The following is a 288,358-nucleotide window of genomic DNA, read 5'->3' as shown; positions in this document are numbered from 1 at the left end:
CGCACCCCCACTCACCCACAGATTCGCTTACATACACCCCCACACACTTGCACCCAAACCCTCACTTAGATACACCCATTCACTAGCACACACACACTCAAACAGACACATACATTTGCAGGCACGTACTCAAACAGACACACACCCTCACATGCATGCACTCAGACACATACACTCACATGCATACACTGAAACTGACACCTCCTTTCACCTCTGCATTCACACAAACATACACGCACTCACACACACACACACACAACGCCCCCCTCGGTATATATGCACTCACACACACAACACCCTCTTCAACTTACACACACTCACAAATGCACACACAGACACCCCCTCCCCCCACTTTCATACACACAAGCAGACACCACACACATTCACAAAACATCCCCCACCCTCCCAGACCCCACTTTTGGACAATCAACTTACCTGCTTCGGCGAGGTGGCTGTCCGGGAGGCGATGGATCCTGGTACTTTCCACCCCTGGCACCGCCGTGCAGGAATCCACTGCGCCATATTACGGATCTTAATACTGTGGGTGGCTTCCTGTTGGTTTGGCGGTGCCAGTGGCAGAAACCACCTCTATTACGATGTCAGCCAGGCTGACGGTGTCGGATTTCCACCTGGAATCAGGCAGAAATCGCACAACGTTGTAATAGGGCAGACTCCAGACCGCCAGCTCTGTTAGTCTTTTGGTGGCCGCAGCTTTGGCGGTCTTTTGAAAAGACAGCTGAAGTCGAAATGAGCACCTGAGTCGCCTAACCATATCTTTTGACATTGGTTGCCCTTACAGCACCAGGTTAATTGATTTAGGGTCTGAGCTAAACCCCCAGACCCTCCCAGATTATATCGCTCACCTACTCCCTCATCGAGGGAGCCTGAGCCAGCATGTGAACTGAGTTCTTAATCAACTATGCCAGAGCCAACCATGGGCAGCCTTTGGAAGAAGGGCCCTGGCATTCAGGCCCTCTTTTGTTCTCCTGGTGCAAGCACAAACTCCCTAAATTCCCTGTACAGTGACGTAGGATACCTGGAGGGATATTGTCAATCAGTGAAACATCCACCACCCAGACCCACGCCAAATGCCACTGTACCACTGCCCCAGCCTAGGATAAGATTGAAAGCCAAATCAATCCAGAATTTGCCTGACATTTGACAACTTTATTCCAAAGTGTCTACCCAGACACCACTACTGAGCTGGTGCTCCTGAAAGTCAGAAAGTGTCACATAAGTGAAAGCAAATAAACTCTCAATGTGTGGATGGATGAACACCTTCAGTGTGGAAATAAGCCTCCCATCTGAGGCAACAATGGGGCATACATTTTAGCACTGCTGTATTTAGTAACTTCCTTAGGTGTCTATTAAGATGGTTTACAGGCCTCTGGAAGGCAAACCAACTGTCCACACCTGCCAAGGAATGAAGTACATCTATGAAATCACAGCCTAGCAAACCTTTCTGCTAACTACATATTATCAACCATCAATGCCTTGAAAAGGCCTCTTAATCCATTGCGTGCCAAGTCATTACCACAGACATGAAAAATGATGAGCCCAGATGAGTGTAGGCTCCTAGCCACCACTTCCTTGGTAAATCGACACAGACTTGCCAGCTGTAGACTCCCTGAACTGGTCCAGGGGCCGCCTAAACCTCCCTCACCTGCTTGTCTGTGGACAATACTGCCCAGGCTCTTTTCACAAATGAGTGCCCTGAGAGAGATTTATTCACCATAAGTGGAGCCTGAGAGGCATAGATAAACTAAGCAGGGGCATTCTACTCATTGAAAATTGGTACATGGTGTTGAAAACAAATAATGATTAAACCCTAAGAAACACCTGTGGAGGAATGGGATCAATGTGATCCCAAGAGAGAGATGAGCTTGTTCGTGGTGTATTTGAGAAAGGTAACCCTGAGGAAAAGGGAAACCCTAAGGTATTGTTGATGAGGGATGTTGATGTTGATGAGGAATGTGACCGTGGCCAAGGGATGTGATCCAAGGAAGGGATGCTACCGTGAGAAATTAAAGGAGACCCCAAGATAATGAGGTAACTATAAGCTTGGTGTTAGCCTCAAGAAAGGGATATCAACACCTGGGAAGCTGGGAGAGGGATGCAACCCTAAGAGGGAAAGCTGACCATGAGAGATCAATGTGATCCTGAAAATGGGATGCAGATCTATGTGTCCTTTATAGTAGGATTTGACCAACAACAATGGATGTAACCATGTGAAAAAGCAGAAGGAATGTGATCCTAAGGGAAGAAGGATCCTTGATGGTAGAATGTCAATGCTTGTAACTATGAGGGATGTGTGCTATCCTCAGAAATGAATGTGCAACTGAGGAAGGGATGTGACCCAGAGAGCTAGATGTCAAAGAATGTGATGCTCTAACTGGGGGCAATAGCTTGCTCAATCTCCACAACGGCCCTCACAGCGCTTGGATGCTTGGCTTCACCCTGGGGCTGTCCAGGAGTGGGCACCTCACAGGGAAAAGCCAGGAGGGGTTCCACAGCGGTATGCGTACAGCGCCTTTAGACCCTAACGGGTGAGTAGTGCGCTATACAAGTGCAAGTGCAAAGTTATTGGGAGGTGCCCTTGAGGGATCTAGCTGACCCTAGCAGATAAGACCTAATCCTGAAGATAGGATGCAAATGCATGCCACACTGATAGTTGGATTAAATAATGCATTGACCTACAATAGAGGGATTAAAAGCGATATGACCCTCTTACAGGGAGGATAAATGACAGACAGATGTGGAAATCTATGACTCTGAGAGAAGGATATGTTTCAGAGGGTGGGTTGTATTCCAGAAGGAGAGAGTCAGCCCTAAGTGCTAAATGGGACTATGAGACAGGAATGTGGTCCTGCAGATGAGAGAACAGTGGAGGGAAGGATTTGACGGCATTTACTCAGAGGTCAAAGTATGACCCTGAGGTAAGAATGCAACCCTTTTACTCTTAATCATTTTAACAAGATGTCAACCTGAGGGAGAGAAGGTGGGCCTGCTCAATGAATATGACTATGAGAAAGGGATGTGATCCTGTAGATGAAACAAGACTTGAAAGGGGGGTGTAAAGGCATTTATACAGAGGGAAAAACAAGTCTGTGTGGGAGGAACGCAACTATAAAGCCACTATTCCTTTTAATATGGTTGCAAGGTTCTCAGCATTTTGAGCTTCCCTCACACAATAAATATATATGACCCCTGCAGGCAGTGGTGCACCAGCTGCACTATATCCAATGAGGAGTCACAGACAGACACAGGTGTACAGAAGCCTGTACTGTCTTTAATGGCTCATACCACACCATAACTGCCATTGGGCACAGTTAAAGGAAGCAAACTGCTGCTTTCTGTATTGCAATCTGTTCGTGCTGGAGTATTAGAAAATAGAATCATGTTCTAAGCTGTAATGAAATACAGTCATTCATTGCCAAGGATGGTGTTAGATCAGGAGGAGTGAGCAGGTGGCATGATGACTCGGCAAGGTAAAGGTTTGCTGCTGACCTCTTTGTTTCTTGTGCGTCATGGGTTTTCTTCCTGGCAGCACTTATTCAGACGTTTTAATAATTTGAGTACCATTAAGTAGGGTAATAGACACAACCTTTATGTCTGTACTTACAGAAAGCAAAAACTGTCAGATTAAGTTGTACGTGAAAAAAAGGTTTCACTCTTCTCATCCAAGACTATGTAAATCACTCACTCCGTGTGTTGCAAATTCTGTCTGAGGCCTCAAAGCTCTCAGTGTTCCAAATTCCGTGAGAAAGCAGTTCATCTGCATGCTCTTGTCATCCTTCAGTTTTCAGTCCTGTTTATCCAATTATAAAATCAGGCCTCAATGATCTAGAATGTGCACAAAGATCTGTACAGCATTAGCTACTCGAACAAGGACACCAGAAAATTGAAAACTCAGAAGGGAAGGGGGGTGGGGGAGGGTCTCACGTTCCCTGAAACACCTGGATCTTTCTCATCCCAAACAAGCTTGTTCTTCTGATATTTTCTTTCCTCTTGTCATGAGTGTCTCACAGTCCCTTGCTAATTAACATGAACTCTGAGTCCCCCTATGTATGGGTCATATTCTCCCCAGCACTTGGGCCTCACTTCACCTATTAATGTTGTTTGGAAACAACTGCTTACAATCCACAGGTTCAGGACACATTCTATTGTCCCTTAGTGGTGATTGCCAAGGGCTCCAGTTGGCTATGTAATCATCTCTGGCTTTATCTGGCCTTTCAGAAAGATAGCTGAGTGGCTAACATAACATCATCACATCAGGATGGCAGGATTGCACCGAGCAGATTTAGATTTCACTATTATGCTGGAGTTGTAATAGTAGTGGGTTCCTGATGGGGGAAGTCCATTGGGAGACCTGCTCAACAGCGTACTGTGTCTATGGCTATTGGATGGATGCTAGCAGCACACACCTAATGTCTGTTGATAAATCATAAACACCTGAATGCCACATTACAAAACACACTCAATTTCAGACCATGATCCTTTGCCAGTCCACTGCACAAAACCATTTTGCTGCTGAATTTGCCACACAGAAGTCAAGTTATTTCCTTTTTAACTCCCTCTGTAACATTTTCACTTGTGTTTTGTTCTGTTACTTATGGATCCTCTTTTACACTCAGTTTTATTTACTTAAAATGGCTGGAAGAAGAAATCTACATTTTACAGAGGGAGAATTGTCAGTCATGGTCAACGAAATCATTAGGATAGAGCCATAATTGTTTGGAGCCCAAGCACAAAATACCACCATAACTCAGAAAAGACAAATGTGGTCCAGAATAGTGAATGCTGTAGCCAACAACCTGTTCACTCAGGAGTAAATTAGGAAGAGGTGGAATGACCTGCAGGGGAGAATGTATTCCCTGACCTCCAAGAATCACCTAAAGTTCCACAGGACTGCTAGTGGTTCTCCCAGTCCCCCATTATGACCATTTCCCTGGGAGCAGATCCTACACCCTGAAGGCTTTGCAGGAAACCATGGTGGAGTGAAGACTGGTAAGTTAGACTTACGTATATCTCACTAAATAAATGTAATTTTTGCTCTTAATTTAGCTGTTGATAATGTGCTTTCCACTTCTGTAAAACATATAAAGATTTTTTTTAAATCGCAAATCTACTGTCATCAACAAATTAGTAGCATTATGATGCCATCACTCCTTTTACTACTGGCCAATATGTGTGGTCAATATGTGTGTTGTTCTCCATTGATCATTTCTTGTGTTTGCTTGTTTGTTTGAATGTATTTTGTTGTAACAAAATACCATCTATTATACTATGACGTTATCATGCTTGTAAGTCTTTTTTCACCTTTTAACGTATTTCACAGATGTCATAATTTAGCAAATGCTTGTGCATCTTCACTGCATATATTTTATTAGGAATGTTCAGCTTACAATTTTCCGAGTGTTGGCAATGTTAATTTGAAAGGACTACAACTACCATGATGCCTTGCTTCTGTATTCGGAAAATATGTTTGCAATGTGACATTGGTTATTCTCTCTTTTCTTCCATATACACCCATATGTCAAAATATCAGGCATTTCTCAAACATCATTCTATTAAATAAATACAAATGTGATTATTTAATATAATTTTTATGTTGTAACTGTATTGTTGTTAGAAATGGAGTCTCTAGTTGGCACCCTGTCCAAGTAGGGGCCCTCACTCTAGTCAGGAAAAGGGAATCACAAGGGTAAGATAACCCCTGCTCACCCCCGTGGTAGCTTGGCACAACCAGGCAGGCTTATTTCAGTGGCAATATATAAAGTAGTTGTATTCACACACACACAGTAACATAGTGAAAACACCACAGAAGTACTCCACACCAGTTTAGGAAAATAGCCAATATGTGTCTGAGTAAAACAATACCAAAATAACATAAATACAAAATACAAAAGTAAAGATACAAAAGATTAAATCTTAGTATAGCGCTCAGAAACACAATATTTCCAACTGGGGCTATCGCGGCTTCTTGACAGAGTCGCTTCTAACAGTCCAACGCCACTCATGAGCGTGTTTGAGCCGGTCACGAATAAAGTACCTTGAAAAACGATGAGTAAACAAAGATGTTGAATGGAGTCTGGGAGGGGAAGCATCACTGGAGCCTGTGAGGCATTGGTTTCTTATTGCTACCAGAGAGGTGAGGCATTGGTTCCTCACTGCTAGGCAGGGGAGGTGAGTTGCTGGTTCCATATGTTTGCAGGGGAGGTGATGCACCGTCAGTTGCTAGGCATCGGTCCCTTATGACAAGGAGGGGTCAATGAATCCAGCAGGTTAAGATGTGAGGTGTTGTCTTTGAGGTGACATGATCACACCACGGGGCCACAGGTGGAGTCATTGGCATGAACGTCGGTGACATGGCACTCAGGACTCAAGCTGAGGTGGGACTCTGGAAAGCCTCCAGCACTGTCAGGCCTGTGTTGTAGGCTGTGGTCATTGCACACAGCGGGGATCACAGCCCCGAAGAGCAGTGCTGGTTCTGAAGTCGCTCTGGAGTCAATGTGCTTAGTGCTTAGTTTGTCTTAGTTGCACAAGAGCTCACTTCCAAGGGCCCAGGAACTGGATTTGGCACCACTTGAAGAGTCAGGACTCTCAGCAAAAGAGCCCAGGTGCTGACTGATGAAGTCTTGGATGGCCCTAAGACTTTGTCACCAGAGGCAAGCTCAGTTCAAGCCCTTGAATAACCTTGGAAAGCAGAATGTAGAAAGCAAGCTCCAGTCCCTTCACTCCTAGGACAGAAGCAACAAGCAGCAGACCAGCACAACAAAGCAACAGGCAGAGTGGCAGTCCCTCCTACAGCATCCAGCTCTTCTCCCTGGCAGAATGTCCTTGGTCTAGAAGTGTTTTATCTGTGTGGTGTCAGAGGTCCAGTACTCCGAAGAAAAGAGCCAGTCACCCCAAGGCGCACAGGGTACGACATTACGTACAAACTTTGCAACGCAAGCCACTTCAAAGGCCCACACAAATCAAGTTTACCAATCATCAGAGTTTACAGGGAGCCCACAGGTGAGAGAAGCACCAACAGCAGAGGATGAAGAGGTACTATAATATCAAGGTACGCAAGAGTGGGAAGATATGCTGACTGCATATTCTCAAGACTCACCTCCAGCCCATAGGGCTATCCCAGGCACATATCTCTGTCCAACAAACCATAAGGATGGTAAGAGCACTGACACAAGCCCAAATAAGAGGGTTACAACACCAATAGAACTAGACACCAGCCTACACTCTAGGGAATTACACACTGATGGTGCATGGGCATCCTTACTAAAAACCATTCAGCTTCTAGTAGAAGCTCTTGTACACCAATCGGATAAAACAGACGTCCAACTAACATCACTTAGCACACTAGAAGTGTTTGTAACAGGAATAGATGGGAAACTAGGAGATTTGCAATTCCTCCTGATGCAGGCGCAATCTGACTCCACTAGTGTACAGGTCAATTGCACATGTGGCCCAATTATAGACAAACTATCCACACTGTCTTTTGTGCTGAGCAATCTGTGCACATCTCTAAAGCGGGAGGCCTCCAGCAACCCTCCAATCTCCCGTCCCAAAGCTGGCATCCGAGCTCAGGACCTGAATCTACGTATGCGCAGATAAGAGCATAGTGCACGGCCAGGGAGCAAGGGCCCAGGACAGGGTAATAGGGCCTGATCTGATGGCTCCTACAGCAGCGGCCCCAACTACCCTGATTCTGACGGCTGACAACGCACAACCTCTGGTGACCATACAACCACCTGGCAGCCCCGTGAGCAGACAACCCAAAGGAAAAACAAATGCCAATCAAAGACGGGCTGAAAGGAGAAAAGGTTGCAAGAAGGAATCTCCCGGAAACAGCAAGGACATTGCTCTCATCTTTAATCCTGCAACTGGCACCAAACCGGGGTTCCCAGCAAAAGAGACTTGCCACGAAGCAACAACTCCACCGATTTCAGGGTCAAAGGGAAACACAGAGCAGGCATTTCTGAATACAGCTACCTGCAAGGGGGGGGGGTGAATTAACACAGATCAAGTTCCTGCACCTCTCGTTATAACTGCACAGGACCCCTGCACAACATGGTCCACCTGGAAAGAGCAAGCACCTACCAGAAGTGAGCAGGGGCAAGGAGAGTCCCCTGTTATCATCAACATGGCCACAGCTACATTTGCACTAACTGTACTAGCTGCACTGTCAGAGGAACGGGTGGGTAATAACGCCATAGCCAAAACTGCGCATTCTGCACAAACTATAGCGACCTTTATCTATGGAAACTGTAATTCACATGCATGCCAGAACTCAAAGGACCTCACAGCCGCACACTGCAAGAATCCATACTAGTCAACCCGTCTCTCCCCAGGGGAAGGTCTCAGAGCACGACCTGCACACAAACCAGAACTAAACAGGACACACATGTGGGAGGCTGCTGACACGAGCAAAACAACATCAGGGACCAGAATAGGGGTGGAGTGCTTACCCAACCTTTACAAAAGCAGGATACACGTTTGGAGTACCTAGATACCAATATTATTTTACTACACCCTCACTATAAAGCAAAAGGCACAGGAGACATCCTGAATAGGGGCAACATTCTCTGGCTGTTATAGTGTATTCCAACCACTATTGGCCTGTGTTCAACGGACCCCCTGGCGGTTGAGTTTATTCACCCAGGCTCATCATCAGCCCAAGAAGTAACTAAGGCCACGTGCTCATCAACCATAATAGCCCAAACAGTCTTTGCAGAATGAGGAACCTTTGAGTGCTGGGGTATAAGCATCGCCAAGTACTGCGAAATTGGGTATCCGCTCCCCCTAGTATTGGCTGGCCCCATTATCAAACCAGAGAACCTGACCAAACACACTTCCTCCATACTCAAGAGTGCCCTGGGACACTCACCAAGAAACTCTAGATCCCCGACAATCAGCACCTCTGTCCATTTTCAGAGCCGTCCAATACCAACATCAACAGATTTCTTATAACCTAGTAACGACCTTAGGTGGAAACCAGAACAATTAACAATTTTAATGGGCCTTGGTGACCAATACTAGATAAAAGAAGGGGCTCCTCACCAACAAAGGATGTTTTTCGTATCTGCTTATGGAACATGAACGGCCTCCTTGCCAAAACCTCAGATCAGGACTTCCTCCAGTACATCAGCCCTTTGACATCATATTTATGAAAGAAACATGGCTAGAAGAACCCTTCCATCTGCAGGGTTATATGTGTTTCTTTACACTAGCAACCATGAAGGTGAGGTATAGTCAGCCGATGGGCAGCCTTGCCACATATGTCTCCATAGCTATGTCCGTCAAACTAAGTTCACTTGCCCCCAGCCTCCCTTTTATCACCAGAGTCACAATTACCACAACTGAGAATTCGCCCACAGCAGAAATAGTTGCTATAAACACTTACCTCCACCCTAAGCTTAAATCTAAAGATGCCACCCAACTTGTGGGTCAGCTTGAGAACGACATAAGCAGTAGATAAATAGCCAAAACTACAAACATCATCATCTCAGGCGACTTCAACCTGCACCACCTTGGAGCCTCCACAGATGAAGTAGCAATCACTCTTTCCACAACTTGGGAATGCCAACATAGGTGAACAATATGCACGGGTGACACACGACAACTAGCAGGACCCTACTTAACTGCTTGGAACATTTGCAACTAAGAGTTGGAATGGAAGATTCTAGAACGACTCCCCACCAGCCGCATCATTCTTCTCAATAAATGCTTCTACAATGATCGACTATTCCTTCGTCTCTCTGCCTTTGTTTGAACAAGTTGCCACCTATCACCTATGGGATAGGGGAGGGAGTGACCACTGCCCACACAAGCTATACTTTCTCTGACGATCCCCAATTCAGAAAGGACAACAGTCCCCTTTATCACTTCCTACACCACAAACTACAAACAGGTTAAATGTGCTCAATCAAACAGATGTCTTATCCCACACAGCAATGGACCTGGTAGCCGAATTGAAAGCCAGAAGCAGCAGTGAGGTGGCAAAGCGAGGCGAGGTGGTTGGCATTACTAACCACCAAGTTACGTGAAAAATTTGCGGAACCCCTCTCTGCCCATCCACCTACAGCTCCTTCAGTGTCAACATGCATGTCACAGGAACAAACAGCCAAGCTAAGAGAACTTAAAAGGAAAATCAATTTTACTGTTTGGCACCTCAGAAGCAGGCCCAGCAACTTAGACCTGCTAGGTGCTTTAGGGCACCAACAATGGACATGAAACAAGCTCAAGTGGTCAATTAACAGGACTCGTGAAGAAGATATATGGGCTAAGCTTTATATGGCTGCAAAGAGCAACAACAGTGCACGCTTCTGGCATACAATATGCAAACTTTAATGCCCGGCACACAGATGCATCACATGGCATATACCGGAAGACATTTGGGCACAATATCTTGGTGACCACTTTAACACCTAGTATGGAACCTCAGTCCCTCTTGAAATGTCTATACGAAGTAAAGGAACTCCCTGTCTGCACCTGTGCCTACAGGAGCTGTGACTTACTACAACTGCAGCAACTACCTCGATAATTGACCTGATAGCCGAGGGTAAGAGGGAAGGAGCCCTGGGACCAAATGGCCTCCCCCACAGTTTTTAAGCACAACAGGTCTTTCTGGGGAACAACTTTAGAACCTCTTTACTCAGAAATTAGTCTTACCAGCATTATTCCATTGTCCTGGAAGGGATCCATATTATCACCATCTTCAAAAATGGGGACGGATCACTTCCAGAAAACTATTGTTTAATTGCCCTAATTGATAATGAAACAAAGTACTATGCAGGACTCCTAATAGAGCACCTGTCTGCACTTCTGTTTTGTTGATTTTAGAGCTGCTTTTGACCATGTGGAGAGGAATCTGCTTTGGAGGAAACAAACAAGCTAGGGTATCCCCGAACAACTTTTAACTCTGATAATTGCTCTCTACACAGACACATGGATACAGATTAAACTGGGTACAGGCACACATCTTTCAAGGAAGATATCTACCACTAAAGGACTGAAGCAGGGCTGTGTCCTGGACCCCACACTTTTTAATCTCTACTTAGCAGATCTGGTGGGGGTTCTCACCCTCTTAAACTCACACACACTGAAAATCAAGGATCAGACACTACTGTGTCTTATGTACGCTGATGCCCTTGTACTATTCAGCCATACCAAGGTAGGGCTCCAGCATTTGATAGATGCTACCCAGCTATACTCGGATGCCAACATCTTGTCCGCAAACTTTGAAAAAATCCATACAATGTTAATTAGCAGCAAGCGAAGGTCCCCTCAGGTGTCGTACTGGGGCACGACACAATTCCAGCAAGCGCATAACTACAAATACCTTAGGGTCACCATTGATAAGTCTGGTAGCTTTGCGCATCAAAGAGGTAGTATCATGGAGAAAGGCCTTAGCATTATCCTTAAAAAGGCAGAAAACAGGATTGAATGGCCCATCATTCACCTCTCTTTTACAGGTAATGAAAGCCAAACTCCTGCTCTCATTAACTTACGGGAGTGAAGTACAAAGAGGAAGAGACTTGCAAACTCTAGACCAAACAGTATGTAACGTTTATCAGATTATCTTCAACCTTCCGAAACACACCTCTCCCACCCAACTTAGGCTTGAGTTTGGCTTACTAAATCAGTCTTTGGAAAGACAAGGCACATATATAAACTTCTGGAGTAAAGTCCAGAGAGCCACCTCTGACTTCCTCAACCACCACCTACGGCAGGAGCTTCAGCCCAAGAATGTCTCACCTGCCAGAGTCTACTTAGAAGATTTGTTGAGGAAGACAGGGCTAACTGACCAATGGGATACTTCTACTTCACACAGCATCTTCAGAAAAGCAGTCTTGAGGTCAATTAGGCTCCAGTCCTCGATGGAGGACAAAGCAGCTTTTTCAAGGAGGTCCCATGCCTGGATGACACTGAACACCTATTCGATCCTGGGCCCGCAAGCATCCCTCAGCCTCGGCTTCTCAAGGCACACCAAAGAGCAGTTTCTAAGGTATTTACTGGGGCTTTTACCATGCGCACCAAACACAGCCGCATGGCTAAGGGATTCAGCAAATACCACCTGTGGTTGTGTGGCACTGGCATAGAAGACCTTCAACATCTGCTTTGCACCTGTGAAAAACTTGCACACAAAAGTGAACCCCTATTAAAAACTTATTTAACGAAAGAGGCCTACGAACAAGGCGGCAAGCTGTGCTGGCATGCTTTGCCCCAGAGGACCTACTGTTAAACCGTCAACTGGTCAAATGTTTAACCCTGGTAACTAAAAAGCAGCAGGGGCCAACATGAAGCACCATGAGGCAACCTGCTTCGAAAACATTCTCATATGGAACTGTAGCCGCTTAACGTTTGTAGGTCAACCAAGTGGTAAATGATGAGTGTATTTTATGATACCGCAGAACCTGATCATTATTTTTAGCAATGTATAAAACTGTGAACCTGGTTATAATGCAATGGTTTTAAGTAGCTATGCAAATAAAACATCTACTGAAAATATACCCATTTCTGTCTTTGAAGCAGGCACAGTTCAAAGAGAAGTCTTTGTAGTGCACAAGACCCTGCCTTTCCCTGCCCCAGCTTCAGACACTCTCCAGGCAGTTGGAGACTGCTTTATGTGAGGGCAGTCACAGCCCTATACAGGTGCAAGTGCCAGCTCTTCCCACTACTCTAGCTCAGGAAGACTAATCAGGATATGTAGGGCACACCTCAGGTCCCTTTGTGTGACTGTCTAGAGTGAATGCACAAGTAGCCCAACAGTCGTCCTGACCCACACTGTATTCAGCAGAGGCACAGACTAGTAAGGCAAGAAAATGCCCACTATCTAAAACTGGCATTGTCAAACTCACAATTCGAAAACCAAATTCACTCGAAGATGTATTTTTAAATTGTCAGTTCAGAGACCCCAAAATCCAAATCTCTATCTGGTCCCAATTGGAAATTATACTTAAAAGGTATTTCAGGGCAATCCCCATGTTAACCTCTGGGAGAGGCAGGTCTTGCAAAAGTGAAAAACTAATTTAGCAGTATTTCACTATCAAGACATGTAAAACACACTCAAACATGTCCTATCTTTTAAATACACTTCACCCTGCCCATGAGGCTGCCTTGGGCCTACCTTAGGGGCGACTTACATGTAGTAAAAGAAAAGGCTTGGGCCTAGCAAGTGGGTTCACTTGCCAGGTTGACATGACATGGCAATGTAACAGTGCACACCCAGGCACTCCAATGGAAGGCCTGAGACATGTTTGCAGGGCTACTCATGTGGGTGGCACAATCAGTGCTGCAGGCCCACCAGTAGCCAGGGGCAGCTCCTTCGCTATGGCGAAGGTGCAGTCCCCAGGGTTGAGCCAGCAGCAGAAAAATAAAACCATAGTCATTTTAGTTTTCTGCTGCTGGCTCAGTCAGCAGTGCAGGGAGGGGTGGGGCTGGGCCCTGGGAGGTGGGAGGAGAGAGAACACCTAAGTGCACATGTGTGTTTGAACAGCTGTCTCAGCAGGCCAAACATATATGCTCACTGGCTATAGAAATTGCACAGACCGCAGGGCTGTGTCTGTGCGGCAGTCCAAGCCACTGAGACCAATCCTGGCACTGCTTTCATGTTAGGTTTAGCATGAAAGCAGCACCAGGATTGCTGGGTAGCCTGCGCTGGTGTCCCTGTGAATGCTGGGACACTACGTAGGAACAGGAGCGAGTCGGCAGGAGACAGCGGTAGACTGCAGCAAGGTAAGTTTATTTTTATTTTTTTTATTTTCCCCCTTCAGATTTGCAGCAGCCACCACTGCCAGCAACATTTGATTTACAGGCCCTGGGAACACATAGAGCGCTTTACTAGAGACTCACTAGTAAATCAAATATGCCAATCATGGATAAACCAATAACCAACACAATTTAGATAGAGAGCACTTGCACTCTAGGATCGGTCAGCAGTGGTAGAGTGCCCAGAGTCCTAAAGCCAGTGAAACAAAATTCAATACAAGATAAAAAACAGGAGGTCAGAAGCAAAAAGACAGGGGGAACCACATCAATAGCTGACAGGTCTAGCACTTGTCATTTCATTGACATGATGTAAATGGTTTCGCAAATCAAAGAATGTTGTCTTAAAGGATTTATTTCATGTTATTTCATGTTATGTTGTATGGAGAACATATGTTGTAATGATAATAACTGTACTTTCATGGAAACTGGATGAAGCTGTTGATGTGGCTAATCATTGAAGAAAGAACTTCTTGTAGCATACCACTGAAGGTTGGTTGTGACATGCCACCAGATACTGGCACAGTGTATTGCCACAGTGTATTGGAAGGATTCTGTGGCCACAAAATGAACTACTTGCATAATATTGTCTATTGGCGTTATTGCTATTGGATTCTTTTTGTGAGACAGAAGATCTGGCTCCAGCTGATGACATAAATCAGAAATAGTTTGCCTACTCAATCTAAATTGTGTGATAATAGCCTATTCTTCCATGATGGCAAGGCTTGGAAATGTTCTAAACACTTGAGGATGTCATCTTCTACCTCTCTGTGGGTTCTTATGCCTGCATTTAAGAAAACAAACGAAATATCTCTTTCAATGTGCAAACATTTCTTTGATAACACACATCTCATGTCTTTGTAAAACTGAACATGTTTTTGTGACATGTCCTTACATAACATTTGGAAAGTGATCTTGGAAAATATTTGAACAATTTCAAATATGTCTAATATTGTTTAAAAATAATGTGCAAACAATACAGCTAAAATGTATTGTTTACACATTATATATTTATTTTTATTTTATCTGAAATTCCATTAGCAGGCATATAAAATAAATCATGCCATTGTTGCATTTAATCACGGTAATGCATTACGTAATACTGTTTCAATTTTTGTATATGTAAACAAACTAGTCACTCCTTTGAGTGGTGGTGACGCTCTTAGCATCTAAAAATACGCTGGTTCACATTCTAAAACAGCTGCAGTCGTACCTGACCTTGCCGCCAGGACATTTGCAATCTGACGGTCATCAGCAGAATTTGTTTCCATAGTTATGTTTAAACTCCGCAACAGACACAGCCATAGGCTAACTTGTGTGACTGCAACTTACCAAAGCCAAAGGATGTGTCCATCTCCGTTGATGATCGCGCACACCGTGTAGATAAACATGGTACATATTGAAGAAAACTCACTTGCCTCTTAACACTGCAGCCAACTACACCTGTTCAACTTTTGCTGCTGTTTCCGACCTCTGGAAGCCAGGATGCTAGGAAGCGCAGGTGATAGGGCCCCTACATTCTCAGCTGAGGAGTTGAATGTGCTGAATACAGAGGTCCTCTCCCTGTACAGCCAGTTATTTGGCTCACCAGAGGAACAGGTGCATGTTTTAAATGAAAATGTATTTCTTTCTAACTTTTGGAAAACATAGTCAAAAATGTCCTTTTTAGTTCCTTAGTGAAGTTTTGGGTGTCGAGTGGAGCCAACTCAAAAGTTAGGCAGTGTACAAAAAGAGGTTTATCATTACTTTTAAATGTCTGTAAATTTAAATGAAAATTTACCTTGATTTAGGTAACTCTTCATTTCAATTTACTCACATTTCAAAGTTTAGCATTTACAGACTGTTTGCCCCTTGCTCCCAGTGCCAGTAGAAACTGTGCCAAATCTATAAATGAAAAATACAGCCATTTGTTGAAATAAGAGAGTTGTAAAGTGCAGAAAATTAATTCATGTTATGAACTTGTCTGTAGAATTTCTTTTTGCCCTTTAAGTTTCTACCTTTTTGAAAATAATGAGTGTCTACGTCTTAGATATAACGGTGCCACATATGGTGAAAGGTATGTCCTGTGCTGCAAGTACATATGGCACAGGCTCTCAGTCACCCAGACAAATATTTCCCATTCCGTCATACAAATGTTCATACATCGCCAAAGACCATGCTCACGGTGACAAACATGGCAACCCTTTCATAGTACCCTTAGTCATAGTATATTGTTCAAAGCATAGTATCTGGCTCTATGGACATTAGGCATTAAGCCAATGCAGCTGGGCATAGGTGTGTGTGATAGCAAGGAACATATTGTTTAGCCTTCAGGGGTTCAGAATGATTTGCACTGATCAGAAGTAGTTCTCAGTGCAGGAAATGTTTCAGGCCCCTAGCCTAAATTATGTTAGAAGCTTAGATTTTTAAAGTTAGTACATAAAATGTGTTGAGCGTACTCAAGGGGTCACAAACAATTTTTAGTTTCAAGAAAAACTCAAATTAAAAAAATATGCTGTTCTGACATTTTAGCAATGCTTTTGATAATTCTTACAAAATTGTGTCACATCAATACAAACAAACAAAACCTCACATTTGTTTTTTGTATCCATACAGGTCAACGCCCATCAGAAAAGGACCGTATGGAAGGCCATTACTAAGAAGGTATGGATCCTCGGGTCTACAAGTGGTGCAGAATTCACTGCAGGAAGAGATTGGAGGACCTACAACGTTGGACCAGAAATTCATCTCAAGTCCAGCTCCGCCAGTCCTCCAAAAGTGGGAAGCACATGCGCCACACCCTGACCCCATTAATGCCCCATATACTTACAATGGCTTATCCCGACCTTGATGGGCGGTTGAGAGCCCAATAGCAGCAGCAAGGGTTGAGGTATTTTTTGAGTTCTCATTATTGGTAAATTGTTATTTGTTACAGCAATAACTTATGGTATCATCATGAAGTTTGGCACACATCCAACACACAAGAAGAGTTCTGGAAGATTGAAGTTTTGCACAAGGTATATGATCATGTATTTTGTGTATTAGTTTGTAGTAAATGTTACCACTAGATTATTTACCACTACCAAAGGACTGTTTTGAGCAGGAACATGCCTGCCTAGGAAAAAAGAGGTACCTAGGTTTTATCTATGTTATAAAGGACAGTTGCACTAAACAGGCCACAATTTATGATTGTGTCAGGTGAGATGCTCTGTCAATATTGTGAGGCCATATTGGCCATATTACGGGTGACATAGCATACAATGCACTTATGATACAGTGGATGTTGCAAGCTTCAAGCTAGGCGAGTTGGTATAATGAACAAACACTAGTGAGCATGTGATCCAAATGACTAAGAACATGAGAACAATGACAACATTTTTTAGCAAAAACATTTAGTAAATATGTTTTCACTACAAAATTCAAGTCAGTTCATGTTAACAGTTGCAGAATGGCACAAAGGCATACTTCTTCACAAATGTGCAAGTAAGCCAGCCTGTTACCATAAACATTAATTTGGTCAGCAAACTTTAAATGAAAAAGAGAGGAATATGAACATATTGGTGATAAAGTAACACATATATAAAACATAATTTTGTGTCCGTTGTTATGTTCAGATGATAAATCAATATTAAAGCAAAGGAGTTATTGAAAAGGACTTTTGCAGATGAACACTGTACATGGCACAAGGGTTTCTTCCTACATATTTATCTTTGTGACATGAGTTCACTATTCAAAACAACAAATCCGTACCGTTCAGAGGTGTTAAACAATTCCATGAGAAATTTGAGGTGTTTTAGAGAAATGATCTAAAATGAAATGGGAGTAATGATGGTAATTTACAAAATTGCGAGCAAATGGTTCCATAATATGTTCCTTTTATGCATGGGGTAATGGTGAAGTGTGCCTAAGTTTTAAATCCTTGAAGCAGGTGAAATATTAAAATTAGGAAATGTTTTGTTAAAGAATCTTGTGATCATATTTATTTGCAAAGATGTAATACAAATGTTGTATGTGTCTTTTCAGCATCCTTAGGAGCAGGCAAAGGAGATACTGGCCACAAAGGTGGGGAAGAAACTGGCCACTCTGAGTAGGGTGGAGAAACATTGGATACCGACAGACACAGTGACATGGAGGGTGAGCGGACTGGCACGGATGCCACCAGCTTGACATCTTGTTTGGAGGCCTCTGCAGTCCCTAGTGGTGGCAGACCCTACCGGACCAGTTTCATCTGCATCCTTGTCTGCCCCCAGATTCCCATCTTCACCCACCCTCTTGCCCCCCTCAGTTGGCCAAACATCCCCATCCTAAAAGGGCTGGGGTCTCTTTTGGAGCATGCACCTTTCGCTGTCCCTGTACCCTACTGGCTGCGCTCAGTGAAGAGGCTATTGAGCTCTTACACAGCATCTCTGTAAGCCAGACAGCAAATGTGAATGAAGACAGGGGCTTAATTCCCAAATGCAAAAGATGGTTGCCCTTCTAGATGCCATTCACAGTTCAAAGTCTGGCATGCAGAGATTGTTAGTGAAAATAGCCTCTGCACTGACCGCAGCCTCCAACCGGCCCAACCTTGTGCCCCTACTCTGATTCCTTCCTCAACCCAAATCTCAAATCCCACCTCAATCCCAAGCACATTCGCCTCTTTCAATGCTCCCACTATAACAGACACAAGCAGCACACCCACAAATAAATACAAACACACAAAGAAACACAAACATACACCCATCCAACATACACACACTGATGACACTATACCCACAGGCACCACATCCACCACCAAACCCACAAGCCTCACCAACACACCCAGAAGCACCACACCCAAAACCACAACACCCTCCACCACAGGCACAAGCACCACCCCAACCACTACCACACAAACAACCTCCAACACACTTACTATCACCACAACACACACACACAACCACCTAACTCGTTAATACAGGTGTGCTTATTAAAAAAATTATAAGTGTTAATAATAAGCACATGTGCATTACACATAAAAACACTTTAGAGTTAAAACAATGTAATGATTAGCACAAAATGCACTAAACAAGGGGATATGTGACATTAATACACATAAAAAATGTTTTAACTTTAGAGGCAACATTGAATGTACATTTCTTGTAAACTCGCTTGTTGTATTGAGTAGTGCAATTATTTACATTTTATTAGATCATGTTGTTCACATAATGTGTAAGGGATATGTATCTGATTTGGTGGTTTAGGGAAAATGATTAAACACGCCTGCATGGACAATTTTGAATTTGGGATTAATGTGACATTTTGTGCAGGTGTCCATTAGCATGAAGGCAGCTTGGACGAAATTTGTAAATGTAAATAAAATATACAGGTGTGTTTTTTAGATTTCTAACACTACACCATTACACACACATATGCATTGGACATTATTGTAGTATTGATTAAAAGTATTTATGAAACATGCATGAGTACAGAGCTAATGTACATAGATAATTCCAAGGGTAACAGGTAAAACAGTTGCTTACCATTTGGTTCTGGCAACAGTGGGGTTGGCTTTCATTGTGGTCCAGTATCAGCAGCAAAGAAAGGTTGATTGGGTTTATGATGGCAAGGGAAGTGAAAATTAGAAAAAAGGTGCGTTTCAACCTTATATGCCTTCGAGCTTGCCAACTCAGGTGTGGAGTTTTAGCCGCCACAGTTACGTTGGCGGAAAGATACATCTTGATTGTCCCAGCAGTAAAAATGATTGTGGTCCCACGACAGCCATTTTTGCTTATGGTGCCGTTGATGCAGGTGTCAAATTCTGGAGGTGACGGCTGTACACTGACGGACATTCGTCTATGGGCTCATTTGCATTTAAATAAAACAGGCGTGCCATGTAGTTGGCATACGGATTATCCGACAAGAAAACAAAGGCGCGACCAAATCTAAACCAGGCCCTAAATCTGAATGTGGATACCTTCACTGTGACTCTGTCCAGCGCCTCCCCCATGATGACATCTCCTCCTCAGACACCACCTGCTGCCTTGCACCCTGACTTGCCTTCTCAGAAACTTTTTATTGACATTTGTTCTAGGTCTGAAGGTAAGCGCCAACCTGGCCCAATACAATTTTTGGACTTGCCCCATGCACCATTGTGGTTGGCCACATTTTTTTTTTTCACTTTGACCTGGTCTCATGCGACTAGATGTACACAGTTGGCGCTTTGATCTTTTAGGCACTAGTTTTATTCTTAAACTTTAAAAGTGTATAACCATGGTTTCTACTTATTGGATTTTTGTCATTTTGGTGTCAAATTATTTATTACAATTTAATCTCTTTTGGTAAATTGGTGTGGGACTTTCTTGTGTTGTGTTTTCATGTTATTAATATTGTGTGCTGTATAAATACTTTACACATTGCCTTTAAGTTAAACAAGTCTGCTTTGTGCATAGCTGCCAGAGGGTTAAATATAGGTTCATTTAGTGACTTTTGTGACTTTCGTGGTTCACCATTACTGGAATTGTGACTGTTGCATATATGGCATTAACACACCCTCTATCAACAACCCAATGTCTCACAGGTACAAATTAAATTGGAAGGAAACTAGGCACTCTCTCCAAAGGTGCTGACACAGAGGGGCCTTAAACAAGGTTGCATTCTCACCCCAGCACTTTTCAGTTTTTTTTATTTTAGACCTGAACACTCTATTCGACTTAGCTCATTCCCACCCTCCAAGACACGTATGCAGCTTAATAACTTCTTTACAATTGTCTGACAACATTGTGATTTTAATCTTAAATGGAGTAGGTCTGCAGATGCTTTTATTCTGAATAAATACTGCAGTGACAATGACATGGTGATCAACTTTTCTAAAACAAATGAAGTTATTCTTGAAACAAAATCCATATAAAGGCAACTGGCACTTAGGGAGAACACCAATCTTGTGAACCAACTGCTACAAGGATCTGGGAGTATGGTTGCAATATCATGGCACCTGACGTTTACACCTAAATACTTCGAAACCAAAAGAGCCTTCCATAGTAGCTGCCTTTGGGCTCCCATAATAGTGCAGGGTTATTATAATTTTAATTTTATATTTCTGACATTCTTTGTCAGACTTTTCCTTTTCAGATTTGACTAAATGTTCCTTCTTGTTTTTTATTGCATTTTGGTACTTGTAACCATCTGTTAGACAAGCAGCCATCCACCTAAAAATCTACTCAGTTGTTCACTATCTGTTGTGTGTGTCAGATATGTGTGAGCACTATGTGATTGTGTATACTTGTGCAGTTTGTCTCAGTACATGTGTTGAGAATTGACGTGAAGAGATGTACTGGTCTGGCCCCTGTTGAATCGACAATAATAGGGAGACAAAATATGCCTATGATAGATTGATCACTCACTCATTCACTCACTCATTCACCGCTCACTCACACACTCAGTCACTTTCACATCTCAGGCCTGTTTATCTAGGGATAATTGTATTGAGGTAATGTGTGTGGGACATGTTTTACTAGGATTATATCTTGAAATTGTAATCATTAATTTATCTGCCAATACTTCAAGTGAACACTGAAATAAATATATAAATTGTATTTTTAGGGAGACCTGTGGTTAGTTTTACATGCACTTTGTCTCACGTAATGTGCATCCACTTCTTTTTATCATATAGTTTTAGAGCAAAGGTATTTGCTAGACCTGGCATCCTTGGGGTGGTTTCCCTCTAACCTCTAACCTTTTGCCTTCAGACTTCCTGTTTCCCCTGACTTCATTTTTTGCTGCTCTTAGGACTCTGCACACTTTATCCCTGCTAACAGTGCTAAAGCGCTTCTGTTCTTTCCCTAAAACATGGTAATATTGGCTTATACACAATTTGACTATTTATTTTACCTCTGTTAGAAATGGCGTTTTCGATTGGCAGTCAGGTTAACCCCTGTCCAAGCAAGGACCGTCACTCTAATCAGGGTAAAGGAGAATCACCCTCAGTTAACCCCCGCTCACCCCCTTAGTGGCTTGGCAAGAGCAGGCAGACTTAACTTCAGAAACAATGTGTAAAGTATTTATACCAACACTCACAGTAATATAGTGAAAACACTACAAAATGGACACCACACCAGTTCAGAACAATGAGTAATATTTATCGAAACCAAACAAGACCAAAATGACAAAAATCAAACATACAGAAGTCAAGATATGCATTTTCAAAAGAATAAGAGTCTTAATTCTTAGAAAACTGTGAGAATGCTGTTATTACACAAAGTACGTGGTTAGCATAAGCAACTAAGCCGCACAGGCAAGCGCGTGTCAGAAAAGGGTAGCAATGCTTTGATTCCTTACTCGTAAGTGAGACTGTGCGTCATTTCCTTTTCTGGTCAGGTCACCAATGCGTCGTTTTTCTCACTCTCAGGAGTGCGATGCATCAATTTCCGGAAGGGGCACCTCAGATCCGCGCAGAATCGGTATCAGAAAACCGCACTGCATGGGGTTTGAGTAATTATCAGCCTCTGTAAGCGGCTATTGCGTATCCTTTCTCCAGCAGCAATGCGTCGATCTCCCAGCCGCGAAGCCGGCGGCGCGCCGTTTATCAGTCATGAAGTGGAAGGTGCATCAAAAATATTCCGGTATGGCATTCTGTGTGTGAATTTTCAGCTCTTGTCTGCCAACTTTACCTTTTAAGTGACCAGGGGCTGGATAGGACACCACTTGGTAGGGCTGGAGTCTCTCCACTGAGAGACCAGATGTTAGCAGAGGATGACTTTGATGGCCCTGAGACTTCAAAAGAGAAGGCAAGCTCAGTTTAAGCCCTTGGAGATTCTTCACAAGCAGGGATATACCGCAAAGTCCAGTCTTTGTCACCTTTCACAGGCAGAAGCTGCAACTGTAGGATAGCCCAACAAAGCACAGTCACAGGCAGGACTACTCCTCAGCTCATCAGCTCTTCTCCTTGACAGAGGTTCCTATTGGTTCCAGAAGTGATCTAATTTTCAGGGGTTTGGGTCCACTACTTATACCCTTTTCTGCCTTTGAAGTAGTCAAACTTCAAAGGAATGTCCCTCTTGTTTGTAAGATCCTTGCCCAGGCCAGGCCCCAGACACACACTTGCATTGTGTGAGGGCAGGCAAAGCAACTTCAGGTGTGAGTGACCACTCCTCCCCTCCCTCACAGCACAGATGGCTCATCAGGATATGCAGGCTACACCCCAGTTCCCTTTGTGTGACTGTCTAGAGAGAGGTGCAAACAGCCCAACTGTCAAACTAACCCAGGCAGGGAATCCACAAACAGGCAGAGTCACAGAATGGTTTAAGCAAGAAAATGTCTACTTTCTAAAAGTGGCATTTTTGAACACCCAACGTCAAAACCAACTTCACTAAAATCTGCATTTTAAAATTGTGAACTCAGAGACCCTAAACTTCATATTTCTATCTGCCCCCAAAGGTAATCTGCACTCTAATAATATTTAAAAGCAGCCCACATTTTAACCTATGAGAGAGATAGGCCTTGCACAGTGAAAACTGAATTTGGCAGTATTTCACTGTTAGGACTTATAAAACACACTAGTATATGTCCTACCTTAAACATACACTGCACCCTGCCCATGGGGCTACCTAGGGCCTACCTTAGGGGTGCCTTACATGTATGAAAAGGGAATGTTTAGGCCTGGCAAGTGAGTACACTTGCCAAGTCGACTTGGCAGTTTAAAACTGCACACCCAGACAATGCAGTGGCAAGTCAGAGCTATGTTTACAGGGCAACTAATATGGGTGGTACAACCAGTGTTGCAGGCCACTAGTAGCATTTGATTTACAGGCCCTGGGCACCTCTAGTGCACTGTACTAAGGACTTACTAGTAAATTTAATATGCCAGTCATGGAAAGCCAATTACATATACATTCTCTATAGGAGCACTTGCACTTTAGCACTGGATAGCAATGGTAAAGCGCCCTGAATATCAAAAACAGCAAAAACAGAGTTGAGCACACATCAACAACCTGGGAAACGGAGGTAAAAAGTTAGGGGAGACTATGCCAAGGATGCCAAGTCTAACAGATGTCCCCCCCAGCTGAAAGTGGGGAGCAACTACCCAACCTCATGGGAGCTCTCCTCACTAAGCCAGAAGAATATGAACAGACCATCAGCATTAGCGTGTTGTGTACCAGGGCGGCATTCCACAATAAAGTCCATCCAATGTAGGGAAATTGACCACCTCAACAGTTTTGGATTCTCACCCCTCATCTGCATTAAACATCTGAGGGGTCTGTGGTCAGTCTGAACCCTGTAGTGAGTCACAAACAAGTAGGGTCTTAGCTTCTTCAGCACCCTTCAAGCTTCACACGCTATTGCACTCCACCTATGTTTCCTGGGAAGTAACCTCCTGCAAATGAAGGCTACAGGTGGATCTAGGCCCTCCTCATTAACCCCTTTGCTGCCAGGCCTTTTCCCCCTCAGATGCCAGGCCTTTTTTTTTGGCTATTTGGGGCAGGGCACGCTAAGGCCCTCATAACTTTTTGTCCACATAAGCTACCCCCGCCAAATTTGCATCCTTTTTTTCCAACATCCTAGGAATTCTAGCGGTACCCAGACTTTGTGGGTTTCGCTGAAGGAGACCAAGAAATTAGCCCAAATACAGTGTTTTTTTTTTTTATGGGAAAAAAGGGCTGCAGAAGAAGGCTTGTGTTTTTTTCCCTGAACTTGGCATCAACAAAGGGTTTGCAGTGCTAAAATCACCAGCTTCCAAGCTTTCAGGAACAGGCAGACTTGAATCAGAAAACCCAATGTTTCAACACAATTTTGGCATTTTACTGGGACATACCCCATTTTTATGATTTGTTGTGCTTTCAGCCTCCTTCCAGTCAGTGACAGAAATGGGTGTGAAACCAATGCTGGATCCCAGAAACCTAAACATTTCTGAAAAGTAGACAAAATTCCAAATTCAGCAATGGGTAATTTGTGTAGATCCTACAAGTGTGTCCTACATAAAATAAAAACTGAAATAAAAGAATATTGAAATTGAGGTAAAAAAACAGCAATTTTTCTCTACGTTTTGCTCTGTAACTTTTTCCTGCAACGTCAGATTTTTGAAAGCAATATACCGTTACATCTGCTGGACTCTTCTTGTTGCGGGCTTGTAGGTTCAGCAGGAACCCTAGGTACCCAGAGGCAATAAATGAGCTGCACCTTGCAGTGGACTTTCATTCTACACTGGGCATACAGCAATTCGTTTGCTGAAATATAAAGAGTGAAAAATAGGTATCAAGAAAACCTTTATATTTCCAAAATGGGCACAAGATAAGGCGTTGAGTAGCAGTGGTTATTTGCACATCTCTGAATTCTGGGGTGCCCATACTAGCATTTGAATTACAGGGCATTTCTCAAATAGATGTCTCTTTTACACACTGTCTTAAACTTGGAAGGAAAAAATGTAGAGAAAGACAAGGGGCAATAACGCTTGTTTTGCTCTTCTATGTTCCCCCAAGCCTCCTGATAAAAATGGTACCTCACTTGTGTGGGTAGGCCTAGCGCCTGTGACAGGAAATGCCCCAAAACACAATGTGGACACATCACATTTTCCCAAAGAAAACAGAGGTGTTTTTTGCAAAGTGCCTACCTGTGGATTTTGGCCTCTAGCTCAGACGGCACCTAGGGAAACCTACCAAACCTGTGCATTTTTGAAAACTAGACACCTAGGGGAATCCAAGACTGGGTGACTTGGGGCTCTCACCAGGTTCTGTTACCCATAATCCTTTTCAAACCTCAGGATTTAGCTAAAAAAACACTTTTCGGTGACAGAAAGTTCTGGAATCTGAGAGGAGCCACAACGCACCCAACATTTCCCCAAGTCTCCCAATAAAAATGGCACCTCACTTGTGTGGGCAGGCCTTGTGCTCGCAACAGGAAATGCTCCAAAACACTATCTGGACACATCAAAATTATCAAATAGAAAACTACCTGTTTTTGCGGGGGCACCTTCGTTTTTGGTCCTGGGCTCAGCAGCCATCTAGGGAAACTTACCAAACCCAGACATTTCTGAAAACTAGACACCCGAGGGAGTAAAGGGAAGTGTGGCTTGCGTGGATCCTCCAGTTTTCTTACCCAGAAACCTCAGCAAACCTCAAATTTAGCTAAAAAAAATCACATTTTTCCCACATTTCTGTGTTGGATCACCGCACCGGAACAAATTTCCTACCACCCAACGTTCCCCTCAGTCTCCCGGTAAACATGATACCTCACTTGTGTAGGTGGGCCAAGTGTTTGTGACAGGGAAGAGCCAAAACACGTTGAAATTGAGGGGGAACCAAAGTGGGTCTAAAAGGGCAGTTTGAAAAAAATCATTTTTAGGCTGACAAGTGCAGCAGAAATGTTATCGGTATAGATGAGATAATGCTGGGTGGTAGGAGTTTTGTGGATTCCTGCAGATTCCGGAAGGTTCCATCACAAAAATGTGGGGAAAATGTGTGCTTTCCAGCAAAGTTGCAGGTTTGCAGGGCACTGTGGGTAAGGAAATGGTGTGGTTGCATGTGAAGCACACCACCCTGGAATCAACTAGATGTTTAGTTTTCAGATGTGTCTAGGTCTTGTTGATTTATCTACATGGCAGCGTCCCAAAGTAAAACAAAAGTGCAGCTCTCACCATTCCAAGTGGGACAATTTTGAGAGTTACCAAGCTCTCATGGCCCAAATGTAAAACAAAAAACAAAAATAATCAAAGGTCCTCTTGCTTGCCATGGGATAAGATGTTTTAGTGTGTGGGGGAGAGCTGAAAGACTGTTAGCCCCTTCAGTTTCAGTGGGGGCATAACCAAGCCCATACTGGTTGGTAGCCACCACCCCACTATTTTCTTTTATTTTTTTAATTCCCTGCCATCTAGTAGACTTTCTGTCCCACTGGGGTGTGGATTGGGGGTAATTGCCCAATCTGCCCACTGGTTGGCAGAACAACTTTGGCCCCATTTATTTGGGGTGGGGGTATTGCCATACCCCCAACCTCTTATTTTGAAAAAAAAAAACTTCCCTGGTCTCTGTTGGGCTTTCTGCCCCCTTGGGGGCAGATTGATCTTCCAAAAATAGGCCAATCTGCCACCAAGGGGGGTAGTTATGGCCAACAGTAATGTGCCCCCATAGGGAGCGACCCTTGCCCAAGTGGCTGCCCCCCCAAAAACAAAACACACACATACATACACACACCAATCCATGGTGTCTAGAGGTTTGATTGGCCTAAAAAAAATAGGCAAATGGCCTCAATACAATTTGCCCCCCAGGGGAGCGACCCTAGTCTAAGGGGTCGCTCCCCATATATAAAAACATAAAGTAAATAAAAAAATATATATCCTTCCTGTCTAGAGGTTTCTGCCCCCCCCCCCCCCGGGGCCAGATCTGCCTAAATATATTAGGCCGATCTGCCTCTGGGGGGGGCAGAAAAGGCCTAAAAGTATTTTGCCCCTCCTGGGGAGTGGCCATTGCCCAAGGGGCTGCTCTCCTTATTTCAAATAGCCCAAAAAAATAAATAATCCGTGGTGTCTAGTGGTTTCTGCCCCCCCGGGGCAGATCGCAAGGACGATCTGCCCCCAAGGGGGGCAGAAATGTCCTAATAATAATTCTCCCCCCCAGAGCGACCCTTGCCCAAGGGGTCGCTCCCCAAACATAAAAACAAAAAAAACAAGCAATAAAATTATCCCTGGTGTCTAGTGGATTTCTGCCCCCCCCCCCCCGGGGGCAGAAATGGCCTAGAAACAATTTGCCACCCGAAGAGCAGCCCTTGCCTAAGGGGCCGCTCACCTGATTTGAAATAAGAAAAAAAAAATACCCTGGTGTCTAGTGGCAGCAGAAATGCTCAGAGAGACATGAAAGTCTCCTTTCATGCCTCTCTGCCCCCTCTATGTGATCAGAGGAGAAAGGCTTTTGCTTTTCTCCTTTGATCGGGTGCTGGAAGCTGAGCTTCCAGTGCCGGGGGGAGGCCTCTGATGTGGTCAGCGTGCAAAAGCGTTCTGACGTCATCAGACGCCACTGGGGGGTCAGGTGAGGAAGGGGAAGCGATTCCCCTTCCATCTCTTCCCAGGGCAGGGGGGTGCTCGGCCATCTGGGGGAGCGTTAGCACTCCCCCCTGGGGGTCCAAAGCAGGACGAGCTGGTCTCGTCCGTGGTACCGGGCAACCAGTGCCGAGGGCGAGACCAGCTGGTCTGGGGCACCCAAGCAGTTAAGCTGTGAGAGTACTGCTCCTATACCATGCTCTGGAATTTCTGTTTGCACAACAAACTCCTTGGAGGAGTCAGGTGCCTTCAGCACAGGTGCTGTGCACATGGCAGCTTTCAGGGAATCAAAAGCGGTCTGGCTAGCCTCTGTCCAGATCACCTTCCTCGGTTGCTTCTTGAAAGTCGACTCATTCAGGGGGGCAACAATGGTGCCATATCCCTTGCCAAGCCTCCTGTAATAGCCAGTGGTGGCCTGCAAAGGCCCTCACCTCAGTCTGGGTCTTGGGAGGCTCCCAAGCCAGAATGGTGTCAATTTTTGGATGTAGGAGTGCCACCTGGCCGCTCCCTGTCTGGTGTCCCAAATACACCACTGAACCCTGACCTTTTTGGCACTTACCGCCCTTAATAGTGAGGCCTGCTTTTTAGCAGGGACTCCAACACTCTGCAGAGGTGCTGCAAGTGTTCCCCACAAGAGAAACTGAATACTGCAATGTCATCCAGGTAGGCTGTGCTGAAGTCATCCAGCCTAGTCAACACTTGGTTGATCAACCTCTGAAATGTGGCAGGGGCATTTTTCATCCCAAATGGCATCACTTTAAACTGGAAGTTCCCATCTGCGGTACAAAATGCTGACCTCTTCTTGGCCTCCTCAATTAGGGCAATCTGCCATTACCCAGACTTTAAATCAAATGTGTTGAGGTAGTTGGCAGCTCCAAATCAATTGATGAGCTCATCAGCTCGGGGTGTGGTGCTTGTCAATTTTAGTGACCGCATTGAGACCCCAGTAGTCCTCACAGAACCGATGTTCGGGGTGGCACCAGGAGCAGCAGCCTTTGGGACCAAGACCACAGGACTGGCCCAAGGACTACTGGAAAACTCAATTACCCCTAGGGATAACATCTTAGACACCTCATCTTTGATGCTAGCCCTGACTTTATCAGTCACCCTGTAAACCTTCTGCTTAATAGGTGGACTGTCCCCAGTGTCCGCAAGTGTGTGACCCCTGGGATCAAGGAAAACAGGGAGGCAAACTGACCCAATACCTGGCGAGAGTCCCTCTGTTGTTCTGAGGTCAGCGAGGGGGAGAGGTTCATTTCCTCCACAGATCCATCTTTCTCTCCAGCAGACAAGAGGTCAGGAAGAGGCTCACTCTCTTCCTCCACCCGATAATCTGTCACTAGGCGCATGGGCAATTCAGTCCGCTCAAAGTGTGGCTTGAGACGGTTCACATGCAGGACCCTTAAGGGGTTCCTGGAAGTCCACAAGCCCACCAGGTAGGTGACTTGGCTCTTGCGCTCCACCACCCAAATGGCCGAGTCCACTTGTCCTGGAGCACCCTAGGTTCCACTGGCACCATTACCCACACTTTTTACCCAGGCTAAAACTCAACCAGAGTGGCATTCTGGTCATACCACCATTTCATGTCTTCGTGGCTGGCTTCCAGGTTCTTTTGTGCGAGAGCTCTGAAATGGGCAGTCTGGCTTCTGAAGGCGAGCATGTAACTAAATAAATCCTGGGAGGCTTAATTCGGGCTTTCTCTAAGCCCTCTTTTACCAGACTCAAAGGTCCTCTGATAGGGTGGCCATACAGAAACTCAAAAGGACTAAATCCAAGCCATTTTTGAGACACCTCCATGTAGGTAAACAGAAGGCATGGCAAGGGGACGTCCCACTTCCGCCTCAAGGACCCTGACAGGCCCATGATGATGCCTTTTGAGGTGTGGTTGAGTTTCTCAACCAGACCATTGCTTTGAGGGTGGTAAGGAGTGGTGAACTTTTTTCAGTTATCCTACACTCCTTCCACAGACACTTCATATAAGTAGATATGAAGTTAGTATCCCTATCAGATACCACTTCCTTGGGGAACCCCATGTGGGTAAATCCCCCTATCAATGCACGACCCACCACAGGTGAAGTGATTGACCTCAGAGGAATGGCTTCTGGGTACCAGGTGGCATGGTCTACCAAGACTACGATGAATCTGTTGCCCATGGCTGTCTTGGGATCCAGAGGCCACACAATGTAAATACCAACTATTTTAAAGGGGGTACTAACCACTGTGAAAGGTTGGAAGGAGCCTTGTATTTCCCCCCACTCTTGCCACTTGCCTGACAAGTTTGGCCAGACCTACATTAGCATCTGAGTGCCTGCTCATCAGGCGCCAGTGAAAGTGGGTGACAAGCCATTCAAAGGTCTTATCCTGCCCCAAAAGTCCAGGTAAAGGCGCATCATGAGCCAGACCCAGTAGGAAGGGTGTGAAGCACTGGGGTACCACCAGCAGATGGGCTGACCCAGGCTCAGCAGCCTCAGGCTCACTATACAGGAGGCCGTCCTCCCAATAAATAAGGTGAGATCCTGGCTCCTTGCCAGCCACCTGGTCTACAGCCTGCTGCCGCAAACCCATTAGAGTAGGACATGTTTTCTGTGCCTCACAGAAGACTTCTCTGGTGGGCACCCCTTCCTGCTGCCACGGTGACAGCTCAAGGACCTCTCCCAGCTCAGCCACCTGTTTCCCTGTAGGCTCCGGGGCGGCACCTTCAGGCTCAGCCTCTTCCCAGACCGTGGAAACTTCTGGGGCCTGTTTCCCATGCCCCCTGCCCTTCCTCTTTTTGGCAGAACCATGGGCTACTGTTTCAGGCTCCAGGGGCTTCTGACCACCCTGACAGGCTGCCATTCACCGGATAGATACGCAAACCCCAAAGACAGACCCAACATCTCCAAGTGTGACCTATGTTCCTCCTCCTTCCAAGGGAAATCCTCCAGGTCATTGCCAAGAAAACAATCCACAGACATGGTTGGACTCACAACTACCTTCAAGGAACCTGAGACCCCCCCCATTAAAAGGGAACCTGTGCCACTTTGCACAGGCCCTCTGAGTTGTCCACTGCAACTACTTGGTGAAGTACTCTCTTCAGACACCAGGTGACTCCTCACTGTAGTCACACTGGCTCCTGAGTCTCTCAGAGCCTCCACCCTCTGTCCATTAATGTTCACCCACTTGGCGAGACAAGGGCCATCTCAGCTGGCTCCCACCCACCAGGAAGTAACTCTTCCCCAAGTGCTACAATAGCCAAACCCTTTGACTGAGCTCCAGTGGGTGCTGGTGTACCCTTGGGGCATTTGGGGTCCCCCCCTCACATGACCCACCTGGTCACATGCAAAGCACTTGTGGGGACCACCCTCCGCAGGTTTCCCTTTGGAAAACCATGGTTTGTTTCACTGGGGGGGCGGGAATCCCTTCCCTGCAAACTAGGTTGGTGCCCTTTTGAGAACTCCCACACTTTACCTTTACCTCCCCCTTTCTTCTGAGAGGGACCCTACCCACCCATGGCGTGGTCTCCCCTGTACCTCTTTTGTACCCTGGTGCTCTTACAATGGTCAGCTTCCTGCGCAAGCTTCCTGAGGTCAGTCAGCTTGCTGTCAATCAGGGGTTGGCACAGCTCTGGAAAACATAAACTGTATAAGTGCTCCCAAGCAGTTTAATTTTAAGCCCCTCATACGTTGCCACCTTACTGCCCTTCACCCAACCATCCAGCAGCCTGCAAAAAGAATAAACACATTCCAACTATGTTTGGGATTCCTTCTTCTTATAGCCCTCAGTGCCTTCTGCAACTCCTCCTTCCTACTGGAGCCCTTAGTGGGACAGGCAAGATTCTTGCATAGCTGTGTAGCCCTCCAGTTTCCCTAAGTCAAAAGCAGCTCCAGCTGATGCATCTCCAGATTAAGACATGATGAAGAATCAACAAAAGTGCAAAGTTTGATTGCAGAAAAAGAGTTCCCAATGAAGTTCAAAAATTAATCAAAGATCAACAAAAACATGGAAGTAGGAAAAAAAAATCCAAAAAGAGAAAAAGCAAAAACAAGCTGTATGTGGTCACGTAATGGTCTGCACTGGAAACAGTAGTGCACACTTAATCACTGTATGTCAAGTACAAATATAAGTCCAATCCTCACCACTAATCACCAATGTTAGAAATGGGGTCTTTTGTTGGCAGTCAGGACTCTCACTCTAGTCAGGGTAAAGGAGAATTACCCTCAGTTAACCCTGCTCACCCCCTTGGTAGCTTGGTACGAGCAGGCAGGCTTAACTTCAGAATTTGTAAAGTATCTGTACCAACATACACAGTAATATGGACACCACACCATTTTAGAAAAATAGTTATTAAGTCAAACAAGACCAAAACGACAAGAATCCAACATACACAAGCCAAGATACAAATTTTCAAAAGAATAAGGCCCTCATTGCAACCCTGGTGGTAAATGCCGCTGACCGCCGTGCTGATGGCCGTCAACATACCATGACCGCGGCGGTATACCGCTACGGGTATTTTGACCCACACATAGAAATCCGCCACTATACAGCCACCCACACAAGTCCCCCAGCCCAAAGGTCAGTGATAAAATGGTGGTACCAAAACCCACACCGTTACGGCAAAAGAAATTTGCGCACAGCATCATGACCCACGAATCACCACGGCGGTCATTCAACTGCGGTAAACCATTAGCGGTATACACCGCCGCCCTCAAAATACATACACACTAACAAAACTTCACCACATTGAACAATTCAAACTACACACACCTGACACACGTACACACACCACACCCACACACCCAATCCAATATAAAACACACACCCACAACACCCTCAACCCCTTACAATGAAAAGAAATATTGCCAACTGAGAGAGAGACAAGCCAGGAGCTCCCACTGAATCTGAGCCACATAACACTATCACCCATACACCATCCACGCACCTCACAGCACACACCCCAACACATCACCCAACACACCCTCACACATACCACTCACACTACACCCATGGCACCACAAAGACACCCCTGGTTCTCAGAGGAGGAGCTAAGGGTCATGGTGGAGGAAATCATCAGGGTAGAGCCACAGCTATTTGGATCACAGGTGCTGCACATGTCATTTGCTAGGAAGATGGAGCTATGGCGGAGAGTCGTGGACAGGGTCAACAACGTGGGACAGCACCCCAGAACAAGGGATGACATCAGGAAGAGGTGGAACGATCTATGGGGGAAGGTGCGTTCCGTGATAGCAAGACACCATGATAGCCATACAGAAGACTGGCGCTGGACCCCCACCTCCTCCCCCACAACTAACAACATGGGAGGAGCAAGTCTTGGCGATCATGCATCCTGAGGGCCTCGCAGGAGTAGCAGGAGGACTGGACTCTGGTAAGTCAAATCTTTACTGCAATATCCCCCACCCTACCTGCATGCCAACACAAACTCCTACCCCTTCTCTCACCCCCATCACTCCACCACCTCACATATACCCCACTATCACAACCCACCCATCCCAATACCAAGCCCTGCATGCAACACCAATGCATGGACACGCATCAGAGACCTGCATGGACACCCATCACCACAGCATGCACACTAGTGACAATCACTTAAACAAACCTATAACATCTCGCACAACTCAAAGGTGCCTTGCTAATAACAACCATAGAGGGAAACATACCCATGCACAAGATAGCACACTACGATACAATAACACTGCATTTACATCCCCACAGGACCCCCACTCAACGTCACCGGAGAGGAGGTGCCACCAACATCCAGTCCCCCCAGAAGAGTCCCACAGTGATGACAGCAGCTCTGCACGCCTGGATCACGATGACTAACCTGGCCCATTTGAGACCTTTGGACAGTCAGTTACCCTGCCACAGTCGCAACACACCACAGAGCCTCCACTCTCAGGAAACACCAGCACAGCACCCACCCAGCGGGCCCATATCTCTGTTCCCAGGACACATCAATCCGCAGTGTGTCCACCACTACAGGGACCCCAGGCAACCCCACAAACCCAAAACAATCAGAGACCTGGGGTCAGTGGCAGTGGGCACATGGTTAAGGGGACAGAGGCACAGGACAACAGGGAAGCTGGGAGGACTACTGTGCGACAGGGAGAGGACAGGCCCAGGGAACGCACTCTCCACAAGGCACTTGAAGGGATCCTGGGAGCATGCCACCATTCCCAGGAGACCATGGGCCAGACACTGTACAAGTTGCAGGAGACTCAGCGGCTGCAGGAGGGACAACAGTACCTGGGGATCAGGGAGAACCTGAAAGCCATCCACACCACCCTGGTCACCATTGCAGGTGTGCTGGCAGAAATGGCCAACACCATGAGGGAGGTAGTGGCATATCAATGGGCCCCTGACACTAGCCACACTGATGAACAGCCCTCCACCTCCGCCGACACTAGTGGACAGGAAGCTGTGCCACAGGAACAACAGTCCGCCAGCACCCCAACCCCTGCAGAAGGAGAACCACCCTGCATACGGTCCCTGTGATCCAGGCAGAAGCCAGAGAACATTGCCAAGACCCCCGCCAGGAAATAAGACTCGCCTGATTGTCACCCTTCTGTCTCACTCTGTCACCCTGTCCACCTTCAACTGACAGTGCTCCCCTTCCTATGCCCCCGTAGACAATGCACCTGTGATACAAATAGACTGGACTCTACCCTGGACTTTCCTCCATCAGCAACCCAGCCCATTGAAATACCACCTCCACTTACTAGCACATAAATAAACACCCTTGGAACAAATACAAGTATGGAGTCTGTCAATTGATTGAAATATGTATTAATTTAACAAGCTGTAAACATTGCAGTCAAACGTACAGTTATATATACATAGGTATGACCTGTAGTGGGCAGCAGTAAACACACCAGGAACCAGAGTGGGGCACAGAGATCTGAAAATAGAGATGCCAAAGGGTACAGTAAGTGGCCATAGACGTAGGGAAATCAAGCTGCCGTGTTCAATGTTTAACACAAAACGGCAATGGAAAGTGAAATTACAGTGTTTTACCTGTGTGTCACTGGTAGAACGGTTGAATGAGTGAGCTTCTGTTGTCCACATCTTCTTCCTCTGCCTCCTCTTCGTCCCTGTCCACAGGCTCCACCGCTGCCGCAAAACCATCTCCAGGCTCATCCTCCTGCAGAAAAGGCACCCAGCGTCTCAAGGCCAGGTTGTGCAACATGCAACATGCAACGACGATCTGGCACACCTTCTTGGGTGAGTAGTACAGGGATCCACCTGTCAGATGGAGGCACAGGAATCTGGCCTTCAGGAGGCCAATGGTTCTCTCAATTATTCTCCTTGTTCGCATTTTTGCCTCATTGTAACGTTCCCCTGCCCTTGACCTGGCATTCCGCACTGGAGTCAGTAGCCATGAGAGGTTGGGGTAACCAGAGTCACCTGCAAATATCGAGGGATAACTGTTAGCCACACACTCACCCTTCGGGCCAAACCCACACCCATATACCAACATCAACTGGGTGGGGACCATGGGCTCACATATTAGCTACACCCGGTGCCTCTGGAGTTGAGACATCACATATGGAATGCTGCTATTTCTCAAGATAAAGGCATCATGCCCAGAGCCAGGATACTTGGCATTGACATGGGAGATGTACTGGTCCGCCAAACACACCATCTGCACATTCAGAGAGTGAAAGCTTTTTCTATTCCTGAACACTAGTTCATTTCTCTGGGGCGGACAAATGCTGTATATGTACCATCAATGGCACCAATGATGTTGGGGATATGTCCCAGGGCATAAAAGTCAGCCTTTACTGTGGCCAAATCCTCCACCTGGGGGAATACGATGTAGCTGTGCATGTGTTTCAGCAGGGCAGACAACACTCCGGTCAACACGTTGGAGAACATTGGCTGGGACATCCCTGATGCCATGGCCACTGTTGCTTGGAAGGAACCACTTGGCAGGAAATGGAGCACTGACAGGACCTGCACTAGAGGGTGGATACCTGTTGGCTGGCGGATAGCTGAAATTAGGTCTGGCTCCAATTGGGCACACAGTTCTTGGACTGTGGCCCTATAAAGTCTGTATGTCAGGATAATGTGCCTGTCCTCCATTGTCACCAGGTCCACCAGGGGTCTGTACACGGAGGGATGTCTCCATCTCCTATTCATCCTCAGCGGTTGAACTCTAGGGTGGAAAACGGTGAGAAGAGGGCCATATTCACACATATGTGAAAATAAAAATGCATTTCTTCCTTCACAGAAACAGTATGTGAATTTGAGAGTCAGTTGATGTGCCAATGTCTGCTGTGACACAGTTAGGTGCCATGGCCTGTGCCCCCCTGAAATGGTGGCTGCCTGACCTGTGAGGAGAGAGAAGTGGAAATGAGGTAATTCCGCTGGCGTTGTGCTCCGTTGTGGTCGGCGGTCGATGACCACTGCGCAACTTCGCGTTGGTTATCATTGGGGCCTATGGGTTCCAGGAGCCAATGGTGATGTATGCCGGTGGTGACGGTACGCACTGCTGCGGACGTGACCGCCATTTTCTATCTGATTACTCACTTGCTACCTGATCTTCAACAGGAGAACACCTATACTGCAAGTGCTTCTGTGACCTGTGTCTGGAAGCGACAATGGCTCGAGTGTCTGGGGAAAGGGCCACCGCCATCACTTTGGAGAAGTTGGAGAGACTGGTGGATGGGGTCCTACCCTAGTACACTTTACTCTATGGTCCTCCAGACAAACAGGTGAGTACACTGTGAGCATGATGCGTGGGCCATGAATGTACGGATTGCTGTGTGTGTAAGCCTTGTGTAGGGGGGGATGAGGGGTCCTGGACAGAGTGCTGCATGTCTGGTGGTCAATGTCTGTGCGTAAGGGGATAGGAGGGATATTGTGTGCCATAAGTGTAACAGTCCGGACGGTATGAGTAATCCCTTTTTTCTATGCATATTTTCCTGCAGGTCAGCGCCCATCAGAAAAAGGGTATTTGGCGTGCCATCGCCAAGAAGGTGCGGACCCTGGGGATCTTTGACAGGCAGAGCACCCACTGCTGCAAACGGTGGGAGGACCTGCGCCGCTGGGCAAGGAAGACGGCTGGGGCTGGCCTCCCAACGAGGAAGGGGTGCCCGTCGTACCCTGACTCCCCTGATGTTCCGCATCCTGGTGGTGGCCTAACTGGAGTTGGATGGGCGCTTGAAGGCATCATAGCAGCCACAAGGGGGTGAGTACAGATTCAGAATCATGATTTTGCACGTGTTAAGGTTTTACCTGGGTGGGGGATGTGGGCTGTGGGTGCCCGTAGGCCAGGGTGAACTGTCAGGGTAGGTCCCTTGTTGGGCAGGCTCTGAAGCACTCCAACCCCAATAGTGTTACTGGGCATCTACTACTGGGCAGGGTCCTGTTGGTTTCAGGTGTGCAGCTAATGGCGTTAGACAATGTACCCCATAGGCTGGTGACTAGCTTTGTAACTGGTAGTGCATGGCCTAGTGCATAGGACTGATCCCTGTGTGTTGTGTACGCCAACGGTAGTGTTGCTGCTGCCATTGACCAAGTGTATCCTCTGCCTCTCCCCCACTTCTTGTTTTGTCACCCTGTCCTTGTGTGCGTTAGCATCGTCTGGCGGAGGAGTAGAGGCAATGGCGACAGAGGGAGCTGCATCCCACATGGGCCTGGAGGCCGAATCCACCAATGGTGAGGGCACCAGTGGGACGGAGGGCAAGGTGAGCACCACGACAGGGACAGGAGGGGACACTACCGACAGCGACTCCTCCTCCGATGGAAGCTCCCTGGCCGTGGCGGACACCTCTGTGCCCACCCTAACAACAGGTTCAGCCACCACCCTCTGTACCAGCACTGCCCTCCCAGCAGCCCCTCAGCGTGTTTCCCGTGCCAGCTCACCCAGGACGGTAGGCATCTCCTTCACCCCAGGCACCACAGGCCCTGCCACAGTCAACCCTGCTGCCCTCAGTGGCGGTCAGTGTTAAAGCGGCAGTAACACCGCCATAAGGCCGGCGGTAAAAAAAAATTAATCATGACCATAGCGGAAACCGCCAACACATACAGCCACTTTAACACTTAGACCGCCATGGCGGTAGCAACAAACACCGCAGCAGTAACCACCAACAGGCAGGTGGAAGACAATGTACCGCCCACAGCAGTACAACCCACCCATCCGTCAGCTTTTCCGGTGCGGTACCAACGCCATCAAAGCACGGCGGAAACAGTGCTCTGAAGGGAAACAACTCACCTCTCAACACTCAAGGAAGAACCAGGACGCCATGGAGGCCGAGCTGCAGGTTTTCCCCATGCTGGTGTATCTTCTCATACACCAGGAGCACCAATGCCGGGGAGAACGACCAAAGTGAGTACTGCACCTAGCACACAAGGGAGGGGGGAAGGAAAAAGAGAGTTACACACACACACAACATGTAACACCCCCACCCTCACCCCCAACACCAGTGCTTCTGATCCTGGGGAGGCTGGGGTTGGTGGGTGTCTTATCCACTGGTTCTGAAGGGGGCATCGTGCCCTGTGCTTCTGATCCTATCCTAAAGAGGCTGGGGTTGGTGGGTGTCTTACCCACTGGTTCTGTAGGGGGCATTATGCCCTGTGCTTCTGGTCCTGGGGAGGCTGGGGTTAGTGGGTGTCTTACCCACTGGTTCAGGAGGGGGCATCGTGCCCTGTGCTCTTAATCCTGGGGAGTGCAAGGTCACAGCCCCTCAGCTGGGTGTCATACCCACAGGATTTGCAGGGGGCAGGCAGCACAGCAGCACATGGAAGCAGGACTACATACCACCAGTGGTGGTGGTACTGCTGCTGCAGCCGCTGGTGGGGTGAGGCTCCAGCCCATCCCTTGTAGCCTCGGATGGCTGCCCACTGGTGGTGCTGCTGGTGGTGGTGGGGGAAAGCTCCAACCCATCCCCTGCAGCTTTGGACGGCTGCCGACTGCTGTTTGTGGTGCTGCTGCTGGTGGTGGTGGGAGAAAGCACCTGCCAATCCCCTGCAGGCTCGGATGGCTGCCCACTGGTGGTCCTGCTGCTGCTGGTGGTGTGGGGAAGCTCCATCCCATTCCCTGCAGCCTTGAACAGCTGCCCACTGGTGTTGCTGCTGCTGCTGCTGATGGTGGGGGGCAGCTCCAGCCCATCCCCTGCAGCCTTGGATGGCTGCACAACCATGGTTGGTGGTGGGTGCTCCATATGACTCCCTGCACCAGGCCCATTGTCCTTCCTGCCTTCTGGTGCTGGCTCCTTGTCTTTCCTGGCAGCATCTGGGGCAGGCACCTTGCCCTTCCTGGCAGCAGCTGGGGATGGTTCCTTGCCCTTCTGGGCAGCAGCTGGGTATGGCTCCTTGCCCTTCCTGGCAGCAGTTGGGGATGGCTCCTTTCCCTTCCTGGCAGCAGCTGGGGAGGGCTCCTTGCCTTTTGGGGCAGCAGCTGGCGTAGGCGCCTCTTCCTTGAGGCTGACTGTGCGCTGGATCCTTTCCCACCATGAGTGGGTGTGAAGACTACTGGGCGCATGGACTGGGTGGCTGAGGTGCTTGCCTGGGTTTTTGCCACACTGGCCACGCGTGAAGGATGGGGGGAGGGGCAGGGAAGAGGTCAATGGTGGAGAGGAAAAGCTTCTTAGGGGCTTTGGGGTGGGAAGAGGGAGAAGGTTTGGGAGTGGAGGGAGTGGAGGAAGAGGAAGTGGTTGTAGGAGGTGTCTGTCTGCTGTGTTTGGGTGCAGGTGCAAGGGCTGGATGCTGTTGTGAGGTGGATGGCTGTTGGGTGTCTGAGTGCTTGCGTTTGTGTACTTTAGGACTGGGGACACAGGGGACGTGTGCATGGCTGTTGTGGAGGTGTGTGCCAGTGAGGTGTGTGTTCTGCTAGGTCTGGTAGTGGATGAGGATGTAGTGCATGCAGGTGTGAGTGTAGATGCAACTGGGAGGGAGGAGGGGGGAGACAGTGGAAATTGTGGATGTTGGTATGTCTGCATCTGGATTGTGTTTGTGTGAGTGCCTGTGGGATGATGTGTGATGCTTGTGTTTGCCTGTGCCACTCGTGTGTTGTCTTGTGTGCATGCTTGTCTACCTGTTTGCTTGGGATAGGTTGGGGTTGAGGGGAATGGGATTGGGAAGAGGAAGTTGGAGGGGGAGGGTGGAAACAGGGACAATGGCTGCCATCAGAGAGGAGGTGAGAGCCTGGATTGATCTCTGTTGGGCCTCCATGCCAGTGTGAATGCCCTCCAGAAATGCATTAGTTTGTTGTATTTGGGCTGCCAGCCCCTGGATGGCATTCACAATGGTTGACTGCCCTACAGAGATGGATCTCAGGAGGTCAATAGCCTCTTCACTCAGGGCATCAGGTCTACCTGGGGCATGGCCTGAGGTGCCTGGTGCGAAGGAGATGTCCACCCTCCTGGGTGAGCGGGCACGGGCAACTCTCTGAGGGGCTGCTGGGAGGGCAGTGCTCGTATTGAGGTGGCGGATGTACCTGTAGCTGGGGTGGTCACAGAGGTGTCCGCAACCACCAGAGAGCTTCCATCGGAGGCGGTATCAGAGTCTAAACTGTCCTCTCTATTCTCCGCTGTGGTGCTCCCCTTGCCCTCTGTCCCACTGGTGTCCTCAGCGTCAGTGGACTCTGCCTCCTGGGTCCTGTGGGATGCAGCTCCCTCCGTCGCTGGTGCCTCGGCTCCTCCCCCAGATGATGCTAATGCACATAATGACAGGATGACAAAACAAAACGGGGGAAGAGATAAAGGATACACTGGGTCAATGGCTACAACATCACCACAATTGGCATACACAGCACACTCACACACAGGGAACAGCCCTACGCACTATGCATTGCACTACCAGTTATAATGCTAGCCACTGAGGCATGGGGAGGGGCACATACCTCCAAATGCAGCACATCTGGGACCACACAGCCCTGATCAGTTGTGGATGCCTTTGGTCCAGGTAGCAGGATTATCACTTCCGAACCCTGCCCACATGGGACCTATTCTGCAATGTCAGCCCTGGCCTAGGGGCACCCACTGACACACAACTCCCAACCGGATACCACCCTACCATGCGTAAGTTGTAATGATGGGCACTGTACTCACCCCCTTGTGGGTGCTGTGATGCCCTCAAGTGCCCATCCAGCTCTGGATAGGCAACCGCCAGTATGCGGGCCATCAGGGGGGTCAGGGTTTGACGGGCACCCCTTCCTCGTTGGGAGGCCGTCCCCAGCTGGGCCTACGCCGTCTTCTGTGCCCAGCATCTCAGGTCCTCCTACTGTTTCCGACAATGGGTGCTCCGCCTGCCGTAGACCCCCAGGGTCCGCACGTCCTTGGTGATGGCACGCCATATACCCTTCTTTTGATGGGCGCTGACCTGCAGAGAAATTCACACAGGAAATGGTATCAGTCAGTCCGTCCTCCCTGTTACACTTATGGCCCACCATACCCCTGCACATTGCCATTTACACACACATGGCCCAGCACACAAGCTGTACGCCGCCCAGGGGACATCCACCTACCCCCCACACGAGGCCTTCACACACACCACTCAATGCATTCATGCCACATGAATCGTGCTCACAGCGTACTCACCTTTTGGTCTGGAGGCCCACACATCAGTCCATACTGGGATAGGACCCAATGCGTCAATCTCCCAACTGCTATGCAGGTGGAGTTTCGATTTCAGCTGCGAAGCCAGCGGCACATCGTTTATCAGCTGTGTTGAGGAAGGTGCATCGAAAATGTCCCCGCATGGTGTTCTATGAGTGGATTTTTTGCTCTTGTCTGCCAACTGTCCCTTTCAAGTGCTCAGGGGCTGGATAGGACACCACTTGACAGGGCAGGAGTCTCAGTAGAGAGTCCTGATGTTAGCAGAGGCAATCTTCGATGGCCCTGTGACTTCAAAACAAGAGGCAAACTCAGTTGAAGCCCTTGGAGATTCTCTGCAGGTAGCAATATACCACAAAGTCTAGTCTTTGTCTCCCTCCACAGGCAGAAGCAGAAACTGCAGGATAGCCCAACAAAGCACAGTCACAGACAGGGGCAGCACTTCGCCTCAGCTCTTCAGCTTTTCCCCTTGGCAGACGTTCCTCTTGGTTCCAGAAGTGATCCAATTTTCAGGGGCTTTGGGTTCACTACTTATACCCCTTTCTGCCTTTGAAGTTAAATGCTGCTAGTGGGCATGCAGCGCTGTTTGGCCACCCACTTAAGAAGTATATATCTTACGCCTGCCATTGCCGTGTTTGTTTATGTAGTGTAAACTTCTATTTTGACCTGGCAAAGTAAACCTTTTGCAAGGCCAAAACCTCCCTTTTTAATATATAGAAGTCGCCTCTATGGCAGCACTGTACTTCAAAGGCATGCCTCTAGAAACTTCTCTCCACTTCAAAGGCACAACTGTGTATAAAAGAAGGACCTCAGGCACCAGCTCTTTAATACTCTTTTGGACCTGTGGATACTCTGCAAGAAAGAAGGACTAGAAGGACTAATGTGCAGCTACAGGGACTGCCACTCTGCTGGCATGCTGCTCTAAAGGAACTGCTGCCCTGGTCTCATGACCTGCTGCCTGATGCCCTCTTGCATGACAAAGAAGAACTGGTCCAGCAACTTTATCATGAACTCAGGACCCGAGACTCAAGGGGCTAGACTGCTGGCCTCCTGATCTGAGCCCCAGTGACATAAAAGGCTTCCCAACAGCTCTTGGACCCATCTGCAGTGAGTTACTGACCCCCAAGTGTGCCCCTTAGGTCCTGGACCCTTGATGTGGCTAACAGGCTCTTTAAATCAAGCTTTTGGGCTCTTCATGACTGCAAACTGGCCTGTTCACATCAGAACTGCGCTGCTCACACCGAAGTTCAGCGCAGGCCTTCAGGCCTTCACTAGCCTTTCTCTTCACACAGCAAGCATTAATTGCCTGTGGAGGATTGCCATCGTGATTCGCCAGCCTGCCTGTCTGTGATGCCCGGCCTGCTCTTCCGGCCATGCCGACCACCACCTGCAATGCTCCCCTTCCCCTCTGCGACCCTCTCCAACATGAATGGGCCTCTTGGCACTAATCTTGAGAAGGTAAAACTTCTGCGGGACTGTTTGTTATTGAGTTATTTATTTAATATACATTTTACTGCCATGCATTTTGTAACATTGTTCCCATAAGAGGCCTCCCACGTTCCCCTTCTGCCCAGCGCCCTACAAATACTATGACCAACCTTGGGTTGTTATAGCCTGACATCTGGCCCTGGGCAGAGACGCTTGGCTGCTTGAGGAGGATGGGGCACTGTTACGACCCTAAGCTGTGGAACTATGACCAAGAGATTAAGGGTAGGGGGGAGTCATGGGCAACATATGAACTCCTCTTTCTCTATCCCTTCTCTTAACTTTTACTCTATCAACCCTTCACCACAATCGGCACCTCTCTCACACCTGTTTCACTCTACCCATAAGTCCTTTATTCCTTTCACTGCCTCTTTTCTTACTATGCATTGTTTTCTCTTGTTCGTATCTAGACTTTGGTTTCTACTCTGAGCTTGTCTTATCTTTTCCTGAATTTCTATTTGCCTCTCACCAGAGCACTCCTTCTTCTACTGTTTAATGTTCACCCCATCCTTATTTCAGTATTAGCCTCTATTCTGGCACCTAGCATTCCTGGTTGCCCCATCTCCAAAGCCCCCTTAACAGCCCACCTCAGAGCTAGCTACATTTCTAAATCAGAAAGTGGAAAGGAAAAGGGGGCACAGGAATAATTAAAATTCTACCTGCTCTATTAAAATGTATTTGTATGCATGACTATATGCATGCAAAGGTTTTAGTAACTCTTCACTTTCCTGGCTTATGTCTTTGAAGTTTTGTTTTGTGTTCCTCCTGCATTACCCGACTAGGCCAAAATCAGCCGTGTTTGCTGATGTTCTGGTTCAGAGAGGACCTGTCTTGGCAGTTTGTGCTGGGACATTTCTAATGCAGGAGGACCAAGGCTGATTTCCAAATTGCTGGTACTAATCTGAGGTGGCACAGCAGACAAATAAATGATGGGGTGGAATACTAGCCCGGGCAATTGCCAGGGGTCAGACTATTTGCAAGCATCCCTTTCATCACCTTTTGTGTGTTGTATATAACCCATATAGGCCACTACTGTATCCTGTGACTGTTCCTGAGTTACTCCATAACTGCTTCAGGATATACCTCAAAGGGTCCGTTATTTTTTAGCAGAATATAGCCCATGTAAATCGCAAGTGTACTGCATCTTTCCCTCAGTTATTCCATCATTGTGTCTGAGTATTGCCTATAAGGATGACCTCAATGGTACCTGTCCTTCTGGAGTTGCTTCAACAGTGGTCTTATATATGGCCTTTTCAGACTACTACTGTACTGTGGTGCCTGTCCTTCCTAAATTACCCCAATACTACTTGTGGCTACAACCCTTAAAAACCATTATGCCCATAAATAGGGATCATAAACTTACAAGTGATTGCTTCCTGCTATTATTCCACATTTAGATACAACTAAACACTGTCTACATCCCTTTTGTTTACCAAGAACTCATAAGTTGCTCTATTCAATCACTGAAATGACTCCGAGAAAAGTTAAGCTGCTTTACACACTCACATAAAATACATAACCAATACTTACCTGTCCACTAACCACACCACACTATATCCAACCATTATTTCGACATTGTCTTTAGTGGCATAAGCGCATTTATATAATGCCAACCACTGTATGGGCACAGGGTGATATTGAGTGAGTGCGTTCCTAAATATGTACACTGCCATTCATGTGTATGTTAATTGCACCTCATTACAAAAATGAATTATGCGACAGTAGGTTCTTGTCTTTTACTCCCATCTCCAAGACCGATTGTTTTTCTTTTTCTTTATTGATATCCCAAAAGCCTTGCCCAAGGTAATCGTCTTCGTCCATTATTACCCTCCATCTATCCTCATGTAATTCTTATCTATTAATTTAATCTATCAAGTATCTCATATCTTGTATCTTCCACTTTCTTTAAGAATAGCTAGTTTCTTATGATTGTTCAAAAATCTCCCTGGACTCTCTTCGTTTTCGTGTTTTCAGTCATATTTCTCTTCTAACGTTTCTCTGAAAACTCCTGTTCACTCTCAGTTCTCTATTTGATTCTAATCCCCATCTATCTTCAAATCAACCTGGCGCTGGACAACCATTTTCTACTGACTCTACTCTTGTTCGCCTCCCTAACCATCTGTGTCTATTACTTAAAATGTAACTTCTTATCATACTTCACATATTTGAAGAATTGAACAAGGTCGACCACTTTGTGCTTCTTTACTTTTTTCTGTCGTCTGTTAGAGCTCTTTTGTGGTTTTCTTCTTATATCTTGAATGCGTGGTTTCCTTTCTCTGGTCTATGTGGTGCTTCAGCTTTTGGTGCTGGATCTCAATATGTTTGTATATATACTATAAAGTCATTGCCCTTATCTTATCCAGTGGTTTATCTTGTAACGTATTTGTGCAGATTAATCACAGATTGTAATTCCTTTGTCTGATTCATTGAGTTCCATTCATCAGAACGAGTTGATCAGGCGTAATTTTTACATGCTCCCTTTTTAACCCCTTCTAAACCTTAAATGATCCTTTTACTTCCGTGACTCCCCATCCACGTTTGCCTACACACTTTTTTCTGTTTGAACTGTTAGCACTTTTTACATTCACAGGTTCACTGCCCATAGTCTTGGTGGTATCTGTGATTACTTCGTTTTTCATTTTACATTTTCATCACTATTTTGTGCATGTAAGCATCAGCAGTATTACAGGCCCGTTTCACAAAGTTAAATTTAGACCAAAAGTCTAAGGCTCTGATTTAAGCCAAAGTGGTGCAGCATGGCGCTGTACCAAAAACAGCAGTGCTGCACCACTGCAGAAAAGGCCAGGAATTCACCATATCTCTAGATACGGCACATTCATGTCCTTGTCTGGTCTGCTGGCGCACAGTGGCCTGCCATGCACCAACACAGGCACACTTGCATTATGGTGCAAGGCTGCCTGTGGTGCAGCAATTATTGTTTTTGTGCATAAATGGATACCTTCATGCACATAAGCAATCACAAGAGGTGTTGTCCCTTTTCTATGTGTGCTGTAGAAAGCAGCACACATAGAAAAGGGTAAAAGAATTAGGAGAAATAAAGGAATATCACCTTATTGCGCTTCCCATACTCTTCTCCAGGGGAGCTGTAGGCATGTTATGCATTCCCAGGTTAACAAAGTGTTGTAAATCAGGGAATGTGTCAAAATCCTTGGGTATTGCCTGGGTACACCCACTGCAACACCTATTGGAATGCCTCTGTGACGTAAAGTAAGGCAACGCAGGGACTTGTGCTGCATTGTTTAACTTCATATCCACAAGGCCATGAAAAGCCACATCTTGGGGCTTATTTACAAGCCATATGTGCCACTGTAATGTAACTTTTATGCGGTCCAGTGGCACACACTGCAGATCCATAGCTACAAGTCCATTTAAAGCCACCCTGCATGGCTTTGCATGTCCTGGTAGATATTGAGTGAGACAATGCAGCACAAGTTGCTGCGTTGCCTCACACTATGATAGGGAGGCATGGCGTGGGCATTGCGATGGGTGTTCTCACATAACACCCGTGGCATTTGACACATTCCTAGATTTGCTAGATTTTGTTATCCTGGGAATGCGTCAAGAGCCTAGGCCTCCCCAGGAGAGACATAGCAAGGAATAATAACTTAATTTCTCCTTGGTTTTTCCTTTTTCTAGGTGTGCTGTATTCTGTAGTACACATAGAAAGAGGAAAATGCATCTTTTGATTGTTTTGTGCAAGAAGGTCTCCCTTCCTGCACAAAAACAATCGTCCCTACAATGCAGACACCCTTGCAGCATGGTGCAAGGGTGCCTGCATTGGTGTATGACAGCCCATTGTGTGAAAATGAAGAGGGAAAGGACAGGAATGCGGCACACCTCATAGATCTAGAGCATTCCTGCCCTTTCCTCTTGATGCAATGCAGCACAGAAAGATTCTTTGGGGCTCTGCCCTGCACCAAAACCTCGTAAATGAGGCTGAACGTGGGTTGCATGGCCTTCTAGAAATGGGTCTGAGCTTGCCCTGCTGGTGTGTCACAAATAGTGAAGTACTGGTGGCAGAAGCACCATGAACATATGCACCATGGGCTGCAACTAAACATCATACATGGACACATGAACCACATAAATCCTGATGGGAACAATGCATGCCCACTTGTACCATGAGGCCGCTGTGTCTGAAATGGACCTTTAGACATGCACTGTAATGGAAGCCAAGTGCATGTGCCTGTCAAAGTAGAAGCAGCTCACCTCATTGGTGGGTCATGCGTGTGGTATGTTAAGTATCAGCACATAGAAACATGCCAATAGCCACATGTAGATCATTTGTCATAAAAATACATATCACCCAGCTGTCCTAATGTATCTGGTGAGACTACACAGGTATAATATAACATTTTAGGGACCAAGGGAACCCATGTCTTGTACCAGCTATGATTGGTTCCTAGACATCAGAGGGTCATGTGTGTTTAAAGCAAAGCTGGAGTCATGTCCTGGTGGGCCCATGGGTGTGCAGTGGATAGTAAGTGCTGTCTGAGTTACAACTACCACTATGTCTGAATGTGGAGACATGGCGGAGCAAGGAGGTCAGAATGGAAAAGAGTATTGCAAAATAGCCAGACCTGTCCAAATGTGCTGCTATGTCTGACAGTGTCACACTTGTGTTGCTGCTGGGAAGGAATGCATGTAAGACAACATTGGGGTATCACATCCTATATGTGATATGCTTATGGATTAAAATGTAGCATCTGACAGGACAGAGTCCAAATGCAAATTGTCTCATAATGCCACATATGTCTGATAGGAACAATGTGAAATAGGGATCTGTCAAGTGAAATTCAAAATTAGTCCACCACCACAAAGGGCATCAGTCAGCAAAGGTTGGAGACTGAGATGAATGTACCCAAGTTGTGTATGAAAACTGGGTAGATACATATCTTTCTAACAAAAATGGAAGACCATGTGGAGTACAGCCTTATCAATAGGCCTCTATAACAGCAAGATATGTCAGTGCTCTGGAAATGGTCACACATTTTGTTGATGTTATAGGCACATGAGAGTCAATTTATGATCTGGGTTGTTACATCACTGTGTGGCAGTAAGTTGAGTCGCAGGCCCTAAATGAGTAGTCACAGAGGAGGCATGTACAAGTACAAGTGAGTTGCCCTGTGCCAAAGGATGTGTCATACTATGCAGACACCCACATTTTGTAAACCCCAACTGGGGTGAGTTTCTTTGTCATTAACTTACCTCATGTGACATTGACCATAGCCCCACATTTGAGACACAGTGCCTATGGTCCCCACTGATGTTGACAAAATAGAATGCAATCATTCAATCTGTGCACACAGGTATAGGAAATACATGGTAAGCACATGTCGTTACACAGTCACGCTGTCTCTCAATGTTTCTTTGGTGTGAGGATTTGATCTGGATAACTATAACCATATCAACCCTTGCCCACAAGAATGCACAATGTGCACGCAAGGCAGCACAACAAGGCACAGTGCATTGTGAACAGTAGGAAATCCAAATGGCATACACTTTATAAATTTTGAACAAAAGGCACATTAGCAGTGGGTACGATGATGGCCACAGGGAATGCAGCTACAAAAAGGATGTTTTGAATCTGAATTGAAGTAGTGTCCACATGTCACCATAGGCTTTACAGGAAAGAATGCAAATTACCATGTCAAATGTGGACATGATCACTTCTCATAAATGCAGGAATGGTAGTGTTGCAATATGTATTGTGACAAAAAAGCCTGCCTTGTCAGTCACACAGTTGTTGTTTCAAGATTGAAAAGTAAGTACAAATTGGATTCTATACCTCCGAGTAACATACATCTGATGCCTCAATGTTATAATCAGTTAGAAAAGTTTGCAAGTCTAAAGACATACACATTAACCATGTCAACGTCTGACCTAAGGCACCAATAATATTGTTCTATCACATTTCAGAGGATGTACCTACAACTCCTGAACAGCTGCCTGTCTGGGATGACGATCTGGATGAGGATGACAGCCTGCCAATCCTAGATCAAGACACCCTCCGGGAAATCCAGGCTCCTTCAACACAACATCCCCAGCTGCAGGAAGGGCCAACAGTACAATGGGGTCTCCAGAGGATCCACCCAGTGACAATAAACAACACCTGCCACACTCCTCCCAGCCCTGGACTCTGAGGCCCCACAAGTAGAATTTCACCAATGTGTGACAGGAGTCCAGCTGGACATGCAAAGTGTGGTGTGGGTGAGCATGAAGGCCATGGTGGGCACCCTGGAGGCAGTCCATAGATGCTGCAGTCCAAATAAGGACATCTTGCCTGCTATACAAGCACCTAAACTTTGCTCTGTGGGTCCAACAGCCCTTGGCTGATATCTCTGGTGTCATGGGGCAGAGGCACGAACAACTGCCCTGCCACAGTGGCACCAGCGAGGTTGCCAAACAGCTTGGGGACATATGCAGCATCCTGCTGCCCATGGCACAGAAGCAGGACACATACATCACCATTATGAGTGCCTACCACCGTGATGTTGGTGTAGTGCTGGTAAAAATAGAGGTCCTCCTCAGAGCAGTGCTGCCTCACTTTCTGGCACACAGAAATGCTGCTGCGGACGTGGGACCATCATTTTCAGTCCATAATGTGTGTATGCCTCCTTTGCCTCAGGCACCTACAACACTCCTCTTATAGGAAGCAACACACACATAAGAGGAGGAAGATGTGGACGTAACCTCATTCAAACATAAAACTGCTGGGTAGCATCTCTCTGTGACAAAATAGCTGTTTCACCTTTGCCTTGTGTTCAGCCATCCAGTGTATGTGACAACTGCTACTGACCTCATTTTGCTGTCCCAACTGTTGATCTCAAACAATTTAGGATAGCCAATGTGGCTTTCCTTCCTGTAGGCAATTTGATCATTCTCTTACTCACTTAAACACTCCTCTTCCACATATGTACATTGTAATGGATTCCCCCTTGGACTCTCTCAGGACTTTCCCTGGTTCGGATGAAATGTTGGCTTTGTTGAAACATGGACTGCCACTTGCAACATGCTTCTATGTCCACTTGTAAATAAAATCACTCCCCAAACAGCTTGTTGTATGTCTGGTAATTACAAGATGAACTACCTCATGTTGTTTGTGCTAGTCAATAATCCACAGATTCATAAAACGGAATTGCATGCAAGTGACTAATGAAATAGTCAGCCCAGCAGAAAACTAAAAGTGCATGTGAACATATGTGCATCTGTGCTAGCAATTAGTCACCGAAGATTACATATATGAGGTTTTTAGAAAACAAAAATTTGTCACTGGTCACACAAAAATGTGTGATTATTCAGGCGGCAGATTTGAATGCATGCTGGCCAAAAATCTACCATGATGTGTTGAATAAGTGTTGCAAGGGTGAGTGAGGAACTTGGTGGGAACAGTATGTGAGCCTACACATACCCGATAGCTCAGATTTATATCAGGCTTTTGCCATCACATTATGTTTAGGAGACATGTCATGGAAGCCAACATCATGGGCCTACTCCAGCAAAGCCATATATTTTTCAAACGCCACAGTGTGAGTAAGGAAGTAGTATTATGAGTCTTTCACAATCGTTTATTGCACACAGTACTGTCATAATAGTATCTAACAGAAATATTAGCTGCACTACCTTACAAACATAAACTAACTATGCCTATTATCATTTAGGCTAATTAACCTATACTACCTTACCCTACACATAAATTAAATTACCCATTCTGAACCTATCAATACCTACACATAAACCACATCAGACCTATTAACCATCAACCCCCCACCCACCTTCATGCACAATAGGACATGAATCACATATACACTAAATGTATACATAAACTAATTAAACATTGAAACCTAAACAAATATTTATTTTTGTATATTTTTCTTTTTTTTCATACAGATGCTAAACATCAACCTCCCACCCACTAAATGAACTACCCACCCATATGCCCAACTAACAACTGTGAAACACTAAAAGCTAACTATGTTCAAAAACTACATACCCTAACACTAAACTAATCCCTATACTACACTATGCAAACATTAGATATGAAAACAATATGGTAAATACAAGGAAGGGGCAACAGGTCCAAGTCCAGTAAAGGTGGGCCAGAATAGTGCCTATAGACTTTTGAAGTTTGTCTACTTCAACAAGATGGTGGCATCCTGTAGTTTGAGGCCTACCAGCCTCCACCTAATGTCATCATTGACTTGCCGATGCATACTGGAGCCAGACCCGGGTGTAGCCTGTACTCCCGGTGGTGGGGCAGTTCAGGATTGAGGGACAGCTCCAATGTCTGCAGATAGTGTGGCATTATCCCTGGCACTCAGGATTGATCTCTTACCCTGTTTTATTGCCCAAACGTCTGCTCCATTTTCCAGAATGCCTTGCTGACATGTTGTATGTGGCGGTATCTCATCTAACATATCTGAAAAGCTTTTTTCTGCTTTGGGTTCATGTTGTCTGTTGGAGAGGAAGGAAATATGTATCAAACTAAGATGAAGTAGTCCCTGTTGTCACCAAGTACATGCAAGAAAGCATAATAGCAGCACAATTGGCATGTCCAGCTCTAAAAATGAGTCCTATATAAGAAATCTTGAACAATTATCACAAGAAACATGATGATCTCCTAAAGATAAGCCACTAATCTGCTCTTACCTTGATCTTGTAAGGATCTATCCCAAGAAGATATTATGGGATTGAAAGAACGTGAACAGGATAACTCTAATGGTTGCTACCAAGTGTTCTCATCTGCAAAATTCCCAACCAAACCTAGTATGTGTAACGACAGCAGTAGTTGGAATGTGAAATGGCCAGCATGCAGACAACAATGTGCATACATGCCTGTGGGAATGGACACATTGGTCTTATACCTCTCATAATACAACAAAGGTATGAACACATCTCTGTAGTAGGGCATTATGTATATGTGGGCATGAGTTAGGCGTTTAGCTGCATTGTCATGTGTGGACTGTCATGTGAAACATTTCTTCCTACATATTCAGTGCCTCATTTGCATGTGCCCATGTTCCCTGTGGTGCAGTTGTGTCACTTTTTTTATGCACCAGCCACGGAGGCTGCAGGGCCATATTTACAAGGCCACGCAAAGCCACCTTGCATGGCATTTCATGGCCTTTTAAATATGGCTGACTTTAATGCATAAATCAGTGTGAAAGGTGCATTGCATGAGTGTTGCTGCTGGAAAACTCCTCTTGTGATTGTTTTTGTGCAGGAAGGTGTCTCTTCTTGCACAAAAACAATCATTGCTGCAACACAGGCATCCTTGCACCATGGTGCAAGTGTGCCTGCTTTGGCACATGGCAGCTATTTGTGCACCTGGGCGAGGATAGGAATGTGCTGTATCTTGTAGATATGGCACATTCCTGCCCTTTTGTTTTGACACAGGGCAGCGCAGCAGAGAGGCTTGTGAGGTTGCCCTGCCCCAAAACTTTGTAACTGAGACTCTCTCTCCTCAGTGGTTGATTCATTAACTCAGCCTTTGAAGAGCTGCCACTCAAAATGTGATATCCAGCTCTATGCTTGGGCCTTTCTGTTAAAGAACGCAAAAGACATGCTATCGGGGAAGGGGGGCAGCCAGTTAAAGGAGGTCATGTCAAAAAGTGAGGGGGGAGACAGACAAAAATTTCTGTATAAATTCGGTCACCCCAAATTTTACAAAAGAGTAAGACTGAAAATTTTACAAGCTGCTGATCTGCTATGGGCACAGATAAGAAATATTATGAACTTATCTTACTATAGTGTTTATGCCCCCATATGGGACTCCCCGGGTACACCAGAATGCCTTAAGGATTCTCTATCTCGACCTCTGAAGGAAGCAGGCATTGTGGAATGGGGTCAGGTATTTTAAGAAGGGAAACTAAAATCCTGGGAGGGATTTGTGCTAACGACATGGGGATCTTCATCTAGGTTTAAGTATTATCAACTACAAAGCTGGGCTCACTCCTTGCGAGAAGCGGGAGCTGGCACAAATGAGTTGGAGGAGCTACTGATTAATGGTCCATTGGGTAGGAAAGAAGTAGCAACTTACTATAGCTTATTTTTAGACAGCCTGGATCAAGATCAGGATTTCCCTGGTTCTTTATGGGCTGATCTTGCTCGGAGCAAAGAGGTTTCTAGATTATGGTTAGTTTCATGGTGACTTTTCTATCAGGTGGTGAAGCCTGCGTATTTGAGAAACAAACACCTCTTTGTTCTTCCTATAAATATTCCACTCCCAAGAAAATAGCCAAATTTAGCACCAAAGAGAACACGGCCTGTAGGAAGTGTGGCCTCTCTGGGGCTGATGACATTCATATGTTCGTACTGTGCCCCCATATTATGGGTTTTTGGGCAGAGCTTTTCAGGGTGTTAAGTATGGTACTACATTTACAGTTAATGTGTATCCCTGAAGGAATTCTCTTTGGCTGGTCCCCCAAGATTGATAGTCTGTATGGTTATAAATGGAGTTTGCTGTTTTTCTTGATATTGTTGGCAATGGACATCTCCAATACCTTCCTCTCAATCAGAATTGTTGACTGCTGTGGCTACAACATGTAACCTAGACCTGAGCCGGTCCTGTGCAAAAGATGTAGCAAACTTGTGGAGACCTTGGTTAAGGTGAGTGGATCAGGGTGCTCTTCTTATATAAAAAGCGTTTGTTTATAGGCCAGCAGTTGTCCGATGATTAAGTTATATGGGACGGAGACACAATGGTGGGTGGGTTCACATATAGTCATGTCTCCTATTTCCTAGACTTCCTAATATGAATATTCGGATCTTTCCAGGGGCGAAAGAATGGAACATGAGTCTTGATTTGAGAATGGAAGTATATAAAGTAAATGAGGACACATCAAAAAAAGAGAGAACAAAAATTATAAATCAGGGTCTGCAAAAAAGAGAGGGTGCTTAACTTAGGTTCAAGGATCTCTAAAGGTCTGTGAATTCTTAGCTTGGGTAAGCAAACCCCTATTTGAAAACAAATAATAATACTATAAAAATTAAACATATATCAAAATTAGAAGAAAGAAATAAAGTAAAAAAGTCTAGCCTACGTTTGAGGCTGTACACAGCAGGGGTTGTCCACTCACCTTGGGTTGGGTATAAGACCTTGTCCTTCAACCACCCTCCACTGTGAACAGCCGAAAACCAGAGCCTGTGACCAACCCTGCCGGAGCTGGTCACACTTTGTGGCATATTTATATTTTTGATGCAAAACTGCACTAATGGATCATCCCGGGGCTTATTTACAAGTTCCTTGCGCCACTGGTGCGTCACTTTTCATATGGGTAAAAGTGACACACTGGTGTTGCAAAGGGGCTTGTAACTAAGTCCCTCAGTTTCCTGCACCTGATACCTGAGGTGCCAGGCACTATATAAGAATCCTGCACCATGGGAAACAAACATCCATCATCACCCCTAACCACTCATTTATCATTAAATGTCCTCACAGCATCATGAGTACCTGTGTATTACTTTGAGAACTGCATATCAGTGACATGTGACCTAGGGTGACTGAGGATCAATATCAAAATGGCTTTTTGGAACAAAATATGTTGTTATGGAATCTGAGGTGACCAACAAATTTGAGGGATGGACTTCTATCAACATGTATGAAGCACATTGCTAGTGTTGTTGCAATGTGTTGTAGTGTCAGGCAGAGCTATCCCTTCTTTATCATACTTCCTTCTAAGTTATTTCTTGCAATTCTGATTCCCTTAGAGGCCCAAATAAAGCTATCAATTTTAGCTTGAAGTTTTTGTCTCCCTATCTTCTTAAAATGTAAAATATTAAAAATAAAAGTAAGCTTGGGGACAATGGACATTTTTATTAAATTTACTCTTCCATATAAAGTTAGCGGGAGATGCGACCAGCTCAACAGAAGTTTATTTATCTCTCATGTCACACATTTCAAGTTTTCTACTGGAATATCCTCTAAGTCATTACAAATCTTAACACCTAAGTACCCTATCTTATTTCTTATTAATCTAGGTTCTTCGTTCATATTCCATGTCATGACTTCTGTTTTGGCCATGTTCACTGCACATCCTGACCCCTGGCCAAATTCTAACGTTAAAGACTCAAGCTTATCTAGCGTGGAGGACAAATTTCCAGTTTAGATCATGATGTCATCTGCATATAAAGAGATTTTCTTTTCTCAGCCATGCTAATGAATGGCTTAATTAGTGGGTCCCTCTTAATCATAAGAGCCAGCAGTTCAATATAGAGATTGAATAATATTGGGGAAAGTGGGCAGCCCTGCCTACTTCCCCTTGTAATTGGAAAATTTGTAGTTAATTTGCCATTTAGCACTAATCTGGCTGATGGGGTTTTATGAATGTTTTTCAAAACCCTACAGAAGTTCGCCGCGAAATTAAGATGTTCCAAAATAGTATTAAGGTATCCTCAGTTTACTCTATTGAAGGCCTTAGTGGCGTTTAATGTTATACCGGGGAAGTTTATTTGCTTTTCCCAAATCTATTGCTCCAATCAGCTCAATCACCACACTCAGCCAAGATGTTAGCAAATAATTTACAATCATTATTCAGTAGGGAGATTGGTCTGTAAGATTCACAAGATAGGGGATCCTTCCCGTGTTTCAATATAAGGGTAATCACTGCTTCATCCCATGATTTTGGAAGGGAGCTCTCTCCTCTAAGATTGATGTTAAAGAGCTTTTTTTAAAACCAAATTTACTACTTCTTGCATCTCTAAGTAGAATTCAATTTGTAAGCCGTCAGGCCCTGCCACCTTCCCCTTTTTGCCTTTGGAAATAGCCTGAGCAATCTCCCCCAAGGTTACTTTGTCTTCGTCGTCGAGTTCACCCATTTGTAAGTCCTCAAGCTCTTCAAGCCTGGCTTCAGTTGTTTTGGTAAGACTTCCAAGTATGCTGACTCAAAAAAGCTCACAAACGTCTTCTGCACTTCAGAGGCCTCTTAGCACTTTCCCGGTGGGGGTGTATCTTATCTCTCCTACTTCATTTCTTGCCTGATCCGACTTGACCTTCCAGGCAAGCAGTTTCCCTGCATTTTCACCATACTCAAAGTGTGCTAATTTGCTTGCTTCCTACCTGCCTTTCACTCTGGCTTCTATCACAGCTGCCAAAGTGGCCCGTTTGGATAGCAATTCAGTCCATATAGATTTACCGTCCTTTCCTTCCTTCTGTAATTCTAATAGTTCTTGTTCTACACGGGCAATATCATGTTCAATGTTCTGTATTATCTTCATGTAGTCCCTATTTTTCCAAGCAGAAATACTAATCAGGACCCCTCTAATAAAAGCCTTATAAGAGTCCCAAACTACATGAGGTGCCGCTGAGTTCATGTTGAGTTAAAAAAAAAAACTAGTCTCAATTTTCAGGCGCTCCACCACCCTCGGATCATTTAAAAGTGATCAGTCCAACGTCCATCTTCTCGAATAACACTCTGCGACACACTCCAATGTTAACACCACCGCTGCATGGTCAGACAAATGTGCTGCAATATGCTGAATGTCCAAGATAGCCCTTTTTAAGTGACCTGTCTGTTAAAAAGAAATCTATCCTAGAATGGTGTTTGTATTTCTTATTATGAAATGTAAAACCCCAAGATAGACCATGAGTTTCTCTCCATATATCCACAAGCGCAAACCTTTTCATTATTGCCCTAATATATGTCTGCGACTTTTGACACCCCCAAAGATCTACTTCCAGTTGATTTATCCAGTGAGTCATTTAACACAACATTAAAGTCACCTGACATTATGATTGGATATTGGGCATCTAACAATTCTCAGCATAAGTCCTGTAGGGGGCCTATATCATCCATGTTAGGGTCATAGTAGTAAGCTGATATATAACTGTTTTCATTGATGTTGATGTCCACAATAGCCCACCTGCCCTTCCAATCCAATTTGTAATGCGGAATTGAGGCATTTGACTGGCCTTTGGTCAGGATCAGGACCCCCTTAGAATGGGACATATTATCTGAGCAGACCATATGTTTCACCCACCTCTGGGATTGAACAATTTCATGAGCCTCTGTACTTGTAAGATGTGACTCCTGAAGCATTGTTAACTGAGCCGGGGAGTCTCTTATATACTGAAAAATATAGTCCCTCTTAGGTTTTACCCGTAGACCATTCACGTTTCAGGAGAGGAACTGAACCCTCTTACCGGCCATTCCCTATATCTCTATTAATCTTTATGAATTCCTTTAAGTTATGGACTGCCATTAGGGATCTTTTGTAGTGAGGCACACATCCTCCATGCTCCTTCCTTGCCCCTAACACTCCTCCCCCTCCACCCACCTTGTCCCTGTGAACACCCCACCCTGGAGAACTCTACCCTTCTTCAAACTGGCTAATGAAGCCATTGAACGCTGTTGGGTCTAAATACATACTCCTGAAAAAAAGGAAAAGGAGGACAATTTTCACATTTAAGCCCCCTGAACTCCTTCAAAAGACTATCTGCTTCCTCCCAGTCTCTTAGGTTATACATTTTATTATTCCTCATAACCCTCAGAGTTGCAGGGAATTTCAGCTGAATTGTGGCTTTAAATTTTTTTAAGACCTCCATCCTTTTTTCCTAGCTCCCACTGCCTATTTGAAGTAGCACGTGAAACGTCTGATCTAACCTTGAAGGAGCAGTCTTTTGCACGTAAAGTTCTCAATTTTAGGGCCTTTGACAATATTTTTTCTTTAACAGTGTAAGTGAGAAAGTTCACCAAGATCCTCCTGGGCTTAACTCTGTTTACAGCTTGCCGGAAAGGGTCTCGATGCACACGCTGTACATCACTGCTTAATACCGAGTCTGACCCTCCCCAGGAACCACTTTGTATCAAAAGATCCACCACAAATGCCTTTGATATTTTCACCTTCCTTCCCTTCCGGAGCATTCATTGGCTTAGTATTATTTCTTCTTGCATTGTTCTCTAGGGATTCCAGTTTATCAAGGCTCTCTTTATTCTCAACCTTCAATTCATCTATCTCTTGTCTACTCTTCACCATGGCCTCTTTTAACTTTTCTACTTGAGTTTCCAAGGCCTGGGTTCTTTGAGCCAGTAAATCCAATTTATTTGCTAAACCTCCGCAAACTTCCTGGATCTCCTTCTGATTGGCTTGGGACACCAAAAATCCTCGCCTAACCTCCTTTGCTAGAGAATGAAGCAAAGTTTCTAAGGGGCCGGCCTGTGGGGCCTGTGCATTAACCCCACCCAAGTGAGACCTTTGAGGTCCTATATACTCCATCCATGTCAAAGCTCCAGGGCTTATTCCACCTGAGCATTCTGAGGGGCCACTTAATTCCTCAACAGACCTGAGCGAGGCCCAAACCATCATTCACTGCTCTTGAGTCAACTTTCCTGAGGCTCACCCTCCTGCACCCATGTGGTATTGAGATGTCACGGTGGGGTTAAGATTGGATCCTCTTGCCCCTTACCTGAGTCCTCCATCCCACCGTTCAAGCCTTTACTACAATGTGGAGCTGAAAGGGAATGACCAGGGGCTCCACTGAATTTTGCGCTTTAAAATAGGACCTAGGCGTGGGAGTAATTCTCTGCTATCGCTTGGGAGGTGTCTGCACAGTTTTTTCTCCTCCCTGCGTTGCGACCTGGCTTTGAGGTCTCCTCCGTCCTGAAATAGTCTTAGCTTCCTTGGGGAGATCTTCCCCAAGCACAGGCTGGTCGAATGAGTCATTCCCTTCACCAAAAACCCCACCGCCTGTGGGGGTGGGGGGCACCCCTTCAAACTATCAAGCTCAGTAGTTTTTAAAGTTGTATTCCCCCTTTCCCACCCCTGAAAAACTTTATGGGACTTATGTTCAGATGAAGATACACTTAAGGGATAGGTAAGGGAAGATTTCCCTTCTCCTTTAGTTGCTGCAGCTAAATCCTTCTGCTTGCTTCATGTCATCTCCTCGCTGGTGCTGTCTCTGCCAGTGTTGCCTCCACTCATTCCTCGCAGCGTGACCCTGGAAGTGAGGGTCCTGGCCTTCCTCACCTCCAGGGCAGCTCTCCTCCAATAGTCACTGCTTTCCCTGGTCGTCTCCACTCCCAACTCCAGTGTCCCAAACCGAGAAACCCCCGAGTCAGGAAGCGATCGCGGACCGGCATGCATGCCTGCCTACCCGACAGCGAAAAAGGTAAGACCAGGGGGGCTCCTCCAATTCCAGCTCCTCTGCTATGCCGCAGAGCCCAACAAACACTGCGACCCACTCAGCCGCTCAGCTGCTGTTTGCCGGCCGCCATGTTCTCCTCCCCTCACCTGTAAGCTTAACACTTGTGATGATTTATGCTTTTTACCCCAAACCTGCAGTCCCTCAGGTGTGGGTGGAGGTTTCCCTGGGGCCTTGGGAGGGCACCTGTGGGCTTATTCCATGGTGTTCCACCATGGAAATAGGCTCACAGGTCTCCTAACGCCTGCCCTGACCCAGGCCTTAAAAAAATGTGGCAAAGCAAGTTTTGCACCATTTTTTGACCCCTCCTTCCTCCCTTGCACCATTTTTGTACTGGAGTATAAATATCACGTTAAGGCCATAGAGTCATTTTTTGCATGGGAACGCCTACCTTGCATCTCATTAAGGCAAGGTAGGTTTCCATGTCCAAAAAATGACTTTAACTCCATAGATTTGTTGCTAGACGGGTCTAGCGCCAAAGTGTAAATATGGAGTTAGTTTTGCACTGAATTAGAGTAAAAAACAATTATGCTAATTTGGTGCAAACAGAGTAGAAAGATGCCCCTAAGTGCTAAAATAAGCACCATCATTTTTTGCATGGAACCAAGAAAATAATTCAAATTATTAAAGTACCAGAAGTCAGTGGACTGACTGGCAAAACATGAAATGTCAAAGTGACAGATCATAAGAATAAGAAGTGAAGCCTCTGGAAACCAAAGAAAATAATGCACAACATGAATGCCAATGTCTGATTCACAAACATTAAATTAACTTGCTAAACTTCTGTGACTGGCTGAAAACTGCATATGTGCACAAATCATCCAATCACAATACATCAGCACATTAGAAAATATTCCACTATTAGCTTAAATATTTCATTTTCCTCTGCCTCTTCCTTTTTGCGTAAGCACAAAATGATATTAATTAATATTTCCTGCAGTCTTCTCTGCACAGGTTTTGTGAAGGCCTTTTATTCAACACATTCCAGAATGCACTCGCTGCTGGACAGAAATATTAAAACTTTCAATTTAGCTCTTTCCCCTTTAAAGATTCCATTAGTACAGAACACAGATTAAACTCATAATTCAAACAAAAGAAGTTTGTAATTTTAGGGATGCATTTGACACTTTTAACTCATTTTAGCAAACAGATAACTACGCCTGATGACCTTGATTACTTGAGCCACAGCAGAGAACAAGTGTTGAAAGAAATACATTTCATTATTAAAACATTGGCAGACATTCAACATCAGCTCTGGCCTTGTTCTGCCCAAAGGCAGTGCAGAAAAGTCAAGAATTAACTCACATTTATTCTAACATTATTTCTCAAAGCACATTTTCTTAAAGAGACAGAATACTTTTCTTTCATCACTAAGTTAATGCTTTTAAAAAAATATGTGCAGGCCTTTCACTCTGATGATGGCACTCAACAGGCACACTTTCTATGTTAACATTTATTTATTTTTTTCATTTGAAGCATTTCTCATGTTAGTGTATCAGTGTGATTACATAAAATAATTATTTCATGTCAAGTCTGCGTTCACAATCCCTCCTCTGATGATTATATGTGCCATCACACTTACATTCCAAATAAATTTATTTATTTCATTGTACTGTTTTTCAAAAATTTTGTTTCTCTCACATTTTTATTTATTTTTTTCTTCTTTGAGTTTTTCCCATAAAACCTTTCGAATTTAAATTCTACCCTCCTCTGATTCTTTTCAAATCATCTTCTTTTGATCACTTTGTACAATTTGCATATTCCCCATATACCAATTAGACAAATCACAATAATTGAAAGTCCTTGTATTATTTCCATTACAAATCCTTTCCCTAGGTTGCCAATCCAGTTTCTCACAGCAGTCATCCCTTTGCCAGCTTTTTTCCAAAATAGTGAGCTCTGTTAGTTCTTTTGATTTAGTTTCATCTTTTGATAAATTGTCAATCAAACCTCTAACATCTTCACTGTTGTACAGTATGAAGGTACAACAATGCTGCAGACCAAGCAATTTACAAACTCCACCCTCCTTTGCTAAAAGAATGTCTAACGCAAGGTGGTTCTGAAGAGACATAGGTCTTACCACAGCCATTTCTGTATCCAAAAGGATAATAGCTCCTGAATATCTTGTCAGTATGTTATCCACAACTGTGGACAACTGTTGAATTTTAATAGAATTCAGAACAACTAAGTTGATACATTTTCGGGAAGGCTATACCCAAATAACATATGCCATACTATCCTCTAGGAAGACAATAATATGCATTTTTCCCACAAATGTAATATACTCCAGGCACAGGTGGGTCTTGACCATTTAACATAAATATCCACTCATAAAAATACATTCACTCATTCCCACAAATATTTTATCTACCCAAAACTGTGGTCTGTATATACAAAGCTTTCCTCCATGTTGTGCATCTAAAGTTGACTCCCTTGCTTAGTAATGTCAGTGTATGCATAGTCAATCCCAGGACTACGTGAAACTAATCCCTTATCTATTTTAGCCCTGATCGCCCTTCTCCTATCATCTGTATAATCTAAAAAACTTTTTTCTAAAGATGAAAGCAAGCAGGTAAGATTATTTCTGTGTGCGAAAGCAGTTCCAAAGGTTAATGTAGGTTCAAAGAAACCCTTCACTATTTCTAAATTATTATCCTTAGCTATCTTATTGAGATCCTTAATGACAGGTACAAAAGAAAACTCTACATTTATATTAGAGTAGAAATACTGAATATACCCCTGGTTATAGAATCATGTTAGTAAAAGACTAAAATTTATGCCATAAGTAAGTGGTAAACTATGATAGGCAATTCCCTCCTCAACAGAGGCTGGAATCTGCGTGCAAACACAACAATATCTCGCATCCATTATATCAACATACTCATGCAATAAGTGATAGAAGACATTAGAAGAAAGTTTGACCTGTGAATGCAAATTTTTCTCATCTATCTTAAATCTAACTTTTGTTGAAAGAGTAGGCACTAATTCTAAAGAAGTTGTTTCTAAAGCTACGGTATGGTTGGTCCTATTCAAAGACAATCACAACTACAATCAATACCAAACATAAAATTGCACAAACAATCACCAAACCAATACCCATGTATTTACAGCATCTATTTTTAGTGTTCTGTTGGTTGTGGTTACCCACAGCCTGTAAAGAATCAGAAAGTAAAAACAAAAACAAAAAAATATGTCTATGCAGGAAAAATCAAAACTAAAAAAAAACAAAAACTAAATTTTTTAAACAAATTCAAATCTTCATTCTTATTTCAATCCCTCCTTATTTGTTTCCATTAATGTTCACAGTTTCATTTACACAAGACCCTTTTGTCAAAAATCGGTAACATTGTCAAAATCAGTTTAGCAGCTATGTCAAAATCAGGTTATTAAAGTATCTCAATAATATTTTCTTCTCAACAATGTCTCTTTCATTTAGTTTTCAAATTTTACATTTTTCTCAAACAAATCTCCATTAGTTTTCTTCATATGCCAAAATATAGACATGGAATGTCTCTGTCTAAATCCAGGTCGTTCCTCCACCTGCTGCCAGTCCACACTAACGTGCACCAGAGGACCCTTCTCTTGCAATGCCTGCAACTTCACCTGCAAGCCAACCCCCGAACATCATACCAAAACAACAGACTGCCACCTAAAATGCATCCTGATGAACACCCGCCCCGTCCACAAACACGCAATTGAACTCTGGGAGTTACTGACCACTCACTCGCCGGACATCGCATTCCTCACCAAAACATGGATGAACCCTGCCTCGGAACCAGACATAGCAATAGCTATTCCAGATAATTACAAAATCACCAGAAGAGACCACAACAACAAACCAGGAGGCGGAATCGCCATAGTCCATAAAAACACCATAAAAATCTCCACCAACTCCGATGACATTATCAAGTCAGCCGAGCACCTCCACTTCACAATCTACGTAAACGCCAACAACTCACTCAGAGGAACATTGGTCTACAGACCCCCCGGCCCGAGACCAAGTTCTGTGACGATATTGCCGACACCATCAGTTCCCAAGCCCTCGCCTCGATGGACTACATCCTCCTAGGCGACCTGAACTTCCACCTGGAAAATAACAACGATACCAACACCACCACCCTAATCGCCAACCTCGGCCTCAAGCAACTTGTCACCTCACCAACCCACTCCGCAGGCCACACACTCGATCCCATCTTCACAACCAGCAACCACGTCGCCTTCAGCCACACCACCGAACTCTACTGGACAGACCATCGTTGCATCCATTTTTCCTACCAGAAACCAGTCACTCACCACCACTGCACACAGCCACCTCGACGCAACTGTAGCAAAATATCCACGGATCAACTGATCTCCACCCTCACCCAGACCCCCCCCGGGGCCTCAGACCCCAACACAGCCGCCACCAACCTGCACCACTGGTTAGAAGACTATGCCAACACCCTTGCACCGCTCAAAAAACACCCAAACACCCCGCGCAGAATCAAGGCCAGCTGGTTCACCCCAGATTTACAGGAATCCAAACGACGCTGCCGCAGAATGGAAAAAAACTGGCGCCGTGACCCCACCACCTCCAATCGCTTCGCCTTCAAGGAGGCCCTACGCAGACATCACCAATTGATACGCACTGCCAAAAGGACCCACTTCAAAAACCACATAGACACCAACGCTCACAACATCAAAGAACTTTTCAGCTTCATCCAAGAGCTATCCACCCGAAGGCATGCTCCAACAAACCCCCGCCATCACAAGAGCTCTGCAACTCACTTGCATCCCACTTCCGTCGAAAGATAGAAGAAATCCACAACAGCTTCAACTCCAAATCCCACCAGCTAACTACAAACACCCTCGAACCCCACGCTAAAAGAAACACCCACCTCCTCCACACCTGGACCCCGGACAACACAGAAGACACCGCGAACACCATGGCCACCATCCAATCCGGATTTCTATCGGACCCCTGTCCACACCACATCTTCAACAAAGCCAGCACCATCATCGCCCCGCCTCTCTGCCACACCATCAACAGTTCCTTCGAATCAGCCACCTTCCCAGAGAGATGGAAGCACGCAGAAATCAACGCCTTGCTAAAGAAACCTAAGGCAGACCCTGACAAACCCAAGAACTACCGACCGATCTCCCTCCTCCCCTTCCCAGCCAAAGTCATCGAAACAATTGTGAACAATCAACTATCCTGGTTGCTGGAAGACTACAAGGCACTCGACACCTCCCAATCCAGTTTCCGCAAAAACCACAGTACCGAGACCGCACTCATTGCTGCAACAGACGACATCAGGACCAAGCTAGACAAAGGCGAAACAGCAGCACTCATCCTCCTGGACCTATCCGCAGCTTTCGACATGGTATGCCATCACACTCTCTGCACACGCCTCCACAACGCTGGAATCCGTGACAAAACCCTGGACTGGATCTCGTCATTTCTCACAGACAGGACCCAAAGAGTTTGCCTCCCGCCTTTCCTATCAGAAGCCTCAAATATCACCTGTGGCGTCCCTCAAGGATCTTCACTCAGCCCCACAGTTTTCAACGTATACATGGCCCCCCTCGGCAACATCGCACGAACACACCACATCAACATAATCTCCTACGCCGACGACACTCAGCTCATCATCTCCCTGACAAAAGATCCCACCACTGCAAAGGACAACCTCCACAACGGACTCCACGCCATAGCCAGCTGGATGGAATCAAGCCACCTCAGGCTAAACACAGACAAGACAGAACTACTCATCTTTGGCACCAACCCCTCAGCCTGGAACGACTCCTGGTGGCCCACATCCCTAGGATCTGCACCCTCACCCACCACCCACGCACGCAACCTGGGCTTCATCTTGGATTCTACACTCAGTATGACTCAGCAGGTAAATGCCATCTCCTCTTCCTGCTACAACACCCTCCATCTGCTCTGCAGAATCTTCAAATGGATTCCCATTGAAACCAGGAAAACCGTCACCCACGCCTTGGTCAGTAGCCGATTGGATTACGGAAACGCCCTATATGCAGGAATGACAAACAAACTCCAAACAAAACTGCAAAGAATCCAGAACGCATCTGCCCGCCTCATTCTGGACATCCCACGTTGGGACCACATCTCACCCCACCTTAGAGACCTACACTGGCTACCAGTATCAAAGAGGATCACCTTCAAAATCCTTATCCACGAACACAAGGCCCTCCACAACACAGGTCCCACATACCATAACGACAGACTCACCTTTCACACCCCCACCAGCAACCTTCGCTCCGCCAACCACGCCCCGCCTACGTTCCTCGCATCCACCGCACGACCACCAGAGGAAGATCATTCTCCCACCTTGCCGCAAAGACCTGGAACTCCCTACCACTCCACCTCCGCCTGACCAATGACCTTCCATCTTTCAGGAAACACCTCAAGACTTGGCTTTTCGACCAGTAGCTCCCCCCCAAGCGCCTTGATACTCACCGGGTGAGTAGTGCACTCTACAAATCCCTGATTGATTGATTGATTGTCAAAACAAAAATTCAAAAATTCTTCTTGACATTCATTAGTAGTTTCATCGCCCATTCAGGACCAGAGTATCTTCGATGGCAACTCTCTTTCTTTTTGATTTTCGACCATCACTTGATTCACCATCACTCAGACTCGACTTCTTCCTGCATTGTTTGCACCAGATTTGTCTTTTTTGACTTTGAACTTGTTTCTGGCCAGTTATCACCTTTTAGAGATTTTCTTGTTAATACTCTTTTCCTAATTAGACTCAAATTCTTCTCCTTCGACGTTCCTGCAACCGGTTCAGGAGGAGTCAAATCTGTTTGGCTTAGATCTTCCCCAACTCCATTCCTGCTGGGGTCAGTCACTTGTTTGTCAGACCATCTGCTTTTGAGGACACCCTCCTCTGAGCAGGTTTTCTCTGGAAAGGTTCCCTTTCTGGCTCTGTCTGGACCAGTTCTTTTACTGTTTCATTTTAGGATGTTGATGACCTTTCATCCTCATCTTCCAGGATTCCTTCCACTTTATCTGACACAGGAATAGGCAAGTCAACTTGAGCCTGTTCAGGCACTGTCTCCAGATTGTTTGTTCTCCTGTCTTGTCCTGGAATATGTTCAGGTGGTGGTAATCTCAACAGTTCTTCTTCGTCTTCTGTTGGACTATTCACCTTCTTAGTGTGGCTCACGTGAATACAGTTTAGAATTCGTGCATACTTCACAGGTGTAGTCGTTATTAATATCACCTGGTAGGGACCCTTCCACAGAGGCTCCAAACACTATTTTCTCACATGCTTCCATATCACAACCCAGTCACCTGCCTTCAGGTTGTGTCTGTTGCAGTGTTGTAGCTTCCACCTGATTAGAGAAAAAGTGAACCACATCAGCTAAGCCTTGGGCAGTAGTCCAATACCTTATTATATGTAATATTTACAAGAGTATTTGCAGTTACAGCTGGTAGTCTCATGGCTCTTTCCCTGACGATTTCATGGGGCGATAGTCCTGTTTTCTTGTCAGGTATACTTCTCATTGACATTAGAACCAATATCAAAGCATCTGGCCATTGCAAATTTGTGGATGCACACAATTTTGTCAGTCTTGATTTTAAAGTACCATTCACTTGTTCTACAAGTCATGAGGCATCAGGGCGGTAGCTACAATGAAGCTTCTGCTCAATGTTTAAAGCTGAACATAGCAACTTAATCACCATGTTGAAGTGAATTCCTCTATCTGATTCTAAAGAGATGGGAAAACCAAAACGTTGAATTAACTCCCTAAGCAGTGACTTTGCTACTGTGAGACTGTCATTTCTTCTTGTAGGGTAAGCCTCAACTCAATGACTGAAAATGCACACAATCACCAACACATATTTCAAACCATCACTTGAAGGCATCTTAATGAAATCCATCTGCATTCTGCTAAATGGCCCTCCAGCCATGCCTATATTTCCCATGTTGACAACTGTCCCTTTGCCCACATTCATCTGCTGGCAGATAACACATCTGTGGCAAACTGCTTCAGCAACCTCTCTAAATTTTGGATTGAAGCAAAATTGTTTAAACAGTCTAACCAGGGCATCTCTCCCCACATGAGCTTGACCATGATAGTATCTGGCCATCTGAGTCAGCAAACTGTTGGGCAGTACTAACTTCCCTTCTCCAGAGATCCAGACGTTATCATTTCTTTGGACACATTTCATCTTAACCCAATCTCTATGTCCATCTTTCCCAACATTGTATTGGAGAGTTTTTAATTCTTCTCATTTATCAATGACACACATCAAATAATTTGCATGGATTTCATCATCTTCAGGTAACAATTCCCATTCTCCTTTGAAGGATATGCCATTCAATGAGCAGAACTTTGCGACTTGATCCGCATACGCATTTCCCAATGACACTTAATCTTGTGATCTTTGATGTGCACTGCATTTCAACACAGAAATCTTTTTAGGCATTTGAATTGCTTATAACAAATCATGAATTATTTAATCATTTCTTACTAGCAAACCAGAAGAAGTTAGAAAACCTCTCTGTGACCACAGTTGGCCAAAGCCATGCACAATGCTGAATCCATATTGATTATCTGTCTAAATTGTCACTTTCAATTGAGTTGAAATGTGGCATGCTCTAGTAAGAGCCAATAGTGCTGCCACTTGTGCAGAAAATACTTCTTAAAGCCATGAAGCTTCCAGTATGCCAGTGATGGCACATACTGCATATCCTGTTCTTAATGGACCCACATTATCTCTCTGGCGGGAACCATCAACAAAGATAATTTGGTCATTTTATTCCAGGCAAGTATCTCTAATTTCTGCTCTGGGTTTTGTGCATAACTCTGTAATTTCTAGACAATCATGTTCAGTATCATCCAATTTATCAATGTTCGCTTCCTCATTTGGAAGTAAAGTTGCTGGGGTAAGCACTATACATTTCTTGATGCTAATATTTGGAGACCCCAAAATTGCTGTCTCATATTTGGTCATCCTTGAGCTGGTCAGATACTGTGTCTTAGAGCTGGTGAGTAAAATTTCAACAGAACGGGGAACCATTATAGTAATGGGATGACCCATTACTATGCTCTTGCTCTCAGTGAGGCTCTGCTCAACTGCTGCAACGGATCACAAACAAACAGGTAAAGCTGCTGTGACCGGATCCAAAATAGAGTAAAAATATGCCACTGGACGGTTCATGCTACCATGAGTCTGAGTCAAAACAGACAAAGAACATGCATCCCGTTCATGACAAAACAACAGAAAATGTTGAGTGTAGTCAGGCATACACAAAGCTGGAGCTTTACACAAACTCTCTTTTAAATCAGTAAATGCTTTCATACAATCCTCATCCAGCACTACAGGATCTGAAACATCCTTATGAGTCAGGATCTGTAAGGGCTTTGAAAGAACAGAAAAATTCAGGATCAATTGGCTGCAATAACCCACCATTCCCAAGAACATCCTCACATCTTTCTGAGTAGTTGGTGCTGGCATGTGCAAAATAGTTGCAACTCTCAATCTTCAAATCTTTCTAGTTTATTTCTCAATCAAATGACCCAAGTATTTCACCTCTTTCTGACAGTACTGCAATTTAGCTGGGGACACTTTGGCCCTCATTACAACCCTGGCGGTAAATCCCACTTACTGCCGACCCACATCTCGTAATCCGCCACAATACAGACACCCACACAAGTCGACCACACCAAAGGTCAGTGATAAACTGGCGATAGGAAAACCCACACCGTCACGCCAACAAGAATACACCCACACTATCACAACCCACGAATCAATGCGCTCGAAATACTCACACATTTACAAAACACAACCACATTGGGCAAATCGAAATACACACACCCACAACACTATAAAGCACACACCCACATTAGCCACAAATCCTTACAATTACATTTTTGAGAAGAAGCAGAGAGATAGAATAGCAAACACTACACCAGCATCACAAGCACGCCACACCATCACTCATGCAACATCCACGCACCTCAAACAACACACCCCAACACAACATTTCACACAGCACAACAAACATCACCTCACACATCACCCACCCCACATAATGGCACCTCAAAGACACCCCAGGTTTTCAGAGGAGGAGCTCAGGGTCATGGTGGATGAAATCATCCGGGTAGAGCCACAGCTATTCGGGTCACAGGTGCATTACACCTCCATTGCAAGGAAGATGGAGCTATGGCGGAGAATTGTCGACAGGGTCAACGCAGTGGGACAGCACCCCAGAACACGGGATGACATCAGGAAGTGGTGGAATGACCTAGGGGGAAGGTGCATTCCGTGGTATCCAGATACCAGATTGCTGTACAGAGGACTGGTGGTGGACCCGCACCTCCTCCCCCACAACTAACAACATGGGAGGGGCAAGTCTGCATCCTGAGGGCCTCGCAGGAGTATCAGGAGGACTGGACTGGTAAGTCCAATCTTTACTACTTTATCCCCCACCCTACCTGCATGCCATCACAAACAAAAACCCCTGCCCTCACCCCACCACCTCACATATACCCCACCATCACAACCCACCCATCCCAATACCAAGCCCTGCATGCAACACCAAAGCATGGACACCCATCACCAAAGCATGACCAGTACAGATACCCACACAGACCCGAAAACACTATTCACACAATGGCAAACACAATTATGCAAGCACAGGAGTAGAAGGTAACTCACCCAGTGCACAAGATGGCACACACAGATACAATAACTATGCATTTACACCCAAACAGGACCCATACCCAACGCCACCGGACAGGAGGTGCCAGACATATCCAGCCCCCCCCAGAAGAGTCTCACAGTGACGACAGCAGCTATGCAAGCCCGGATCTGGATGACCTTCCCGGCCCATCAGGGACCTCTGGACAGTCGGTTCCCCTGCCACTATCACAAACCACCACAGAGCCTCCCCCCTCCGGAGACACAACCACAGCACCCACCCAGAGGGCCCATACCTCTGTCCCCAGGATACGTCAATCAGCAGCGTGTCCACCATTACAGGGACCCCAGGCAAACCCACCATCCCAAGACAATCGGGGACCTGGGGTCAGTGGCAATGGGCACACAGTTCAGGGGACAGAGGCACAGGATAACAGGGAAGCTTGGAGGACTGCTGTGCGACAGGGGGAAGACAGGCCCAGGGAACCCACTCTCCATGAGGCACTCTCCAACATCATGGGAGCATACTATCATTCCCAGGAGACCATGGGCACGGTACTGGCCAAGTTTCAGGAGACCCAGCGGCCGCAGGGGGAACACTACCTGGAGATCAGGGATGACTTGAAGTCCATCAACACCACTCTGGTCACCATTGCAAGGGTTCTGGCAGACATGGCCAACACCATGAGGGACACAGTGGCATCCAAACGGGCCCTTGACACTAGCCTGAATGATGAACAACCCTCTGCAGGTGCTAGTGGACAGGAGGCCCCGCCAGAGGACTAACAGGCCACCAGCACCACACCCCCTACAGAAGGAGAACCACCCCGCAAATGGTCCCTGAGATCCAGGAACAAGACAGAGAACATTGCCAAGACCCCCGCCAGGAAATAAGACTCTCCTAATTGTCACCCTTTTGTCCCACTTTGTCACCCTGACAACTTTGACCTGCCATCACTCCACTTTCTATGCCCCCTTGGACAATGCACCTGTGAGACCAAGAGACTGTACTCTAACATGGACATTCCTCCACCATCACCCCAGCCCCTTGCACAGCCCCCTCCACTTATTAACACAGAAATAAACACCCTTGAATCACAAATAAATATGGAGTCAGTCTGTACTTTCACAAATGTGTTATTGCAACCTCTCAGAAATATAGCAATGTCAATGAACCCAGATCTGTGAAATGGAAATGCAAAGTGACATGTCAGGGTCCATACACAGAGGTAAAAAGGCAGAGTAATGCTATGTCCTACAGTAGTATGAGATGTGAGAAGCAGTGCCACCCTCTTACCTGTGTCGTACTGGAAGTATTGCATGATGATGTTGTTTCGTTGTCTATATCTTCTTCTTCTGCTTCCTCTTCTTCACTGTCCACAGGCTCTACAGCTGCCACAAGACCAGCATCAGGCCCATCCTCCTGCAGAAAAGGCACCTGGCGTTGTAAAGCCAGGTTGTGCAGCATACAGCATGCCACGATGATCTGGCACACCTTCTTTGGTGAGTAGTATAGGGATCCACCTGTCAGATGGAGGCACCGGAATCTAGCCTTCAGGATGCCGAAGGTGCGCTCTATTATCCTCTTAGTCTGCCCGTGTGCCTCATTGTAACGTTCCTCTGCCCTTGTCCTGGCATTCCGCACTGGAGTCAGTAGCCATGAGAGGTTGGGGTAACCAGAGTCACCTGCAAATATCGAGGGATACCTGTTAGCCACACACTCACCCTTCGGGCCAAACCCACACCCATATACCAACATCAACTGGGTGGGGACCATGAACTCACATATTATCTACACCCGGTGCCTCTGGAGTTGAGACATCACATATGGAATGCTGCTATTTCTCAAGATAAAGGCATCATGCACAGAGCCAGGATACTTGGCATTGACATGGGAGATGTACTGGTCCGCCAAACACACCATATGCACATTCAGAGAGTGAAATCTTTTTCTATTCCTGAACACTAGTTCATTTCTCCGGGGGGGACAAATGCTGTATATGTACCATCAATGGCACCAATGATGTTGGGGATGTGTCCCGGGGCATAAAAGTCAGCCTTTACTGTGGCCAAATCCTCCACCTGGGGGAATACGATGTAGCTGTGCATGTGTTTCAGCAGGGCAGACAACACTCTGGTGCCAAAGGTGTGCTCTATTATCCTCTTAGTCTGCCCGTGTGCCTCATTGTAGCGTTCCTCTGCCCTTGTCCTGGGATTCCTTACTGGGGTCAGTAGCCATGACAGGTTGGGGTAACCAGAGTCACCTGCAAATATTGAGGGACAACTATTAGACATCCTTCAACCCTTAGGGACTCTCTCATACCCAGACACCTAAGTCAATGGTGTTGGGACCTTGGGCTCATCTATTAGCCACACACGGTGCCGCTGGAGCTGGCCCATCAGATAAGGGATGCTGCTATTCCTCAACATGTAAGTGTCATGAACAGAGCCAGGATACTTGGCATTCACATGGGAGATGTACTGGTCTGCCAAACACACCATCTGCACATTCATAGAATGGTTGCTTTTGCAGTTTCTGTACACCTGTTCATTCCTGCAGGGGGGGGAAACAAATGCCACATGTGTACCATCAATGGCACCAATAATGTTGGAGATATGTCCCATGGCATAGAAGTCACCTTTCACTGTGGGCAAATCCTCCACCTGAAGGAACACAATGTAGCTGCGCATGTGTTTCAGCAGGGCAGATAACACTCTGGACAACACGTTAGAGAACATTGGCTGTGACATCCCTGATGCCATGGCCACTGCTGTTTGAAAAGAACCACTGGCCAGGAAATGGAGCACTGACAGGACTTGCACTAGAGGGGGGATTCCTGTGGGATGGCGGATAGCTGACATCAGGTCTGGCTCCAACTGGGCACACAGTTCCTGGATTGAGGCACGATCAAGTGTGTAAGTGATAATGATGTGTCTGCGTTCCATTGTCGACAGGTCCACCAAGGGTCTGTACACCGGAGGATGCCGCCATCTCATCACCAGCCACAGCTGACGTGCCCTATGGAGAAGAAGGGTGAGCAGAGGGTCATACACCACATAGGTTTCACAAGGCTGTTCAGCACAATCGTGATCTAATTGTTGGATGCCTTTGTCTGTCCGTATTCCTGGCCAAAAGTGCTGTGATGCAGTTAGTTGGCCTGCCATGTGGCCATCTGAAATGGCAGCTGCCTGACCTGTAAAGAGGGATAAGGGGAAATGAGGTAACTGCGCTGGCGTTCTGCAGCATGGCGGTAGGCGGTCGAAGACCGCGGCGCAATTCAGCATTGGTTATCATTGGGCCCTATGGGTTCCAGGAGCCAATGACGATGTACGCCGGCAGTGAAGGTACGCACCGCCGCGGACGTGACCGCCATTTTCTATCTCTTCACTCACTTGATACCTGACCTTCAACAGGAGAGGACCTACACTGCAAGTGCTGCTGTGACCTGCGTCTGGAAGCAACAATGGCTACATTGTCTGGGGAAAGGGCCCCTGCCTTCTCTGCGGAGGAGTTGGATAAACTGGTGGATGGGGTCCTCCCCCAGTACACGCTACTCTACGGTCCTCCAGACAAACAGGTGAGTAAAGTGTGTGCATGGTGGATGGCAGATGATTGTATGGAGTGTCGTGGATGGAAGAGACGAGGGGCACAGGCCAGCATGTGAGGATGGTGAGTGTATGTTTTTCTGGGCCAGGGTGGGAGGTTTGTGGGCAATGAGTGAGAAGAACCGGACTGGGGAGTATCATCCATTTTTACTTCACTATTCCTGGGGGTCTACCATAGACGGAGCACCCACTGCTGGAAAAGATGGGAGGACCTGTGCCGCTGGACCAAGAAGATGGCAGAGGCCCAGCTGGGGTTGGTCTCCGAACGTGGAATGGGTGCCCGTCACACCATGACCCCCCTGATGTACCGGATCCTGGCGGTGGCATATCCTGAGTTGGATGGGCGCTTGAGGGCATCACAGCAGCCAGAAGGGGGTGAGTACAGTCTCATTCAGCTGACTCTGAGCCCTTTACGAGGTGGCTGGGTGGGGTAAGTGAGCTGTGGGTTACCCTAGGCCATGGCAGATGCGCCAAGGTGCATCCATTGTGTTGCAGGCTCAGTGCCACTCCAACCCCAAATGTGGTAGTTGCCCTCTTCATGTAGTCAGGCTCTTGTGGGTTGCAGCTGTGCATCAAATGGGTCTAGGCAGAGTCCCCCATGGGCACGTGCTTTTCCCCTGCACTGTTAGTGCATGCGTTAGTGCATAGGGCTGCTCCCTGTGTGTTGTGCCCGCAAACAGTAGTGGTGTTGCAGGAATTAACCATGTGTCTCTTCTGTCTTTCCCCCCTTTTTGTTTTGTCACCCTGTCCCTATGTGCATTAGCATCATCTGGCGGAGGAGCATTGGCACCGGAGCAGGAGGAACCTGCAACCCACATGGCCCTGGAGGGTGAATTTATGGAGTCTGAGGGCACCAGTGGGACGGAGGACGAGGGGAGCTCCATGACGGGGACAGGAGCAGACACCAGCGACAGCGACGCCTCCTCTGATGGGAGCTCCATTGCGGTGGCGGGAACCTCTGTGTCCACCACAACAACAGGTACAGCCTCCACCCCCGACCACCACCGCCCTCCCAGCAGCCCCTCATCGAGTTTCCCGTGCCCGTTCACCCTGGAGGGTGAACATCTCCTTCGCCCCAGGCACCTCAGGCCCTGCCCCAGTCAGTCCTGCTGCCCTCATTGAGGAGGCTATTGACCTCCTGAGATCCCTGACTGTTGGGCAATCAACCATTTTGAATGCCATCCAGGGTGTCGACAGGCATTTGCAGCAAGCAAATGCATACCTGGAGGGCATTCATTCTGGTGTGGCAGCCCAACAGAGAGCATTTCAGGCTCTGGTCTCAGCACTGATGGCAGCCATTGTCCCTGTGTCCATCCTCCCCCCTCCAACCTCCACTCCCCAGACCCAATTCCCTGTAACTCATCCTATCCCAAGCACACCATCAGACCAGCATGCACACTCATCAGCCCACAAGAGTGGACATGGCAAACATAAGCACCACACATCACACAGGTACTCACACAAGCACCATCCCCATGCAGACACACCAACATCCACTGCCTCCACTGTGTCCCCCTCCTCCATGTTCTCCTCCTCCCTCCCTGTCTCGTCTCCACTCATACCTGCATGCACTACATCCTCAGCCACTACCTCCATCGCCAGCATGCCTATCACCACACACCGCTCATGTGCACTCACCACCCCCACTACCATGCACAGGTCCCCTGTGTCCTCTCCTGGTGTGCCTGTGAGCCCTCCTCCCAAAGTACACAAACGCAGGCACACACCCACCCAACAGTCATCCACCTCACAACAGCCTCCGGCCCCTGCACCTTCACCCAGATTCAGCAGACGTACACCTCCTACAACCAGTACCTCTTCCTCCACTCCCAAAACCCCTCCATCTTCCCGTCACAGTGTGTCTAAAAAACATTTCCTGGCTAACATTGACCTCTTCCCTACACCTCCCCCCCGTCCTTCCCCTAGGGCCAGGATGTCCAGGTCTTGCCCTGCACCTCAGCCACCAAATCCTCCAGCACTGTGGTCTCAGCAAGTCCTGTCACATCGCGGGCAGAACCCATCAGGGCTGTCAGTGTGCTACCTTGCGAGGCCAAGGATCACTGCCAAGGTGAAGAAGGTTGCCACATGCTGTAGGGAAAAGCCGTACCAACCATCCAGCAAGGCCTCCACCAAGCCTTAAAGGGTCCTGTGCCAATGGACCTGCAGCGACATCCAAGGTGGGGAAGGGACACAAGCCTAAGGGGAAGTCAGCACAGGGCACGGACCCTCCGGCTGAGGGACTAGAGTCAACCCTTCTGGCAACCAGAACAGCAATCTGTACGGCGGTGGACACCACCACCTGCACCGCCACCTGACCAGCCATCTGCACGTCTGCTGCCTCAGCTACAGTCCCCAGCATCATTCCCAGTGGGCAGCCATCCGAGGCTGCAGGAGACGTCCTGCTGTCTCCCTCCACAGGTGCTGACAGATTCACCACCGGCCGCATCTCCGCCACAGGCACCTCCGCAACCACCGTCACCAACCCGCATCGTGCTCAGACAGTGCCATCACAGCCAACATGGCAAGCATTCCCAGTGGACAGCCGTCCAAGGCTGCAGGAGACAGCACAGACCCTGCACAGCGTACATGAGGCACGACACCCAGCACTGTTAGTACCAGCAGGTGGCAGGCAAAGTCGCAGCAGGGTGGAGTGTGTCTCTGACTCCATGGAGTATCATGCTACCTGTTCACAGGCAATCTCGTGGCACACACACCCAGGTGAGGGAATGGGACCTGCCACACTGCATGTGCAGCACTCTGGGTACCAAGCCCCCTCCAGAACCAGTGGAGAAAAGCATCCACTACCCCAGTCCTTGGAAGGATGAAGCACTCTGGGCACCAAGCCCCCTCCAGAACCACTGGAGAAATACATCCACTCACCCTATCCTTGGCAGGATGAAGCACTCTGGGCACAAAGCCCCCTCCAGAACCAGTGGAGAAAAGCATCCACTATCACTATCCTTGGCAGGATGAAGCACTCTGGGCACAAAGCCCCCTCCAGAACCAGTGGAGAAAAGCATCCACTACCCCAGTCCTTGGCAGGATGGAGCTCTCGGGGCACAAAGCCCCCTCCAGAACCAGTGGAGAAAAGCATCCACTATCACTATCCTTGGCAGGATGAAGCACTCTGGGCACAAAGCCCCCTCCAGAACCAGTGGAGAAAAACATCCACTACCCGAGTCCTTGGCAGGATGAAGCACTCTGGGCACAAAGCCCCCTCCAGAACCAGTGGAGAAAAGCATCCACTACCCCAGTCCTTGGCAGGATGAAGCACTCTGGGCACCAAGCCCCCTCCAGAACCAGTGGAGAACAGCATCCACTACCCCAGTCCTTGACAGGATGAAGCACTCTGGGCACCAAGCCCCCTCCAGAACCAGTGGAGAACAGCATCCACTTGCGAGACTGTGGCTTTGCACTCCCCAGGATAAAGCAGTGGGCAACCCACCCACTTGAGAGACTTGAGAGACTGTGGCTTTGCACTCCCCAGGATAAAGCAGTGGACAACCCACCCACTTGAGAGACTTGCGAGACTGTGGCTTTGCACTCCCCAGGACCAATCAGTGGGCAACCCAGCTACTTGAGAGACTTCAGAGACTGTGGCTTTGCACTCTCCAGGAGCAATCAGTGGGCAAACCACCCCCTTGAGAGACTGTGGCTTTACACTCACCAAGACCAATCAGTGGGCATGGAGCCCCCTCGTGGAGCAGTGGTATCGTCTGTTCATCCGGCTGAGGTGCCCCTCATCCCCCTCCCCCTGAGGTGCCTGTTTATGTTCGATCTGATGCCCCAGTAGTGTTCTCTCCGTTTCGAGTCAGGTATCATGTGTGGGCTTCGCTCATGCATTTTGGGACCACTGGTCCACGGACAATGATTGCAACACTATCCGGACTTGTGTAGTTGCTGTACATATTTGTATATACTGATGATTTAAAGTTATCTTGGCCTCTCTGTTTTTTTGATGATTACACTTGTTACAATCATTTCATTTTGTCCTTGCATTCTTCCAGGGGGTGACGGGGTGTAAATGTCATGTTGCTGCATGTATTTGTGTGTATGTTGTTGTGGGTGAGGGTGGGGGTGGGGGTGTTGCGTGTGTGTGTGTCACTCTTTCTTTCCTCCCCCCTCCCCTGTGTGGTAGGTGCAGTACTCACTGTGGTCGTCACCGGCGTCTTTGCTGCTCCTGGTAGAAGAGGAGGTAAACCATCATGGGCAGGACCTGTAACTTGGGCTTCATGGCGTCCTGGTTCCTCGTAGCGTGTCGAGAGGTGAGTGGTTTCCGTTCAAAGTCCTGTTTCCGCCGTGCTTTTGATGACATTGGTACCTCCCCGGAAAAGCTGACGGATAGGCCTGTTGTAATACAGTGGACGGTACATTGTGTTCCGCCTGTCTGTTGGTGGTTACCACCGCGGTGTTTGTTTCTACCGCCGTGGTGGTCGGAGTGTTAAAGTGGCTGTCTATGTTGGCGGTTTCCGCCATGGTCGTGATAATGGTAATACCGCCAGCCTGTTGGCAGTATTACCACTGCTTTAACACCGAACCGCCAGGGTTGTAACGAGAGCCTTTATGTCTATTGTTTTCCAGGAAGTTCAACAATGCAATTGTATCGTATTTACACCCTTCTTTTGTCCTGGACGCAATTAATAAATTATCAATGTACTGCACCAATGTTGACTGATAAGGCATCACTAATGATTCCAAATTCTTTTTCAAGATCTGATTGAAAATGGATGGTGACTCTGAGAACCCTTGTGGAATTCTACACCAGCAGTAAACTTTATTCAAGAATTTGAAATAAAATAGATATCTGCTGTCCTCATGAAGAGGCACAGAAAAGAATGCTTGACATGAGTCTACCACAGTGAACCATTCAGCATCACATGGGATCTGAAACATAATCATAGCTGGATTTGGCACAACTGGGCAATACTTGACCACTATGTCATTTATTTTTCTCAAATCTTGTACAAGTCGACTTTTCCCACAAGGCTTGTGCAATCCTATTATTGGTGAATTACATGGGCTGCCCAACACCAGAATCCCTTTCTCCACAAACTCTCCTATTGATGGTCTCACTCCATCAATTGCATCTTTTGCCATTGGGTATTGTGGAGCCTAAGAAAAACTATATTGGGCTTCACTACAACTCTAACTGGCTCTACTCCTATGATCAACCCAATATCTTTTCTTGAAAGATCCCACACTTCAGTCTTAACACTTTTCTGTAAGTCATAAGGAAGATCTTCCACTGCAAATACTGGTAAGAGACCAATCAAAGGTCTCTCCTTCACTGGCTCATCAAAACTGATTAAAGAAAATTCTTTAGACACTGCCTTATTGTTGACAATACGTGTTGAGTCTTCTTCATCATCACTGTTTTTTTTTATTTCAAATCCCTCATATGAACAGGTAATGCAGCATCTTGTTTTGCACAATAGATCCCTTCCCATTAAGGACACCGGACTTGAATCACAAATAACAAATTTATGGAAACCTTTAAAACTGCCAATTTTAACCAAAACTGGTTCTGTAATTGGGTTTGTTAAATATTGATTAGCAACCCCCACAATCTGAACTGTCTTCCCTCACAAGGGCAAATCTGGAACTTCTTCAGATCTCACTGTTGAGCTTGTAGCTCCAGTGTTAACAAAAAATGAAACTCTGTGACCATTCCCCTTTCCTTTAACATAAGGACATTTCTGATCTACTTCTAAACAAGCTGCCATCACACATTCTTCTTCATCTGAACTCTCGGACATCCATTCATCGTTTATTGCATCCTGACTGTGTAATGGAAATTGGTGCATTGTATTGTTACTCTGATTCACACTTGGACCTATGACCATCTGAGAAAACATTACCTGCTGCTGCTCCGTTGATGCTTGAGGTATCTGAATCTGTTGTCTAGGCATTTGAATTTGTTGTGCAGATATCATCTGCACCTGTGGCTGCATATGCTGTAACTGGGGTATTCACATTTGTAAAGGCTGTGTACTTTTGCATGGGCTGCATGGGTTGAAAACCTTGCATTGGGCTTACACCAGTCTATAAATTTTGAATTTGACCTATCATTCTTGGTCCTTTCACATTTTGAAATGAATTGACATCATTTGCTTGCTGAATCATGCCTCTCTGATTTACCATAGGACACTTCCGTTTCCAATGTCCAATTTCCCCGCAAGCATGACAAGGTAACATTCTCTTTCCTTGCTGCTCTTGTTGAATCATTACTGTTTTAAAATCCAAACCATGATTAATACTTCCCATTCCACCACAACCTTTACCTCTGCCTCCATCCTGAAATATACCTTGATTCTGAAACATGCCATTTCCCTGTTGCTGCTGAGGCTCGAAACTTCCCTGATTCCTTGTCTGTGTAGCCTTAATTGGCATCACCATTGCTTTCTCCTTCAACTGTTTCGGTTTCAACTCAATCTCATCACTGCAGTCTTTTGCATACTGCAGCCTCTCATCAAGTGGTTTTGCTTACCAACAAATCAAATGACTCTTAATCACCTGACTAATCTCTGGTCTGAGTCCCTCAACAAATCTGAACACAAAATGAATCATGTCTTTTCGCTCAATTGTTTCTGTACCACTGTAATGTTGAAATTCTTTAACAATCTCACATGAAATGCATGAATTGATTCTTTCGCTTCCTGAGCTGTCCTATTTATGCGTTGCCCATCAATGTTTTTGGGTGAGATTCTTGTTTTCAGAAATTCAATGACTTTATAGTAATATTTCATTACTTCAGGTATCTCTTGGTGGTTCACTTGTTGGCCAATCTACACTTCTCTTGCATTCAATCCATAAATCTGCTGGCACAACTATCTCTAAAAGAGTGTTTAAATCTTTCCACAGACATTTTGCAAGTTTCACAAACCTATCTGTCTGCTGATACCACTCCTTTGGTTACTCCTTTAACCTGGGGGTAGTCATTTGTAAATGACAAAAATGTCACTTCTGCTCCAAGGGACGTGTATAAAATTATCTCCTGGAATTTCTCTCATTGGTAAAACTTTCACTGCTTCCCTATTCTGCAGTGCTTCTGTAGAAAAAGGATCAGAACCTTTTTTTCAGCTTGTCTCTTTTCTTTACCCATCTGCCTTCTCATTTGTCTAATGCTCTCCATATCTGGATGCCTTGAAGCAACTCTCTAAGGTGTGTTTTCATTCCTGCTGATCTCATGTGTTAAAATTCTTTTGCATCAAAATCCAACCTATAACTTATTTTCAAATGTCTCGTTTTTGATAAATCTATCCCATGTTCGTCTGCTACATCAGCTAACTGCTGATGTATCTCACCTGCTTCTTTTGTAATCTTCGGGCACCAGTATCTCAATTCTTCTTCAGAGTAGGACTCTAACCTATTTAGATCCATGGTTCCCTCAACCAGTTCACTCACTTTTATTGAAAGCCTAGTGTTGTTAATATAATTCTCTTCACTAGAAGCATATTGTGAGGTATTCAGCTTTTCTAACCACTGGGTTAATTGTTGAGCTGTCAACCCTTGCAATGATATGTTATTACGATGAGTACTAGGTAGCTGTTGTATAGTTTGACTCAGAGGTTGAGGTGTCATCAACCTTGAATCCGCATCAATAGGTGACCCTGCTCCAGTATTCAGAGGATTATTCAAAGGAGTATTCAGAGAACCTCTCAAAGGGCTCAAGTCTATGAATGACCGTGTGCCATCAACAAGCTGTGGCACAGGTGTACCTATTTTGGCATTATCACTGATTCCTCCTCCCACTAAATTCTGATTCAGGATTCCCTGTCCATTTGTACCATTGTTAACCTGGGCATACATGCCTGTGGGTAGACCAAATGTGACAGGTCCAGACACTGCATGTGGACTTATTCTGGCATTTACATTCTGAGATTGCATTACACCTGTGTTCTTCCCTTGAGGTAGTAACAACGGGGTTGGCGCTGCCTGAATCAACATTGGTTTCTGGTAAACCTGTCCTGTTGGCACTGTAAGATTTGTTGTTGCCTCAACAATTGGCACATTTGGATAAATCCTAGGAACACTAGGTTGTGGCAGCTGTACAGAGTCTGTTGAATGATTTAGACTACTCTGAATTGGTACTTGTACTAAAGGACTAGTCTGCACTGAGCTCTGTGCTGTGTTAGGATTACCCTGTGTGGAACTCTCAATCATGGTAAGACTACCCTGTATTGAACTGTGTGATATATTGACCTGTGCTGGTTCAGAAGGATTCACACTAGTACTTGAACCATCCTCTCCTACCAAAAACTGTTGCAGCACAGATCCTTGTCTCATATTATTATTTTATTATAGTGAGTGATTGGACGCTGCCTTAAGTTCGATTAACCTTTTGACTTCTATGGATTATATTGATTGCCACATTGGTTATTGACACATAAAAGAACAACAGTAAACAATAATAATATTCACTAAAGAATCAATATATGACGCACAATGACCCATTTGGCCATAAATAACCACACCTTTTAGTCTCAATTAAAATATTTATTTCCCTATATTAAGAATGGTAAAGTCACAAAAAATGTTCTCAACAGCAATGGTACAAATAAAGTAGCATCACAGGCTGGCGAATTGCCCTGAAAAATCTTAGTTTAAACAGAGAAAATAAAACAATACACTCAATAATTCAAACACAAATCAATAACATGAGTATCTATGTAAGAGAGATAAAATACATTTGATTCAGCAATGAACCATTTCAAATCATAAGCATAGAGAAAACAACTCACTAACCTCAAATTAGCATTAGTATGCTGGGCATCATGCAAAAGTTTTAGTAACATAAATTTAGAAAACATTTAGCTATGGCACTATAAAAAACAACAGCAGAATTTTAAGCAGTAGCAGTTTGGTACCTGTAAAACAAAAAAACAAATACAAATACACAGAATTCATACATTTACCTCTCCGTACGATAAACAGCACTCAGGTTACAGCTTCACCAGGGGGACATCAGCATCAGGGCAAAGGCAGTGAAAAGAATTGCCAATTTAGAAATGTAGACTCTAAATTCTCTGAACCATCAAACTAATTATTTAAGGCAGGCAGCATAGCACTATAGGCTCTAAGCACTAAGGGCCAGATTTATGCTTTTTGCCGCAAAACTGCGCTAACACAGTTTTGCATCACAAAATTTAGCGCTGGCTAGCGTCATTTTTTAATGCCCTCTGTGCATCAAATGTATACTTACATGATGTTAATGCAGGAAAAATGACTTTAATCCAGTTTGCGACATGGAAAAGCGCCGCAAAAAAGATATGCGCCATTTTTCAACGCAATAACATCAAAATCAGATGCAAACTCAGCAAACAGTGCTAAGGAGCCCTAAAATGGATCCCAGAAGCCAGGAGAGAGCCCAGGGTGACCCCACACAACCAGGAACCAGCCAGGAGGACACAGACAAGACACAGGGGAGAGACAAGAAAAAGAGGAAGTGTCGCATCAGCGCAGAGGAGCATGAAATGCTGGTCAGAGAGGTGACGCAGCACCAGCATCAACTCTTCATCACATCTGAATTGCCAATTGGGAGGAGAGAGGCAATTTGGCAACAGATTGTGGACAAGATTCACAGTGTGGCAGAGGTCAGGAGAACTGTCACGGAGTGCAAGAAACGCTGGCATGACTGCAAGCGCAGGACAATGGAGAAAATGGCAAGAAACAGGAAGGCAACACTGCAGAGCAGAGGAGAGAGTCCAGCACCACAAGAGGTCCTGGACAAGATGGAGGAGATGGTTGCAGCCGTCCTCCCAGAGGAAATGGTCACAGGGATCGCAGGACAGGACAGCACAGACTACTAGGAAACAACACATATGCAGGTTAAGTTGCATGGGGGACAAAAATGTATAAATGTCAAGTGCAAGAAGGGGAAGGCACATACCTACTACACAATGCATGTCAGCCCTGCAAATCAGGCATTGGAAAGGGCAAAGGTGCACTGCATGGGACTCTCTGCACTGCCCATGCCAGGTGCATGGGCTCTGCAGGTGCATCCAGGGGCACAGCACAACACAACACCAACAACCTTTGCATGTGGATACACCGCCATGTCAAGGCTGCTGGAAATGCTGAAACAGACCAGAAGGGTAGGGTAGAACGTCAAACTGATCTGCTGTCACAAGAAAGCTGGTTTTGTCAGAATGTAAACTAGAGGACAATGCTCAGTCTCAGGCCATTGGCTCAAGCAGCATTTACCATTGACAACACTTGGCACTACTACCTGTGCTGTGTGTGCTGGTCAATTAGAAATGGCAGTTAGGTGCCCATGGCACAAACACACTCAAAATGAGGGTTCAGTATGACTACGTGATCAATCCCCATCAATCCCTATCCAAGTGCAACTCCTGTCAACTGCTCATGTCCATAGTCTCAATAACAATCAGGCACTGTCACATACATTATGATGTACATCTCATACCTATGTTGCCCATTCCAGGATTTACCCCTGTACCTGTGTCACAATAGCTGCAATGCCACCATGCAACATCTCAGGTGTAATAGTGCTAAGACAACAGCATTGAGGGGGAGGACATATGTGTGTAGGTGGGCAAACATACCCACACAGTCATAACAGTTAATGGAACTCTACCAGGCCCATCAGTGCAATGCAATGTAGCACACAAACGCAAACATCAACAATGAGAAACTACCAATGGTGACACCTGTATCGTTTCATGGGAATGCAATACAAGGTATGGCCTCAGCACCGCATAGGTGTATGTGAAAAAGGATAGACAGGGCCATTTTGTTATGTGTGGTGCCTGTGGCATCAGCACACCAACAACCATTGCAAGGCCTCACCATGCTGATGGAAGGAAAGGGAGGGTTAATGAGGACAAGAAGGTGTCAAGCCACAATTTGGAAAGAGCCCACACATAGAAGATGTGACACAGACAATTCCTCAAATTGCCCATACTACGTGTGACATGCAGGTGGGGCATAGGGCTGAGAGACTGCAAACATTAATGTCAGGAACAATGCATGGGAACCAAGATAACAATGTACCACCAATAGGAAGTCAGTGATGTCACCTTACAACTGGCACAACACAGACACACTAATTGTACAATATCTCATTGCAGAGGGTGATGGCTCTCTTGTGGATCTGTCTGTCCTGGACTACCCTGATGACCTGGTTGACCACCTGACAACCATCAGCCAGGAAACCCTCCAAGATGTCCTGGGAACCCTCCAGACACCACCTCCAGTCGCAAGGAGGAGCACACATGTAGCAGCCATCCCAGAGGACCCACCCACCACCCCAATAGTACGATCTGCCAGCTCAAACACAGCTGAGGACTCTGATGACACAGGGACCACCTTTGAGAGGACAGTAGTGGGAGTACAGTGGGAATTGACCAAGGAGCGGGGTTGCAAAATATGGTAGCCAGCCTTGAGGGGATGTGAATGTTCATGATGAGGTCCGCACAACAGTCAGCAGCCATACAAGTCACATAATACCTACTGCAAGGAGTCCAACAGTGTGTGAGGGCCCTCACCACTGCTGTGAGGGAGTTGCCACAACACCTGACCTCCCAATCTTGCAGCTCTATGCATGACAACAAGCTGGACTCTATGCACCAGGAACTGACCTCCCTGAGGGCAGACCTGGCTGCCTACCACAGGGATGTTGCTGCCATACTCAATAATCAGCAGCTCTTCCTTGCTGCATGTATGCCATATGTAGTTCGGCAGATGGCAGTTGCCTGGAATTTGGAGTTCAATTCTCCAACTGCTGAAATGTGTGTTTCCCCCTCAAACCCACCAGCGCCACCATGAAGGGCAGAGGAGATGACACACACATCAGAGCATGAAGATGTGGAACAGATCATCTTCACCCGTAGGAGTACCCGGTAGCACCAGCCCATGCCACATGGGCACTGATTTTCCTTTGTCCTGTGCTTTACAACATGCCAGTGCTGCTACAGTTGGTGACATGCACCCTTCACCGACATACTGTTAACCTTTCCACTATTGACTGCAATTGTCTCTCACTACTCAATTGGCAATTCATGTTCCTCTGCACTGAACAACACTTCATCACAGCATGTCCCATGACATGTCCCTCAACCTTGCACTTGTTTTGCGTCACAATAGAATGCTTTACACTAATGGAGTTGCAAACCTGGACTATGTAAATATTGCACTACAACACTTTAAAATAAACAGCACCTACACACCCACTTTGTCTCTGTGTAATGTGACACATCAACTTTGCTGGAGATTTTTGATGCATGTAACATGTCTATGGTCACAGAGTGTCAATACCATTCTGCAAAAATAATGTGGGCAGATATTCACGCACAAGGTCCCTGATTTCTAATTCTTTAGCGCCGCATTTTTGTAATTTTTTAATCAAAAGCAGCGCAAACTTACAAAATATCATTGTATATTGTAAGTTTGCGCTGCTTTTGTGTCAAAAAATGAAGCAAATGCAGTGCAATAATAGTATAATTCTGGTCTAAGATATCTACAAGATGAAACTCAATGCTGGCCACAGGCCCTACAAAAAAGTCATTGTGTATGTGACATTTGCTTTAAAACATACATGCCTCACCCACAGCATTCAGCAGGAATGGCTGGTTAAGAGTGTTTGTCCAATAACTTCAGCTGGGTGTACAAGTAATACACACAGGTGTGATATTTGTATACTTGACCTCATCTGAAATTGACACTACTCAGTTTAGCAGTGTTCACATGAACATGAGGCTGCAGGCAGACCTCCCACAGTGCCCAACATTCCGACACAGGACCCAAGCGATGACAGCTTTAAAACTACACCCACCTGTCCAATACATGGGAACCATAGTCACATTGAGTGGTGGGTACAATGGACGGCAGATGCATTGAGATTCAGATTTGTTGTAGCTGCCAATGTGACAGCTCAGTTGGAAGTGGGAATTAACATGTCAAGAGAGGTATGTGGATGCAGGATGGAATACACAGGCCAACAGACAATTGGCACTGTACACTCATGCAAAGACCCTGCGCCCCATGCATATGACACATGCAGTAAGGGAGTACCTGATTCTTTAATAACTATGTGCAAAATAAAACTTAAAACTATGTAACACATCTATACTAACCTAATCTATCCTATCTATACATTACCCACAACTGGCCCTACCAACCCTATGCTAAGATTACTTACCACATTTAACAACACACTCTAAACATTTGCCCCCCCACCTTCCTCATATGACAAGACACATGTAGGACAATATATACTAACCTAAACAGAACCAATACTGAACAACTATATATTTGTTTGTATTTTTTTAATTAAAATGCACAAAAGCCCCAACATTAACCCCCACCCACCCATAAACTAACATGTAATAATATGAACACCCCGCCCCAACCTACTTTTTCTATCTAAACTACTACCCTACTCTAACCTATCACTAAACCTCTTAAACCCACTAACAAACTGGATGAGGACTGAGGAGGGAGGGGATTGAATTACGGGTGAGGGGAGGCAGGAGTTCAGAGGTTTGCTCTCCTCAGTGTCTTTTTCATAGATTTGAGCCTCCGGGCATTCTTGTCCATGTGTCTCTGTAGAGTGTCAAGCTTTCTCAAAACTTTTCTCATGTTCCTCTGAAGCTTGGAAATGGCCGCCATGTCCAATGCAGCAGATGTGGTGGTCTGCGTTGCAGAGGTTGTTGCTCATCCAGGTGTGGTGGCCAGAGGTGCGGATATGGAAGGTGCAGCAGGTATGGTGGTTGGTGGTACCGAGGTTGACAGTGCAGCAGGTGGGGCTGATGTGACTGTGGCCACTGTTCAACTGGGTGCAGTTGTGGTGGTGGCTCCAACCGTTCTGGCCAATGCCGGTTCCCCTTGGCTGAAAGCCCGCCATTCTCCTGTGGCTCTCTCTCTCTGATAGCATCTTGCCATCCTCCGGTACCCAGACTCAACATCCAATATATGTCTTTACCTCACTGCCCGCTTCTAGAAATCCATGATCTCCGCTACATTCATGTTGACAGCTGTAAAAATCACACAGGCAACCATAAGTGCCATCATTGTGTGATGCATGTACCGATGATAATCTAACACAATAAAGTCATCTGTGCATTGCTGTAGGGCAATGTGCCACAATGCAAATGCAGCAAGTACTTCACATGGGCCAGGCCGACTAATCTTAATCATCTGAGCCAACTTCATGGCACCCAAGACCAGTGATTTTTAGATGTAATTGGCAGGGTGGTATGCAGTTGCTAATCATAAGGGGTCAGTGTTGTTTGGGACACATGCATGCTTGAATGAGATGACTGTCATCTACACTGTGACCATCACATCTACCTACGTATCTGTTCTTCCCCTACCCCTGTGCCTCAGGGGGATGGGCATGCAATACATCATCACAACTGCTGAGGACAACCACAAAGCCATGTCCACTTGTACATGGATTTAGTGAGTGGAACACATGTGAGGAGGGCTGCCACCTAGGAATGAGGTATCTATAGGTCAATCACATCTACATTCATGCCTCCAGTTGTGGACAATCATCAACACCTGATCTGCCGTCACAATTCCAAAATCACCCACATTGATGACAGCACACGTCTGGCCTTGACCTGCATGCACACCTATTACATACCACATAAGTGTGTCGTAAATGGAGTACAACTTATGGGGCTAGATGCTGGGGGACAGTCACCGATACAGTCCTACATGTACATTACAATACAGGGATGTACATTTTTGTGGGGGAAACTGATGCATCACAATCTTGTGAAAATGATGGTATGATTCGGTAACAATATTCTGACACTGGAGCACTTTAAAGTCACATGTGGGCCTACATGTGGCTACTAATCACCTTGTACACATGCTACTGCCTAGTGCGCAATACAAGACTCTCAAGTTGTGACTCTCCGTCTGTGAATGTCGAATCCTTGCATGAAACACTATGTCAACATCCAGTCAAGTAATATGTCAGATCACGTGCCAGCTCATCATATCTTTCAATGAGTGCAACACACAGACATTATCACACTTGCTGGATACGTCTGGGTCCTGAAATCGAGCCACTTCCCTGATGGTGTAGGGGGCCAGTCCATCTGTAAGACAGGGAAAGGAAATTTATGCTCATAGTCAGATCACTGTACAAACGTGTGGATCACATATCACACTGTGTAACATTTTATATGAGTGAGCTGCTGATCATGCATGTAGACACTCCAACATACATACCACTGCAAACTCACATTGACACTGACACTCCAGTGAGTGATAGATATACATCTGCACACATGCACTGGGCCTAACAATCATGTGGTGCTAAACCTGACTAAAAACATTTGTGGTTAATCCATTTCAGATGGTACTACATGTCATGACTTGTAATTGGGTGACAATTTCAATGGCACTTCCCTGGTGCACTGCAATACAAGTGACTGAGTTATTGTGGCTTGTGCATCAAGGGACACTGAGTTACTGTGTGATGGACATGTGGCTCAATTTTCCATCAGCAATTATCATGCATTCAGTGGTCCATAACAGATGTGGCACAGTTGGATGTAGGTAACAAATGCCCCATTGGCAGTCTCCCCTAAGCTGTATATGCCCCCTTTGCCAACATGATGGCAGGGATCATGTGTGTGTAATGATGACAACGTAGCGCTAAACATGGATTGCCCACTTTGCTGTCCCAATACAGTGAAATGTGGTATGCTGACAGTGTCTTACCTGATCATCATTGACAAAATGCATGGGCAGAGGTGTGGTCATTGCACCTGAAATGTTTTACTAAGGGCCACATGTACCAAGATCAGGTTTTGTGAGTCACACATTGAGAGACTTAGCAACTCACAATTTGCAAGTAGGATGATCTGAGGTACAACAGTGTCAATGACACTGTTTGCAAATCGCAAATGGGGTAGCAAATTACCTACCTCATGAATTTTGATGAGGTAGGTCTTATTTTGCAAACCCCTTGGGAATGGCGGCACTCACAATGATGCTGTTCTGCTTGGCTCAGCAGACCACTGTGTCTGTGACTGCTTTCAATTAGATATGTATATTTTCATTTAAATGCTATCCTTATTTCATCAGGGGTAAACAGAAAGCATTTAAAAAAACAATAGTATGACTCAAATAATTTATTTGAAGCAGTCAGTGGTCCGTGGGACAACTTCCTGCTCAGAAACAATTTTTGCGCATGCATTCACAAAGGGGAAGGGATCCCATGGGGACCCCTCCGCTTTTGCAAATGGGTTAGAACCAACTTGAAATGGCTGGTAACTGCAATTGTTTAGTGCCAGCATTTGCGGTCTCCAACCAATCAATCAGCGGACTGTGACTTTCTAATTGGAAAGGAACGCCCCTTCCTAAATGCCACTAGCAAACCCTGTTTTGTGATTGGGCAATGTGATAGGAGAAAGGCAAAATTGGGGGGAGGGGTGCATTTGAATAAACATTTTTTCAACACACAAAATCTGAAAACTAGGCCATTTGTGAGAATTAAAAATAGCTTGGTACAGGTGGCCCTAAGTAACAGTCAGACATGACTCAACGAAGCTCAGGACTGCATTGTTAGCATGTATAGACATGAGGAATACATCTCAGTACTGGGACACTAACAGTTTGTTCTACTTGCATTCAACATGGTCACAAGCATTGCATGCAGCACATTAAGACATCTGCTACTGTCACTCAGGAGCATTCCATTATACACATTTGTCAATGTAATACTCACCAACAGGGCCACCAATCACCACACCCAGGTGGTCCAGCAGGTGCTGTTCTCTGGCCACCAGATCAGCCCAGAGATGCTTCAGCTGGTGCTCATTCCTTGTTGTGTTGAATACACGTTTGAGGTGGTAAAGCACCCTGCCCCACCGCAGCCGCCTTGCCTCTGTGTTACTCCTGTATCACACACTCAACCATTTCCAGCATCAATGGCAGAAAGTGGCACACCAGCCACACAAAGGCCCCAAGCTCCTCCGCCCCCATGCGGGTCAGCCTCGTCCTTCCCGACATGTCTTTGCACAACAATTTAAAACAGAAAAAGGGAAAAAGGAAGGTCAATAAATGTGAAAAAAGGAAACTTAAAACCCAAACTACGAACCCCAACTAACACAACTAATGTAACCCCAAAACAGACACCCAACCGTACAAATACAATCCAAAAAACACAAAACTACACAAAAACACTTAAACAGGTACAATATACAAATAGAATACACAAAAGACCCAAGAGAGACACCACAAGATACAATAAATGCAATCCAGATACAAGCAACACCAAGACACAGCCACACAGTACCATGTCTGTAAACAGAATTTCCTATTACATAACTTCCTGTCCCCTTTGCAGCCCTTTTTCCGTCTTGTGTGGATTTTTTTTACACATACGATGTTTGCCTGAATATTTTCGACCCATAACCTACATGTGCAGCAAAATACCACGCATTACTGGGAAACTTCTATTGTAATGGATATCCATACTCGTGTGGTGCGCTGGTGGAATTAACGCTAAGGGCCCGTGTATGTTAGCGTTTGCGTTGTTTTTAAACGCATTGCCATCAATTTTGTTTACTCAAACTGTGTTTGCGTGATTTTCAATTATTTAACATGCATGGCTGCGGTATGTGTATAGTGGTTGGGCACAAGTGGTAGGGCATGCAACTGTGGCCCAGATTTATACTTTCTTTGAGCCTCATTTCTTTTATTTTCTGACGCAAAAGCGCTGCAAACTTACAAAATAAAACAGTATTTTGTAAGTTTGCGCCGCTTTTGCGTCAATAAATGATGGCACTGAGGCGCAACAAAAGTATGAATCATGGCCTATGTGTTTTGTGTGTGAGTGATCTGTAACAACATGTGTGCTTCTGAAGGAACAGCATGCAATACATTTGACGTAAGGCTCATGTATGAATGTGTTACAAATGGGTGTCTACATCAGATGGCAATCAGTGATGTACAACAGTCATGATATGTGTTTGTAATATGTGTTGACTCATTTGGGGCCAGATGTAGGAAATTCCGGCTTTGTGACTCGCAAATTGCAAGTCTGAGCGACTTGCAATTTGCGAGTCACAAAGCCGGATGCAGGATGGTGTCCCTGACATATCTGCGAGTTGCAAGGGGGTCGCAAAGGCCCACCTCATTAATAGTAATGAGGTGGGTCGCAATTTGCGACCCCCTTGCGAGTCGCTGTACTCACAGGGATGGTGGCCTGTCAGAGACAGCAGACCAACATGTCTGTGACTGCTTTTAAATAAAGCAGTTTTTTTTTGTAATGCAGCCTGTTTTCCTTAAAGTAAAACGAGATGCATTACAAACGAAAAAATGAAACGTGTCAGTTTCATTTTTTCAGAGCAGGCAGTGGTCCATTGGACCACTGCCTGCTCTGAAAAAATGTTTTCAGGGCCATTCACAAAGGGGAAGGGGTCCCATGGGGACCCCCTTCCCTTTTGCGAATGGGTTACCACCAGTGTGACACTGGTGGTAACTGCGAATTGCTTTGCAACCGCGTTCACGGTCACAAAGCAATTCTGCATCGCGGTGCGACTCGCAAATAGGAAGGGGAACACCCCTTCCTATTTGCGACTCGCATTACCATTTTGCGAGTCGGTAACCAGGTTACCGGCTCGCAAAATGGGAATGGGCATCGCGATATGACTTTTGCACCTCGCAAACAGCGATTTTCGCTGTTTGCGAGGCGCAAAAGCCTTGCTACATCAGGCCCCAGATGCGTGTAGTTGTTTGTCTTTGGGGACATTACATTTCACACGACAAACAAAACTCAGGGATGATTGAGGATGGCTGATGAGTGCTAGGTCGGATATGTTACCCCTCATATGTCATTAATTGTTGGCTACGGCTTCATGGTGACTTGTGTGTGAACTACCCATGTCAGCCATGTGTACATGTTTGGTACGTACAGTGTTTGAGACATTATGCCTTAATTCCATCCATAAAAATGTTATGTACACGTCAGTTTGACTCATGAAAATTACCTAAGTTACTCACGTTGCTGTGGTGGACCAGCTGGCCTGGCTGCATGTGTTCACATATTTTCAGAAGTGCATTCTACAGAAGTGTCCAGTTCAAGTTTGTGGGCGTGTGTACCCTGTGTGGCAGGATTGGGCTCCATGGTGCTACTGTTTCATGCGGATCTAGTCAGGAGTCTGTTAGGGGCAACCCTTGAGTTCACAGAGTATTTTGCAAGGAAGAAGTGTACCAAAGCAGAAAAGAAGGTAAAGGCATATAAGGGGATAGAGCAGCTATGGTAAGGCAGAAAAAACTGAAAAGTAAATACAGAGCAACCTTAGTGTGGACAAATATGGAATGGGTCAGTAATGGACAAACACATAGGGCTTGTCACTAAGATTGTACACAGGGTAGGGTTCAGAACTTCCCACAGCATCTGTGCAGATTAATCTTACAGCTAGTCACCATGCAAGCCCCATAGAAAGGTGGCAGCAGAAGTGAATCTGTGTCTGGACCCTCAGGGAACAAACAAGGATTGTACTTACATACACAAGACTATCCCTTGTTGGTCGGACTGGAGACACAGTAACAATTCCTGGAATACAGCCATAGCACACTGTCACTGTTAGGCACTAATGACTACATGCAACACTAGACAAAGGATGGGGGCTGGATTAGCCTCCTGGAAACCAGGTACCAGACCAAATACAAAATAAAACACTTCTAGACAGGTGATGACTCATAGGACACTTACCAGACATGATAACCCAAGAGGAAACAGAAAGCAAGGGAACCAACTAGGAGGCAAAGCCAGGCACAGGGAACAGTCTCTGGTTGACACAAAGGCTGGAACAGGTCTGGGTGACAGAAAGAAGGCTCTGGCAGAAACACACATTAACAAGGCTGAGATTCAGGGAGCAGAGTCGGACTGGAACAAGCAGGAACAGCACTGGGTAAACAGAGAGCAGGTTAAGGCATAATCAGGACTGTAACACAATCCAACATGTGGTCTGGAACACAAAGGAATTGTACTCCAATGCACGACGAGGAGTTCTGGGAATGGCAGCTTCTAGGCAGGTCCAGGCAGCAGCAAGGCCAGGGCAGAGTTGCATGGCTGTGCTGTACAAGAGAGGTCACAGGTGTGTTCAGCTTCAGTCTCTCACAAGTACTGGAGGAGAGAATCCAGTATAAAGGGACAACCGGACTTTTACCATGGGAAGCAATGGACAGAAGTTTACAGGGCTTACTGACTACCAGGCAGTGCATTATGAGACCTGATGCAGTTCTTCTATAGCATGCCATATAGAAAAGCAAAGCAAACAGGAGTCAGAAAGGGACTCTGGGTGAGTGTTACGATGATACCCAGGGTATAGATAGTCTATTTACAGCGCCCCCCAGAGATGGGAGGGCAGAGACTTAACACATGGCTGCATTCACAAAGGGGAAGGGACTTATTTCCAGGGATGGACTGCGCCGGGGATGTGTTGTGAACATTGCTTGTCATACCTGGGACACTCATGCTATCCATTTTCAGAAATGATGCACCTCTTGTCACACAAGCTCCTTGCAGAGATATCAGATGTCACACTTATTAATGTCAGGTGTCTGTTCATAGATTCCTGTTTCCACTGATATTTCCCATCCACTGCCTCATGTATGGTGTGCTTATTTACCTTATGATTGGAGATGTCATAGTTGTGTGTCATGTGCTACAGTAGACCATGTTGGCAACGTGGATGTGTGTCATATGTTGTGGTCCTACGATTTTGTCCATATGTGAAATTCAAAAGATGAGTTTTTTTATATGTCTGTGATGTTTGCTGTACAATCATATGCATCACATGTGATGTTGCATCAGACGTAGTCAGATTTGTCTTAGTGACATGTTCCCTTAGGTAATATTCACATTCCTAAAGAACATGTGATGGAGAAATAAGTAATCAGAACAGGATTGTGTGATAAAGTAAGGTGTTTAATTACATATCCTAACAAGGTGTTTAGAGTAACTATTGCTAAAAAAGGTTTTGAAAATATGCTGTCTGTGGCGCATTCCTGCAGCTGTGTTTTGATGTCCCCCCTCATTTTCCCTGGCACCAGCCTACTCCTCCTCCTCCTCCTCAAGCAGTTCTTGCTCGGGCTCATATAGGGGGATGTTCCTCCTCACACAAATGTTGTGCAGGATAGCACATGTAAGTATGATTTTGCAAACATTGTGTGGGGCATTTAGGAGGCTGCCCCCTTTGATGTCCAGGCACCTGAATCTGGACTTTAGGATGCCAAAGGTCCTTTCTACAATTGTAATTGTCCTCCGATGTGCCTCATTATAGGCACACTCTGCTGCTGTGCTTGGGTTGGGGAATGGGCTGGCTGGATCCCGTAACCCTGATCAGCTGAAAAAGAAAATATGAGTGAGTATTTTGTTAGTGCTTGCAAAAGGAATGTCATGTAGCATGGCAGTTGATATCTTGTGACTCCTATGTGTTTGTGGTATTGTGTGAAATCCTGGGCTTCTGTGAGGTTTTTCTGCAGTGGGTTGTTTGACTTGACAACTTGTGTTTGGCTCATTGACGTGGGATCTATGATTTTGTTTCCGAACTACTGGTCAGTATGTATGTACCATGTGTTTTGTAGTGAGCAACATGTTTTAGTGTGCTTTCACTGGAGGGGACATGATACTTCCACACACACAATAGATTCCGATGTGGTGGGAACATGGTTGCACTACATAGCCTGGACAACCCATCCAATTAGACATTTGTCATTGCAGATGAAATGCAACAGTGAGGCCCTTTGATTTGGCTTGGTGACAATGCACAACACATCTCCATAAGTTTGCAGCACTGAGGTGTTGAGTATTGACAATGCACAATTGTCCCATGTGTGACTTGGTTCTAGGCAAACCTTTGTAGTTCCCTCTGCCAGTGGCTCATGTGCAATCGTGCACCTACACTACCAGACTTGATCCTGGTAACGTGGTAACTGCCTTGAGGAGGTGGATGTATCTGTGCAGGAAGGGCCTTCTCCATGTACATATGTTATTTTGAGGGAAAATTGGCTCTTTCAGTGTGTGCAGCAATGCGCAGTTTGCATTTGTGGCACATCATTATGTGTTCATAGCACAGTCCACATCCTTATTGCTACCTGGCAATGGCACCCCAGAAGTGATGTATGATGTTGGGACTGCCTCAGTATTTCCGTCTCACCTACATGTGAGTCTGCATCATCATGTTATGTGTCTTATGGTGTTAGTCCTGCAGCAACACACATTGCACACCCCTTCCACGCTACATATTGCTTGGGGGGGTGTCGGATTGACTATGTGGCCTAATGTAATAGTAAATGGTTCATCTTACAAGTTGTACTTCCAGTGCAGGTCATGTCATTGTTACTGTGTGCTTTGACATTGGTCCCTTGTAGCTCTAGAATGGCAGCTATTGTTATTGGCAGCCGTCATTTGTCCATAGGTATGTATCCCATTGAATTAGGGTGCACAACATAACTACCTGTGTCACACCTCAGTGTCTTTCTGTCCACATGTCAATGTAGTGGTGTATGTATTGTGTCTCCTACAGGGTTGCTGTGTCGTATGATTATTCCTAGGTTTATGGACTTACCAACAAGAAGGCCATTGCCATTTTGTCCGTCCTGGAAGTGTTGCTTGATCGTGCTGTGGCGGAAGATGAAGGAATCATGTACACTCCCAAGATACTTTGCCAAGATGTCGGTAAACAATCCCTAGTGGTCAACTATGGCCTGCTCATTTATGGAGTGGGTGTGCTTTCTGTTCTGGAATAGATGCTCTGTTGCTGCAGGTGGTACGATCCGGATATGGGTGCAGTCAATTGAACCAAGCACATGCAGGAAGCCATTTATGTGATAAAACCCCTGTTTGATCTCCTGCTGCTTCTGCTGGGTGTTGGGGAAGCTGATGTGGCGGGTGTGAAGGAGATGATGGCATCTAGGGCCTCGGGAAGGAAGGCGGATAATGGGGGCTGTGATACCCCAGTGACCAGGGCACCCATTGTCTGGAAGGAGTCACTTGCCAACATATGCAGGACAGCTAGCAGCTTGGTCACCGGTGGTATATTGTGTGGTCTCTGCAGGCTGGCTATTATACGAGGCTCAATTTGGCGTAGCAGCTGCTGGATGGCTTGCCAGTTGAGTCTATACCTCCGGGTGATGTCCTGTTCCCTGAGGCCCTGGAGGGTTGTCCTGGTCATGAAGACCCTCTCCTGCCTTCTGCTTTGCCTTTGGGGGCCACGTTGGGGTGGTGGCTGCTGCTGTTGGTCCTGTGTTATCTAGCATGCTGCATCAGTAGCACCTCCATGTTGTCCTGTTGAGCAATGATGTTGCCTGTGTGTGTTTTCCATAAGAAGTGGTGTGTTTGCCTCATTTTAATGCCTGTCCTGACCCCGATGTTAAAATTTGACCCAAATCAGGCTTAGAGTCATTTTTCAGGTCCACCTCCCACCCGTGAGTCATTTTTGCCCTGTTGGATATATAAGGTGTTTGAGTCATTTTTTGGACGGGAACGCCTACCCTGCATCTCATTGATGCAAGGCGGTTTCACGCATCATTAAAATAGTGCAAAGTCCATATTTTTAGCATCAAAGCATCAAAATATGAATATGGTATTAAGTTTGTGCTAGATTTGCGTCACAAAATATTGCCGCAAATCTGGCGCAAACAGAGTATAAGTATGGGCCTAAGAGCTAAAATAGGCACCAGCATTCTTTGCATCTAGCCAAGAAAATCGATCAACCTAATAAAGTACCAGAATTCAGTGGACTGACTGGCAAAACATGAAATGTCAGAGTGACAGATCATAAGAATGAGAAGTGAAGCCTCTGGAAACCAGGGAAAATAATGCACAAAATGAATGGCAATGTCTGATTCACAAACATTAAAATAAGCTTGCTCAACTTCTGTGATTGGCTGAAAACTGCATATGTGCAGAAATCATCCAATCAAAAAACATCAGCACATCAGAAAATATTCCACTATTAACTTAAATATTTCGGCCCAGATTCATACTTTTTTAGCACCGCATTTGCACCACTTTTTGACACAAAAATGGCGCAAATGTACAAAATACAATAAGTTTGTACGTTTGCGCCGTTTTTGCGTCAAAAAGTGGCACAAATGCGGCGCTAAAAGGTATAAATATGGGCCTTCATTTTCCTCTGCCTCTATTAATTATTATTTCCTGCAGTCTTCTCTGGACGGGTTTTGTGAAGGTCCTTTGCTCAACACATTCCAGAACGCACTCGCTGCCAGACAGAAATATTAAAACTTTCAATTCAGCTCTTTCCCCGCGAAATAAATATATTTCATTATATGAGACCACAGATTAAACTCATAATTCAAACCAAAGAAGTTTATAATTCTAGGGAAGCATTTGACAATTTTAACTCAATTTAGCAAACAGATAACTATGCGTGATGACCTTGCTTACTTCAGCCACAGCAGAGAATGAGTGTTGAAAGAAATAAATTTAATTAATAAAACTTTGGCATACATTCAACATTAGCTCTGGCCTTGTTCTGCCAAAAGGCACCGCATGAAACTCAAGAAATAACTTGCATTTCTTCTAAGATTATTTTTCAAAGCACATGTTCTTAATGAGACAGAACATTTGTCTTTCATCACTAAATTAACACATTAAAAAAAATATGTGCAGGCCTTTCACTCTGATGATGGCCACTTAACCAGCATACCTTCTATGTTAACATTTATTAATTTTTCCTTTTGAAGCATTTCTCATGTTAATGTATCAGTGTGATTACATACAATAATTATTTCATGTCAAGTCTGTGCTCACACTCTTATTCTGAAGTGGCTGGCCTCAGCCACTGCTTCAGTAGGTCAAAAGTAGTCTTTGTTGTATCATCCAGGAAACGATTTTTGTCACCTAAAACAAGCCTTGGTAGAATGGATTCTCAGTCTAATTGATTTCTTTCACAGGACCTTCTGGCATGAACTATTCACAAAAGGTGGGTATCAAAACAAATCTCGGCTTCTGATATATTGAGTGGTTCTGCTTCTGACTTGACATTCTTCAGTTTTTCTGCGTCTGACCAAACCCCATTACCTTCTTTTTTTGTAAACAGATTTTACTGTAAATGTGACAATCTGCATTCAACGTGCAAAGTAGAGTACATTGCATCACATATTACATCACATCTTGAGGGGGCACTCCGTACAGAGTCTCACCAGTAATACAGTACAACTCACCCAATAAAGGTAACACCCCTACGTGTGAGCTGCACACACTTTCCTAGCCAAATTAGCAGGCAAGTTTGGAACTCATCATTGTAGTCAGAGGAAGGGCTCTGGGCCATGCATGCTGAACAACTCAACAACCCCTCTCTCTCTCCTGGATCCCTGCAAAACCTACCCCCCTCTCTCTCCTTTCTATTTACTGTGATGGGACATATGGAATGGGATGACAATTTGCATAATCAGGCGAGGGTGCCATTTTGGATGCCACTCAGCATCAAACAACCCATTGCAAGAATTGGCCATCCCTACAAAATCCAAGCACTATCGCATGGTGAACACTTCTGCTGGAAGTAACATGCAGGCTGAGTCATGGGACAACTAATCCAACTTACTATCCTCTTCCCTATTTTTCCCATCCTCAATGCATCAGTTTTCACCTCCTAAGCCCACTCAAAATCAGTTGGTACGCCTCCTATAGCAAACATGCCTCCCTCCCAGCCCACCCATCGAAGCATGTCAGCTCTCAACTCTAGGATCAGCAGTGTCCTTCCACTGCATTGTTATCCCTCACTTGGCCAGCACCAGGCCCAGATCAACAAACCTGGACATTACTCTGTATTTAGCAGGGCAGGGAAAGATCCCCAGCACACTTAGCCTAGGGGAGAGGTCCAGCGAGTATTCCATGACCTTGGCTTGTAAGTGCAGCACCTGGGACCAATAACAGGCCAGATAGCATCAACTCCATAGCATGTGGAGTACCACACCACTCTCTGTGTTTCAGTGGGGACACACATGTATAGTAAGTGGAAAGTAGGTGTTAAGCTTCTGGAGGGTAAGATATGCCTGATGTAGAATATAGAATGGTGAATAAGTTTGAAGTGGACATTGTGGGGCACTTTAAGGGCAGCTTCCTACATTTTGAGACAGTCTCTATCCATCAAGGGTGACAACAAATCAGCCTTTCATCTCTCCTGCCCTATAGAGCCCCAAAACCAGCCTTTTAGTGGCAGCACCATCACAAATAAATTGACAACTATGATGCCTCAGGGTTCAGAATCCCACCTCCCCCAGAGTCTCTGAATTACCACAGTCAAAGTTTCATGCAGCAGAAACTGGCCCGCTTGGAGGTCAAACTCCCACAGGTCCTCACAGGAGCACAACACCCCATCTGTATAAAGTGCACCCACCATGTCTTCCACCACCAACACTCAATCCTGCATGCAACCTCACTCGACCCCCCTGACTCGTGCAAGCAGGGCGTGAAGTAGCAGCTCCGTGGAGGAGGGAACACACATCCATGTCCAGCGGAATGCTCATAGCCAATACTTCTGCAATGCAGCTAGGTCCTGTCAGCCCCCAACGCTGCCCTTTTTGGGTCAAGCAATGGAGTCTAGAGTAGGGTCTGATCAGGGGCGTCCCGGGCGCACAACACCTCAGCATGCTCCAGTGCACAAAACCACCCCACACACTACTGCAACAGGGCCGCTGTAATAAGACTCAAAATCAGGATCATGCATCCCCCAATCTGCAGATGTATGAGCATCTTAGACAATGCCACCCACCGGGGCCCCTATTCCAAATGAGTTCAATCAGAATTGTGCCCAATTCCCAAAATGCACCCTGGGGCAAAATCACCAGAAGTCCTGTAAGGAAATAAAAAAGGCAGGGCAAGGCCATCATTTTAGCTATTGCTTTCTGTCCAGCCACTGAGATGGGAAGAAAATTCCAAACTCCCACACTAGCCAGAAATGATGCCACTTCTGCTACCACATTTCTCTTCAATAGCTGAGAGACAGTTTGATACACATGGACCCCCAGATATTGCACTACACTCTGCTCCCAGCACATAAAACACACATTTAGGGGTTCACAGAGGTCTGCCTGGGCCTGGAATAAGATGGTCTTGAGCCAGTTGACACGCAGGCTGGAGGCTTCCCGAACTCCATGAGGAGTTGCACCACTTTCACAGGGTCTGTGTGCTTATCCCAGAGAAAGAGGACCATAACACTGGCCTACAGAGAAAAACAATGAGTAACCTCTGGAGTCAGAATGCCAGCATAAAGTACACTAATGCGGGCCCTGCAGGCCAATGGCTCCACTGCTATGGCGAAGAGCAGCAGGGACAGTGGGCAACCCTGCCAAGTGCCCTTCTCCACCTGATATTGCCCCAAGATACACCTCCCAATACAGACCTGCACCATGGAGTACACACAAAGCAAGCAAGTCCAATCCACAAACACATGTCCCAAACCCAGCCGGGTCTTGGGAGATAGTTCCACTACAGGCTATAAAAAGCCTTTTCGATGTCAATGAAAATACAACCAGTTTACTCCAGGAGGAAGGGGGCTTCCCTCAAAATAGCTAGCAACATCTGAATGTTAGCCACTGTATTATGGCTAGGGGTAAACCCCAACTGATCCGTGTGGATCAGGCCTGGCATACAAGGCAGTAATCACTGAGCCAGGATGTCACTGAGGATCTTGTATTCAACATTCAACATCAGTAATGGCATATATATGCTGTTAAATCAGAAGCTGGCATTCCAGGCTTAAGCAAGGAGATGATGAGGGCCTCTCACAAAGAGAGGAACAAGGCCTAAGCTTCCAGTGCATCCTGATATTAGGCAGTAAGATGGGGGCAAACAGGTCAATATAGGCTATATAAAACTCTACCAGGAGCCGCTCCATGTTCAGAACCTTGCCCTGTGCTATTTGTTGTATCTCCACTCCAATCTCCTCCACCGAATTCTCCCTCCCCAGGTCTTCAGCCTCCTCCGGTGTAACTTGGCGCATCTGGAGGTCTGCCAACAGCTCTGAATCCAGAGTCTCTATTCCTTACCATAACTGATATAAATCCTGGTATAGGTAATCGTCAAAAGCATGATTAATTTCATCCTACCTATAATGCCAATCTCCTGCAGCTGTGACTATTTCCTGGATCGGAGCCACATGCCTGGCAGGGTTGACCAACCATGCTGATAATATGGACAAGTCTTATCCCTCTCAGCATGTGCACGAGCCATATATTCCCTGTAATCAAAAACAGTGGAGACCATCCACGTGCTCCTACATCCTCTTGTTTGTCTCTAGCAAAGCCTGCTGGAAGTCTGGCCACTCAGGTTGGAGCTGTTCCAGCTCTTGGAGCAACTGTTCATGGTAGTAATCTCAGTCAGCAGGGTCTTGAGGACTCCAGCTGCATCCGATACACACTGGCCCCGGATGACGACTTAAAGGTCTCTCATTCTCCAAGTGCCAAAGATGCTGACCCTTCAATTTCTGTGAAATAATGTTGGATCCCATCTCGAACGGTTTCCGGGAATGCTGAGTCTTCCAAACTGACTGCTTTCGGTCACCAACTCGGGATATAAGCACACATGCCTTCCATTGCAGTAATAATGGTACTAGGCTAGTACTCCATGACAGAGATTGCACCCAGCATATTGGACAAGCACAGGAAAGTATCTATCTGAACATGCAGCGACTGTACGGCAGAGTGGTAAGAGTAATCCAGCTCCTAAGGGTGGTTATGGCGCCACCCATAAACCAGCCTCCAATGACACTGCCAGGGGGAGAATCTCCTGGCCAGCTGGATTGTGGGGGGAGTCCCACAGCTGGTGATGTGATTGATTCCAGTCCACATCATCACACAATTGAAGTCAATGCTGGCAATAAGCCCTGGGCCATTAGAAGAGCCATAGTAGAGCATTAAAGAACGCAGCAGGGATCCTCATTAGGGGCATAGACATTGACAATGGAGCTATCTCAACCAAGCAATCAGCACGTCACCAAAAAATACCTACCACCAAAATCTCACTGGAGACTAGAAAGGGAACACCCAGCTTCAACCAAATGAGTGTCCCCTTAGCAAAGGCTGACAATGTAGTAGAGATGGCATAGTGCCACGATCTTTGGCACAGGGCCGCCCCCTTCTGCGTATTCAAATGAGTTTCTTGCAACATCACTATATGGTGTTGCTTCAGCTATGCCGGTACTTTATAGTGTTTAGTCATATTATTTAGACCAAGCACATGCCAGGAGATTACTTTGTAAGGATCACTGTTATCGGTAGTGCTCAAAGGCCAAAGGCACCCTGACCCACTCACTAAGATTTCAATTTTTTTTAATTGACTTTTTTATTTGATTTTATTTTCAAATTAGTGCTGACTTACCTCAGTGGCTTAGTTTACCTATATCTATGGCACAACCTTGGTGTTCATTACAATGTCACATCAAGGTCACTCTCTCGGACCCCCTCCAAACCCAAGATTATATTTTTATTGAGCCTGCTTACTGACCCATAAACTCATGCATATTGTTTCATTTCAAATTTTTGGCTGTTCCCTGCTTACATAGGTTATATATGGGCACAATAATAGTCACTTAAATCAGCACTATGTGAATAAAGGAATGCCTCATGTGGAAAATAACCATGGATATTTCGATAAATGATCGACAAGATAGACAATGCATGTCTACAGTAATTCACAGTCAGTGTGATCCCAAAGCTTTTGTGCACATAATTTGTCATGTAGTTGCAGCAAAAAAGCACCTGAATGAATACATTCTACATTCTCCTTCACAGAACCAGGATCTGTAGATTTTTACTTCTACAATTCCATGTGTGATGGTATGAATCTTACCAGTAAAGCATGTTTTCAATTATTATAAATTATGGGTTTACACTTGAAAGTTGTAAATATCAGCATACTTCTTGCAAGTAGTTTACCACCCCAGAGATATTGGTGTCAATGGCAGAAGTAAGAGCATTTTAAAATTTGAAAGGGAAAAACACATGTGAGAATTTAACAAGAATTGGCAAAGTCAGTAGGTTTCTCCTATGCAAGATCTATTGAGTTTGTCATTGTTTTTTAACTGGTTGCACAGTGGTGCACAGTGGTGCAAGCTGCTATGCAATATGGCTTAAAGTAAAAAGAAAAAACAAACACCATGACATGCCCACATTGGGCCTGCACACACTGCTGTGAAAAATGTCTTAAAACAGCACAGGAGATTCGGGGTAAGCAACATCAGGGAGGAACATGGAATAAAAGAATGGCCAGGGGGAGTATGGTGGGGTGGTGGAAACAGAAGAGAGAGCGAGATGAAGGCAGGGTAACAGAAGGGACAGCAGGAGGAGAGTGGGGGAAACGGAAGGGATAGTGTGGGCAAAACACAACAGACAGCTGCAGGAGGGTGGGAGCTGGGGGAAACACAATAGACAGCTGGAGAAATGCAAGGAATCACAACAGGAAGCAGGAGGGAGGAGGCGTTAAGGGAGAGGGACTGCAAAATTTAGAAAAGAGTACCTGCAGGATCCTGCGGCCAGTGTAAAAACACCGGCTGCAGACAGGGAGCTGTAGTTGGTCCAAGATTCACAGCAGGGAAACACACGAAGTCCAGGAGGAAGCCAGAGGCAAGAAGAACCACTAAGAAGCAAGGAAATGAAAGTGACGCAGAAGTCAACCATTTGCAAGTAATGGAAAGGAATGGGCAGGCTCTAAACCCATTTTAAGATTTTTTTTACAAGGGATTTTGTGAGCATAGCACAAGTGCTGTGCAGGTCTAATCCTAAAAAAGAGTTGGAGAACAATATTTTTGTCAATTGCACAGTACTGGATGATTTATTCATGCAGATTTTCCACCCAATAAGAACTAGGGATGACTACATTTTGTGAACTGGTTTACACATTGAAATCTACTTATGGTTTTGAAAAGTATTCCTAGGGTTCCTTAAGAATCCTATAAAAAGAAAAAATGTAGAACATTCCTTAAAATATTGTGGACAACAATTTCAAATAGACTTACTTTTTTGTATTTTAATGGAGAATTTCATAAATAACCAGTGGAAACATTGTTAGTCATGTCCAAATATGTCCTTCATCTGAAAAATGCTCCAGGAGACACCAGAGACATGTTCATGTCATAACAGGAGGTGTGCTGTTTTATCACAGCTCACAAATTCCATGAGAAAATAAAGTTGAAAATCTACTCAAAACTGAAAATGAATCTTGAGAATTAGACGTGGTTTTAAGTGTCATCAAAATACTGGGGGTCTCTAAAATGGATGTTGTCTAGCAGAACTAGGAATCCTTTCCAAGAGACGTGGCTGATGCAAATAAGGTTGTAGATTAAACAGGTAAATTAAAACCCTACACTTCCACTAGCATGCCACTCGACCAGTGTTTTGCGGCCTCTTTAATATCTTCAGGTTATGGCATACAGATACATCACACAATAACGGGCATGCAACTAAATGAGCCAATTTTTGTTTTTTTCAAAGCTTATTACCAGTCTCAGATAAATGAGTAACAACAATGATTTGGTTGTGAATAATTAGAATAGGAATTATTCCAATTATGAAAATGTGCAATTGTGAATTGAACATTACTAAGGTCTGTTTTAGGGGCAGTGGTATTCAGAGTTTCTCAGCCACTTCCATCCTTTCCTTCACAGCACTTTCCTTTGCAGTCTTTCACTCTGTTACAGACATAGGGGATCATTACAAGTTTGACAGTTCCGTGACTGCCATGTTGATGGTGGTGGTCGTACCACCAACAGGCTGGCAGAGAATACCACCAAATTGTGACCGTGGCGGTCTTCACAACAGAATACACCCAATTCACTGTTGGCACCGCAAGTGCGGTCAGGCCACCACGGACGGCAGGAGGCACCTTCAGGCCGGCAGAGACCATGTTTCCGCTGGACAAATTATGAAGTCGCACACCGCCAAGGTTTCCGCCATGGACACACCACCACAGAATCCTGCCAGAACCAACAAGCCATACCCATCTGGAGCCATGGAACCCGAACTAGACATCTTCTCACCACTCCTGCTCGCCCAATGACTTCGGAACCAGCAACGACGGCAGCAACTGTGAGTACACACACTTACCTGTCACAGTCGCATAATGCCAAGGTTGTGATGCACACACAACATACAGATCCGGTACTGGTGTCGATGGCGACACATACATGTACTCCTACACTGACACGCACGTTCACACACAGCCACGTGCACACACACACAGACTCAGTACACACCACAGCCAACACACACTACCAAACACACACTGAGCCACAGACACACAGCACCGGCACTGTCAAACACAACAACATACAACACAGCAAAGTACACAACTACACAACAACCGCAACACCTCATATGCACCGTCAACCCTCCACAACACAAAACCCCACCTGACAATACACAAAAACAACACAATGTAACACCACCATTGTACCACTACACACAATCACACAGCCATACAACGAGGCGTACATCACACCACGCAACACACCACACAGCGCTTCTGACATACTAATCACCACAAACAGGCATGCAGTCAATACAACTACACAAGGGCACATCACACTCCAGATAACAAATGCCAACACAATCTATACACACAATACCAACATAAATGAATGTCCCAAACACATACATGCCCAACACACCATACCTAGCCATCACTGGGGGAGAAATGCAAAGTACACACCCACACAAGCAGCCCAGACACAACTGGTAGCACAACCACCACACACACAAAACACACTCAGACACAAAAGAAATCAGGGAAGAACATATCAGCCATGAGGAATGAAAGGTATGACAAATATGTAACTTTCGAACCAACAACTGGTTGGCCCAGATGTATGGGAATAAATAAATAAACAGATGAATAACTAACTATGGACAATAAATAAAAGCCCTTAGGCCAGTCAAAAGACGAAAGGGCAAAATGCACAGATGGCATGTCCATTGCTCCTACTTGACTCCTGACTGTTAAATTACCTCCACGGGTAGAGATATAAAGGGGGCAGCTTGTAGAAGGTGTCTTGGTGGATGTTTTGGGTGCATGTGTGTGCGAAGAATGCTTGTGTATGCTGGGTGTCTGTGAGTGAGTGTGGGCATTCATGTATCTTGGGAGGATGAGGGTCTCAAGGTGCTGAGGAGGAGAGGGAGAAGGGAGGTGCTGCTACTGCTCGAACAGCCAGGTCTTGAGAAATTTTCTGAAGGTAAGGAGGTCTTTGGTCTGGCCAGGTGGGTGGGAAGAGTGTTCCACATTTTGGCAGTGAGGTGCGAAACTGATCTACCACCGGCTGTAGTTCTGCAGACGCATGGGACGGTTGCAAGGGCAAGGTTGGCAGAGCGGAGATGCCAGGTCAGGGTGTAGAAGGAGAGCCGTCTGTTCAGGTATTCTGGTCAGGTGTTGTGCAGTGCTTTAGGAGCGTGGGTGAGGAGTTTGAAGACGATTCTCTTGTTGAGTGGAAGCCAGTGGAGTTTTCTCAGGTGCTCTGTGATGTGGCAGTGGTGAGGGATGTCCAGGATGAGGTGTGCGGAGGTGTTCTGGATGCGTTATAGCCTCCTCTGGAGTTTGGAGATGTCTGTCACATTTATATATGCATATGCATAAAGTACATGTTTTATGTATCTTTGGAGGATGGGGTGGAGGAGCTGGGAGTTGCTGTGCTGGTATAGGTTGATTTAATTACATATGTGTGATCCATGCAGGACTGCAGTCACTCACACATTTTCTTATACATATGTGTCATATGTCCAATCCAACTTACATTTCAGCCAGTGTGCTGTAATGACAGTGTATGATGTGCATTTCTATGGTTCCTTGACTGTTGAGACCTGTGAGGTGCCCAGCCACACTTAATTCGCCATGTCGGAATGCTAGTGATAGCCCTTGTCCATGTTTTGTGCATCAACATGGGGCAATGGTCTGAGAGGGTCCTCCCTAGGTATTCTATACTACGTATTTGGACGTGTATATCTGGTGTGCTTAGGAAAGTGTTGAGCCTTACGTGTAGGTCATGTAATGCAGAGTAGTAGGAATATTCTTGGGCTCATGGGTTGAGGGTTCTCCAGGAGTCCAGCAGCTGCCATCTTGCTTGCCACTCAGAGAACCTCTTAGCTAGGGTGCTCGCCACAGAGTCTTTCAGCGGGGGATGCGATCTGTCGAGATCCGGGACCGCTATGCAATTAAAGTCCCCCCATCAGAACAGATCCAATCAGGTAAGGGGCCAAGGCATTCGACAAGTGCTCTAGGAAGGCGCCCTGTTCTACGTTAGGTGCATATACATTTATCAGGGTGACATCGCGCCCTCCCAGCTTGCCAGTAACCAGCAAATAGCGCCTCTCCGGGTCTGTCAGTGTCTGAGTCATCTGAAATGGAATCCCTGCGCGTATCCAAACAAGGGTGCCCCTAGAAAATGCAGAGTAGGTTGTGTAATAAGTCTGGCCTCTTCATCTTTTCTGCAGTGCCGCCCCCTCCGCAGCTGTAAGGTGGGTCTCTTGTAATAACGCTATGTGCACCCCTCTTCTACAAAAGTATGAATTAACTTTATAGCGTTTGGCCATAGTATGCATGCCCCTTACATTCCAGGAAATCATCCTATAGTCTTGGTGGTCACCCATTGAGATAATGGTGAAATGAATTGTCTCCGTGCCCCCTCCAAGGGTGGGGGAGCCATAGGGCGGCGGGGTGGGTGAGTGTCTCTTCTCATCGTCAGGCACAGGGCACGGACCCAAAACATTAAACACAAAAATAACGTCCCCAACTCCCCAATCCCAGGACAGGTGTCCATACAATCTCCCATCCAAACTCGTTCAAAACTGAGAGTCAATGCCTTTGGGGCTGTGAAAGAAAAAGTTCAAAGGCCTCGATCGGTTGGGTCCGCCGATCCCAGGGGCCCCCAGTCTGATATTACAGACCTTATCAGTTTACGTCGTGCCAGGGTGTGAAAGGGCCATTCCCCCGAACCTTAATTCGTATTCCTGTGATTAAGTCCTGAGGTGTGTTCAGATGATGTCCTCAGAGGTGCCCGGTGTCACCACTGGCATCTCAATGCTCGGGCCGCCAAGTCCTCCGAGCCCGCTTCGGTGTCGGACCCTCGGTTCTCACTGCACGGTTCCATGGGTCTTGGGCTTGACTCTCCTCCGCTCAGGGCTGCACCTGCCACTGTTGCTCTCTGCCTTTCCGCTCTGATCTCCTCCACTTTGGGTGCCATTTTCCTTCGCCTCGGTCTCCAGGGCCGCCCAGTTCCATGCCCTGCTCCCCGGTGGGCCCTGTCACGTGTCTGGCCCTCTCAGAGATCCAGCCAGTCCCTGGCTTCCTGGGGCATCCGGAAGAATTTAGTTCCTCCGTCCTCCGCTACTCGGAGCGTGGAAGGGAATAGCATTGCGTACTGGATGTTTAAGGTGCGTAGCTGTCTTTTGATTTCCATGTAGGATGCCCTTCGACACTGGACCTTGCGTGAGAAATCCTGAAATATTCGGACCTGTGCATTCTCTATTTTCAGTTCTCCAGCTTTCCTGGCTTGGGCTAATATATGGTTGCGATCTTTAAAGTGTAATAACCTGGCTACTATCGGTCTAGGAGGTGTTCCCAGAGGGGGTTTTCTCGCCGGCACTCTGTGAGCTCTTTCAAGCGTATAGAATCTTGTGAGGCCCTCCGGAGCTACTTCCTCCCGGATCCACTTTTCCAGATATTCCGATAGGTTCTGCTGTTCGATTGATTCAGGAAGCCCAACTATCTGGATGTTATTTCTCCGGGATCTGTTTTCTGCATCTTCGGTGTGGGCCACTAGGGTGTCCACTTGTTTCTCAAGGGCTGCCACTCGGTCAACGGTTAGCTTCAACTCTGGTCTTATTTCTGCTACAGTTTTTTCAGTTGTTGTGACTCTTTCAGCGAGGCGATGTTGGTCCTCCTGGAGCAAGCCCAGGTCCAGCACAAGAGTGTCTATCTTGTGCTCCAAGCTTTACCTAGAGGAGGTGATGGCCTGCATTATGTGCCCCAAGGATGGGTTCCCAGCATCCTCCCTTGGTTCCGCAGACTCATGAGAGGGGATAGGATCCTCGGAAAGGCCCCCAGTCTCCTGTGCCGTTTCTCTTCGCTTGTTGGTTTTGCCCATTGCTGCAGGATCAGCTGCGTGTTCCCCAGCGGAAGCAGCCACGTCTCTCCCTAGTCCCCACAGAGCACAGGACGAGCTCAGCCCTCCCCCTCGCAGGCTTAAGGGGTTCTCTGTTTTCTCCTCCCCCGTTCCGCTCAGCTTGAGCGTCGAATAGTTGGGGGGGGGCTGTCTGTGACTCCACTCCGCAGGTCCGCCACGCCAGGCCATTCGTTGCGCTCCAGTCGTGGGCCCTCACGTGGGGGAGGACGAAGGGCCCGATCAGGCAACCCCTCTCTAAGGCATGAGCCGCGACGCGGTCGAGGGCAGGGTGGTGCCTCTCTCCTGGTACTCTTCCACTGGATATCTGTGCGATCGGGTGGTCTGGGCCTCCCCCAGGTCCGTCTTATTCCCAGGCCGCGCTCGTTACGCCCACCTTATTCACGTGCATTGCCGCCATTTTAGGGTCAGGCAGGCCGTGTGGTCTTCCCCTTTTGACCGGCTCTTCGGAGGTCGGGGGGGGGGGCAGCGCAAGGGATTCTGCCCCCAGCTCTCACCTCTCGAACCCTGCCGCCGGGGGTCCCTCAGCAGGCGGCCTCCAAGGTCCTAGTACTCAGGGCCTCGTTGCTTGAGTTGCGGCTGCCATTTTGGAGTCAGGCGGCTCACACCAAGTTTTTTCGGCGGTTGGCTCCGGGGTCTCGGGTGGCCCCCCAGTTCCAGGAGGTGTAATGTCAGCTATCCACTTCTGATTGTGCACAGACAAGACTTGAAAAGGCCCACCTCACATTCTTGTATGTCACTTGAAGTACTGATTGATGAGCTAAGTCCAACAGTCAGATGCTCCTTCTTCCTCTGGCTCTTCATCACTTTCCATTTCACCATGTGCAGCCACAAGTACAGCTGCCTCACTGTCATCAGTTAGCAATGGTATCCAACGCCTCAGGGCTATATTGTGGAGCATGCAGCAGGCAGCGATGATTTGGCAAACCTTGTAGGGCCAGTAGAGGAGGCCACCTCCAGATAGGTCCAGGTACCTGAATCTTGCCTTCAGGAAGTCGAACGTTCGTTCGATTATTCACCTTGTCGTCCCATGGGTCTCATTGAAATGGAGTACCCCTGTCGTGGCTGGGCACCTCACAGGTCTCAACAAGAAAGGTTTGGATAGCCAGAGTCACCTGTGAACACAATGGTAGAACAATTTAAATTGTAGGCTCAGCAGATTGTGATGACAGGTCACATCAAATACAAACACATAACAATGCATAGTTACCAACCAGCCAGACCCTCTTTGTGTATAGTCGTGCCATCATGTGTGGGACATTGTTCTTCCACAAAATGTAGGAGTCATGTACGGATCCAGGAACCTTGGTTGTCACTTGGGAGATGTACTGGTCTTTAAGACACACCACCTGCATGTTGATAGAGTGGTAGTTCTTCCTGTTCCTAAACACCTGTTTAGGACCAGGGATACATGGGTGCCATCAATGGCCCCTACCACATGACGAATCTGTCCCATCTGATGAAAGTCAGCATTCACATAGGCCATATCCGCTCTTTGGGGAAACTTGATGTAGCAGTTCAGGTGTATCAAGAAAGCACACAGTACATCCCTCAACACTAGACTGAACATGGGCTAAGACATCCCTGCTGTTAAGGTGACAGTATTCTGGAATGACCCTGTGGCCAGGAAGTGTAGCGCTGACAATTCTTGAATGATGGGAGCTATGCAATAGGGCTTGTGATTGCCTGGCATCAGATCTGGCTCCAACTGTCTACATAGATCCATGATGGTCTGGAGATTCAGACAATAGGTCTGGATGACATGCCTGTCCTCCATGGTTGCCAGGTCTACCAGTGGATGGAACACTGGTGGTTGTCTTATTTCCCTCACAACATGTTGAGAGGAGAGAATATACAATAAGTCATGCAGTACGCACACGTCAGCAGCACGTGGTATAGCAGCAGACACCTAACATGTGTAGGGGATGTGTAGCAGTGCTGACATAAACATTATAGACCATAGAAATGCACATCATACACTGTCATTGCAGCACACTGGCTGAAATGTAAGTTGGATTGGACATATGACACATATGTATAAGAAAATGTGTGAGTGACTGCAGTCCTGCATGGATCACACATATGTAATTAAATCAACCTATACCAGCACAGCAACTCCCAGCTCCTCCACCCCATCCTCCAAAGATACATAAAACATGTACTTAATGCATATGCATATATAAATGTGACAGACATCTCCAAACTCCAGAGGAGGCTACAACGCATCCAGAACACCTCCGCACACCTCATCCTGGACATCCCTCACCACTGCCACATCACAGAGCACCTGAGAAAACTCCACTGGCTCCCACTCAACAAGAGAATCGCCTTCAAACTCCTCACCCACGCTCATGAAGCACTGCACAACACCTGACCAGAATACCTGAACAGACGGCTCTCCTTCTACACCCTGACCTGGCATCTCCGCTCTGCCAACCTTGCCCTTGCAACCGTCCCATGCGTCTGCAGAACTACAGCCGGCGGTAGTTCAGTCTCGCACCTCGCTGCCAAAATGTGGAACACTCTTCGGACCCACCTGTGCCAGACCAAAGACCTCCTTACCTTCAGGAAACTTCTCAAGACCTGGCTGTTCGAGCAGTAGCAGCACCTCCCTTCTTCCTCTCCTCCTCAGCACCTTGAGACCCTCACAGGTTAATAGTGCACTTTACAAATTCCTGATTGATTGATTGAATCATCCAGATATCTGTGTCACCCAATGTTGTGACTTCATGGTAGTGCTACATAATGGGACAATCATGAGCATATGATGTGTTGAGCCTGTATATATGTGGATAGTTCTGTGTAGCTCTGAGGTACATAGGTGTAGGATAACACCCATACAGCTAGCAACTCCCAACTCCTCCATCTCATCTTCCCAAGATACATCAAATCAAATCAAATCATTAACATTTATAAAGCGCGCTACTCACCCGTGCGGGTCTCAAGGCGCTAAATGCCCACACTCACTCACCCAACAGACACCCAGCATACACAAGCATTCCTCGCACACACATGCACCCAAAACATCCACCAAGACACCTTCTACAAGCACTCCCTCTCCCTCCACTCCCAAACCCTTTTGTGATGACCTTCCCTTTGTGTCAAAGACGTTTTTCCTCTTGGAGTTGAACCTTTTTCCTACACCTCTCCCACCCCATGTGACCTACCAAGAGATCAGTTTCCCTCCCCAAGTCCCGCTCTACCACCTCCAAGTCCACCCCTGCCCCCATGCTATTACAAATGCCCCTCCACTGGCAAGAAGTCAACCCCTCCAAAGTGTTCCCAGCCCTCCTCCAAGCCACTTTCAAAGCCCCCCTCCCAAGCCCAAAGACCCCCCTCCCAAACCTAAGCCCAAACCCTCCTCAACTCCCCTTCCTACTCCCTGAGGTGCCTGCCTGCCCCCTTTATATCTCTACCTGTGGAGGTAATTTAACAGTCAGGAGTCAAGTAGGGGCAACAGACATGCCATCTGTGCATGTTGCCCTTTAGTCTTTTGACTGGTCTAAGGGCTTTTACTTATTGTCCATAGTTAGTTATTCATCTGTTTATTTATTTATTTATTCCCATACATCTGGGCCAACCAGTTGTTGGTTCCAAAGTTGCATATTTGTCATACCTTTCATTCCTCATGGCTGCTATGTTCTTGCCTGCTTTCTTTTGTGTCTGAGTGTGTTTTGTGTGTGTGGTGGTTGTGCTACCAGTTGTGTCTGGGCTGCTTGTGTGGGTGTGTACTTTGCATTTCTCCCCCAGTGATGGCTGGGTATGGTGTGTTAGGCATGTATGTGTTTGGGACATTCATTTATGTTGGTATTGTGTGTATAGATTGTGTTGGCATTTGTTATCTGGAGTGTGATGTGCCCTTGTGTAGTTGTATTGACTGCATGCCTGTTTGTGGTGATTAGTATGTCAGAAGCGCTGTGTGGTGTGTTGCGTGGTGTGACGTACGCCTCGTTGTATGGCTGTGTGATTGTGTGTAGTGGTACAATGGTGGTGTTACATTGTGTTGTTTTTGTGTATTGTCAGGTGGGGGTGTGTGTTGTGGAGGGTTGACGGTGCATATGAGGTGTTGCGGTTGTTGAGTAGTTGTGCACTGTGCTGTGTTGTATGTCGTTGTGTTTGACAGTGCCGGTGTTGTGTGTCTGTGGCTCAGTGTGTGTTTGGTAGTGTGTGTTGGCTGTGGTGTGTACTGAGTCTGTGTGTGTGTGCACGTGGTTGTGAGTGAACATGCGTGTCAGTGTAGGAGTACATGTATGTGTCGCCATCGACACCTGTACCGGATGTGTATGTTGTGTGTGCATCGCAACCTTGGCATTATGCGACTGTGACAGGTAAGTGTGTGTACTCACAGTTGCTGCCGTCGTTGCTGGTTCCGAAGTCATTGGGCGAGCAGGAGCGGTGAGAAGATGTCTAGTTCGGGTTCCATGGCTCAAGGTGGGTATGGCTTGTTGGTTCCGCCAGGGTTCCGTGGTGGTGTGTCCATGGTGGAAACCTTGACGGAAGACCCGGCTTACTACGACTAAATTAGAGAGCACATCACGCAATACTTTGCGAAAAATGAGCCAACAGCACCATCCCCCCACACACTTTGGGAGGCATTTAAGGTAGTGATACGCGGGCGTTGTATTGCTGATTCCACTGGGGTCAGGAAGACCCTGTTAAGGGAAGTAGAGAGGGCTGAGGAAATATTACGCAGACTGGAAACACAGGTCCCCGGAGACCTCAGGTTATGGGATGAGCTCCGAGCAACCAGGGAGCTAGTAGCCAAAAATACAGAGAAACTTTGTTGTTTTGATTACAAACGATATATGGCCAGGGCCCACGTGGAGAGAGACAAAGCAGGAGCCCTCCTGCCGTGGATAATTAACCCAGCCCGCCAGCGCTCCCTTATTACCGAAATTAGAGAGCAGGGAGACGGTAGGCTCTACCGGCAAGATGATATTAGCCTCCACTTTTTCGAGTACTACACCACTTTGTATGCTAGCACTTTAAGAGGAGAGGGGGAAGAGCTGGGAACCTTTCTGGATGCACTCCCATGCTCCACTGTAAGCGAAGAGGAGAGAGAGGACTGGGGGGTGAAATAACTGCCCTGTAAATTAGTGCGGCCATAAGAGCTCTGGCCCCGGGGAAAACGCCTTGGACAGACGACCTACCGGCTGAGTTCTATGCCACATATGAGCGTGAACTGACCCCCAGACTAGAGCGGTTACTTAACGCAGCGCGGGCAGCGGAATGCCTACCACGGTCCACTGGGGAGGGTTTGATCGCTCCGCTACTAAAGCCCGGCAAGGCACCCACCGACAGCAGAGCCTACAGACCCCTACCTATGCTAAACACCAATTACAAGACACTGAGTAGAGTTCTAGTGACCAGGTTGCTCCCATACATGACCCGTATAGTGCACCCTGATCAGGCAGGGTTTATCCCTTCCAGGAACACAGCTCAAAACATCAGGAGAGTCATACATATCATGGACACCGTCGCCCCGCTGACACCGGAGTCTGCGGTGCTGACCGTGGACATCGAGAAGGCATTTGATAGTCTTGAGTGGGATTACCTTTACACAGTCCTTCAACGTATGGGGTTGGGAGAGAGCTTTGTCCGTTGGACGAGGCTTTTATACACAAATCCTAAAGCGAGAGTCAGAACTGGGGCTACTATATCGGAGCAGTTTCCAGTGGAGAGGGGCACTAGGCAGGGATGCCCCCTCTCCCTGCTGCTATTTGCAGTAGCGATGGAGCCACTGGCGCCTCAAGCTAGGACTACGACCTGGTATCACGGACTACAGCAGGGCACAAGAAGACACACTATTGCACTATATGCAGGCGATCTACTACTCTTCCTGCAGAACAATGGTGGAGAATTGACAGGAGCCCAATCCCTATTAACATTATTCGGCTGGTAGACAGGATTGAAGGTCAACTGGCAGAAATCGTTCTTGTTCCCCCTGACTGCAAAGGGCTGATCCACCGGAGGGGCTGGGAAGTGTGCCGTGGGAGCCCCATTGTATGGCATATCTGGGGGTTAAAATATACCACTCCAGATCTGACCTGCTGGATGGCAACATTGGGAAAGCCATGGGAGCCCTGAGATCCAACTTGGCTTTCTGGAGCACGCTCCCGATCTCGGTAGCTGTTAGGGTAGCAGTTATTAAAATGGTGGCACTTCCCCGCCTGCTCTATTATTTTGCGTCCCTGCTGGTCTGGATCCCGGTGGCTATGTTCAGGGAGCTGTATTCCATGCTTACGGCATTTATTTGGGGAAAAGGAAGACGCAGAGTGGCGCTTGCTAAGCTTAAGAGTCCCCGAGAGGAGGGCAGACGGGTGGTACCCGATCTCGAATCCTATTATCTCGCGGCCCAGGTGCAATGGTTTGCCAGATGGATGGCAGTGAGAGGGGCTGAAGAGGGAGGAGAGGGCGGGGCAGTGCCTCCCGAATCCTCGCTTGCAAGCATTTTCCTGGGTCGTACCACCCTGGGACTGGGGCTCTCCCCCGAGGCTGAGGTGTTCGCTCGCTGCTGGAAACGCTGTCTTAGGCACTCCGGATTGACAGTGCCATATGCGCCGGAGATTCCGATGACCTTGCTTTGCTGGTTGCTTAAAGCAGCGGATTGGAGAGGGCTGACGGCATGGAAAGAGGCGGGACCCTGGAGATGGGGGACCTTTATAGAGAGGACATCCTGTTGCCCTTTGAAGACTTCCGTCAGGAGCACGGATTGTCGCGGGCCAGTTCCTATTGCATAGAGCAATCACCCAAGGGGTTCGGGCATACTGGCGGACGGGAGCGATGGAGCCGGCTCTTCACTGCCTCAGCACCTCCATTATAACAGCGGATGGCACACATAGAGGGATCTCTACCCTATATAAAGTGAGAACAGCTGGAACACAGGGGCCTCTAATAGAATTAAAGCGAAAATGGGAGTCTGACCTTGATACCCAGATCTTAGAAGATGACTGGGAACGGGTCCTGGGGAGGGTCCCGGAGATATCTAGAAACTCACGATTTCAACTTATTCAATTTTATATCATACACAGAGCGTACCTCACCCCGAGAAGAATCCGTGACTACTTTCAGATCTTAGATGCGAGGTGTCCTTGCTGCGGGGCAGAGGCAGCTGAATTCCTCCACATTCTTTGGTCCTGTCCCAAATTGGAGATGTACTGGAGCTCAGTGGTGAATGAAGTAGCAGCGGTCATAGACCGTGAGATCCCCACCATAGCCAAGGACTGCCTATTGCACTGGTTTCCCCACACCCCAAAAAATCGAGCAACAAGTAGGTTTCAAGATCTAGCATTTATTTTGGCCAAATAGGAACTGACAAAGAACTGAAAGAGCGGGGCTGGACCCAGCCTTCCTAGCTGGAGGAGAGAGCTCCAGAGGTGGTCTGAGAGTGAGAGCATGGCTATGCACATAGATCTAAGAAGGAAAGGAGGGTCCCCAGAACTGAAGGAGGCGTGGGATCGGCTACTCAACAAACTACGAGAGGAGCCGGACTCCAAGCTGGCAGGAGAGTAGGGATGAGCTCACGCACCCATTGATTGATAGGATGTGGCCTACCAATAAATCTGAGAGGATTACTGAACACACAACAGATACACCAGATCACCCCACTGCAGGGGATGGATGGGACGATGGGGAGGACAGAGGGGGAGTTACAGATTACACTTAGTCGGGCACGGGAAGGGGAAGACCGGGAGTGGTAGGGGGGTTAGATAAGGGACACGACAACCATAACTAACACAAGGCAGCACCATCCTACTCTAGCTCATCATTTTTAGCCAATAATAATTGACAAACAGCACATGAGGGGGAGAAAAAAAAGGGCACTGAGACTGGGGCCATTTCCGAGCCCGGAGATATGATGGGAGCCTAACTACACCATGTTGGAAAATGGGTTATTGGTAGGGCAGGTAGGTACCTACACCTAGCAACAAGCCACTAACCTCCACATAGGTACAGTTAGGTCTCAGTAAATTAATCCCAGCTCAACCCTTGGTAGCTTGGCAACGAGCGTCAAGGCTTAACTTAGGAGACAAAGTGTAAAGCATTCAAATATCACAAAACAGTAATTAAATAAAACACAGGAAACAGTTTAAAAATCCAAAACCAATTTATAAAAATAGTTTATATTTTTATCTTTAAAATGACACAAAAACGATTCAAATCGGTTCAGGGGAACCGGAGATATGAATTTTTAAAAAATTATTACTTTTCTAGCGCTTAGAAACAAAAAGCGCCAATCGGGTCATCTGGTTGCACCTCGACCGGTGCAAAGTCAAACTTTCAGGCCGACCGCGATGGAGCCCTGCTCGGCTACAGGTCGCGGGAGGCCTCGGTTAAAAAGTTACCTTCTGACATAGTCTTTATTTTGAAGTTTTTCTTCACCGGGACGAACCTGCCAGTTGAATCCGACCTCCTGGAGCCCTTGTCCGGATACGCGATGTGGGTTTCCTCGGTGGAGACTTTTATCTTCGGACTTAGTCGTTTTTTCGAGATGAAAATCCTTCGACCGGGGTAAACCTGGATCTTGATTCGACGTCCATGGAGCCCTTCTCGGATACGATGGCTGGGAGGTCCCGGTCAACTTTTTACGTTCGGACTTAGTCTCTTTTTTGGATGTTTTTCTTTACCGGGACGAACCACGAAGTCAGGCCGGGTCGCGGTTGAGGCAAGCCGGCTAGAATTTCCGCGGCGGGTCGGTCCCTCTCTGGAGCTTTTTTCCAAAAATTCTCAAATCTTTTCCAAACTTCTGGGGCTTCACCCAGATGTTCTTTTAAGGTTCTTTTGGGGTCCACAGCTCACCCCAAGGGTCCAGAAGTTCTGTGATGGTCCTTGGGGGGTGCGGACTTCAACTCCCAGAATGCACCTGGCGCAAACTCCTTTTTGGCCACTAGACAGTGGTCAGCTGGTCGCTTTCTTCAGGAGTTGGTGCAGGGGATTCTGGTTTAGCAATTTTTCACCTGTAGCAAACAGGGAGTCCCTCCTTGAACCAGTTGAAGCCAGGCAAAGTCCTTCTTGTGGTGAAGCCCAAGTGTGCAGCTGGTGCAGTCCTTCTGAGTGCAGGTTCCAGGTGCAGGCCAGGGGTCCAGCAGGGCAGTCCTTCTTCTCCTTAAGTTCTTTCTTCTTGAAATTTGGTGGGGATCTGAGGCGTGGGTGCAGGTCTGCCAGTTTTATCCTTGCTCCTGGGTGAAAAGCAGGGGGGCCCTGGTTCTCCAATCAGGGACAGGGTCGTCCCCCTGTGATGACCACTTCCTGGGAAGTGTGGCAAAAATCCATCCCAGAAGGCAACAGTCTCTAAAAATCCAACATGGATGAATCTGATTTTTGGAGGTTACATCTGGCTGAGCCCACCCACTGGTGTGGCTAAAAATCATAAACACGCCCCTCTCCTGCCCTCTCCTAATCTAATCAAGGGGGCACCTAATTGTCTGGGGTTGCAGGATGTGGGGGTGTTGCTGGGTGCTGCAAATGTCCTTCTCTGCCTTTGAAGACCAGTTTGGCAGCCCTCCCCCTTCCTGCCTCACCATCTGCTGAGGGGAGATTCTCTCCCCCAAGCACATTCCTTTGTGTGAAGCCTGGCCACTTCACACCTCATCAAGGCAGCCTGGCAGAAGCTGCTGCAGGCTGGCCAATCAGAGCACAGCAGCAAAAACAATGCAGAGCTGAAATTGGCAACTTTTTAGGTAAAGTCTAAACTTTTTACCTGAACAAGTTATATTAAATACAACAACTGGAAGTTGTGGGATTTATTACAACAATCAATTTGATACCAAATTCTTGGTATGTAACATTTAAGGAGACTTTAAAATTTTAAATAAAGTCTGCCCATTCTAGCCTATGAAGGCCATTTACTTCAATAAGGGAAAAATAAATTTGGCTGTTTTTACCTCACCAGGGCTTATAAATCTATTTTTATAAAGTCCCTGCTTATAGTTACATGGCACCCAGCCCTAGGGGCACATAGGGCACACCTTAGGGGTGACTTATATGTAAAAATAAGGTAGTTTAAGACTTTGGAAGTACCTTTAATTCCAAAGTCGAATTTGCATATAACTTTAATTTAAAAGCAGCCAGCAAGGCAGGCTTGCTTTTAAAATGACACTGGGCACCTCAGCAGTGCACCTAGGTGTGCACCACCTATGCTGTGGTCCCTAAACCTACATGCCCTACCATATACTAGGGACTTATAGGTAGGTTAACTTAGCCAATTATAATTAGCCTAATTTGCATATCCATTTTACACAGAGCACAGGCCCTGGGACTGGTTAGCAGTACCCAGGGCACCATCAAAGTCAGGAAAACACCAGCAAAAAGAGGAAAATGGGGGCAAAAAGTTATGGGGCCTCTGCAATCAGCCCTGTTTTCTCACACACCAGAACTGCCGAATATTAGGAGACCTTGGGGGAAGTATGATGTAACAATCGTGAAGTTGTTAAGAAATGTTAATTGAAATGTATCATAAATAAAAACAATAAAAATCTTTTTTTTTTTAAAGTGATGGTGTAATGATGTTTAATGTCTATGTGTGAGTTGTGGAAGAAGACAGATAGAATGTAAGGTGGAGTATTAGTGGTTCATGGACTGACCAGTTGTGAGCTGGATTTCCTGCATTCTCCTATTCCCATCTCATCCCACCCACTGGATGTGGATTTCATCTGTGGGTCTACTACCTAAGGCTCGAGATATACATTGTCAGTAGACAATGGTGATAGATTTCAGTTCTGAGAGGTGTACATGACAGCGTGTTAAATGGATCTTGTGAAGGGCCTGAGCCTGGTGCTATATAGGGATGATCTGGGAGCCCATAAATTGGCATTGTACTAGAATAGGCACGTAGTCGATTACCTGTATATGTGCTTTCTGTGGCATGATGCCTTCCATCCTAATTGTACTCTCTGTCTTGCTCTAATTGCATTTGCCTCAACTGACTATACACCGGTGTTACTGTGGATTTCAAGCTCAGTCTCTGACATCTGTCCAGTGACATTACTGTTGTCATGTGTGACCTGCTGAGGGAGCCTCAGTCTGATGGCCATTACACTGCCAGTTCAAATCGGGGGTATCACCAGACCACAGGTGGGTAGGGCAATTGTTGTTGTATCATTAAACACACTTATACAGTAGCTGTGTTGTTAAGGGTTTATTGTGCATTTAAGTTTTGTGACCAGTGAAATAAATGTGAACAACATAACAAACAGGTGATGAGTGGAGTCACGGTAGATAGATTGATCAGAGTAGCTGCTACAACATTTGTCCTTGTACCATGGGAAGATGGGGTTCTGTCTCAGAATAGTCAACAGGGGGATATCAGTGGCCCAAAAGGGTGACAAAGCAGGAGAGGTTCACTTCCTGGCAGTGGGTTCGGTCTTGACATCTGCTCCAGCCGGATTTCTGGATGGATGTTCACATTTGCAGGGGGTTCTTCAGCTGTGTACTTCTTCACACACTTTTGCCTAGAATCACATTTAGAATTGTCACACAGCTATTGCTCTGTTTGTTGTGCAGTGAGGCCAAGGATTGGATGAGCATGTGTTCTGAACACTTTCAAGACTCATTTACAGATCCTTTGAGAAACTTGCACTACATTCAGCTTCAACTCCAGAGGTCTCGATCATGGCCCATTATAAATACCCACCACACACAGGACTCACACAAACACCTAGAGGCGACCCACTTCACAGAGGGCTGTATACAAGAGTAATGTGTTGCATGAAAATTACATACTGAACATATCCTGGAAAAAAGCAATCACACTTATGGGATGCAAAATAAAATAAAATATGTGAAATGTGCACAGGAACTATCTCACAGACTTGAATTACCATAATCAAACTTACACTCATTGTACAGAAATTGGTCCGTTTGCTATAAAACTAGGGCCCGATAGGGGACCTGTTTCATAGTCAAATTTTAATTACTGTCAGGTCTGAGACTCAGAGGGTCCAGCCCCATTTAAAGCCACAAGGCTAGGTTCACGACTCATAAAAACAAACCTTTGTGAAGCGAGCCAAATATTTTCCAAATACCATTATAGGTTAAGAAAATGTAAATTTTACAAAAAAACAATCAATCTCCACAAAGTATGTGATAAAATCTAAGGTATATTGACAAATATTTCTACATAAAGTTAGTTTCATCCAACAAAATTTCCTCATAACCCCTAATCACTCCTGATGTAGCTCATTTACAGCTTTTATACATATGCATCACTCTACGTATACGCAAAGCACACACGAGGGAATCGGAATGTAGGTATTTTGTTGGCCGATTCATCGGTGTATGTTGTTTGCGCTACGAGACGGCACCACCAATAATTATCCTAAAATGCGTTTTACCTGCATCCATCCATCCCTGCAGTATTATAACATTCTTCTCAAATACGAACTGGCTCATGTTACATCAGTACTTCTCACTACAAAAAACACTCTGTTCAAACAATAATTCCTCTCTATAAAGAGCACAGTTACTCGCTTGCAATGTTTGTTTTCGAAGAATGTCCGCCTTAAGTCTGATCGTGTTACAGCACGTCCGGGTCAAGCCAAACGTAAACCAGCGGTGCACAAAGCACCTTTTCTGTTTTCCTACCTCTCCTAAAAGTATCAAAATACAGGAGACAAGCGTCCTTGTGACGCACGACTTGAGTTAGCAGAGGTAAACTTTTCCGAAGCCTAACTTATTACGACACTGTGCCACGAATGCGCTTAATTGACAGAGAGAGCTTTAAATTAACTGAGTTTTGTGGGTTGAATTTGCCTCAGGGGATATTTAGCACATCTAATTTGCATTTATGAAGGGCATCCACAAGCACAGCGATAGGAACCTTGACTTAATCAACATTTTACTACTTGATTATTAAAAGTTTTTTTCTTAATATCAATTTTAGCAAATCTTTTATTATTTTTCAAAATGGCTTTCATATAATTTGATCGACGTACATATCTATGTCATAAAAACCCTGTTTGTTTTCAAAGTTAAGTGAAAACTTTCGGACTCAAAGGTTGTTATTGTTAGCGCGCCTGACCTTATTTGGTTAATTTGCATTCATTTATAAGGGTACCCCTTTAGAGGTTCAGTGGATCTTTTGAATGCGCTTAGGGTAGTTCCCACCATGAGACTCTGTACCAACACAAATCAATAGCAAGGACAATCAATAGCATCAATAATCATAGGAGTCAGTAATTTCCACACACCATGACCTCTCAGGAATAACCACACGCATTTATGTAAAAGCTGAAATATTTATTTCCTTATATTAACAATGCTAATGCCAAGGAACTAAGGGCCACATGTAGGTAGGCTCAGATTTGCGACCCGCAAATTGCGAGTCAGAGCAACTCGCAATTTGCGAGTCGCAAATCCGAATGTAGGATGGTGTCCCTGACACCATCTGCGATTAGCAAGGGGGTCGCAAATGCAAACCTCATGAATAATCATGAGGTGGGTCGTAATTTGTGACCCCCTGGCGAATGGCGGCTCTCACAGGGATGGTGGCCTTCTGCGGACAGCAGACCGCCATGTCTGTGACTGCTTTTCAATAAAGCAGTTTTTTTTTTTTGTAATGCATCCAGTTTTCCTTAAAGGAAAACGAGATGTATTACAAAAACAAAAAATTAAACGCTTTTGTTTCATTTTTTCAGAGCAGGCAGTGGTCCACAGGACCACTGCCTGCTCTGAAAAAATGTTTACAGTGACATTCACAACGGGGAAGGGGTCTGCATGTATTAGCACCCATTTGAAATGGGTGCAAACTGTGATTGGTTTGCGACCGCGTTCGCGGTCAGAAAACAATCCTACATTGCACTGCGAGTCGCAATTAGGAAGGGAACACCCCTTCCTAATTGCGAGTTGCAAACCTGTTTTGCGATTCAGTAACCAGGTTACCGAATCGCAAAACTGGGTTTGTTCATCGCGATGTGCTTTTTGCATGTCACAAACAGCGAAATTCGCTGTTTGCGACGTGTAAAAAGCTACCTACATGTGGCCCTTAGTCTCAAAACCAAATGCTAAGCATACAGAAACAATACTGGCTGACCAAATCTCCTAAAGAATCGCAATTTAATTAAGGCTTGGACCACTACACATTCTAAGGTTACAGTACATAACAGTAGCAACAATAACTGCACAAAAGAAATGGCATACATTTAGATTCAGCAAAGAAAATACATTAATTGTTATTACATGTAGCGAGCATCATCAGTGAGTGTCCTAACTAACATTCAAATTTGAATAACATGTTTGGGCTTGTTAGCGCGTCGAACCATAATAAGTAAACTTACAAGGGGACGCGAATAGGTCGATGAACCTTTTGACTCGTTTAAGATGTTCTCACCATAGCTCCAGTGCATGAACAAATAATCAATTCAAAATAATCAACAATAATTAGTAGTCAATAAAATCAATAATCAATGGAGTCAGTAAATATCATGCACCATGAACTTTCAGCCATGAATAATCACACCTTTAGTAAAAGTTTAGTAACTTTATTTCCCTTATAATAACAATACTAAAGTCATGTGGATTAATCTCCAAATCAAATGGAACACATATGAGAACAATACTGGTTGACCAAAGCGGAGGAAGAATCGCAATCTAAGCTTGAATCACAACACATTCTAAAGTTACAGTGCAGATCAATAGCAGAATCAGCTGCAATAAAGATGTATGATACATAGAACTCAGCAAGATAACTTGTCAATAATTTGTCCCTGTATTCGTCAGTTAAGTTTGAGTGCCCTCAACTAACATCAGATTAGCATCAGCATGTTGGGCTTCATGCAAAACAATTTAGAACACAAATGTAGGAAAAAACATCTAGCTATGGGTCTCATAAAAACAGCACAGTTGGTACCTAGAATGAAAAGGCATAAAATGCATAACAGTCAAATTGTCATAACTACCTATCCTCGGTATGGGTCAGCAAGCAGAATCAGTCTTCATCCTCATGTCATCGATCGATCAGCAAACCATCAGGCTCTCAGTCAGAGAGTATGAGCCCAATGACAGAATGAATCTCAAATCTCTTCTCTAAATTCTCTTTCCTCCCAAAATCTCAAAATCTCTTGTCTCGAATTTTCAAATCTGAAGTCTTTTCCATCTGTCGCGTTGTTATATCAAAGTCACCTAAACTATCCCATAATTCCCCATTGGTCAGTTAATCGTACGTTTATACACTGTCCAATAATATGTCTATACCAAATCCATGAATTCTAATATTTCGCTCTTCACACTAAGTTGATTGGTCTACTTTACGATGTCCTCATCATCCGGCTCGTCAGGTAACAATTTTGTTGCGTCTTTATCTCCAGTCACTGTCTTCATTGTTCTCGTCCTGGGAAAGTACATCTCACACACATTACACATGATTTGTTACACTGGTAGAAACATCATCTCCTCTTCGTTGGTTCTCACAGAGAGCTTCGGTTAAGCACTTTTAGCAAGACAATTGACATTTCAGAGTTTAGTTCACTCTGTCAGCATTTTTATTAACCACTAAGAAATACAGCTTCTGCATGGGGCCTGGCAAAACGAGGCCAAGACACTTGCTAAGTTAAGGCCTACAATTAATAAAGCTAAATCATACTTCATAACCCTTAATACGGCATATTACATTAATCTAATACATATTCAATATTTCATTAGTATTAATCATTAATTAGTACATTTCATGAACACTGGTGGCCATTCTCCGACGACACATTTTCAAATGCGTGCATTATTTTTCTCTACGTTATTCATTTTCTACAAAATTAATTATTCAAAATACATAAAGACTCATTAATAATTTCTAATTAACACACCTGCTCTAACAATCCCCCCTCTGATGACTAAATGTGTCATCACACCAATTACCACCCACAATTTTTTCTTCCCTCCTCTGATTATTCCTAGACTTTTTCAATTTAATCCTTTTACTTAATTTATATAATCCTATATGTCTCAATTAAACAAATCACAACAATTAAAATTCCATGTAATATTTTCAACAGTACCCGATTCCAAATGTTGCTGAGCCAATTTCCCACTGAAGCAAACCCTTTGCCAACCTTTTCCAAAACACCTGAATTCTTTCAATTCTTTCAAATCACTATTTTCATTAGTCAGATTAGTAAGTAAGTCTTTTATCTCTTTACTATTGTCTGGAATATACGAGCAACAATGCCTAGAGGTATTCATTTTACAGACTCCGCCATCCTTCGCTAAAAGAATGTCTAAAGCAAGATGATTTTGAAGAGTCATAGCTCTATCTGCAGCTAATTCAGTATCTATCAGAAGTATACCCCCTGAAAAATTTGTCAGCATGTTATCCACAAAAGTAGACAACTTTCGAATCTTAATCAAATTCAGGATGACTCCCACTGAAGGAATCACTGCACTAAATATATCTCCCACTATAGCAGAAGAGGACGTCCTGCTCAGTCTCTCATGATGTATTTCAGTCACTTTCAGAAACCTTTTCAAATCCTCCACCTGGTAAATCTTTGGAAAAACTATCCCCAAATACCATGTCCCATACCATCCCCTTGGAAGACGGTAATAAGCATTAAGGCCCTCATTATGAACATGGCGGTAAACACCGTCGGCCGCCGTGGTGACGGTCAATAGAAGACTGCCATTGGCGGTGAACAGAATCCCGCCATATAATGATGCCAAAAACAGAAACCGCCAAAAATTCAACTACCACCAGCCACCGCCAGGGCCCTTGTCGGCGGAAAGGCTGCACATCCCACCCAGCCACCGGCAACCAGACAAATCCCCGCCCTCCAAATAATGTTGCACAAATCACCACTGCAGATAGTGGATGTCGAACGACCATTGGCGGTACAGACCGCCATGGCCAGCAATGGGACCCAACTGCAAGAAATGCCTACATTGGCAAGTTTGAAACCCACACACCTGACACACACCCACAACACTATAAAACACTCACATACACACCCCACAATCCTTTGCATTGCCAATAGGACAACTGAGATTGACAACTCAACACGCAGACACTGAACGCAACATCACACAAGTCACACACCCAACCACTCAACAGCACCCTCTCCAATATCTACACAACACACCACCCACAACACACACCACGGCACCCCCAAAGCACGCACGCTTCACAGATAGGGAGCTAAGAACAATGGTGGACGAAATACTCTAGGTGGAGCCACAAATCTTCGGGGCACAGGTCCAGCACACTCTCATTGCCAAGTAATGGCAGACAATAGTGAACAAGGTCAACAAGTGGGAAACCATCCACACACGAGGGGCGACATCCGCAAGAGATGGAAAGACCTGCGGGGGAAGGGGAGGTCCATAGCATCCAGGCACAACATTGCGGTCCAGAAGACTGGTGAAGGACCCCCACCTACACCACCCGACTACACCGACTGGGAGGAAAAGGTACTGGCCATCCTGCACCCTGAGGGCCTTACTGGACTCACTGGAGGAATGGACTCGGGTAAGTCATCTACAATTACCCCATATCCACCACACCTGTAATGTATGCACCACCCCACCCCTCCTTCTACCACTGGCACCACTACTGCACCCAGGCCACAATCACTACATCCAGTCACCCTGCATGCCCACAACCCCACCAACAGGCCCACATCCCTCGCCCTGTGCACAGCCACCTACCCCTGCAAGGAATCACAATGGCACTACACCACCCACAATGCACCTCCACATCCCTTGCAAAATGCAATGGCAACCCCACAACAGGTCCCTGCATGGCCCAACAGTGGGGAAAACTGCACAAATTAGGGCAGAGCTGTGCATCCTCTTCCGACTTTGTAAATGTAACATACATTTCCATTCCCCCCCTACAGGCACCACCACCACCCATGCCACCCTGAGGGAAAGGCCAAGGAGTGCCAGGGCCCCACATAGAGACAGAGGCACCACTCAGGACACTGGAAAGGGAAGTGTGGACAGTGAGGAATACCCTGGCCCGTCACACAGTCCTGGACCGTCACCCTCCAGCGGCCCCAACCAGGAAACCACTGACACCCCTACCACCCAGCCACCAACATCAGCTCTGGCCAAACGACCCCACATCAGTGTCTCCAGGACACAAACTGGTGGGACACAAGTACTGTGGCCAGAGTTTCCACCTACTAACAGGCAGGATGACGATGGCCCCAGTACAAGTGGTGCTGCCAGACCTGTGCAGGGGACACAGGTCTGGCAGTGGGAGGGTATCAGTGGGCCAGGGGGGAGGCCAAAGGATGGAGCTGCAGCCCAGGAGGTGATCTATGAGGTCCTGGGAGCATACCACCTTACACAAGACAGGATGGGCCAGATCCTGGCCATCCTGAAACAGAGTCAAAGGTTTCAGATAGCCCAACATCAAGAGACCATGGAGCAGTGGAAACGACTCAATGCCACCATGGCCACCATAGCAGGGGTGCTGCAGCACCACCACCAAACCCAGCCTGAGACCCCCACAAACCAGGAAGCCCCTATCACTGACCAGCCATCTACTTCAGCAGCAATAACTGGACTGGAGGCACTGGCAAAGGACACACAGGAGTCTAGCACCCCTATCCATGCAGCCCAGCACCAGACCCTCAAACGGTCCCTCAGACCCAGATATAGCACTGGAACACCTGCCAAGACCAAGGCCCCCACCAAGAAGTGACTCTGACATGGACTGACTCCCAAGTGTGCCACTGTGCCACGAACCATCCTCACCCGCCAATAGCAACATAACAACTTGCAAAGGGCAAATGGACCTATGCCCACTGCCACCAATCGCCCAGCCCATGTACCTACAATGGACATCCATCATTAGCCCACTCCCTATCTCTGTAAAGCGCATCAATGCATTAATGGCAACAAATAAAACAAATGTATGCCAAATCTTATGACTCCTGTCATATTGATGAATCAATTGTAAATGTGAATGCATTTTCCAGTCAATTCCATAATCAGACCTTTATTGCAGGAATGGCACCCCACGCACAACATTGTGTGGAGTAATCAGAAATGTACACCATGTTTGTTTTCATGGCACATGCCACCTCAATATTCAGGTAACACTGTCAATGACTAGAGGCCTCACATCTCAATAGTGAATAAGTCAGACAGATATTATGCATTGTACACAACATCATAAGTGAACAGTACCTCATGATCACTGAAAGTATAGATGGATCAGCGGATTCCTGGAGTGGACCTCTTGCCCCTCTTCATCCTCACCATCACTCTCATCCCCTCTCAAATGATGTAGGTCTGGATATACAGCACCCTCCTGCTCCAGTAGGGGGATAGCTTTCCTCACAGCCACGTTGTGTTGCATACAGCATGCCACCACTATTCTACACACCTTCTCAGGGTCATAGCACAGGGAACCCCCAGAGAGATGGAGGCAACATAATCTAGCCTTCAGGAGACCTAAAGTGCACTCTATCACCCTCCTAGTACGTCCATGGGCCTCATTGTAATTCCTCTCTGCATCTGTCCTAGGATTTCTCACAGGTGTCAGGAGCCAATGCATGTTGGGATAGCCAGAATCATCTGCAAAAGTGTTAGAAACAGGACTTTAACAGACTGCTGTTGCTTGCAGACAGCCTGGCTGTCAGCTATGTACAGAACCAGTGTCATACACACTCACCTATGTGCCATCCTCTGTCCCCTTGTAGTTGATCTATCATGTGTGGTACACTGCTGTTCCTCAGGACAAATGAATCATGGACTGATCCTGGAAACATGAGATTCACATGTGATATGTACTGGTCTGCAGTACACACCAATTGTATGTTCATTGGGTGGAAGTTCTTCCTGATCCTGTACACCTGTTCATTTACTCTTGGGGGGATGAGAGCTATGTGGTGCCATCTATGGCACCTATCACAGGGGGAATGTTAGCAAAGGCATAAAATTCAGACTTGATGGCAGGGAGATCAGCCCTTTGGGGAAACTTCACATATGTCTGCAGGTTTAGTACAAATGCATCCAGGAATTTGGACAGGATGAGGATAAACATTGGCTGTGAGAACCCTGCAACCATGCCCATTGTCACCTGAAATTAGCCCGTGGCCAGGAAATGGAGTACAGAGAGCACTTGCACTTCAGTCGGGATGGCATGCTGATTCTGATTAGCCAGTCTCAGTACTGGATCCAGTAATGCACATAGCTCATGGATTGTAGCACGATTGAGTCTGTAGTTGATAATGATGTGCCATTCCACCATGGTCTCCAAATCATCAAGACGTCTGTACACAGATGGGCCCTCCCTCGCCACATGGGTCTGTACCTAGGGGGAGTGGAGAACACATGTGAGGGACACACATACATATTCTCAACATGTGGTGTATGAATAACTGCTATACAATATGTAGGCAATACACAAGCAATGTATGATGTACAACTGTGGTGACATGTATGAATTAGTACGCCTGGACTGTTATGTGTGCATGCGACTAAAGACTGGGGAGCATAGGGCCTGCATGGGGCCCATGAACAGGAAATTTCAGCATGGTACTAGCAAAATGGCAGCCCCCTGCCATCCAGATGTGTAGCAGTGGAAGTGACCTCATTCCGCTGGCAGTTGTTGTTATGGCGTAAGGCGGTGTTCACCACCATGCACTCATTCATTGGTTAACATGATTGTCAATGGCGCCTACCGCCACAGCTACAGCCGCCAACATGCCGTGGCTACCAGCCGCCCACCAGCATTGTGACCCTCTACGGAATTCTGCCAGAAGGTTGGCGTAATACCGTCGACGGTCATGGCGGCGGATGACAGTAAGGTGGCGCTGCTGTCAGCAGCAGCGCCACACTAGCAAAACACCACCTACCGTATCTTGAGCCATGGTACAGCCTTGCGGTGTTTCGCTGGCAGACGCTGCTGCTGACAGCAGTGTGGCGTCCCGTCTCCTGCTGGAGGACCCCCTGCAAGCAGGTAAGTGGGGTTCTCCGACAGGAAAGGGGGTGAGGGTGCGTGTGTGAGGGTGTTGTGTGTGTGTGGGGGGTGTGTGTCTGTTTTTGTATGTGTGCATGCGGGTGTGAGTCACGTTGAATGCACGCGTGAATGACTGAATGTGAGTGGACGTGTATGTTGTGAATGCGTGTGTATGACAATGTATGTTGGTGTGTGTTGCGGTGTGTGGGTGTGTATGAGTGCATGCGTGGGTGGATGTAGGTATGCGTGTGTGTATGATTGTGTATGTGTGCACGTGTGGGTGTGTAAATGGGGAGACAGAAGAGGGAGGGGACGGTGGGTGAGGACTCTGGGGAGGGGGAGGGGGACGGATGAGACCCCTATCAGTGCCAGGGAAGGAATTCCCTAGCACTGATAGTGCCTACCGCCATGGTTTTCTTGGCAGTACGCTTGCCAAGAAAACCATGGCGGTAGGCGGGATCATAATCCCGAGGGTGGGATTGTGAAGGCAGCAGGGCTGGAGACTGAAGTCTCCAGCCCAGCGGCCGTTACCACCCTGGCAGCCGGAGTGGTACATTGTCGGTTTGGCTTGAGCTAAACCCCCCAATGTCATAATTAGGGAAAAGGTAACAGCAGCCTGTGGGCAGTACCTTTCCCCAAATTACCACTGACCGCCAGGGTTGCAATGAGGTCCAAAATTGCCAAACCAATGCTCATATATTTACAGCACCTATCATCTCTAACCTGTTTATCTAAATTAGCCATGATCTGTAAAGAATCAGAAAGCAGAAGGAACTTAGAAAAAAAAGAAATTTGCAGCAAAAAACAAAAATAGACAGCTCTTCTTTCAGCAGTTCAGTTTCACTTCCAGGAACCATTCTTCCTTGTCAAAATCAGTTAGCAGCTTGTCAAAATCAGGTTTCAAAAAGTCAAATCAGGTTATCAAATGTGTTTTCTGGTTACATTCAACAGTCTTGTTCTCAAAAATGTTGTCTCAGATTGTTTCAGCAGTTCAGTTCATCAATCTTCTTCACATCAACTCAAAATATTGACTTGGAACTTTTCTATCAAAACAAAAAGACATGAACTCTCGTTGCCATTCGTTTGTAGTTGCGTACGCCCATTCAGGACCTGCATATCTTCGACTTGCTATGTTCATTCTCTCCAATTTTGGATCTCCATTCAGCTCTCCTTCACTTAGTTCTTCTTTTCTCGTAGTATCTACCTCTATCTCTATAGTTGGTTTGACAACTACCTCTTTCCTTTTCTCCACTTGCGATTTCGGACACATATCTCCTTTCAGCGAGCCTTCTGTCAGTATTCTCTTCAAGATTGAACTCAAACCCTTTTCCTTCTCTGTGGTGTTTTCTCTTGACAGACCTGCAACCGGTTCAGGAGGAGTCAGATCACTTTGACTTTGATCCACCTCAACTCCTTCCCCTTCTGGGTCTGGCAATTGCTCTGCTTGTCTCTCAGAATCGTCTACTTCTGGGAGAACTCCCTCCTGATTTGGTTCTCCTGTTGCTTCAGTTGTGATAGGATCTCCGATACTGTCCTGGAGGTCTCCACCCTTGTCTCTCACAGGAGTAACTGAACCGTCAGAGCCTGGTGGGACTCCAAGTCCCAGGCTCCTCTTTGCCTCTGCCTGCTCCTCTCCACCTGGGGCTACTTGCTGCTGATCGCGAGCGCTATAAAGCGCACCGTGCAACACTCCTCTTGGTTGCTGCCACACAGAGCCTGGTGGGACTCCAAGTCCCAGGCTCCTCTTTTTCTCTGCCTGCTCCTCTCCACCTGGGGCTACTTGCTGCTGATCGCGGGTGCTATAAAGCGCACCGCGCAACACTCCTCTTGGTTGCTGCCACACAGAGCCTGGTGGGACTCCAAGTCCCAGGCTCCTCTTTGCCTCTGCCTGCTCCTCTCCACCTGGGGCTACTTGCTGCTGATCGCAGGCGCTATAAAGCGCACCGCGCAACACTCCTCTTGGTTGCTGCCACACAGAGCCTGGTGGGACTCCAAGTCCCAGGCTCCTCTTTGCCTCTGCCTGCTCCTCTCCACCTGGGGCTACTTGCTGCTGATCGCGGGCGCTATAAAGCGCACCGCGCAACACCGCTGCGCGGGACGCACCCGGGCAAAGCCCGGGCCAAGGGCGGGCCCGTCCGCGCCCGTCAGAGACCGAAGGAGGCCGGGCTGGGCCCCCCCTCTGGGCCCTAAGGTACACTACTAGTTCATATAGTGCTGGGAAGCAACTTTAAAACTCAGTTTTGCCCTGCTTCTCTAACTTTAATCCTCAATGGGGAAGCGTAAGGCGAAAGGTAGCCCTCCACTGGGCTCTGCAAAATCTAAGATACTTAAAACCAATAAAGTCACGTTACCACATACTAACTGTGTTGCCAAGGAAATAGATGACTTGATTGAAGAAGTTGAACAGATTTTAAACAATAAGGAGAGGATCAGGCGAAAGGAGTCGAAATCTGGTACTCTCATCCCGTTCTTGACTCCAAGTTCGCATATTGCCCCCAAACCACAAACTGTTACGTCACTTCATCAGGCATCAGCCCCCCAAGGCCCTACTAATATTGGTAGTTCTTCTTCCCCATCTGCATTTCATCTCGATCCTGAAGTACCAAACGACAATATTACACATTTCTCAATTCCTTGTTCTAACCGTTTTTCCTCTCTGGCCCCCCAAGTTCTGGAAAATCCTATATCAACCTCTACGACCTTGCCATATACGGAGAGTGTTCCTTCACTAAATGACTTGCCAGCATTAGTGGTTAGTCTTAAGAGCGAAATAGGCGAGCTGAAATCCTTACTGTTTGAAATTATTACTCTTCTCAAAGGTAAAATTCTTCTCCCTATTGGTGAGCCCAAACCAAACTCTACAACATCCAACCAATCACACGTAAAAATTGTTTCTTCAACTGAGTCCCTGCCACCGCCATCAAGCACAGCAGCCTTTATGGAAGGGCAGCACTCTTACAGCCAGAATATGGCCTCTTTTGAACGTAACACTCCTCCTTCCTTTAATGTCCCTCTCAAATGGGACACTACTAAAGCTTCCCGTCAAAACTTTGACCCAACGAAGAATAACTATATATTTATGTGTAATGTTCCACCTCTGCCCCCAAATACACGAGAAGACAAAGCCTCACTAGCCAATAAGGCCACGCACTGGCTGAGACACATTAGAGTCTGTGGCTCAGTCATCCACGACGACATTTTATCTGCTGAACGAGCGAATGGCCTTCCAGGTTGTCGAGACTTCATAAAACTCAATTTCAAAAACTCCCATCTGGTAAAAGGTTTTCTAGATATGGAAGCATGCAATATAAATAGGAAGCCATCTGCTATTTCTCTCAGAGCCAATTGACCCACCGATGGTTATATGAAGCCGAACCTCCTCCCTAGAACAGCCAGCTGGGTCTCAAGCCGTTCTATAGACCATCGAGATTTCAGGCCATTAGGCCATCAGGCCCCAAAAGGTGTACCATCTGACCCTGTCCCAAACACCAGCTCCGGCCCTACTTCTAGTGGCCAATTAGCACCTGATTTCGATCTCCAGGGGGCCATCTCCGACATTGATTGACTATACTCTACTAATTCCTGCGTCCCCATTCCTAGCCTAGACCGACGGGCTACAGGTTCTTCACCCTATCCACTTAGCCCAGGTGTTGCTTCCCCTCTGGGTTCACGATTCGTTAATATCAATCAATTTACAAGTCCGCGTATGAAGAAGTTTATTGACAGCAACCTTCCAGACGACACTCTCGTGAAACCAAGCTGCTCTATTGCCCAGACACCAGCAAAACTTTTGTCCTGGAATGTGGCTGGCATCAATGGCAAACTTGCAGACATTGAGTGGGGGGTATTTGTTGAAAATTTTAATGTATGTATGTTCCAGGAAACATGGGCCAAAAACTGCACATACAGACAGGGGTTTAGTTCCTTTTTTAAACCGGCTATTCCGTCTTTAGCAGGTAGGGCAGTAGGGGGCTTATGTACTTGGGTAAAATCGACAGAGGTGGGAGGAATAAAGGAGATATACGTGGACTCCCATGACATTTTGGCTATTGCTATCCAACCAATCTCAGGCTCCCCGGTTCTCTGTATAAATATTTATAGCAGGCCGGGACCCTCCAATAATTGCTCTACTATCATTGAGCTTTTAAATACTCTTATTTCAGACTTTCGTCTTAAATATCATATTATAATAGCAGGGGATTTTAATGTTCAGCTTGAAATCAATTTAGATCTTATAGAGGTCATGCAACCTGAAGATAGTGTTTGGAACATTCCTCCCTATTCCACTCAGCAAAACTCATACAAACCTTGCGCTAGGGCAATGCAGGTAATAGATCTTATGATATCACATGGTCTCCGTCTTGGCAATGGCCGTTTCCCAGCTGACACCCCCGCAAGACCAACCTTTTTCAGGGGTTCCTATAGTTGTAAACTAGATTAAATTTTTTTTTATTTAAGAGTTTGGTACTACATACTAGATGTGGAAGTGGGCAATCCATACACTAGCGATCATGCCCCTCTACAGATTACGTACAAGAGACCTCTTCTAGCAGGAGCTGTATTTCCTTCTGTTTTACCTGCTGTTATGGAGTTGTCTAGCAATAGGCGCACAGTAAGATGGGACTTCTTTGAGAAATCGAACAAGCTCCGAGAAAAACTGTGTGATCTAATTTCTTCCCACCAGTTATTTGACCATAGTCTTACTTTTTCTCCAATTGAAGTTACGTCCCTTCATTTGGACCTTTTTACTACCTTGAAAGAGCTGTTTTCTAGACGCCCAAGGCCGCTGACTAACTCCTGCCCCCAACCCTGCTCCAAATGGTTCAACAAGAGGTGTAGAGAGGCTAAAAATACCCTGGTTAGCGTCTTAAGGACAAAGGACAGACTAGGTATCATCAATGCTAGACGTAATTATGCTTTTATATGCAATAAGAGCAAACATGAGCATGAAGAGGAGCTCTGGAGTGACCTACTTGAGGCAGCTAGAGCTCATGACTCCAAACGATTTTGGATTTTGGTATCTCGTAGTGATCAGAACCGAGCCCCTTATTTGGAGTCTCATATTACTCCTGATGCCTGGCTTTCCCATTTTAAAGAACTGTACGGCTCTCCATTGGCCCTCGATGCCCCAAATCTGGGACAGCTGACAACATCTTATTCACCCGCGTCCTCTTTGCCCCTCTTTACACTGAATGAAACCGCCCTGGCCATCACAGCCCAAAAAGCAGCCAAGGCCCCTGGGTCGGATGGGATTCCTTCTGATATGTTTAAAGCGGACCTGAATACCTGGAGCCCGTATATTAATAGGCTTTCTAATGCCATTTTGATTACCAGATCCTACCCTGACTCATGGAAAGAGGCTATTATCGTGCCTATCTATAAGAAAGGAGAGAGGAATTCCCCGGGAAACTACAGACCCATCAGCCTCCTTGACAATCTCCCAAAAATATTTTGCCACCAATTTTTGAGCAGGCTGAGTAAATGGATAGTGGATAACCAAATTTTAAATCACCTCCAAGCGGGCTTCAGAGAAAAAATCAGCACAATAGACCAGATATTTCGCTTTATCTCTATTAAATGGAAAGTTGTCGATGTGAATTCAGGCCACCTATTTGTAGCTTTTGTTGACTTAAAATCAGCTTTCGATTTGGTACCTCGCAATAAACTATGGGAGGTCTTGTCTAAAATGGGAGTCCCTTGCCCTATTTTAAATATCATTAGAGATCTCTATACTGGAAATTATGGTAGAATCAGATGGGGCCAGCATGGCAAACTAACTGAAAAATTTCCCACTGTTCGTGGTGTGAGGCAAGGTTATGTACTCGCCCCTACCTTATTCCTCCTTTTCATAAACGCATGCATTCAGTATCTTATGGAGTGCTCCAATGACACCCCCAAAATAGGAGGGCAGAAGATCCCCTGCCTCCTATTTGCTGATGACACCTTGTTGATATCCCAAACAGCCACAGGTCTCACAATCCTGCTTTCAAGATTTATGACCTTTTGTAATGACCACGGCTTGGAAATCAACCGATCAAAAACTAAGTGTATGGTGTTTGGGGATAAAAAAGGTAGGATGCGGCGCCCCATTTATTTAGAGGGCGCCGCATTGGAAATAGTTGGCGATTTTGAATATCTAGGCCTGAAACTAGAAGATTTGCACAAATGGCATTCTCATCTTCAGAAAGCAAATGTCCGCTTGAAACAACAGACGAGCGGTATCATAAGATTTGCAGCTAGATCTCCCAGCTTTGCCGTGACACCCGCAATTGAAATTTACAAATCACAAGCAAGGGGGGGGAGCCCTTTATGGAGCCGAGCTGTGGGGCCACTGTAATCTAGATGATCTGATAAAAGTGGAAAACTCTTTTTTAAGGTCCCTGCTAAGAGTTCCTTCTAGCACCCCAATGCTCCCCATTCGAATGGACCTAAACTTGCCTCCCATTTTCCAGATTGCTGCGCTTAGGCCCTTGTTGTATTGGATCCGTCTATGGTCATTAGACTCTCTTATTCCCTGTAGATGTGGGCTAGTCAACCTGATGGCCAATAATACTAGTCCAAAAATCAAGTGGTGTGTTTGTAGAAGGGATATTCACACTACTTGGCTTGGGGTCTTACTGGAAGGATGCGCTATCCATTCCAAAAAACGCAACACAGACACTGAAGGATGCGTTTTGGCTCCATGTGCATCTTTCACAACTGTCTGCTGTCTCACCATCATCCATGACGGGCAGTTTCTTACAAATAAAATGCCATTATGAATCTGCGCAAAATATGGACATAGTTCTCTCTCCAAGTGCACATGCATTGTACATTAGATTTAGGGTAGGTTCTCTCCCTTTGCGCATCCTAACACAGAAATGGGCCAACACTAGCTGCACTTCGAAGATGTGCCCAATGGGTTGTGCCAGGGAAGAATCTTTTACCCACATTCTCTTTCAATGTCCTGCATACCAAATCCAGAGAGCTCGTTGGATTATCCCCTTGTGTAGGAAAATGGGTTTTAAGAACTGTCCACTGGCCTTGAGAATTTTTAAATCTGATCCATCCGTTCCAGTGGTTTGTTGCCTGGCAAAATACTTAGGGGCATATTTATACTCCGTTTGTGCCGAATGTGCGTCAAAAAGTTTGACCCACATTCAGCGCAAACGTTGCCCCATATTTAAACCCTGACCCCCGATCCGGCGCACAAGGAAAATGGCGCTATGTGCGTCAGTTTCTGGAAGCGGCACCCCGCCCTGCGTTAATGACATGCAGGGTAGGCGTTCCCGTCCAAAAACCGACGCACACAGCGGTGCGTCGTATTTATGCTTCCGGGCAAAAATGACTCCCGCGCGGCAGGCGGCGCGAAAAAATGGCGCAAAGCACGAATATCGTGAAATTTTAACACCTGGGTCAGGGCAGGCGTTAAAATGGGGCAAACACACCTGTACTTAATCAGAACACACAGAACAAACAACAGAGCAGCAACAGGGAGACATGTAGGTGCTTTTTCTTCAGCGTGCACGTAGACGCAGAGCCCTGCAGCAACAACAGCAGCTACAACAACAACAGCAGGGACCCCAAAGACAGCGCAGAAGGCAGGAGAGGATATTCCGCCCAAGAACAACCCTGCATGGCCTCAGGGAACGAGACATCATCCAGAGGTACCGGTTGAACTGGCAGGCCATTCAGCAGCTGCTGACAAATATTGAACAGCAGTTGGCCCCCACTTTAGTGACTCCCCGCACTATCCCAACAGAAACAAAGCTGCTTGCCGTACTTCACATGCTGGCAAGTGGCTCGTTTCAGACAACTGGTGCCCTGGTTGGTGGAATATCACAACCATCTTTCTCCGCATTCCTGCCTAAAGTACTGGATGCCATCATTTGCCTGACACCCTGCCACATCTGCTTCCCTAACACACTGCAGATGCAGCAGGAAACTAAACAGGGGTTTTACGCCATCAGTGGCTTCCCGCACGTCCTTGGTGCAATCGACTGCACACACGTACGCCTTGTGCCACCTGCTGCGAGTGAACACCTCTACCGCAACAGGAAGCACACACATTCAATCAACGTGCAGGCCATAGTCGATCACCAAGGACTGATCAGCAAGATTGTGGCTAAATATCCTGGGAGTGTACATGACGCATTCATCTTCCGTCACTGCACCATCAACCAACACTTCCAGGATGGACGGTATGGCAATGGACTACTTGTTGGTAAGGACAAAAATCTAACTCATATACACACTGCTCGGAAACCCTCTAGGATAAACAACACATACACCACAATAGCAACACCTAGCCAGGAACACACTGAGGTACTCACATCACTAGCCATGTTTCACAAGTCATCATTGAACCTCTCACACATTGGAATTTACTCTACAGCTTAGTGTGAAGACATTAATGACTGTGGTTGCCAAAATGTCACCTTGCAAATTGGAAGTCTCACAATAACCTGTACACTAATACAATGCATAAGTTTAAAGGTATGGGATGGCCTGGGTATGTTCATTTGAACGTTTCTAATACACTTTCATGTTTCAACTCTACATGGAACTATCATCACACCCCCAGTGAGGACACACGGACACCTGTATCATAAGTCACAATGCAAGGGAGGGCACACTGTACTGGAGAAACCAATACATCCTGCTGACAAACAGTTAGCCAACAAACACTTGCTCAGCCAAGGAAAAAAAATCAATGCAAAAGTTTTCACCAACAACCATAGGTTGTCACATTAGTACACAAAATAGTCACAGACAACACAACACAACTACTGCCATCAAAGATACGTACAACAGTGCCTCCTACATCTAATTGATACCATTCTGTGTTTCTCTTTCAGCTGATCAGGGGTATGGCATCCAGCCTTGGATAATGACACAATATGGGAACCCAAATACTGCTGCTGAGCGGGCATACAATGACGCCCACAAGAGGACACGCAGCATTGTGGAGCGGACCTTTGGGATCCTAAAGTCAAGGTTCCGCTGCCTTGACATAACTGGCGGTAGCCTACTCTATTCCCCAGAGATGGTCTGTAAGATCATACTCACTTGTGCCATATTACACAATATTTGCACCTTGAACCAGACCCAGACATGCCTGAGGATGACGAAGAGGAGGATGCTGGCGTGCAACAGGAGGGGGAACAACCTAACACGGCAGCAGGAGTGCGTAGGCGCCAACAGCTTTTCAATAATTTTTTTTCTTAATATATTATAATAACTTGTATTCCACACTTGTAAATAAACACAGATAACCAACACCACATCATGCTTTGGCCTATGCATTTCTGACCACCTTTATTTTGAAATCGCTGAAGAAGAATGTCGTCTCATTGAGCAAGAATGCTATAACAGTCATCACACCAAAAATAAACATCACAACTGTATGCACAGAGGGTAGGATGTAACATGATACATTACCATACACAGAGCCCAACAGGAGTACAAATGTGGCAATTACACATGCTGGATCCAAACACCTGAAACAGTCTCTCATCCAGCCCAAAATTTGAGATCATTTGAAAGTCACATCACACGTGTTCAGAGACAGGGTGGGACCATCCATGTGTACGTGAACATGTCATCAATGGCTTCTCTCAAGTGTGTGATATGATCAATACACAATTGGAACAACATCAGCTGCCACTAACTCAGGAGGAGACCTTGAAGTCACAGTGACAACATACACCCAGACAGGTGATAGTGGATCCACATTCCAACACACATGTACACATATGTCATACAATCAACCTAATATTTGAAAGTAGACCATCACAGTTGTGTCCCTGTTTGAACCTAGCAGGAAGAATGTAACATGCCACTAAACCAGTTTATGCAGAAAGGGACACAGACAACAACAAAATTATTCTCATTATCACATCGGGAACGCTGAGAGTCTTGCAAACATAGTCATTGGAAAATGGTATGCAAGTTTGCTCCAATTCATCATTACTGCAAACGTCAAATGGGCTAATGAGATGAATGAATGGTCAACAGTCATTCATACCATATGGCCTTACATTAGCCTGCTGCTGCAGGTTTGCCATGATATAATAAATATACTCCATGGATACAGTAGCTATTCTGGATGGTCAAATCTTAGGGTGCTGGGGGCGTAAGTCCACCTCTACCGCCCCCAAAACATACAAGAATCTTGTACTTGTGAACTAAACACATGCATAAGGCACATGTGTGGGCTACATGTCAAAAGTCCAACACAAATCTGAAACACTAAATCATAATGGGACATGGTTAGCCCCATAAAAACTGTAAGTGACTATTGCACTCCCTGTTAGGACTACAGATAAAAGCATCACCATCATAATTGTGGACACATTTTGGAGAATGAATACATCATGGTATCCCATCCATCATTTCAAAATAGCCATCAGCAATTACCCCAAATATGATGACAAATATGGTCAATACATTAGTTAACGTATCCAAAACATTACAGTGTGAATGCCTTCTATACATACAACAACGGACATGTGTCATATCCAAACACAAATGTGTATCACATAGCACCGTTTGACCATGACAAATCACCTTTCCAAAGTTAAAAACATGAAGACATAAGGAAAAAATTGCTCCAAATTCTACGCATACAGCATGGCCGTCATAATTTGTTCACGTACATGAGTGCACAGAATGCAGAGTCAAATATAAATGTATCCAAAAGTGTCACATATTTAGCCATCAAAGTATAATTTACATCATAAATTTTTTTGACTCAGCATCATGTGCACTACTGTACGTGGAAAAAAATGACGCCCATGATGTATGCGTGGTAAAATTGACGCAACATGGACAATATGTTGGTCATCTCATGTACATTAAAAATTAATAATATTCATATCATATTTTTTGACTCAGCATCATGTGCACTACTGTACGTGGAAAAAAAATGACGCCCATGATGTATGCGTGGTAAAATTGACACAACATGGACAATATGTTGGTCATCTCATGTACATTAAACATTATTAATATTCATATCATATTTTTTGACTCGCCATTATGTGCAATGTAATGCGTCAAAAAAATATGACGCACAATTGTGTATGCGTGAAAATATGACGCATAACGGGAAAATAAAAACGGCGGCCATTTTATGCAGGAAATGATGTAATAGGATATCCTGTTTACAAAATCTGTACTGGGAGTTAACTTTCACTTTCACTTTGCAGTCTCAGATTTTTCTAGACTGTGTGGTTGTGTGAAAGGTGTTGTCCTGTGTTTTACTGCTTTAGTGTCCTGTGTCCCTTGTATTTTGTCTTTTTGTCAATCTATTCTTGTTGTATAACATTGTCTCAGTCTGTTTAGTCTTGTTTTGTCTATTCCTGTGATTGTTTGTATTGTCTGTGGGAGTCTGTTGTGGGTAGCATAGTTTGGGGGGTTAGTTGGGCTATTTTTCTCCTTTTTCATTTTCTTTCACACCTCTACCTTTCCCCATTTCTCACTTTTACTTTCTTATTTCATTTGTCCATTTTTCTAGCTGTCAATATGTCAGGTAGGCCTCGCCTGTCCAGGATGGGTGAAGATGAATTCGGGGGGTTTATATGGCTAGTTAGCCATTTCCTCCCACTGATGCTGGAGGCTGGGGGCCGTGTGATACAGGGGTATCACACGGAGGCTAGGAAAATCCGGTGGGAGAAGGTGCACCATCACCTGGTCCGGGTCTACGTGAGCATGCGAAATGTCCATCAATTGAAGCACCGCTGGGCAGATCTGATCACCAGGGAACAGGACCTGCTGGACCACCTGGGACTCAGGATTGGTGGCCATGTTGGTGAGTACAAATCAATTACATGGGAATAATAGAAATCTGTGTGGGAACATGTGATGATTGTTAGCCAATCTGCTAAATAAGTAGCTGACTGTGTGTAATGCTAGGGAAACCTAGGCCCATGTTTATACACATATATCCCCATTTTTGCAACACATTTTCACGCAATAACAGCAGCAAATTGCAACATCTATCTGTATTTTGCTAATTAGCCCCCTCTCTGCGTCACAAAATGATGCAAATGATGCGCTACAAAGGTATCCATATGTGCCCTAATGTGTATTTGTTGCAGAATGTGTATGAAGACCAATGCTACCAGTCCGATGGCTCATTTTTGCAACACATACTAGATGCCTGTAGCTGTATGTAATGTAGTGTTGCATTTGTGTCAGACAAGCAACACGTGAACGGCTCTATTTGTACTCTAGTGGTCATAATGGCCAGTGAGTAAGTCATGTAGAAACCAAATACCTACATATGTAGACGCCATAGCTAGACAGAAAATTAGAAACACATGATGATGCTATACATGTGTGTTGCCTTCACGTCACATGAAGTTAGTTATGTTGTCCACACATATGTCACATGTGTGTGTGGTTGCTGTGTGTTGAACATGTCCACCTAGCCTGTTTGATTGTGAGTGGTCATGCAGTCCTCATGGAACCAGTTTTGGAATGTCTCTCTGGGATGCACATGCTGAGATGTATGGATAAAATTATTGTTGGGGCATACTAATGGAGGGTTAACTTGGACGACACATGACTGTCCTGGCCACTGCATGTGTGTAGTAGGGTGTGTCACTGTAGCAGGAGACTCATCCAATGATAATGTTGAATACAAAGTCATCCATGCTGTATGAGCATGTGGGAAAGTCTATCATTACCATGTCATATTCACACAGTGTCATTGTAACAGAAATTATTTGTCAGTTCACCCAGTCTGAGTATATTCTTCCTTTCATGCTTTACAGGTGGACCAGCCCCGTACACCGTGGGAGAGGTGGCACATTTTGACGACCCCGATACCTACAGTGAGTGTCGCCTGAGTGCTATTTTCATTGTTTTGTAATGAAGCATGATGGATTACTGTGTGTTCAAGAGAATTCATGATTTGATGCGCTCGCCGTTCATTGGCATTGTTGTTTTAGTGTGATATCAAATAGGACTTATGTTTCTGTAAAGCAATACCTAGCCATCTCTCAGATTGAGGGGCTGTAGGTCATTCCAGTTGTGCGGCAATGGGGAATGGGATGACTCATTTGGAATACAATGGTCAATGTTAGACTTGGTCAGGGACTTGCCATGAACTGAGTCTGCATATCAGACTGACAGTCTCCCAGATAGCTTAGGCACATGGCTCTGATGACAAGTGCTTCTTCCTAGTTGAGGATGGACTGTGTACACTGTAGGTCGGATCTTCCGGGGGCATGTACTTCCACAAGGTGAACTAGAAGTGTGTGTGACTTGAGTGCAATGGCCTAGGTGTTCTGTCGAATCATGAGAATGGGTGTTCTACCTCCTCTGTGTGTGTTGTAAAACATGCCTCACTGATAGTATGTCATGTTGGCCTAAGTCATATCATTTTGACATGTGTGGACCTGGGATGTGACAATGTTTGGCTGACTACAACGTGTTGCTAGCCCTTCACAGGTGTTGTGTGTGAAGGCACATACTTGTTGAACTTTCTATACACTCCTGGGTGTGCATTGAACATGGGATTGTTGGTTGTTCTTCCCACACCACCCACAAAGACTGGGATGTTACTGTAAAACAGGGTACCTAGGACTGTAGCAACCAGTATGTTACACGTACTTGACACCTTTTGTGACTTGAGTTAGTACCTAGGGCCAGATGTAGCAAACTGTGTACACGTTGCAAATGGCAAAAACTTCTGTTTGTGAGTTGCAAACGTCTGTTTCCTATTCCGAAATGTATTTGGTGGTCATGAACATATTAGCTAAATGCTTTTCAAAATGCAAAATATAAAGGGGTTTTCCAGACCTACTTGCAACTCACAGTGGTAGTCAATCCCATTTGCAACCAAGTACGTGGTTTCAAAGTGAGTCGCCGTTATCATCCACTTGAAGTGGATGGTAACCCACTTGCTAACTGGAAGGGGTCCCCATTGTAACCCTTCACCTTTGTGAGTGAACCGAAATAATCCTGTACAAAACAGCCAGTGGTCTAAGGGACCACTAATTACCGTGAAATATTCCAAGATTGAAGTTGTTGTGATTTTTTACTAATTGCAGCTCATTTTCCTTTCAGGTAAACGGCCTACACTTGGGGATAAATAACCTGCTTTATTTAAAAGCAGTCACGTCCATGGAGGTCTGCTGTTCCCAGCAGGCCTCCATCCCCGTGAGTGCCCATAGTCGCTAAGGTGGCGCAACTTGGAACCCACATCATTGATGTTCATGAGGTGGGTCTTAGCGACCCCATAGCGACTCGCAGACGGTGTCAGAGACACCGTTCTGCATTGCAAATTGCTAGTTGCATTTTCCAAATTCCTACATCTGGCCCCTAGTGTTGACATTTGATTCTGGCCTCTTGGGTTCAATCTTAGCACACAACTAATTCCAAATGCCATTGAGTGAGGAGTGTGATTGTTATCACATAGAATGACATATGTAGTGAAGTCAGTATGCAGAAGAGGTGCAGCCATGATGTCAAATGCCTTAGGTCTGATTTGGATGAGTAGTTTAGGGTGATGTCATCCATCATGTAGAGACATGGATATGCTAGGTGTGATATGCCCTTATGTATGCATGTTTCACATGTACTTCCTCTGAGCCTTTCCGTGAACTATGTTGTGACAATTGCTGCAACCAATACATATCTAGTAATGGACAAATGACCCATTGTGGTATTCCACCCAATGCAAATCCAAAGCTAAATATTTGCCTTTTCTCTTCACAGCTGCAAACCTGAGTGCCGCAGATCGCAACCATTTTGAGCGCCGTGCGATGAGATACAGGCACATCCTGCAGGTGCAGTGTGGGTATCGGAGGATGGCCCGCAAGTACCATTCAGATCGGGCCTCCGGGGCGTGGTGGGCCACACCACAGGCTCCCCCTACAGTGCCACCAACAACCACTGACACCACATCCACCAGGTCTGCCCAAGTGGACCCAGCAACGGACCAAGCATCTTCCTCCAGACCTGGACCCAGCCGTGTGGTGGTAGCAGGACTGTCTTGTGGCCACACAACTCCTGCCACAACATCCACCTCCGCCGGCACGCAAACCAGCACAGACCCTCCTGTCGACCCAGCTGCCTTCCTGGCATTGTCCCGAAAATTGGACAAGTTGGTTAAAAAGGTGGACAACCTGAGGGAGGACATGAGTTATGTGAAAAAGAAGGTCCGCTCCATCAGGCGCACACTACGGAGGGCAAATCTGTAGTACTTTTGCCCTCCTGAACTTTTACCCCTCCCCTCTCACCTCTTTCCTATTTTATACTGTTAGTTGGGTTTTGGGGGTTAGTTATAGGATAAGTATAGGTAATTAGCTTAGTTAGTGTTAGGGAAGAGGGTGGGGGTCCTTTTTCTTTCTATCTTATATTTTTGTGTGGGTGGGTGGGTGGGGGTCAATGTTGGGATTCCTGTTTAAAAAAAAAAAAAAAGAAAAAAAAAATAATATTACCAAAAAAATATATGTTTGTTTAGGATAGTATAGTATGTGTGTAGGTTAGTAAGTGTTGTCCTGCATGTGTCTTGTCTCATAATGGTGGGTGGGGGGTTGATGTTTAGATCGTTTCGTTACATGTGTAGAGTAAGTTTAGCTTAGGTTAGTTAGGGACAGTTGTGGGTTAGTAGTAGTCAGGTTAGATTAGTGTAGGTTTACCTTTCCCTTAGTTGCCTCTTTTATTACTTCATTGAAATAAATATTTTGTTAACCCTTTACATGATGTGTTAGGTGCTACATTATCATGGCCTTGACATCAGTGTAGCAGAATGTTTTAGCATGACATTTGTGTCCTATGCTCGCTATCCCCTGGATATTGAGGTTTAACATGCCAGCTACCCGTGTGCTAACTTGGTAAGTATCCACCATGTGGGAGACCCACCATTGGTAGTGTGCATTGATCATCAAGGTTTTGGGTTGGCATGTATCCTACTTCACAAAGAGTGCTTCCAGACTTGTTATTGTGGGTAAATAGATAGGTCGGACAGCAGTGTGAAGTTCAGGGAGATCTTTGTAGATGAGGAGTTGTTCACACTCTTGTCTTGTTGCTGTCATTGCTGACCTACATCATGTGTGTACTGATTCAGCATGACTTTCCTTCATGGAAGTATACTCCGTAAGGGTGATTGATGCAGTGTAATTTGTTAATGATTCCTTACATTTTACAGCATTATTTCTTATTTAAGTATTGCATGGTGCCTACATTTCTCAGCCACCATTAGATGTCTAGAATAGCTATAGATGGTGCATCATTCTGTCCAACACAGCATGATTGTGTGTGCTTAGTCCCTTCATCAGTTATTTTCCTCAGTATAGTAAGGCTATGATGCATTCCTGGCCACTGCACAGATGTTTCAGTATACATGAAATCAGGACAGTAGTATAGAGAATCGACATGGTTGCCACACAGCCACTTTGGAGTTATGTACTGCACAGTTGAAGTGTGAAATAACACAGAGACACAATAGGTGTGCAAGTGATATTTATTTATAGGTGCTGTAGTGCAAAATGTCCAGTCACAATGTTAGCTGAGTCCGTTCTGGTGCATTCTTACATGGTGATCCTACAGACGGGGTGTGGATGATGCTCCTGACATGCTGGGGTGATGTCACAGACAGTGCAGAGGGACAGGAATTACCAAATAGTAGGAGAGAGACATTCACTGGCAATGGGGACAAGTCATACAGTGGATTGCCAAACAGTCATCGAGTGTAGTTGGAGTGAGACTGGCATTTGTCAAAACGTAGGACGTTGGTCAGAGTAGGCCATGGTGCAGGGACTAGGGCTTCCGGGTACTCTTGCGTGTGAATGTTATCTGTTCCATGTCTTCTTCTTCTGATGTGTGTGTTGCCTGGTGTGTCCTTGTTGTTGTTGGTTGTGAAGGGGCAACACACACCTCAGTGTTAGAAGACATGGAGGCAGACATCCCGGGGGCTGCTCCCTGTCGAGTTATGAAGGGCAGTACTGCAGCAAGGAGGGCCTGCTGGTTTTTCAGAATGGCAGCCACATCACGATGGTAGGCACCCAGGTCGGCCCTGAGGGGTTCTATGTTGCATTCGTGCACACGTTGACTGGCTTGCAGTTGGAGTTGTTGTGTCAACTGGATGACAGCTGTGCAGATTTCCTTCTGTGTTTTTAAAAGTTCCTCCAAGAGCGATGTTCGGGCTTGCATTGCAGCAGCCTGATCAGCAGTTGACAACATGCACGAACGCACCCCCTCAAGGCTGGCTGCCATAGTTTGCATCCCCACCCGCACCTCCTTGGCCAGCTCCCGCTGGACCCCAACGACAGTTCTTTCAAAGCTGGTGCCAGTGTCGTCAGAGTCCTCAGCTGTGTTGGAGCTGGCAGGTCTTACAATTGGGGTGGCGGGTGGTTCTCCTGTGGTGGCTGCTTCTTCTGTGCTCCTCCTTGTGACTGAAGGTGGGGTTTGGAGGCTTTCAAGGACCATTTGAATGGTCTCTTGTGGGAGGTTTATGGGCTCGTCATCCATGTCATCAGGGAACTCATGGACAGGCATATCGGCAGGAGATCCGTGTTCCTCTGCAATGAAACAGGGTACAATTAGTGTGTCTGTGTTGTGACAATTTTGCACTAAAATACAAGCCTTGGGATGCCTTAACTTTGTGTTCTGTGTTTGTCTTGGTATCTGCTGTCCGTCATAGGGCATTGTTGTAGGCCTATGGCCCACCTGTGTGTCACATGTATGATATGGAGCTATCAGACATGTCTGCCAGATCGCCTCTAGGTGTTGCTTTGTAATTATTTAGGAATATGCGTGTTTTTGTCCTACTCCTCCCTCGGTGTTTAACTATTGTTATGGAGGGACATTTTGTTGGGTGGGCTCTCATTATCCTACATGTGATTACTGGCTTTCTAGGCAGCAGGATAGCTAATGGTGTGGGGGACTAAGTCTGACCCACTTGTAAATAACTCTGTCACCCTGATATTTCATTTTGCTCAGACTAACTAGCAGTGCCTCTGGTCTCCCACATCAAAGGAATGTTTAGACATCCGAGCGCATGACATCTTTGGAACTTCTCAGGCAAGTCATTGTCACTCAGATCCTACACAATTATGTCTTTTCCGGTATGTTACCATACACAAATGACATAGACAGTATTTGTTTAATATGAGGTTTCATTGTACAACTGAGCTGTAGAAATTTAGGTGTGAGCCACAATAACCCAAACAATACACACTGTTAGAATTGAAATAGTCCGCAGGAGAGTAATACATTAGTACACAGCTATCATGGTGCCTAACAGTTTCTACTTTCCCTCTGCTTGTTCTATGTATAGCACAGCATGTTAAGTTTGGAGCTTGCCTGTCTGAATCACAGGGGAGACATCATCCCTCATATCAGAGGAATGGGCTGTGATCTGGTTGTGCATCAGCAGCAAGGCAGGCAGCATCTAGTTGTGTTTCTCTGTTTGGAAACTCCCTCTTGCATATCTTGGGACAAGGAAGTGATTTTATAAGTCATATGTCATCGTGATGACAAAGTTTCCCTACGCAGGAATGCCAAACCTTAACCCCTACCACATCTATCAGCAACATACCAGACTGTATTCTTGACTGGGGCACAGAGTGAATATTTTCAGGCAAACTCCAGTGCAGAAGTAGGCAAAACAGTGTGATTTGACTAATTGACAACACCCTAGGACTGGCTATTTGCTAAATTAACTGATAGAAAGGGCAATGAGAATCATTTAGTGCAAAGTGCTCTGAGGCTCTTAGATGTGAGCAAATGAGTATAAGTACATTCAGGGTAAGATGCACAAAGGCCTCCAGGCTGAGGCTAATGCGCAAAGTATACGTTACACTTGCCACAATACACTTTGACTGACTGTGGGTGTTGTGACTGCCCTGCCAGCACACTTGCCTCTCAGGCCCTGCCCCATACACTTTTTATTCACATTGCATGAACTGTACATGTTACGTGGCATTACCTATGCATGTCAATGTTAGGATGTGGTATGGATGTAAACATTGTTGATGTTTGAAGATGATGTTGGGTCATGTGTGTCTTACTGGATTGGCCTGTTTATCGTATGAATGTCCTATTTGTTTGTCAGACTTTGCAGGTGTGTTTCAGTGACCAGTTGCCTGTGTCCCCTCCTCAATGTTGTTGTCTGAGCAGTATGACATTAGTGATGTAGCCTTGTTAGCCAGGCACGTGAGGGACCGTGACGTATGCAGCCTGTGTGTGTCGTTAGTGCTGTGTGGCTCCTATTGCTGTTTACTTAGGCTTATGTTTGTGTCAGATATGGACATTCGGCATTTGAGTGTACTGGTGCCTTTGTCTTATTTCTATGAATAGTTGCGGATGTCATCCTCACCCCCTAATTTAGGTATGTATGTTCCATTGGGAGGTTCCTGCCATTTGGTACTATAGCTGCACAGAGATGAGAGGTGTTATTGTCAACTGTTGTGGCAGTTACATTGCAGTTGTTGTTTTGGCTACTGCATTACTGATAGGGACCTAGTTGATGTAGGATAGATTTTGCAATACAAGTGCCTGGATGTGGATTTGTGTTAGTGGCCTTCCCACCTGTCGCTGCTTTCCCTTGGCTCTATTGTTGTCATTACAGGATGTCCCCATGGGACTGTTGTTGTTGCTGTATTTTGTCGTGCCCCAGCTTCGGTCTGTGCTGGGCATGCCCCCCTGCCGTGCCCCTTTACCAATGCCACTTCATGTATGTGCTGACTTACATGCATTGTGTAGTAGGTATCCCCCCCCCTGCTTACAGTCCCCATTATTGCATTTGAATTCCCCATGCGACTTACCCTGCATGTGCGTTGTGTCGTGGTAGTCTGCGCTGTCCAGTCCTTGAATCTCTGTGACGATCTCCTCCGGGATGACGGCTGCGACCATCTCCTCCATGTGGTCCAGGGCCTCCTGTTGTGCTGGACTCCCCCCTCCAGTCTGCATTGCTGCCTTCCTGTTCCTGGCCATTTTCTCTTTTGTCCTACGTTTGCAGTCATGCCAGCGTTTCTTACACTCAGTGACTGTGCGGCGTTCTTCAGCCACACTGTTGATCTTGTCCACTATTTGTTTCCATATGGCCTCTCTCCTACTGAGTGGCAATTTAGAGGAGATGAAAAGTTGGTGCTGGTGTTCCGTCACCTCTTTCACCAGGATTTCCTGCTCCTCTTCACTGAAGCGACACTTTCTTTTTTTTTTTTAAATGTCCTGGTTCCTGTATGGATCCTCCTGGCTGGTTCCTGGTCTGCTGTCATCCTCCTGGGGTCTGTTGTGGCATCTGGGATCCATTTTGGGTCTCCTCTGCTGACAGGGCAGTTTTCACGCAAAAATGTAACGCAATAGCGTGAAAAAAACAGCGCTTTACGAATTGCGCTGTCGTAAATCGACCCACAGTGATGTGCGTCGCCTTTACGTTGGTTTCCTTTACGACAGACCGACGCTGTGTGCGTCACGAAATAATGACTCCCACCTGTTGGTTGCACCGCCGTACGTCAAAGTATAAATTTGACGCCCGCACGGCGCTTCGAAATGGCATAAGACGGCGTAAAAAATTTTGACGCAAAACTGCGTTGGTGCAGTTTTGCGTCAAAAAGTATAAATATGGCCCTTAGATTCCATCTGGCACTGTAGATTGAACATGCTTAAAAAAATTGAGGTAAACTCGACCATAGATGTGGGGAGCGGTTGTTGATGAACTCATTAGTGAATTTTAATGCAGGCACCTATTACCTTTTACTGCTTAAAGTATTTTTATGCCTAGACTTTTTTTTTGTATATTTTCTTTTTTTTCTTTTAAGCAGAAATGTCTTATTATATTTAATATGACCGGCCAAGCCTGTATCTGATTTTCGATATTTATCATGCAAAAGTTTTGTATTCCTACATGATCTTTTAATATGGTTTGACATTTTTAAAGGAAGAATTTTTATGGTTAATATATACACTTTTAATATTTAAAAACATTTTTAATGTATGATATTCTTATATTCTTAAATAGAAATGTTTCCTTTTGTGACATGTTCGGTTAGGCTTGTATTTGAATCTTGATGCCCAACATGCAAATCTTTGCACCATCACATGATTTTATAATATGGCTCGAACTTCCAGAAGGAAAACTCCCATGATTAACATCTTTTTATGTAGTTCAACTTCTTATGTTCGAAATCTTCTGTTTATAACTTGCTGCTTTGTAAAACTGTGAATTGTGGTGTGCTTTTATGGAATTTACTTTTACCGAAATAAAGCTGACAAACGAACTGAACCGTCCTCAACGAGCTCAGTTCCGGTCTCAGTTCCTTTGTTCTCCCTCCGGCTCTGAGGTTTGTCTTACAGTTGTTGGTACTCTCAACAACGCTTCTTTATGATTCAGTGGGCATGCCACTTGCTTCATGTGACTTGCGTGAATCCAGTTTGGGATCCCAGCACACTTCACAGCTGTCGTAGTTGTCAGGACCACCTGGTAAGGTCCCTTCCAATGAGGCTCCAAACACATCTTTCTCACGTGCTTTTAGACAACAACCCAGTCTCCAGCTCTCAGGTTGTGCCCTGGATCATGGCTCGGTGGCAGTGTGGTGGCCTCCACCTGCTGAGCCATCAGCCAGACCCTTACAGTAATCCAACACCATATCATCTGTAATGTTGACAAGTGTATTGGCTGGTACTGCCGACAATCTCATTGCTCTCCCCATGAGAATCTCATGAGGCGACAGTCCTGTCTTCCTACAAGGTGTGTTTCTCATTGACATCAACACCATCAGGCCATTTCAAATTTGTAGCTGCACACCTTTTTTCAATTCTTGACTTCAAGGTAACATTCATCTGCTCCACTAGTCCTGATGCTTCAGGGCCATAACTACAATGCAACTTCTGCTCAATGTTCAATGCTGCACACAGTAGTTTAATCACTTCCTTGTTAAAGTGACTTCCCCTATCTGTTTCTAAAGGGATCATAAACCGAAAGCGCAGCATCAGTTCTCTAAGCAGCAGTTTCACCACTGTGAAGCTATCATTCCTTCGTATAGGGTACGCCTCAATCCAGTGACTAAAGATACAAACAATCACCAACACATATCTCAAACCTGCACAGACAGGCATCTCAATAATATCCACCTGCATTCTGCTGAATGGACCTCCTGCTCTTTCAATGTGGCTCAAATTAACCACTGACCCTTTCCCCGCATTTTACTGCTGACAAATGACACAACGATGGCAAACTGCTTCAGCGGCTTGTCTAAACTTAGGGTTGAACCAATCAATTTTGAACAGACGAACCATGGCATCCCTCCCAATGTGTACCTGACCATAATAGTACCTTGCCATTTGTGACAACAGGGTGTTTGCTAAAAACCAATTGACCCTCCTCAGAAACTCACAATTCATCTTGTTTTTGTACACATTTCATTTTACTCCATGAATGTTTATCTTCTTTGTCAACATTACTCTGCAAAGATTTTAATTCTTCCAAAGTGTCAATCACTTTCAATGGATAACTTGTACATGTGGTGTCTTTTTCAGGTAACAATTCCCACTTGTCCTTGAATGATACACAGTTCAATGCGTAAAACCTTGTGACTTTTTCAGCATATCCATTTCCCAATGACACGTAGTCGTGCGACTTCAGATGTGCACTGCATTGTACCATGGCAATTTCTTAAGGCAATTGAATTGCATTGAACAACTCCTTTATTCTTTCACCATTTCTCACTGGCGATCCAGAAGAGGTCAGGAAACCTCTCTGTGACCACAATTGACCAAAATGATGAACTATTCCGAATCCATATTGGCTATCCGTATAGATAGTGACTCTCAATCGAGCTGAAACATGGCACGCCCTAGTAAGAGCAACCTATTCGCTACCTGAGCAGAATACACTCCTTGAAGCCAGGAAGTTTCCAAGGTACCCGTAATTGTGCACAGGGCATATCCTACTCTCAATGTCTCTGTGTTGTCTCCCAGCCAGGAACCATCAACAAAAATAATTTGATCATTTTCTTCCAGTCCGGTATCTCTAATGTCAGGTCTCGGCTATGTGCACAGCTCAGTTATTTTGTGACAATCATGTTCAACGTCTTCCTCTTTCTCAATTTCAGTAGTATTACTAGGAAGTAAAGTTGCCGGGTTCAGCACTGTACATCTTTTCAGTGTCAGATTTGGTGCTCCCAAAATACTCGTCTCATACCTAGTTAACCTAGCGCCAGTCAAATATTGTGTTTTCATCCTTGTCAGTAAAATCTCAATCGAGTGAGGGACCATTACAGTCAGGGGATATCCCATCACCACGCCTTCACACTGTGAAAGACTGACCAACTGCGGCAACTGCACGCAAACAGCCTGGTAAGGCGGCTGCAACTGGGTCCAAAGTAGCTGAAAAATATGCTACTAGGCAATGAGCTCCTCCATTGACCTGAGTCAAGACAGACAATGAACATGCATCACGCTCATGACGAAACAATGTGAAAGGCTTCATGTAGTCAGGTATACCCAACGCTGGAGCTCTACACAAACTCTCTCTCAATTCAGTGAACGCTTTCATTTCATCCTAATCTAGCACTATGGGATCTGTAACATCCTTGTGGGTCAACTTCTTCAGCGGTCTTGAAATTTCTGGTAAATTCGGGATCCATAGGTGACAATAACCCATCATTCCCAGAAACATCCTGATATCTCTCTGTGTGGTTGGGGGACTCACCTGCAGTATCATTGCAATCCTTTCTCTAGATATTTTCCTCAACTCTTTCTCAATTTGGTGACCCAAATACTTCACTACCTCCTGGCAGTACTGCAATTTCAGTGGAGACACCTTAAGACCACATTTTCCCAAATGATTCAACAGGGCAATCGAGTGATACTTACACTCGTCCCTTGCCTTAGACACGATCAATAAGTCATCAATGTACTACACCAAAGTCAATTGGAAAGGCAATTCTAATGACTCCAATGTTCTTTTTCAAGATCTGGTTGAACAAGGAAGGTGATTCTGTGTACCCTTGAGGAAGTCTACACCAGCAATAGACTTGATCCACAAATTTGAAACAAAAGAGAAATTGGCTATCCTCATGAAGAGGCACAGAAAAGAACGCTTGTGACAAATCAATGGCTGTAAACCACTCTGCATCACATGGAATTTGGAACATTGTTACAGCTGGATTGTGCACTATGGGACAACACTTGACCACAATCTCATTTATTTTTCTCAAGTCCTGAACAATTCAAACCTTACCATATGCCTTCTTCAAACCCATTATCGGTGAATTGCATGGGCTGCTCGAAACTTCTTTCAAAACTCCCTGTTTCACAAAATCTGCAATTATCTGAGCCACTTTCATCAGGACATCTTGTGTCATGTTGTACTGTGGAAGCTGCGGACACACTGCATTCGATCGGCTCCACTCCTTTGATTAAACCTACTTCTTTTCTTGTCAAATCCCACACGTTCTCTTGTACTGTTCCATGCAAATCAGAATGAAGGCTCTTTCACTGTGAACATCGGGAAAAACTCAATCAAGGAGTACTCCTCATTTGTAGTTTCACACTCAGTTTCTGGAGCCTGGTCCTCCTCATCATCACTATTTGTCTGAATCTCAATTCCATCATTTGAGCAAGTAAGCAAACACTTTGGGGGTCATTCCGACCCTGGCGGTCCAAGACCGCCAGGGCCGGGGACCACTGAAGCACCGCCAACAGGCTGGCGATGCTTCCCAGCCCATTCTGACCGCGGCGGTAAAGCCGCGGTCAGAAAAGGGGATCCAGCGGTTTCCCGCCGGATTTCCCCTGCATGGGCTGAATCTCCATAGCGGCGCTGCAAGCAGCGCCGCCATGGAAATTCCGACCCCCTTCCCGCCATCCTGTTTCTGGTGGTTTTTACCGCCAGGAACAGGATGGCGGGAACGGGTGTCGAGGGGCCCCTGGGGGCCCATGCACTGCCCATGCCACCCCCCTAACAGGGCCCCATAAAGATTTTCACTGTCTGCTTAGCAGACAGTGAAAATCGCGACGGGTGCAACTGCACCCGTCGCACCCCTGCAACTACGCCGGCTCCATTCGGAGCCGGCTTCCTTGTTGCAGGGCCTTTCCCGCTGGGCCGGCGGGCACTCTCTTGGCGGTCGCCCGCCAGCCCAGCGGGAAAGCCAGAATGGCATCCGCGGTCTTCTGACCGCGGAGCGGCCATTTGGCGGTTCCCGCCAGGGTCAGAATGACCCTCTTTGTCTTGCACAGAAAGTCCCTTCCCAGTAGGGATACTGGACTCGAATCTCAGACTACAAATGTATGCAATCCCTGGAAATTGTCAATCTCAACTTGTACTGGATCTGTGATAGGATTCGTCAAGTATTGTTTTGCTACCCCTACAACCTGAACTGTTCTTCCTGAAAGGAGCAAGTTGAAAACTTCTGCACTTCTCAATGTAGAGCATGCAGCTCCTGTGTCCACCAAGAATGAAACTCTGTGACCCATAACCTTTCCCCTCACATAGGGTCCTCTCTGATCTACTTCTAAAGAATTCGTAAGCACACATGGCTCCTCGTCTGAACTGTCACTCATCCATTCACCATTTATTTAATTCTCACTGTGTGACGGGAATTGGTGCACTGTGTTACTACTTCTATCTTGTCTCTGACCTGTGACCTGTTGAGAAAGCATCATCTGTTGCTGCTCCATCGGGGCTTGAGGTACCTGCATTTGCTGTCTAGGTACCATGGGAACCTGCTGCTGCGTCGGCTGCAATTGTGACACTTGTGCACAGGGCATTTGCACCTGTTACATAGGCTGGAAATTCTGCTATTGATTTACGTCATTCTGGAAATTTGCATTGGGACCCCTTATTCTCGGTCCTCTCACATTTTGAAATGAATTGATGTTGTTACCTTGCTAAGCAACACCCTCCTGCACCATCATCGGACACTCCTGCTTCCAATGTCCCACGGCTCGGCAAATGTGATATGGCAATAGCTTCTTCATTCCCTGCACATCATTCTGAACCACGACAGTACTCGAATCCAGAGCACGATTCATATTGCCTCCACAACCCTTACCTCTCATCTGAGGCAGAGACATGACATTTCCCTGCTGCTGCGGCATCTGCTGCACAAAGCTTCCTTGCACTCCTGTCTGAGCTGCCATAATTTGGATCACCATCGCCTTCTCTTTCAACTTTTTCTGCTTCAACTCAATCTCATCACTACAGTATTTTTCATACTGCAACACCTCATCAATTGGCTTTGCCTGCCAGCAAATCAAATGACTCTTAACCATCTGACCTACCTCAGCTCTCAGTCCTTCCACAAATTTGAACACAAAATGCAACATGTCTTTTGGCTCAATTGCTTCTTTGCCACTATACTCTTTAAACGCCTTCAACAATCTCTCATAGTATGTGTGTATCAACTCCTTTGCTTCATGCACTGTCCTGACAATCTTCTGCCAATCAATATTCTTGGGCGAAATCCTTGTTTTCAGAAACTCAATTGCCTTACAGTAATATTTCATTAACTCGGTAGACAGTGCGCCTGTATTCTTATCTCTCTGGTTTATTTGTTGGCCAGTCAACAGTCCTCCTACACTCGACCCATAAGTCAGCTAGAACCACTATCTCCAGTAATGTGTTCAAGTCCTCCCACAAACACTTCTCAAGTTTCACAAAGTTGTCTGTCTGCTGATACCACTCTACTGGCTTCTCCCTCAATTTTGGATAATAATTCGTAAAAGATAGAGGCCCTCATTATGACCTTGGCGGTAAATCCCACTTACGGCCATGCTGATTGCTGCCAGCATACCGCCGCCGCAGCGGATTACCGCCACCCATATTATGACCCACACATAGCAATCCGTCACTATACAGCCACACACACAAGTCCGCCAGTCCAAAGGTCAGTGATAAACTGGTGGTACCAAAACCCACACCGTCACGCCAACAGAACTACGCCCACAGCATTATGACCCACGAATCACCACGGTTGACATTCAATGGCGCTGAACTGTTGGCAGTACATACCGCACTCAAAATATGCACACAAATACAAAACAACACCACATCAGACAATTCAAACTACACACACCTAACACCGATACACACATCACACACACACACCCCTATAAAACACACACCCACATTATCATTACAAACAAGCGCCACAAGAGAGATAGCAAGACCACAGACAAGACCACAGACACACACCACCATCACCTATATACCATCCACACACCCCTCATCACACACCCCAAAACTGCACCCTACACACCCTCACCCACACCACTCACACTACTCCCATAGTACCACAACAACACCTCTGGTTCTCTGAGGAGCAGCTAAGGGCCATGGTGAAGGAAATCATCCAGGCATCATCCCAGTTATCTGGATCACAGGTGCAGCAGACGTTCATTGCATGGAAGATGGAGCTATGGCGGAGAATTGTGCTCAGTGTCAACGCCGTGGGAAAACACCCCAGAAACAGGGATGACATCAGGAAGAGGTGGAACGACCTATGGGGGAAGGTACGTTCCACAGCAGCAAGACACCAAATAGCTGTACAGAGGACTGGCGGTGGACCCCCACCTCCTCCCCCACAACAAACATCAAGGGAGGAGCAAATCCTGACGATTATGCATCCTGAGGGCCTGGCAGGAGTAAGAGGAACACTGGACTCTGGGAAGTAACATTTCTACTACTATCACCCCCACTACCTGCATGCCATCACAAACCCCCACCCCTACCCTCACTCCCATCACTTCACCACCTCCCATTTACCCCACCATCACAACCCACTCATCCCAATACCAAGCCCTGCATATAACACCAATGCATGGATACCACTCACAGACCTGCATGGACACCCATCACTAAAGCATGCACATTAGAGAGAATCACCTAGCCCACAAAATCACTACTCACCGAAGGCAAAGCTGCCAGGCCAATAACAACCATACAGGGCAACACACCCCTGTACAAGATGATACATAAGGAAACAATAACACTGCATTTACATCCCCACAGGTCCCCAACCCAACTTCACCGGAGAGGAGGTGCCAGAAACTTCCAGTCCACCTCCAGAAGAGGCCCACAGTGATGACAGCAGCTCTGGACGCCTGGATCTGGATGACCAACCTGGCCCATCAGGGATCTCCAGACAGTCGGTTACCCAGGCACAGTCCCATACCACCAAAGAGCCTCCCCCCTCAGGAAACACCAGCCCAGTACCCACCCCGTGGGCCCATACCTCTGTCCCCAGGACACGTCAATCAGCAGTGTGTCTACCACTACAGGGACCCCAGGCCACCTCCCAAACACAGGACGATCAGGTACCTGGGGTCAGTGGCGGGGGGCACACGGTTCATGGGACAGAGGTACAGGACAACAGGGAAGCTGGGAGGACTGATATGCAACAGGGGGAGGACAGGCCCAGGGAACTGACTCTCCAGGAGGCACTTACCAGCATCCTGGGAGCATACCACCATTCCCAGGAGACGATGGGCCAGATACTGGACAAGTTGCAGGAGACCCAGCGGCTGCAGGAGGGACAGTACCTGGGGATCAGGGAGGACTTAGAGGACATCAACACCACCCTGGTCACCAGTGCATGGGTGCTGGCTGACATGGCCAACACCATGAGGGAGGCAGTGGCACACCACCGAGCCCATGACACAAGCCAAACCAATGAACAGCCTTCCGCCTCCGCTGCCGCTAGTGGACAGGAGGCCCCGCTACAGGACCAACAGGCCACCAGCACCCCACCCCCTGCATAAGGAGAACCACCCCGCAAATCATCCCTGCGATCCAGGCAGAAGCCAGAGAACATTGCCAAGACCCCGCCAGGAAATAGGACTCTCCTGAATGTCACCCTTGTGTCCCACTCTGTCACCCTGTCCACCTTGAACTGCTATTGCTCCCCTTCCCATGCCACCTTGGACAATGCACCTGTGATACAAATAGACTGGACTCCATCCTGGAGTTTTCTACATCATCAACCCAGCCCATTGCACAACCCCCTCTAATCATTAGCACTTAAATAAACACCATTTGAAACAATACATGTATGGAGTTTGTCAAATCATTTAACCATGTATTCGTTTAACAAGCTTTAAACACTGCAATATAACTGTACAGAATTGTATACATAGGAATGACCTGTAGTTGGCTGCAGTCAACACACCAGGAGGGATAGTGGGAGACAAATATTTGAAAATAGAGATGCCTAAGGGTACAGTAAGTGGGCATAGAATTTTGAAATTAACCTGCCAGTGACAATGTCAAAAACAAAACTGTCAATCTAAAGTGTAATTACAGTGTCTTGCCTGTGTGTCATTGAAAATACTGTCTTCTAATAGCACTTCTGTTGTCCTCATCCTCATCCTCTGCCTCCTCGTCTTCACTGTCCACAGGCTCCACTGCTGCCACACACCCATCTCCAGCCTCATCCTCCTGCAGAAAAGGCACCCGGCGACGTAAGGCAAGGTTGTGCAACATACAGCATGCCACGTTGATCTGGCACACTTTCTTGGGTGAGTAGTACAGGGATCCACCTGTTCGATGGAGTCAATGAAACCTGGCCTTCAGAAGCCCGAATGTCCTTTCAATTATTCTTCTTGTTCGCCCATGTGCCTCACTGTAATGTTCCTCAGCCCTAGTCCTGAGACTCCTCACAGGGGTCAGTGACCATGAGAGGTTTGGATAACCAGAGTCACCTGAAAATGTCGAGGGACAACTGTTAGACACACACACTAACCCTTAGGGCCCACCCCATACCCATACACCAACATCCACTGGGTGGGAACCAGGGTTCATCTATTAGCCACACCCTGTGCCTCTGGAGTTGAGCCATCACATATGGGATGCTGCTATTCCTTAGGATAAAGGCATCATGTACAGACCCAGGATACTTTGTATTGACATGGGAGATGTACTGGTCTGCCAGGGACACTATCTGCACGTTCATAGAGTGAAAGCTCTTTTGATTTATGAACACCTGTTTATTTCTCTGGGGGGAGGGACAATGCAATATATGTACCATCAATAGCCCCAATAATGTTGGGGTTATGTCCCATTGCATAGAAATCAGCTTTCACTGTGGCCAAATCCTCCACCTGGAAAAAAAGATGTCGCTGTGCATGAGTTTACTCAGGGCATACAACACTCTGGTCAGCACTATTGAGAACATTGGCTGAGTCATTCCTGCTGCCAAGCCCACTGTCACTTCGAAGGAGCCACTTGCCAGGAAATGGAGCACAGATAGGACTTGCACAAGAGGGGGGATCCCGGTGGGCTGACGGATAGCAGATATCAGGTCAGGTTTCAATTGGGCACACAGCTCTCTGATTGTGGCCCTGTCCAGCCTTTTGGTGAGGATCATGTGCCTGTCCTCCATTGTTTCCAAGTCCACCAGGGGCCTGTACACAGGGGGATGTCTCCATCTCCAATTCATCCGCAGCTGTTGCAATCTAGGGGGCAAACGGTGAGTAGCTGGTCAGTATCTCATATTTCAAAACACTACACTGCATTGCATGTTGTATAGGCCCAAATTGTGCATATGTGTACTGTGACGCAGTTAGCTGCCATGGCCTACCCTCTCCCCTGAAATGGCATCCATCTGTCCTGTATGGAGTGACATGTGGAAGTGAGGTAATTCCGCTGACATTGTGCGTCGTTGCTGGAGGCGGTCGAAAAGCGCCGTGCAACTCCTCATTGGATCCCACTGGGCCCTATGGGTTATATTGTCCGATGGTGATGTATGCCGGTGGTGACGGTATGCACCGCCGCAGACGTGGCTGCCATTTTCTATCTGTTCACCCACTTGCTACCTGACCTTCGACAGGAGAGGACCAGCGCTGCTGTGACCTGTGTCTGGAACCAACCATGGTTCATGTGACTAGGGAAAGGGCCCCTGCCTTCACCGCTGCGGAGTTGGAAAGACTGGTGGATGGGATCCTACCCCAGTACCGAATGCTGTATGGGCCTCCAGACCAACAGGTGAGTACACTGTGACCACGATGCATGGGGCATGAATGCATGGAGTGCTGTGTTTGAGGGCCTCGGGTAAAGGGGGGTTGGAGGAAGGGTCCTGGCCAGTGTGCTGTATGTATGGTGGGCAATGTCTGTGCGTAAGGGGATGGGAGGGTGTAGTGCTTTCCTCTTATCTAGTTTCTAAGCACTAACATAAACCACCAGAAATGCACTTCTGAGTTCAAAGAAGACTTTTATTGTTGTTAATTCTTCACCAACCACAATTTTTATGTATGACGAATTAGTAGCTTTCAAGCCCGCGTTAATCAAACAAAATATATCAGTTTGCAATATACACAGCCGGTTATATTTATAAGATATTGAATGCAAAGCAAAACAAATACTTCACCGTGTGGGAAACTATTTACAGCTTCATCTAAGGTCTGCAAGCTGATGACCCCTTGTCAGCCGCGAGAAAGAGATTCATCTACCCACACAGGATTGCTGGCAGCTGGCGCCAAGCTCCAGCACGAGGTCCGGCAGATTCGAATCTGACTCTCTGCAGCCTGTTACATTCGTTACAAAGGTGTGCCCCCTCCTCTCAGACCTGGGAAACTGAGCAAGCCTTTTGGAGACTGGCCAGGTCTCCAAGACTACTCCTGTTCCCAAGCTCAAGCGAAGAAAAACAACACCCATGTACCCTCTCTTATCAGGTCTAGTCTACTGTGAGAAAAACATCTTGGTTCTCTGGTGCAAAAACACAGCTTGGAAAAATACAGCTTGGATTCTCAACTGCAATGTCTAACTCCACGTTAAAGGCAATAGGCAGCTAACCTAAATATCAAATGCAATGTCATGTTAAAGGCAATAGGCAGCTAACCTAAATATAAAATGCAATGTCTAGTGTCATGTCAAAGCCAATAGGCAGCTGAGCTGAATACAAAATGCAATGTATAATATCATGTCAAAGCCAATAGGCAGCTGAGCTGAATATAAAATGTAATATATGATATCATGTCAAAGCCAATAGGCAGCGGAGCTGAATACAAAATGTAATATATGATATCATGTCAAAGCCAATAGGCAGAATATCTAATAGCATGTCAAAGTCAATAGGCAGCTAAATTGAATACATCATGTCAAAGTCAATAGGCATGCAATGTCAAAGCCAATAGGCGGCTAGACTGGATACAGCATGTCAAAGCCAATAGGCAGAATACAGAATGTAATGACTAATGCAATGTCAAAGCCCATAGGCGGCTAAACTGAATACAGAAAGTAATGGCTAATGCAATGTCAAAGCCCATAGGCGGCTAAACTGAACAAAACATACAATGTGAACATTGAGCAACTAATATGCGCAGTGGTGAAACACAAAGTCATTGGTCAAAACAAACTTTATCAAATGGCAGTACAGAGGGCTATGGTGGGACATGAGTGTAACAGGCCGGAAGGTCTGACTGATACCTTTTTCTATGTGTGTTTTTCTGCAGGTTTGCGCCCTTCATAAAAATGTATATGGCGTGCCATTGCCAAGGACGTGTGGACTCTGGGGGTCTTTGGCAGGCGCAGCACCCACTGTCGGAAACGGTGGGAGGACCAGAGACGCTGGGCAAGGAAGACGGTGGAAGACCAGCTGGGGATGGCCTCCCAATGAGGAAGGGGTGCCCATCGAACCCTGATGGCCCGCATACTGACGGTGGCCTATCCAGAGCCGGATGGGCACTTGAGGGCATCACAGCAGCCACAAGGGGGTGAGTGCAGTTTCCAAATATACTACTTGCGCATGGTGGGGTGGTCTCCGGGTGAGGGCGCCCCTTGGACAGGCCGGACATTGCAGGGTAGGTCCCATGTTGGACAGGGTATGATGTGAACCACCTCCAACCAAGCTAGTAGGCATCCATTACTGGGCAGAGGTCTGTGGGACTCTGGTACACTGTTAGTGGTGTTAGGTATTACTGTCCATGGTCTGGTGACTAGCATTGCCTAATGCGTGGGGGGGGGGGGGTGTGTGTGTGTGTGTGTGTGTGTGTGTGTGTGTGTGTGTGTGTGTGTGTGTGTGTGTGTGTGTGTGTGTGTGTGTGTGTGTGTGTGTGTGTGTGTGTGTGTGTGTGTGTGTGTGTGTGTGTGTGTGTGTGTGTGTGTGTGTGTGTGTGTGTGTGTGTGTGTGTGTGTGTGTGTGTGTGTGTGTGTGTGTGTGTGTGTGTGTGTGTGTGTGTGTGTGTGTGTGTGTGTGTGTGTGTGTGTGTGTGTGTGTGTGTGTGTGTGTGTGTGTGTGTGTGTGTGTGTGTGTGTGTGTGTGTGTGTGTTGCCAACTGTGGTGTTGGAGCAGTCATTGACCGAGTGTATCCTTTGCCTCTTCCCTCCCCTTTTTGTTTTGTCACCCTGTCTTTCTGTGCATTAGCATCATCTGGTGGAGGAGTAGAGGCACCAGCAACGGAGGGAGCTGCATCCCACAGGGCCCAGGAGGCCGAATTCACCGACGGTAAGGGCACCAGTGAGTCAGACGGCGAGGAGAGTGCCACAACAGAGACAGGAGGGGACAGTTCGGACAGTGATACCTCCTCCGAATGGAAGGTCCTTGGTGGTGGCGGACAACTTTGTGGCCACCCCAACTACAGGTACAACCGCCAACCCATACCAGCACCGCCCTCTCAGCAGCCCCTTAGCAAGTTTCCCGTGCCCGCTCACCCAGAAGGGTGTGCATCTCCTTTGCCCCAGTCACCTCAGGCCCTGCCCCAGTAAGCCCTGCTGCCCTGAGTGAGGAGGCTATTGACCTCCTGCAATCCATCTCTGTTAGGCAGTCAACCATTGTGACTGCCATCCAGGGGCTGGCAGGACATTTGCAACAAACAAATGCATTCCTGGAGGGCATTCACTCTGGCATGGCGGCCCAACAGAGATCAATCCTGGCTCTGGCCTCCTCTCTGATGGCAGCCATTGTCCCTGTTTCTAGCCTCCCCACTCCAACTTCCTCTACCCAGTCCCATTCCCCTCAACCCCAACCTATCCCAAGTACACAGGCAGACCAGCATGCACCCAGGACAACAAACAGGAGTGGTTCAGGCAAACACAAGCACCACACATCCTTCCACAGGCACTCACACAAATACCATCCAGATGCAGGCATACCAACATCCACTGCCTCCACTGTGTCCCCTTCCTCCTCGTCATCCACCTCCCTCCCAGTAGCATCTACACTCATACCTGCATGCACTACATCCTCATCCACTACCTCCATCACCATCACGCCTATCATTACACACCCCTCACTGGCAATCACCACCCCCATATCCATGCACACGTCCCCTGTGTCCTCGCCCACTGTGTCTGTGCCCCCTCCTCCCAAAGTAAACAAACGCGAGCACTCAGACACTCAACAGCCATCCACCTCACAACAGCATCCAGCCCATGCACCTGCACCCAAACACAGCAGACAGACACCTCCTACAACCACTTCCTCTTCCTCTACTCCCAAACCTTCACCCTCTTCCTGCCCCAATGTCCCTAAGAAGCTTTTCCTCTCCACCGTTGACCTCTTCCCTCCCCTCCCCTTCCGTTAGTCTTTCTAGCTGCTTTCTTTCCTTCTGACTCATTCTCGGTTGTAAAAGATGGAAACAACTTAACTCCCTGCAAAGTCTATGATCTCCATCTTTTCTGCTCCCAATCCCATTTAACCTCCTCTAGAGTCTTTTCTACCCTTCGTATTCTTCTCTCAAATTTAATTTGATCTTGTTGTCTAGCTACTAGCTCCCAAACAGCTAACGCCTCAAACTGTGCTGGTCTCGGAAGGGGCTTCGATTCATATAGCGCCATCCGCAATTGCTCCAGAATCCTCAAATTGAATGTCCCATTTTTAGGAAATGCTAAACTCCAATTTTTCTCGGTCAACTGGCACCATTGCTTTAGCCAAAGACATGGCGCGACACCTCTCTCTTCCATTATAATGGAAGCCGGTGTATTCTCTGGAGGGGTAAGTTCTCCTACACTCACTCTAGTGTACATATCTTCTCTTAGGCCACTTTTCAACGCCTTGAAAAACTTCATCTTTTCTACTTTTGTTTATTCAAATCAAATCAAGAAATGACCTTTATTCCCAAGATTCCTTCTGTGTGCGACCCTTCTCACTAACCAACCTATCCCAGCGCTGCTCCAATGATGTCACACTCACATGTCCTGTGGCTGACAAAGTCTTGCGGCTCATCCTCCTAAACTCAAATTCATTCAAAACTAATGCAAAATATTGCGAGCACTAATCGAAAACCAAAAACCCAAAAACAAATCTGCTGGTTTACTACAGGAACGGTAACGGGAAACATCTTTTTTACGACTTTTTTTTACGAAGGTCGTGGTTAACGAAAGCGCAACAACGCTTTTTTTAACCACGACTTCGGTTTTTTGTGCCTTAACTACGTATGTTCTGAACATCGAACATGCGTGGTTAAGGTACAAAGAAGGGACTTGGCGAAGGTAAGTGGTGGGTTTAGGTTTTGGGGAGGGGGTGGGGGTCAGGGGGTTTTAGGTTTTGGGGTGGGGTTGGGGGGGGGGGCGTTTTTGGTTTTGGGGAGTGGGTGGGGGTCACGGGGTTTTAGGGTGGGGTTGGGGGGTGGGGTGTTTTTGGTTTTGGGGAGTGGGTGGGGGGTCAGGGGGTTTTAGGTTTTGGGGTGGGGCGTTTTTGGTTTTGGGGAGTGGGTGGGGGGTCAGGGGGTTTTCGGTTTTAGGGTGGGGTTGGGGGGTGGGGCGTTTTTGGTTTTGGGGAGTGGGTGGGGGGTCACGGGGTTTTCGGTTTTGGGGTGGGTTTGGGGGGGTGGGGCGTTTTTGGTTTTGGGGAGTGGGTGGGGGGGTCAGGGGGTTTTAGGTTTTGGGGTGGGGTTGGGGGGGTGGGGTGAGGGATGTAGGGTGAATGGTGCCTATTGCTAATGATTTTATCAGGAATGCCTTTACAACGAAATATCGTTGTTAAGGCATTCGAGGTAAAATCATTAGTAGTAGCAACGAGGTCGGTGTTCCGACCTCGTTGTTAAGGCAGTAGTTGTTTTTGCAGTCGTTGTTTCGTCGTATATTCACGGTAACACAATTGCTTCAGAAACCTTATGGATTTTGACTGATGGCTTTTTTGCGCATGCAGCTATTCCTCTTTGACCAAAACGGTGGAAGAAACGCAATCTAATCAAAGCTTGAATCACAACACATTCTAAAGTTACGGTGCAGATGAATAGCAGAATCAGCTGCAATAAAGATATATGATACATAGAACTCAGCAAGCTAACTCGTCAATCATTAGTCCCTGTATTCGTCAGTTAAGTTTGAGTGCCCTCAACTAACATCAGATTAGCATCAGCATGTTGGGCTTCATGCAAAACAATTTAGAACACAAATTTAGGAAAAAACATCTAGCTATGGGTCTCATCAAAACAGCGTAGTTGGTACCAAGAAAGAAAAGGCATAAAATTCATAACAGTCACATTGTCATATCTACCTATCCTCTGTATGGGTCAGCAAGCAGAATCAGTCTTTGTCCTCAGGTCATCGATCGATCAGCAAACCATCAGGCTCTCAGTCAGAGAGTATGAGCCCAATGACAGACTGAGTCTCGAATCTCTTTTCTAAAGTCTTTTTCCTCCCAAAATCTCCAGTCTCAAATTCTCAAATCTGAAGTCTTTTCCCTCTATCGCATTGTTATATCAGTCACTTAAACTATACCCTAATTCTCCTTTGGTCAGTAAATCGTACGTTTATACACTATCCAATAATATGCCTATACCAAATTGATGAATTGTAATATTTCACTCTTCACACAAAGTTAATTGGTCCACTTAATGATGTCCTCATCATCTGCCTAGTCAGGCAACAATTTTGTTGCGTCTTCATCTCCAGTCACTGTCTTCATTGTTCGCATCCAGGGAAAAGTACATCTCACACACTTCACACATGATTTGTTACACTGGTAGAAACATCATCTCCTGTTCGTTGGTTCTCACAGAGAGCTTCGGTTAAGCACTTTTAACAAGACAATGGGCATTCCACAGTTTAGTTCACTCTGTCAGCATTTTTATTAACCACTAAGAAATACAGCATCTGCATGAGGCCTGGCAAAACTAGGCCAAGACACTTGCTAAGTTAAGGCCTACAATTAATAAAGCTAAAGCATACTTCATAGCCCCTAATATGACATATTACTACAATAATCTAATAGATTTTCAATGTTTCATAAGTATTAATCATTAATTAGTACATTTTGTGAACACTGGTGGCCATTCTCTGAGGTCACATTTTCAAATGTGTGCATTATTTTTCTGTACGTTATTGATTTTCTACAAAATTCATTATTCAAAATACATAAACAATCATTAATAATTTCTAGTTAAGACACCTGCTCTAGCAGGCTTCATGCAAAACAAGTTAGTCAACACAAATTTGGAAAAACATCTAACTATGGCTCTAACAAAACTAGCGGTTGGTACCTAGGGACAAAAGCAAATATACATAACAATCAGTAACATCATCTTATACCTTGCCTCAGTGTGGTTCAACAAGCTGTGTCAGTCTTCGTCAATTGGACATCTGGTCAGCAAGACATCAGGATTCAGCATTAAAGTTTAGGAAAGCAAAGTTTCTTCATGCAATTCGGAAAGAGTAATATCTGATCATTCAAAAGGAATGGGGAGAATGTCGTATCTGGGCAGTTTGAAAGACTTGGGCTAGTGGCACATCTCCTCTCGGTGCAGTCTGGCTAAGTTAGATTTCCAAAAACTACTTCCCACATTGCTATTGGTCAACAAATCGTATGTTTACGTTTAGTCCAATGAAAATAGAACCTCAAATCTAAGAATTTACTAGACCACTTTTCACATGTCGATGACTGGCTCCTCTTTTCCTGCTCCCGTCATTGGGCTTGTCAGGTAACAAATATGTATCAGCTTGTACTCCAGTCAGTGCATCCATTGTCTGCTCCTGGGAAGGTCGTCTTTACACACACTAAGTTATACAATGTATCCTTAGCTAGTACAGCATAATCTAGCAAGCAGTTCTCATGGGAAAGAATTCTAGTTACTAACATTGAGTCAGTGCAATGGAAAAATCCCAATTTAATTCTCTAAGAAGCCATTTTATAATTCGCCTAAGCAATGCATCTTGACATAAGGCGGTGCAACTAGGCGCCATACCTCACTAAATTAAGACTTATCATTAATAAAGCGAATAGAAAATACATACCTATTAAAATGACATACTACTACATTAATCCAAACATGAGCTCAACATTTAACATTAATAAGCTGTTAATAGGTACACTTCGTAAATATTGATAGTCACTCAAGTAGGCACATTTCAAATGCGTGTATTATTTTTCTATGTTAACTCATTTTCTATGCAGATTCAACACTCAGAATACATAAATATTCATTAGTAAAATACAGCTTTAACATTATCAAACAGACTACACTATTACAAGAAGTGTGGCACAGTGGTTAGAGCAGCAGACCCTGATGCAAAGATCTGGTCTGGGACCAGGATTCAATTCCAACCTTGGTGGGTCTTGGGCTCAATTCCCTTGGACCAGATAATTCTTGCCTCTGTGCCTAATCTAATTAATGGGTCCCACTCTGTAACTCTGGGCAATAGCTTCCTTAATCTCCACAACGGCCCTCACAGCGCTTAGATGCCTGGGGGTTGCCCAGGAGTGGGCGCCTCACAGGGAAAAGCCAGGCGGGGTTCCGCAGTGGTATGCATACAGCACCTTGAGACCCTAACGGGTGAGTAGTGTGAAGTTTGCAATTTTACAGAGGCTTACATTAATGACACAATTGGGTAATCAAAGTTGGACATTCCTGTACAGCTAAATGTTTCAGGCGCTAACAATAGCACCCAGCAAATCTCCTTTGTACACATTTCAAAAGGCATCCATTGTGTTTGATGTATTTTCTTTATAGTAAAGAAACAGTACAAGTATATTTAAACTCTGAAAATAAAAAGAAACCTATTAAGAGTCAATTTGAGAGAACAAACACATTCTTCTGACATATGGATGAGAGTACTTTTCATCATTTTCTATGACCTGCATTGGTTTGTAGCTCACTCAGAGATCTTCTCATTAACATTTCCGATCTCCTAAACAGTGAGGGATATCAAATTTTTCTTTATAGATTAGTGGCATAGAAGTTAGCAAAAGGAGATGAATTAACCTACATTTAAAAGCCTAGCAGAGAAAATAACACCAGTTGTAAAATGTGCACGTTTGAATTGTGGTGGACCATGTGACCTCCATTTGTATTATGCACCACGTTTTAACATGAGAGATTTTGCATTCATATTAAATGAAGTACTAAACTGAGCTAACATTAAGAATGTTTTACTAAAATGTAGATTAAGAATTGTAATATTATATGAAGGTGAATTGATCATACTTATACTGAAATAAATGGATTTTATTAATGCGAGTTAAATGTGTGCAGAAAAATAAATCTAAATCAGTTCTAACATGTTATAAATAATGTTTGCAATTAAACAATTTGTTTTGCATATTTGAATTGTAAGGCGTGCAATAGGTTTATTGATGCATTAAGTGTATTAATTTGTAATAGGGCTTTCTTATCTTCACTAGGCCTGAAAAATTCATGTTGCAGCAGTAATTGAAAATCACTTGTTTATTCTGTTCCCTTTGTCCCTAATTCTTCACGTAGGCTGCTGATGTGATGTTGAATATCCTATTCTATTGAAGGCAAGACCATGCTTATCATTAACAATGTTGAATTATTTGTTCGAATCTGTCTCCCATGAAAATTGTATATGTTTATTTAGTGTATCGTGAGAGAAGAATCTGATGTTGCGATTGTTTAGAGAATGTAATATTTCATCTAAACAGTGTGAAAGTATTGAATTAACAATGCACATTTGCTGGTAAAATCTGGAATAGTTGCAAATTTAATTTAATGGTGCCAGCAACAGCCATTGGACACTGAACCTGACACTTGAAGTGAGCCCACTGGAAGGACCAATAAATGGATTGTTAGTCCACTCCTGCCTTGAAGCTGTCCAGAACTCTGTTGGAGTCTTCCTACTTCTGTCTTAAGTCTGCTGTCACCCTCTATTATTTTAAGACCCCTGATGAGTTTTCTCATCTTCGTCTTAACTGCCCTATTCTGTTATGTGGTTCAGTACTAATATGTCCAACTAATTCTGAACTGCTGATTTGTCCTATGTGCAGCCCGTGTTCTGCACTGTCCTGATGCTGTTGTCAACTGATGCTGAAGAAAGTGACCGTCCTGTCTGAGGAAGTACTGTATGCTGTCCCATTAGGAGAGATATAGCCAAATGTGGTTTCTTGTTTCCTTTCCAGTTAGAGGATTACACCAGCATATTTTATAGTGAGTTGTCCTAGTTAGATGATTTTTCCAAATTATTTTTGTCTCTCTTTTATTTTCGCTATTGCCCACATGTCTTAGCCCGCTCCCACACATGCAAGTCTAAATTCATGTCAGTGTCAGGAATGGCCCATCCCTGAAATCTGAAATTGAATGTTAAACTCTACATTTTTATGATTTACTGATGTCACAATCATCTGCTTTGAAATCTGATAATAATAGGCATCTGGTGTTATTACCGATTTATATTATTCTTTTGGTGTGTTTAAGATTATTGATGTTTAGTAGGTTAAAACCTTTCAGACGTTTCGGTCAGCCAATAGTTTTCATGTATGTTCATAACTTAGTTTTGTGCACCATATACATGACATTGAATTTGGGATTGTATAAAGCATTGAAATTTTGTTTAGTTTGGAGTTTGATTTAGTGTTAAATTGTTCATGGTGTTTAGAATTATTCATGGTATAACGTCTGTTAGAAATTAGGTCTTTGGTTGGCAGTCAGGTTACCCCCTGTCCAATCAAGGACCCTCACTCTAGCAAGGGTAAAACAGAAGCACCCTTAGCTAATCCCTGCTTACCCTCTTGGTAGCTTGGCACGAGCAGTAGGCTTAACTTCAGAGTGCTAGATGTAAAGTATTTGTACCAACACACACAGTAACTTCATGAAAACACCACAGAATGACAACACAGGTTTAGAAAATATTTATCTAAACAAAACAAGACCAAAACAACAAACATCCACAATACACAAGTCAAGTCATCACTAAAAATGCAAAAAGAGTCTTCATGTAATTTTAAACGCTGGTAGCGTGAAAATGTACCTTGGGCGCATCAAAAATAACACAGCACAGGCGAGTGTGCCCCAAAAAGGCCTTGCGATTTGTTGGTTTTACTCAAGAGCGAGACTTTGCGTTGTTTCTCCTTTAGTCGGGTCGGCGTGCGTTGTTTCTTCTCTCTGCAAGAGAGCGATGCATCGATCAGGTCAGCACTCTCGGGTCCGGGCAGGCCTTGTGTCGTTTTTTCACGCCAAGCGGTGTTTGCGTTGGAAATCCAGCCGCATGATGATCTGAAAACCACGCAGCACGGGTTGCAATCTCACCAGCCTCCATCAGCGATGCTATGCGTCGTTTCTCCAGTCCCAGACATTGATCTTTAGGTCGCGTGGCAGGCGAGCGTAGATTTTTTGATGCAAAGCCGGCGTTGCATAGATTTTTCAACCGCAGATCGGAGTCACGTCGATCTTTTCCCCGCACGGCTGCCTGTGCGTGGATTTCTCACTCTTCGGCTGACAGCCTCTCTTCTCAGGCCCCCGGAACTGGATGGGCACCACTTGGCAGAGTAGGAGTCTCTCCAGAGGCTCAAGGTGCTGGCAGAGAGAAGTCCCAACTACACTACAGATCCCTGCCCTATTTGGCACTTGCTTGCAATAATAGTGAGGCCTGCTTTCTGCAGGGCTTCTAACACTCTCCAGAGGTGTTGCAGATGTTCCTCCCATGTGGAACTAAACACAGCTATGTCATCCAGGTAGGCGGCACTGAACTCATCCAGCCCAGCCAACACCTGGTTGACCAACCTCTGAAAGGTGTCAGGGGCATTCTTCATCCCAAATGGCATGTCTTTAAATTGAAAGGGTCCATCTGGGGTAGAAATTGCTGACCTCTCCTTGGCCCCCTCAGTAAAGGCAATCTGCCAGTACCCAGATGTTAAGTCAAACGCACTGAGCTACTTGGCAGCTCCTAACTGGTCAATGTCATCATCAGCTTGGGGAATGGGGTGTGCGTCAGTCTTGCTAACCGCATTGTGCCCCGGTAGTCCACACAGAACCTGAGTTCTGGAGTGGCACCAGGTGCAGCAGCCTTTGGGACCAATACTACTGGGCTGGCCCAAGGACTGCTGGAGTACTCAATAACCCCTAACGTTAACATTTTGGATACTTCATCCTTAATGCAAGCCCTGGCCCTGTCAGTCACCCTGTAAACTTTATCTCCAGTAACTTATTTAAAACACTACAAAATGACACAACACAGGTTTAGAAAAATTTAAAATATTTATCTAAACAAAACAAGACCAAAACAACAAAAATCTACAATACACAAGTAAGGTTGTCACTAAAAATGCAAAAAGAGTCTTCATGTAAATTTAAACGCTGTTAGCGTGAAAATGTATGTTGGGCGCGTCAAAAATAACCCTGCAGGGGCGAGTGTGCATCAAAAAGTGCTCGTGATGCGCCGATTTCACTCACGAGCGAGACCTTCCATAGTTTCTCCTTTAGTCGGGTCAGCCTGTGTTGTTTCTTCTCTCCGCAGGAGAGCGATGCATCGATCCGGTCAGCACTCTCAGGTCCGGGCAGGCCTTGCATTGTTTTTTCACTCCAAGCGGTGTTTGGGTTGGAAATCCAGTTGCATGATGATCCGAAAACCACGGTGCGCAGGTTGCAATCTCACCAGCCTCCGTCAGCGATGCTATGCGTCGTTTCTCCAGCCCCAGGCATCGATCTTCAGGTCGCGTTGCAGGCGAGCGTTGATTTTTAGCTGTGAAGCCGGTGGCACGTCAATTTTTCAACCGCAGATCGGAGTCACGTCAAACTTTTCCCCGCACGGCTGCCTGTGCGTGGATTTCTCACTCTTCGGCTGACAGCTTCTCATCTCAGGGTCCCCGGAACTGGATGGGCACCACTTGGCAGAGTAGGAGTCTCTCCAGAGGCTCAAGTTGCTGGCAGAGAGAAGTCCCAACTACACTACAGATCCCTGGTGTATTTGGCACTTGCTTGCATTAATAGTGAGGCCTGCCTTCTGCAGGGCCTCTAACACTCTCCAGAGGTGTTGCAGATGTTCTTCCTATGTGGAACTAAACACAGCAATGTCATCCAGGTAGGCGGCACTGAACTCATCCAGCCCAGCCAACACCTGGTTGACCAACCTCTGAAAGGTGTCAGGGGCATTCTTCATCCCAAATGGCATCACTTTAAATTGAAAGGGTCCATCTGGGGTAGAAAATGCTGACCTCTCCTTGGCCCCCTCAGTTAAGGCAATCTGACAGTACCCAGATGTTAAGTCAAACGTACTGAGGTACTTGGCAGCTCCTAACTGGTAAATGTGATCATCAGCTTGGGGGATGGGCTGTGCGTCAGTCTTGCTGACCGCATTGAGTCCCCGGTAGTCCACACAGAACCTGAGTTCTGGAGTGGCACCAGGTGAAGCAGCCTTTGGGACCAATACCACTGGACTGACCCAAGGACTGCTGGAGTGCTCAATAACCCCTAAGGTTAACATTTTGGATACTTCATCCTTAATGAAAGCCCTGACCCTGTCAGTCACCCTGTAAACCTTCTCCTCAGTAACTTAATTAAAACACTACAAAATGACACAACATAGGTTTAGAAAAATAGAAATTATTTATCTAAACAAAACAAGACCAAAATGACAAAAATCCACAATACACAAGTCATCACTAAAAATGCAAAAAAGCCTTCATGTAATTTTAAACGCTGTTAGTGTGAAAATGTACCTTGGGTGCATCAAAAATAACACAGCACTGGCTAGTGTGCCCCAAAAAGGACTTGTGTTGCGTTGGTTTTACTCATGAGCAATACCTTGCGCCGTTTCTCCTTTAGTCGGGTTGGCGTGCGTTGTTTCTTCTCTCCGCAAGAGAGCGATGCATCGATCCGGTCAGCACTCTCGGGTCTGGGCAGGCCTTGCGTTGTTTTTACACTCCCAGAGGCTTTTGCGTCAGAAATCCACCCGCACGATGATCCAAAAACCATGCAGCGTGGGTTGCGATCTCACCAGCCTCCGTCAACGATGCTGTGCGTTGTTTCTCCAGCCCCGGGCATCGATCTTCAGGTCACGTTGCAGGCGAGCGGCGATTTTCATCCGTGAAGCCAGCGGCGCGTACATTTTTCAACCCCAGATCGGTGACACGCCGATCTTTTCCCCGCATATCGGCCTGTACATGGATTTCTCACTTTTGAGCTACCAGCTTCTCTTCTCAGGGCCCCCAAAACTGGATGGGCACCACTTGGCAGAGAAGGAGTCTCTCCAGAGGCTCCAGGTGCTGGCAGAGAGCGGTCTTTGCTTTCCCCGAGACTTCAAACAACAGGATGCAAGCTCAAAATCAAGCCCTTGGGGATCTTCACAAGAAGGAAGGCAACACAAAGTCCTGTCTTTGTCCTCTAGCACAGGCAGAAGTAGCAACTGCAGGATAGCTCCACAAAGCACAGTCATAGGCAGGGCAGCTCTTCTTCCTCAGCTCTTCCCCAAACAGATGTTCCTCTTGGTTTCCAGAAGTTTTCTAAAGTCTGTGGTTTTGGGTGCCCTTCTTATACCCATTTGCCTACTTCAAAGAAAAGTCTCTCTTGATTGTGAAATCCTGTCTTGCCCCGGCCAGGCCCCAGACACTCACCATGGGGATTGAGACTGCATTGTGTGAGGGCAGGCACGGCCCTTTCAGGTGTGAGTGACCACTCCTCTCCTCCCCTCCCTCCTAGCACAGATGGCTCATCGGGAAATGCAGACTACACTCAACTCCCTTTGTGTCACTGTCTAGTGAGAGGTGCAACCAGCTCAACTGTCAAACTTACCCAGACAGGGAATCCAGAAACAGGCAGAGTCACAGAAATGGTTTAAGCAAGAAAATGCTCACTTTCTCAAAGTGGCATTTTCAAACACACAGGGGGTCATTCTGACCCTGGCGGTCTATGACCGCCAGGGTCGCGGATGACGGAAGCACCGCCAACAGGCTGGCGGTGCTTCATAGCCCATTCTGACTGCGGCGGTAATGCTGCGGTCAGAACACCGGGGCCGTCGGTTTCTCGCCGTTTTTGGCCCGGCTGGGCGAATCCACCATGGCAGCGCTGCAAGCAGCGCTGCCATGGGGATTCTGACCCCCTTACCGCCAGCCTGTTTCTGGAGGTTGTCACCGCCAGGAAGAGGCTGGCGGTAACGGGTGTCTTGGGGCCCCTGGGGGCCCCTGCACCGCCCATGCCACTGGCATGGGCAGTGCAGGGACCCCCGAACAGGGCCCCACCTGGCTTTTCACTGCCTAGCAGACAGTGAAAAGCGCGACGGGTGCAACTGCACCCGTCGCACGGCCGGCTCCATTCGGAGCCGGCTTCTGTGTTGCAGGCCTCCTTCCCTCTGGGCCGGCGGGCGCTAACATGGTTAGCGCCCTCTGGCCCAGCGGGAAGGTTGGAATGCCGGCAGCGGTCTTTTGGCCGCGTAGCGGCCAAATGGCGGTTCCCGCCTGGTGGGCGGCTACCGCCGCCCGCCAGACTTGGAATGACCGCCACAATCTTAAAATCAACTTTACTAAAAGATGCATTTTTAAATTGTGAGCTCAGAGACCCCAAACTCCACATGTTTATCTGCTCCCAAGGGGATTCTACACTTTAATCACATTTAAAGGTAGCCCCCATGTTAACCTATGAGAGGGACAGGCCTTACAACAGTGCAAAACAAATTTACCAATATTTCACTGTCAGGACATATAAAACACATTACTATGGGCCTTATTACAACTTTGGAGGAGGTGTTAATCCGTCTCAAAAGTGACGGTAAAGTGACGGATATACCACCAGCCGTATTATGAGTCCCATAGGATATAATGGACTCGTAATACAGCTGGTGGTATATCCGTCACTTTACCGTCACTTTTGGGACGGATTAACACCTCCTCCAAAGTTGTAATAAGGCCCTATGGGGGTCATTACAACATTGGCGGTAAAAGGCGCTTACCGCCGTGCAGAAGACCGCCAATACACCGCCGCGGCAGCGGCATTCCGCCACAGCTATTATGACACACATCTTGGAATCCGCCGAAATTCAGACACCCACACAACACCGCCACACCAAAGGTCAGTGATAAACTGTCGGAAACAAATCCTCCACCTCCACGCCAACAGAAACACGCCCATGCTATTACGACCCACGAATCCACGTGGCGGTCTTTCAACCGCGGCATTCCATTGGCGGTACACACCGCCGCGCTCAAAATACACACACATCTCCAAAACACCGCCACATTGGACAATTCCAAATACACACACCTGATACACATACAAACACCACTCCCACACACCCAATACAATATAAAACACACACCCACATCACCCACAAACCCCTACGACCAAAAATTAGACACGAAGGCGACAGAGAGAGAGGACAGAATAGACAACCCCACTACACAGAGGCACACAACACCATCACCCACACAACATCCACGCACAAAACACCACACACCACTACACTCACCACACATCACCACATACACCACCCCACACATCATCCACACCACCCCATGGCACGCCAAAGACACCCCCGCTTCTCCGAGGAGGAGCTCAGGGTCATGGTGGAGGAAATCGTCCGGGTAGAGCCACAGCTATTTGGCTCACAGGTACAGCACACATCAATAGCCAGGAAGATGGAGTTATGGCGCAGAATAGTGGACAGGGTGAACGCCATGGGACAGCACCCAAGAAATAGGGAGGACATAAGGAAGAGGTGGAACGACCTACGGGGGAAGGTGCGTTCAACGGTCTCCAGGCACAACATCGCGGTACAGCGGACTGGCAGCGGACCCCCACCTCCTCCCCCACAACTAACAACATGGGAGGAGCAAGTCTTGACCATCTTGCATCCTGAGGGCCTCGCAGGAGTCGGTGGAGGATGGGACACTGGTAAGTCAATTCTTAACTATCAAATCCCCCACCCTACCTGCATGCTATCACACACCCCCTCCCTCACCCACTCCCCTGTCACTACAACTCCTCACTAATGTACCCATGACACAAACCACCCATCCCAACACCAAGCCCTACATGACACAACTAAGCATGGACACCCCTCACTAAAGCATGCCCACTGCACATACCCAGTACACCCCCCCAACCATCACCACACAAACTCACACACAGGAATGCATGCACTGGGGTACACGCACACCCACACATTGCACACCATTACACACACACATGCAATAATCATGCTCTTAAGCCCCTGCAGGAACCCGAAGGACCATCACCACACCAGAGGGTCCAGACAACTCCACTCCACCCCCAGAAGAGTCCCACAGTGACGAGAGCAGCTCTGCCCTACTGGATCCTGATGACCAGCCCGGACCATCGTGGGCCTCTGGACAGTCGGTTCCACTTGCACAGGCACCGCCCAACACCGACCTTCCACCCTCTGGTAACACCAGCACAGCACCCACCCAGCGGCCCCAAACCTCCGTACCCAGGACAGGTCAATCAGCGGTGTGTCCACCACTACAGGGCACCCAGGCTAACCCACCACCCCAACAACAACAGGGACCTGGGGGCAGTGGTAGTGGGCACACGGTCCAGGGCACGGAGGCACAGGAACACAGGGGAACTGGGAGGGCTGCTGTGCGACAGGGGGCGGACAGGCCAAGGGAACCCACTCTCCACGAGGCCCTCTCCTCCATCATGGGAGCATACCACCACTCCCAGGAGACGATGGCGACGGTTCTGGACAAGTTGCAGGAGACCCTGCGCCTGCAGGACGAACTGTATTTGGGGTTCAGGGAGGAGCTCAGGACCATCAGCTCCGCCCTGGGCACCATCGTTGGGGTGCTGAAGGACATACAGCAGACCTTGAGGGACACCGTGGCACTCCAAGGGGCCCCTGACACTAGCCAGGACGATGAAATGGCCACCACCTCCGCCGCCGCTAGTGGACAGGACGGCCCGCCACAGGACCACCACACCAGCACCCCACCCCCTGCAGACAGACAACCACCACGCAAGCAGTCCCTGAGATCCAGGAACAGGACAGAGCAAGATGGCAAGACCCCCGCCAGGAAATGACACCACCCTGATTGTCCTCCCACTGTCCCACTTTGTTACCCTGTCCATACTTTAACTGCCCCAGCTCCTCTTCCTATGCCCAGATGGGCAGTGCACCTGTGAGACTAATAGACTGGACTCTGCCATGGACATTCTTCCACCATCACCCATCCTCATTTTACAACCCCCTCCCATTTCTGAGCACTTCAGTAAACACCCTTGAAACACAAAACAATCTGGAGTCAGTCTGTGATTTAGTAAAAATGTATTATCAATGACAGTGTCATAATGGGTGTACCATTCTAAAGCTAACATACCTATGTCACACATCACAAGCCCTTGAAGGATGCAAGCAGTTGACACGTAGGTAACCACACCTGTGAAACCGTAATGGAAGGATACAACTCAGTTACCAAATGTTGACTTAAATCGAAAAACAGGATAGAGGTAGATGTGTGAAAGTTAATGTAATGCTAAAAATGAAAATGTTCTCACCTGTGTCTCACTGGAAATATTGCTGTATGACTGACTCCCTGTTGTCGTTGTCTTCTTCATCAGCTTCATCCTCATCACTGTCCACAGGCTCCACAGGCTCCACAGCTGCTACAACACCGTCATCTGGATCATCCTCCTGCAGAAAAGGCACCTGGCGTCACAAAGCCAAATTATGGAGCATGGAGCAGGCGATGATGATGTCACACACCTTCTTCGGTGAGTAGAATAGGGATCCACCTGTCCTATGTAGGCACCTGAACCTGGCCTTCAGGAGGCCGAAGGTGCGTTCGATCACCCTCCTAGTCCGCCCATGGGCCTCATTGTACCGTTCCTCTGCCCTGGTCCTGGGATTCCTCACTGGGGTCAATAGCCACGAAACGTTGGGGTAACCAGAGTCCCCCAAAAGTCATACACAGTGCCTCTGGAGTTGACCCATCATATCAGGGATGCTGCTATTCCGCAGGATGTAGGCGTCATGCACTGAGCCAGGGAACATAGCATTTACCTGCGAGATGTACTGGTCTGCCAAACATACCATCTGTACATTCATGGAATGATAACTCTTCCTGTTCCTGTACACCTGTTCACTCCTGTGGGGGGGGACCAGAGCTACATGGGTACCATCAATAGCACCTATGACGATGGGGATATGTCCAAGGGCATAGAAGTCACCTTTCACTGTAGGCAAATCCTCCACCTCAGGGAAAATGATGTATCTCCTTACGTGTTTCAGCAGGGCAGAAAACACTCTAGAGAACACGTTGAAAAACATAGGCTGGGACATTCCTGATGCCATGGCCACTGTTGTCTGAAAAGACCCACTTGCAAGGAAATGGAGCACTGACAGCACCTGCACGTCAGGGGGGATTCCAGTCGGATTGGTGACATCAGGGGCCTTATTTATACTTTTTGGTGCAAAAACTGCACTAAGGCAGTTTTGCCCCAAAAAGTTTTGCACCGGCTTGCATCATTTTTTAGCACCAGCTGGGCACCATATTTATGGAATGGTGCAAGCCGGTGCAAAGGGTAGGCTAGCTTAAAATAAAATGACGTTAGGCAGTTTTGAGTCAAAATAAATGATTCTGACCAGATTAGCATCATTTTTTTACGCTAAGGGGCATATTTATACTCTGTTTGCACTGAATTAGCGTATTTTTTTTTTTACTCTAATTCAGTGCAAAACTAACTCCATATTTATACTTTGGTGCTAGACCCGTCTAGCACCAAATTTATGGAGTTAAGGTCATTTTTTGGAAGTGGAAACCTACCTGACTTAATGAGATGCAAGGTAGGCGTTCCCGTGCAAAAAAATGACTCTATGGCCTTAACACCATATTTATACTCCCATGTAAAAATGGTGCAAGGGAGGGAGGAGGGGTCAAAAAATGGGGCAAAGCATGCTTTGCCCCATTTTTTAAGACCTGGGTCAGGGCAGGCGTTAGGGGACCTGTGGCCCTATTTCCATGGTGGAACACCATGGAATAAGCCCAGAGGTGCCCTCCCTAGGCCCTAGGGGCACCCCCACCCACACTAGAGGGACTGCGAGGATGGGGGACCCCATCCCAGGTAAGTACAGGTAAGTGCATTTTATTTTTTAAAGTGCCATAGGGGGCCCTGAAATGGGCCCCCATACATGGCACAGGGTGCAATGGCCATGCCCAGGGGACCCCTGTCCTCTGTGCTGGCCACTGGGGTGGTGGGCATGACTCCTGCCTTTTCTAAGGCAGGAGTCATGTGGCATGGTAGGTTTAGCACCATAAAATGACGCTAATCTGGTTAGAGTCATTTTTTTTTACTCTAACCTGCCTAAAGACATTTTTTGGTGCTAAACCCTCTTCTTCTATACTGCCAGCCCCACCCGACTAAAGTCATTTTTTTAAACTTTAGCCTACCCTTTGCACCGGCTTGCACCATTCCATAAATATGGTGCCCGGCTGGTGCACAGAAATGGTGCAAGGCGGTGCTAAACTTTTTTGTGCAAAACTGAGTTAGAGCAGTTTTGCAGCAAAAAGTATAAATAAGGGCCAATGTTTTGTAAGTTTGCGCCACTTTTGTGTCCTAAAATGACGTTAATGCGGTGCAAAAAAAGTTTAATTCAGGGCCTTGGTGCTAGATGGGTCTAGCACCAAAGTATAAATATGGAGTTAGTTTTGCACCGAATTAGAGTTGAAAAAAAATGACACTAATTCGGTGCAAACAGAGTATAAATATGCCGCAGAGTATAAATATGCCCCTAAATATGGCGTTAAGGCCATAGAGTCATTTTTTGCATGGGAACGCCTACCTTGCATCTCATTAATGCACAGGCGGTCGCTCCTCTCTCACTGCTGCTGCCTGACGCCTGCCTGCCGCTGCTGATCCCGCTGACGCTGCTTCCTCCTCACCAGCGCTGACCTCTGCATCTCGGAGGTACCGCCCTCCGCTCGCTGCTCTCTACCTGCTGCTGCTGTCCACTCTCCTCGCCTTCTCTCCGCCGCCGCTGCCCCGGTCACTCTCCTTCCTGGTTTCCCGCCGCTGACCCCGCAGTCCCGCCTCTCCCCCCTGCCCATTGGCCACCCAGGCTCCCGCCTCCCAGCTGACCCTCCCTCCCGGCTCCTTACTTAAGGGGACCGCGGCGGGCTGGTCAGTGTGACCCCCTGTGCCCCCACAGGCGGTCGCTCCTCTCTCACTGCTGCTGCCTGACGCCTGCCTGCCGCTGCTGATCCCGCTGACGCCGCTTCCTCCTCACCAGCGCTGACCTCTGCATCTCGGAGGTACCGCCCTCCGCTCGCTGCTCTCTACCTGCTGCTGCTGTCCACTCTCCTCGCCTTCTCTCCGCCGCCGCTGCCCCGGTCACTCTCCTTCCTGGTTTCCCGCCGCTGACCCCGCAGTCCCGCCTCTCCCCGCTGCCCATTGGCCACCCAGCCTCCCGCCTCCCAGCTGACCCTCCCTCCCGGCTCCTTACTTATGACGCCCACCCAGCGACCGCGCGCCGCGGGAGCACCGATTGAGCGCCGAAGGTGCGCCAAAGGTAAGCCCGTCTGCGCCCGTCCGCACCTGGACCGCGCCCAGCGCCAGAACCCCTGGCCCCCGCATCCGCCAACCCCCCCGCAGGACCTACGATGCCGCCACACTCATCGCACTCAACACCGCCCGAGCCCCCAGGTGCTACCGAGCATCCCCGCGACGCACCCATGGACCCTTCGCCTGCCGATCCTGCAACTTCTCCTGCCTCCGAACCGGCACCGCACCCATCAAGACGGGCAACAGCAACCACCTCAAGTGCATCCTGATCAACACCCGCTCCGTCCACAGACACGCCGTGGAACTCTGGAACTTCCTCGACACCACATCTCCAGACGTCGCCTTCCTCACGGAAACCTGGATGAACGCCTCCTCAGCCCCCGACATCGCCATAGCCATCCCGGACGGCTACAAGATCATCAGGAAAGATCGCGTCAACCAGACCGGAGGGGGCATCGCCATCGTTCACAAAAGCACCATTCGCATCTCGACTGACTCCATCGACGCTTTCAATGCCGCCGAATACCTGCACTTCCAGATCCACACAGACCCCAAGACCACCCTCAGAGGCACCCTCATCTACAGACCCCCGGGACCACGGGCACAGTTCTGCGAAGACATCACGGACTTCATCAGCCCCCACGCCCTCCCCTCCGCCGACTACATCCTCCTCGGGGACCTCAACTTCCACCTGGAGAACAACAACGACCGCAACACCACCGCCCTGCTGGACAACCTCGCCAACCTCGGACTAAAGCAACTGGTCAACACCCCCACCCACTACGCCGGCCACACGCTCGACCCCCTCTTCTCATCCAGCAAGCACGTCACCTTCAGCCACTCCACCGGACTTCACTGGACTGACCACAGCTGCGTCCACTTCAGCTTCAAAAAGAACACGGTCCACCACCACCCGAAGCAGGTTCCCCACAGAAACTGGAGCAAGATCACCGTCGACCAGCTCGCCACCTCCCTCAGCCAGAACCCACCTGTCAGGACAACGGACCCTAACACAGCAGCCCTCGACCTCACGCAGTGGCTGACCTCCTGTGCCGACGACCTCACCCCACTGAAGAACCCACTCACCAGGCCCAGAAGCAAGAAGGCCCCCTGGTTCACCGACGAACTCAAATACTCCAAGAAGGCCTGCCGCACCCTCGAGAAGGCCTGGCTCCTTGACAAGACCGCCGACAACATGACCGCCCTCAAACTCGCCACCCGCAGACATCATCAGCTCATCCGCACAACCAAGAAGAAATCTCTGAAGGAACGACTGGACAAGAACGCCCATGACAGCAAGGAGCTCTTCAACATCGTCAAGGAGTTCTCCAACCCCAGCACCGGCAACAACGACATCACTCCCTCACAGGACCTCTGCGACTCCCTCACCTCGTACTTCCACTGCAAGATCGCCAACATCCACAACAGCTTCGGCGTTCCACCCCCGCACCCATCGGTCAAACCCACCCACCTCGCCGCCACCCTCCAGACATGGACCGAGGTGATCCCCGAAGACAAAACACGCATGATGAACACCATCCACTCCGGATCGCCGACAGACCCGTGCCCCCACCATGTCTTCAACAAGGCCGCCTCTACCATCGCACCCCACCTCCGAGACATCATCAACACCTCCTTCGACACAGCCACCTTCCCGAAGAGCTGGAAGCACGCCGAGCTCAGCGCACTGCTGAAGAAACCAACAGCGGACCCGACCGACCTCAAGAACTTCCGCCCCATCTCGCTCCTTCCCTTCCCTGCCAAAGTCATCGAGAAGGTCGTCAACAAGCAACTGGCCGCCTTCCTCGACACGAACGGATCCCTCGACCCATCGCAGTCCGGATTCAGAGCCAACCACAGCACCGAGACCGCCCTCATCGCAGCCACCGACGACATCCGAGCCCTGCTCGACAACGGTGAAACAGCGGCACTCATCCTCCTAGACCTCTCCGCAGCATTTGACACTGTCTGCCACCGCACCCTAGTCCAACGCCTCATCTCATACCTCTCCGGCAGAACACAGAGAGTACGCCTCCCTCCATTCCTTTCGGAGGCCACCGAAGTCATCTGCGGCGTCCCGCAAGGATCACCGCTCAGCCCCACTCTCTTCAACATCTACATGAAACCCCTCGCTGCCATCGCACGCCAACACAACCTCAACATCATCTCCTACGCCGATGACACCCAGCTGATCCTCTCCCTCACCAGAGACCCCGACACCGCAAAAACAAGCCTACACGAAGGGATGAAAGACGTCGCCAAATGGATGGACATCAGCCGCCTGAAATTGAACACGGACAAGACAGAAGTTCTCATCCTGGGACCGTCGCCCTCCGCATGGGACGACTCTTGGTGGCCCCCGGCCCTAGGCACCGCTCCCAAGCCAACGGACCACGCACACAACTTGGGCGTCATCCTGGACTCCTCCCTCTCGATGACCAGACAAGTCAACGCCGTCTCCTCAGCTTGCTTCCACAACCTCCCTATGCTCCGTAAGATCTTCCGATGGATCCCGACCGAGACCAGGAAGACGGTCACCCAGGCCCTCGTCACCAGCAGACTAGACTACGGAAACACCCGGTACAACAGCCAAGCTTCAGAAAAGACTTCAGCGTATCCAGAACGCCTCCGCCCGACTCGTCCTGGACGTCCCCCGACGCAGCCACATCTCAAGCCACCTGAGAGACCTGCACTGGCTCCCTGTCAACAAGAGGATCACGTTCAGACTCCTCACCCACGCACACAAATCCCTCCACGACCTGGGCCCAAGGTACCTCAACGACCGCCTGACCTTCTACTCGCCCACCCGCCAGCTACGTTCCGCGAACCTCGCCCTCGCCGTCGTCCCTCGCATCAAAAGAGCCACCGCCGGAGGAAGATCCTTCTCCTACCTGGCGGCTAAGACATGGAACTCCCTGCCCGTCCACCTACGGCTGACACAGGACCACCTCGCCTTCAGGAAACAGCTCAAGACCTGGCTGTTCGAGCAGTAGCAGACCCCCTCCCCCAAGCGCCTTGAGACCCTTCCGGGTGAGCAGTGCGCGATACAAATCCCTTGATTGATTGATTGATTGATTGATTGATTAAAGCAAAGTAGGTCTCCACTTTCAAAAAATGACTTTAACTCCATAAATTTGGTGCTAGAGGGGTCTAGCACCAAAGTATAAATATGGAGTTAGTTTTGCACCGAATTAGAGTAAAAAAAAAATGACACTAATTCGGTGCAAACAGAGTATAAATATGCCCCCTGGTCTGGCTCCAACTGGGTACATAGTTCCTGGATTGTGGCACGGTCAAACCGGTAGGTTACGTTGACATGTCGCTCTTCCATTGTCAACAGGTCCACCAGCGATCGGTACACCGGAGGATTCCGCCATCTTCTCATATGTCCCAGCAGACGGTGCCTACGAAAGACAACAGCGAAGAATCAGTCATTATTCCTCCAGGCATGTACCCACAGTCACACACAAGACTACACCACTCACATAACTCTTCCTGTATGTGTGTTGAGCGTAGGCCTAGCTATGTGTGACGCAGTATGAAATGAAGCCATGTGAGCCCCTGAAATGGCGGGTGCCTGACCTCTAAACTGGGACAATGGGATTGTGGGGTAACAGCGCTGGCGTTACACACCGTCGCGGTAGGCGGTCGTAGACTGCGGCGCAATGCTGCATTGGTTAACATTGGACCCTATGGATCCCAGGAGCCAATGAACAGGTGCGCTGGCGTTGATGATGCGCACCGCCGCGGACGTCACCGCCATTTTCTATCTGTTCAATCACTAGATACCTGACCTTCGACAGGAGAGGACCTACACTGCAAGTGCTGCTGTGACCTCGGTCTGGAAGCGACGATGGCTGCTGCGTCTGGGGAAAGGGCCCCTGCCTTCACTGCACAGGAGTTGGAGAAACTGGTAGACAGTGTCCTCCCCAGCACAAGCTACTCTACGGTCCTCCAGACCAACAGGTTAGTACACAGGGAGCACGTTGTATGGGCTAGGCCTGAGTGGAGAGGGCTGGTTGGAAGAGGGAAGGGGGCAGAGTCCATAGAACATTAATGCATGGGAATGAATGGGCCACATGGCCAGAGTAGGGAGGGGGCCTCTCACAACGACAGTGCAGTTGGTAATGACTGGTCCTCTTTCCTTGTGCATGTCATGTAGCTCAGCGCCCACCAGAAGAGGGACATTTGGCGTGCCATCGCCAAGGAGGTCCGGACCCTGGGGGCCCACCAGAGACGGGGCACCCACTGCCGTAAGAGATGGGAGGACATTCGCTGCTACAGCAAGAAGACGGCGGAGGCTCAGCTGCGGATGGCCTCCCAACTAGGGAGGGGTGCCTGTCGCACCATGACCCCCCTGATGTTCCGGATCCTGGCGGTGGCCTACCCGGAGTTGGATGGGCACTTGAGGGCATCACAGCAGACACAAGGGGGTGAGTACAACCTCATTCTGCGGACTTTGCGTGCAGTGGAGGTGTCTGGGTGGTGGAGGTGGGCTGTGGGTGTCCCTAGGCCAGGGCGAGTTCGGTAGGCAAGGCCCCTCCGTAATGTGGCCCATGTGGGACTCTACCCCACCTCAGTCGAGGTCTAGTTGCCCCTGTGGCATCCATGTGCGCCGATGTCCACCATTGCCATATAGGCCATATCCCAGAAATTGCATGTGCAGAGGGCAGGAGCACAGCGTAATGCAGGGGGCATCTGCGTTTGTCTTGTCCGCCAACGGTAGCAGTATGCCATGCACTCAAACCCTCTTTCTTCTGTCTCCCCCCCTTTGTCTGCTCTCCCTGTCCTTTTGTACATCAGCATCAACAGGCGGAGGTACAGTGGCACCGGAGCACGAGGGAGCTGCATCCCACATGGCCATGCAGGGCCACACCACAGACTCTGAATGCACCAGTGGGATGGAGGGCGAGGGGAGCTTCACGTCGGCCACCGGATCACCAAGCAGCGACACGGACTGCTCCCTTGTGGTGGCAGCACCATCTGTGCCCCCCACCTCTACAGGTACAGCCGCCACCTCCCCTACCAGAACCGCCCTCCCAGCAGCCCCTCAGCGTTCGCCCCGTGCCCGCTCACCCAGGAGGGTGGGCATCACCTTCGCCCCAGGCACCTCAGGCCCTGCCCCAGTCACCCCTGCTGCCCTCAGTGAGGAGGCCATTGACCTCCTCTGGTCACTCACTGTTGGGCAGTCTACCATTGTGAATGCCATCCAGGGTGTAGAACGAGAGTTGCAACACGGTAATGCATTCCTGGAGGGCATTCATTCTGGTCAGGCTGTCCTTCAACAAACCCTGCAATCTTTGGCCTCAGCACTGATGGCAGCAATTGTCCCTGTGTCTAGCCTCCCCCCTCCAAACTTCCTCCACCCAGACCCAATCTCCTGTACCCCAGCCCATCCCAAACACACCTACAGACCAGCATGCACACAAGTCAACACACCCAAGTAGCTCAAGCAAACATAGGCACCACACACACCACAAGCACTCACGCAAGCCTCACCCACATACAGACACAACAACATCCACTGCCTCCACTGTGTCCCCCTCCTCCTCTTCTCCCTCCTCACTCCCAGTGTCGTCTACACTCTCACCTGCATGCACTACATCTACAGCCACTAGGACTCGCACCAGAACACCCAGCACCACACCCCGCTCACCTGCACTCACCACCTCCACTGCCATATACACGTCGCCTGTGTCCTCTCCCAGTGTGTCTGTGACGCCCCCTCCCAAAGTACACAAACGCCGGCAATCACTCACCCAACATCCATCCACCTCACGACAGCCTCCAGTACCTGCACCTGCACCCAAAACACCTAAAGTGACACCTCCGACAACCACCTCCTCTTCCTCCACTCCCAGACCCCCTCCAGCTACCCATCCCAGTGTTCGTCAGAAACTGTCCCTCTGTAAAGTTGACCTTTTTGCCCCCACCCCACCCCCTCCAATTAATCAGTCCGTCATAGCACCTGAGCCACAAAGCCTCCAATACCAGTGGTGCCTGTTCAAGGTTTTTGGAGTGCACCGGCCACCAGGGCAGGCAGTAGGACCCGGAGCCAAGGCACTGGCAGCCCACCCCCTGTAAAGGCAATAAAATTGGAGAGTGGACGACGGGAACGTGTTAAGACTCCAGGTGGGAAAACAACTGACATGGGTTCCAACGGGATTGGAGAGTAGCTGTGACTCCACCAAAGGTGGGGAAGGCCCAGAGGAAGTCTACCCAGCCTGTTGTGAGTGTCACGGCGGAGAAGTGCGCCATCATTTCCGGCGGTCGAAACACAACCGCCAGCACCGTCATTACTGGTCCTGAGACCACCGCCAAAGTCACAGCCCAGGAGGGCCCCACTATCGTCACTGGTCATGAGACCACCGCCAGAGTCACAGCCCAGGAGGGCCCCACTATCGTCACTGGTCAGGAGACCACCGCCAGTGTCACAGCCCAGGAGGGCCCCACTATCGACACTGGTCAGGAGACCACCGCCACCACCGGAGTCAGTGCCCAGGAGGGCCCCACTATCGTCACTGGTCCAGAGACCACTGCCAGAGTCACAGCCCAGGAGGGCCCCACTATCGTCACTGGTCAGGAGACCACCCCCAGAGTCACAGCCCAGGAGGGCCCAAGTATCGTCACTGGTCAGGAGACCACCGCCACCGCAGGAGTCAGTGCCCAGGAGGGCCCCACTATCGTCACTCGTCCAGAGACCACTGCCAGAGTCACAGCCCAGGAGGGCCCCACTATCGTCACTGGTCCAGAGACCACTGCCAGAGTCACAGCCCAGGAGGGCCCCACTATCATCGTTGGTCCAGAGACCACCGCCACCTCCGGAGTCAGTGCCGAGGAGGGACCCACTATCGTCACTGGTCCAGAGACCACCGCCAGAGTCACAGCCCAGGAGGGCCCCACTATCGTCACTGGTCAGGAGACCACCGCCGGAGTCAGTGCCCTGGAGGGCCCCGGCTGCCACAGCCCCGCTGGGCAATGATGGAACTTCATGCCACACACCAATGTCCAGTGTATAGAACGTCATGCCACACACCAATGTCCTTATCAGAACCGCCATGGCAAAGAACTGCTGAACTGTCCTGAACCGCCATGTCAAAGCACCGCTGAACAGGGCAAAGACCGCCATGTCAATGCACCGCTGAACAGGGCACAGACCGCCATGGCAAAGCACCACTGAACTGTCCTGAACCACCATGGCAAAGCACCGCTGAACAGTCCTGAACCGCCATGTCAAAGCACCGCTGAACAGGGCAAAGACCGCCATATCAAAGCACCGCTGAACAGGGCAAAGACCGCCATGTCAATGCACCGCTGAACAGGGCACAGACCGCCATGGCAAAGCACCGCTGAACTGTCCTGAACCGCCATGGCAAAGCACAGCTAAACAGTCCTGAACCACCATGTCAAAGCAGCGCTGAACAGGGCACAGACCACCATGGCAAAGCACCGCTGAACTGTCCTGAACCGCCATGGCAAAGCACCACTGAACAGTCCTGAACCGCCATGTCAAATCACCGCTGAACAGGGCAAAGACAGCCATGTCAAAGCACCGCTGAACAGGGCAAAGACAGCCATGTCAAAGCACCGCTGAACTGGGCAAAGACCGCCATGTCAATGCACCGCTGAACAGGGCAAAGACCGCCATGGCAAAGCACCGCTGAACAGGGCAATGCACCGGGTAGGAATGAATGGCCCCCCACATCAGGCATCCTTATCCCATGTGCAGCTGGGACAGTGAAAGGACACAACCTTTCACGGGGAGACTCATCCAGTCTGGGCACCAGTCCCCCCCAGTACCAGTAGAGACCTGCATCAACTTGAGAGACTGTGGCTTTGCACTTCCCAGGATGGCACAGTGGGCAAACCACCCACTGTAGAGACTTGAGAGACTGTGGCTTTGCACTCCCCAGGATGGCACAGTGGGCAAACCACCCACTGTAGAGACTTGAGAGACTGTGGCTTTGCACTCCCCAGGATGGCACAGTGGGCAAACCACCCACTGTAGAGACTTGAGAGACTGTGGCTTTGCACTCCCCAGGAGGGCATAAATGGGCATGGAGCCACGTCGTGGATCTGGCTTTGCAGTCATTCGGCTGAGGTGCCCCCCTTCCCTTCCCCCTGAGGTGCCTGTAGTATTTCTATCTGATGCCCCAGCAGTGTTCTCTCCGATTGTGGTCAGGTATCATTTGTGGGCCTCACCCATGTATTTTTGGACTGATGGTGCACGGACATTGTAATGTACATATCTGCACTACTTCTCGTATTGTATATAATTCTGACTGATTTTCAAATATATATCTGTATATTTTTGTATGACATGTATATTGGCACATTACATTGTTTGACCGATTTTCGCTTTGTGTATTCATTCTTCCGGGGGGGTTGTGGGTTGTTACTGTGATTTTTGTGAATGCATTGGTGTGTATATTGTAATATGCGAGGGTGGGGGTGTTTGGTGTGTGTCCCCCTAACTTTTGCCTCCCCCATGTCGTAGGTGCAGTACTCACCGTTGTCTGCGTGCCTACGTAGCTGTTGGTCGTAGAAGAGCAGAAACACAAGGGCAGCGAGTATTTGGAGTTCCGGCTCCATGGATTCCTCGTGGGATATGTTAAGGTGAGCGTTTTCCCATAGCAAAAGCTGTTTCTGCCGTGTTTTTATCCACGGTGAATCCACCCCAGAAAAGGTGGCGGATTGGCGGGTTGTAATACTGTGGGCGGTACATTGTCTTCCGCCTGTCTGTTGGCGGTGACCGCCACGCTGCTTGTCTGTACCGCCGTGGCGAGCGAAGTGTTAAAGTGGCTGTCTTTGTTGGCGGTTTCCGCCAGGGTCATAATTCCCTTTTTTTGTCCGCCGGCCTTTTTGCGGTATTTCCGCTGCTTTAACACCGTCTGCCAGGGTTGTAATGACCACCTATATGTCCTACCTTAACCATACACTGCACCCTGCCCTTGGGGCCACCTAGGTCCTACCTTAGGGGTGCCTTACATGTAAGAAGAGGGAAGGTTTAAGCCTGGCAAATGGGTACACTTGCCAAGTCGAATTTACAGTTTAATACTGCTCACACAGACACTCCAGTGACAGGTCTGAGACATGATTACAGTGCTACTCATGTGGGTGGCACAACCAGTGCTTCAGGCCCACTAGTAGCATTTGATTTATAGGCCCTGGGACTAGGGACTTACTAGTAAATCAAATATGTCAATCATGGATAAGCCAATTACATACACATTTTGTAAAGGAGCACTTGCACTTTAGCACTGGTTAGCAGTAGTAAAATGCCCAAAGTAACAAAAACAGCAATAACAGCGTCTAGCACACATCAACAACCTGGGAGACAGAGGCAAAAAGTTAAGGGAGACCATGCCAAGGATGAAAAGCCTAACAATGTAATTGATTTGTAATTGAATGATTCTGACTACTACTCTCTTCCCCAAGTCCAAAGATCTAGCCAACCTCTATAGGTGAGAATAATGATGGTGGGTCACCTGCGCCTCTGTGGTTTCTGAAACAGAGGCGGGGAGAAAATCTCCCTGGCAAAATGCGCTAACAGTTTTGGTAGCAAAGTTATGTTTTTTTGTGAATAGGAGTGTCAGAATTTGCCCACATTGTGAATTGTTCTTGGTGTAGTGTAAGGATTAATTAAACTTTCCGGGCTCTGTTACAAATATACAGGATGTATTTTGAGAAGGGTTTGCACTTGCAATGCTTTGGCTAAATCGCAATGAAGTGTGCTGTATGAAGTGAGTAGCGAGTTTGGGTACTCTAGGTAATTGAGTAGGGAGTTTGAGCACTCCAAGTAAGAGAGTGGGGAGTTGGTATAGTCCAAGTGAATATTGTGCTTTGTGCTCAAATATTGCCCACGTAGTTGTTGTTAATGGGTCCTGAGAGGCCTAAGACTCCGGAGTATTCTACAAGTGAAAGGAGACACTTGGTTAATTTATTGTCTGCAGGTAAGGTGTTGGTCAACTGTGCACTGTCGGCAATACCAGTAGATTTCCCTTAAGTGTGTGTGTTGTTGGTATTAGGTGAATCATGAGTGCACAAGTAGAAACTGTATCTATCTGAGTGAGGTTTGTGGGTCACATCTTACTTGCGTTTGTGAGAAATCCAGAACCGGGAGAGTAGCTATTTGTGCGAAAGGCCACAGTTGAAAGTCCCGTACAGCTTTCAAAGCATTTGAGTCCTACCCATAGTGAGCAGACGGGTTTGTTTTTTTGCGCTCGCAATATTTGCATATAGGTGTTGCGTGAGAGGTGTATGGGATTGCTCTGAGGTGAGTCGCAAATGCTGAGCGAAGTGAGTGTGACGTCATTTAGTCTATGCTGGGATAGGTCAGTTGGCTAGTAAAGCCACGCACAGTTTGGTTGTCAAGACTGGGCTGCTACGGGCTGAGAACAGCTTGTGAAAAGGATTGTGGGATCGAAAATTATTTCCTGATTTTGTAGAATTTGTGAATTAGACTTTTGTAAAAACTGAAGTTTTTCAAAGATTCAAGAAGTGCTTTGAGAGGAGATGTTTTTATTCCAGTTAGAAGGGTGAGCTTACTCCAGCCATCGAGGTAATGGAGGAAAAAGGAGTTTCAGCATGTCCTTGTGCAAGCCAATGGTGCAAAATAACTGAGAAGGAAGGTACATTAGCTTTTCCGTGTTACAGATCCTTTAGTCTGAGAATATTTGTGAATCAATTGCGAGACAAAAAGAAGCTCAGAAATTTGAAAGGAGAATGAAGAAAGCAGAAAAGACATTAGCAGAAGCTAGGTGGGATGCAAAGCAGAGAATGTGGAGAGCAGATACATTACATCAATGAAGGTTTTTCCATCAATTACGCAAGAAGGTGATGGAAATGTTAAACTTAAAGCTAAAAAGAAATTAAAAGAGTAGCAGAAGTCAAAAGTGATTCCGATGATGAATTTATAATTCAGTTCTTGCAGAATCATCCCCCCATTGTATAATGCAGTCATATTAGTAAGCCACAATATAGTCCAGAGTGTTGCACAAAGCCAGGTTCAGATAATTTCAAATGTGCCTACTGCTAATGCTGGACAGGTGCCAGCAGTTTACCCTACAGTTCCAAATATTAGTACGGTTCAGAATGTTCCAGTTCCAGTTATGCCACAGTCAATTCAGAATGCAGGAATGACTCAGTTTGAACCCACCTAATGTACAGACACCTGCACAATTTGTGAACCAGAGACAGACTATGCCTATGAATTCCCCAGTAATTACACCACAGAATGTTGCCCCAAATCAGTCAAATCAAGCCTTTGGAACAGTGTTAACTAGCCACAGTAAAGGATTAATGTTATTGAAAGTCAGATGAATTTGTTAGGACCAGAAGCCTGAACAGTTCCTGTAACATAGGTCCAGTAGTCTCGTTGTGTGCCTAGGGTAATAATGAGAGTTGTCCCTAGATTCCAAATTCAGTATCAGCAGTGAAATCACATTATGGAATTAATGAAGAAATGGAGTGACTGTGCACCACGGTGCCAGCCATACACTTATGAATTCCTTTGGTTCGAATCAGACATATATAGGGTACTTCCACTGATTGATGTGACATGTTCCCCCTGCCAGTATGTCTTCTTACACAGGTAGAAAAGGAGTTCATTAATCAATGATAGAACAAAGACAATGAAAGAAAATACATATGAGGGTGTAGTTAGCCTACAGGTTCATCTGTATTAACTCAGAAGAAAACAGGTTATGAGAACATCTTGTATTCAGCCACAGCCCCTAACCAGAAGTCATAACATTAATTTGCAGGGGTTATCAGCACAACAATTGACTAAAAGGTTAGACAAGTTGAGCGGGGCATCAATTTCAGGAAACAATCCTGAAGGACAAAAGACATTGAACATGGCCAGAAGGAAATTGGAATTAAATGAAATGATTAAAGGAACACTTGAATTGGATAAATTTGATTCTTACAATGAAAATGAGTTGTGCTTCATGTGCAAGGATATTACTCTTCGAGCAGGTCAGGTTTATGAGAAGTTAGCTAATTTGGCTGAGGAATATGAAATCAAAATTAACAAATCCAAACAGTTGGAGAAGAGTTCCAGATTAGAATTTGATTTGAGAGACATTGCGATCATGAGATCACCTGGAATGTAGAGTTGATTCAGAATATTCAAACATGGGGAGACTTAGATAAATGGGAAGGTAGATGGGCAAAGACAAAAGGTCAGAAGAAAAAGATTACTACATCTTCAAATTATATACAACAGATTGAGGGAGCTGTTAAAATAATGCCAATGGGAGAAATTCCGGGGGGGAATTTTGTTCATGTCCCATGGAGCAGAAGTGACATACTGTCATTTACAAATGATTACCCAAAGATAAGGGAGAAACCAGTAGAATGCTACCAGCAAACAGAGAGGTTTGCCAACTTTGTGAAGTGTTTGTGGGAAGATTTGAACACTTTGAAATTGTGGTTCCAGCAGATATGTGGGTTGAGTATAAGGGGGGTGTTGATTGGCCAACGTGTAAGTTGACAAGAGATGCAGTAACAGGTGAGCCATCTTAAGAAGTCATGAAAACCTATTGCAAGGTGATTGGGTTTCTGAAAACTAGAGTTTCCTCTAAAGATATTGATTAGCAAAGAATTGACAGGACATCTCAGGAAACAAAGGAGTCTTCTTTTGCTTATTATGGGAAATTGTTGCAAGCCTTCAAGAAATACAGTTGCACAAAGATTATTGAACTGAGAGACATGATTAATTTTGTGCTTAATTCATTTGAGGTTTGAAGGCCCAAAATTAGCAATACGATTGGAAATCATTTGATTGTTAGCAAGGAAAGCGGATTGATGAAGTATTGCATTATGCAAAATACTGTAGTGATGAAATTGAGGTGAAGCAGAAAAGGTTAAGGGAATAGTCAATGGTGATGCAAATCAAGACTGCCCAACACTAGGTATGCAGAGTCTGCAAGGAATGATGAGTGCAAGAGGAATGCAGGGACAACAGCAGTAAGGCAATATTGTGCCTCAAGTAGATCCGAATGCAAATGTGGCTGATGTTCAGAACATGAAGAAAATTGTTTCTTTTCATGCAGGTGGCAATGGTGGACATTGAAAACAGGAGTGTCCATTTAGTAATGTAAATAATTTGGTGCAAGGTGGTGGTGTTGCACAGATGGTTGACAACAGTCAATTTAAAAATTAAAGAGTTCAAAGGCCCTGAAATCAAATTATGAATGTTCCCAATGGAGCAGTACGAATGCAGATTTGTCAGCAACAAGTACAATTTCCCCAACAGCAGATCCAAGCCCCAGCAAATGCAGATACCACAAGCTCTGATGGCACAGCAACAGGTTATGGTTTCTTAGCAGAATGTGAACCGAAGAACAAATGCAGATGTAAATCAATACCCATTGATTGATGATGCAATGAGTGAAGAATACATGAGCGAGAGTTCAGAATATGAAGAAGGTGTGTTGGCTGCCTCATTGGAGGTAGTTCAGTGTGGTCCTTATCTGAATGCGAGTGTTAAGGGTCATGATGTTTCATTCCTGGTTTACATTGGAGCAACTCATTCCACTGTCAGATCTGCAGAAGCCTATAATGTGCCCCTTTCAGGAGGGACAGTTCAGGTTTTAGGAGTAGCAAACCAGCATTTGGTAAACCGAATTACAAAGCCCATTCCAGTTAAGATAGGAACATTTGTAGGTATGCATCAATTTGCAGTTTGTGATTCAAGTCCTGTGAGTCTGTTAGGAAGCGACTTATCATGCAAACTAAAATGTTCCATAACTTGTACACATGAAGGGATAACAATTCAAACCAATAGTGATGATAAGACTTCTAGTCAAACTGATGAGATGTATCCTTTCATTAAATTGTTTCGTGCCATGAAAGTTAAAGATTTGCCTAATGAAAAACAAGAGACATTAATGCTGAGAGTTTGGGATCTCTCTGGAAAAGATATTGTACTTATTTGAGGTGTTGAATCAGTTAAAGTGACTGTAAAGCCAAATGCAGTTTTCCCCAGAATGTCACAATATAACATGACTCCAGAAGTGATTGACGGTATTACCCCATTATTTGCAGACTTTGTTGAACAGGGAGTTTTGAAAGAAGTGATGGGCAGTCCATGTAATTCACCAATTGTGAGATTGCGAAACCCAAGTGAAAAATACCACTCAGTTCAGGATTTGAGAAAAGTGAACAATACTGTAGTATCCTTTTGTCCTGTAGCCCTAAATACAGCAGTGATTCTATTTTAGATTCTATGTGAAGCAATTGTTTTTCAGTTCTCGACTTGTCACAGGCATTTGCATGAGAATAGTCAATTCCTCTTTGCATTGTGATTTCACAATCATGTGTATTTATGGTGACGTACTCCATGGGGTTTTTCAGAATCTCCTTCCAATTTTAATAAGTTCCAGAAGAAGAGCTTAGAGTCTTTGAACATGCCATTTGAGTCTGCTTTAGTAGAGTACATTGATTACCTGATGGTTGCGACCAATACATGTGAAGCTTGCAGACAAGATATTATAGTGTTATTGAATCATTTGAGTAAGAGTGGACACAAGGTTTCCCCTGCCAAGTTACAGTATTGCCAGAAAGAAGTAAAGTATTTGGGCCACCAAATTGAGAAAGGTGCAAGGAAAGTGTCCTGAGAAAGAATTGCAGCAATCATGCAAATTAATCCCCCAGTTACTCAGAGAGATGCCAGAATGTTTTTGGGCATGGTGAGCTATTGTCACCAATGGATTCCAAATGTTTCAGTAATTTCCAAACCACTGCGGAAGTTAACACACAAAGAAGTCACAGACCCAGTCTCCTTCAATGAAGAATGCATGAACGCTTTCACTGAGTTGAGAGAGAGTTTGTGCAGAGCTCCAGCTTTGGGAATGCCTAATTACGTGAAACGTTTTGCACTGTTTTGTCATGGGTATGATGGTTTTGCTCTTTCTGTTTTGAAGCAGATACATGGAGGAACAAACAGACAGTGGCATATTTTTCTGCCACCTTGGATCCGGTCGCTGCTGCTTTGCTCAGTTGTTTAAAAGCAGTGGCCAGTGTTGTTGTGAGCATAACTCAATGGGAAGGCATTGTGATGGGACATCCTTTAATTGTTTATGTCCCGCCTTCAGTTGAAGTACTTTTGACCCAGTCTAAAACCCAATATTTGACCAATGTCCGACTTACCTGTTATGAGTTATTGATTCTTCGGTCAGCAAATGTAACTGTTAGGAGGTATGCAGTTTAAACCCCGCCATGTTAATGCCTGTAGATGTTGATGATTCAAATGATGTTAATGAAATGGGACATGACTGCCTCAATGTCACTGAACTTTGCACCAAACCCAGTACTGATATTCAGGATACTCCTTTACAAGAGAATTACCAAGTTGTATTTGTTGATGGCTCCTGTTTAAGAGACAGTGAAAGTACTCTGAGAGCTGGTTATGCAGTCTGCACCCTCTCAGGAGTGGTTGAAGTTTCATGCTTTCAAGGAGTCATTTCTGCCTAAGTAGCCAAATTAGTTGCTCTTACAAGAGCATGCTGCGTATCAGAGCAGGTCAAAGTGACAATATTCACCAATAGTCAATTCGGATTTGGTGTTGTGTATCACTTCGGGCAGTTATGGCACCAGAGAGGTTTGATGACCTCATCAGGATCACCTCTTCAAATGGTGAGAAAATTCACAACTTGTTAAATGCTTTACAGTTACCTGAGAAGATGGCGGTTGTTAAATGTTTAACCCATCAAAAATCGAATGATTATGTATCATTAGGCAATGCCTATGCTGCCAAATTGCCAGATATTGTACACTCCACTGCTCCATCTCCTATGAAGAGTGGAGTAGTGGAAGTGACACCAGTAAGACAAATCAAAATGCCCTGATGTAAGTGGTTGATACCTGGATGAGATTAAGAGGTTGCAGGAAGAGGCAACAGATGAGAACACAGAAGTTGGATAAAAGCACATTGTGTTCAAAGAGATGATGTTTGGATTTCTAAGGAAAGGAAAGTTGTGTTGCTAGATTGTTTGTTGAACTTGATGGCTAGCTATTATCATGGTCAGGTTCAACTTGGCAGTGATGCAATGATTCGCACCTTCAAACAGACATGGTACAACTACAAATTTAGACTGATTGCAGAAGTTCTCTGTCACAGATGTGTTACATGCCAACAAATGAATGTAGGGAAATGCACAGTGGTTAATTTGAGCCATATAGACAGATAATGAGGTCCACTTAACAGAATGCCACTTGATGCCTGTCTGTAATTGATTGAAAGTACGTATTGGCCATTGTATGTGTGTTCTCCCATTGGATTGAGGCTTATCCAACACGTAGGAATGAAGTCTCCCTTTAGCTAAGCTGCAGCTCAGGGAACTGATACCCAGGTATGGGTTCCTGACTTCTTTGAAATCAGACTGAGAAACTAATTTTAATAACGAGATCATAGAGTTGTTGTGTTCAGCAGTGAATATTTCCACAAGCCGTGCACACAAAGTTCTGTGTCCTCATGAAAAGACAGAGTCTGATCCTGCAAGAGTGAATGCTGATGAAGAAGGGGCTCAACTTGACCAAGCTGTGAGGACGGATCAGGTGGTTGAAGCTGAAATCGTGCAAAGTGGTGAAGTACAAGCAGCCTGCATGCACACATAGGTGCAGGAGAGCAAAGTGAAAGTTGTCTGTTTCCTGCCAGCACAGCAAATGTTGTGAAAGCAGATGCACCTGAAAAGAGAACTGTGAAAGGACGGAAATGGCCTGCAGATGCAAATGAACTGGTTGCTGATAAACTCCCATCCATAACAGAAGTAGTCAAAGAGTAGAATCAGAGTAAAGATGAAGATGTGATGAAAGGAGAACGAAATGAAAAAGAGTGCCATGTCGAAAATACTCTTCACCGTAATGAATCTATCTTGTCACAAATGAATGGGAAAACAAATTTATGGCCTTTTGCTTTGACCGTGAGAGTTCAGCTGAACACTCTGGAACTTTAAATTGCATTTGAACTGAGCTTTGAACTAACCTTGCCTATTGATCAACAAAGATATTACACACTGGAAGTGACCATAGGTGACCATCAGACTGTGTTTTATTGAAAACGAACATTGAACTTTTTTTCAGAGCTTTAAGTTGAATCTTGAAGAACCGTCTTGAAGATAGAGAAATGCTGTAAATACTGCAAAGACTTTGAAAAGCTGTTTTTTTTTTTCTTTTTTGCTCGCTTTTGCTTTTATACATTTTTTTCTTTTTTCCTCTGAATCTACAGAAGCCATGAACCCTGGACAGGGCAAACACAGTAGATGTAAATATGTGTGCATTGGTTTAATTATAGTATGTATGATTGTGTGCATTTTATTGATTGCGGGAAGGAGTGTATCAATGAAAGGAGAGATGCAAAGCACAGTAACTCCACTGCAGAGAATGACAACATCTAGGCAGGATAAGTTCTATAAGGATGAGGAATTGCTTCATTTAGATGACACAAAGGGAGATTTATCTTCCAATGTTTGTTATAGCTTGTTGTATTTGAATGAAGGTACAGTGAATGTGCGTGATTGTTATGTGTGTACACAAAATCCTTCATCAGAACAAGAAGGAATCACTTATCATACTTTACCACTAACTTATGGCATTAGTTGCAGTCTATTATTAACGTGCTTGTACAATCAAGAATACATTCATACTTCTATTCAAACTATTATTTAATTTTCTCTTTTGTTCCCGTTGATCAGCATTTGAGCGGCATTCCAAAGGTTAAGAACATTGACATAGCAGGATTCTTTGAACCTACAGTGACTTTTGGCACAGCATATGCACACCGGAATAACTTAGCATGTCTTCTTACACAGGTAGAAAAGGAGTTGATTAATCAAGTAGATGATAGAAGAAAGACAATAAAAGAAAATATTGATGACGGCATAGTTAACAAAAAGAAATCAGTTCACTACACACCTAATACAGGAAGCTTAGCCTTAGATTGTCAATATGGGGAAGCTTTTTATACATAGGCCACAATTAAAAGCGGAGAATAAATTTGTAGGTAGGAGTGAATTTTAACGTGTTTTTATTTAAGAGTGTATGATTTTATGCTAACTATACTAAACGCTGCAGTATCTGGTGTCTATTACATCTGTGGTAAGAACGCTTATTACAAGATGCCAAAAGGCTGGTATGGTACATGTTATTTAGGAGTGTGTTTTTCTGAAAATCTATCAAGTGGGCAACATTGACAATCCAGAAGGGATTGAAAGACTTACGAGATCTAAAAGAGGAGCAAGTAGTTCAGAAATTACAGGGGATATTTTTGGAGCTTTTATTCCATTAGTGGATGTGATCTTGAATGACATAAAGATAAGGAAGTTATTGATGACTGTAGATAAGATGTCTACTGATTTTTCAGGTGCGATGCTCCTAATGGACATGGAAATGGTTGCGGCAACGTGTAGTATTGTATTTAGTATGGGGTAATATTGTAATTAGTATTGGGTAGTGTTGTATTCGATTTGGGTGGTATTTTCATCCTATGTTTGTGTTTGTACCATGTAGTGTAAGTTTGTAGTGTATGGTATCTTCCTTCTCTACCTGTGGCATTTAGATTCTTCCTCAGCTGGGATGAGGATTCTGAGGTGGACAGTTGGAAGCACTGGATGCATAGGATGAGGTTGGAATTCCTATCTACTTATGAAGATTACTTGGAATAAACTAAGGAATACTATTACACTTGTGTGGACCTGCTTTCATCTACATCCACACTACTTAATTTTGGTGAAAAGACTGGGATGCGAAATCCATGATGTGCTGCGCTGGCTAAGGAACTCCAGCCTCCTCTTGGCCCTTGGGATTGCTTTTCACCTTTCATCTTGTTTTTTTCTCTCCCCAAGGTACCGTATGTCTTTACTACTTAGGGGGTCATTCTGACCCTGGCGGTAAAAGGCTCTTACCGCCGGCCAGAAGACCGCCATCATCCCGCCGCGGCCACGGTAAACCGCCACGGTCATTCTGACCCACAACTGCCAAACCGCCAAAAACCCGACATCCACTGAAGCCCGCCTCATCAGCGGTCAGCGATAAACTGGAGATGACCAAACCTCCACCGTCACGCCAACACAAACACGCCCATGCCATTACGACCCACGAATCCACGCGGCGGTCTTTCAACCGTGGTATTCCATTGGCGGTACACACCGCCGCGCTCAAAATACACACACCTTTACAAAACACAGCCACATTGGACAATTCGAAATACACACACCTGATACACATACACACACCACACCCACACACCCATCACCATATAAAACACACACCCACATCACCCACAAACCCCCACGAATCGAAATTCAGAGACAAGGCGCAATACACAGAGAGAGAGCACAGGGAACGCAAACCACAACACACACAGGAACCCAACATCATCACCCACACCACATCTACGCACAAAACACCACACACCACCACACTCATCACCACAAACACCACCCCACACCTCATCCACACCACCCCATGGCACCCCAAAGACACCCCAGGTTCACGGACCAAGAACTCAGGGTCATGGTGGAGGAAATAATCAGGGTAGAGCCCCCGCTCTTCGGCACACAGGTGCAGCACACCACAATAGCCAGGAAGGCGGAGCTATGGCAAAGGATCATCGACAGGGTCAACGCTGTGGGACAGCATCCCAGAAATCGGGAAGACATCCGAAAGCGCTGGAACGACCTACGGGGGAAGGTGCGGTCGATGGTGTCAAGATACAACATCACTGTGCAGAAGACTGGCGGCGGACCCCCACCCACTCCACCCGAATTCACAGCATGGGAGAAAGAGGTCTTGAACATCCTGCATCCTGAGGGCCTCGCTGGAGTAGGCGGAGGAATGGACTCTGGTAAGTCTAATCTCAACTACTTCACCCCCCCAACCACCAGCATGCCAACCCACACCCCCACCCTCACCCTAACCCCCCAGCACACATACTCCCTGTTAATGTCTCACCAGCACAACCCACCCAACCCAACCCAAACCCCTGAATGCCAACACAAACCATGGACACCCATCACCTAAGCATGACCACTGCACATACCCATCCCCCCCCACAACCCACCCTCACAACTCCTCCCACATGGGACTGCCAGCACTGGGGGACAAGGGCACCCACAAATCGCACGCCACGGCACACACAAAATCAATAACCATATACTTTTACCCCTGCAGGGCCCAAACGCCAACACACCGGCCAGGAGGGTCCAGATTTGTCCATCCCACCCCCAGAACAGGCCCCCAGTGATGACAGCAGCTCTGTCGACCTAGAACCTGATGACCAGCCCGGACCATCGGGGACCTCTGGACAGTCAGTTACCCTCAGTCAGCCCCAGGCCACAGCAGACATACCCCCCTCAGGAAACACCAGCACAGCACCCACCCAGCGGGCCCATGCTTCTGTCTCCAGGACAGGTCAAGCAGCGGTGTGTCTACCAGTACAGGGCACCCAGGGTAACCCACAACCCCAACAACAGGGACCTGGGGGCACTGGTAGTGGGCACACCGTCCAGGGGACAGAGGCCCAGGAACAAAGAGGAACTGGGAGGGCTGCTGTGCGACAGAGGGAGGACAGGCCTAGGGAGCCCACTGTCCAAGAGGCCCTCACCACCATCATGGGAGCGTACCACCACTCCCAAGAGACGATGGCGACGGTCCTGGCCAGGTTCCAGGAGATCCAGGCCATGCAGGAGGGCCAGTACATGGGGTTCCGGGAAGAACTGCGCAGCATCAGTTCCGCAATGGGTACAATCGTGGTGGCACTCAACCAGATTGTCACCACATTGCGGGACCATGTGGCCCCCCAAAGGGCCCCTGCCACTAGCATGGAGGAAGAACAGCCCACCACCTCCGCCGGCGCTAGTGGTCAGGAGGCCCCGACACAACAGCAACGGCCCTCCCGGACCCCACCCCCTGCAGAACAAGAACCACCCCGCAAGAAAGGCCTGAGATCGAGGAAGAAGACAGAGTAGGATGTCAAGACCCCCGCCATGCACGGAAACCCCCGGATGTCATCCCACTGTCCTACTTGTTTACCCTGTCCAACCTTGAACTGCCCCTGCTCCACCTTCCACAGGCATATGGACAATGGACCTGTAGGAACGACAGTCTGGACACTGCCATGGACATGCCTCCACCATCACCCTGTTTGAACTATACACCTATTTTAAAACTTCAATAAACACAATTATTGCACATTAACCAACTGGATTCTGCTATCTATTTATTTAAACCAAATGTATTCGATATAACCAACAAAACATTTCTAGTTACATTGTGATGACAACATGCCAGTGTCACACAGCGGTAGTCCATGGGGAAAAAAACCAGAGGGCACTCCGTGGGGATCAGATCACTGAAATAGGAAGTGATATACACAACTAAGTTACCATACATTGGGGTGAAAGGTCAGACAGTAGAGAGCCACTACAGTTACAGATATAATACAATGCAGGAGTAGATTATTACCTGTGTGTCACTGGAAATACTGCAGTATCACTCTGTCCCTGTTGTCTGTGTCGTCCTCTTCGTCTTCCTCCTCTTCACTCTCCGCAGGCTCCACAGCGGCCACAACACCACCATCTGGACCATCCTCCTGCAGGAAAGGCACCTGGCGTCGCAAAGCCAGGTTGTGAAGCATGCAGCAGGCCACGATGATATGACACACCTTCCTTGGTGAGTACATTAGGGATCCACCAGTCATATGCAGGCACCTAAACCTGGCCTTCATGAGGCCGAAGGTCCGCTCAATCACCCTCCTAGTCCGCCCATGGGCCTCATTGTACCGTTCCTCTGCCCTGGTCCTGGGATTCCTCACTGGGGTCAATAGCCAAGGCAGGTTTGGGTAACCAGAGTCACCAATTAACCACACACGGTGTCTCTGTAGCAGTTCCATCACATAAGGGATGCTGCTATTTCGCATGATGTATGCGTCATGCACTGACTCTGGGAACTTGGCATTTAAATGGGAGATGTACTGGTCAGCCAAACAGACCACCTGGACATTCATCGAATGATAATTTTTACGGTTCCTGTACACCTGCTCATCGTCTTTTGGGGGAACCAAAGCCACATGGGTACCATCAATGGCACCAATGATATTGGGAATGTGTCCAAGGGCATAGAAATCACCCTTCACTGTAGGCAAGTCACCCACCTCAGGAAAAATGATGTAGCTCCGCATGTATTTCATCAGGGCAGACAACACTCTGGACAACACCTTTGAAAACATAGGCTGAGACATCCCAGATGAAATGGCCACGGTAGTTTGAAATGATCCACTTGCCAAAAAATGCAGTACTGACAGCACCTGCACCAGAGGCGGAATCCCTGTGGGTTGGCGGATGGGTGACATCAGGTCTGGCTCCAGCTGGGCACACAGTTCCTGTATAGTGGCACGGTTGAGTCTGTAGGTGAGTATGACGTGTCTTTCTTCCATTGTCGACAGGTCCACCAGCGGTCTGTACATGGGAAGATTCCTCCGTCTCCTCGCAAGTCCCAGCGGACGATGCCTAGGAAGGACAACATGGAGCACAGAGTCAAGCAACCCACAGGTAAGTGCCCACAGCATGCCCAGTACACGAATCTCTCGGGATTGAATGGCTAGTATGATTGTCGGTGCAAGGCCTAGCCATGTGTGACGCAGTAGGAATAAAGCCATGTGGGCCCTTGAAATGGCGGCTGCCTGACCTGTGAAGTGTGACAATGTGAGGTCATTGCGCAAGCGTGGCACAGCGTGGCACACTGTGGCGGTAGGCGGTCGCAGTCCACGGCGCAAAGCCGCATTGGACAACATTGAACCCTATGGGTTTCAGGAGCCAATGGCGGTGAGCGCCGGCGGTCGCGGTACGCACCGCCGCGGCCGTAATCGCCATTTTCTCTCGGCTTGATCACACGAGACCTGAGCATCCACAGGAGAGGACCTATACTGCAAGTGCTGCTGTGAACTCGGTCTGGAAGTGACAATGGCTGCTGCGACTGGGGAAAGGGCCCCTGCCTTCAGTTCCGAGGAGTTGGAGAAGCTAGTGGACGGGGTCCTCCCCCAGTATGCACTACTCTACGGGCCTCCAGACCAACAGGTGAGTACACGGGGGCAATGCATAGTGCCCAATGCCTGGGCTGAGTGGGGAGGATGTACGATGGAGGGGAGGGCAGCGAATGACGAATGCATGGCACGACAGATGAGAGCATGTGCCACATGGCAAGGTTGGGGAGGGGGGCCACTCACATCGAGCATGCCGAAAAGTGATGATGTTTCTCTTCCCCCCCTGTACATGTCACATAGGTCAGCGCCCATCAGAAGATTGACATTTGGCGTGCCATCGCCAAGGACGTCCGGGCCCTGGGGGTCCACACCAGAAGGGGATCCACTGCCGCAAGAGGTGGGAGGACATCCGCCGCGGGAGCAGGAAGACCGCGGAGGCTCTGCTGGGGATGGCCTCCTAACCTAGGAGGGGTGCCAGTCGTACCTTGACCCCCCAGATGTCCCGGATCCTGGCGGTGGCCTACCCCGATTTAGATGGGCGCTTGAGGACATCACAGCAGACACAAGGGGGTGAGTACCAGCACATTCAGCTATTTTGCGCGCAGTGGAGGTGCCTGGGTGGGTGAGGAGGGCTGTGGGTATCCCTAGGCCAAGGCGATTTCTGTAGGATAGGCCCGTCCGCGAAGTATGGTCCTGTGCCCCCGCCCCCACCTCTGTAGGGTGCCTAGTAACGCGATTCATGGACCAGTGTATACTGTGTGGGCAGTTGTCGCCCATAGGCTTGTAGGGCATGTCCCAGTGAATGAGTAGTATACCCCAAGTGCGCAGCGTAGTGCAGGGGGCTTCTGTGTCTGTCCTCTCCGCCAACGGTGTCCCCAATGCATGCACTCAACTTGTCTTTATGTTTTCCACCCCCCCCCATTTTCTTTGTTTTACTGTGAATGTGTGCATTAGCATCATCAGGCGGAGGAGAAGTGGCATCGGCGCAAGAGGGAGCTGCATCTCACATGGCCCCGGAGGGCCATGCAACGGACTCCGACATGACCAGTGAGACGGAGGGCGAGGGGGGCTCCACCACGGGGACCCGTGGAGACGGCAGCGACACCGACACGTCCTCGGAAGGGAGCTCCCTTGCGGTGGCGGCAACATCCGTGCCCACCGATCCTACAGGTACAGCCGCCACCCAGCGCACCAGCTCCGCCCTCCCAGCAGCCCCTCGGCCTTCGGACCGTGCCCGCAAGGCCAGGAAGCCGGCCACCTCCTTTGCCCCCGGCACCTCAGGCCCTGCCCCAGTCACCCCTGCTGCCCTCAGTGAGGAGGTCATTGACCTCCTGAGGACCATCATTGTTGGGCAGTCTACCCTTTTGAATGCCATCCAGGGTGTGGAGAGGGAGGTGCATCAAAGCAATGCATACCTGGAGGGCCTTCATTCGGGTCAGGCTGCCCATCAACGATCGTTCAACGCTCTGGCCTCAGCACTGACGGCAGCGATTGTTCCTGTCTCCAGCCTCCCTCTTCTGACTCCCTCCACCCAGTCCCACTCCCCTGTTCCTCTGCCTATCCCATCCACACCTACAGACCAGCCTGCACACACCTCAACACCCAAGGGCAGCTCATCCAGACATAAGCACCACAGGACACACAAGCATTCACCCAAGCAACATCCAGATGCAGACATGCCAACAGCCACTACCTCCTCTGTGTCCCCCACCTCCTCGTCTCCCTCCTCCCTCCCTGTTACGTCTCCACACACACCTGCAAGCACACCACCATCAGCCATTGCACCCATCACCAGCACACCCTCCACACCAGTCCGCACACGTGCAGTCACCACCCCCACTGCCATGTACACGTCCCCTGTGTCCTCTCCCAGTGTGTCTGTCACCCCCGCTTCCCAACCACACAAACGCAGGCAGGCACCCAAACAACAGCCATCCACCTCACGTCAGCCTCCTGCCCAAGCACCTGCACCCAAAGACAGCACACTTGACTCTCCTACAACCACATCCTCTTCCTCCACTCCCATACCCACTCCAGCCACCCTTCCCATGGCTCCAAAGAAAATTTTCCTCTCTAAAGTGGACCTCTTTTCCTCACCTGACCCACCCCCTCCATCCCGTAAGAGTTCCACCACCAGCCCAGAAACTCCAAAGAACGTCGTGCCTGGTTTTTGGAGTCCGCCCTTTCCTTGGGCTGGGACATCATCCAGCAGCAAAGGCACAGCCAGCCCCCCCCTGGGAAGAGGACCAAAAAACTGAAGGGCAGGCGCGACAGGCCTGATACGCCTGCCTCCAAGGAGGGTAGCCTTGCACCGTCACCTGCCACATCTGGTAAGGGAGCCAAGGGCCACGGACAGTCTGCCAAGGAGGGTAAGGGCAGCAAGGAGCAAAAGGCAGGGAGCAGCCGACCTGGCCAGGAGGGCCCCACCAGCCCCATTCCGGGGGTATCGAAGGAGAGCCAGGGCCCCAGGACTCCATCACAGGAGGGCCCCGCAACGGAAAGGTCCGTTGCAGACTGAGCGGCAAGTATTGGCCAGGTGTGGTTCACTGGAAACACAAGACAGGCACCGCTGAACAGGGCCCCGCCGTGAGAAGCACCGCTGAACAGGGCCCCGCCGTGAGGAGCACCGCTGAACAGGGCCCCGCCGTGAGGAGCACCGCTGAACAGGGCCCCGCCGTGAGGAGCACCGCTGAACAGGGCCCCGCCGTGAGGAGCACCGCTGAACAGGGCCCCGCCGTGACCAGAACCGCTGAACAGGGCCCCGCCGTGACCAGAACCGCTGAACAGGGCCCCGCCGTGACCAGAACCGCTGAACAGGGCCCCGCCGTGAGGAGCATCGCTGAACAGGGCCCCGCCGTGAGGAGCACCGCTGAACAGGGCCCCGCCGTGAGGAGCACCGCTGAACAGGGCCCCGCCGTGAGGAGCACCGCTGAACAGGGCCCCGCCGTGACCAGAACCGCTGAACGGGGCCCTGCCGTGAGGAGCACCGCTGAACGGGGCCCTGCCCCGCCGTGACCAGAACCGCTGAACAGGGCCCCGCCGTGAGGAGCACCGCTGAACAGGGCCCCGCCGTGAGGAGCACCGCTGAACAGGGCCCCGCCGTGAGGAGCACCGCTGAACAGGGCCCCGCCGTGAGGAGCACCGCTGAACAGGGCCCCGCCGTGAGAAGCACCGCTGAACAGGGCCCGCCGTGAGAAGCACTGCTGAACAGGGCCCTTCCTGTCAAGCACCGCTCCGCTGGGCCCTTCCTGTCAAGCACCGCTCCGCTGGGCCCTTCCTGTCAAGCACCGCTCCGCTGGGCCCTTCATCTCAAGCACCGCTCCGCTGGGCCCTTCATCTCAAGCACCGCTCCGCTGGGCCCTTCCTGTCAAGCACCGCTCCGCTGGGCCCTTCATCTCAAGCACCGCTCCGCTGGGCCCTTCATCTCAAGCACCGCTCCGCTGGGCCCTTCATCTCAAGCACCGCTCCGCTGGGCCCTTCATCTCAAGCACCGCTCCGCTGGGCCCTTCATCTCAAGCACCGCTCCGCTGGGCCCTTCATCTCAAGCACCGCTTCGCTGGGCCCTTCCTGTCAAGCACCGCTCCGCTGGGCCCTTCATCTCAAGCACCGCTCCGCTGGGCCCTTCCTGTCAAGCACCGCTCCGCTGGGCCCTTCATCTCAAGCACCGCTCCGCTGGGCCCTTCATCTCAAGCACCGCTCCGCTGGGCCCTTCCTGTCAAGCACCGCTCCGCTGGGCCCTTCCTGTCAAGCACCGCTCCGCTGGGCCCTTCATCTCAAGCACCGCTCTGCTGGGCCCTTCATCTCAAGCACCGCTCCGCTGGGCCCTTCATCTCAAGCACCGCTCCGCTGGGCCCTTCCTGTCAAGCACCGCTCCGCTGGGCCCTTCCTGTCAAGCACCGCTCCGCTGGGCCCTTCATCTCTAGCACCGCTTCGCTGGGCCCTTCCTGTCAAGCACCGCTCCGCTGGGCCCTTCATCTCAAGCACCGCTCCGCTGGGCCCTTCATCTCAAGCACCGCTCCGCTGGGCCCTTCATCTCAAGCACCGCTCCGCTGGGCCCTTCCTGTCAAGCACCGCTCCGCTGGGCCCTTCATCTCTAGCACCGCTTCGCTGGGCCCTTCCTGTCAAGCGCCGCTCCGCTGGGCCCTTCATCTCAAGCAACGCTCCGCTGGGCCCTTCCTGTCAAGCACCGCTGGCCCATTGGCAGTCCCGGTTCTGTGTCGGGCAGGCCTTCACGACGCACTCTGCCCACCATGCCTCCTCCATGACCAGTGGTCTCTGTAATCCACCTGATGGACTGTGGCTTTGCACTCCCCAGGAAGTAACAGTGGGCAATCCACCCACTGTAGAGACTTGTGAGACTGTGGCTTTGCACTCCCCAGGATGCCACAGTGGGCAATCCACCCACTGTCGAGACTTGTGAGACTGTGGCTTTGCACTCCCCAGGATGGCACAGTGGGCATGGAGGCCCTTCGTGGATCTGGCGTCGTGGACTCATGTGGCTGAGGTGCCCCCCCTTCCCTTCCCCCTGAGGTGCCTGTCTTTTTATTTTAGTGATGCCCCAGCAGCGTTCTCTCCAATGGACTCGATCTCGTGTGTGGGCTTTGCCCATGTGTTGCTGCACATTGGCCCACGGACATTTGGACTTTGAATGACTGGGCCGGACTTTTGCTACTTGTATGGATAGAGTTCTAGATGTGTATTCATTCTTCATATATTGCTAAGGTCGCTATACTTTATTGTTGCAATAATATGGTTCTACTTTTACATTCATTGCCTTTTGTCTTTGTTTTTGAGGGGGGGGGGGGTTGGGGGTGTCACTCTGACTTTTTTATCTGCATAGGTGTGTAGGTATTTCGGTGGGGGTGAGAGTGGGGGTGGGTGTGTGGCGTATGTGTGTGCCCGTAACCTTTCCTCCTCCCCTGTGTCGTAGGTGCAGTACTCACCGTTGTCGTCTGCGGCGAGGTTCGTGATCCTGGAAGAAGAGCAGGAAGGCAATGGCTGGGAGGATGTGGAGTTCGGGTTCCATGCTGTTCCGATTCCGCGTGGAGTGTGTCGAGGTAAGCGTTTTCCATTGGAGATGTCTGTTTCGGCCGTGTTTTTATCGGCGGGGCTCCCGCCCCGGAAAAGGTGGCGGATTGGTGCGTCGTGATAGGGTGGGCGGTACATTGTCTGCCGCCTGCCTGTTGGCGGTGACCGCCGCGCTGTTTGTTTGTACCGCCGTGGCGGTCGGAGTGTTAAAGCGGCGGCCTGTGTTGGCGGTTCCCGCCAGGATCAGAATTAATATTTTTAGGCCGCCAGCCTGTTGGCGGGTTGGCCGCCGCTTTAACACTGACCGCCAGGGTCAGAATGACCCCCTTAGTCTTTGCTTACTTAACATTTTCCTCTTTGTTCTGGCCCATTATTTTCTTTTCTTCTTATTTTTATTTACTTCCCTTTGTTTGTAGCACATCTTCCTCCTCCCTACTTCCTCACTCCTTTTATTGCCTTTATCCCTTTCTTTACCCTCTCCCCGTTTTTTTTTTTTCCTTTTATTTATTCCCTTTTATCGGGAATCTATGCGCGCTTCGTTGATTTCCAACAAAGCGTCTCACACGCGTTCTCCTGTTGCTTTGCCTGCCGCACGTGCGGTATCCAGGCAACCAGGAACGACGCGCGCCTGCACGGTCCTGTTTGCACGACCTACCTATCTCGGCAACATCGGCAACCAGGAATGACGTGCTCCTGCGCCCGACCTGTTTCCAAGCTACCAGGAACGACGCACTCACACGCGCGTCCTGTTTGCTCGAACAGTATCTCAGCAACCGGCAACGACACGTTCCTGTGCCCGTTCCGTTTCCTTTTCTCTCTCGGATTTCTCAACGTGTACGCTATAGTTTCTCAAACTATCCTACCTGCGTGTGCTAACCAATTACCAATTCTACTGTGTTTTTTGCAACTCATTTTTGTGAAATATACAGCTTTGTTTTCCTTTGGAAACAGTCGCCTTCGCAGATTATCATATCTGTTTCTGTTGCTTCTTTGTTTCAGTTTTAATACTCCTGTTCTCCGTGCACTTTACCTGCATTTACAATGTGTTTTTTTTTGTTTCATTCTTACAAACTTTAAAGCTTACATTTTATCTCTGCTAAATCTGTTATTAGACAGTACTCATTTCTACAATTTATTAACATTCCCTTTCACGTCTTATTCTTTTCATTCTAGTATTTCCTCCATACTATCTTTCAGTATCTTTCTTTCCTTTATCATTTTGGTTTTTTTGTTTCTTCAAAGATTTGATACATATATTATTTGAAACCTTAGGATGCAGAACATCTCTCCTCCTCTTTCCTTTTTGTCTGCTCCTGGTGAACCTGCAGTCCCATGGCCAAAATGGAAAAAAAAATTTTTAACTTACTTAAAGGTTTGCGGAAGCAATTTATCTATTGAAAGAAAAACATTGTTACTTCAACATTGTTTAGGAGCTGAAGGACAAGAAATTCTAGAAACTTTGCCAGCGGTATCAAATTTAGATGGAGCTGTTGGAGATGCTCCTTTGAATGACTTTGAGGAAACCCTACTTCGTCTTGACAGACATTTCTTGCCTAAAATATTGATTCTTTTGCAAAGGTTTTACTTTGGAAAGTGCCAACAGATGGATGAAGAATCTATAGAAGATTATATCACGAACCTTCGTAAACTTGCTGCACTCTGCAATTTTGGAGCAAACGTGGAAGAACGCATTTGGGACCAATTTATGTTAGAGTGCAAAAGTGATAAAATTAGAGAAGCTCTATGGTCCAAGAGTGATCCGTCACTGGATGATGTATTGAAAGTTGCAAAACAAATTGAACATTCTGAAACCTGCATAGAGACTTTAAAGAAATCTAAAGCTTCTGCTACTGTATACAAAGTAGATTCAAAACCTAAGACTCCTGTCAACGTCAAGAACAAAATTAAAACAATGTGTTTCAGATGTGGTTCACCTTCGCATTTAGCGAACTTTAAAGAGTGTCCAGCCATTCATGTTGTGTGCATTAAGTGTAACAAGAAAGGTCACTTTGCTAAATGCTGTAGATCTACAAACAAAAGTAATATGAGAGTAAATGAAGTGACCAACGACAACGAAGACCAAACGTTTATTCTACAAATAGTAAATTATGTTAACTGTATTTCCACCGTCCATTGTGAGTATCCAAAAGATCTGGTCACGATAAATGGCACTTCTATCACTATGATGATGGACTCAGGTGCAAAACTGTCTCTTGTATCAGTTAAAGATTATGAGACATATTTTGAAGGAAAAGTTGACCTACTGTCACCGGATGTATTGCCTTATTCCTACGGTGGCAAACCTATAGACTTGAAAGGATACTTTATTGCAAGCATACATTTCAAAGGGAATGAAATTTGTGGTAAGATTTATGTTCCAGTCGTTGGAGATACTATTTTGAGTTGGCCCCATCAAAAGGAATTGGGAATCATTCTGAACCTCAATGCTGTACCGCAAGTTCTTGTGCAAGAGGTTTCTGACCTAGAACGTCATTTGTGGAGTGAATTCCCTTATGTATTCAATTCCAACGTGGGGTGCGTTAAAGACTACAAACATCAGATAGTTTTGAAAAAGGATGCTCAACCCATGGGTTGCAAGTTGAGGAACATTCCTATGAGTTTAAAAGAGAAAGTAAAGCAGGAACTTCGAAGACTCAAAGATAGCGGAATTATTCAAGAGGTGGAAGCAGCACAATGGATTGCTCCCATTGTTGTCGCAACTAAACGTTCTGGTGATGTTAGACTTTGCGTTGACCTTCACTACCTGAACAAACAAGTTGTTGAAGATAGATTTCCCCTGCCAAATATCAACAAAATGATCAGCTCATTAGGAGATGCAAAGTTCTTTTCTACACTCGACCCAACTTCGGAGTATCATCAGGTACAATTGACTGAAGACTCTAAACTTCTCACTTCATTCATCACTCCCTTCGGCGTCTTTAAATTCAACCGGATGCCGTTTGGATTATGTTCAGCAGCTGCGGTGTTTCAAAGACTAATGCAAGACATTTTGGGGGGGTTGGATGGTGTTTGTTTTTTCCAAGACAATGTGCTTGTCTTCACAAATACCCAAGAAGAACATATTAGGAAATTTAGAGATGTACTTTTAATTTTCAGATCTAAAGGCATAACGTTGAAGAAGGAAAAGTGTAAATTTCTTCAGTCTGAGATAACGTATTTAGGACATGTTATTTCTACTACTGGCGTTAAGCCGAAAAGTGATTTGATACACACTATTATAGAATTATCCACACCAGTATGCAAGAAAGATGTTCAGGTATTCTTGGGTATGGCAGAATTATATGCCAGGTACATTCCCAATTTTGCTAAACGGTCAAGCTACATTAGATTGCTGCTCAGAAAAGGTATTGAGTTCAACTGGTCTGAAAATTGTGAGCTAGAATTTCAAGATCTTAAGAAGGCTCTAGCTTCTGCGCAGTCCCTTAGCAGTTTCCTACCTGGTCTACCGTGCTATCTTATAACAGATGCTTCTGACAAAGGTTTAGGATGTGTGTTGAAACAACTAAGGGATGGCACTCAAATTACTATTGCCTTTGCATCACGCACTCTACGTGGTGCAGAATTCAATTATTCCACAATCGAAAAAGAGGCATTAGCAATCTATTGGGCAATTAAAAAATTCAGACAGTTTCTTTGGGGAATTTCTTTTGAGGCACGGTCCGATCATAAACCACTGCAAGAGATCTTTGGAAAGAAAGGTCTGGATAACAAATCCTCCCGCATCTGCAAGTGGGTAATTGGGCTCCAAGATTATCAGTTTACTGTGAAATATGTTCCGGGGTGCGACAACAAAACTGCAGACTGTTTGTCTAGGTTGACCTCTAATGATGTATCTGATGATTTTAATTGTACATCGTGGTGGACGGATGAGGAAGTAAAAGTTTGTACCATTGCAGATGGGTGTGTTTCAGAACGTGAGTGGCGAGAAGAGTTGGGTAAGGACCAAAATCTAAAGTGATGAACTTGCTGGGGTCAAGGGAGTTGAGGAATGACAAAGATTTTTCTATTTTACCTTTTAAGAAAGTGTGCGATGAGTTGTGGTTACATGAGGGTTTGTTGTTGAGAGGTAACAAGCTCATACCTCCTTCTTCCCTGCGCAAACGTCTTCTTGATCTTTCACATTCTGGGCATCAAGGTATCAGCAAAACAAAAGAAAGAATGAGAGCCACGTATTGGTGGCCTGGTATGGACATTGCATTAGAAAGGAGAGTTAGAGAATGTATTGAGTGCCGCTTGGCGGACAAGACACTCAAAGTTAGGACTCACCCCATGATACTTAAAGAAATTCCCAAAGAAGTTTGGGAAGAAGTTGCTATTGACATTATGGGACCTATTTCTTCAAGGTCATTTTCCAAGTATGTCATTGTGCTTATGGATATGCAGTCTCGATGGCCTGAAGTGTTGATTGTCTCAGAAGTAACTTCTAAGGTTGTAGTACACTTTCTTTCCAAAGTTTTCAGCAGGGAGGGAAATCCTGGGACTATTTTGTCTGACAACGGAGTTCAATTCACCTCGAAATATATGTGTGACTTTCTTTCCTCCAAGGGAATAGTGCACAACAAATGCGCACTATACCATCTGGAAACGAATGGTATGGTAGAACGCTTTAACAGAACATTGAAAGAAACTATACAATTTGCAAAAGTTAATGGGGTTCATTGGGAGAATTTAGTGGAGGCCAAGGTTGAAGAGTATAGGTTTACCCCACATTCCAGCACGGACCAGACTCCTTTTGTGTTGTTTAGAAAGCGTGTACCACATACCAAGATCAATCCTCCTTGGCTTAAAAAACATCTTTCTTTTAATTTGGATGAGGAAATTGTCAAAAAGAACGCAAAAGAGAAAGACAAATATCTCCAACGTAGAAGAAAAGAAGTCTATGATGTTCGCAAACCGGTGAAAAAGTGTACCGTGCGTGCAGGTGATAGAGTTAAAGTTAAATTGCCTGAAAGGTGCAGGTCTGGCATATCACAATTTAGTTCAATACATGAGGTTGTCAAAGTGTGGGGCTGTCAAACTTGATGATGGGCGTATCTGGAATTTAAATAGAATTGTTGTGTTATAGTTTGTGGGGAGAGGGATGGTATAGTATTGTATTTAGTATGGGGTAATATTGTAATTAGTATTGGGTAGTGTTGTATTAGATTTAAGTGGTATTTTCATCCTATGTTTGTGTTTGTACCATGTAGTGTAAGTTTGTAGTGTATGGTATCTTCCTTCTCTACCTGTGGCATTTAGATTCTTCCTCAGCTGGGATGAGGATTCTGAGCTGGACAGTTGGAAGCGCTGGATGCCTAGGATGAGGTTGGAGTTCCTATCTATTTATGAAGATTACTTGGAATAAACTTAGGAATACTATTACACTTGTGTGGACCTGCATTCACCTAAATCCACACTACTTCACAACGTCTATGATTTTGCTGAATCTCTTTGCTTTTGACATCCTTTTAGCAAAGGAAGGTAGAGTCTGCTGAGTTTTAAAGTCACAGCACTGCTGCAGTTATATTCCCAATAACAGCAGGCAGATAAGGAGATACTTATCCAATTTGACAAGTCTGAAAAATGACTTAAATGACCTAAAGGAAACAAATGTTTGGGAGACAATAGGTGTAGGATTGTGTGAAAGTAGGATCTTGGTTTAGAAACTTGGGAAATGGTTTTGTGAGAATGATCCTGAAACCTGCATTGCTTGTGACAGTGTGCATAACTTGTGCACTTGGATTTTACAAGGCTTACAGTTTCTTGAAAAGGCAAGGAGTAAAGAATAAACAGAGGAGGGAAGAAATGGAAATGAAGAATATGAGAAATAGGAATTATCAGGCGATGAAGAAAATTGAAAATTATCACAAACCTAGATCTATGTATTATAAAACTACAATGTTTTAATTTGTCTCATTGTAAATGTGAAAAGTTATTTTGTAATGGCATATATTGTTGTCAGAGGAGGGACTGAGAGAGATATTATTATATTAGTGGCATAGAAGTTATCATATGTGGATGAAGTAACCTATATTTAAAAGCCTAAGAAAGAAAATAATGCAAGGTGTAAAATGTGCACATTTGAATTGTGGTGGACCGTGTGGCTGCCATTCGTATTAAGCACCATGTTTAATTAAAATGTAGATTAAGAATTGAAATATTAGATGAAGGTGAATTAATCAGATTTATACTAAATTAATGGATAAATGGATTTTATTAACGCGAGTTACATATAAGCAGGAAACGAAATGCACTTTTCAGTCAGTTCTAACATGATATAAATAATGTTTGCAATTAAATCATTTGTTTTGCATATTTTAATTGAATTGTAAGGTGAGTAACAGGTTTATGGATGTATTAAGTGTATTAATGTGTATTAAGGCTTTCTCAGCTTCACTAAGCCTGAAAGATTAATTTTGCAGCACTAATGGAAAATCACTGGCTTATTCTGTTACCTCTGATCTGAATTCTTTTCCTCGGATGCTGATGTGATGTTGTATATTCTATTGTATTAAAGGCATAGAACATGTTTATCATTAACAATGTTGCAATACTTGTTCTAAACTGTTGAACAAGACAGGAAATTTTCATTACCATGAAAATTTTATTAGTTTATTTAGTGTATCATGAGAGAATAATCTAATGTTGTGAATTTGCTAGAGAATGCAATATTTTGTCATGAAAGTATTGAATTGACAATGTACTTTTGCTGAGAAAAGCTGGAATAGTTGCAAGTTTGAGGGTGCCATCAACAGCCAATGGATCTGACGCTTGAAGTGAGCCCACTTGAAGGATTAATGAATGGATCATGCATAGTTCTAATTAGTGAGGAACTTTGAAAATTGAGAGTTAGTTCTTGTGGAACTTAGTTTGTGTTAGTTCACTCCCTCCTCGAAGCTGTCCAGAACTCTTTTAGAGTCTGTCTACTTCTGTATTAAGTCTGCTGTCATCCTCTGTTATTTTAAGTCCCCTGATGAGTTTTCTCATCTTAGCCTCAATAGCACTTTTCTGTTATGTCCAACTAATTTTGAACTGCTGATTTGTCCTATATGCAGCCTGTGTTCTGCACTGTACTGATGCTGTTGTCAACTGACACAGTAATAAAGTGATCGTCCTGCCTGATGAAGAATTACTGTCCGCTGTCCCATAAGAAGAGGTATAACTAAATGTAGTTTCTTGTTTTCTTTCCGGTTAGATAATGACACCACAATGTTTTTATAGTGAGTTGTCCTAGTTACATGATTTTTAAAAATTATTTTTGTCTCTCTTTAATTTTTGCTTTTGCTCACATGCGTTAGCCAGTTCCCACACATGCAAGTCTAAATTTGAGTCAGTGGCAGGAATGGCCCAGTCCTGAAACCTGAAATCTGAAATTGAATGTTAAACTCTATATTTTGATGATTTACTGATGTCACCATCCTTTGCTTTAAAATCTGATGATAATGTGCATATGGTATTATTGCTAATTTATATTATTCTTTTGGAGTGTTTAACAGTATTGATGTTTAGTAGGTTAAATCTTTCCAGACGTTTCAGTCAGCCAATGGTTTTCATGTATGTTTCTAACGCAGTTTTTCGCACCTTATATATGACAATGATTTTAGGATTGTAGTAAAGCTTTGAAACTTTATTCAGTTTGGAGTTTGATTTAGTGTTAAATTGTTCATGGTGTTTAGAATTGTTCATGGTATAATGTCAATGATTTGTGATTGAATGATTCTGACTACAACACTCTTAGCCAACCTCTAAAGGTGAGAATAGTGATGGTGTCTCACCTGTATGTTTGTGGTTTCTGAACCTGAAGCGGGAAGAAAATATTCCCAACAAAACGCACCAACAACAGTCACACTGACAACTACATCAAATACAAATCTATTTAACATCAATGCGGGCTGACCCAAATTCTGCCGCCTTCCAGAATAGTACCTCAAAGGGTCATTTAATCGGACTTGGCATTTAACCTGGCTAAGATTATTGTCCATTAGCCATTGAGGTATGGGCTTACCAACCACCTTCTGATGTTAAATTATTGCTGCAGCCTCGGCTTGGTCCCTTTGTGCACATATTGCAGCAATTCCGGCATACTTTGGACAACTACTGCTTTCTATTTTATTTTAATCTTACAATTTGCCAAGGCTAAATCCACAATTTATAAACTTGGTCATTTTCTTTATTTCTGGCATGTTTGCCAAGAAAACTGAGCTCAATAATTGCCCCTAGATTTATAACCCCAAGTTAGTTGATTCTAATATTGCCCAATTACTCCTTAGTCCCAACCTGTGTAGTAAAAAGCAGCTTGGGGAGCACCACAACATGGGCAAATATCAGAGGCCCTGTGGTAAATCCTAACTATCTGGATTTGAGCTAGGTAGGCCTGGTGCATGTAGTTGAACTGTTTATATTTTAGTTGTTGATTTCTATTTACTGTCTTCACATGTGCTTATGTAAGGGATCATTCCACATCTGGCAATATTACCTTTTATTGAGCTTCCCATTGCAATCTGACCTTTTTAAATCCACAAAATATTCAGGCACCAATGTGGAATAACATTCTGACCCTACATTCCTGCCCATACCATTTGATAACAGCAACAATGTGTTGTTCTTTGGTGGTTCCACAGACCACGTACCCCACGTCTCTCTTATAAAGTTTGGCAAGGTTCCAGTAGTTGAGTGATGCTTTATTTCCTTGTGGAACTCCTTTGAAGAGCTCAGTGTACAATCTTTATATAAGTGTTCAATTGTCTCTCACCCAGCATCCACCCACAATGTTTCATTAATTTGGAATATTCTATTTCCCATCTTCAAGAGTGTTCATATGGGTATCTCAAAAGATTACGTGAAATTTACACCTGCATGTTTCAACTATCTTTTCCAGCACCGGCTAACTTTGTGTAAAACTCTGTGACATCCACAGGTTAGGAACCAGCCCCCCAAAAGATTGAAACCCTCTATTGCCCTAGTGGGTACTTCACCTTTGCACATTCCATAGCCATAGCCCTACCTATCCCACACATAAGCCACTTCAGTGCACTTCATGATAATAGCCTTCATAATATGGAACACCCATACCTCCAATATACATGGTGTGAATAACTTTCTCCATTCCTAGATTATGCCTATCTCGATTCTGTATAAACATGCTCTTAAGCGAACATAGATGTTTAAAAAAGCCTCCCATAACTGTCAGAGGAAAGACTGCAAAATAATTCAAAACTCGAGGGTAGAATTACATTTTTGGTTATTGCGATCCAGCCCATCTGGACAAAGGGAAGAGACTGCCTCACCAACATAAGTACTCTGCCCAGATTCCCTGCGGACAGTCTTTCATTATCACATTAAATCTGCGCCCCTTGATACATAAACGGTTCATGTTTGCATTGTAATGCAGTGCCCAACTAATCCCATTCCTCCATTGGTGAATCTTGTCTCAGATAGAATGCAAACACAACCCCCCTAATTGATCTTCAAACTAGAGATCTGAACAAAATACTATTGTTTCTGCATCACTGAAGATGCTTGTTTCAAATAATAATGCATCATCTGTTTATAGCGAGATCATGTGTTCCACCAGGACAAATTATACCATATTCATGTGCCCTGGAACGGGACAAAACTACCAAGGGCTCCACAGCTGATAAAAATAGCGCTGGGATAAGGAGCATCCTTGTCTGGTACCTCTAAAAATTGGACACTGCAGCGAATCCACTCAGCTAGTTCATATTCACAACAGGAGTGAAATATTTAAGATACAAAATCCATCTTAATATACCATCCAAATATCCCATCTGTGCAATGGCCTCAAAAGGCTAAGACCATATTACAGTGTCAAATACCTTTTCAATGTCTAGTAGAGAAATAAGAAGAGATAGGTCCATCTGAGGTACCAGTTATATCATACTGAAAAGGCATCAGAGACTGAAGTGTGTGTTGTGTCCCAGGATAAATAATTTCTGATCGGAGTGATCCTGGGTCTGGACTAGGTGCAACAGTCTGCTTGCTAATATCTTCCCCAAAGTCTGATTTTCGACATTAAGCAATGAAAGTAGTCAACATGATTTCAAAACCTTGCTGTCTTTATCAGGCTTCAGGAATACCACCAACAAATATTCCCAAATCAAGGATGTAAACAGACCGATTTAATAAGCCTCCGAATACATCTTCAGCAGTTTAGGAATACATTTTGCCCGGTAATTTCCATAAAATTCATCAGAAAGGCCATCTAAACCCAGTGCTTTGGCATTCGTCATTTGACTTACAGAATCCATTATCTCTTCAGTCATTTTGGAAAATATCGTAGCTCCTCCTGTTCATACGCGAGTCGCTGCAACAGTATGAAGTTTAAATACTCAGAGATCTTGGTGCACTAACAGATGCAAAAGATAAGGAGCTAAATACTGCTCCAAGACCATATTTCTTTAGGGTTGCGATGTCAGTAGTTCACCACTGTCCAAGCATATGTCACACTGCAGCTTCCTGTCTACAGTGTGCCTCAGTAATCAAGCAAATAGTCGCCAAGACTTAGCTCCCTCTTGGTGACCCTTCACAATCTTTCCACAACATCTAGTGCAACCGGCAGTTCCTTTGTACAAGTGCTGTAGGTGATAATTTGAGACTACAATGTACATACCTTTTTTTCTGTCTCCACCACCTCTCTGTTCAGATTTGTTCTCAAGTCAGAGACAGTTTTAATGCAGAGACTTCTTACTACTGTCTTGAAAGCATACCATTTGATTGCCATAGTGGAGGCAGATACCTCATTTGTCTCAAAGTACGGGTCTATTTGTTCCACTGTTGGTGCACAGAAAGCTGTATCATGTAATGTTCCTGGCTATTTCTGCCACAATGGTACCCCTCAGGGTTCCCTTACGCCACCTCGAAAGCAACCTAAGGGGACTGTGGTCTGAAATAGGTTGGTCCACGTTCTCAATCCATTGAATTAGCCTCTCAGTTTTCCTGTTCCCTGAAACATATCCAGTCTAGTATAGAGCACAAACACTGGTGAATAATAATAGTAGCCATGTGCCTCTGGATTCATCTCCCTACAAATAACCACTACTTGCCATTGGTGGACCAAGGAGTAAAACTTCTGCATCACCAGTGCAATATGTGTTCCTTGTAATGAGTGAAATCATCTATCAAGGCTACCATTAGCACTATGTTTTAATTGCACCCTCATATGCCTTTATATTTCCAATTGTAAATAAAGAGTTGGATCAGTGGCCCCAGGAACTGTGCCTGCCCTATATTAGGGACATATAAACTAGTTCTAATAAATGTAGCCCCTTCTAGAATCCCAGGCACTATTGTATAACATCCCTCCTGATCTATGTATTTCTGTATTTGGACAAATGGTACCCCAGGTGCCACCCAAGCAAAGGTCTCTCTAACCAAAGAGTAGTAACCTGTAGCCACCACTTGATCTCACCAACTATGACATACTATTTACAGGTTGCACGTAAAGGATGAGTCTCCTCAGGGCACAATATGTGCACCCCCCCCATCACGTGAGACAGGAGTATATTTCATGTCTTCTCAACAGTACTGCTAGACCTCTCATATTCCATGCCACACCCTTATAGACATTAATGACCAGATTTAAGTGAAAATGATGGTGCGCATCGCTGTACCAAACTTGGCAATGTTGCGCATCGTCATTTTCACAACGCAGGGATGCGCTGTATTTATTAGAATATGGCGCAACCCTGAGTTTCCTCCTGCGCCAGCAATGAATTTGCTGCCGTACGCCAACACAGCAACCCATGCACCATTGTGCAAGGATCGCTGCATTGAGGGGGAGATTGTTTTTGTGCAGGAAGGAACGCCTACCTGCACAAAACAATCTTAAATGGTTGTTTGCTCTTTCTATGTGTGCCCCTTCTGGGGGTCTGTGAAGGCTACTCAGGGAGTCCACAACTGCTTAGAAAATTAAATATTATTAACAGATTAGGTCCCCAGTTTTCAGTAATGACTCAGTAGGGGGTCCCCAGATTCCAATAATTATTCAGTTGGGGGCTCCAGTAACGATAAAGTGGGGGTCCACAGATGTCAAAAGGTTGGGAACCACTGCCTCAAGGGACTGTTTTTGTGCAGGAAGGTGCCTCTTCGTACACAAAACAATCTTCCTTACAACGCAGGCACTCTTGCACCATAGTGCAAAAGTGCCTGCTTTGGCACTAGGCACCCAAAATTACACCAGTGCAGGGACAAAGTAGGAATGCATTGTATTCTTTAAAATATGGCACATTCCTGCCTTTTCCCTGTGACGCAGCACAGCGAGGTGACTTGCGGCACTCCCAGTCTGCCAGAGGGCCTCAGAGGCCCACCAGGACTCCCGTACAGATTGCAGCCCAAACTATTCACCTGTGACAGCTCTATGGACTGGAAGAAGATAGCTGCCATCTAGAACTGGGAGGTGCTGGTGCTGCTGGGTGACTCTTACCGGCAAGCTGCCTCATGGCACACCAGTGTGCTATTCTACCTCTGCCTCATCTCAGCTTGGACATATCCCCATCACCTCAGGTCCCTGAAGGACCCCAGGTACCTTTGGGCAGACTACCCACATTCAGGCCAGTTGATTGGGCATGCTTGCCATCTGGCACCTAACCTGCCTACACTCTGCATACCCCATGACAGGAAGGTGTTATCACCACTACACACCAGACTCAGACAACATGTCTCTGGACACTAGGATTCTGTTCACCTCACCGCAGCCCTACAAATACTCCTGGTCGGGACCTGGGTGCTCTGTAAGGACTTTCAATCAATACCCATTATTTACCTGCTTTCCCTATAGTGACAGGAAAGGTGACACTTAAACTTACCATTGTGGCAGCTACCCAAACTACTACCTGTGTCTGCCACTATGTCAGCATTGACAGTCACGCTGGAGTAAAGCATGGTGGCCTTGAAGGACAGGCAGACCTACATCACTACAGTTGAACTGCTGATCATGGAAACAAATACGGAAATCAAACTCTTGAAAGTGGACTTCAAATTGCGACACCGTATGGACACCATGGAACATAACCTCAATGACCTCGAGCTGCGTGTGTTGGATTCTATAACAAGGAATGCTAAACTAAGATATACACAGAGGAATCTGACCAACCTGGAAGACTGCAGCCACAGGAAAACATTGATCATTTTTGGTGTCCTGGAGTCTGAGGACACTCACCATCTAACACTATTCTTTCAGACTTTACTCACACAAATCCTGGGCCTCGCCTTCTAATTTTCTTTGGAGTTCAAACAGGTGCATAGTACTGCCTCACGGTCCCCTTCTGTTCGGCAGAGGCCCCACCCATTGCCTAGCTCTTCTGTCATCAGCAGGTGAGAATTATTCTTTTGGAGGTTCAGAAACATGGCCCAGACCTGTTCAATGGCTGTAGGATCACCTTCTCAGTAGACTACTCATGAGTGTACATCTTTCAGAGGAAATTATTGGCCATTCACCCAACATTTCGGAGATTGAAGCTCCATTTTGGGCTCCTGGATGTTGGCATTATGCTGGTGACTGTCAACGGCAAGATCAAGGAAATCCGAGACACCCTGAACTGGAGCTCTGGCTTGGATAATTCAAAAGCGTAACAACATCAAAGCATAGAATCTGCAAAGTCTTTTCTTTTATAAATGATGTACTGGTATAACGTTCTTTCTCAGATGACAAAAGCAATGCTATATGGCTGTTTAAATGTTTTGTGATCATAACATTAGTACAATTGTGCAACACTGTCTGATTAACTGGTGATGGCACATGCCTTTTCATAAATAAGGCTAACTAGAGAATGCAAGAATTGTTATTAATGTTTCCTCTTTTTGTATGATACATAATGAAATTGCTGAGATAACGTTTCTACAAAAATAGAAGCAAATAGTGAATTAAATAACACTGTAATGATCAATTGACTTGTTTCCTTCTGATCTACCTACACATTTGCATGGCAAAAATATAACATGCATGGTATTTCTTCTGTTATGTAGTCACATGGTATATTTGCCAAAATGCAAACAATTGTAAATGTATAGCTTTCACAGGAAGGACCAGTGTGCAGCAATCATGTTCTTCTAAGTTAACATTCTATTTGATTCAGGGCAAATAAAACTCTCCCTGTGCCTCAGTCCACTGATCCTACAGTTTGTCAGCTCTTTGAAACATGCTTAATTGAAGAAATAGACACCAAGGGCATACTGTAAAGATAGGTCCCAAGCACGGTTCTGTTTCACATATGTAAGTCTGTATACAGGCAGGCAGCTGGATTTGCATCTTAGTAGCTGAATATTCCCCTGAAATTGCTTTGTTCAGGCTCCCCTGTGCTGCAGCTCCACCCTCCCAGCCACTGGCAAGCACCTCTTTTACAAATCATAAGCAGCTAAAAGAGTGAAAGTTGATTGTCAGCTTGAGCGAGTAAAAAGTGTTGGGCACCAGAATGTGTGGCAATGTGTGACCCACAATGCCTTTCTTCAAGGACAAGAGCATTGACTGAAGGACAAACCTGCAGAATGTGTTTCATCACAGTTGGTCAGGGGAAGGAGCCCACTACCCTGGGCCTCACAGTGCTACACATAGCAGCAAGGTCCAAGGTAAGGCCCATTTTTCCCCACTGCAACAAGCCTTAATCTTCTTTGGATAGGGAATAGGATGGCCAGTGTTCCATGTCCTGTGTGGTGCACCGATGCTGGGCCCCATGTTAGTAGGATGAGTGCAGGTCCATTGGCAGCTGCCCACCCCACCAATGCCTAATGACAATCATGGAGCTGTGTTCCTTGCCACAGACTGGGAGTACTGCAGTGTGCAATGTGCCATGTGAGTGTACATTATGTTGCACAGATTTGTTGAGCACACTATCACAGGGGGGTATCCTGGCCCTGAGAAAGTCTGAGTTTAGGCACACCCGGGGCCTAGTGGGACTACTCAAAACGCCAAGTCCTTACCTGCTTGTGGAATTTAAGGAGTGAAGAGGAGGCTTTTTCGCATAGCAGCACATTGTTCTATGCTTTAAGAATGATGTAGAAAAAAGTTCACCTGCCAGTTCTGGTTTTCCATATGCAAGGAATTTGTTCAAGCAGGAGTGCCGGCTACTGCAGGTGACTAGACAAACATGGACAAACCAAAGAATACTGTGCTGTTTGAAGATGTAGTGTATAGCAGTATCGACTGAGCATACTACAGCATCCTTTCTTTTTCATATCAATTATGAGCCCTAAATCAGTAATAACAGTTGAAGAAAAATGTCAGTCCTCCTAATTGGAGGTCGATTATTTCTAAAAAAAAATATAGATGTATCAGAAATCATTTTATTTTATTCCTCCGATGATATCAATGACTTTAATGTTACAAAACGGTCTGAGCACGGGATGCAGTCAAAGGTTGATTTGCAGCACAGAAGGGAGAGCCAGGACGGGGAGTACATGGAGGTCTGCAGGGCTCTGTGACAGGATGCAGCACATAGCTTAGGACCATATTTGCAGACCCAAGGAGGTCAGAAGAGAACTGTGCTGTCAAAGTACTCAATTTAAGGTTCACAACCATGGATGGAAATGCAGAAAGGTCTGGGAAGTGCAGTACCACAATATGAAGCACAGTCAGAAAAACACATGTTGCTCTGTTAAGGGGACTGAAAGGTCCAGCAAGAGGGAAGGTGCGGAACCCACAAAATGGCCCCATTTTGCAACCATGATTCGGTCAGAAATGTTCATTTTATTGAAAATGAGGATGTTTTCTGAAAATTTGCAAATGTATTCAGAATGTTCAATTGTGGGCTGCTACAGCATGCCATCATATGCTGCACATCAACTGATGCGTCCCTGTTGATGCAGATTGTGAAAGGTGTGCAAAGTAAAAACGATAGGGTTTCATGATGTCAGCAATTTTTACAGCTCTGTGTGATGATATAACATTTCCAAGTTCATTTTGTAGGCCTTGGCTACAAGAACTTTCAGTTTTAATATAAATAAAGTGGGCTTTGGGTCACTGTCTTGCTCATAATTTGATGGCTTTGTTCCCTCCTCTTGATTTGTTGGTTTTCCTCTGTATTCTTGTATTTGTGCTTCCCAGAAGCTTTTTGTTTTTGTAGTATTCTGATTGGTTGATTGGCAACCTTCCACTGGTGACTTTGCTTGCATGTTGGTAACTACTATTTTTCCTTTCCTCAATGCACACTATAGAAGGGCATGTGTTTTCTTGATTCTTCCCAGTGTGCTGCTTCCCATTTGATTTTGCCCCAAGCCCCACAATCTTGATGCTTTTTCCATTCTCATAATCCAGCTAGTCCATAGCTTTCATGGCCTTCCGCATCCTTTTTAGGTACAGCCTGCACCCCACTTGCACTGCTCTTGTGAAATCTGTTTTGTTTGATATAAATCTTTACAGGGGGTTACATCCCACCCTTACTTTTTATTGGTTTGTGTGCTTGCCACTTATGTTTCCTGCGTTTCTATTGGCTGTTCACACTAGTTCATGTTGTTCCCCGTGTGCTTGCTCTTATCAGTGTCCTAAGTACTCCTTTTAATCTGCCAAACGTCTTTCTAAGGCTGCTCTCTTAGACTCGAACCCAGCTCCCCAGCTACAAGGTCGGCAGTTCTGGCCATTATGCCACATCCTTTGCCCTGCCCCTTCTCTTTATGTTTGGTACTCTTGTTTAGCAATCACGACTGGGTCACTTCGCCACTGCTCCTTGCAAACTCCCCTCAATGCGCCCCCCCCCCCCCCTTTCAGTCTATTGCCCATGTTCTGTCTGCTCCTCTCATCCACTTCTGTTGTTACAAATAAACCCTATTGTGTCTTTTGTTGCAGTCTAATAAATAAATATTACAGCTCATCATGTCTCGTTCTCCTCGGAGGAGGTACAGCCAGCCGCACTGCAGAACGCCTCCTTCCTTTAGCAATCTGGGCTAGGTCACTTTGACGCTGCTCCTCACAAACCCCCCTCAATGCAAACCACTCTCAGTCTATGGCTGCCCCCAGGGAAACCACACATATATTTATATATATAAAAGTGATTGATATATATAAATAGCTATATATATGTATTTGTGTGTGTGTGTGTGTGTGTATATATATGTATGTGTGTATATATATATATATATATATATATATATATATATATATATATATATATACATACAGAGAGAGAGGGGTATGTCTATAAGAGATATATATCAATATAACTATATAGATGTATCTATTTTTCAGGCATATATAGCTTTCAGGCAGCAATAATAATGTCAAGATAACTGTTGTGATTATGTTCCTGCTAGAGAAAGAGATTAGACTTTTGTCTAGGGGCAGTTTTGACACTATAAAGTAGCGCAGAAGGTTTATATGCCTGCTGCAAAGAACAAATCTGCATTTTATGTGAATAGCTGAGTGGATTAGTAAAGCCAGCCATTATCTACGCTTTAAAACAAATGAAATGTATTTGCATGGGTGGCTATGAAGAGATGAAGGGCACTTTTGCTTGGTGGTAGTGAGGGAGTCTGAGGAGTAGGTCATGGAAGGGGGAGCACTAGTAATGGTTGTCGCAGTGGACCCCACCATCACTAAAGGCTGTGATGATCGGTATGTGGCAAGGTAAAGTAATTGGGTTGATTTTTGTTTTTTTCAGTGTCTTTAGAGAACCCGCTGATTGAGGGAAGAAGCAAAGGTAAGGTGACTGACATTTACTGTTGCACACATTACAGATACACTCACACACACCCACCCACCAGCAATTTTGCGAACAGCATATCTGCCTTCAACGTAGGGCAGTGTTTTAGAAGGACAGTTTAGCCAGTAGCAAAGATGGGCGCAGGTTGCATGACTGCTGCTCAAGCCCTAACTCGGGTGATGGAGGACAGCTCTGAGGCAGGATCAGATACTGAGACAACATCTGAGGGAGTGGACAATGGAGCAGAATCTGGGAGTTCTTTTTTAGTCAGCGGAGTCCCTTTCGATGACTCCTCTTTCAGTGATTTTTAGGTAGATGAAGAGGACAGTCGTGCTGCCCCTTCGCAAGCACAGTGTGTTCAGCAGTACAATAGCGGATAAGCCAAGGCTAGAGGGCAGGTGCATGCAACAGCAAGCACAGACAGAGGCCCAGATTTAAGAGGGCCTAGCGCCATTCTAATGACACTTGATCATCATTTTTTTATGCTAATCTGGCGCTAGATGGCAAAAAAACGCTGTGCCATATTTACAAAGTGGCGCAATGAATGCATTGCACCACTTTGTAACCTTTTGTGCTACATTATGCCTGCACCAGGCATAATGTCTGCAAAGGGGGTGTTCCCTCGTTAGGGGGCCGAAAAAATGGCACAAAGATATTTTGTTGCGCCATTTTTTCTGCACTTTTAACTCTTGCTCTGAGTAGGCATTAAAAGGAGGCTTCCTTGGTTACAATGGACCTCTGGATGCTTTGCAGGATTAGCATCAAAATTTATGATGCTAACTCTGCAAAGCAACAAACGAGCAAATGAAATTCTGGCGCTAGTTCCCTAACTACCGCAAGGTGCACCGTATATTAAATACAGGGCACACATGGTGGCGCTATGGGGGGGCGCTAAGGGGTGCAAGAAATAAATATGTCACAGAGTGCTTTCTTTTTAGCCCCCAACTTAGTTCAACCCCAAATTCCACCTTTTACTGGAAACTCTGGAAGTAAAGTATATTTGTCCAACTAGTTGCCAATTGACTATGTCCATCTCTTTTTGGATGTTGACTTCCTTCAGAAAATTGTACAGCAAACTAATTTGCCTTGCGAACAAATTCTGAAGGAGCATGGAGGCACTTGAGGGCCCCGTTCTAGGGCATGCCAGTGGACTCCCACTTCACTGGAGGAGTTGAAGATATTTTTGGGCTTTATGCTTAAAATGGGTTTAATGCAAAAACCACCTTGCAGTCCTACTGGTCGACTCGCACGGTTTGGGTAACCACCATCTTCGCGCCCAACATGAGCTGAGCAGAGATTTTTTTTGTTATTGCAGCGCATGCTGCATTTCAATGACAGTTCTGCTACATTGCCCTGGGACCATCCAGACCACGAGAGGTTGTTCAAAATTTAGCCTGTCTTGGAACCTTTGTCTGCCAGGTTTCCAGAGATCTATACTCCTGGAAAGAATATAGCAGATGATGAATCCTTGATCCTGTACAAAGGGCGGCTACTATTCAGGCAGTACAGTGTGATCAAAAGGTGTCCCTTCCTGCACATAAACAATCTACGATGGTGATTTGGCATTCCTATGTGTGCTTCAGAATGTAGCACACAAAGAAGTAGCAAATCGCTTTATTGCATTCTACATACCTAACAGACATCTCTGTTCTTCCCAGCTCACCCTTGCAGCCATCCACAATATCCAGAAAAGCACAGCAGGAGGAAGATCATTCTCCTACCTAGCATCCCGGACATGGAACACACTACCTCTTAAGCTCAGGCAGACCGCATCATTTAAGCAGCTCAGGAAGGACCTTAAGACCTAGCCATTCGTCTGAGCACCATGCCCACAAACAGCGCCTTGAGACCCTCTGGGTGAATAGCCGCACTCTACAAATCTCCGATTGATTGATTGAAACATGGCGCAGTGTACAGCACCACCAGAGCGTCGCTAAAAGTGACACTCCTCTGGCGCCAGAGGCATGCAAATATGCCACTGAGTGTGCTAAAGTGCATGAAAGACATGTCTTTCTGAGCCTTATGTGGCTGTCATGGGAGCCATTAGTAAAGGTTTCTTTTCTTACGAGTGCGCTCGGTAATGTTCAGGAAAAAGGAGGCAGTTACTGTAGTCAAATGTGTTCCATCCTGTGGCATATGAATGAGATGTGCCCTTGTCTGGCAGTGGTAAGTTAATGATCAGTTGGATTGGGCCCTTGGCCAGCGGTATGAAAGTGTTGTGTGTTGTGCGTGAATGGTGGGTGAATGGACCATTAAACGGTTGTTGTCATGAAGAGGTTTTATGGCTCACCTTCAGAAGGCTTGGTTTCAATGTTCAGATATTTTATGTAATACAAGTATTTATGCTTTGAAACCAGACTTTTTGGAGGTGCTAAAACCAACCAGTGTGAGTGGTGGATTAACTATAACATGCTACTACCAAGGGAGTCCAAGGGTGCAGGACTTGCGTGGCTCTCACCAATTTATCTTCACACAGAATCCCCTGCAAATTAAATACTTTGCTTAAAAAACACATTGCCCTTGCATTTCCCTGCAGGCAGCCACAGGCATCCACAAATTTCCTACCACCCAGTGTTCCCCTAAGTCTCCTGAGAAAAACGTGGCCTCACTTGTGTGGGTGGGAAAGTGGCCGTAACAGGGTAAGGCCCAAAACGTACTGTGGAGACATCAAAATTATCTAACACAAAACAACCTGGTTTAGTAAGGCGGACACCTTCTTTGTTTGGTCCTGAGCTCGGCGGCTATATAAGGAAACCTACAAAACCCAGACATTTCTTAAAAGTTGGAGGGGTGGCTTGTGTGGATTCCCCAATGAATTCTTCCCCAGAATACCCTGCAATGGTGAAACGTTGAATAAAAACACTTTTTCCCATGTTTCTGTCATGTAAACTACAGGCATGTACAGGGATCCACAAAATTCCTACCACCTAGAGTTTCCCCACTTGTTCTGATAAAAACACTACCCCACTTGTGTGCCTGTGCCTAATGCCCGCATCAGGAATGGATCACCCCAGGGTCAACAGTAGCCCTCATGCAAGGACTACCATTGACCCTTGTGTGATTCATTCCTATCACGGGCACTAGGTCCAGGCACACCAGTGGGGTATTGTTTTTATCGGGAAAAGTTGGGGAAAACTGGGTGGTAAGACATTTCTGAATCCCTGCATATTCCTGTAGTTTACCTTAAAGAAATGCAAGAAAAAATAGTGTTTTTATTCAACGTTTTACCTTTGCAGGGTATTCTGGGCAAAAAAGCTTTGGGGAATCCATCCGATCCCAGGGCTAATTAGTACCCTCATCTTAGTTATCATTATTGCCACAATACATTTTGGGCCCTTCCCTGTCACAGGTACTTGGCCTACCCACACAAGTGAGGTACTGTTTTTATCGGTGGACCTGGGGGAATGCCAGGTGGAGGGATGTTTTTGTTCAAGATTGCTAGGTTTCTCTCGGTGCCGGCCGAACTGGAACCCAAAATCCACAGCTAGACACTTTGCAGGAAAAAAACCCATCAGTTTTCATGGGAAAAATGTGATGTGCTCACACTCCAATTTGGGTTGTTTCCTTTTTGTGGGCAGTATGCCTACTCACACAAGTGAGGTCCTACTTTTATTGAGAGACTTGGGGGAAAACAGAATAGCAGAACAAGTGCTATTACCAATGGTCTTTCTCTGCATTTGCTCCTTCAAATGTAAGACAGTGTGTAAGAAAGAAGTTATTTTGAGAAATGCCTTGTGCCCATTTCAGAAATACATAGGTATCCTTGATACCTATTTTTCACTGTTTATATTTTGCAAAATGAATTTCTGTATACCCAGTACAAAATAAAAATTCATTGCAAGGTGCAGCTGATTTATTTGCTCTGGGTACCATAGGTTCTTGGGTGAAACTACAGGCCATATATATCCCCACAACTAAAATGGTTGAGCGGACATAACGGTATATTGCTTTTAAAAATCCGCTATAGCTCGAAAAAGTTACAGATGAAAATGTAGACAGAAATGGCTGTTTTCTTTTCAAATTATTTTTTTATTTTATTTCAACAGTACTTTCTACAGGAAAACCTTGAATGATCTACACAAATTACCCTTTGCTGAATTTAGAATTTTATCTACGTTTCAGAAATGTATAGCTTACCAAGAGCAACCATTGGTTTCACACACATTTCTGTCACTAACTGGAAGGAGGTTGAAAGCTCAAAAAATAGGAAAAATGGGGTATTGTCCCAGTAAAATGTCAAAACTGTGTTAAAAAAAAAATGGTTTTCTTATTCTAGTCTGCCTGTTCCTGAAAGCTGGGAAGATGGTGATTTTAACACCCCAAACCCTTCATTGATGCCATTTGCAGAAAAAAAAAACACATGCTTTCTCTTGCAGCACTTTGTTCCCATTTTTCACCCAAAAACACCACATTTTAGCTGTATTTTGGCTAATTTCTCAGTCTCCAAGAGGGGAATCCCCAAACACTGGGTACCGGTAAAATCCCCAGGATGTTGGAAAAAAAGGACGCAAGTTTGGTGTTTGTTAGCTTATGTGAAAAAAGTTATAGAGCCCTAAGCGTGAACTACCCAAAATAGCCAACAAAGAGCTCAGCATGGGGGGGTAGCAGCTAAGTGGTTAATGGCAGAGATTCTTGACACAGAGAACAGAACCATAGCCTGATGGTACACACCTCTTGTTTAAAGCTGAGCTTAACATTGCAGTGAGATCTAAGGAACACTGGTCATAATTCTTGGCTAGTCAGTGGTAAGTTAAAAGCTCTTTGGGTTACATAGGTGATCAAAGTTTTTATCAAGTAATAAGCTGTTGTATTTTACGGAGTTACTATGTTCTATTTATTTGTGATTTAACTTTAAACTGGCCTTCTGTGCGACATGGAAAATGAATGAATGTCGAGAGCAAAACTCTGATTTTCTTATGAAAGTCTACTGCAGGATGGAGAAGCTTGCATTCTACTAGTAGTAAACATAGTGGCATATCTAAGAGCCCCTAGCACCATTCCAACGCCAAATTAGCATTATATTTTTATGCTAATGTGGTGTTAGAAGGCCAAAAATGCTGCGCCATATTTACAAAGTGGTGCAATGCATGCAATGCATCACTTTGTAACCCTTTGTGCTACATTATGCCTGCGCCAGGCATAATGTATGCAAAGGGGGCACTCCCTTGCTAGGGGGGCCTAAATATTGGCGTAAAGAAATCGAACAGATTTCCTTGCATAATTTTTTCAGCATTTATAACGCCTGCTCAGAGCAGGCGTTAAAAGGGGGCATGCCACTGAACACAATGGGCACCTATTTACTCTGCAGGAGTAGCACCAATATTTTGGCGCTACTTCTGCAAAGTACATCAATAGCGTCAATGAAAATGACACTATTGCTCCTGTTGTGTAGCCATTTTAGTTATAGCTCCATGCACGTTATTTTAACACACTAGGCCGCTGTGCACTTTAACCTAGATATATTTTATTCAGCTTCGTCTTATTATTGTTACAATAACCATTTTTAGGGTCTTGTTTTACTTTCCGTTTATCTAACTGTTTTTGCCTAGGCCAGCACTCTGTTCTCAAACAAGACATTCTTGATCACTCTGTGCTTCTTCCAAGGCTACAGCACGGTACATTGCCGGTGAACGTGGTGGAAGTTTAGTCTCCAACATTCGCAGAAAACACACATCCTTACATAGGGAAATTTTCTCAGAGCATCATCTGTGTTATTATAAAAACACTTCCTTGTCCCTTACATGTTAGAGGGAGGTTCCAGCCAGGGAACCACGACTGTATGCTGATTGCTGAATGCTTCACTACAGATGCTAATGCAGACCGCAGGCCTTTGCTCAGGTATGTGGGTTGATGTCTTCCCAGGGGAACCTGAAGGGCAGAATTAGAGTTTAACATGCTGTGCTCTATCATAGCCTAGGTAGGAGCTAGTCCATTGATTATAGTGACAATATGATAGCGTTGTTTTTATGCTTCACACTTCTAATCACAATTTTAATATTGTCATGTTGTGTCGTCCTGGTAATTGCAGTTCACGCTCTGTTATCTAAGATGCAGTTGTTTTATTAAACTCATTATTGAAACATATACTGCCTCTGTTTGTCATTTATATATGAGACTGAATTGTAAATGAGAGAAACGGATGAGATCTGGGTGACCACGACTTCCACAAAAAGCCAAGTATGTCATGCGCTCGGCTGCTCAGTCATCCCTATCCTTGGGTAGAGATGAGGCACTGCTAGTTAGCCAGAGAAAAAACTGGATTGGAGCAACAGGTGTCACCCGCTGTGGGTTAGACCTTGTCTCCCACGCTGCGGGCGATTCTGCTGCTCAAAATCCAATAGTCTCATTAGAATAATGAGAGGCTATGCGACATGGCGCCGCCAACGTTTGGTCAGGCTCTAATTTTCGTATCCTCCGGAGTATCTCTGTCTCATTATATACAATGATGCCTCAATACCGTATACGGAGACATCCGTGGTACTGAGGATTTCCACCCCAGCCACGTCGGCTATCCTATCTGAGGCCGGAGGTTGTTCAAGCTTGAACTTTTAAAAGGAAAAACCCCATTTGGTGTGCCTTCTCTGAACATATTGGCCCTCATTACAACCCTGGTGGTCGGTGTTAAAGCGGCGGTAATACCGCCAACAGGCCAGCGGAAAAAAAAATGGGATTACGACCGTGGCAGAAACTGCCCTCATAGACAGCCACTTTAACACTCCGACCGCCACAGTGGTACAAACAAACAGCGCGGCGGACACTGCCAACAGTTAGGCGGAACACAATGTACGGCCCACCCTATCACAACACGGCTATCCGCCACCTTTTCCGGGGCGGAACCAATGCGAATAAATACACGGCCGAAACAGTACACAGAAGGGAAAACACTCACCTCTGCACAACCCATGAGGAACCAGGACACCATGGAGCCCGAACTGCAGATTCTGCAGCAGATGGTCTTCCTGCTCCTCTATCAGGAGCTCCAACGACGGCGGCAACGACCACGGTGAGTACTGCACCTACAACACAGGGGAGGGGGAAGGAAAAGAGAGTGACACACACCCGCAACACACAACACCCCCACCCCCACCCACAACACCATACACACAAACACATGCTGCAACATTACACATACACCCCCGCCCCCCTTGAATAATGCAAGGACAAAAGGAAATGATTGTAATTAAAAAAAATCCATCACTCAAAGCTCAAAATCCAATATATACAAAATGCATGGGCGAGGCCCACACTAGATACCTGACTGGAAACTGAGAGAACACTGCTGGGGCCTCAGATCAAAAATAAACAGGCACCCCAGGGGGAGGGGGGCACCTCAGCCAGATGAACGCCCAACGCCACTGCTCCACGAGGGGGCTCCATGCCCATTGATGTATCGTGGGGAGTGCAAAGCCACAGTGTCTCAAGTCTCTCCAGTGGATGGTTTGCCCACTGCTTTATCCTGGAGAGTGCAAAGCCACATCCTCTCAAGTCTCTCCAGTGGGTGGTTTGCCCACTGCTTTATCCTGGGGAGTGCAAAGCCACAGTCTCTAAAGTGGACAACAGTCTCCACTGGTTGTGGAGGGGGCTTTGTGCCCAGAGTGCTTCATCCTGCCAAGGACAGAGGTAGTGGATGTATCTCTCCACTAGTTCTGGAGGGGGCCTGGTGCCCAGAGTGCTTTATCCTGCCAAGGACTGAGGTAGAGGATGTGATACTCCACTGGTTCTGGAGGGGGCTTTGTGCCCAGAGTGCTTCATCCTGCCAAGGACTGAGGTAGTGGATGCCTTTCTCCACTGGTTCTGGAGGGAGCTTTGTGCCCAGAGTGCTTCATCCTACCAAAGACTGAGGTAGTGGATGTGATACTCCACTGGTTCTGGAGGGGGATTTGTGCCCAGAGTACTTCATCCTGCCAAGGACTGAGGTAGTGGATGTATCTCTCCACTGGTTCTGGAGGGAGCTTTGTGCCCAGAGTGCTTCATCCTGCCAAGGACTGAGGTAGTGGATGTATCTCTCCACTGGTTCTGGAGGGAGCTTTGTGCCCAGAGTGCTCCACGTGCATTGTGGCCGCAACAATACACTCGCCTGGGTGTGTGTGGCACGAAATTGCCGAGGTACAGGTAGGTTGATACGCCATGGAGGCAGAGACATACCCCACACTGCTGTGGCTTCGCATTCCATATGCAGGTGACAACTGTGAGGACAGTGATGCTTCATGGAAGCTGCCCAGGGTCCTGGAACTCACCACCAGCCTCGGATGACTGACCACTGGGGATGGCAGCCATGTCTGTGGTAGTGCCACTGGCTCAGGATGTCGCGGGGCAGCTGGCGGTGCTTGCGGCAGTGTCAGTCGCGGCGGTGCTTGCGGCGGGTCCTGTGGCAGCGGTGCTTGAGGCGGGCTCTGTGAAGGCGGTGCTGGCTGCGGGCTCTGTGGTGGCGGTGCTGGCTGCGGGCTCTGTGGTGGCGGTGCTGGCTGCGGGCTCTGTGGCGGCGGTGCTGGCTGCGGGGTCTGTGGCAGCGGTGCTGGCGGCGGGGTCTGTTGCAGCGGTGCTGGCGGCGGGGTCTGTTGCAGCGGTGCTGGCGGCGGGGTCTGTTGCGGCGGTGCTGGTGGCGGGGTCTGTAGCTGTGGTGTTGGCGGCGGGGTCTGTGGCGGTGCAGGTGGTGGTGCTGGTGGTGGTTTTCTACGCTGTACAGGATGGCATCGACGTGGACAGAAGGTGTGACACTGGTCCCTCAGTCGGTGCCACCATGCCCTCTCCTGACCTGCCCTTCAGTTTCTGGCACTTCCCCATCTTTGATGATGGCGCGGCTGTCTTGCCTCTATCCCCTTTCATTTTCCCTGACCCCTTGGTGGCAGGTGTTTTCGGCTTCTCCCTCTGGGATGTGGGCACCTTTTTCACTTTGGCAGGTGGTGGAATGTCCTTGTCCTCGCTCCGTGGAACACTGGCAACCCTGATGGTTAGCGCCCTCCATGACCCCGCAGTTGCTGGCACCACTGTGCCTGGGGATGTGGTGGCTGAGGTGCTGGGCTGGGACCTGGAAAGCCTGGCCCTAGGGGAAGGACGGGGGAGGTGTAGGGAAGAGGTCAATATTTGCCAGGAAAGGTTTTTTTGACACACTGGGACGGTTAGATGGAGGGGTTTGGGAGTGGAGGTAGACTTAGTGGTTGTAGGAGGTGTACGTGTGCTGAATTTTTGGTGAAGGTGAATGGGTTGGAGGCTGTTGTGAGGTGGATGGCTGTTGGATGGGTGTGTGCCTGCGTTTGTGTAGTTTGGGAGGAGGGCTCACAGACATACTGGGAGAGGACACTGGGGATATGTGAATGGTCGTGAGCGGTGTGTGGTCATGGGTGTGCTGGTGATGGAGGCAGTGGCTGAGGATGTAGTGCATGTAGGTGTGAGAGGAAACGAGACAGGGAGGGAGGAGGGAGACATGGAGGAGGGGGACACAATGGAGGCAGTGGATGTTGGTATGTGTGCATGGGTATAATGTTTGTGTGAGTGCCTGTGGGATGTGTGGTGCTTATGTTTCCCTGAGCCACCCTTGTGTGTTGAGGTGTGTGCATGCAGGTCTGATGGTGTGCTTGGGATAGGCTGAGGTACAGGGGATTGGGTCTGTGTGGAGGAAGTTGGAGGGGGGAGGCTGGACACAAGGACAATGGCTGCCATCAGTGCTGAGGCCAGAGCCTGACTGATCTCTTTGGGCTGCCTGCCCAGAAAGAATGCTCTCCGGGTATGTATTTGTTTGTTGCAAATGCCTCTAAACACCCTGGATGACATTCAGAATAGTAGACTGCCCAACAGTGAGGGATCTCAGGAGGTCTATAGCCTCCTCACTGAGGGCAGCAGGGCTGAGTGGGGCAGGGCCTGAGGTGCCTGGGGTGAAGGAGATGCCCACCCTCCTGGGTGAGCGGGCACGGGACACATGCTGAGGGGCCGCTGGGAGGGTGGTGTTGGTAGGGGGGTGGTGGCTGTACCTGTTGATGCGGGGGCACAGAGGGGCCCGCTACCGCAAGGGAGCTCCCATCAGAGGAGGAGTCGCTGTCACTGCTGTCTGCTCCTGTCCCCGCCGTGGAGCTCCCCTCGCCCTCCGTCCCACTGGTGGCTTCAGACTCCAGGGCGAAGTGAGATGCAGCTCCCTCCTGCTCCGGTGCCACTGCTCCTCCGCCTGATGATGCTATTGCACACAAGAACAGAGAGACCACAAAAGGGGGGGGACAGAAGAAAGACATGTTCAGCGCATGCAACACCACTACCTTTGGCGGGCACAACAGACACAGCAGCCCTCTGCAGTATGCCATGCACTTTTAATTCCTAGATTTATCACATGCCCATGGAGTACAATGCCTAAGCCCAATTACTGCACACCTGGAAGTCAAAGAAGCCTGACTATGTGTAGATGGCACTAACCACTAGTGGGGTGGGGTGCCACAGAGCCTGCCTCACAAGGGACCTTGCCTACAAAGCTCGCCCTGGCCTAGGGGAACCCACTGCCCACCTCCCCCGCCCAGCACCTTGTAATGCGCGCAAAGTCAGCAGAATGATAGTGTACTCATCCCCTTGTGGCTGCTGTGATGCCCTCAAGCGCCCATCCAACTCCGGATAGGCCACTTCCAGGATCTGGAACATCAGAGGGGTCATGGTGCGACGGGCACCCTTCCCACGTTGGGAGGCCATCCCCAGCTGGGCCTCTGCCGTCTTCTCGCTCCAGCGGCAAAGGTCCTTCCATCTTTTCCAGCAGTGGGTGCTCTGTCTGTGGTGGACCCCCAGGGTCCGGACGTCCTTGGCGATGGCACGCCAAATATCCTTCTCCTGGTGGGCGCTGACCTAGAGGAATAGTACAGGGGAAAAGGAAAATCTTTACCCGTCCAGACCGTCATCCTCTTTGGCCCACGTTCCCACCCTTGCCCTGACGCACATACACTCACTGTCCGCCCAAGCAGGCCTTAGTCCCCCCCTTTTTCTTCCATCCACACCACTCCAAACAGGCATTGCCCATGCAGCATTCTCACAGTGTACTCACCTGTTTGTCTGGAGAACCATACAGTTGTGTTTACTGGGGGAGGACCCCATCCACTAGTTTCACCAACTCCTCCGAAGTGAAGGCTGGGGCCCTTTCCCCAGACACATGAGCCATCGTCGCTTCCAGACTGAGGTCACAGCAGCACTTGCAGTGTAAGTCCTCTCCTGTTGAAGGTCAGGCATCAAGTGAGTGAACAGAGAGAAAATGGCGGTCACGTGCGCAGCGGTGCATACCGTCACCTTCGGCGTACATCGTCATTGGCTCCTGGGACCCATAGGGTCCAATGTTAACCAATGCAGGGTTGCACCCACGGTCTTCGACCGCCTACCATGACGGTGTACAACGCCAGCGCAGTTACCTCATATCCCCTTGTCCCACCTTACAGGTCAGGCAGCAGTCATTTCAGGGGGCCACATGGCATTCATTTTAACTGCGTCACACCAATGTAGGCCTTGCATACACACAGTAACAGGCACATTGCGGATTATTAAATGTGTGCAAATGACATTTTCTGATACCTCAGTGTTGGCTGACTCTCTGCTCGCTGTTCTCATCTATAGGGCATGTCCGCTGGGGCAGTTGATGAGATGGCGGCATCCTCCGGTGTACAGACCACTGATGGACATGTCGACAATGGAAGAAAGACATGTAATAGTCACCTACAGACTTGATCGTGCAACAATCCATGAACTGTGTGTCGAGTTGGAGCCCGACCTGATGTCAGCTATCTGCCATCCCACAGGGATACCCCCTCTGGTGCAGGTCCTGTCAGTACTCCATTTCCTGGCCAGTGGTTCCTTTCAAACAACAGTGGCCATTGCATCAGGGATATCCTAGCCAATGTTCTCTAACGTGTTGTCCAGAGTGTTGTCTGCCCTGCTGAAACACATGCGCAGCTACATCGTGTTCCCTCAGGTGGAAGATTTGCCCACAGTGAAAGGTGACTTCTATCCCCAACATCATAGGTGCCATTGATGGGACACATGTGGCCTTGGTACCCCCCGCAGGAGTGAACAGGTGTACAGAAACCGGAAAAGCTACCATTCGATGAATGTGCAGATGGTGTGTTTGGCCGACCAGTACATCTCCCTTGTAAATGCAAAATTTCCTTGCTCAGTGCATGACGCTTACATTCTGAGGAAAAGCAGCATCCCTTATGTGATGGGGCAACTCCAGAGGCACCGTGTGTGGCTAATAGGTGAGGACAAGGACCCTATATAGTGTGAATAGTTGTCTGGGTCTGGGGTTGTCCCTACGGGTTAGTGTGTGTCTAACAGTTGTCCCTCGACAATTGCAGATGACTCTGGTTACCCCAACCTGTCATGGCTACTGACCCCAGTGAGAAATCTCAGGACAAGGGCAGAGGAAAGCTACAATGAGGCACATGGGTGAACTAGGAGGGTGATTGAACGGACCTCCGGCCTCCTGAAGGCCAGGTTCCGGTGCCTCCATATGACAGGTGGTTCTCTCTACTACTCACCAAAGAAGGTGTGCCAGATCATCGTGGCCTGCTGTATGCTGCAAAACCTGGCTTTGCGACGGCAGGTGCCTTTTTTGCAGGAGGATGGTCCAGCTGGTGGTCTAGTGGCAGCTGTGGAGCCTGTGGACAGTGAAGAAGAGGATATCGACAACCGAAACAACGTTATCCAGCAATACTTCCAGTGAGACACAGGTAGGAAGATGTCACTGCCTCACACATCTCATACTATTGTTGGAGCTAGCATAAATCTGTCATTTTCACTCAGTGTACGGACCCTGACTTGTCACTTTGCCTTTCCATTTAACAGATGTGGGTCCCACTTTGTGCCCTCTGCTATATTTCCTCCTGCCCTACAGCTGTGTTTCATCGGTATGTGAACAATTAAATTGACATTGCTATATTCCATAGTTATTGCAATTACACATTTGTGAAAGCTCAGACTGACTCCAGATTGCTTTGTGATTGAAGTGTGTTTATTTCTGTGCAAATAAGTGGAGGGGGTTGTAAAATGGGCAGGGGTGATGGTGGAGGAATGTCCAAGGCAGAGGCCAGTTTATTTGTTTCACAGGTGCATTGTCCAAAGGGGCATAGGAAGTGGAGTAAGGGCAGTTGATGGATGGACAGGGTGACAAGGTGGGACAAAAGGGTGACATTCAGGGGGGGTCTCATTTTCTGGTGGGGGTCTTGGCAATGTTCTCTGTCTTGTTCCTGTGTCTCAGGGACCATTTGGGGGTGGCTCTCCATCTGCAGGGGGTGGGATGTTGGTGTTGTGTTCCTGTGGTGGTGTCTCCTGTCCACTAGCGCCGGTGGAGGTGGAGGGTTGTTCATCATCCAGGCTAGTGTCAGGGGCCCCTTGTTGTGCCACAGTGTCCCTCCTGGTGTTGACAAGGTCTTGCAGCACCCCTGCAATGGTGACCAGGTTGTTGTTAATGGACTTCAGTCCTCCCTGATCCCCAGATAGTGTTCCTCCTGCAGCCACTGGGTCTCCTGAAACTTGGCCAGTACCGTTGCCATCGTCTCCTGGGAATGATGGTACGCTCCTATGATGTTGGAGAGGGCCTCGTGGAGAGTGGGTTCCCTGGGCCTGTCCCCACCGTCACACAGCAGTCCTTCCAGTTCCCCTGTTATCCTGTTCCTCTGTCCCCTGAACCGTGTGCCCAGTGCCCCCAGGTCCCTGATTGTCTTGGGTTGGTAGGTTTGCCTGGGTTCCCTGTAGTGGTGGACACACTGCTGATTGACGTGTCCTGGGGACAGAGGGATGGGCCTGCTGGGTGGGTGCTGTGCTGGTGTTTCCTGAGGGGGTAGGCTCTGTGGTGGCTTGTGCCAGTGTCAGAAGAACCGACTGTCCCGAGGTCCCTGATGGGTCTGGCTGGTCATCTTGATCCAGTTATGCAGAGCTGCTGTCATCACTGTGGGTCTCTTCTGTGGGGGGACTGGATATGTCTGGTACCTCCTGTCCGGTGATGTTGGGTAGGGGTCCTGCAGGGAAGTAAAGGCATGATTATTGCATCTGTGTGTGTCATCGTGTGCAATGGGTGAGTGACCCTGTACTCCAGTGCTTACATTCTTGTCTAGGTCCTTGTGTGATAATTGGTTTGGGGTCTGTGTGGATATCTGTAGTGGACATGCTTGGGTGATGGGTGTCCATGCATTGGTGTTACATGCAGGGCTTGGTTTTGGGATGTGTGGGTTGTGTTGGTGGGGTATCTGTGGGTTGCTGGAGTGATGGGTGTGAGGGTAAGGGTGGGAGTATGTGATGGCATGCAGGTGGGGTGGGGGGGATAAGGTAGTAAAGCTTTGACTTACCAGAGTCCAGTCCTCCTCCTACTCCTGCAAGGCCCTCAGGATGCAGTATTGCCAAGACTTGCTCCTCCCATGTTGTTAGTTGTGGGGGAGCAGGTGGGGGTCCCCCCTCAGTCCTCTGTACAGCAATCTGGTGTCTGGAGACCACGGAACGCACCTTCCCCCGTAGGTCGTTCCACCTCTTCCGGATGTCATCCCTAGTTCTTGGATGCTGTCCCACTGAGTTGACTCTGTCAACGATTCTGCGCCATAGCTCCATCTTTCTAGCAATGGAGGTGTACTGCACCTGTGATTCGAATAGCTGTGGCTCTACCCGGACTATTTCCTCGACCATGACCCTGAGCTCCTCCTCAGAGAACCTGGGGTGTCTCTGAGGTTCCATGATGTGGTGTGGGTGATGTGTGAGGTGGTGTGTGTTGTGATGTGTGAGGGAATGTGTTGTTGTGTGTTGTTTGAGGTGAGTGGATGTTGTGTGAGTGATGATGTTATGTGTCTGTGGATGCTGCTGTTGTTTAAGGTAGTGTACCTCTCTGGCCTGCTTTCAATTTCTGGTAGTAAGGGTTTGTGGGTGATGTGGGAGTGTGCTTTATATTGGATTGGGTGTGTGGGTGTGGTGTGTGTATGTGTGTCAGGTGTGTGTATTTTGTATTGTCCAATGTGGTTGTGTTTTGTAAGAGTGTGTATTTTGAAGGCGGCGGTGTGTACTGCCAATGGAATACCGCGGTTGAAAGACCACCGTGTGGATTCGTGGGTCGTGGTAGTGTGGGCCTATTTCTGTTGGCGTGACAGTGGAGGTTTTTTTTTCGCCAGTTTATCACTGACCTTTGGTGTGGCGGGCTTGTGTGGGTGTCCCAATTTTGGCGGATTCCGAGCTGTGGGTCATAATGGCCGTGGCGGAATTCTGCCACCGCGGCGGTGTGTTGGCGATCTTCTGCACGTCGGTAAGCGGCTTTTACCGCCAATGTTGTAATGAGGACCATAATCTCAGAAATAGAGATAATATAAAAACGCCTGATAGATATCAATATACTGATACAAGCCAATCTCGTTCCTTTCAGGACTCATTGGAAAAACGAAATGAGAGAGGTGGGCGATCAGAGCAAAGAAGAGAGTACGTGAAACCAAGACAGGAATCACAACCTCATCGGAGGTTTCAGTTAAAAAGGAAGAGAAACCTGCCCAACAAAAACCCCAATTCAAAAAGAAAAAAGTGGTAGCAGTCACAGTCCGACATGCCACTCAGGAAGAGGGTCCTCTAGAAGAACAGAAGTGGGCACTAGCACTGCTACACAGCGTGGCAGAGGTCACAATAGTTCACCGGAGTCTTCTAGAGCATCTGGAGGTGAAAGAAACTGATGACTTTATACAAGTATAAACTGTGGACATGCGTGTCTCCACGCCTGATAGGGTATATAAAGTAACGCTACAGTTAGAAGGAGACATCAAACGCATATTAGACACCATCTTTTGGGATCGCGTAGTAAACATATATGATGTTTTGCTGACCGAACAAGATTGGCCACCTGAATTTGTCCGTACCTGCCCATATGGAGAAGACGTCATTAAGCCTTCCTTCTCACCCCTTGTTCCAGAGAAACTCGCTGAATCCTATGCCATTGATTGGGCTTTGGCACAGGCACCTGCGTTATACCGAAATCACGTGGGATGGGATAAATAATCTCCCTACTATGTAATTCCAATTAAAAATGAACCTCAACCTCAGTATCCAATAAAACACGAAGCAAAAGCACCTGTGAGAGAAATACTCAAACAATTAGAGTACCAGGGTGTAATTGAACCCTGTGTCTCCCCAATGAATAATCCATTGTTCCCAGTAGCTAAACCAGACCATTGATATAGAATAGTATTAGACTACAGACATTTAAACAGTCATACACGCACTTCTGCTATACAAAACTCACATAGCACATCACTACTAAACAATATAGTGCATAAATAATACAAAACAACACTGGATATTTCCAAAGGTTTATTCTGCCAGAATATAGCACCTGAGAGTCGAGACTTAACAAGTTTCAGTGCACTAGCCTCAGGGGTATAAGAACAGCCCAGGACTGTTTGCAGCTTGTGTGACAGCAAATTTGCACGAGATTGATCCTGAAGCACTGTCCTATGTAGATGATATCTACCTTATGGATGATGAATTGCTACAACATTTAAGATGGGTAGCCTGCATTGTTGTAGGATTTGCTGAATTTGGCTACAAATTCAATTAAAAAAAAAAAAAAAATTGCCTTCCTCAGCGTCCCATTTCTGGGATATGAGCTGTCAACTGAAGATAAGAGCCTAGCGCCACAATTCTTACAAAAATGCGCAAAGTTACAACCCCCGAATGCGATTAAAAACTCCAGTCTCTATTGGGGTTCCTAAATTTTGGCAGAACATACATTCCAGATTATGCTACACACATAAAACCTTTGTATGATCTGATACGTCCTGATTTTTCAAGCAAATTCTGGACAATTGAACATACACGCATTCTTGGAGAATTCCAAACAGACATGCTTGCAGCACAACACTTACACGCAAGTGACAACAAAACACATTTGGTCATCAGAGTAATAGCTGGTGCCATCAGTTTCACCTATGTGACATTTAATGAAGGTGGGACAGTCCCAATTGTGTACAAATCACACTTATACTCAGCGGCAGAACAACGGTTTGTTCCCACTGAGAAAATTCTCACTGCTGTACAGATGGCTGTCATTAAAGAACGACCTCTTGCCCAATGAAAATGCATTATTGTAGTTTCTCCAATCCCAGCCCTGGAGGCTGTTACAAAAGCCAGCATCCAAACACAAAAGCATTACATCCAAGTTGGATAGAATGGGCTACGTCTTTGACAGCCACTGATGTAGACTACATTTTTGACCCAAAGTTGCAAACTCAAGAATTTTTGCAGTATGAACTAGAATACCCAGTTCCAGCAAATACATTGCCTATCGAACAATATCATAGAGTCAGGTACACCAATGGCTCAGCACGACCTGCAATTGGCACAAAACACCAATATTCTGCTGCTTGCGCTGTTGTGAGTGGCTACATGGAGGACGATAAATTTTGGCCCCTACCTACATTTACACAAACCCTTGGGAATTGCACAGCAAAATTGGCAGAGCTAAAAGCGCTGTTGATGGCACTGGAACATACGGATCCTGCACAGCCTACGCTGACTGTTTGTGATTCATTTTATTGTGTCCAGTCCTTCAATGAATATCTGCATTACTGGCACCAGAATGGGTTCAGAGATTCCAAAGGCAACACCATTAAACACAGACTCCTGTGGGGGAAGGTAGCAGATCTGAAAGAGACGCTACCAAATGTCCATGTTGTGCATACATTTGGACACCAGCGAGTTGGGATACACATTGCTGGAAATACCTTGGATGATGAAGCTGCAAAGTCAGCAGTGGCTGTGGCTGCTGTAGCAGCAGCGACTCGTTTGAGTTCAAAACCGAATGCAGACATATGGGCTGCCGTGACTTCTACGGCTGATGGTACGCTCTATCCAAAAGGATTTCCTGACAAATATTCCTACCAAATGGGAGGTATGCTGAACGCTGAGGTTAAGATACCAGGGAAGGGGTATGAGACATTTCCAATAGAGATATAAGATCACAATTGATTAAAGCAGTGCATGACGGGGTGGCATCTGCCCATGCAGGTGTGGCGGCTACAATTTCGATCTTGCAAGCCCGTTATCGGTTGGCAGGCGTCTATAAAGAGACGAAGCAGTATGTCCTTTGCTGTGACATCTGCCAACAAATTAAAGTTTCCACTGCCAAACATCCGCCGCAGACACCTCTCTTGATTTCCAACAAACCATTACAGTGTGTGTACTTGGACCATTGCGGTCCCCTAACACCGGATAGTGCATACAAGTATATATTAGTCGCTGTTGATTCATGCTCCAGATTTTTATGGGTGCGACCAGAACACCCGGCTGACGCTCGGACTGTTGTTAAAGATTTCCGAGTCTTTATCGGTACATATGTGGTTGCGGCTTTCCATTCAGACCAGGGCCCTGCTTTCACCTCAAGAGCATTCAGGGATGCCATGGCTTCGTTAGGGGTCCAACTCCAGTACTCGTCTCCATTTCATCCCGAGGGAAATAGTGTCATGGAGTGATTAAACAATGATTTAAAGCAATCCTTAACAGCCAGAGTCTTAGGTACGGGTCATAGTTGGCTTAATCACCTATATGGAGTCCAAAGAGCACTTAATAATCTGCCTAGAAGGCCCATGGGGGGTTGTACTTCATATGAGCCCCTGTTCGGAACCCGAATGTATGTTCCGGATCTTGATGGTCTAGCCGTGGAGGCAGCAGAAACACTTTTTGACATAAATGAAGGTGTCACTGTCTTACACGAATTGCAACAGTTCATTGTCGATAATTCTTCTATCAGTGCTGTCTCCACAGGAATCAAGGATGTGCCTGTAACATCTGCCGGCTGGATTCCCAGAGTTGGGGATCTTGTACGTGAAAAAGTTGCTGTGAAAAAGGAATTTGGCCCTTCCTATTGAGCACCAGCCCCAATATTGGGGATACACGGTACCAGAACTGTAATTCTACCACTGTTGGCATGTGCCAAAGAAAATTGTTTTGTCTCCATTGACAATGTCAAACTACACCATGTGGCCGATCCTGCACAGCAGACCAAGAGGAACATCCAGTAGTTCCCGAATACCTCTCACTACTGGTCAAAAAGTCCCTCTATAAGTTGTTAACAGCAACACTGACACCTCTCCGAGCTTGGGGAGGGTGGAAGATGATCTTGCATTGGTTTCACTAACATCGAACAATACAGAAATAATTGATCGGTTTGACTCAACTCCAACACAAACAGATGGTGCTATCTATTGTGTGCCACCATGGGAAACACCAACTCCACTAATGACCACGGCTCCAGCCTTTGCACATACTGCTTCTGGATATTTGGCCGACTTCAATGATGACATCTCAGACTCATCCGCTTCTTCGACACCTGAATTGTCAAAAGCACGTAAGCTAACGAACTGGCTTAAAAAAAACATATTTTATTTTTCCTTGGAACTATCTATGGCTTTCTTTGACTGTTCTAGTTTTCCTACTTTGGATTGGTTTTGTTATCACTTTCTTCTTGTTAATACATGGTCATTTTCCCCCTGAAAAATCAACAGTTGAGTTGGTGGAGGAGGTCTTAAAACCACATTTTTCATCACACAAGGTCCGAAGAGACTTATCATTTGTGAGCATTTCAGCAGTACCAATTCCTGATAGGATTGTTTGGGACAAATTAATATTTGATATATATTGTCCCACGGAAGTCATTCAAATACCATATGTGTTCAAACGATCAATGAACAATATTATAATACCAGGCATTGTTTCTGATGATTGGGATGTGAAAACAGTTGATTCTATGATGACTGAATGGCAGTATTATACTGTATTTGAAAACAAAGATGTTTATCAATCTAAAGAGAATTATGGTGATATGTTTTGCTATAATTGATATGGACACCATTTCATACATAGAGCAAGCAGCCCCAAAACTGTTTTTAATTATACATAATGGGAACATTGTCCGACTCCACCACAAGGGAGTTCCAAAACATATTCTGAAAGGTTTACATATTTTTCTGGGTACAATGTGAAAAATGCTGAGTCATATTATTTTAAAGTACCACCTACTAAAGCTATACATATTCTATTGACGAATACTAAATTTATATATTCGGAATCCTTTGTTTCCCGGTTGTCTATAGAAGGCTATCAATATTGGCTGAAATCGATTGATCTGAAAAAAATTATGGGGAACTAGACATTGGCAAATTAGGGGAAAGGAAGCTTTATTTAGAGCATGCCTCATACCTGTACAAATGATATTCTTAAATGAAACAGTACAATAAACAAGTTGGTTAGGCTTAGCTAAAATTAAGGAATTAAACATGCCCAGTATACCTGCCCCTGCAAAGTTTTATAAATGGCAAAAATATACAAATGCAACTGAAGATCAGCTCGATGAATGGGTCCAGAATGGTACATTTAATGTTTTACTGACACGTCCTGGTGGGTGGTTGTTGTGGCCAACAGATACTAATGGGAAACATCAATGTATTCTCAACTCCTTGGGGGTTTTTAGAACTAGTAGGCCGGACCCTCGTATATATATATATATATAATCAGAACATGCAGGTATAGTTAGGACATATAGTGTAGGGAAATTATGCCAGCAATGGTTAAGAACTTCCTCACTAGATGCGGTTAGAGAACACCTCAGTCTCCTGTCCAATAATACTGACTTACAGGACTTCCAGTTAGGCCCCAGCAAACACCGTAGGAAGCGTATGAAGTATATAATGAAATTTGGAAGCTTTCCCAACAAGAATCAGCTGCCCGGGTAAGGCAAATAGACCAGGAAAATCTGAAAAAGGCATTAGCTTTTGTGGATAATGGGATTAATACCTTGTCTGACTAGATATACACTTTAAATAACATTGTTTCTTCTGCTATAGACATCGTACAAACAGATATTTTTTCCTTATATCATGGACAAAGTCAGCTAAGGTCTATTATGCAGTTGGGTTGGACACTTCAAACATTGAAGGCGGGTCACGTTCCCTGGCAGCATGTCAGTGCGAGGGAGATATTTTCCTCCTTTAATTTAACGCGACAACAACAACTAATGGCTAAGAAAGAAGTGACTTATGTCATGCTTAACATTGAGAAATTAGAAAAGTTGCCCTTTACTGTGGCGGAAATACCATCTGCTGAGTGGCTAATACACGGGGTCATCAATCTGCCTATTTCTACACTTCAATTCACCTCCTGTTTAAAACACATTCCGGTAGGCTGGGAGACAGTTACATCAATGAGGTGTGGGAGCTTCCCTTCTCGTACAAATGTTTCAGTGGCATGAAAGAAGTCTTTCTTAGCGGTAGTGAATGCGAGACTTCAGTCAGCCCTTCGATGGTTTGTAAACAGCTGTCCTTGCATAGGGCGTGTAATGCTTCTGCAGCAAATTTAGCTTGTTATCTGAAGGGAGTTCCAGTCCTCTTGATTAGACCTGCGTTCCAGGTGCTTTCAAACAGCAGCTACGTCCTCCTCAATGGTGAAGGCTGTTGTGGTATGCGAGCCGGAATAGTTTACGTTGTTTTGGTCTCTAAGGTCGATACATGCTGCGAGAACGTACTTTTTCCCCCCACTAAAATTAAAGAGGTAGCTGACATTTGGCCTTACATTGCTACTTCAAATGTGAATTTTGACAAGTTGAGCAGACTCAAGGCTTTATTGTTTCAAAAGCATGTGGCCCTTACATATGCACGTGAGACCTACGCACTTCAGGTGTCAAGGTAGTCAGCAGAAATACAGTCCCTTTTAAATGCAAACTTTCCGAGACACTTTGGTGAACTCATGGGACGAATATTTAATGCGTCCAGTACAAATGGAATTGCACATTTTTTTAAAGCTTTTGGTTCTGGTTTCATTCACACCTTCTCCTCCATATTCGATTTAATACCATTAGGAATCCACTCAATCTTTTCTAGTATTTTCAGGGGATTTCCGATAACTTTGGCTTTATTAGCTGGCATCTTGCTGTTGCTATTTTTAATGCGCAATGGTTGTCCCACCGCAACGAGGAGGAATGACGGCGCTCCAATCAGCCCAGCTGTGTCGTGAACGCATGATACAGTATTTTGGAGCAACCCTCCTGGATCAATTACAGTGTGGCTGGTCTTTGTCAATCAGACCGGTTTTGCATTTCGTGCAGCCTGTGTTTCGGTGCCTCTGGTGCTCTTTCGAACACACACTTGAAGTCTGTATTTCGACGCAGTGCTTGCCTACATTGGATGCTGATTTGTTGATGTTCTTGCTGAGGGTTCATTACCAGACATGCGCATTGAGGTTGCATTTGCAACGAGAAGCTACTTATGAGTTACCCTTCCTGGAGGATGTAGCTCACGACTCATCACTGGGCACACCACGGAATGCCAGTGAGGCTGAGGCTACGGAACACAACTGCTCCTTGATCCTTCTTGGCGACGACTTTCCAACTTTAACATCGGCCGAAGTGGAAGATCTCCTGTCCTCTATGGTCCCAGAACGGATTGGAACTTTTCAAAATTGACTTTGCCTTTTGAAAATTGGTTTTATGCCACATGCTCATGTTTTAAATTGTCCCTTTACATGCTCACGTGTCCCTTCGACTTGTCATCATTGACATTGCTTTTATATATATCTTAGGTTGAGCTTTTTAGTAACAATTTTATATGCCTTTAGGCTTTGAACCACCTTCAACCGACAAGGGGAGGGTGTTGTGTAGCCATTTTAGTTATAGCTCCATGCACATTATTTTAACACACTAGTCCGCTGTGCACTTTAACCTAGATATATTTTATTCAGCTTCATCTTATTATTGTTACAATAACCATTTTTACGGTCTTGTTTCATTTTCCGTTTATCTAACTGTTTTTGCCTAGGCCAGCACTCTGTTCTCAAACAAGACATCTTGATCACTCTGTGCTTCTTCCAAGGCTACAGCATGGTACATAGCCAGTGAATGTGGTAGAAGCTTAGTCTCCAACATTCGTAGAAAACACACATCCTTACATAGGGACATTTTCTCAGAAAATCAGCTGTGTTATTATAAAAACACTTCCTTGTCCCTTACACGTTAGAGGGAGATTCCAGCCAGAGAACCACAACTGTATGCTGATTGCTTAATGCTTCGCTACAGATGCTAACGCAGACCGCAGGCCTTTGCTCAGGTATGGGGGTTGATGTCTTCCCAAGAGAACCTGAAGGGCAGAATTAGAGCTTAACATGCTGTGCTCTATCATAGCCTAGGTAGGAGCTAGTCCATTGATTATAGCGACAATATGATAGCGTTGTTTTTATGCTTCACTCTTCTCGTCACAATTTTAATAGTCATGTTGTGTCGTCCAGGTTATTGCAGCTCACGCTTTGTTATCTAAGATGCAGTCATGTTATTAAACTCATTATTGAAACATATACTGCCTCTGTTTGTCATTTATATATGAGACTGAATTGTAAATGAGAGAAACGGATGAGACCTGAGTGGTCACGACTTCCCTGAGAAGCCAAGTATGTCATGCGCTCGGCTGCCCAGTCATCCCTATCCTTGGGTAGAGATGAGGCACTACTAGTTAGCTGGAGCAAAACCCGGATTGGAGCGACAGGTGGCACCCGCAGTGGGTTGGACTTAGTCTCCCACACTGCGGGTGATTCTGCTGCTCAAAATCTAGTAGTCTCATTAGAATAATGAGAGCCTACGCCACACTCCCTCCCCTGCGACAGGGTGCGCCATGATAAAGACGAGTGCAGTCGAGTTGGAGGAAAAACTTTATTTATATCAGATAACTCCTGGCAATACAAGGGAGACGCTCAAACCATCCGCTCCTCCCGCATAGCCGTTCTCAAATCCCCCTATGTCACATACACAAGCACGAGGGAGCGCGAGGGAGAGCGAGGGATTCAAGAACAGTGGTAACACTACACACTACATATCTTCCCTCTTTATAATGAAAATGTACATGTAAACCATAATCCATGAATAGCAGTCTACAAAAACATAGTTTGTACATGTAAACCATTTCTATGAATAATAATCTTCAAATCTCTTTGGCTTCACAATTTTTCTACCCCTTCTACTCCACCTTTCTCTCCTACACGGAATCATCTCTGTGCAACCGGTGCTATCAGTCGATGCTGGTGCCAGATTGTTGTTAAAAATACTAATACCACCGCTATCAACCATATCCTGACACTCATGCACACTCCTCTCATCTTCATCATCCAATCATACCTTACTTTTATGACCCCTCTGTGTATTATTCTCATTTTTCACGTCCACCTTGGAGCTCCCACACTTTGACAATGCAGACATGTGCCAAACTTTACCATCACTTAGTCTTGCAGAATTATTGAATACTGCCTCCACTCTCAAAGGAGGAGAGAATCTACCTTGACACGTCCCTATGCATTTACTGTTCTTAACTCTCACTACATCACCTATACATAATTTGATCTCTTTACTCTTTTGAGTGTCATTAAAATGTCTTTTATATTTCTCCTGAGCCTTTTCAATATCCTCCCTCACCTCCTTAGGAGACCATTCCATTCTTTTAGCAGCCTTACGCCAACCCACATTGTCTTTTGACATAGGAGACGTCATGAGTTCAAATGGACTGGCATTTGTACTAACACACATAGTTACTCTAAACACCCACACGGTTTTCCATATCTCTGTTTCCCAAACTAAATGATTACAACTAGCTAATTGAATAATTCTCTTAAGTACACGGTTAAATCTTTCCACAGCACCATTACCAGCAGGGTGATATATTGAAGTAGTTTGGTGCTTAATTCCATTCCTTCCTACATATTCTTGGGATTCCAATGACATAAATTGTGAACCATTGTCAGATACAATACATTTAGGCAGTCCCTCTCTACAAAATGTTGTCCATAAACTTAATGATGCTACTTGTGTCGGCTTTTTTTACAATGTCCACCTCTGGCCATTTGGAAAAATGGTCCACAAGCACAAGAAGAAAGACTTGTCTGTCTTCCTCACCAATCAGTCCCATGACATCGACACCCACTCTTTCCCATACCATATTGGAACAAGGAATGGGATGTAAAGGTGGTCTCTGAGTCACCTTCGTTTTATCCTCATTCTCACATACTAAACATTCTCTAACTTTCCTTTCTATTCTTTATCTAACCCAGGCCACCAGTACCAATACTTCACTCTATTTTTTGTCTTCCCAATGCCTAGATGGCCCTCATGTCAAATTTCAAGAATTTTCTTTCTTAATGTAGTAGGAGGTACCACTCTTCCGCCTCCAACAATCAAATCCTCTTCAAGGGACAATTCATCCCTCACTTCCCAAAAAGGCAACAGTGCTTTACTAACTATTTTTTTAATGGCCACCCCTTTGTAATTATAGTACTCAAATTCCTTAAGGTCTCGTCCTGTTCTTGTTCTGTTTTCTATTCATTGTGTGTAATGTCTCGACATACACCTTCTTCCACAATAACCACCCATAAATCTTCTTTCACTTCTTCTTTCATGTTCTTGGATGGTAAATGCATGTGACTCAAGAAGTCTGCAACAATATTCTTTACACCAGGGAAATATTGCACAACATAATTGTATTCAAACAAACTTACTGACATCCTTGCCAACCTTGGAGAAGCTCTATACAACCCTTTTGTGGTTAAAACCTTAACTAGCGGTTTATGATCACTTCTTAAGGTGATTGCGGTTCCCCATACATACTGCCTGAAATGTTCTAATGCCTATACACATGCCAGTGCTTCACGTTCATTGACTGAGTATTTCTCTTCAGTCAGAGTCAATGAACCCAAAGCAAAAGCAATAGTGTCTTCTCTTCCATCTTTATTTTTCTGTGTAAGAACTGCTCCAATTCCTCTACCACTGGCATACGTAGTGCAGATACATCTTAAATTCAGATCAAAACCCTGTAATGGAGGTGCATTGCAAATGTCACTCTTAAGCATGTCAAAGCATTTTGACATTTCTCTGTCCACTCTTACTTTGAGCAACTACTTTAGAATACATATCTTCGTAGAAAGTTTTTAAACAAATTTGGAATTGAACTCCACTAAACCTAAAAAGGCACAGACCTCATCTTTGTTCTGAGGACTAGGTGTATTGCTTATGGCTGATATTAATTCTTCTTTTGGTTTGATTCCCTCTGCAGACACTATGGGGGTCATTACGACCTCGGCAGTCTTTTCGCAAGACCGCCGAGGTACTGCCATGCTGAAAAAGGCCAGGTCTTCCGCGCCGCATATTATGACCGCTGGCAGCCCGCCGTCCTTTTTCGTACGGAAAGCCGCCAGCAGCTATACTGGCGGACGGGTGGAAAGTGGAGGTTGCTCAACCTCCACCGCCACGTCAACAGAACACCGCCCACTGAATCACGTCCCATCATTCGGTGTGGCATGTTCTGGTGACGGTGTTCTGGTGGCGGAGCTGCCCCCATGGATCCCGTCCCCTCCCGGAGGATCAACGGACAAGGTAAGTTGATTGTCTGTTAGGGAAGGGAGTGGGGGGTGTTGTGTGTTGTGTGAGTGCATGGGGGTGTGCGTGTGAGAGTGTAGAGGGGTGAGTGAGTGAGTGAGTTTATGCGTGAAGGGGGTGTTGTGTGTATGGGAAATGTGTGCAGGTTGGACGGTGTGCATGTCTGTTTGTATGTGTGCAGGTATGTGTTGTCGGGGTGTATGTGTGCGTGTAGGGGTGTGTATATGTGCATGTTGGGGGTGTGTGAGTGTAGGGGTGTGTATATGTGCATGTTCGGGGTCAGGTGGGGAGGGGGGTTATGCCACCTTTGGGGGGGCAGAGGGTGGGAGGTGTGGGGGGAGGATTCGTGGGGGTTGCGGGGGTGGGGGAGCCCCCTATCAGTGCCAGGGAATGAATTCCCTGGCACTGATAGTGCCTACTGCCATGGATCTCATGGCGGTCCCCAACCACCTGAGATCCATGGCGGTATGCAGGGTCCTGATACCGTCAGTGGTCTAGTGACGACCGCCGGGCTGGAGACCGCAATCTCCAGCCCAGCGGTCGGAATGGTGAAGTGGCGGATGACTGCGGCGATAACCGCTGCGGTCATAATTCCATTTTTTTTCTGCCGGCCTGTTTGCGGTCTTACCGCCGCTTTACCACCGACCGCCAGGGTCGTAATGAGGGCCTATATGTCCCAAATAGTTACCATGATCAGAAGCAAACTTGCATTTGTTAAACTCTGCTGTTAAACCCTTCTTGTCTAAAACATCTAGTACTTGTAACAAAGTTTGATCATGTTCTTCTTTGGACTTTTCCATAATAAGAATATCATCTTGGAAGACCATAACATTATCAATCCCTTCTAAGACTGAATTCAGTAATCTTTGGAACATGGCAGCTGCTAGACCAAATGGTACCCGTCTGAATCTATAACATCCGAATGTTGTAACAAATGTAGTCAAATCCCCACTATTTGGATACAATTGTACCTGATGATAAGCTGCCTTTAAATAAATAGATGAAAACCATTTCATGCCCTGTGTGCATGACAGCATTTCATTGATATGTGGTAATGGAAATTGGTCAACAAGTATGTTTCTGTTAAGATCCCTTAAGTCAATATTGAGTCACACATTTCCTTTAGCCTTTTTCACCACTACTAAGGGAGCCTCCCACTCTGAAGATTCTATGGGTTCTATGATCTTCTCTTCCTGCAATTTATCCAATTGCAATTTGCCATTTTTCTTAAAAGAATAGGAATATTCCTTACTTTGTGCACCAGTGGTTAAGCATTTTTTAAGTGAATTTGATGCATAAACCCTTCCATTTTCCCAATACGTCCAGAAAATACATTTGGAAATTTTCGCAAATCCAATTTACCAATTTCTAATTCTGTTTGGACTGTCAATACTGGTTCAGGGTTATTTGGATCCAACACTAAACCCAATTTACCTTGATCAATCCAACCCAATACAGAGGGACCCATCAATGCAACATATAACTTTCCAACGGTTTCTCTATCTTTGTACTGAAATTTTAATTTCTTAAAACCTAATAACTCAATAACTTCACCAGTAAACGTCTTAATGGTTATGTCCAGCACACATAACTTGTCACCTAAAATTTGTTTCAAATTGTTTTCCCAAACATCTCTGTTAACAATTGTATACGGGGAACACGAATCAACAACAATACGTATGGTCACTCCACCCAATGTTTTCTCACAGCTGGGTTTTTTCTTCCTTTTCTTTTCTTCTTCACCAGTACACAAAATAGTATTATCATGTGAACTACCTCCACACAAAACACACATATTAAAATTTTCTTCATCCGTAAAGCTTGTGTCTTCCAGTTCTAACACTTTGCTACCACTTCCAGTTTTCTTCTGACACACCCTTTCAAAATGGCCTAAAGCACCACATTTTGAACATTTTTGCTTCCTAGCTGGACATGATTTGTGGTCACTGATCCCACATCTGTAACACTTCTTTTTATCTTCGAGTTTAAAACTTCTCTGTTCAATTTCAGTTTTTCCTGTCCACTTCTTTTTATGTTCCTTTGTGAACTGTTTCCCTTTTACTCTTGCAATTATGGCTTCTTCATTCCTACTTTCAATTAAAACCACTTTAACACATCTTCCAGTCAGTTCTGCCCTCTTAACTGTGCCAATAACTTCCTGCAAAGGATGTTCTCCTTTAGCCAACAAATTATCCTGGATGTTCGAATTGCATGATTGCATAACAATCTGATCCCGAATAAGTTAATTATGTAAATTGTCAAATCTGCAGTTAATTGCTAAGCTCTTTAAGGCAGAAACATAGTCCTCCATAGATTCGTCCTTCCCTGGTTTCCTATGGAAGAATTTGCAACGATCTACTGCTACACAGACTCTTGGTTTATAATAGTTATCCAAGTCTTCAAGGGCATTAACATACACATCTCCTTGGCCTTCTTGTCTTGGTTTCCTATTAATATTATTAAAAACGTTTAAACCTCCTGGTCCTAAACAATGCAAAAGAGTTGTACATTTTTTTTTCCGCAGATAGTTCTTCTTCATCATCAATGGCTGAAATTTAATTCTCAAAATATTCACACTACTCTTCCCATTTCAGAGTTGGTATGCCAGAAACTAGTATGAAGGCTAGTGGGGGTGACAAGTTCCATGGGTTGAAGCCATGTCGTTGCTAAACAGTCTCCCTTGTAAACAAAAAAAATGTAGTTTATATATATATATATATATATATATATATATATATATATATATATATATATATTTAAAAGAAAATATAAAAGCTTCTCCCAAAATGTCTTTTTATTTTCCTTAAAAATGTTTTTCTTTCCTTTTTCAAAGCACTCAGATATTAAAAGAGAATAACAGATCTATTAGTTTTATTCAAGATGAGTGACATGATGTAAAATGACGCTTCCCATCTCAAAATGGCGGCACGTAATACGTAAAGGTGATGTTTTTCCACCTCCGTTGATTGAAACGCATAGAGCTGTCATGCTTTTCAATGAGTCCATTGTTGCAGGGCACCGATAGATTCAGGTGCCTGAGGTCGGACGAAACCCACCAATGAAGAAGCAACACCCACTAAAAGGGAGGAGGCCTGAAAACAGTACACGGGCGCTAAGGAGAAACGGCCGTTGAAGTAGGTCCGCTGGGGTTCTGGCTCCCGAGACTTCTTACGCCTCTCTGACCCCCGTTCTGCCTGCAAAGACTCCTTATGCCTCTCCAACCGCACGTCCGTAGGTTCCTTAACTCGTCGCTAAATCTGAGAAGACGAGTGCAGTTGAGCTAGGGGAAAAAGCTTTATTTATATGGATAACTTCTGGCAACACAAGGGAGATGCTCAAACCATCCTAACCGTCTGCTCCTGCAGCATAGCTGTTCTCGAATCCCCCTATGTCATGGACACAAGCGCGAGGGAGTGCGAGGGATTCGAGAACGGTGGTAACACTACACTCTACATTTCTAACGAACGAGTTACTTACCTTCGGTAACGACTTTTCTGGTGGATACATTAGCTACCTGTGGATTCCTCACCTCATGAATACTCCCATGGCGCCAGCATTCGACGGAAATCTTCTTACTAGTCTCTGCACGTCGACGAGGACGTCACTGTCTCGCACGCGACGCCGTCTGACGTCATACAGGCAATAAGAGGTCCTCGACGACGTGCGGACGTCAGTACCAATCATTTTTTACGTGCATGAGAACAACCAGGCAATGCAATGAAAGAACAAAGCAACATCCATTATATTGTAAAAATACACCACATTGTATGAATAACTGTAAATCTTTTTTTTTTTTAATGTACATATATATATATATATAAAACTCTTTCTTTTAAAAATATATACACACACCAAGTATATACATAAAGATATATACACATATACCTATATATATATAAATATATTATATATATACATCTATTGCACCCTCAAAGATCAAGAGGAGCGCACTCAAGGATTACTTGGCAAGACCATAAAGGCAACGGGGAGGCGGGTGGGACCGTGAGGAATCCACAGGTAGCTAATGTATCCACCAGAAAAGTCGTTACCGAAGGTAAGTAACTCGTTCTTCTGATGGATACAACTACCTGTGGATTCCTCACCTCATGAATAGAGTCCCAAAGCAGTACCACGCCCGGCGGTGGGTGCCTAAATGGTCAAACCAAGAAATCCTGCAGCACTGACCGTGCAAAATGGCCGTCCCTTCTAACCTCAGAATCTAAACAGTAATGTTTTGCAAAAGTGTGAAGGGACGACCAAGTTGCGGCCTTGCAGATGTCGACCACAGGAACACCTCTGGCTAAGGCCGAAGTGGCCGACTTAGCTCTGGTGGAATGAGCTCTAATGCCCTCAGGAGGATCCTTCTTTGCCAAAGAGTAACATATTTTAATGCAAAGAACAACCCACCTGGATAGTGTTCTCTTGTGGACTGCCTTTCCTCTCCTCTTGCCCACGTATCCAATAAACAGCTGATCCTCCAGCCTGAAATCCTTTGTTCTATCGATAAAGAAGCTCAACGCTCTCTTTGGATCCAGACGGTGCAGTCTTTCTTCCTCTTTGGAAGGATGAGGCGGAGGATAGAACGTGGACAAAGTAATTGCCTGAGCCAAATGGAAGGGTGAAACAACCTTCGGGAGGAAAGCAGCCTTGGTCCTCAACACCACCTTATCCCCATAAAAAGTTGTATAAGGGGGTTTTACTGATAAGGCCTGCAACTCACTCACTCTCCTTGCTGATGTTATAGCTATCAGGAAGACTGTTTTTAAAAACAAATACCTCAAGGAGCAAGAATGCATAGGTTCAAAAGGGGACCCCATAAGGAAAGTCAGGACTAAGGACAAATCCCATTGCGGCATAACGAATGGCTTTGGAGGATATTGATTTAGAAGACCTTTCAAGAATCTGATAACAATAGGGGATTTAAATAAAGATGGTTGGTCTGGAAGACATATGAAGGCTGACAAGGCCGATAAATAACCTTTAATGGTAGCCACTGCACAACCTTTCTGCGCCAGAGATAGAGCAAAAGACAAAACGTCCGATAAATGAGCTTGTAAAGGATCAATCTGCCTCTCTCCACACCACGCAACAAATTTAGACCACCTATTAGCGTAGATAGATTTAGTGGAGTGTCGCCTGGCCGCTAATATAACATCCACTACCTCAGGCGGGAGAGAGAAGGAACTCAGGTTGCCCCGTTCAATCTCCAGGCATGTAGGTGCAGACTCTGGAGGTTGGGGTGTAGAACCTGCCCCTGCGACTGCGAGAGGAGGTCTGCCCTGAAAGGGAGACGGAGCGGCGGGCACGTTGAGAGTTGGAGAAGGTCGGAGTACCACACCCTCCTTGGCCAATCCGGAGCTATTACGATTACTAGAGCCCGGTCTTGGCGAATCTTCCTCAATACTCGAGGAATCAAGGGTATGGGAGGAAACGCGTAAAGCAACTGGCCGCACCAGGTCATTTGAAACGCGTCCCCCAACGCTTCCTGCATCGGATACTGAAGGCTGCAGAACAACGGACAATGCGCGTTCTCTCGAGTGGCGAAAAGATCTACCCGAGGAAACCCCCACTTCTGGAAGATTAAACGGACTTGATCTGGATGGAGACGCCACTCGTGGTCTGCCGAGAAGTGGCGACTGAGACTGTCCGCACGCACGTTCAAGACTCCGGCCAGATGGTTTGCTATCAAGCAAATCCGATGGTCCTTTGCCCAGGACCATAGTCGAAGAGCTTCTCTGCAGAGAAGGTACGACCCCACTCCTCCCTGCTTGTTTATGTACCACATCGTGGTAGTATTGTCCGTTAGGACCTGTACCGACTGACCACGAAGGGAAGGGAGGAAGGCCTTGAGAGCCAGACGTACAGCCCGTAACTCTAACAGATTGATGTGAAAAATCTGTTCCTCTGGAGACCAAAGACCTTTGATCTCCAGATCCCCCAGATGAGCTCCCCACCCTAGAGTGGAAGCATCCGTTATGACTGTGGCCACTGGTGGCGACTGCTGGAACGGTTTTCCTTGTGAAAGATTGTTGCTTGCAATCCACCACTTCAAATCCACAGCAGCATCTCTGGAGATCTTGACAGTACCCTCTAGATCCCCTCTGTGTTGAGACCACTGCCTTCGGAGGCACCACTGAAGAGCCCTCATGTGCCAGCGAGCATGCGTGACCAACAGAATGCAGGAGGCAAAAAGACCGAGCAGACGAAGGACCTTGAGGACTGGAACTACCGCTCCATTTCGAAACATTGGAACCAAATCCTGAATATCTTGAATCCGCTGAGGCGGAGGAAAGGCCCGACCCAATGTCGTATCCAGTACTGCCCCTATGAACAGGAGGCGCTGAGAGGGCTCCAGGTGAGATTTGGGCTCGTTCACCGAAAAGCCCAGGTCGAACAACAACTGGGTTGTTGACTGCAGATGACGCAACACAAGCTCCGGGGACTTGGCTTTGATCAACCAATCGTCCAAGTAAGGGAATACTGCTATCCCCTTCCTTCTGAGCTCTGCCGCAACCACCGACATCACCTTCGTGAAGACTCGAGGTGCTGAAGTAAGACCAAACGGAAGGACCGCAAACTGGTAGTGTTGCGATCCCACCACAAACCGGAGATACTTCCTGTGTGACTTGAGTATCGGGATATGAAAGTAAGCATCCTGCAAGTCGACAGACACCATCCAGTCTTCCATGTTCAACGCCAAAAGCACCTGTGCTAGGGTCAGCATCTTGAACTTTTCCTGCTTGAGGAACCAATTCAAGATCCTCAGGTCCAGAATTGGTCTCAAACGACCATCCTTCTTGGGAATCAGGAAATACCTTGAGTAAACTCCTTGACCCCTTTCCTGCTCCGGGACCAACTCCACCGCGCCCTTTAAAAGGAGGACTTCTACCTCCTGTTCTAGCAACCGGAGGTGTTCTTGTGAACAATACGAAGGGCGGGGCGGGATGAGGGGCGGAAACTCCCGAAAGGGAAGGGTGTAGCCTTTTCCCACAACACTGAGAACCCAAGTGTCCGACGTAACAGTCTCCCATTTGGTGAGAAAATGCCGTAATCTTCCCCCTACAGGAGAGGAGTGAGTGGGAAATGGTGGAAGCCTAAGGCTGCTTCCCCTGCTGCACCCCGCCAGAGGATGAGGAAGAGGCAGAGTGCTGCTGAGAGGCTCCCCTGGTGCGGACCCTACCCCTCCCCCTAAAAGATCTATAGGGATGGGAAGAGGCAGGTTGCTGATATCTTCCCCGAAAGGAAGAGGAGGAAGAGCCACGCCCAAATCCACGAAACCTCCTGAAGAATCTGGAAGAGGCCGTGGAAGAAGGAGCTTGGAGTCCCAACGACTTAGCCGTGGCCCTGCTCTCCTTAAAACGTTCCAAGGCCGAATCAGCCTTAGCCCCAAACAGTTTGTCCCCATCAAACGGGAGATCCAACAATGTGGACTGTACATCTGCCGAAAAGCCCGAGTTACGTAGCCAGGCCTGTCTCCTTTCCACCACAGTTGTGCCCATTGCTCTGGCTACCGAGTCGGTGGTATCCAGTCCCGTCTGGATAATTTGGGTCGCAGCAGCCTGGGCATCAGAGACAAGATCCAAAAGACCCTGGGGAAGCTCTGTAAACGAAGAGGAGATGTCATCCATCAGAGCATGAATATACCTCCCCAGGATACAGGTCGCATTAGTGGCTTTTAACGCCAGACTGCAGGACGAAAAAATCTTCTTCGACTGCGCCTCTAGCTTTTTTGAATCTCTGTCCCCAGGCACCGTCGGGAAAGAACCAGGCGCTGACTTGGACGAACAGGAGGCCTGCACAACCAAGCTCTCCGGCGTAGGGTGCCTAGATAGGAAACCAGGATCAGTTGGAGCCGTCCGATACCTCCTGGCCACGGCTCTGTGAACTGCTGGGGAAGATGCCGGCTTCTTCCACACCTCTAAAACCGGATCCAGCAGAGCGTCATTAAAAGGTAATAGAGGCTCCGCCGCGGCTGAGGCCGGATGCAACACCTCTGTCAAAAGGTTTTGTTTCGCCTCCACCACCGGCAAAGGCAGGTCCAAAAAACTAGCTGCCTTCCGTACCACTGTATGAAAGGAAGCAGCTTCCTCGGTATATTCCCCCGGGGACGAAAGGTCCCACTCAGGGGAAGTGTCCAGCCCACTGGCCGACTCCAGTCCACGCAGCCCATCACCCGAGTCCTCTAGCTCTCCTTCCTCTAGGGCTCGTTGGTACTCCTGCTCCTCTAGTACCCGGAGAGCACGCCTCCTTGAATGCAGTCGTTGCTCAATCCGCGGAGTCGACAACACCTCCGCCGAAGTCGGAGATCGGCGCCGATCTTCCGAAGCCACCGACGCCGCATCCGGCGCCACAGGTAACTTCGGCGCCGACTGAAGAGCAGATGAAACGGATGGACCCACCGGAGTCACAGGCCGAAATCTCGACGTCGACGGGCCTGGGGCCAATCCCTCCGAAGCCATCGGAGCGGCCACCGGCGCCGACACTGGCGCCGAGCCCACGTTCCCAAACGGGAGAAAGGGCATAAAGGGTGCCGGCCGAAGAGGCGCAGGATCACCCAAAGAAAAGGCCAAAGGCCCAGCCGGAGCACCCCCTGGAGCCATCTGTTGGAAGATGGCATACATCGCATTCAAGAATGCGGAACTATCGGCTCCAGGGGTGGGAAAAGCCGGATACTGGGGTGCCTGACTCGGAGGCGACCCCGACGCCGGCCTCGGCGTCTGCGCCGGAGAAAACACCTGAGGCTCCAATACCTCAATCACCGACGCCTGTCCAGGCGAAGTTGGAGACGTCGGAGAGAGCAACGGCGTCGAAGGATGCGGCGTCACCGTGGGGCTGACCTCCCATGTCCTCCGGCGCCGATCCGGAGACCTGGAACGAGCCTCCCTTGAATGACGCCGAGATTCTCTACGGCGCCGGGAGTCTCGATGACGCCGATGTCTTGGAGAAGACTTTTTCTTGTGATGCTTCTCCTTTGACTTGGCCATAAACAGCTTCGCCTCGCGTTCTTTAATGGCCTTCGGATTCATGTGCTGACACGAATCACAAGTCGAGACGTCGTGGTCGGAGCTCAAACACCAAAGGCAATCGGAATGAGGATCCGTCACCGACATCTTGCCTCCACACTCACGACAAGGCTTAAATCCAGACTTTCTCTGCGACATTATTTCCACAGAGAAAGAGTACGCAGCAAGATATACACTGTAACCGCAAGAGTAACAGTTGCTCCCTCGAAGATAACCGTTTCGAATGCACGGAAAAAAGGGAACTGACGTCCGCACGTCGTCGAGGACCTCTTATTGCCTGTATGACGTCAGACGGCGTCGCGTGCGAGACAGTGACGTCCTCGTCGACGTGCAGAGACTAGTAAGAAGATTTCCGTCGAATGCTGGCGCCATGGGAGTATTCATGAGGTGAGGAATCCACAGGTAGTTGTATCCATCAGAAAGTACACACTACAGACGTATTTTAAATACAGCACATGGTGGCGACAGGAGGGTGCTAAAGGGCGCAAGAAATGTGGCGTTGCACTGCATGAAGCACCACGTTTCTTAAATATGCCTCATAATGTTTAAGAAACTGAGGAGATGTTGTAAGGCAAGTACTTAAGAGCTGTGTGTAAGACATGCTTGCTTTAGTTTTCCCCCACACATTTGCCACTGATAAATGCTTGAATATTACAGTGTAAAATTGGAAACAAATTCTACAAAATAGGAGACTTAGCTGGGGTGGGTTTTTTGTTCACTCAGGGCAATGTTGCATAATTTCCAGAGTTTCGTGTTACAATTGATAGCAAAATGTGTGAGATTATCTCATCACACCACAGGTTTAACTGAGAGTTCGTTCTTTAAAAAAATCCATTTGAAGGAGCACAGGAAGAAGGAAACCAAATTGAACGTAGGTGGCTATATGCATCGTATTTTGTGCTATTGTGTTGCATAAAGTAGGTCCTCATGCTAAAAATATATGCAAGCACACGCTATCCACTTACTATGAGTGCAAAAGTGCCGAACTGTCATTTCACATATTAATAATCCTAATTTCACTTCATTTTGGCAGAAACTGCAAGGAGTCCGTGAAGGACTAGAGAAAATCTTTCTGTGCTCCTTAATTTCTATGTTTAAATTGGTCCTAAAAGATCACTTGCTATCCAGAGCAAATATGTTTTGCTGCCAGGTGTTAGTACACCCAATTTGGCCACCAGAGTCTAAATGACACCATCAATAAAATAACATTATTAGCATCATCGCATTTCTATAAACCTTTTTAATTCTGAACATTTGTGAAACAGTTTAAACTCCAAAGAACTAATGAAAATGAAAATGGGCATTTAAAGAATAACAAAAAAAATAAAAGGGTGTCTTGTATTTCAAAACTATTAATTTCCTTTGCACTTTAGGCCATCAAACTGCTGCCATCTCATGTAGCAAGCAGATAATGCTTGCAATATCAATGTTTTCCGTTTGTCATTATTTTCAGCAGAAACAGATCAATAGTTTGTTGTCAATGTTTCCTGTGAAATATAGCAGAGCATATTGAGCAAATGGGTAGACTAAACTTATACCTTTTCATCGACAAAAATCTAAATTATTTTGGGGTAGTAAAAAAACACCCAGTGACAAAATAGCTGTTGTTTTCAGGTTTATTTCAATGGAGCCTATGTCCTCTACAGGGAACTGGTTCAGGGTGACATGTCAAGCTCAATTGCTGCAATACAGGGTTTTATCACGCTGGAAATTTGTAACTCTGAAATGGCAGAAGCAGCACAATCATAAATTGACAACACCACTCGTGTTTGTTGCACAGACTACATATATGCCATCTCTACATTGGGGAAGCTGTTTTTCTTCTGGGATACTTATTGCCTTGGGACTTGAAGTGTTAGTAAAGACTTGGTGACCTAGAAAACGAGGGTCATATTTTAATGTTGGTGATTTTTGTGAAAGAAAGTTCAAAGAGGCTTACAATGTCCCTTTGTCATTGGAGGGTAATAATGGGAAAGCCTTGTCAAGCCATCATGGTGGCACTTCACTCAACCACCCAGGAATGGATATTCACAGCAAAAAAGTACAAACAACTGGAGCTTTGTGTGCAAAGTAGGGAGGAAACAAATATTGCAAAACATTCATTCTACTTTTTTGGAGTAATTTTCTAACAAAAGTAATTCTTACAATGTAAAAAGGATGAAAAATTATATAATTGCAGGCAATTGTATTCCAAGTTAAAATGAAAGCTACAGAATTTACTAATGGTAACCTGCTACAGTGCCGGGGAGCTTAATTTTTCAAGACAAAGAAAGCTGGTTCTGATCTACTGGTGACTCAATTTGCTATTTGCTATTGATAAATATTCAAAATTAGTCTGAACTGGTTTTGTAATTATTTTAACAAGTAAAGATTCATAATGATAGTTTTAAAAATCAAGGCCCAGATTGATGAATCATTAGCATTTCCTTGTGTCGTGGAAGGCAACACAAGGACAATGCAGAGGCTTCAGGTATATTTACAAAGCCACTCGATTGGCAATTTGCACCACCATATGTGGCTTTATAAAGAAATGTAATGCACTGCAGCAGCCTGTGCTGCGCTACATTACATTTCAAGCTATGATACGTTCAATGAGTGGAGGAGCATGGGCATTCCCATGCATCCACTCATGGACTTTGGTGCATTCCTAGATTTAATATACATAGTAAACCTGTGAATGTCCAAAATGCTTCACCTTCCCAAGTAATGAGGGGTAATATCTTTATTTCTCCTCATTACTTCCTCTTTCTATGCATGATACATTTCACATTACACAAAGAGTTAAATGCTGTTAAGGATTGTTTACAAAACATAAGTCAGGCACCATTGCTCTAAGATAAGAGGGTGTCTGTGCTGGCGAAAGGCAGCACACTGCTCTGGAGCAAGGACTGGTTCGAAATGCTCATATCTTTGTAAATATTGAGCATTTCTGCTCTCTATCTTTAGAGCAGCAACTATGCTTCCTGCCCTGTGTTGCATAAAAGATTAATAAATATCCCCCATAATTATACAGTTTCCTTCTTTGAGTATATGTTTGACTTGAATGCCATTCAAATAAAAAACCCAAACTTTAGACCTAAGTGTAGGAAAATCTGTATGATGTATATAAAATAAACATATGTATGAAAAATATTCAAACATCTTCATAATTGCAAGAGGTAGTGGAGGGGTTTCTAGGCATAAGAATATTTGCATTGTGGACAAAAAATGTTATAAATACCATAAAAAGGTAACTTTTTTGTCCGTAAAAACTCCACTCGGGTGCGGTCAAACATGTACATATAAACCTACAATTTTATGGAGTAGTTTTAAACATCTAAACAGTGGGGTAAACGTATTTGAAATATCAACGAATCAATACAAATGTATAGCTTTACTCGCAATGTTACTACTTTGAGGAGACAACTCATTTATTACTCTGCCCTCTGACACATACAACAGTAAAGGGCTACACACTTAACCCTACCTTAAAGATGACAAAAACTGTCACACTTTATATTTTCACGATCTTATTAAGGAAATTGCATTCACAAACTTTCAGAAATGTAGCATTTGTGTATAAGCATCTCTCTTACACCTAAAAGTGCCACTTTTATGCCCAAAATATTAATTAATCTGGTCCTTAATTGCTAATACAAATGTAAACATAATCTAAGGATGACCAAGCAATTTGCCTGCAAATTCAACAGAAAGAAGCCAGCAGTAACAACGAATTTTAGCATTCTGTATTAAACCATGCATGGCTTATTTTCCCTAAAATGGGAGACAGTTTTTTGGGACCCTAGTCTTAAAAAATCATTCAATTAAACTATGTTTACTAACAATATTTTTCGGTTTAAACCGTTTTCTTGCAAGAAAAATCTCTAAACACAATAATAAGCTATCACATGTGCCTCTGTAGGGTTGTGACTAGATAGCTGTACTAATTAAAACCTCAGCACAACTTTCAAGCAAAAAGAATGACAATAACAATCCATTTTCACTCCTTTACTTTATTAAATAGATCATGCTTGGGAGGATTTGGGGTGTACTATATGGTATGGCTAGGTAGCACTACCATGCAGTACACTCACAAATACCATCTTGGGTACAGTCAGGTACATTTACTGAACCTTAAGCTCAACCCTGGGTAGCTGTGGCTGTGAGCAATAAGGCTTAGCAAAGGAACAATGGGTAAACCTTTTAAAAACACCAAACAGCAGAATAAGAAGGCCACACGACACGAAAGAGACAAGACACCAGGCTAGAAAAATAGATTTGATTTTTATGTATATTTAGAGACCTTGGTCATCAAAATCCACTGGAGGGTTACAGAGCTATAGATTTGTAAAGGAATACATAATTTTTGCATCCACCGCAAACAAACAATGTTCAACAAAAACTTTAGAAACGTTTTAAAAGTTTGGAAAAGTTAGTTCAGCAACTCTGACATCAGTTGGACAACCAAGTGTGGCAGGTCAGTGGTCCGGGGGCAACATAGATTATTTTGGACAGTTACCTGACCACCAGAGCATTTTTAGAGCAAGATCCAAACTGTACAGGATGACCGCCATAGACAATAATAGAGTGGTCCTGATGCTGAGGGATGCCGGCTCAAAGATGCTCAATGATGCTCCAGTCCATGGGGTTTAAGTCTGGCTGAGTCCTCGATCCACAGGTGAGTAGGGCGACTATGTCTATGGATTTCAGGGTCCCACAAAATCCTCTGTGCAGGGTTCCAAGGGCTGCTGATGCAGACATTGCACTTTTGCAACCCAGCGGTCACGGTGTAAATCTTTGGTGGAGGCTGGTGTCCATCTCAGGTGATGAATCTGGTTACAAACAACATTCATGGATCCAGCAGACAAGGGTACACCTTTTGGCTATATCTGATTTGTCCTTTGGGTGCACGGCGGCCGGTAGGAGCAACAAGACTTCTACAGTGGGTACCAGAGACGCGAGGTGGGTTCCTTCAGCTTTTATGTCCTCAGTGCTCTTCTGGGGGGCCAGCCAACTGACTCTTGGAGTTTCTGCTTGGGACTGGGGCCAGGGATCAGCCTTTCCCCGAGCTAGGCATGCAGACCAGGGTCCAAATGCCACTAGCCCAAAGTGGATGTGGTGTAGTAGCTCCAACATTGCAGTCTCTCTTTGTGTGCTTCCAATGGGTACAGAGTGGTCTTCTCATCCAAATTCCAGGTCCAGTGATTACTGAGGGTCAACATGCAAGGAGTGCAACAGTTCTCCAAGGAATGCGCCCTGAGGGGACCAAGCAGTCACTAGCCAATGGGCTACTGGGTACCCTCCAACCCAGTGACAAAGTTCCTGTGATGTGTGGCATCTGGCTATCCAATAATCCCCTTCAAGATGGCACGATCCTTCCTCGATCATGAGGAGCAAGGCAGGCCACCATAGGGGTGTAGCTACCTGGGGACAACAGGCCCATTGTAGAACCAGTTTTCGGGTGAGTTTCTTGCCTCTGGCCCTGTTTCCATACTGTCTACAAGGACAAAAGGCAGCCTGCTCAGGGTTGTTGGGCCAGGCAGCCCATCAAAGGCAGCTTCCTCTTTGAAACATGCCTCCATGCTAATCCCTTGAGTCACCATTCTGGCAGAGGAAGTGACATCTCGCTACTGCGGCACTGCCTTTGTCCTTGAGCCTGGGAGTTGTTCACATATCTCCCCCGGCAGTCAGAAAGCTATCTGTATTGGTGTGCCTTTGTGAGGCCCCTGGATGAGTATTCCACAGAGTGGTCACTTTTCTAAAAGTCGTCAACCATTAATAGTGAAGTTAATTTTGACCCGAGCGTTGTATCACATTTAATGTCACAATTAATTTGATGCTCAGATGATCCAGTTTGGTAGTCCCAGTCAAACGTTAGCCAGGTGGAAATGTAACTCGGTACCCTGTGTTAGCCAATAGGGTCACCAACTTTACCTACAGCAAAACAGCAATTTGGACGTGTTGCAGTCAAAACATATTGAGATATATATGTCTCACTTAAAAAAATACAGCTCTCTGTAATAGGGCTGTCCAGGGCCTCCTTAGGAGAGACTTACATATAATGTTCAGGGGCAGGATGGATTTACCATTAGTTTAAATGCCAGTGTCAAACTGACAGTGAAAACACTGTCTTTCAAGTCTGCAGTGTGAGGTTGGGAGCCATTTTGTGTCTTGCAAAGGGTGGCACAAATAGTGCTACAACCCGGAGTGGACACTCTGTCTTACATGTCCTGGCTACCCTGAGTACCAATACTAGGGTCTTATAAGTGAGCCAGGCCATGCCAATTTGGTGTGTCCAATGCAACATATATTTTGCATGGGGTCAGAACACTAGCACTGAGGTCTGGTTAGCAGGCCTCACTGCACCCTCAGAGTCGAAAAACCAGCAGCATCAGTCCACAAATATGGGGGTGAACATGCAAAAAGAGGTATTTCCTTACAATGCTGTTTAACTTTTTCAGAGGATCAATGTTGTCCTTGTCCATCAGTTCATAAAATGGAAATCCTTGAACCTGTGCAGGGAAGGTAGCTATAGTTTGTTTTTTACTTTACAGGCTAGAGAACAATACCCATTTCCATGTACCTAGCCAAGCTTCCTTGGAGACAAAATTAATGATTTCAAGAGACAATGCTCTTGAACTCAAGCACATAGTAACTAGATGAGAGAGAATTAGTCTTATCGGATTTTTAACAGGCATATAATTAGGATTGATGTACCAATAAATTATTCTTAGTAGTTATTTTGCATGTTAATAAACCGCAACTCTACGAGGGCGATGTCAGTGGCCAGCACAAATTAAAACTAAAGATGGAAAACCTCTAACAAATAATTCAAGGACTGCAGCAAGTGCACCATAAAATGACCGGTGAAGGAAGGGTAGCCAAATTTGGGCAAAATCTTAGAAGAAAGCACATAAAGGGAGGAGAGAATTGGGGTGGTGGGATAAACCTTAGATTGTGGTAAGGAAAGGTGAGGTGTTGAAAACCAAGAATGAAGGAATAGGTGGGGTTACAATTATAGGAATGGGAGAGACTGTGGAGAAAGGATGGCGGACTAGGAATGCAAGCGATTTGGACAGGCTTAAGGAGCAGCAGAACATGAGAAGGGATAAGGATACATGAATTGGAGAGAAACAGTGATGGATGTTTGAGAGTAGTTACTTGTCGAAATATAGTAAAAAACATGTCCTTTATATACCTAAGCTCTTCAGGCAGTGACTTTCAAAAGAGAAGAGGCCACTCTTGACAATGGCTCAGTCACTTGCTTCATTATGATGCTTAAATCTTTTTGTCTCAAGTCTAAATGTTATTGTTTCCTTTTCCTCAGGTGCAGAAAACAATGCCATTGGAATGTGGCATTGAGGCTGGCCCTTCCATCCCTTTAAACTATTAAACAGATGGCAAGGTAATAAGTATAATTGTTCACCACACTAGCACCACAAGTTAATGTACTCACAAAATCTACAAATAAAGATTTGCAATCACTCTCCTAAGTGACATAATACATCTGAGTTTAACAATGCATACTTTATTCCAGTTACACAGAATCTCAATTCTAAAAATGTCAATAAAATAGATTATTATTTTATTTAATTACATTATTGGGGAAACCTTAACCTAATCTGCTATACCCCAAAGTAGAAGAAGGACACAAATAATGTTGACCATTCACTTTGTTTCTCAAAATCATCCGTGCATTCTCAAAAATGATACCATGGGTATGAAAATATATTGGATAATTATTTTTCTGAATTAGTTTGTGACCCTCATTTCATCTATGACAGAGGAAAAATCGGTACTCTGAGAACACCGTTATTGTGATTTTACATAGAGTACGTTCCGAGGACATTTTATAATTGTTGGACTTGGACCTCACTGCAGGGTCACACCCAAACCTTTTTCCTTCACCCCTTCTCTTTTCTGAGTTTGTCTTTTAGGACTCTGTGCACTTTACTTGAGCTAACCAGTGCTAAAGTGCTTGTGCTCACCCCTTAAAACATGATAAAATTGGCTTACACCGAATTGGCACACTTCATTTTCTTATAAGTCCTTGGTACAGTAGTACTACATGTACCAAGGGCCTGTAAATTAAATGCTACTAGTGTGCCTGCAGCACTCATTGAGCCATCCATTTAAGTGGCCCTTTAAAACATTTCTCAAGCTTGCCATTGCAACCTGTGTGCAGTTTTAAACCTTAGAAAATTTGCCAATTTGACCTCAGAAAATATCATTTTGCCAGCTCTATTAATTGTTAATACATATAAACCACCCCTCAAGTAGGCCCTAAACAGCACAGAATACAGGGTGTATAGCATTTAAAAAGTAGGACCTTATGTTTTTAAGATTTACAGTTCCTGGTCATGAATACTCCTAAATGTATTTTTCACTACTGCAAGACCCACCTCTCCATTAAGATAACATTGGGTTATCTTACTAATTTTAATAAGTCCTAACTTTTGATTGAGAACAGGTGGAAATATTCTGTTTGGACTCCAATGAATTGTAATTTAAAATCTGTTTTAATGGCAAAGTCACATTTTAAATTTCACTTTGAAAACATTTTAGAACATTCGCATGTTCCTGCCCTAAACCTTCCAAGGCCTTATAGGAGTATCCAGCTGCCTGGGCCTTTTAATTGCTCCCACATCAGGGATGTGTATTGGGCCCAGACAGTGAACAATAGGATATGTGTGTAGCTGGGAGAGGGTCATGCTGCCACAATTGGAGGGTGGAGCTGTTCCCTGCCCCACTTGGATTTCAAAGGAGCACCCCAGACATCTTTGGGCTTAGGCAGGGGAAGGAAGGAAATTCCAGAACCAGATGTCTGGGGAAGTGTAGAAATTTCTCCCACTTCATATCTGGCACCAGGTATATATATTGGCCCCTCAGGCAAATTTTGTGGTATACTTGTGGATCTGTGTACATTACAGAACAAGACCATCGTTGTTCCCAGAGGACTGCCTTGGTTGTTGAGGTCTGCCTTTCTCCCCAGAAGGCTACCCTGCTAATTGATACCTGCCTTATCCTTCAGATGACTGCCTTGTTACTACCAGAGGATTACACTGCTGCTAAAGGCCTGCCTTGTTCTTCGGAGGACTGGCTTGCTGCATGAGGCCTGTCATGCCCTCTGAGAAGGAGGACTGGACCTGCTACCTTTACCACAGTCTACCCTGAGTGACTCCAAAGGTTGACTGACCCCTTGTTCTGAGCTACAGGAACACAACACGCTCATGAGGCCTCCATGCAACTGCCCAGCTGATCCACTGCAACTAGCCATGTCTGAACCTGCAACTGTCCCTGCCTGGACCTGCAACTGGCCCTGGGCCATGCTGGCCCCTACAGGAATGAGTTATTGATCCCAAAGAGGTGCCACCCCAGTCTTGGACCTTTGGCTTGCATCAGTTGAGCTCTTACTGTGAAATCCTGAAGTTTGAACTCTGTGTGCCAGACTTTAAGAAAGTAACTTTTCCAGCAAGACTAACCTGGTCCCGGCATCCGGCCTTCCCTCTATTGGGGTCAGTCTTGTGACTTTGTCCCGGTCTAGCTCTTTCTGTTTCTAGGAGCGATTTTTCCTTAACCCCTTAAAAATTGGATATCTCTGGTTCTCCTGATGGGATTTTTGTCGTGTTGCTCTCATTTTATTTATTAAATTTTACTTTCATTTTATAAACTGGTTTGGGATTTTTTCATATAGTGCTTTACTTTATTACTGTTTGTGTTCTACATAAAACACATTGCCTCCAAGGTGTTAGACTTTTCATCCTTGGAGTGGTCTCCCCTAACTTTTTGCCTTTGTTTCCCAGGTCGTTGATGTGTGCTGGACTCTGTTTTTGCTGCTTTTGTTATTCTGGGCACTTTGGGCTGCTTGCACCTCTCTCTTGACAGTGACACAAAGGGAGCTGGGGTGTAGCCTGCATATCCTGATGAGCCATCAGTGCTAGGAGGGAGTGGAGGAATGGTCACTTACATCTGAAAGGGCTGTGCCTGTCCTCACACAATGCGGTCTCCAACCCCAGGGCAAAGCAGGATTTCACAAACAAGAGACTTTCCTTTGAAGAAGACCTACTTCAAGCACAAAATGGGTATAAAAAGAGCACCCAAAACTACAGACTTTATACCACTTCTGGACATCAAGATTACTTCTGCCTGGAGAAGAGCTGAAGAGCTGAGGAGAAATGCTGCCCTGTCTGTGCTTTGTGGAGCTATCCTGCAATTGCTGCTTCTGCCTGGGCAAGAGGACAAAGACTGGACTTTGTGTGCCTTCCTGCTTGTGAAGAAATCTCCAAGGGCTTGTCCTGAGCTTGCCTCCTGTAGTTGAAGTCTCAGGGACATCAAAGACTTCTCCTGCCAGCACCTGGACTCTCTGCTGAAACTCTTGCCCTGCCAAGTGGTGCCCTATCCAGTTCCTGCGGCCTTGGAAGGTGAAGCTAGTAGACCAAGACTGAAAATCCTTGCATCCCTGCCGTGCGGGGAAAATATTGACGGAGCTTCCAAGATACGGCTGAAAAAAGATGCGCCGCCGGCTTCGCAGCAGAAATCGACGCTCCACCGGCATTGCGGCTAGAAAATCGATGCACCTAGCTGGAAGAACAACGCGAAACACCTGCTGACGAAGTCTGTTACCGTCGCAACCCACACTGCGCGGTTTTGTTGATCACGTGTGGCAGGATTTTCTGCGCAAACCTTGCTGGACACGGAAAAATGACACATAGCCTTCCCAGACCTGAGAACTGCCCGGATCAACGCATCACTCCCCTGCGGGGAGGAAAAACAACGCACGCCTACCCGACGGAGAAGGAGAAACGACACAAGGTCTTGCTTGCGAATGAGAAATCGACGCACGCTTACCTTTTTAAACGCACTCGCCCGTGCGTTTTATTTTGATGCTACCCAGGGACTTTTCAATGCTAACAGTGTTTTACCTGTTTTCTCAAGGATTTAAGACTCTTTTTGCTTTTTTTAATTAATAACTTGACTTGTGTGTAGTGGATGTTTGTCGTTTTGGTCTTGTTTTGTTTAGATACATAATGTCTATTATTCTAAACCTGTGTTGTGTTATTTTGTAGTGTTTTCATTAAGTTACTGTGTGTGTTGGTCCAAATTCTTTACACCTAGCGCTCTGAAGTTAAGCCTGCCTGCTTGTGCCAAGATACCAAGGTGGTGAGCGGGGGTTAGCTGAGGGTGATTCTCCTTTACCCGGACTAGAATGAGGGTCCTTGCTTGGACAGGGGTTAATCTGACTGCCACCAAAGACCCCATTTCTAACATTGGTAGCAGCAATGGACTTGTATCTGTATTTGACATACAGTGAGTAAGTGTATACTACTGTTTTTAGTGCAGACCACTAAGTGACCACATACTACTTGTCTTGTGATTTTGCTTTTTCACTTTTTGGGATTTTTCCCTACTTCCATTTTGTGGTTATCCTTGATTGACTTTTGAACTTCATTGGGAACTTGTTTTCTGCCTTTGGAACTTTGCACTTTTAACTCTCCATCATGTCTCAGTCTGGAGATGCATCAGCTGAAGCTGCTTTTGATTTAGGGAAACTGGAGAGTTACACAGTGGCCTAATTGAAACAGTTCTGTAAAGATCTTGCCTGCCCCATTAAGATCTCCACCAGGAAGGAGGAGCTGCAAAAGGCACTGAGGGCCTCGGTGGAGCCAAGGAAGCTGAGGGGCACACAGGAGATGAGGATGAGGGTGAGGAGGAGGAGGAGGCAGAGTATTCACAATGGTATTGTGGGTGGGCCTTGTTCTGACTGGGGGAGGATCTCCAGGGCAGGTAGCAGTGTCTCATCTAAGGGTCTGACTCCTGAAGAGTTGCCGGAGGGACAGGCAGAGAAGGCTCATCAGTTGGAGTTAGAGAACATGAGGATGGCCATAGAGGAAGAAAAGTTATTGTTGGCTCATGAACTCAGCTTGAGGGAGCTGGATCAGAGGAGCCAGTCTAGTAGGAATGGTGGCAGCCACATCACAGTGAAGCCTGAGAGGAGGGTGCACATTCCTAAGGAACTTGTGAAGTATTACAAGAGGGAGGATGACATACTACTGTGGTTTAAGGGGTATGAGTCTGCCCTCCATAAGAATCTGTTTCCTGAAGCTCTTTGGGGAGCGGGTCTGTGGAAGCACTTTGAGGTAGAGAGAAGAGATACTCTGACATCCTTAGAGGATCCCCAGGGGCTCACTTCTCCCATCATAAACAACACACTGATCACTAGGTATGGTCTCACCCCTGATCAGTATAAGGATAAGTTTAGGTCCTATAAGAAGAAGGAATCCCAAACATGGTTGCAATGTGTTGATTCATTCTGCAGGTCACTGGATGGTTGGGTGAAGGGCAGTAAGGTGACAACGTATGAGGGGCAGCACCTGATTGACAGCAAGCTGACTGACCCCAGGAAGCTTGCTCAGGAAGCAGGCCGCTGGGAGAGCACCAGGGTCTAGAAGAAATATAGAGGAGACCAAGCCAAGGGTGGGCAGGGTCCCTCTCAGAAGAAAGGGGAGTTTAGGGTAAACAGGGGGAGTTCTCTAAAGGGCCCCAATCTGATTCCCAGGGTAAGGATTCCCAGCCCCCCAATGTGAAGAAGCCATGGTTCTCCAAAGGGAAACCTGTGGCAGGAGGTTCCCCACGTAAGTGCTATGCATGTGATCAGGTGGGTCATTTGAGGGGGGACCCCAAATGCCCCAAGAGTACACCGGCACCCACTAGTGCGCAGTCCCAGGGTTTGGCTAGTGTAGCACTTGGGAAGGAGTTGGTTTAAGGTAGATGGGAGGCAGTGAGATGACCCTTGTCTCGCTAGGGGACAGTGAGATGGTCCAGAGAACCCTAGTGCCTGAGAACACTACAAAGTACAGGCAGTGATTGACCATCAATGGTGACACAGAGGGTGGAGGCTCTGAGAGACACAGGAGCCAGTGTGACTACAGTGAGGAGTCACCTGGTGTCTGAAGAGCAGAGAGATCACCGGGTACTTCACCAAGTAGTTTCGGTCGACAACTCAGAGTGTCTGTGGAGAGTAGTGCAGGTTCCCTTTGAATGGAGGGGCATCTCAGGTTCCTTGAAGGTAGCTGTGAGTCCCACTATGCCTGTAGATTGTTTGCCTGGCAATGACCTGGAGGATTCCCCTTGGAAGGAGGTGGAACACAGGTCACACTTGGAGATGTTGGGTCTGCCTGGGTGGCTAGGCGTATCCACCAGGTCTATGGCAGCCCGTCAGGGTGATCAGGAGACCCTGGAGCCTGACACAGTGGCCCAGGTGTCTGCAAGAAGGAGGAAGGGCAATGGGCACGGGAAACTGGACCCAGAAGTTCCCACAGTCCAGGAGGAGGCTGAACCTGAGGGGGAGGCCCTGGAGCCTACAGGGGAACAGGTGGCTGAACTGGGTGAGCTTCCTGAGTTGTCAAAGTGGCAGCAGGAAGGGGGGCCACCAGGGAAGCATTCTGTGAGGCACAGAAGTCATGCCCTACTCTGGAGGGTTTGCGGCAGCAGGCTGAAGACTAGGCATCTGGCAAGGAACCTGGATCACATTTGATTTACTGGGAGGATGGCGTCCTATGTAGGGAGCGTAAGGTTCCTGAACCTGGGTCAGCCCGAGTGCTGGTGGTGCCCCACTGCTTCAGAGCCTTTCTACTGGGTCTGGCTCATGATGTGCCTTTAGCTGGTCATTTGGGGCAGGACAAGATGTTTGAGTGGCTTGTCACCCACTTGTATTGACCCCAAATGGCACTCTGATGCTCATTGCAAGACTTGCCCAACTTGTCAGGCAAGTGGCAAGAGTGGGGAGAAATGTGAGGCTCCCCTCCAACCTTTTCCAGTAGTCAGTACCTTCTTTGAAAGGGTTGGCATTGACATTGTGGGGCTTCAGGATCCCACGACAGCCATGGTCAACAGGTTTATCCTGGTCTTGGTGGACCATGCCACCGGTACCCAGAAGCCATGCCTTTGAGATCAGTCGCTGCCCCGGTGTTGAGCCGTGCCTTGATGGGAGTTTTTACCCGCATAGGGTTCCCCAAGGAAGTGGTATCTGATATGGGTACAAACTTCATATCTACTTATATGAAGTCTCCGTGGAAGGTATGTGGGCTAACATATAAGTTCACCACACCTTACCACCCTCAAAGTAATGGTCTTGTTGAGAGATTTAACCGCACCTTGAAAGGCATGATTATTGGCCTGTCAGAGCCCTTGAGGCGGAAGTGGGACGTCCTCTTGCCATGCCTTCTGTTCACTTACAAGGAGGTGCCTCAAAAGGGACTTGGCTTTAGTCCTTTTGAGCTGTGAGGGGACCGTTAAGTCTGGTCAAGGAGGCTTTGAAAAAAGCTCCTAGTAACCCCCCCCAGGATGTATTTAGTTACATGCTGGCTCTGAGAAACCAGACTGCCCACTTCAGGAGTCTCGCACAGGATAACCTAGAAGCAAGCCAGGCGGACATGAAACGCTGGTATGACCAGAATGCCACTCTGGTCAAGTTTCAACCTGGACAAAAAGTGTTGGTGATCGCACCAGTGGAGTCCAGGGTGCTCCAGGATACGTGGACTGGCCCATTTGAGGTGGTGGAGCACAAGAGTGAAGTCACCTACCTGGTGAACTTGCAGAATCCCAGGAACACTTTTAGGGTCCAGGATGTTAACTGGCTCAAGCCACACTTTGAGTGGACAGAGTTGTCCATCCTCCTAGTGACAGATGATGGGGTGGAGGAGGAGAGTGAGTCTCTTCCTGACCTCCTGTCTGCAGGAGAGAAAGATGGGTCTGCAGAGGGAGTGAACCTCTCCCCTTTCCTGACTGTACAGCAGCAAAGGGACTGTCGCCAGGTGTTGGGACAGTTCGCCTCACTGTTTTCCTTGATCCCAGGGGTCACAAACTTGTGCATACATGATGTGGAAACTGGGGACAGTACACACATTAAACAAAAGGCTTATAAGGTGACTGACAAGGTCAGAGTTAGCATCAAGGATGAGGTATCCAAGATGTTAACCCTAGGGGTACAGAGCATTCCAGTAGTCCTTGGGCTAGCCCTGTGGTTTTGGTCCCAAAGGCTGCTGCTCCTAATGCCACCACAGAACTCCAGCTCTGCGTGGACTACCGGGGTATCAATGCGGTCACTAAAACTGACATGCACCCCATCCCCTGAGCTGATGAGCTTATAGCCCGGTTGGGAGCTGCCAACTACCTGAGCATGTTTGATTTAATGTCTGGGTATTAGCAGATTGCCTTGACAGAGGGGGCCAAGGAAAGGTCTGCCTTTTCTACCCCAGATGGGCACTTTCAGTTTAAGGTGATGCCATTTGGGATGAAAAATGCCCCTGCCACCTTTCAGAGGTTGGTCAGCCAGGTGTTGGCTGGGCTGGATGAGTTCAGAGCAGCCTACTTGGATGACATTGCTGTCTTCAGTTCCACATGGGAGGAACATTTGCGATACCTCCGTAAAGTGTTGGAGGCCCTGCAAAAGGCAGGCCTCACTATTAAAGCAAGCAAGTGCCAAAGAGGGTAGGGTTCTGTGGTGTATTTGGGACACCAGGTGGGGAATGGCTAGGTGGCACCCCTATAGCCAAAGATTGATACCATTCTGGCTTGGGAGCCTCCCAAAACCCAGACTGAAGTGAGAGCCTTTTTAGGTCTCACAGCTATAGGAGGTTTGTCAAGGGGTTTGGCACAATTGTTGCTCCCTTGACTGAGTTGACCTCCAAAAAGCAGCGCAGAAAGGTGATCTGGACTGAGTCTTGCAAGACGGCTTTTGATGCCCGGAAAGCAGCCATGTGCACAGCACCTGTGCTGAAGGCAACTGACTACTTCAAGGAGTTTGTTGTGCAGATGCCTCAGAGCATGGTATTGGAGCAGTACTCTCACAGCTTAATGAAGAGGGCCTTGATCAACCTGTAGCCTTCATGAGCAGGAGGTTACTTCCCAGGGAATGTAGGTGGAGTGCCATAGAACGTGAAACTTTTGCTGGGGTCTGGGCGCTGAAGAAGCTAAGACCCTACTTGTTTGGGACTCACTTCCGGGTTCAGACCGATCACAGGCCCCTAAGATGGTTAATGCAAATGAGAGGTGAGAATCCAAAACTGTTGAAGTGGTCCGTTTCCCTACAGGGGATAGACTTTACGGTGGAACACCGTCCTGGCACAGAACACGCCAGTGCTGATGGTCTGTCCAGATTCTTCCGCCTTAGTGATGAGAACTCCCATGAGGTTGGGTAGTTGCTCCCCACTTTCAGCTGGGGGGACATGTGTTAGACTTTTCATCCTTGGCGTGGTCTCCCCTAACTTTGCCTCTTTTTCCCAGGATGTTGATGTGTGCTGGACTCTGTTTTTGCTGTTTTTGTTACTCTGGGCTCTTTACCACTGCAATCCAGTGCTAAAGTGCATGTGCTCCTATATACAATGTGTATGTAATTGGCTTTCCATGATTGTCATATTTGATTTGCTGGTACGTCCCTAGTACAGTGCACTAGAGGTGCCCAGGGCCGGTAAATCAAATGCTACTAGTGGGCCTGCAGCACTGGTTGTGCCACCTATATTAGTAGCGCTGTAAGCATGGCTCAGACCTGCCACTGCTGTGTCTGTGTGGGCAGATTTTAACTGCCAATTCGACTTGGCAAGTGTACCCACTTGCGAGGCCTAAACCTTCCCTTTTCTTTCATGTAAGACACCCCTAAGGTAGGCCCTAGGTAGCCCCATGGGCAGGGTGTGGTGTATGTTTAAGGTAGGACATATTCTAATGTGTTTTATATGTCCTGACAGTCAAATACTGCCAAATTCGGTGTTTACTGTTACAAGGCCTATCTCTCTCATGGGTTAACATGGGGGCTACCTTTAAATATAATTATAGTGTAGATTCCCTTTGGGAGCAGATAGACATGTGGAGTTTGGGGTCTCTGAGCTCACAATTTAAAAATACATATTTTAGTAAAGTTGGTTTTAAGACTGTGTGTTTGAAAATGCCACTTTTAGAAAGTGGGCATTTTCTTGCTTTAACCATTCTATGACTCTGCCTCTTTGTGGATTCAGTTTGCCGGTTGGGCTGTTTGCTCCTCTCTCTAGACAGTGACACAAAGGTAACTAAGGTGTAGCCTGCATATCCTGATGAGCCATAGGTGCGATGAGGGAGGGGACGAGTGGTCACTTACACCTGAAAGGGCTGTGTCTGCCCTCACACAATGCGGTCTCCATCCCCCTGGTGTTAGTCTGGCGCCTGGCCTGGGCAAAGCAGGATTTCACAAACAAGAGGGACTTTCCTTTGAAGTAAGCCTACTTCAAAGGCCAAAATGGGTATAAAAAGAGCACCCAAAACCACAGACTTTAAATCACTTCTGGACATCAAGAGGAACCTCTGCCTGGAGAAAAGCTGAAGAGCTGAGGAGAAGTGCTGCCCTGCATGAGACTGTGCTTTGTGGCGCTATCCTGCAGTTGCTGCTTCTGCCTGGGCAAGAGGACAAAGACTGGACTTTGTGTGCCTTACTGCTTGTGAAGAAATCTCCAAGGGCTTGTCCTGAGCTTGCCTCATTGTGGTAAAGTGCTTGTGACCATGGAGTGGAATGTGGAGTAAAGGGACATTCTATTCATTGGAGGGTTAGGGATCAGAAGAAGACTGGAAAGGGAAGATGAAGGAGCGAGGTGGGAGTTATCTATGTTGTACTATTCAGAATTTCTGGAATAAAGGATCTCCAAATCTTCAATGATCCTGTGTAATTACTACATAATTGGCGACGAGGGACTCTGCTCAGGGGGCAGAGAAACCTACATAACTTCTAACCCCTGGATAACAAGAGGAAAATAGCAAGGGGTACAGTGAAGAATAAAAAATCAGAAGAATATAGAAGAGGAGAGTGAAGAAAAGTAATTTGGACAGAGGCGGTGCAAATTGTGAGTTTATTCGAATTGTATCTGTCGCTCCGTTGCTGAGACTGACTTGCGTGTGAGCAAAGCCTAGTCTTTTCTTCGTCATTTATTTTTGTTTTCTTTTCACTGCCTTCATCTAATTTGGACTAGCGGCATCAATCTTGATGATGTGTTAATAATATTTGCACTCTGTATGTGTTTTTAAGAAGAAAAGGCGCACGTTGTGTTTGCCGTCAGATCTCGCACATCCACATTTGGAAAATAAACAGTGTGCACGCTTGTGTTATCTGTTAAAACCACACGCGCTATCATCTTGAATGAAAACATTACACACATCCATCTCGTGCTGCATGTTGGAGAAACCTGCCACAGAGCGCAACGGAGTGCAAACGTATATATTCTTTCACACGCCGCACTCCGGCTTCTTCAGCGCCTGAGTGCGACGAGTATGCATGGTCGCGTTGCGCATATCTTAAACGTGCAGAGCACTTACGGGAAGTCGGCGGTAGAGAGAACAGTGATCAGGCTAGTGAATTGATCGATCATACGAGTGGAAGGAGAGCGAATACTGTTTTGTTGACAGGAAGCTCCTGGATTTACGAGTATTCACAGTGATGGTAAAGGAAACTAAAAAAGGACTAAAGTGAAATAGAGCTGAATAGAAAAGGAAAAAAGACTTCTGGATAGGAGCACAACTTATATAGCAATAGGAAGTTGTTTTCCAATAGTAATTCATAATTTTTTTAATTTAGATTGTTATTTTAGATTGTTAATTTAGATTGCTATTTTAGTTTGTTAATTTAGATTGTTATATTAGTATTTTGTGGTAGTTTGTTATTTTAAATTTCTTGCAGGTATGGCTGAACAAAATATTTCTGCACCACCATGTTTTCTACCTTTACGAGGAGAACCAACTATATCATGGAAAAGATGGAAGAACATATTTACAACATACTTGTTGGCTATAGCTGGAGATAAATATAATCCAGTCAGAAAACAAGCAATTTTGCTGCACCATTTGGGAGCAGAGGGTAGAAGAATTTATGATGACTTGCCAGAGATACCTTTAGGTAATGGAGATGGTCAACCTATAAATGTCTATGAAATGTCATTACAAATGCTAGAGAAACATTTTACTCCAAAGATAAGTACAGTATTTGAGCGTCATAAATGTTTCTCCAGTATCCAGGGTCATAATGAGGACATAATGGGCCTGATTACAACTTTGAAGGAAGGTGTTAATCCGTCCCAAATGTGACGTATATACCACCAGCCATATTACGAGTCCATTATATCCTTTGGAACTTGTAATACGTCTGGTGCTATATCCGTCACATTTGGGACGGATTAACACCTCCTCCAAGGTTGTAATCAGGCCCAATACCTTTTGTTGTTGCTTTAAGGGGATTAGCGGTAACATGTGACTTCCGTGATTTAGGTGATTCCTTAATAAGTGATCAAATAGTACATTGCACAAATAACAATAAGGTGAAAGAAAAGTTATCAATAGATCCTTCACTGGAAGAATGCATACAAATAGCGAGAAGTATGGAACACACGGATGCCTGGATGAAGGAGATTGATATTACAAAGAATTGCGTCAGAGACTCTAATAAGGAAACTACTGTTGAGGTGAATGAATTTAAATCTAAGAAGCGAGAGAAAATGATTGAAAATGCTGAAGCGAAAGTTGCGGAGAAGAAAAGTGTGAGCATCACATGCTTTAGATGCAGGTGCCTTGGGCACATAGCTTCGAGCCCGATGTGCACCACACGGACTTTGACGTGTAGGTTGTGCGGCAGGAGGAGTCACATGGTCAAAGTATCTAGGTCAAAGGGGAAAATGTTAAGTAGCAGTGTTAAATCTGTGGATGATCTAAGAGATAATTGTGAGGAAATTATACTTACAATTGGTGATGTGGGAAGGTCTGATTGGTAGAGTGTGGAATCAGTAAGCAAGAAGAATTTGAAGAGAGAAAGTTCAGATGAATTGGAAAAACACCATTGCAATGTGACAATTGGGTCCGCAATGGGAGGTGTACAAAGATGTCTTGAAAGAAAACCTCGAGGATCTTCAGAGGGCTGATGTAAAGGCAGTTGGTTATGGGGGAAAAGAATTGAAATTGTAGGAATGCGTTGGATGGACATTACATTAAAAAACAATGGTGTGCATGGAAAGATATATGTCACTGAGGAGGGATCAAATATTTTGGGATGGAGACACCAAAAGGATTTAGGTATTGTACTTAATCCCAATGCAACTGAACCTGTCATGGTGATAGAGCAAATGGGTTGTATGGAGAGTCAGGAAGCGAATATACAATGGTGTGAGAAATTGATGGATACATTTCCTAAAGACTTCACTGATAAGTTAGGTAAATTAAAAGGTTTTACGCACCGAATAATTTTAAAAACTAATGCAGTACCAGTGGTACATAAGGTAAGACCGGTGTCATTTCTGATGAGAGAGCTACTTCAGCAAGAACTGAGTAGATTGCTGGAAGAGAAAATAATAGAGCCAATTGAATCATCTGAATGGTCGGACCCGATTGTAGTAGCACCAAAAGAGGGAAACAAAATTTGTTTATGTATTGATTTGAGAGACTTTAATAGAAACACTTGGGTAGATAGGCAGCCTTTACCGGATATCAATGAAATGTTCAACATGAGTAAAGGGATGAGAACCCACGTGCTACAGTTGAGTCAGAGTCGTCTTTAATTATAGCTTCATAAATCCAATTGGGGCAAAATACAGAAAATAAGCCAAATGACGAAAAATGTGGTAAGGTAAATCCAATAAATTCAAAGAGTGTAGAAAAAACTGCAACAGCCGACACGTGTTTCGCCCCCCACGGTAGTTCCACCTGGGGCTTTTTCAAGACTCAAAACGAATTCAAAATAGGTACAATGTGGTCGCTTATAGACCTATAAACTCTAATTTCCTCAAATAATTGGAATCTAAGCATGCAAAAATGTCATGCAGGTCTGTGACCAATCCAAAACTTCAGTGGACTATGATACAAAGAAAAAGAGATTTGAGGTGAGGGATAGGGGGACACATAAGGTACCCTAAACCACAGTATATAGTAAAGAGAAAAGTGTGGTTAATTACGGTAAAGGAAAGATATAGTGAAACCATAACAGTCCAAAGAAGTTCTAATTGTTTAGTCCTGCTGTTAAAGCGATTATTCAATAGGAACACCCGTGAGAGAAGTACAGATCTCCTAATTCAAATAATTGCTAGCAGGTTGCAAGTGCTGGAAAATTCAATGGTTAATATATTTAGCGAGTTGTAAGCAAGACTGAATATTAGTGAGCATTTCAAAAGGACCACCAAGGGAGAGACATATGATTAATCATACCAATGTAGTATTCATGGTCATTCATCATTCATCATAATCATTGGTCTGAGTTTGAAGAAAGAACATTTGACTAATTAAAAAAAAAAAAAAATCTTAGTTTGGAGACAGATATAACATTTGTACACATTCCTGACTGACAATGCAAGAGATCGTATTCAATGTTATAGAGTTAATGAGAAAAGGTGGAACAAAATAATACCAGCCAGTTTAACAAGAACATATAAAAATAAAAATAAAATAAAAAGTTATTGAATTGCAGTGATCCTTGTTCCCACAAAGATGTTAACATGAATTAGTGAGTACCCTGATTACTACAACAATAAGGGCACAATTTTAGAGGTGTGGCTTAGAAGTTACAGGCAGCACCGAAAAAGCTTGAAAGCTCCGACTAGATAGGAGTTCAAATCCTCAACATAAACGAGTGAAGCTCAGTATGTTCATATTTATCATAATAATAATCATTACTTGAAATACGGGCAGCCCTGTTATGCAAAGAAAGGCTTTCCGAGTCAGAAAGGAGAAAGCTTACCCGAATACACAATTTTTTCTTGTCGAACGGCAGAGAGTTGCCAAAAACGCGTCTTACTTGGGCGCCATCTTGAAATGGCGTTCACCTGCGCATGCTCATTTACATAGGAAGCTAGCCTGGACTTGTATAGTCCGTTTTCGCTGTTACGGTCGGAAATGTAAATATAGAAGGGAAAAAAGGGTTGCCATATTTATATGAGTACGGAAGCCCGTTTTTCTTCTAGATAAGTGCTCTATAAGCTGATCGAGCGTTCCTAAACTGTTGATCAACATATTCAGATACATTTACGGTGAACTTTGTAGCAAAATTAGATTATGAGCACCATGCTCGTATTAAAAATCATCGGTTAAGAAGAAGAAAAAAAGAAAAATAGAAAAGAAAAATGAAGAAAGTGAATCATAAAATATGGCACTATGTACTAGTAAGAGAAGGAAAAAATGGGAACAGTAATTTGAATTAAAGAAAGAATGAAAACTGAAAAAATGCTGTGAGAATATAAATGAAAGAATATGTTGAAAAGGATGGACATGTGAATGAAAATGGAAAGTGATTCTTTTTCAATACAATGAAAAAATTCAAGTCTAAGAGTGCACAGAACATTTACATTTCTTTGTTCATAAAAGGTATCAAAATATATCGATGATAATTAAAGCCAGTAATGCCATTCCGGATCCTTGTTGAGGCCTCTCCGTACGGTGTCATAGCGGATTATGAGGCGACTTTCATACTGATGTAGTTGGAATTGCAGATTACCCACTCTGCGAATGGGTTTCAGCTGTTTAAGACCACTAAATGAAAAGATGCGGTCATTGGGATGATGTTCCAAATAGTGTTCCACCAGCGGTTGTTTAGTGTAATTTTTTTGTATATTGCGCAAGTGTTCCTGAAACCTGATCTTTAGTGCTCGGATGGTGCTTCCAATATATGCTTTTTAACAAGGACAAATAATGATATAGACAGTGTTATTACTTTCACAATTAATGAAGTCTCTAGTCTTAAAAGTTTGATCATTAATCAGAACAGTTTTAGATTTTGACAGACCGAATTTACAAATGGAACATTTCGTACAGCAATAGAAGCCATTCGGTTTTGGTAATGCACTTTGGTGGTCATTACAACTCTGGCGGACGGTGCTAAATCGGCGGTAAGACCGCCAACAGGCCGGTGGTAAAAGAATTGCAATTACGACCGTGGCGGAAACTGCCAACAAAGACAGCCACTTTAACAGTCAGACCGCCACGGCGGTACAAACAAACACCGCAGCGGTCACCGCCAACAGACAGGCGGGAGACAATGTACCGCCCACACTATTATGACAGGCCAATCCGCCACCTTTTTCGGGGCGGATGCACCGTGGAGAAAAACATGGCGGAAACAGGAATTTCAAAGGGAAAACGCTCACCTCTACACACTCCACGAGGAACGAGGACACCATGGAACCGGAACTCCAAATTCTCCCTGTGATAGTCTTCCTGCTCCTCTCCTCAGGAGCACGAACGGCGGCGGCGATGACCACGGTGAGTACTGCACCTACGACACAGGGGAGGCAAAAAACAGGGACACACACATGCAACACCACCACCCTCACTCACCACAACACACACTAATGCATATCAGTACATCACAGTTACACCCCCCAAACCCACCCCGGAAGAATGCAAAGACCAAAGAAAATGAGTGTAACCATCGGAATATATTAAAAACAAGTAGGCAGAAAAATATATATACACAATGTACAAAATAAATACCAGGCATAGTAGTCCAGGTACTGCACAAAGAAAGTCCGTGGAACACTGGGACCACACAGTATGGGCGAGGCCCACACAAGAAAACAGGCACCTCAGGGGGAGGGAAAGGGGGGCACCTCAGCCGCTTGAGTGCACGACGTCAAATCCATGAGGGGGCCACATGCCCACTGTTCCATCCTGGGGAGTGCTAAGCCACAGTCTCTCAAGTCTCTACACTGGGTGGGTTGCCCACTGTTCACTCCTGGGGAGTGATAGAGCGAACCGTAGTAACAATTTACCTGTATTCGGACGCTCTTTAGGCCGATGAATCTTTTGACTATGTGGGAACTCTCTGTACTCTTAATCGATCAGCCGCATCAAATCAATAATCAATAACGTACATAAGCAATACCTTGATCAACATAACACTTAATGATTAATCCAGAATACATTTCGGCGAACCCTGACCTTTCAGCCAGGAATAACTACACCAGTTTATTGCAAAGTTAGTGAATTTATTTCCCTATATTAACAAAGCTAGCACGATATAGATGTGTCTCAACACCAAATGATAAACATAAATGAACATTAATAGCTGTCCATAACGTCGAAACAAGTGTAATCTATGTAGCATTTGAATCACAAGGCATTCGATAATGGCAATGCAAAGCACTAATACGATAATCTGTAATGGGCTAATTGCGTACATTTAGTCAGCATAACAGGATCTCAAATTGCATCGTGCAACATGTGGAATCCTCATCTAACTTCAAATTAGCATCGGCATGTGGGACGTCATGCAAAACAATTTAGCAACATAAATTTAGAAAAAACTCCTAGCTAGGGCTCTTATCAAAATCAGCAGTTGGTTACCTAAAAGAAACACAATGCAATTTTACAATTTCTTTTCATATTTACCAATTACGATCAGCATACAAGGAAGTCTTCGTCTCACAGGTACCGTTTCTTGATCAGCATGGGCACCGTTTCGATCGGCATGGGACTGGGCAAAGGGGCAGGGGTGAACGGGATAATTGCCTCACGGCGGCAAGGTAAAACTACTACTTCATGCAAAGGGACAAATCAAAGTTAATGTCTCTAGGGCAAGAATCATTAAAGTCTCTTTCTCTCGACTAGAGAAAGCATCAAAGTCTCTCAAAATGGCGTCGCAGCAAAGTGGGCCATAATAGCTACGAAGTCAACATGGCGAGATGTCCGATGACAGAGAGAGCCCCATTCCTCTCGTGCACCTGGTTTTTATAGACAACAGTTCAAGTCCTGTAGGGTCTCCATTGGAGGGTTCATAGGTTAGCTTCAAATTGACCAATCAAAAACGTCAGTTCTCAAGCTTTTACTTAAGCATACATTATCCTTGGAGATGGGTACGCAAATCGCAACATTGTCTCCCAATTAGCTCACTTTCAGAGCCTCCATTGTCCGCACCTGCAAGTCGACCTTGAATTAAAGAGAAAATATGCCATGCTGGCACGAAACTTTAAGATAAGCATGTGAACAGTTTCTGTGGAAAAGTACAGCTTCAAGCGAAAATACACGTTTATTAGCACAGTGGAAAAATACGAGCATCTAAACCGTGAGACCAGGCCACTAGGCCAAAGCCTCCGCTAAAGTAATGCTAAGCTAAAGCAGTTCAAACAAGCAAATCGTAGCATACGTTTATGATTATGTCAGATTAGTGCAATACTAATACACCACGTTATATAAAGCACGCGTATAAATGATGGCAAACTACTCTGAGGGCACTTTTTGTCCCCGTACAATCTTTATTAGTTTGGTTAAAGCCACACATGATTATTTCAGCACTACGTTTAAACGTTAATAAATCAAAACCTTCATTTTCTGCTTCATCAATCCCTCCTCTGATGACTACTTGTCATCACACAAATTTAGCCCACAAATTTTATTCCATTAAAATTCTGTCAGTTCCCTTTTCCTTTTAGTTCCCCTAGTTTGTGCTTTGTATTCTTCTGCCATTCTTTTCATAATTTTCTCCTCCTTTCTTCTTTGAATTCTTTCCATAATCATTATTATTCCCCTTTTTATTCCCCAAATTCCAAATACACAAATTATTACTATTAAAATTCCCT

At 46.3% G+C, this 288,358-nt stretch overlaps 1 long non-coding RNA gene across 1 annotated transcript; it reads right to left on the bottom strand.

Annotated features, from left to right (window-relative positions):
• Nucleotides 1-50,362: 50,362 nt before the first annotated feature.
• LOC138249971 (uncharacterized) lies at nt 50,363-284,598 on the bottom strand. Its single transcript, XR_011194873.1, has 3 exons — nt 284,527-284,598; nt 103,663-103,782; nt 50,363-51,237 (listed from the first exon to the last, which is right to left on the bottom strand). It is a non-coding gene; the product is annotated as an uncharacterized lncRNA (long non-coding RNA).
• Between the last annotated feature and the right edge of the window lie 3,760 nt (nt 284,599-288,358).

This window comes from Pleurodeles waltl, chromosome 8 (assembly GCF_031143425.1).
Source record: "Pleurodeles waltl isolate 20211129_DDA chromosome 8, aPleWal1.hap1.20221129, whole genome shotgun sequence".
NCBI classification, from domain to species: domain Eukaryota; kingdom Metazoa; phylum Chordata; class Amphibia; order Caudata; family Salamandridae; genus Pleurodeles; species Pleurodeles waltl.
Note: the sequence above shows the minus strand (reverse complement) of the source record. Positions and strands in the feature narration are given on the sequence as shown.